General features: G+C 32.4%; 24 protein-coding genes, 4 long non-coding RNA genes and 5 other non-coding genes across 57 annotated transcripts; 18 read left to right on the top strand and 15 right to left on the bottom strand.

Moving 5' to 3' along the window:
- Window positions 1-13,531: 13,531 nt before the first annotated feature.
- Window positions 13,532-19,029, top strand: LOC18096941 (protein NRT1/ PTR FAMILY 7.3). Of its 2 annotated transcripts, none has more exons than XM_024597161.2 (5): window positions 13,532-13,625; window positions 14,003-14,117; window positions 16,543-16,760; window positions 16,931-17,496; window positions 17,715-19,029. In XM_024597161.2, exons 1-5 carry the CDS (start codon window positions 13,611-13,613, stop codon window positions 18,583-18,585), a joined length of 1,785 nt encoding a protein of 594 aa, XP_024452929.2. In that variant the 5' UTR covers window positions 13,532-13,610; the 3' UTR covers window positions 18,586-19,029. The 2 variants fall into 2 exon arrangements, with proteins under 2 accessions (XP_024452929.2, XP_006385620.3); XM_006385558.3 differs by having other exon boundaries at window positions 13,533-13,637; window positions 17,715-19,028.
- A 3,101-nt stretch (window positions 19,030-22,130) lies between these two features.
- LOC18096940 (pyruvate kinase isozyme G, chloroplastic) lies at window positions 22,131-28,807 on the bottom strand. Its single transcript, XM_006385557.3, has 12 exons — window positions 28,421-28,807; window positions 27,603-27,884; window positions 26,988-27,153; window positions 26,148-26,282; window positions 25,912-26,022; window positions 25,696-25,784; window positions 25,419-25,481; window positions 24,684-24,859; window positions 23,679-23,778; window positions 23,289-23,437; window positions 22,568-22,676; window positions 22,131-22,481 (listed from the first exon to the last, which is right to left on the bottom strand). Exons 1-12 carry the CDS (start codon window positions 28,631-28,633, stop codon window positions 22,368-22,370), a joined length of 1,707 nt encoding a protein of 568 aa, XP_006385619.3. The 5' UTR covers window positions 28,634-28,807; the 3' UTR covers window positions 22,131-22,367.
- Window positions 28,808-34,592: 5,785 nt separating this feature from the next.
- Window positions 34,593-37,743, top strand: LOC18096939 (pentatricopeptide repeat-containing protein At1g31430). Of its 2 annotated transcripts, none has more exons than XM_024596991.2 (2): window positions 34,593-36,583; window positions 36,710-37,743. In XM_024596991.2, exons 1-2 carry the CDS (start codon window positions 34,630-34,632, stop codon window positions 36,721-36,723), a joined length of 1,968 nt encoding a protein of 655 aa, XP_024452759.2. In that variant the 5' UTR covers window positions 34,593-34,629; the 3' UTR covers window positions 36,724-37,743. The 2 variants fall into 2 exon arrangements, with proteins under 2 accessions (XP_024452759.2, XP_024452760.1); XM_024596992.2 differs by having other exon boundaries at window positions 34,707-34,897; window positions 35,032-36,800.
- Window positions 37,744-41,604: 3,861 nt separating this feature from the next.
- On the top strand, window positions 41,605-42,789 carry LOC18096938 (uncharacterized). Its single transcript, XM_052451664.1, has one exon. The coding sequence runs from the start codon at window positions 41,605-41,607 to the stop codon at window positions 42,787-42,789; it is 1,185 nt and encodes a 394-aa protein (XP_052307624.1).
- A 5,369-nt stretch (window positions 42,790-48,158) lies between these two features.
- LOC18096937 (ribose-phosphate pyrophosphokinase 1) lies at window positions 48,159-52,485 on the top strand. 3 transcript variants are annotated; one of them, XM_024596388.2, is made up of 8 exons: window positions 48,159-48,502; window positions 49,115-49,288; window positions 49,694-49,942; window positions 50,363-50,506; window positions 50,591-50,758; window positions 51,029-51,098; window positions 51,252-51,333; window positions 51,958-52,485. In XM_024596388.2, the coding sequence occupies exons 1-8, from the start codon at window positions 48,356-48,358 to the stop codon at window positions 52,136-52,138; spliced, it is 1,215 nt and encodes a 404-aa protein (XP_024452156.2). In that variant the 5' UTR covers window positions 48,159-48,355; the 3' UTR covers window positions 52,139-52,485. The 3 variants fall into 3 exon arrangements, with proteins under 3 accessions (XP_024452156.2, XP_052307690.1, XP_052307691.1); XM_052451730.1 differs by having other exon boundaries at window positions 49,115-49,292; window positions 49,698-49,942; XM_052451731.1 differs by lacking the exon at window positions 48,159-48,502 and having other exon boundaries at window positions 49,142-49,288; window positions 49,698-49,942.
- Window positions 52,486-54,558: 2,073 nt separating this feature from the next.
- Window positions 54,559-57,207, top strand: LOC112327020 (uncharacterized). The gene is made up of 2 exons (XR_002981064.2): window positions 54,559-55,713; window positions 55,795-57,207. It is a non-coding gene; the product is annotated as an uncharacterized LOC112327020 (long non-coding RNA).
- On the top strand, window positions 54,869-54,956 carry LOC112327057 (small nucleolar RNA U61). Its single transcript, XR_002981133.1, has one exon. It is a non-coding gene; the product is annotated as a small nucleolar RNA U61 (small nucleolar RNA).
- LOC112327059 (small nucleolar RNA snoR14) lies at window positions 55,018-55,105 on the top strand. The gene has a single exon (XR_002981135.1). It is a non-coding gene; the product is annotated as a small nucleolar RNA snoR14 (small nucleolar RNA).
- On the top strand, window positions 55,164-55,254 carry LOC112327054 (small nucleolar RNA Z101). The gene has a single exon (XR_002981130.1). It is a non-coding gene; the product is annotated as a small nucleolar RNA Z101 (small nucleolar RNA).
- LOC112327055 (small nucleolar RNA Z101) lies at window positions 55,332-55,420 on the top strand. Its single transcript, XR_002981131.1, has one exon. It is a non-coding gene; the product is annotated as a small nucleolar RNA Z101 (small nucleolar RNA).
- A 7,598-nt stretch (window positions 57,208-64,805) lies between the features above and the next one.
- Window positions 64,806-72,600, bottom strand: LOC7491901 (type I inositol polyphosphate 5-phosphatase 2). 2 transcript variants are annotated; one of them, XM_024598161.2, is made up of 11 exons: window positions 72,201-72,600; window positions 71,984-72,086; window positions 71,809-71,901; window positions 71,344-71,431; window positions 71,152-71,256; window positions 67,922-68,783; window positions 67,255-67,439; window positions 66,452-66,560; window positions 65,822-65,970; window positions 65,382-65,604; window positions 64,806-65,157 (listed from the first exon to the last, which is right to left on the bottom strand). In XM_024598161.2, exons 1-10 carry the CDS (start codon window positions 72,228-72,230, stop codon window positions 65,412-65,414), a joined length of 1,917 nt encoding a protein of 638 aa, XP_024453929.2. In that variant the 5' UTR covers window positions 72,231-72,600; the 3' UTR covers window positions 64,806-65,157; window positions 65,382-65,411. The 2 variants fall into 2 exon arrangements, with proteins under 2 accessions (XP_024453929.2, XP_024453928.2); XM_024598160.2 differs by having other exon boundaries at window positions 64,806-65,154; window positions 72,201-72,593.
- Window positions 72,601-78,846: 6,246 nt separating this feature from the next.
- Window positions 78,847-79,450, top strand: LOC112327001 (uncharacterized). Its single transcript, XM_024598122.1, has 3 exons — window positions 78,847-79,189; window positions 79,253-79,341; window positions 79,436-79,450. Exons 1-3 carry the CDS (start codon window positions 78,847-78,849, stop codon window positions 79,448-79,450), a joined length of 447 nt encoding a protein of 148 aa, XP_024453890.1.
- Window positions 79,451-92,063: 12,613 nt separating this feature from the next.
- LOC18096936 (norbelladine synthase) lies at window positions 92,064-93,007 on the top strand. The gene is made up of 2 exons (XM_006385553.3): window positions 92,064-92,466; window positions 92,608-93,007. The coding sequence occupies exons 1-2, from the start codon at window positions 92,286-92,288 to the stop codon at window positions 92,895-92,897; spliced, it is 471 nt and encodes a 156-aa protein (XP_006385615.1). The 5' UTR covers window positions 92,064-92,285; the 3' UTR covers window positions 92,898-93,007.
- Window positions 93,008-95,306: 2,299 nt separating this feature from the next.
- LOC18096935 (uncharacterized) lies at window positions 95,307-96,056 on the bottom strand. Its single transcript, XM_006385552.2, has one exon. It carries the CDS (start codon window positions 96,054-96,056, stop codon window positions 95,307-95,309), a length of 750 nt encoding a protein of 249 aa, XP_006385614.2.
- Window positions 96,057-99,395: 3,339 nt separating this feature from the next.
- On the bottom strand, window positions 99,396-100,866 carry LOC18096934 (aspartic proteinase CDR1). The gene has a single exon (XM_006385551.3). It carries the CDS (start codon window positions 100,852-100,854, stop codon window positions 99,532-99,534), a length of 1,323 nt encoding a protein of 440 aa, XP_006385613.3. The 5' UTR covers window positions 100,855-100,866; the 3' UTR covers window positions 99,396-99,531.
- Window positions 100,867-108,026: 7,160 nt separating this feature from the next.
- LOC18096933 (tobamovirus multiplication protein 2A) lies at window positions 108,027-113,559 on the bottom strand. Its single transcript, XM_006385550.3, has 7 exons — window positions 113,392-113,559; window positions 112,661-112,970; window positions 110,759-110,858; window positions 110,056-110,136; window positions 109,870-109,974; window positions 108,959-109,168; window positions 108,027-108,344 (listed from the first exon to the last, which is right to left on the bottom strand). Exons 2-7 carry the CDS (start codon window positions 112,897-112,899, stop codon window positions 108,237-108,239), a joined length of 843 nt encoding a protein of 280 aa, XP_006385612.1. The 5' UTR covers window positions 112,900-112,970; window positions 113,392-113,559; the 3' UTR covers window positions 108,027-108,236.
- Window positions 113,560-123,539: 9,980 nt separating this feature from the next.
- On the bottom strand, window positions 123,540-130,062 carry LOC18096932 (two-component response regulator-like APRR2). 9 transcript variants are annotated; one of them, XM_024598287.2, is made up of 13 exons: window positions 129,897-130,062; window positions 128,862-129,064; window positions 128,072-128,151; window positions 127,568-127,634; window positions 127,318-127,364; window positions 126,972-127,049; window positions 126,350-126,880; window positions 125,824-125,964; window positions 125,210-125,479; window positions 125,000-125,068; window positions 124,828-124,905; window positions 124,148-124,260; window positions 123,540-124,082 (listed from the first exon to the last, which is right to left on the bottom strand). In XM_024598287.2, exons 2-13 carry the CDS (start codon window positions 128,989-128,991, stop codon window positions 124,073-124,075), a joined length of 1,614 nt encoding a protein of 537 aa, XP_024454055.1. In that variant the 5' UTR covers window positions 128,992-129,064; window positions 129,897-130,062; the 3' UTR covers window positions 123,540-124,072. The 9 variants fall into 9 exon arrangements, with proteins under 9 accessions (XP_024454055.1, XP_024454054.1, XP_024454050.1 ...); XM_024598286.2 differs by having other exon boundaries at window positions 123,540-124,042; XM_024598282.2 differs by having other exon boundaries at window positions 123,540-124,260.
- Window positions 130,063-145,839: 15,777 nt separating this feature from the next.
- Window positions 145,840-152,485, bottom strand: LOC18096931 (probable methyltransferase PMT14). 2 transcript variants are annotated; one of them, XM_006385547.3, is made up of 7 exons: window positions 152,249-152,485; window positions 150,472-151,133; window positions 149,251-149,461; window positions 148,093-148,375; window positions 147,054-147,440; window positions 146,705-146,782; window positions 145,840-146,307 (listed from the first exon to the last, which is right to left on the bottom strand). In XM_006385547.3, exons 2-7 carry the CDS (start codon window positions 151,111-151,113, stop codon window positions 146,070-146,072), a joined length of 1,839 nt encoding a protein of 612 aa, XP_006385609.1. In that variant the 5' UTR covers window positions 151,114-151,133; window positions 152,249-152,485; the 3' UTR covers window positions 145,840-146,069. The 2 variants fall into 2 exon arrangements, with proteins under 2 accessions (XP_006385609.1, XP_052307499.1); XM_052451539.1 differs by lacking the exon at window positions 152,249-152,485 and adding an exon at window positions 151,527-151,561.
- An 8,988-nt stretch (window positions 152,486-161,473) lies between these two features.
- Window positions 161,474-162,133, top strand: LOC127905107 (uncharacterized). The gene is made up of 2 exons (XR_008058806.1): window positions 161,474-161,675; window positions 161,854-162,133. It is a non-coding gene; the product is annotated as an uncharacterized LOC127905107 (long non-coding RNA).
- A 918-nt stretch (window positions 162,134-163,051) lies between these two features.
- Window positions 163,052-164,542, bottom strand: LOC112326884 (uncharacterized). The gene is made up of 2 exons (XR_002980876.2): window positions 164,352-164,542; window positions 163,052-164,004 (listed from the first exon to the last, which is right to left on the bottom strand). It is a non-coding gene; the product is annotated as an uncharacterized LOC112326884 (long non-coding RNA).
- Window positions 164,543-165,840: 1,298 nt separating this feature from the next.
- On the top strand, window positions 165,841-168,505 carry LOC18096930 (vacuolar protein sorting-associated protein 55 homolog). Of its 2 annotated transcripts, none has more exons than XM_006385546.3 (5): window positions 165,841-166,006; window positions 166,216-166,354; window positions 166,465-166,504; window positions 167,906-167,990; window positions 168,105-168,505. In XM_006385546.3, exons 2-5 carry the CDS (start codon window positions 166,256-166,258, stop codon window positions 168,295-168,297), a joined length of 417 nt encoding a protein of 138 aa, XP_006385608.1. In that variant the 5' UTR covers window positions 165,841-166,006; window positions 166,216-166,255; the 3' UTR covers window positions 168,298-168,505. The 2 variants fall into 2 exon arrangements, with proteins under 2 accessions (XP_006385608.1, XP_024452622.1); XM_024596854.2 differs by having other exon boundaries at window positions 165,847-165,999.
- A 4,684-nt stretch (window positions 168,506-173,189) lies between these two features.
- Window positions 173,190-176,313, bottom strand: LOC18096929 (uncharacterized). Its single transcript, XM_024597871.2, has one exon. The coding sequence runs from the start codon at window positions 176,193-176,195 to the stop codon at window positions 173,409-173,411; it is 2,787 nt and encodes a 928-aa protein (XP_024453639.2). The 5' UTR covers window positions 176,196-176,313; the 3' UTR covers window positions 173,190-173,408.
- A 4,960-nt stretch (window positions 176,314-181,273) lies between these two features.
- Window positions 181,274-183,791, bottom strand: LOC112326877 (uncharacterized). 3 transcript variants are annotated; one of them, XR_002980869.2, is made up of 5 exons: window positions 183,460-183,791; window positions 183,231-183,360; window positions 182,757-182,872; window positions 182,587-182,669; window positions 181,274-181,637 (listed from the first exon to the last, which is right to left on the bottom strand). It is a non-coding gene; the product is annotated as an uncharacterized LOC112326877 (long non-coding RNA). The 3 variants fall into 3 exon arrangements; XR_002980871.2 differs by having other exon boundaries at window positions 182,757-182,867; XR_002980870.2 differs by lacking the exon at window positions 182,757-182,872 and having other exon boundaries at window positions 183,460-183,788.
- A 2,048-nt stretch (window positions 183,792-185,839) lies between these two features.
- On the bottom strand, window positions 185,840-185,991 carry LOC112327060 (small nucleolar RNA snoR135). The gene has a single exon (XR_002981136.1). It is a non-coding gene; the product is annotated as a small nucleolar RNA snoR135 (small nucleolar RNA).
- A 3,630-nt stretch (window positions 185,992-189,621) lies between these two features.
- On the top strand, window positions 189,622-192,448 carry LOC18096928 (pentatricopeptide repeat-containing protein At1g32415, mitochondrial). Its single transcript, XM_006385544.3, has one exon. It carries the CDS (start codon window positions 189,703-189,705, stop codon window positions 191,935-191,937), a length of 2,235 nt encoding a protein of 744 aa, XP_006385606.1. The 5' UTR covers window positions 189,622-189,702; the 3' UTR covers window positions 191,938-192,448.
- Window positions 192,449-194,410: 1,962 nt separating this feature from the next.
- On the top strand, window positions 194,411-202,849 carry LOC18096927 (uncharacterized). Of its 6 annotated transcripts, none has more exons than XR_008058805.1 (11): window positions 194,411-194,616; window positions 195,857-196,076; window positions 196,167-197,058; window positions 198,275-198,342; window positions 198,925-198,986; window positions 199,755-199,858; window positions 200,729-200,801; window positions 200,942-201,122; window positions 201,609-201,722; window positions 202,319-202,389; window positions 202,568-202,849. XR_008058805.1 is itself a non-coding variant. In XM_024597703.2 (10 exons), the coding sequence occupies exons 2-9, from the start codon at window positions 195,878-195,880 to the stop codon at window positions 201,692-201,694; spliced, it is 1,665 nt and encodes a 554-aa protein (XP_024453471.1). In that variant the 5' UTR covers window positions 194,411-194,616; window positions 195,857-195,877; the 3' UTR covers window positions 201,695-201,722; window positions 202,377-202,849. The 6 variants fall into 6 exon arrangements, 3 of the variants coding, with proteins under 3 accessions (XP_024453471.1, XP_024453472.1, XP_024453470.1); XR_008058804.1 differs by having other exon boundaries at window positions 202,519-202,849; XR_008058803.1 differs by having other exon boundaries at window positions 202,511-202,849.
- A 3,508-nt stretch (window positions 202,850-206,357) lies between these two features.
- Window positions 206,358-209,080, top strand: LOC18096926 (putative pentatricopeptide repeat-containing protein At5g37570). The gene has a single exon (XM_006385542.3). It carries the CDS (start codon window positions 206,728-206,730, stop codon window positions 208,579-208,581), a length of 1,854 nt encoding a protein of 617 aa, XP_006385604.1. The 5' UTR covers window positions 206,358-206,727; the 3' UTR covers window positions 208,582-209,080.
- Window positions 209,081-210,787: 1,707 nt separating this feature from the next.
- LOC18096925 (expansin-like B1) lies at window positions 210,788-212,633 on the bottom strand. The gene is made up of 5 exons (XM_006385541.3): window positions 212,424-212,633; window positions 212,209-212,315; window positions 211,865-212,046; window positions 211,406-211,538; window positions 210,788-211,164 (listed from the first exon to the last, which is right to left on the bottom strand). Exons 1-5 carry the CDS (start codon window positions 212,566-212,568, stop codon window positions 210,961-210,963), a joined length of 771 nt encoding a protein of 256 aa, XP_006385603.1. The 5' UTR covers window positions 212,569-212,633; the 3' UTR covers window positions 210,788-210,960.
- A 2,586-nt stretch (window positions 212,634-215,219) lies between these two features.
- LOC18096924 (haloacid dehalogenase-like hydrolase domain-containing protein Sgpp) lies at window positions 215,220-217,929 on the top strand. Its single transcript, XM_006385540.3, has 5 exons — window positions 215,220-215,377; window positions 216,552-216,666; window positions 216,903-217,054; window positions 217,133-217,394; window positions 217,483-217,929. Exons 1-5 carry the CDS (start codon window positions 215,361-215,363, stop codon window positions 217,672-217,674), a joined length of 738 nt encoding a protein of 245 aa, XP_006385602.3. The 5' UTR covers window positions 215,220-215,360; the 3' UTR covers window positions 217,675-217,929.
- Window positions 217,930-220,963: 3,034 nt separating this feature from the next.
- Window positions 220,964-225,609, bottom strand: LOC112326780 (nuclear intron maturase 2, mitochondrial-like). 3 transcript variants are annotated; one of them, XR_002980671.2, is made up of 3 exons: window positions 222,972-225,609; window positions 221,542-222,050; window positions 220,964-221,193 (listed from the first exon to the last, which is right to left on the bottom strand). XR_002980671.2 is itself a non-coding variant. In XM_024596376.2 (3 exons), the coding sequence occupies exon 2, from the start codon at window positions 224,974-224,976 to the stop codon at window positions 222,973-222,975; it is 2,004 nt and encodes a 667-aa protein (XP_024452144.1). In that variant the 5' UTR covers window positions 224,977-225,010; window positions 225,354-225,604; the 3' UTR covers window positions 221,200-222,050; window position 222,972. The 3 variants fall into 3 exon arrangements, 2 of the variants coding, with proteins under 2 accessions (XP_024452144.1, XP_024452143.1); XM_024596376.2 differs by lacking the exon at window positions 220,964-221,193 and having other exon boundaries at window positions 221,200-222,050; window positions 222,972-225,010; window positions 225,354-225,604; XM_024596375.2 differs by lacking the exon at window positions 220,964-221,193 and having other exon boundaries at window positions 221,200-222,050.
- Window positions 225,610-227,487: 1,878 nt separating this feature from the next.
- Window positions 227,488-231,399, top strand: LOC18096922 (ras-related protein RABH1b). Its single transcript, XM_006385538.3, has 6 exons — window positions 227,488-227,849; window positions 228,303-228,373; window positions 229,077-229,165; window positions 229,435-229,546; window positions 229,846-229,936; window positions 230,911-231,399. Exons 1-6 carry the CDS (start codon window positions 227,733-227,735, stop codon window positions 231,055-231,057), a joined length of 627 nt encoding a protein of 208 aa, XP_006385600.2. The 5' UTR covers window positions 227,488-227,732; the 3' UTR covers window positions 231,058-231,399.
- A 1,858-nt stretch (window positions 231,400-233,257) lies between these two features.
- Window positions 233,258-233,848, bottom strand: LOC18096921 (putative invertase inhibitor). The gene has a single exon (XM_006385537.3). It carries the CDS (start codon window positions 233,846-233,848, stop codon window positions 233,258-233,260), a length of 591 nt encoding a protein of 196 aa, XP_006385599.1.
- Window positions 233,849-238,967: 5,119 nt separating this feature from the next.
- On the bottom strand, window positions 238,968-239,897 carry LOC18096920 (putative invertase inhibitor). Its single transcript, XM_024597309.2, has one exon. It carries the CDS (start codon window positions 239,888-239,890, stop codon window positions 239,225-239,227), a length of 666 nt encoding a protein of 221 aa, XP_024453077.2. The 5' UTR covers window positions 239,891-239,897; the 3' UTR covers window positions 238,968-239,224.
- Between the last annotated feature and the right edge of the window lie 526 nt (window positions 239,898-240,423).

Genomic DNA, 240,423 nt, shown 5'->3' with positions numbered 1-240,423 from the left:
GGTATCCATAGCTTTGCGAACGTGGTATAATATCAGTTAAAAAATCATCGAAAATAAAATTGAGATGATGATCAAATTCTACAAATGTTATATTTTCCTGCAACTTCCTTCCTATGTAATTAAATATTGTAGTTGATGTCACTACAATTTGAACTTGTTGTATAAACAAGTGAACATGTTTTGCAAAATTTTCTATTTTTTCTACATTCTAAATGTACATTCTATCACATCGCGATACACAATGAATCAAAACTCGCCACTTAACAAAGAGGGTTTTAAGATTTATTAGGATAACAATTATAACACATGTTAACAACAAACTTAAATTTAAATATTAAAATTCATGTTGAGTTTGTACTATACTAAATATAAAAAGAATAATATTAATACTTTACATTTAAAAAGTGCTTGAATATAAAATAAAAATATATTATTTATGTTTTCTCTTTATTTAGAAAACCGTTAAAAAATTGTATTGAAAAATTATGGAATGTGTTTTCCAAACTCATTATAAAGGTATTTAGATAGAAAAATATTTTATTAAATATAATATTCCAATTTTTCCCTTTTATCCTTTAGTTTTACCAAAAAAAAGAAGAAAAAGAACAGCTCCTAAAAATCCGAAAAAACAAGATGTCAAATGCTTCTATTATATATTGTAGAGTTATTATAGGCAATAAGAAATGAAGAATTTTGCACAAGGCAACAATTAAATCCTAATTTTTTTTTTTTACCGTATGAGAATATCTATCTATGCTCCAGGAGTCCATTGGATCAAAGTTTTTTTTAGAGGTGATCATTTTCGGTTTGGCTCGGTTTTTTTTAAAAAAAATAACTAAACTGATTTTTTTTAAAAACTGAAACCGGTTCAAACCGACCGGTTTCGATTCGGTTCGGTTTTTAGAAAAAAAACTAGTTCAAACTGGTTTGGCTCGGTTTTGGCTCGGTTTTTTCCAGTTTGGTTCTCGGTTTGACTTAGTTTTTTTCCAGTTTGACTTGGTTTTTTTCGGTTCAGGTTCGGTTCGGTTTTTTCGGTTTTAGACTTATAAAACTGAAACCAAACTGAACTGGTCGGTTTTTTTAAAATTTTAATCAGTTTAATCAGTTTTTTTTCACGGTTTGGTTTTTTCAGCTATTTTTTTTTTAATTTTCTTGGTTTAATTGGATTTTCGATTTTTTTACTCGTTCTTAATTTTTTTTATAGAAAGAAAACTGAAAATATCATGAAGCCGTGAAAAAAATTATGGTACTTTTATAGATTAATTAGTAATACTCACAGCAAGAAAAGATAAAAGGGAGAAAATTAATTATTTCGAGTGAATGCAAAACAAATACTTGGAATACTTGTTGATGGCGCGTGTTAAGAAAAAAGTGTTTGGACTTTGGAGTATTACTCAAAAAGAGTGAAATAAAAGCCACTTTGTTTGTTTGGGTCAAAGCCCAAACAAGGTGAAATAAAAGGCCACTCTATTTACACAATGACTTAAACGGGGCAAAATTAAAATAAATGGTGGCTTTGACAGTTGTTTGAAAAGTATATTTTAATCTCTCATCTTTTTTATTTATTAGATGATTGGTTTTAATTTTTATAAATTTAATTTTGATATTAATTTTTTTTTATTTTTCTGTTTTTTTTATGGGAAGAGAAAGAAGAACTCGCTAGAATCCAGTATAAAGAACTTTATATCAAAGGATTCCTTACGCGGAGAATTCAAATCCAGTCTTGACCTGGCTACTTGTTGGTTGTCCAATTTAACGGAACAACTCCCTTATTGTCCGGTTTGACTGGATAATTTCTTGCTAATTGGTTTGATTAGACAGCTTGCTTGTTGTTCGGTTTTTTTCTTTTTTCTTTTAAAAGAAAGCTTCGAGCCTTTTGGCCCATCAACTTGTATATTCAGATGAATCATTATGTTCCTCAAATGAATGTTTAGTAGTAAATAGGTATTCAAATACGGATCGAAAGGAAGGCTAAAAAACTATATCATAAACATTACAATCCCCATCCAAAAATAAAAAAAACAAGAACGAAAAAAAAAATAAAGAAGAAGAAATGTTTGGGCATATATGATGTTTTTTTTATATTATTAACATGATTGTCCGGGTTAACTTGTATATATTTCGATTAATTTTACAGGTCTTGAAATTAATGACTATATAAATATTTAGTGTCCTAAGATTTATGAGATTTGAACAGATAATAATTTTTAAATAATAAATTTAAAATATAATTAGTTGAATTATACCCTCTCAATTTACATGATGTTTTGATAAGACGAACCATGTGTTGCTGAAATAACTATAAGGCACGCAAATTCGGATGGACATTTTGGCCAGAAGTTAATAGTTGATGACAAAATGGGATCATCTATAGTGGCAACGAAGTCATCTGCTTCGTCAACATTTCTAGGGCACTGGCTTGAAACCGTAGTTCTGATTGAAACATGTGTTGTTTGCATGATCAGCCGTAAACATCCAAAATGAAAGTAGAACCATACAAAAAGAGTGGTAGCTGTAAAGGAGACCAGAACAAGACAATGAAAGAAGGGGGGAAAGGCAGGGCTTTCTAGGGATGTGCTAACGAGCTTTTCTTATTGTCCTTTTTATATGCAGATAATGTTTCCATGGGAGATGTCTACGACCTCGAGCCCCTCTTCTTCTTCTTCACAGGTAAGCCCTTTCCCAAAGAAGTGCTAACAAGCCCAGAGAGTTTTAATTGGATCATTTTGATTGCTTGCACAATCTCACTCCCAGAAATATGAATTAATGTTCTTTTGTTTTCTTTATTCGATCCGAAATCTCAAAGCGTTATTTTTTTCTAAGTGAAACCAAGGAAACGAAGAGATAACCGAGCGCATCATCAATTAAAATAAATAAATAAATTATGTGGTCTAGCTAGAACATAAATCATATATTCATGATGGGATCACTCTCCCTTCTTCTCTTTGGCGTCTTCGCTTTTCTTGCGTTGTGTGTTTCATTAAAGAAGGAGAAGGAGGAGGAGGAAAGAAATCCCAATTGTGGATATACACTGACTGGAGAATTTTCTCGAACAATTTACATTATTTATTGAATAAATTAAAACTTATAATAAATTGAACAGCGAAAATTATATAAATGTTATATTTAATTACAATTGCATTGGACAAAGCAACTTCATTTTGGATTACACGATGCAGATAGCCCTTTCCATCCTAGTTGAAATACCTAATCCTAAAGCTTTCCCTCCTCCAGCGTACAGTATTGCTTAATTTCATCTGAAGAGTGATGCTAATTAAGATAAACAGCTCCATGAATCGGTAAAAAAAGAAAGCCGAACTCATCCATTATGTGGGAGTAACTCTCTTACATAACTAAGCTTAATTACTTTTCGGTTTCTTATGCTTTCGATGTCTATGTTCAGCTTGTGAAAAATGAAAACTTATCGTGATGTTACATCAATATTGAGCTCAAAAGAGCTAGCAAAAAACCCATTTCGTTGTTGGATTTGGAATTAAAAGATATATACTCACCGCGTAACCCTAACAATTGAAATTGCTCAAACCAAGGGTCTACAGACCTAGAAATGCAAGCTTCTCCCTAGAGCCATAGCTAGTTTCAGCATTTGAAACTACCAGTAGACTTGTAATAAAATGCCGGTAATAGTAATCTTATAAGCAGAAGTAGACGGTGATATATAGATTATCCACTTGTTAATTTCTTCCACGAATTCGTTGCGAAGAGTGTATTTCATCTGTGATCATTATGGTTGGAAAAATCCTCAAACTTGTAAATACTGAACCCATTCATGGTAGTTTCCTTCTGCGTTTTAGTGTTCACAGTTCATTCCACATGTTTGAGATCAGGCGTGAGACCTTGGTCTCAGAGTTATTAAAATGGATAATCACAAAAAAATCGTTTATTTGTTTTTCTCACTTTATCTCTGTTCATTTGTAAATTACATTATATATTTAGAAAACATTGCATCCTTAATTAAGCTGGTATGCAAAAAAAAAAACAAAAAAACATTTGATGATTTATAGGATTGATATTATATTTTATTTAATGATTAAAAAGTCCTTACAATATTAATATCACAATTTTTTCATTGTACTAAAAAAACCCTAGCTATTCAGACTATCCTGATTAAAAATTTAAGGGATATAATTAATTAGTTATTTATACACAATGACTTTCATGCATGTTAAAAATAATAGCATACAAAAACAAAAAAAAACATGTGATGATTTATAGAATTGCTATTATATTTTATTTAATAATTAAAAAGTCCTTACCATTATATTTTCCGTTCCTTTGGTGATTTGAAAATTAAGATTCAAGTTTTTGAACTTTATAAACCCAATTTTTAAGTCATTTTAACATGAAAACATATCAAAAACACCATAAAAATATTCATAAATCATTTATCAACATCAAAACACCTTAAAATCACTTTAAAAAAAATTGAAAATCAATCAAATAAAAAAAATCTAAATAGAATCCAATTTAATTTGTCAGGCATGTTTACAAGAAAAAATCACAATCATCAAACTTGTAACACCCCACCCCACTAGCAAGATATTGTCCGCTTTGGGCCTCCCAGTCCACCCAAATTCAGGGCTTCCACCCAGGTCTCCCTCACGGGTTTGTTCTTGGCAGCCACGCATGACCCCAAAACGCGTCTTACTAGTCAAGGTGAGTATGCATTTATAAGGCCCTGGCTCTGGACGCTCGCTTCCGATGTGGGATCTTACAATCCCCCCACCTTAAGACGAGCCGTCCTCGGCTCTGATACCAAATGTAACACCCCACCCCACTAGCAAGATATTGTCCGCTTTGGGCCTCCTAGTCCACCCAAATTCAGGGCTTCCACCCAGGTCCCGTTCACGGGTTTGTTCTTGGCAGCCACGCATGGCCCCAAAACACGTCTTACTAGTCAAGGTGAGCATGCACTTATAAGGCCCTGGCTCTGGACGCTTGCTTCCGATGTGGGATCTTACAAAACTCATCTTTTCTCTTCTTAAATTTAGGGACTGAAATGTTAAAAAAATAAATCTTTAAACCAAAAGTAAAATGACAAAAACTAAAATTGACAGTAGAATAATAATAAAAAAAGGTGGACTAAACATAATTTTTATTATGAACTTGAGATTCATCATGAGATTTTTTCTTATTTTATACTTTTATAATCTTTTCTCGATTTTTTTTATTTTCTTTAACAAATTTTAAAAAATTGATCATGGAATGCTATAATTAAAAAATGAAGTGAGGATGAAAATCAGCCCAAGTCATATTAATCAACAATTATAATGGTTTATGAATCAGCCCAAGTCAATGTACAATGATTAACTAATCAACAATTATAATGGTTTGTACAAATAACGAGATATATATTAAAACAAAACAAAGTTCTACTTTTTTTTTTGAATAGGATCACTGACATTTTATATTAAGATAATAGAAATAAAAGAAAAAAAGAAAAAAGAAATAAGTTGATTGTGGGATGACCTAACTGAACAGATAGCTCAGACATATTCTGATGTTTCTATGGCCATCTGAGTGGCCGAGGGAGGTCTTTGTCTTCCATTAGGAGCATTAAAAATAGGCTGAGCTGATGTTTCCTTTTATGGTCATGGCTGTATCCAGATTTGGATTTGCTGATGTCATCCAAAGGCACTCGCAATTTTAGTGGACAGAATCTGCTAATTTTGTAGACATGGAATGACTGCTCGTTTACCCCCCTCTTCTTTCTTTTTTTTTTTTTTTTATTTTTATTTTTTTATTTTACTCTAAAGTAAAACATTGCAAGAAAGCTTGTGATAATTAGAGTTTAAAAATTCAGCTAGCTATTTACTTTCTTAAATTAAAAAAATTAATTGTATAAAAACATTTATATATATATATATATATATATATATATAAATTTAACTGACTTTAATAATATCTTATATATAATAATTAACTAATATATAATTAGTAACTTTGAATATTTTAAAATTAACTAACCTAATTAATTTCCTTTAACTTTATTAGATCACAAAAAGAATTTATTCTTTAAGCAATTCATTTATTTAGTAGTTCTAGCTATATTAGCATGTGGATCTTAATTAAATTATTTAGTAGTTCTATTTACTAAATAAACCATGTAATATTTTGATTTTGATTTATATTCTTATGATATTTATGTGTTTTTTTCTAAAAAGAATTTATTAAAAAACATTAAATTTAAGTTATGTTTTTGATAATAATAATTTTAATTTAGGTAACTTTAGTAACAACATAACAGAATAATTCAACTTGTGGTGCGAAATTAACAAAAACACTACTAGCTAGCCTTCCTTGTATGTGGTTAGGTCTCGGTTTTATTAAGTGGTTCAGTTGTCCTTGATGATCGTGATCGCCTCCTGTTTCATATGACATAAACAATCCATCATTAAATGACAACAATTACCGAATTTCTGATCATGACAACTCCATTCATAATGCAATAATTATTGCTTAATTATGTTGCCTATGTACCATCACCGAATTAAGTGGGAGAAATATTTTTGATAATCTGCTGTGGGTATCTTTTTCCCTTAACTGTGTATTGATTGATGACCCCCGAAAATTGACTGGTTAAAGATTGGACTTGTTCTTGACATGACAGGTGAAATTGCACGTGGAGCAACTTTTCTTCTGATAAGCAGAAGAATTAGGCCTGAGAGGGCTCAGAACAACCCAGACGGGCGACAGAAGATACATCAGAGCCAAGATTTGGCAGAAAAAAACCAAAGATTGCAGTCATTGAGTACAGATAGAGGTTTATGATCTTATCCCCATGTCTTCAGGTTATTATCACACCCAACAAATGAGCTCATCAAGCCATGAACTTAATTTATATCCCAAAGACCTTTAATGATTTCAAAATCCCAGCAAAGTTCCCATGATGATTTCAAAATAACACATGGAGCTCTAAGAAGATTGCTTCTTTAGCTGGGGCACCACAGAGCCCGGGTAAACCATACACCCAATCAAAATCTTGAACTGTGCTTGTAAACATGGATGGTTAAAGTTGGTCGTTGGCCCCCTCATTCGAATTAATGCATGCATCATCAAGCTTGCTTCCACCAGGTGTGTATATTTCGATTAATTTGGTAACGATGTTGATGTTTTTATATATTCAACGAGTGGAATCCGACTTTGTTGATGAGGACTTTTGCATTCAATAATTAAGTTGTGAGAAAAGGTATCCTCGATTGGTGTGGATGCATATTATAAAATGCCTTCTTTATACAAAAAATGGAACAACTTTACAGTATGGAAAATGCAAGAATAGTGTATGCTTGCGTATGAAGATCCCATCGAACCTCATGGTAGATGGGTGATTGCACGAACAGAATGCGAGCAATTGCGTTTCATAATCACAATTAGTATTAATTACTGTAATGAACCATCAATTAGAATGGACTAATTTGACGTGAAGTTCGTGCCTCTTAGCTATCTTTTGTTTTCTATTATGGCACGTCTCGCTGGCTTTCGTATATTTCAATCTACGTTTAAAAATATTATCTTGGTATATAATTAACAACTGGGCACGCCAAGATTTGACCATTTCAATCTAGTAAATTGATAATAATGACATTCCTGGACTTGCTTTTCTATAGAACAAGCTTTTCTATTTGATCTTACCCATCATTTCACCTATATTTTACTTCTTGAATTCAAATTTTAAGGTAAATGGAATAATATATCAAACAACACAAGGACTAGGTTTTCTGGTTCAAAAAACTGGTTAGGTTTTCCGTTGAGCATACAAATTAAACAAGGAAAAAAGAGAGGCACAGTCATGCCTAGATTACGATCGAGCTCTTGTCCTTATTGTTTCTTTATGCAATGCCTCGGTTTCCCACGGATCAAATTCTCTTTTTTGGTTTGGAGGTGTGTTAATCATGCTTAACAGTTGTATTCCTTAATACATACCAAGCCTTTTATCTTTATAAACTTGTGTATAAAAGTAGCTGACTCGGACTTCTTTTGGAGTTCATCAGGATTTTCGGAAAGATAAAGAAAAATGAAGTTAAAAATCATATATTTGCTGAAATGCCTCAACCAATAGATCCATATCCATACAGGATGCTGCTATATATTGCCACTCCTCTTGTTACCGGTGATAATCCTACTAATTTCTTTAATTTGCAAGTTGATAAAGTTTTTTGTTTTCTTCTTCTTTAATTTGAAATGCTAGTATTACCTTTTATAATTGATTTAATATATACCCGATTCTAATTATTGAAGTCATCGAACCCTGAAATCTTAAAAAACAAAAATAACATCAAATACTCCACCGCTAGATTATGAACTATTTATTTAATGTAATATCCAAGGTATTTTTTCCAACAAATTTCTTGGCTTATATTCGGTAAAATATATGTTTTTTCAAAATAAAATGAAATTAATACATAATAAAAAATATTATACATCGAAAAAGTATATTTCAAACAATAATTCCTCTCGAGCATTTACTTCTTCATATTTGAAAAATGGAGCATTGAGAAATAATATAGCAATGCTTTATTTATATACCCCAATCGAAGTGGTAATTAATTTTACTAATAATACAATTTTTTCTTTAATTAATAGTCGAAGATTGTTATTTTAAGATTATTATATCTTGTTGTATATATTTTGTTAAATATATATGAAGCATGTTTTTTATTGCGTAATATTACATGGTATCTCATATAAATAAAGAAAATTGAGCATTAAGTTGAACAAATGTCTTGTAAGCTATGGATATATATTAAATAAATAAATGAGGTATTGATTTCAACAAATAGCTTGTAATAGCGGTGGAGTATTTGATATTACTGTTGTGTTTTGAAGGATAATAGTTGGACTCTCATAATTACTATATGTATTATATATATTATTTATAAAGGATAATAGATGAAAGAAAAATGATAACTTTATCATATATAAAGAAGTTAATGAAGGTGCAATAATTAGCAACCAGAGGAGCACCCCTCCGTCCACGTGTAGCTGTATGCATGGTACACATGGACTTGTTAAGGCCCGACTAGTTCATCTCATGAATTAAAATAGGATTGGGAGTGGTAAGAGAGTTTATTTTTACGCTAAGCACTTCGGATATTGAATTAATTTTGAACCATATATGCACATGGAGGACATATTTTATAAAAGCAACTTTACACCTGAAAAAAATCGACACTTACAATTCGCAAAATTGATGAACTTGGCATTTACGTGCTCTTGTTTTTTGAACAAACATTACAAAGTTTACTAAGTGATGAATTCATGAAAAAGTTTCACAAAAAAATTAGATTTTTTATGGCTGGGTTGATAGATAGTTTGATTAGACTAACCACTGGTTGATAGGCTTGGCTGGTAGCTATATGATTTGCGTTAAAGAAATAAGTCCTCTAAGAAACAGAAGATTCTCTGATATTTAAGACAATAAATGTGTTAAGAGGAAAAAACATAAAGAAAGAGGAAAAAATAAAATGAAAGTTAGGTAATGTGTATCTACATGTGCTGGCCATAAAAATTCAATGATGTAGCTCTAGTTCTTATGGTTATGAATGCCTTGTATGGCTATAATGGTCCAGGGTTGTAGGCTTAGTTATTCTCTTGATTGTTTGGTGACTGGGTGTATTTATACACCAAAACCCTGAAACTTTTTAATAGAGAAGGAAATCAAATCATTGGTATAGAAATATATATTCAACCTTGCTTGTGGAGTTGGTTATCATGGGAAGAAAAATGGTGTTTTATTAGTGCTATCAATGCTTTTTGTATATGAAGAACCATTGGCTAGCCATGGTTGCTTGTTGGTTGATGTGTCATGCTATAATTATTATGTCATGTGCTCTTCTGGCGTAGAAAACGATATCTGCCATGCATATAAAGTAGCGTGATCATAGAAAAAAAATATGTGCATGAAAAGTTTGTGTGTAGCTTTTATGAACTTGAAAAATTCATAAAAAAGAGTGTCATACAAGTTAGACAAATTGGGTCAACACTAGGTTTAGGGTGGAGTTTTGGGATGAAATTCCAACCATTTAGGCTAGCCCAAAGGCTATAAAAATATATATTTTTATTTTTTTCGTGCATAATTGTTTTTCCTCTCATGTCTTTTAAACAAAAGTGTTTGAAAGACTATGACAATAAAAAATAGGGAGAAAAATAGTTAGTGTATAAATATTACCTTTTGTTATCGTGGCTAGGCCTATATATGGCTTTTGTTAATGTTTCCTTTAAAAAAATTTCATGTAAATTTGTGTCAATGTTTTTGCAAAAAAGAAGAGATTTTAATTTTCTTTTTTGTTAAAAAATAATCTTCAAGAAATAAGTATGGAAGTACATATATAATATAGTTTGTATATGTATTTAGGGACACATGAGTAGTCATAGAGACAAGAGAATGATCCAATATTGAAGTTACTTGTTCCATCACCTTTACAATGAAATGATCATTTAAAGAATCATTGTTTCAATGAAGTCAACTTCATGATCATTTTGAATGGATGCACATACTAAATGCTTGATGAAGAAAGTTTAAGGTTAAATGAATAATCTTTAATTTGAGTTATCAGTTTCTAATTAATATATAAGATCAATTAAGAAAAATTTTGGTGGAAAGAGAATAACGAGGCATTTGTCAGGAAAGTGTGGAAAAACCACAGTATAACTAGGTGAGTTTAAATCAATTAATGTTATATTATTGTAAACTTTATTCTTTTATTTCCTTAGCTAATTTCTGTTTAATAAATTCTTATATCAGGTTATGTGTTTTTTGTTATGATGCCCATAAACAAGCAATTAAAAGGCCGAGTTAGATGATATAAAGAAATGAAAAAGCTATAAATCGAGGCATGTCACCAAGCATAATTGGGCTTTGTATCAACAATTTATGGTTTTAGAAAGTTTTACAAAGCGTTCATGATCCGATATACAAAATAAAAGTAAAGAAACATATAGTTCGATGAGCAAGCATATCAGATGAGCAATTTCATTTCTCAATCATGCAAAACACCTAGTAAGAGCTTGTTGTTATATGTTTTATTATTTTTCTTGAAGTTTTAATTACATGTTTATTTGTGAGACTTTTAACAAAATATTTAATTTGCATGAAAAACAGCTTGGGGGAGAATCAATTTCAATTGAGTTATATGATAAAACATACAAAGAATGAGGTGTCAAAGAATCATCTCAACCCAATAGCTTAAGCTATTAGGTGAGGTCCCAGGATATGATCTATATTATTCTCTAACACACCCCCTCAAGTGAAAGCCCTTTGGGCTTGAAACTTGCACAAAACCACATTACCTTATGATTAATTTTTATCAAATAAATGGGGATGGTGAGATTTGAACTCGTGACCACTTGGTCATCAAGACTCTGATACCATGTCAAAGAACCATCTCAACCTAAAAGTTTAAGCTTTTTAGGTAAGGTCCCAATATATGATTTATATTATTTTCTAACATGAGGATATGGGAAATGGAGAAAGAAATTATTGATACAAAAGCAAAAGTGTTCGTTGTAAGTTTTTTTTAATAGTTATCATTGATTTAAGATTGTTTATTTGAATAAAAAATATGAAATATAATTGAATTTAGGAATTTGACCTTTTGTTTTTGTTTTATAAGAGACATATAACCCCAACATGGTTGCAAAATTTGGTAAAGACACTTACACTCATCCTCTTCGTGATCCTTAAGTGTGGTTGGAGAATTTTGCAAGTGACGGACCCGATAGAAATTAAGTTTATGGTTTGCTTATGATATCAACTCGGGAATTGATGGTGAGTCATACTAGTTCACATCCTGACCCAAGCATTACATCACAAGACTTTGATGAGATTGTCCAGAAAAGAATTCATTAACAAATGGTTCTTGAAATGCAAAATATGAGAGCATAAGTCCTACAAAAAAATAAAATGTATTGGGCTCAACTAAGTGCACCTATTAACGTACCTTTTTCTCCTCATCCACCTCCGATTTGATGTATTAGATATATGTACTTCACATTGTTAATTTGATTATATTTTAATTGAATTTTAATGGTTTCAGCTGGAATTTTGATGTATTGTTTATATCTATTTTTGTTTTGAAAATGTTTATTTACAAAATTATATTTATCTTGTTGTGTTATTGTGTTATTTTATTGTTTTTTAAGTGCTATTTATGTATTTCCACCTTCATTCAATAGTAAGTTCAAAATTAAAGATTTACAATTTATGATGTTTCTTTACCTACAAACAATAACAAATAACCCTTACAAGCATGGATTGCAAACTAGTTAATACTAGTTGAGCTACATTTTATTATCAATATACTTTCAATATGTATTCATCTAATTAGGTTGTTATTTTATAATTATATCTTCTTATTTACTACATATTTTCGTGGTTATGTATTTTTTTATCTTTAATTTAAATGCTCTATATATGACACCAAAAAGAAATATAAAAATCACATCTGCCTTCCGTTTTATATAAGGATAAATTTTTTTCCATTATTAAATCTTATTTTCTATTTTAAGAAAGAAAATCATATTTAATCTTGGATTTAATAACTAGTTAATTACTTATAAAAGAATTAATACATATATCAAACACCTAGTCATATAAAAAATAACTTTTTCATCCATCAAATATAAAATTATTTAATTACCATAAAAAAATGAAATTTATTCATATATGAAAATACCTTTTCTTTTTTATTTTAGGTGAATTATGGCAACAGTCATTCAAGCAATTTGTAGTTCATCATACTAAAGGGTACATGCTAGATGATAAAGTAATTTATTTTATGTTATCATTTTCTACTCTTCAACCAAAATTATTTAATCCCTTGTTTTTCAATTCAATTATTTCTCTAAAAAACAAATGCAACCATGTGCAAATTTGAACTTAAAATAGTTTAATTGTGAAAACAAATCAAGAATCAAATTAATTTTTTTTTAAATTATTATTTCAATCAATGGATAGTAATTTGTGAGAGAATAAAAAAAAAAAAGTACTACAATAGTTTCTACGGTTTAGTGTTTTGTATAATTAATATTAATATAAAAAGGTGCTTGTGATTATCCCTAATAAATCTAGATAAGGTACAAGCAATGGATAAAATGGAAAAAAAGAAAGGAGGAAGAGAGATAATATATCATTGGAAAAAGAGAAAAAAACATAAATAATTTGTTCAGTACTGGAGCATTACTTCAGAAAAAAATACAAACAATTTGCTCAATAAATGGAGTATTTTTTAAAAGAAAAAAACATTAAAAAAGAAATTTGTATTTAAATAAAATATTTTTATAAATTGAAAAAAAAACATTCTCTGTGACAAGGCTCGAGGAAAAAGACGGATCATTTTCTGACTTCAAACAAATTGCATATTACATAAAGTTATAAACTATTAATTTCGATGATTTGACCCCTTTGGCTTTGGGTGACTCCTCCTTTTGTCCTCCAAAATCTACACCGTTCGTACTACCCGCTCGCTCTCTATTTATACACCCTTTCCTCTTCTCTCTCAGTCCCAACTTCCCTCTCTTCTTTATAGAAAAACACCTCCTTCTTTTCCCATCAAGCATCATAACAGAAGATCTCTCTCTTTTCAAGATAATTAATGGCTTGTTTGCAGGTGTGTAAGGAGGTTAGTCGAAAGCTTCTAGCTATTTTCTTCTCCTCGTAAATCTTCTTTGATAAGCTCCCCTTGAGAGGTCTTGGCCACACAGAATATTAAAGGATGATCTTAAAATCTTTTCTCTTCTCCTTTTTTACATTTGTTGGCTAGCTTAAAAAATGGGGATCGCCATTTTTATTGTATTTTTTGTAAATGGTCGCTAGCTTATTAGTACGTGGTTTAATTAATCCGATGCATAACATAAAGCATAGACATTACATTAATGTTGAGTGGTTAATTATGATTAAAATTTATTTAATTTACTAGTATTTCTTCTAGTTTGAAGATGAATTCAGTAGCTGTATAACAATGAGGTGAAAAATGTTCATACGCAGGATAAGTTCAAAGAGGGAGAAGGAGAATGCACTTTTGATGGAACAGTTGATTGGCATGGTCGTCCTGCTATCAAAGCCAAATCTGGACAGTGGGCTGCTGGAATCATTATACTCTGTAAGCACAAATTCTAACTAACACCGTCTAGTATAAGATCATTAAATATGACCAAGAATAGTACTATCTCGAGATGAATCTTGCTTTATAGATTACTTTACGAGTTTGTTTATTTTTATGTTTTAAAAATATTTTTTAATTTTTTTTAGTTCAAATTAATTTTTTTTTAATATTTTAAAATTATTTTAATGTATTAGTATCAAAAAAAATTTTTAAAAATATTATTTGATACATTTCTAAACAAACAATACTTTAAAAAATAATTACAAGCACAATATCTAATAATCTGTCATTTCTTGCAAGAAAACAATATGTGCCCAAAATGCAAACTCCTGGTATTATGGGTGAATTTTGGGATGTATATTGTCATAACATCCCTTGTTCTATCCTATATTTATTGCTTACTCGCAACGCACTAGGGAATATGTCCAATGATCCATCCACACAAAACACATATAGCATACGTGTGTGTAAGTATTATGTCCATGTTTATATATTTTCGATGAAATTGTTCTTGCAAAATAAATTTATCACCAAATATTTTGGGAAAAAAGAAGAGAGATGGGTTGTTATGATAAGTAAATGCTCCTCTCTTCTTTCTTCTTTACTAGTAGCAGTATACACTTCCAATCTTGGAATAGATGAGAAAATTAAGGTAGCTAAATTAATGAACGGGGTAAGAATCATGAGAATTGAAAACAAAAACAAGTGTTAAAACTCTCATTAATGCCGGCCGGGCTTCGGCACAGCCAATGAATAAATGGAAGCCACAGAACATATCTTAGAGAAGATAGATCAAACAAGAAGAACCCCCTCGAGTTCTAGACAGGAATAAAGACAGGAAGACATGGAACTGATCTTTTCTTGGTTTTCCACTAAGCCACCAACTTCCATTACTACTGGAGAGAGGGGGAGGAAACCATGCATTAAGATTCATCCGGCACGTAAATATGTGTAGTTCTCTGCATGGTCTGGGTTTCAGCCACGTGCCTAAGAAAATCTAATTGAATACGATAACATTTTTCCTTTAATTTTATTTTGGCAAGATAAGTGCTTTTGTGTCTATATTTCACTGGTGTATATAAAAAAAGAAGAAGATAATTATAGTATTTATTATTATATTAAGAGATAGAGATATATAAAAGAAAAATAGAAATATAAGAGAAGAGTTATTATATTTTTTAGTGGTATTGAAATAACTTTCTATTTTATTTTGTTTATCTCTTTCAATAATTATAAATTGAGAATCATAAAAAAAAAAAATCTTTTACCTTTCACTAGATTAAACGTGTCACATGCATATGCTTGTATTATCATAAACAACAGATCGAGTTCTGTTGTTTATCACACCTGCTTAAGTTATACGGCCATAAATCTCAAAAAACAATATTAGCCGGATCGATCATAGTTTGTTTAGGTCGGCGGCGGAAATCCTTGTCATCATCTTAATCAAAAGGTACTCATTTTTTTCATCTACAGAGATTATATATATATAATTAATATACAGTACTCAACAAGTAAAAAAAAATGATTGAAAGGAAGAGATAAAGCTAGGGGCAAGTTCCTTTTCCTCTGGCCTTTACACCCATAAAAGTTAGAACTCCCACTAGTTGGCCAACCATTGGCATTAAAATTCAGTGGTGGTGGAAGAAGAAAGAAAGAAGCTTTTGAGTAAGGCCAGTTAGATACGAAATTATTGCGTCTCAGCTTTTTTTTTTTTTTTTTTTATAATCATCGAGAGTTGCGTCTCAGCTTATTAATGTGCTTGACATTAATTTGGTGGTGCTCTTGGCCACTCTTTTATATAAAGTAGTATAAAAATATCAAATTCTAACGTACTTGTCATGTTGCTAAATATGAGCTTGATCCCCAGCACATGAACAGTGAAAGAGGTGTGTAAGTATCATGGTTGGCCAGGCCAGGCAATTTGTTCAAACGATTGTTAACGTTAAATTCAGTGGAAAGAAGAGCACATGACAATATACTGTTGATGGGACGTTTTGATCTTCAAAATTGATTATTCTAGGCACGTAATTTGTTTCTAGGTGTACAACCCCTTTCATCACCTTGGTGAGATATAGTTGGGGTCTTTCTTTTACCTTCTGAAGAAATATTGGAAATGATGAAATATAAAAACATGCTATGTGAGCATAAGCTTATTAATTCTTTCGTAACATAATCAAAGAACTTCAGTTCATCCTAACCCTCTGGGGAATTCGGACAGTAGTAAATGTCAACAATCCATCTAGCCACTTTACAAATGTATGCCTGGTGATGTTACTGATGATTAATCAATTAAAATTGCCATTAATTGTAGCAAACGCTTGAAAAAATCTTGTACTGAGTTATCTGCAAGTTTAGAATTCCCTACAAATAAAGCCTCTAAACGTGAACTGTGTGTTTTGTTCTGTTCAATAAATTCCAGTGAACCAGGGCCTGGCAACACTTGCATTCTTTGGTGTTGGTGTGAACTTAGTTCTGTTCCTGACAAGGGTTTTGCAACAAAGCAACGCCGATGCTGCTAATAACGTTAGCAAATGGACCGGAACGGTCTACATCTTCTCTCTTGTCGGTGCTTTCCTTAGTGATTCCTACTGGGGAAGATACAAGACTTGTGCAGTTTTTCAGGTCATCTTTGTCATAGTAAGTTACTTTGACCCTGAACCTTTTCTATACATTTTGCATTAAAAGTGTAACTTTCATATTTCACCTCAAAAAATACAGGAAGATTTCGTTCAGCAAGCAGATCCAGGTGCTGCAATTTAATTGCATGCATTTATGCTAAATATTGCTGCTTCTGTTTTGTATGGCAGGGTCTGGTAATCCTATCACTCGCATCCCACCTATTTTTAATCAGACCAAAAGGATGTGGAGATGAGCTGACTCCATGTGGATCCCATTCAAGCATGGAAGTTTCATTGTTTTACCTCTCCATTTACCTCATTGCTCTAGGAAATGGAGGGTATCAACCTAACATTGCTACATTTGGGGCCGATCAGTTTGATGAAGACGACCCTAGGGAAGGATATTCAAAGGTTGCATTTTTCAGCTATTTCTACCTCGCCCTGAACCTTGGTTCCCTCTTTTCCAACACCATATTGGGGTATTTTGAGGATGAAGGGATGTGGGCACTAGGATTCTGGATGTCTGCAGGTTCTGCCTTTGCAGCACTGGTATTGTTTCTAGGAGGAACAGCTAGATACCGGCACTTTAAACCAAGTGGTAACCCTCTCTCCAGGTTCGGCCAAGTTATCATAGCCGCGATGAAGAAATGTAGGGTCGAGATGCCACCAGATGGAGAGGAGGAGCTGTACGATGTGGATAGAAAAGATTGCTCCATGAATGGCAACAGAAAGATTCTCCACACTGACGGATTCAAGTAAGTAATGAGAGAACGGTCACAGACTCATAAAACTTGATTTATCCGAAGTACACAGAATTGATAATCCTTGACTAAATTCAGCATCCGTTATGTCTAGGAAGCCATATTATCCAGTTCATCATTCGAAAAAACTGGGTTTCGTAGATTCCATGAATCAAGCATTGCAAGTTCCTTTTGATCTATAACAATGCTAACTGTTCATCTATGTATTTTAGGTTCTTAGATAGAGCAGCTTTCATCTCTTCAAGAGATATTGATGATCAAAAGCGGGGCTGTCGCAACCCATGGCGTCTCTGCCCAATTACACAAGTAGAAGAAGTTAAATGCATACTGAGACTACTCCCAATTTGGCTCTGCACCATAATCTATTCAGTGGTTTTCACACAGATGGCCTCTCTGTTTGTGGAACAAGGTGCTGCAATGAAAACAACCATTTCAAACTTCAAAATCCCTCCTGCCAGCATGTCTACCTTCGATATTCTCAGTGTTGCATTTTTTATTTTCCTATATCGGCGAGTTCTTGATCCACTTGTGAGCAGTTTTAAACAGACAAGCTCAAAAGGACTAACTGAACTTCAAAGAATGGGTGTTGGCCTTGTGATCGCGATAATGGCAATGGTTTCGGCTGGGCTTGTGGAGTGTTATAGACTCAAGTATGCAAGAAAAGATTGCAAACATTGTGAAGGCTCAAGCTCCTTGAGCATCTTCTGGCAAGCTCCTCAGTATGCACTCATTGGAGCTTCTGAAGTTTTCATGTATGTTGGTCAACTGGAGTTCTTTAATGCACAAACACCCGATGGATTAAAGAGCTTTGGGAGTGCACTTTGCATGACTTCTATCTCGCTAGGGAATTATGTGAGTAGCTTGCTTGTGACTATGGTTGTGAAGATCTCAACTGAGGATCATATGCCCGGATGGATCCCAGGAAATCTGAACACAGGTCACCTTGACAGGTTTTACTTCCTCTTAGCAGGCTTGACGACTATAGACTTAGTTGTGTATATGGCATGTGCTAGGTGGTACAAGAGTATCAAGCTGGAAAAGAAATGCGAGGAGAATGATCATGAAGAGAACTTCAGAGTCTGATGTACACGATGAGATTTCCACCAGAAAAATGTTAATGATTATGGTACCAGCATATATAAATAAGAGGGAGAGATTGGGGGTGATGGATAACAATTTGCAGAAACTTTCGGATAAACAAAAAGCCGTGCTGTGGGAGAGTACATATAACCTATTCGCTGAACTCCCATAACACCTATTTCTCTCGGTTACTGCAACACCTTAACTCCCCCGTTCACTCTGTTTCTGAAGTTAGGTTAAGTAGAAATTAAGGAGTTCAATGAGGCTGGGCAGCTTTTGGTTCAATTTGCCTCATTATCATTTGTTGATCCTGTTGCTAACCATGGAATTACCTTCTAGAATGAATTCCTACAATCTATGAAGCTGCCATGTTTGACAATAATACAAGTGTATCTTCCCTCCAAGTTTTCACTTCATGATCTCTGGACTACAATGCTAAACTTCCAGGGGGCTGGGGCTGACAAGACAATGGAAGTCCTAGTTCCCCAATATACCTAAAGCAATTTTCTCATGATCATGCAAGCATTAATTCTATAATTATAAAAAACAATAGACTTAGACTTCAGTATAGGATCATTGTGAAGCTAACCAAGACAAACACATTAGAAACAGCTCAATAAAACTAAAGTTGTAAAAGTTGCAGGTGAGATGTTATAAAATCTTATCTTGATGGCAATATAAACAAGCACTCATATTATTAAGAATAATAATTCTTTGTTAGGCAGTCCACCCTATAAATCTAATCCTTCCAACCTTTATAAAGAAGACCAGGGCAAATGAGTCGATAATAAAATGTTTAGGATAAGTTTCAGAAAACTCTCTGGTTGAGTTACCTAAAAAGATAAGTATAATGTTAAAAGAGTTTTGTGTAATAAGTTTTTCTAAACTACCTGATTTGTTACTTCTCATATTTGATATTTAATACTTCATAGGTTTTGAGCATCATGTTGAACTTCTTGATCCCTTGCCTTTTATACCCTTATATATGATAAGGAAGATGAAGATAATTCTAAATTTTTAGGTTGTGTCCAATCCATATCTACTCAAGTTTCGAATAGTATTTTTTACACTCATCACCCTTAGTCATTTAGTGTTCAAGTTTTCAAACCTAAGAAGCCTATAGGCTTTTTTTCCTATGTCTTCTCATGTTAGGTTGTTTGAGTTATCTGAAGCTTTTTCATGTAGAGTTCATAGCTTGTATGTTAAAATTATAAAACAAATTCAAGCAAATAATAAACAATATAAATTTCAAGCTGATTTATATAAGTATCATAATGCATTTAATATTGAGGATTATTTTATGATACAGATTATACCTAAAGAGTATTCTTTAAAAATCACTAAAAGATTTTAAACAAGTAGTTAGGTCATTAAACTACCACCAGACTCTGATATTAGATCTATTTTTAACATGAAGGACCTAGTTATGTATAAAAGACAACAACATATTCTTGATAATTCTTTTGAAACCCCTTTCTTATTATCCTTATCATTGGCACAAAATAAACATATTAATACTACTTTAAATACACAAGTTATTTTTACTAGTGATGGTAAAGTTCAACGAATCCTAATTCATGAGCTAGCTAACCAGATTTAAACTCCACTTGAATTATAAAAGAGACATTATAGTGGCTTGATTTTGATCTTTAGGAGTCTTATCATAGCCGTTTGGAGCTATAATCAACAGAGTTAAGTTTTTCCAACTCTGAGAGAGTTAATAGGGACACTAGACCCAAGTCACAGTTCACGCATGCTTATAATCTTCAGTGATGGAGGGTAGCCCAATCAATGTTTATTGATTAGGATATTGAGCTTTAGTTTATGCTATCATGTTTAATTTATTTAAAATTTTATTTAAGTTTTATTAGTAGGTTTGATGTTATTCTATTTTGGATTTCAATATATTTTTAGTATATCTTGGGCCTAAAGGCTACTTGTTCTAGGGTTTTATTATTTAAACATAGTTTTTTGACATTATGATTAAATTATGATGAATTGTTACAAGCTTTTGGTTTTTCAACCCTCATTTTTCCTCTTTTTTTCAACTCTATTCTTTCTCTTCTTCAATTAATTTCTTCTAAATTCTAAGTTTTTCTTCTTCTTTTATTTTACTTCTCTTAAATCTTTATTTGTCCCCCGCCATATTCTCTCTTATCTTAGAGTTTCATCAACTATGGAAGGAACTTTTAGTAAGGAGTAAAAATAAATAAACTAGCTTTTATTTATATTCTCACAAATATTGCTAAAGATTAAGTCATGAAAAAACTCATACAGATTGGGCTTTCCACAACTATAATCTTGGGCTGGAGAAGAAACTAGATCATTGGTAATTAGTTTTTCTACAAAACAAGTCTCATATCAGGATAAGAGACCCTCTTATGCTTAAGGTATAAAATATATAATGAGTTGAATATGTGTGAAGAGAGAGTGTATGGAGCTGAGAGAGTGGTGTATGGTGTAGCTTGAGTGAGTCTGTCTTAGCCTCCCTTCTTACTTGGTAACCTATGGTACTTATAGATATCAGAGGTCATGTAAGTTTAATTGGTGGGAAGAAAAAAATGATAGGAAATATTTTTTTTTTTAGAAAACTAAGTCATTGCTATGTTTTTCATTGGTAGATAAGTTGATGCTTGGAAATAAGTCATTGATGGTAAAAGTGGCAAGCAAGAAAAGTTAGTACAGAGTCTGGTAAAACCATACTTAGAAATAACAACCGGTGGAAAGATTGGCCAGAGAAACTTTGAAAGAGGTTTATTGGCGAGAAAGGATGAGAAAGGATGGCATAGGTGCCGAGTTTAATTGGGCCAATGTTGAAAAGAGTTCAATTAGGTTTAGAGAGGAGAGGGTTTGGTTGGGAGATGAGAGAATTAGGTTAGGCCAAAAGAAGAGGGTTTGATTGGACTTGGCTTAGCCTAGAGAGGGTTCGGCTAGTTCCTTGGAGGGTTCGACTACTTTCTTAAAGGGTTTGGCCAAAAGGAAGGAGAGATTCGGTTGGATTGTTGACTAGATGTTGGGTTGGATAACTCAGTATTGATTTAGATAGGTTCAATTAATGACCGGATATTGGGCTGGTTCGACCGCATGCTGGGCTGATAAGACTGAAAGTGAGGTTGAATATTTCCATTTTTCTTTTAGATTAAACAAACACCTTGGGATAAAGCTCTACATGCCCTACGTTACCACGCACACCGGCTAGTGGGTGTCTCCTTGGAGACACTCTTAACTATCCACTGACATGAACACGTTGATGCCCCCAAAGAATGGCACCATTGAAATCCAATGGTCACAGAGACCGAAGCTGAGATTGCCGCGTCCTAATCGTGGAAGGTCAAGACAACAGTGCAGAATGATCATGAATTTCCACTCCGGGATCAGACTATAATTTATTCTTCCAGTATGATGGTCTCAAGTCCCAACCACCACCACAATATTTCCCCTGCTTTCAACTATGAGCCAAGAACAACTCAGAACAAAAACAACGTATCTGTACCGGATTTATCAACCATGTGTTGGGCAGCCAAAAAAGCGCTAAGAACATTTCAACATACCCGAAGAAATCATTGCAAGATTTTATCGGATGCCGTCATAATCAGTAAATAATTTTCTTTCTACATGAACATATTTGCAACAAAATTAGCCTTTGTGGTATTCAAACTCATTAGGATTTTTTTGAGTTCATACTTGGAACAGCAAATTACTATTACTAGTAATTAGACAAAAATAAAAACAAATTTCAAGATAAATATGAGCTGCTCAAACAAAAACCCTTTACTGGTACGAAGTTAGGCCTGGACCTTGCGAACTTGAATATGATGAGTAGATTCTCGACGCCATATAGGTTGCGCTCCACTCTGGACAAGGGTAACATTCTGTCCTTCCATCAACAGACCCTTACTCTAAAGCATGGAAAATACTTAAAAATATTAGTTTCAGGAGATGCTCATCCAAGTGTAGAAACTAGATAGATGGAGGAATCACCAACCAATAATAGCTTGAGTGCTCGGGCAAAGGTCTCCTCTGCGTCGTCTGAAAACTGCATGTATATTGGCATGGCACCCTGATAAAGTGCCAGCCTCTGCTTTATCCTTTCTCTGCCAAGCATAGAGAATGTTGTGAATATTAAGAAATGAAGACTTTATCCTAATTTACACTACACCATCAAGACAGTAACTAAAAGAATTCAACACACAGATAATATAAAAGTATGCACGAAAGCTAAAAGTTAGCACAGAGCATGAAATAGTGGTGAATAACGATATTCTAATCATAAGTGCATATCATCAACAAGGCCATTTAACATCTTTAGCATGATGGCAGAAAGACAGGAAATGTATTGGCATCAAAGAAATGTTCTCTTCCACGAGAAAGATAACTAGTATAAACAAATTGAAGAATGTACAGTGGTTATTGAAAACCAAATAAACAAATTATTGAAAGCTATTATACCAAACAGAAGGATGCACAGTATCACACCACTATAAACAAGTTACCAATTTTAGTGTGACTAATCTTCTATCTAATACTTTCACCATAAAGCATTCATTGTTAAAATATTTGGAAACATGCACGTGTAGCATTTCAAGCTTTCTAACTCGGTTAAAGCTTTGAACAACATTGTATTTGAAAGGACCTTTATTCAATTTACAGTCTCAAGTAATTTAAAAAGCAAAAACTACTGAATTTGTAGAGCTTTTGGAACTCACTCATTTGTGAAGGCAAATATTGTTGAGGCAGGCCGATAATGGCTTAAAAGTATAGCCATGGACCCTGTTCTTGTGAAGACAATGATAGGTGTATTGAGAGTGTTAGCCATAATTGTGGCATGGAAAGCAAACATTTCACCCATATGGCTCTGCCAAAAAAAAAGTGTATCCATAAGGTATTCAGGCAATGAAAGCATGAAGAGAGTTGGAAACTAGAACCGGTCACTTGGACAGTAGCAGCAGTGGCCAAGTTTGACATCACTCGTCACAACTCTGATGTACAATTGACATAAAATCTGATTCTATTTGTCCAAACAACTTGTATGTGTAATAAGAAAAGAACAAGAATTAGAAGCCACCCCCCCCCCCCCCCCCCCCCTCAATGCATACCTTATATACATTGTGGGTTGGAGCTGTTGTGTTAAATGGCAGACTTGATTCTGTTCTCAATGCCACTGTGTGCATGACTTTGACAGCTTTAAGTGGATACCTAAATTCATTGTTAAATAACAAATAAATCAATTGCAAAAGAAAAGTAAAATTAAGTTGTCTGCATGAAAGATTGAAAAAACAAAATCATAACTGGGACGAGGAAACTAAGTAAAACATGATTGCAAAACATGCCATTAAACCTGTTAGGATCAAAATTCTTAGTAATAATACAAGTTTACCCAGAAAAACAATTATGAGTTAGTTATCATAAGGATGCACCATACTGAAACTTAACCACCACTATCATTGATGATATCTTCATACTCCTTTCATCAGAGGAGCATGAGCTATGACTTGACAGAGAGAGAGCGTGAAAGTCAAACTTATATTGTGTTACTGGCGCTTGTAGGTTTTAAAAAAGGGAACTTCTCTAGTTTTATATAACTCAATAAGCTCATAAAATGTGCTCGCTGAAAAATATTTTTGATGGAAAACATGTTTTAAAATGATTTTGTAATTTTCTGATCCATCTTAAGAAAAAATCATATGTTATCATTATTTTAGATGGAATTTAGGTGGTGGCTGGTGGTTGTTTCCAGCAATGGTAGACAACTGACATTGAGTCAAGTGACAAAAGTGATTGTGGTGACCATAGCAGCAATTGCCATTAGTTGGTGAAGGATGGCACTCAGTAATGCACAATGGTAGGCCAATGGGAAATGCCTACAGTAAAGCTGAAAGCCAAATCAACTGAGTGGTAAGACTATATATCCTATAATAGTTGAAGGCTTGCAACACAAAGCAGTCTAGAAATTTGAGCCAGCTCTCCACTAGCCAGAAAAACATTGTGTTGCCAGTTTCTGTTCTGTCATCAAACACAGAGAGGGAAGAAAAGGACAAAAGAAAAGAAAAATATTCTGTTGCTGTTTTCTGAATCACTTGATTTGGACCAATTTCACTTACTTTCCATGGGCAGTTTCTCCTGAAAGCATGACTGCATCAGCACCTTCACGTACTGCAATTGCTATGTCAGAAACCTCAGCCCTTGTTGGTGTAGGATGATCAATCATGCTTTCCAGCATGTTTGTTGCTACAATAACAGGCTTCTGCATGTTGTGACACCTTCTAATGATGTCTTCCTGTTTGCATGATCATAAATCACTTGACTAAACAAAGAATTCAAGTGAAGTGATTAAACTCTAAACAAGACAAGTATTAAAAAGGTAAGTGCCGTTAGTAGTTATTAAGGCTACATTCGGGTAAGGATAGCAGTTTCACCTACTATGATTTTACCACGTAGGATCAACCATGCATGGTAAGCAGGTTATGCTAAGAAATAAAGTGAATTTAGATGACCACCAACAAAAGCAACCAAGCCTCAATCCCAAACTAGTTGGGATTGGTTTTATGGATCCTTTTGCACCCTTCCTCACAACATGTACTAAATCGGCAAATAAAATGTATATAGACAAAATGCAAAATTGATCCATATGTAGAATCTCAAGAATTCATTTCAAGCTATTACTACTATAATATTTTTTCTTAGATTCAGAAATAACTCCATATATCCAAGAAAGAGGTGAGTCCCAACCTCAAGCTTTTCCATCTTAATCAAGTCCCAGATCCAAATTTGACATGCATGTATTATGTGCACTATGGAAGTTGGTATCGGACATGCCACATTCTCTGTTCAATTACCTGCAATAAAGGGACATCCTCTATTGGAAGTTCAGCACCGAGGTCTCCACGAGCAACCATTGCCTATCAAAGCCAATGAAAAACAGTTAAAAGGGAACTGAACATTATTATACCAAGCAATAGATAAAACACATGAACACATGTACAAGGTATGTGCACACAACACATCTTCACATAAAGAAGAGAAATTTGTAGTCTCCCATTAAGAACTCTAAAACACATGTAAATAGATAGATAGATAGATCTACAGTAATCCATTAAGAATATCAAAACTGACCCCGTCTGATGCAGAAATTATTGACTGGAGATTTGGTATTGAGTCAGCACTTTCAATTTTTACAATCACATGGATGTCAGCATTGCAGCCTGCATGATGTTCGCAACAGTTCAAATAGACAAACTGAAGAGACATGAACTCTCAAATACAGCTGTAACTTGAAGACCTGTTTATATTGTAACTTGAAGACCTGTTTATATGAAGAAAAAACTTTACTTGTGAGATAATCTTTCAACTCGTGAACCACTTTTGCATCCTTTACAAAGGACACGGCATAAAAATCAACTTGGTTATCCACCCCAAATTTGATATCTTCCCAGTCTTTGTCTGTAGATAATGACAATGTAGCACACAAAAACAGAGCATAGTGTTCAGAAGATAACAGAGGATAAATGAATAATTAAATCTTCACATCATACTGTTACAATAAGAAATTGAAACAGATAAGAAACCTGTAATTGAAGGCAAAGTTGCACTTTTTCCCCGCACATTTAAATGGCGCCTTGATTTTAGTTCTCCACCATCAACTACCACACATTTAACTGCATCCTTTGTCTTTGACTTCACAGATAATGACATCATTCCACCTATAAAATTCACAGAAAATAGCTCTTCATGTCTTGTGACCAGCAGAGGAACTCTAGACTTCGGTGAATACTTTGTAGAGCATCCCCTTTGTGAATAGATGGGAACAGGAAAGAAATAGAAGCTGATTCATGATTCTTGAGAATCCACAGATAGAATAGAATCCAAACATCAGGAAATAAAGTGTATTATGCTACCATAAAGTACTAGCAACTAACATATATACTGTAAGAAAAGCCATCTACCAATCCATTAAATAACAATTTGCAAATCCCAAAAGCAAATCCAAAAGAGAAATAACAAAATGAGTTGGTTAACTTTTTCCATCTATGATGAATTATCCATATTAAGAAAAAACTACACAGGTGTCCTGATAATTTGGGAGTTGCGAAGCCTCCAAGCCAGTTAAACTATAATAAAAGTCCAGTTCCTCATATGGCCATCATATATAAATATTGGCCATCGTAAAAAGAAGTTCTCAGAAAGTAAAAGAAAACACATATACCACATCAACTCAATTATTCAAATTAGAGATTTAAAGATGTGTTTCTGGTTTTTATTATCATATACATCTTTCTATTATACAACTCATCTATTTCTAACTAAAGATTCCAATTACACCATACCTATCAGATGGTACAGAAGTACGGAGATAACATAACTGACCTACAATCAATGAAAAGCCAGTGTAGAAGATGTTCACTTACCATCCACCAGTAGCATGTCCCCAGCCTCCACGTCATTTATAAAGTCATCATAGTTCACACTAACAGTGTCTTCAGTGCTGACTCCTCTTTTGATGGTGAAATTAAACTCTTGTCCCTCCTTGAGAATAATTGGTTGAGGCACATCTCCACTTCTAACCTCAGGACCCTGCATTACATTAAAAAACACATAGGACTTTGACATTTTCACAGTAGGTCTAAACATGCAGCACATCAGGCAAGAACAAAGAGCATGATGTTGGATGAGTGCATTTGAACCAATGGCAATAATTGATGTGCAAGTTTCTTGGCATGCAATCACTAAACCTCTTCGAACAGATTCCCCCAAAACATATTCCGAAGAAAACTTGGGGCATCCGAACTCAGATGTCGCTTGGTGAATATAAATAATAGAAATGAAAGGAGAAAACCACAAGCTTTCCCCAACTACATATTTGGTTAAAAATTAACAAATTGGTTATGTAGTAACAAATGATCATAAATCGGTTTCACCACAGAAACAAGGATAAAATGATCAAATTTGAATTTATTAAATATCTGTTGATCAGAAACCGAAAAGGAGAAAAAATGAATCAAGATTTTCAGAAATCAGTATACCTTAGTGTCTAGCATTATGGCAATAACATTGTCGTCAGATTGTGCATTATACTCTTTGACCAGATCGATAGTTTTCTTGTGGGAAGAATGGTCTCCGTGCGACATATTCAACCGGGCCACGTTCATTCCAGTTTCTGCCAGTTTCCATATCATTTCACGCGAGCTTGTGGAAGGACCAATTGTACAAACTATTTTTGTTTTCCTTCGAGCAATTGGATTTATATTTTCCTTTCCCAGAGTTTGATTGTTGGTCAGAAGCTCAAAAGGAGAGCTCACCTTTTCCTAAAACAATAGAATCTCAAGTTACAAACTTGCAAAGAAAACAAACACAATGTTAACACTCGAAAGGGAAAAGGTAGAAGCAGGATAGTTTAATAAAACAGCACTACAAAACAGAGCATTTGACGTGTGGTTTTTGCAAGTCTAGGATTAAAGAGTTCTTCCATCTTCCCCAATTAACAAGTACAAGTCATAATCACTGAAGATGAATGCTTAATTAAGATAACGCCATTAACAAGATATTTCCCTGGGAAGTTGATGTCCCTATGATAACTATTCAACTTCCACGCTATAATTGATTGATGTGCAGCCTTTTCAGTTATTAGTTTTCTGTACTACATCAAATTGATTATTAATGATAAACAAAACACGGTCCTACAAACTAAAGCAAGCCAAATTTTCAAGTTTTAGCTCTGTTGGGGAAAAAAATCTCCAAATTCAAAATAAAATATTTTCATCTCTCTCCGAATAGCATCTCAGAATCCAAACAGGGTATATAGTCCATAAAAGAAAAATAAAAGACCTTAAAAAGAACTCACAGAAGCCGTTAAGGGCCCGTTAGAAGACGCAAGCTTTCTCGTCTGGTTCTGCTCATTGGCTTTCATAGATCTAACAGTAAATTTGGAATTTTGGAAGAAACATCTCTTTCTAAACCTTGATTCCAACACAAACACATCACTCAAGTTACCCGACGACGACAAAATCCGATGATCCCTACACATTCTCGTCGACATATTGTTGATCGTTGCCATTTCTTCTCAGGTTTTGGCGTTTCCTGCTCCGTGATATAAATGTAGAGATAGAAGGAGAGGAGAGGGACAACGAAGACTGCTAAGCTCCTGAGAGAAACAGAGAAAGTGTTTATAGAGAGGGAAGCGTTTATGTCATGTGGCTCTGCTACTTGAAAAAAAAAAAAACAACGAGAAAAAACTAATAGAGAGTTCTTTTCTTGTTAGGACAGTTGGCTTCCTTGTGGCCTGTGGGAGTTTTTCAAACGGAGAAAACTACTATCTTACTCGCAGGGTTGCGAGTGTGTGACACCGTTTACTTTGTGCGTTATTTACATTATTATGTTTTGTGTAATTTACTTTCTTAATAAATTTATTTTTTCTCCATAGAACCTACTATCGAAATTCGAAAGGTAATGGATATCCGCGAGGCAAAAAATTTAATATTTATATTTTATTTATTATCTATTTAATAAAAATTTAGATATAAATAAATTATTTATCAAGTTTGGAGTATCTAATGAGTATTTATTATTATTTATTAATTAATAAAAAATAAAAAAGTTAGTATGTATATTTAAAGTATGTATATGTATATTAAATGATAAATATTATTAATATATTTTATGTTAGATTCGAGCAAGTTTCTAGTTGAGTTTAACAATATTTATATTCTACTCATTATTTAATGGGTCCAGAAAATACTCATTCATTCAAGTCAGATCGAGTCAATATCTATTATAATCATATTAAATTTACATCCCTAAATCCTACCCTTATTTATCTTATAATAAATTGCCCATTATTTTTTTTATTTTATTTTTTTTAAAAAAAAATAATAAATAAATTGCCCATTATTAATTACATGGGAACTAGTAAATGGTTTATTGACAACATGTTAATTTAACCTTTAACTTCTCTAGTTTTAGCATGATAGATTTGTATTATATTCATTAAACCTCTTGATTTCAATATAACTTCGTACTAGAGCATATAATATTTATTTCTAAATTGGAGTGACACTTAAAAGTTGCTAACCGGACATAATTTTTTTAAGATTTTTAATGAAAGTCTTGTAATACATGATTTATATAGAGTTCATAACCAATTATATAATAAATATTATTATTTCATTCCTGATAAACAATGCTTGTTTAGGTATTATAATAATTGCTAATATATAGAAATAACATAAGAAAGATAATAAACATACAAAACACGGAATCTTATTGAATTAATCACCATACGAACTTTAATTTAAAATTTTATTATTAAATATATCATATTCAATTAATCTGTTAAAATACAAGCTAAATAATATTATTTATACTAGTTCTACGTCTATTTTGATGTGGAGGAGAAAAATCATAATAAATAATAATAGAGTTATTATAAGGATTTCTAAACTAAATAAAATAAAATAAAATAATATTTGATTTTCTAAATTAAATCAAATAGTAAATACATCATTGTTTTTTTTCGTACAAATAATCAAGTCAAAGCATTGATTTTGATATACCAAATTTTGAAACAATAATAAGAAAATATCTTTTAGTTCATATAATTTTGAAAAATTAAGTGATTATAAGATGATTTTGATGTTAACATTAAAAAAAGAGGGCAAAATAACTCTTTTGATGTAAAATTAATTCTTTAAAAAATCCAATTAATTAATTTTAAGATATACTGCATATGGCATAATAGTAACTTAGTAAGTGTCTAGTTGGAAGTATGATAGATATTGTATTTTAAAATGTTTTTTTGCTAAGAAATATATTAAAATAATATTTTTTTAATTTTTTAAAATTTATTTTTATATCAATTTTAATTTTAAATAAAAAAATATTAAAATTTTAAGCTCTAACACAAATGGCTGTGTGTAACGAGCGGCAAGAGGCAAGTGGGTTTAATTTTTTCAATCATCAGGGCATCACCAAAACAAGAAAGCTTGTCTTAGGCTCCCCCCGATCATTGGAAATATCGTCTTTGGCGACCATCTCATATAAACACCACGGATCTCCGCCACGTATATCAACCATCATCCAACGGCGAAGATAGCAAAGGCTAACAAACTCCTCAACTCCTATAGATATTTATAATTCAAAACAAACTCGAACACGTGTCGATTTTGTCATCAGACGGCGCCATTTTCTTGCCACTGCCAGCGAGTAAATCAAATTTGTACGCGCAAATATTTATAATTGAGGCTTGGTATATTCTGTTCATCCGTCGAGAATATCGAAGGAAGCCAAGCACGTGCTGCGCTTCATGCAAATATTTTCCCGTAGGGAGTGGAGACAACGACATGAAGATCTCAGCTCAGGAGAATTATAGTCCATATGTTCCTGGGAAAAAAAAGGATAAGGTTGTAATTATGTTTCACTCGTGAATTTTTATTTATTTATTTTATGGGCTAGCAAGAACTAAGAAGAAGACAGGTTTTAGCCACTGACTTTGGAGAAGAAAGACGAAAGCCATGAATACTGACATTCTCACATCCGTCTACGTGCATTGAGAAGTAACATATTGAATTATTAATTTACCTCATTGAGTTATTATTTTATTCATGCATGTGAAAATAATAGAAGAAAAACAACATAAAATTTTGTTGTTATTAAATATTTCACCATACAAATATTCTAATCAAATTCTCTATTATAATTATTTTAGGCTGGTTATATACTTGGAAAAAATTATAAACAAAGCTTGAAAAAAAATCTAGTTCAAATAGAAAAAATAATATTAAATCAAGTAGGAAAATATAATAAATTTTAAAGAGTAAGTCATGAACCTTATTTTAACTCTAAAAAAACTGGACCTTTTAAGTCTTCTAGCAAAATTTCAGTTTGATCTAACGGTTACATAACAATTTATACTTGTTATCATAAAACTGCGTATTTGAAAAACAATATATCCTACATTAGTCTTCTAGAATTAGAAAGAACTCGTTTTCGAGTTCTATTCATCCATCCACATATAATGATGTTGTCTTCAATCATTAAAAAAGATTTTAGAATTCTCATGTTGACATCTGATGTGCTAACACTATATAATTAGCTGACTCAGATAAAATAGGCAAAGAATTAATTTTTAAAACAATTTAATCTTTACAAGACTATTACTAGTTATCAGTTGCTTGTTCCACATCATATTCTTTCTCACACCTTCTCTTCAATCTCCTTCTCTTTTTTCTTCATAAACTAGGATAAAAATAACATATTTATACCCTTGCTCTCAACAATTGTCTCCTCTTTTGGACACCAATATTATATGCTTTCTTTTTATATTGAGAATATACATATTATGTGGTCTGTCATGCACGTCATTCCTGTTATATTGTCATGGTCTACCTAATAGTAGATGACATGCATCCATAGATACCATATCACACCAAACATTATCAAAACATCTCTTACATGTAGAAAATAAAACAAGACAATGTTGTCCACGATTCCCATGCTATCTTGATTCAACCACTTTAATTTGTAGGGCCTGAAATGTTTTTTTTCTTGAGCTGCTTCTCTATTGCCTCAACCAACATCATGTTTTCATAAATATCATTATTAATAATTAAATTATATACCTTGTCCTTAATAGTACAAGTTGAATGGAAGAGACTAGTGTGTAGCTAATATTCGTTTGAATTACTTTTAGAAGCAAATATGTTTTTTGAATGATTAAGTTAGCATTATCATAACCTTACAAAACCTTCTTACTATCATCTGAATCATCATAAATAAGATCACATTTCTTTTTATTAAATTCTTTTACAAACAGATTTTTACTCGAATGACTCTTTACCTTATGACACTCAGCAATTTGATGCCCCAACTCACCATATCTAAAACACCAAGATTTAAAATCAAAACATTGACGTGTGGTTTGTTTAGATGCTGATTCTGGTTGAATGGAAGATTTTTGTTCATTAGTGTGCACCTCTCTATTATTTTGATGAAACCCAAAGCCACCTTTATTAGTTACCTTGATAACTTATTGTTTCTCCACAATCAAACCTCTAATAGGCTTCTAAAACTGTGTAAAAAAAATTACAAACACATCATGTCTTGAATGGACTATCACAATCCACTTAAGTACATGGCAACCAACTGCTTTTCTATTTTTGATGAATCATTCATTGTCACTAACTGGAAGAACTCATCAGTATACTCATTCATTGACTTACCCCTTATCTTAGTGTGTGGAACCTTTGGTGTAGGGTTTACGTATACCCAAAAGGGAGGAAGTTCTCCTTCATCTTCTCCTTTATCTTATATTGGTCATTAATCTTCAATTTCTCTTGTCTCTCCTTAGTCTTTTTCAACTGCTCCTACCAGGCAGAAGCCTGATTTTTCAATCTAATCGTGACCAATTTTACTCTTTCCTATTCGGACCTCCTTGTACTAAAAAACTCATTCCACCTAATTTAACCAATACATGTACTCATTTGCTTGTTAAGTTTCCATGAATTTAGGGATTTTAATCCAAAATCTCCAATTCTATTTTCTTCTTAATCAAAAGACTGCCTCCTCTGCTATATCCCTTGGAAAATGTTTATGATATTGCCTATAAACTCATTGTCACTCTTCTTTTGACCTTGTTCTTATAGATCTCTTTGGTCCAACAAACGAGTCAACTTTGTGATATACCTCTACATGTCATTTATCACGAGCTCTTGGACATTTTTCTCTCTCAAGAGAATCTCTTCATCCTCTTTTTAACCACACTCTACTCTGTAACCTTTTATTACCATAGTTATTAGCAGCACACAACAAGCAAACAAATAGCCACGAAGTTGCAGCACATAGCAAGCAATAACCTAAGATTATTGGGTTTTAATACCAACTAACACAAATAAAAACAACAAAAGAAAAATAATAAGAACATCAAACAAAAAATTATGTTGAATAAGGTCACATCACAAACCTTAATTCAAAATTTTATTATTGAATAATTTACCATATAAATATTTTAATCAAAACTCTCCATCACAACTTTTTTAGGATGTTTATATACTAGTAAAGCCGTACATTGGTTTATCGAAATTTCTGGAGTGTTTCATAGATGTTTTCATGTGAAAAATTAGTTGAAAATAATTTTTTTTTGTTTAAAAGTTGAAAACCTGAGTTTGCAATAGGTTTTCACCGCTAGTGCCCAAATATTGGATAGTAAGTGATGCGTTGCTTACTTTATTTTTTTAAAAGTAAAAAAAGACAAATGACATTTTGTAATTGTAGACAAATAATATAAATCGAGATGCTTGGGGGTTTCCAAGCCCAATCAAGCTTGAGCTAGAATAGTTGGCTAGGAGTACATACTTGATCCGTTTTTTATATATATATATTTTTAATTAATATTCTCCCTCTCTTAGTTTTTAGTTTAAATTAATTTTTATATCAATTTGAATTAATTCAATATTTCTATCATTTTTTTAATATAGTAGTTATTTTTAAATTTATTTTTAATTTTTATAATATTTTAAAGAGACTATAGTAATTTATATTTTTTTATATCTAATATAAATAAATTGTATTTGCATGAGGTAATTTTTTAAAATAGTTTATTCTTAATAAAAAAAATAATATTTAAGATAAAAAATAAAAAATAAAAAATTCATGAATTCAAAAGAAAAGTAAATGTTAAATATTTACATATTCATCTGTTTTGTTTTAGAAAAAACATTGGCTTAATAATTTAGTATTTAATTAGCATTATTTTTTCACATTTATCTATTTTAAAATTTATTTTATTAAACATAAATAAGATTTTTGTATTTTTTAATTAAAAAATAGGAAACAATAAAATGTATTTATAATATTAATATATTATTTTATTATATTAAAAATTAATCTAAAATCTTATTCTAGATTTAGCGCGGGTTTTAAAGCTACTGTAATCTAAACTGTTGAGGGTCACATCATATTTTTGGACACTATAAAAGGTTGCGACGGACACGTAGCTACAAATATTTGCCATTCAACAGGATGTCAACATGCCTTCCTGAAGGCAACGCCCTTCTCTTAATGCGGTTACTTTCCCGCCAGTGCTTCTCAAGACCCAAACAAATTTCTACTCTTGCAAAATCCACAAAACTCAACCAACAATGCTGCATTTCTCTTCTTCGACACTGCAAAACAATGAACCAACTTAAACAAATCCAGGCCCAGATTTTCCGGGGCGGCCTCCATCAAAGCACAGACACTCTGAAGAAGCTCATGGTCTTTTGTGCAGACCCATCTAATGGAAACTTGGTTCATGCTGAAAGAATCTTCAATTATATTCAAAACCCAGGTTTATTTGTTTATAATATTATGATTAAAGCCTTTGCAAAGAAGGGTATCTTTAGAAAATGTTTAATGTTGTTCAATAAATTGAGGGAGGATGGTCTGTGGCCTGATAATTTTACTTACCCTTTTGTTTTGAAGGCGATTGGGTGCTTAGGAGAGGTTTTAGAAGCTGAAAAACTTCATGGATTTGTGATGAAAACCGGGCTTGAATCTGATACTTATGTGTGTAACCCACTCATTGATATGTATGCTAAATTGGGTCAAGTGGATGTTATGAGGAAGTTGTTTGATGAAATGCCTGAGAGAGATGTGGTTTCTTGGAATGTGTTGATTTCCGGGTATGTCAAGCGTAGAAGATTTGAGGATGCTATTGATGTTTTTTGTTGTATGAGAGAAGAGAGTTATTTGAGGCCTAATGAGCCTACGGTGGTGAGCACTCTTTCAGCTTGTGCGGCATTGAAGTGCTTGGAACTCGGCAAGGAAATTCATTGTTATGTAAGGGATAGACTTGAACTCACTTCTATTATTGGCAGTGCATTATTGGACATGTACTGTAAGTGTGGTTGTTTGAGTGTAGCCCGAAAAATATTTGACGAGATGCCTCATAAAAATGTTATTTGTTGGACTAGTATGGTGTCAGGTTATGTAAACTATGGTGAGCTGGATAAGGCTAGAGAGTTGTTTGAGAGGAGTCCAGTTAAGGACGTTGTTCTTTGGACGGCGATGATTAATGGGTATGTGCAGTTTAATCATTTTGACGAGGCAGTGGCCCTGTTTCAAGAAATGCAAATCCAAAGGGTTAAGCCAGATAAGTTCGTACTGGTTGCTCTTCTCACAGGTTGTGCTCAAATGGGAGCTCTTGAGCAGGGGACTTGGATTCATGGATACATAGACGAGAAAGGAATTCCAGTTGATGCAGTTGTTGGAACTTCTCTTATAGAAATGTATTCCAAATGTGGGTGCATTGAAAAAGCTTTGAGGATTTTCTGTGGGCTGAGAGAAAAAGATACAGCTACATGGACTTCAATTATATGTGGGCTTGCTATGAATGGGAAAACAAGCAAGGCACTTGAATTGTTCTCAAAAATGAAACAAGTCGAGGCCATACCTGATGAAGTTACCTTCATTGGTGTTTTAAGTGCATGCAGCCATGGAGGACTGGTCGAAGAAGGCCGTGAGTTCTTTAATTCCATGACAAGTATTTATAATATTGAGCCTAAGTTAGAGCACTATGGGTGTCTGATTGACTTACTTGGTCGAGCTGGACAATTGGATGAAGCAGAAGAGTTGATAAAAAAAATAGTGAACGCAAATAATGAGATCATAGTTCCGCTTTATGGTTCTTTGCTCAGTGCTTGCAGAATCTATAAAAATGTTCAAATGGGTGAGCGGGTGGCTGAACAGCTCGTGAAAATTGAGTCAAGGGACTCTAGTGTTCACACGCTTCTCGCAAATATCTATGCCTCTGCTGGTAGATGGGTGGATGTAAACAGGGTGAGACGGGAAATGAAAGATCTTGGAGTAAAAAAGGTACCTGGTTGTAGCTCAATTGAGGTTGATGGCATAGTCCATGAGTTTCTTGTTGGGAATCCATCTTGTTCAGAGATGAGAGAAATATACTCCATGTTGGATAGGATGGTGAAGCCATTATTCAATTCAGAAGAGAATGAAATGGAAAGAGAAGAAACAGGTGCAATGAACAGTTGCTGAATTAAGTTTTGAACGAAATAGTTAAACCATTTCTGATTTTTTCTTTTTCTTTTTAATTTATTTCGTTATCTTTTTTACTTTTTTTTATTGTTTTTTGAATCATTAGTGCTTGAGGAATAAGGACTGAAGCATGGAAGGCAAACCATTATGAACTGGCTATTTGAAGATGAATATCCTTTTAAAGTTGTTTCTACAAATCTTGCTCAAGATTATTGGAGAAAATGAGGTTGTTTATAGCTCTTGGTACATTCTATATCCGTCTTGTGAAGTGTGGAATATGTGGTTTATGAATCAATATATTATGGCCTGCAACTCTCATGGGATTCTTCTTGGACCTTGCTCGGCTACTCTGATTCTGATTGGGCTGGCTATCTCGACACTCGACAGTTGTTGAACTGGATTTGTTGTTTATCTTGGCTGTAATTTGATTTCATGGTGCTCTCAAATGCAAACTACTGTTGCCCATTCTAGTGCTGAGGCCAAGTACCATGCTCTTGCCTATGTTGTTGCGGAACTCTTTTGGATACTTAAACTTTTCAGACAACTCCAAATCAGTCTTTCTTCTCCTCCCAGACTTTTATGCGACAAAAACAATGCTATTTTCATTGCTTCCAACTCGATGACCAAATCTCGCTCCAAAAATATTGATATTGACTATCATTTCATTCGGGAACTTGTTGCTCAAAAGGTTATTGGTCTCAGCTTTGTCACCTCACACCTCCAGCTGGTTAATGTTTATACAAAAGGGGTGGCCAGATTACAGTTTTTATTGGATCGTGGCAAGTTGTGCCTTTTTCCACCACGCCAACTTTGAGGGGGATATTAGAGGAAAATCAGATTCTTCTGATAATAACCAAGATATCAGTGATTCTCCATGATTGTAGCTATTTTGTTTATCTCTGTATTTTCTGTCTATAAATGAATATTTCCTCGCACCGCATATTTCCTTTACACAGAACCTAGGGAGTTCCTTTTCCATTCTGCTCTTGTAAATACAAGCTTTGCGAGATTTTCCTGGGCGTTGACATTATACCATCCTTTCTTACAGCCTTTTGGAGTACCAAACATTGTAATCAATGATACACTTGATATTTGTGGTAAATATAAACAATTGATAGGTATGCTTTCCTGTTGAAGGAATTATGACTACTAGTATTTACCTTGGTTTGTGCATTAATAAGTAATCTACTTAGTACAAGCAGCATGTGTTCTCTTCTTCTCCAGGATGTGTGTTTCAACTAGTTTGAGCTTTTATGTTCTTTGATATATGGAAGGTTCATGATTGCTAAGCAAATATGCACCCCACAATCCTGAATCTCTATCACTGAAGTATATCCTTTTCTTTTTCAATGTGTGTTATGATAATCTGTAAACTATCTGCATAATCCTTACTTTCTTCTACAGTTGGCAGCTGCATTCTTCTTCCGTTGTCAAGCATGTGCTGAGGGAGGATTGTCTTGGCCAGAATTATTTCATCTCCACGGTTTCTTCGTTTTTATTCATGCCCAGTTATTTGTTCTTGTGGGTAGCTTGTCTAGTCTTGTCATTGAGGAAAAGCTTTTGATTGCAGCGGTTGGATTTTGCTTTGCAAAGCTGCATAAACGATACTTGAAAAGAAGGCGATTCATTTGCTTATTTCCGGTTGGATTAGGATATTCTCTTTATTCATTTATCTGCTTCTCTTCTAGCTAATTTATTTGTTTCTTTTAATAAATCATTTTATGGGAAGCAGTGAAGCACGCAACTGATGAGGAGTGGATCCCAACTCCAAAAATAAACTGACTGTATGGAGAATTAAAAAGTTAACTCCCAACATGTTTTTATGTTTTTAAAAAAATTATTTTGTTTTATTTTAAATCATTTTTTATTATTATTTTCATATAGTTTTTATATACTAATATTAAAAATAATTTTTTTTAAAAAAATATTTTAATATATAACCATAATTACATTACTAAATGAGCTCTTAAAGCATGCATAATAAATTATTATCTCATCCATATTTATTTATTTTTGCAAATAAATGATTAGTCTTTGTGCTTTGGAAAGCTAAATATAATCCTTATATTTTTATTTCCCTTTGTAATTGAGTCCATGCATTAAGTATCCCTTAATAAAGACATTGAAAATGTCATCAATTGAGTTGTTTTTCTTTTTAAAATTTACTTTTTATTGTATATTGATTGAAATAAACTCAAAGATAGTTTAGTTATTTTCTAAAAAAATCTAACAAAACTTTTAAAGAATGGTGGTCTAAGTAACTAAGTTAATTTGTTTGGTAATATGGTTGATTAAATATATTTTTTAAAATAATTTTTGTCTAAAAAAAATATCAAATGGATTTTTTTTTTATGGTTTTGACATTCTTATATTAAAATCATAAAAAATCTAAAAAAAAATATCAATTTAATTTTTTTAGGTAAATTATTTTAAAGAGAATTTTAAAGAGCACTCAAACTACAATGTCAAGCAATTAGATATTGCATTGCTAAAAAAATATAATACTTAAGCATCAATCAATCAATATAAAATAGTAATACAAATGATAAATAGACTATTGACATGCCATTTACTAGATTACATCATGATAAATTATATCAATATGTGACAAGTAATTCCATATAGATTTTTGAATTAATTGATTTCTTAATGATGGTATAATTATAAAATGTCTATATGTATAGGAAATATTGTGCTTATTTTATTATTTCAATTTGAAAGTGAATGAATAATAACTTTTATGATCATTTGGTTTAGTAAAAAAATACTTGAAGTTCAAAACTACGTAGATTAGTTATAGTTTGATGTTCAAAACTATATATTTTTTTATTTAACTTTAAACTAAAAAAAATATAATTTTACTATTTGTTATCAATAATCTACTTTTGCTAGCTTAGTCTCAAGCATTTATTATGTTTTTTTTTCTAAAAAAACATTCCATACAAAAAAAATTATCATGTACTTTATTGTTGTATAATTAAATAAAAAAATGATCTCTGGGATAAAAATCTTATTGAATCTAATGACGTGCATGACTTGTATCGCGAGTTTGGTTGATTGATTCGAGTTCACTTGTGTTTTTTTAGTAGTTTTTTTTTATCAATTTTGTCCTTCAACGTTAAGTTAATTAGAGATTGAGCTTTACAATTTGTTTTTTTTTTTTTGCAAGATTATCCTTATAGGTTTTGTTGTTCAACTTGATTTGACCTAAATAAACCCACTATGTTTTCATTTCAATATTAGATAAAAATAGCATTCAATATGGAATTGATTTTGAATTCATGGTTAAAATATATTTATTTTTTAGGAATTTTTATACTGCTCTAACCTATGATGTAATGCAAGCCAATTCTATTATTATTTGATTAATAAAGAATTTATTATAGGAAAAAAATTATTAGACATAGTTGGGTACATAACTTGTTTTGCGAGATCAAATATCTTGATCTACATTTATTTCTCTATTTTTCAAGTTTAGTCTATAGCTATTGTTGACAACTTCTTTTACATTTTATTGGCACATATAATTGTTTGATTAAATAAAAAAAAATTATTCTAAGAAACAAAATGATTAAACACAACTGGGTACATGACCCGTGTTGTGAGATCAAATATCTTGATACATTTATCTCTTAATTTTTCCAGTTTAGTTTTTACTTATCATTAGTGACTTCCTCATCAAATCATTCAGAAATTATTATAATTCATGAAGCAAGTTGATAAAGTATATAGTTAAAGTCAATTATTCAGCACGTAAAAGAAAAATATGAATTGTTAACCATTAAAGACGGTCTCACAATATTATTTGAAGATAATGTTGCCCGCATCACTCGTCTTAGAGTAGGCTACACTAAAAGAGACAAAACAAAAAATATCTTACTAAAGTTCTTTTATACTCACGAGCTTCAATAAAAAAAAAATTGATATCAAAGAAATCAGGTCAAATGATAATTTAACAAATTTATTTATAAAATCTATCCGCTTTGATTTTCAAGAAACTTGTCTATAATATTGGAATGCATCATCTTAAAGATTTATCATACGATATATACTTTTGAGCTGAAATCAATTCAAATTATACTTCTTTTCCTTCGCTTATGTTTTTTCCTATTGAATTTTACTTTGCAAGATTTTAATAAGACAATTTGATTTTTTTTTAATTTTGAAATATTTATATAAAATCCTCTATTGAATTCTAAAGTATTCAAAAATCATATAAGAATGTTTTTTTTTCTTCTATTAGGTTTTTTTTTTCTCATCATGTTTTTCTTTACAAGGTTTTAATGACATATATTATATTTTAGTACATGATCATTTAGAAAGAAATGTTATAAAATCTATAATTATATATATATATATATATATATTAAATGTGTCATTAGAGTCTTTCGGACGTTAATGGCTCTTGGATTTAGTCTCTTAAATTTTTTATGAGTTATGAGTTTTTTACTGTTCTTTACTATATATATATATATATATATATATATATATATAAATAATTTATTTGTCTTGTATTTGATGATTGAAAAAAAAATTAATAAAAAAATATGAAATTCTCTTTTAAAATTTATTATGAATATCTATGTTATTATTTGTTATTTATTCAAAGAGTATGAGTGTGATGGTAGTTTTAAAATGCTAGTTAAAATAGTTTTTTTTTTTAACTAAATTTTAGCTAGAAAATAAAACACATGAAAGCGAATGTTCTTATCCCGAAACTATCAGTTTTGCGAGTCAAAGGCGCGAGCTATCTCGTTGGAGACTGGCTTTCGGAACTTTGTGTAAAAAGTATCTTTCGACGTTTCTAGCCACTTAAAACATGGGAGACCACTGCTCTCTTTAACTCTCTCCCCCTCTCCCAATCCCAAACCAAATCACAGCCTCTGTCCGGTTCCAGTTTCCGTTGTTGATAAAGATTAAAATCCGCCCATCAAAGTTTTTTCACTTTCCTTTCTGTTCTTCTTTAACCCATCAAGAAGCCAAACGTACTAAAAAAAGAAAATGAAGCTCTCCCTCAATCTTCAAGATGACCACCAAATCCAAAACCCTCTCTTGAAGGCCAAACTACCCATTTCAATACTCAATCAACCTTTCACTTCTATCCTCACTACCACCACAACAAACTCCATTTCTGACCTCACTCTTGCTCTATCTACGAACTTCCCTACAGGCCCTTCTCTCAAGCTTACCTACACTCCATCCACAACAACAACCATTTCTCCTTTCTCTCTCTCTCTTAAATCAGGCTTGGGCCTTTTTGGTTCTCCACACGATTCCCCTCTTGTTTTCTCTGCTCAGTTTTCTCTCCCCAATTCAAGCTCCAACTTGATTTTACCTTCTTTCTCTCTCCAATTCAAGCCACAATTTGGCCATTTCTCACTCCACAAAAGAACCACCACTCCATCTTCAAACCCTAACTATGATCTCAATTGTGGGTCCCAAACCACAAATAGGCCCCATTTGGAATCTGGGTCACCTTCAAAATCTGAACCTGGAAATGGGTTTGCCTCAGATGGGTCATCAGGTTGGCAAGAATTGAAATTAGAGCCATGTAATGGTAAAGAGAAAGAGGGGTTTGTGAATCATAATTACATTGATGATGCTTATGGAATTGGGTTTTCTCCGGAGAGGCAATTAATGTGGAAATATGGAAAGAAGAGAGGGTTTTTTAGTGGAGTTGGTGTAAAGGCAAAAACAGCGTTGCCACTGACTAAAAGGGTATTGATGAATTTGAGGTGGGCTGTGAATTTTCCTGGTGAGTTGGGAATAAAAATGCCCTACTTGATAGTGAATAAGATTGGGATTGAGAGGGTTGAGGAGTTAAAGGAAGTAAAGAAGGAAAAAAGCAATGAGAGTAATTTGGGAGATTTAGAGTTGTTGAAAGGAATGTGCTTTTGGATGACAAGGGATTTGGAGGTGTTAGAGGCTGAGAATAGGGAGATGAAGCACTATTTAGAGAATATGAGACTGGGAATTTTGGCGAGGAATTCGCGCAAAGAGATCAATGGTTTTGTTAAGAGAGTGGTGCCAGCTTCAAGTGGTAATCTTGGTGGGTTTGAGCAGTGGAGGAGCAACAAAAATAATGGAGAAGGAAATGGGCAAAGAGAAGAATTGAAGAAGCCTGCAAAGAAGGTGACTGACTTGGAAAGTGAGTTGCAAAAAGCTATTAAAGCTGCTTCCTCTTAACCAGGTTTGAAATGCCTACAATGTATGACCTCTAGTTTGTACTTGAATGTATATATTAATTGAGCTTTCAGTTTTATGTAAACTATGCCACGACCAGCTTGCGGCAAGGATTTAAAATGGGTGGTATAGCGGGCTTTATTATAGTAGTTTAGGGTTTTGGTTTGAAATCATTGCCAACCCATTATGTTAAAAGTAGGGATTGATGATAAATATTTGTATTTCTTCGAACACAAAAAGGTTCAAATGATCAAGAAATTCAAAGAAACTTCTGCATTTATGATTGCTTTATTTTGGTAGCCCTTTGAGCTATTTTCGTCCTTTCAAGTGCTAAATTTTTAGATCTGCGTTTGGTACTTCCAATAGAGTTAACATATTTTTAACTGGTTTTTGATGAAATTTTCATTTTGTTTTTCAGTATATAGAATAACCCATTATATGACACCTAAAATGGCCAGATGTTTATTTATCTGCTGAAGTGCAGGCTAAAAAACTTCATTTCAAGGAAAGAAAAGGTAGCAGTGTGTGCGAACAATTTATTCCAATCTGTGTGTAGCTGTATGTTAGTTACATGTGAATAATGGAGCTTATTGACTGATATTTGTCAATCAAATTATGAAATATCTGATTAAGTTCTCACCACTTTAGCAATGCTTACAGGTTTTGCTGGAAAGTGGATGATGTATTAGAAATTTATACTTTCTTCAGAAGTTATCAGGGATGTCTTGTATGTGTTAGCTCCTCGTTTCCTTGTTTTTGCTTTTCTTTTTCTCCGATGGTTTATATCAGTAGATGGTTTGCTATTATTTGAATGATATCAGGTTTGTGTCTAGTAAGGTAGGAGTATGTGCAAAAAACTGATTAGCTATTAACCTAGAGGATGTAAAAGTGTCTTGATCATCACTTAACAATAACTCCTAAATATCATGTGATTTTGAGATTATTTGCTCGAAATTTATTTGTTGATAAGTAAAGTAACAAGTGTTTACATCTGGGAAGAAAACGTTATTGCTATAGCTATCTCTCTTTTCATGGTCTGTCATGGTGAAGATAACTGATTTTGAATCCTTGCTTGATCTCTGAGCACAAGTGGTCTAAAGAGCCTGTTAATGGACTTTCCTACCTTCCATTAAAACCAGATGTTTTTTACAAGCTGAGATGTTAATATTTCAAATTCATTTGCCACAAAATCAATCCCAAGCTCTGTTTCTTACGTTGTGTTGGTCAGAAGAGGTTTCATGTTCTTGGTTGTTAAGAGAATTTGCATGAGATCACCATAGAATGTGTGGATCCAGTTGCTCCAGTGTACTTAGATTGGCAGGTTCTTTCAGTGTGCACGGTATTATTGCTCTTCCAAAATCAGCATGTATTCATTTTGACTGAGCTTTACCAAGTAAAATGGTGAGACTTATTTGGATTATGTGCACTCATGCGTTGTATGATTCCCCTTGCATATTGGAAGTCATTCAGCTAAATATTGATCTTCAAGGTTCCCTGGTTTTCTTTTCGAAGCTCTTATGCCCTGGTGAAAATGAATTGCTGGCTTGGGCGTTGATATAAGGTGCTGGACTAGCTCTTGTGAAAGCACAGTTACCCATAACAACTGGATTTGGAGGGAATAGGATAACAATACCGGGCACGACTTTCACCTAATCGGTCAATTGGCAGCATGAAGGTGTCCTACAAAACGTCTTTCTGTGTCTACAGGGATTTGTGAATACCATTAATAAGCCACTCACTCCACAGGAGATGCCCTGACGTTGAATGACCAAGCCAATCAGTTGGCGGAGAGCAATATAAATCCACTGCATCTGCTGTATAGTTCTTGAACTATAGCAAGACGTGTGTGCTGATTTTGTAGGGAGAAGATGATTTTGGACTTGGAAGGCCTTTTCTACCGTAAAAGCTTTGGTAGATTTTAATAGCTTCAAAATGAAGATATGCATAGCTATGTTGCATGTGATGTTTTCATTAGCAGAAGGCATTTCTAATGAACGAATTATTCAACCTCGGTGGCCTTCAACTAACAGGAATCAAATGATGGAACTTGAACCACCGTTTTAACTCCTCCGTAGGGAGTCATGCGTTACCTATAAAAGGTTTTGCGCTTCGTTTGGGGTGCCTGGAACGGGGTTGAGGTGCGTAATATATGGCCAGTGTAGAACAATGGCATCGATGTCTGATATTTCTAGCCAATCCAACCTTTTTGTTCATCAGCCCATCATGAAAAGGCCAATCCTCATTGAGTTTTTCGGCAGCTCAATCAATATCCATATTCCATGCTATATTGCTTGAACATTGACAGTTCGATTAAGATTATAGTGCTCAACACTCGTTAGAGACTTGTTGTAAGTTACTGCTGTCTAGATCATAATTTTATTGCAAGCCAATCCACTTGGTTGTGAAAATTAAACAATCTAGAAACCCAAAACCTCTAGGCCATCCACTTGCATTTTGTTTTGGAATATGTTATCATTTCATAAATGAATGGAAATATTAGAGAATATTAGAATTGTAATATAAGGTTGCTGCTACAGTGGTGCATGAATCATGACATTTCTGCTCTTATCCTAGACCTGGTCTTGTCTGGTCTGGTCCACAATGCTGGGGATTCGAGAGCTTACCTTACCTAGGAAGGAGACTGCAGGTAAGCAGAGGATGGTTTAGTAAAAAGCCCAAAACTTTGTACTATATATATAAAAAAGAAGACAATAAATCAAGAAATAAAGAATGAATGCTATGTCTTTTGGCATTGGTTGATGATCAGTGATCAGAGACATCTCATGTGATGTCTGTTCCTGGAGTACAAGCAAAGCAAATGGAGAGAGCAATGGCAAGATCAACATCATCAGCTGGAAGTGCAAGTGCAAGAGAAGGCACAGCAAAATCAATAGTGGCTGATCAAATTTCTCAAGCTGTACAATCCACCTCCAATCTCCTTCACCTCATTCAACAACCCTTCCTTCCCATGTACCTCCCTTCCTACATGCTCATTAAGATTCTTCATGCTTATTGTATTTTTTTTAATTATCTTCTTCTTGCATCTTTTGCACTCTTCATCTTCTCCGTGTTAGTGTGTTAGAAGTCACGGGGTTTGATTTTGAGACAGGATGTGGAAATAAAATGATGTTGATGAACGTTGGCCAAGTGGGTTTGTTCAGTTTTGTATTAAACAGTCAGTTTTTGGTTATGTTCATATAGGACTATTTAGTAAAAAACTGATAGTATAGTGAATTTGTATTAAGCTATGTGATTATGAAGAAGAAGATGTAATGGGATTTTAATCTCTGATCATTAGTGTGTTTTTGGTAGGAATTATATCTGAGCATTGGTGGAACAAGCTTTTCTAGACAAGCCAAATACTCATCTTTAGGCTCTCTGCGCTGAAAGGAAATGGGTGCAAAGGAAAAACGTATAGGATTGCTTGTGTGCACAAGCACTCGAAAAATGTTGAGGGGATGAGAAGGGTCCTTGGCACTTGACTCTGCTTAGCATTTTCAGAATTCTGCTTCATGGAAACAGAGAAAAGGTTTAGGATGAACTTTAAGAGACTGTAACTCAATCTGTATTTTGCTGCTGACGTTCGAATTTTAGGACATTTTTATAAATCGTTTTTGGTGGTCTTGTATGGGAAAGAGTGGAAACACTGAAGCAGACTTGAGCTAAAGATATAAATACCTGTAACATAATTTGCAAAAAGAAAGATTAACCATTGACATATGCATGCAACCCTCTTTCTCTAATTTAGTACATGATAGCTGTAGTTGCAAATCGCGTATATAAATTTGTGAGTCAGCAAGATAATCTCACGTTATTTAATTGTTGATGTTTGTTGTCTGGGTTTATGCACAAGCTTACATCTCTTTTGTCATTTGCCCGCAAGCTGACAAAGCTCCCAGGAACCTTCTGGCAAAAGCCTCTACGATCAATAACAATGACCAAATTTTACAGTACTGATCAGCTGAATAGGCCATTTACTGCTATGCTTAACCGATGACCGCTCTGAATGTATACAACCGGTAGCATCATCTCTCTCTCCCAGGAATCTCTAGGAATCTGAGTCATCAAGTCAACCCCAAGCACATGAAGCACGCTTTTGACTCAAAAAATATCCTATAGCCTGCATGATTTTTCCTTGAAAGTTCTAGCAGGACGTCTATTTTGTCGCGGTTGATTTTGCTCTCCCTTCCAAGCAGAGGAGTGCAGACTGCTAGTAGCATGGCACCTGAAGCAATCCTTCTGTCTTCATGCTTCCTTGTTTGTAATGCGACAATACAGGCCAAAATCCATATATGCATCCCAGGATATCATCAGAAGGAGCCATGCGGCTGGAAAAACATGCGCCGCGCGTGTGTTTTTTTTTAATATAATTTTTAAAGATTTAATCTTATTAAAATACAATTTTTTTATATTTAAATATCGTGGGATTGAATTGCGTATGGAGCATGCAAGGGCATCCAATTATTGAACCCACGATGGAAGAATTTGCGAATATTTTCCACAAGTCAAAGAAATTGAAAAGAATCCCAAAAGTGCTCGCTGCCTCGTATTCCAACCGACCAAAGCAAGCGCTCACACACGTTAGTAGAGTAGAGTAGAGAATCCCTAGAGCTGCCACTTGGATTTGGTCCCCACACACGTGGCGGCAGTATAACACTAGAAGTAGCATCAATCAGCCCTTTTTTCCATTCTTTCTGACTCTAACAAGCCCAAATCACTCGAACGAATCCTAATCACTTAATTTTAATCACTTCTTTCTACTAATAACAGATTAAGGACTAATTAATTATAAAACCATCTGGTTCAACTGGTTTGATGATTATTTTTTTAAAATAAGATTTTGAGTTTTGTAAATAGATTATATTATTGTTGAGAAAATTTTATCTTTTAGTAAATTTACCCGGTTTTATCAAAGTCCAGTAAATTTCTAAATACTAGAATTTAAATTAAAAAATATTAATTACGAGAATGACATACTAATTAAGTGAGTTGTGAATTTGTGATCTTTGGCTGCTATTATTTACTTGACAATAATTTATTATTATTTTTGCCTGTTTTATACTGATTATATTATTTTTTAAAATATTTTTTATTTGATAATAATATTTTTTATTTTTAATATTAAGATATTAAAATTATTAATTTTTTTTTCATGTTGAATGTTTTTTAAAGGGTCTATTTGGCATTAGAGTTGTGTTTTTTTTTTCAAAAGTTAATATTTTTAAATTATACTAATATAAAAAATATATATTTTTTAAATAAAATTATTTTAAAATCTTCTATATAAAAAATATTTTTAAAACACAACAATAACTCCAATTCTCCTCAAAGTAGTACTTAGCAGTAGGTCTACTATAAAAACAAAGCAAATACTAAAGGAGGTAAAGAAAACACAGGAGGGTGAAGGGTGAGAAAGAAACACCTCCACCGTCTCCTCCTCTTTAGATTTCTTTCGTCTTTCTCTCACCCTCATCGTGTGTTTGGCATTAGTCTTGTCTACTCAAATTATTTAGTAATAAACAAAAGTTAAGCCAATCCTCAACCCTAAATTTTGAGAAAGGAAAAAAAAATGGCTTCTTCATTGGGCATGCAATCGTCTCCTTCACGAACGGCGTCGTTTTTGAAGCCCTCTTCGTCGTTGTCTCGTTGCTGTTCTAGACAGACAAGTTTGAGTTTCAATGGCGCTAGCACCCGAATTTCCTCTACAAACACCATTGTAAGCTAGAATAGAATCAAGTAATAATAATAACAATAATAAAAATCTTTCTTTTGTTTTCCTGTTTTAAGCCTTTTTTTATTCGTAGGCTCAAAGCTTGTTGCGTGCTTGGTAAAACTAATGAGACAGAGACACGCACACAAAGTTAGAGACATTCTATTGAAATTGATAATGATATGTTGTTTTTAATACTATTTTATTTGTGTTTCCACGTTTTTTAATTTTTTCACCTGTTTCTTTTTCCTTATTTAATAATTGAATTTGGGTTCTTAATAGAACAAACCTGATTTCTTCGAAGCATTTGAGGATGGTTTTGATGAATATGTTTGATTATGGTTGTATTCGTGAATTTTACTTTATTTTGTTTTGGTGTCGAAAGTTATAAAAATCGGTTGCGCATATATATATATATATGGATAAAGGATAAATTTTTAGCTACATAAAACTCAATTTCATTTCTTTTTGCTTTTTTTCTTACTGCAAACGGAGCGCCAGGGGATGGGAAGTAAATTCTGTGTTATGGTGGTAGCTGTGCATGTATAGTGTCTTTGTGGAAGAAGAAAACGGAGTTGTGTTTGTTGCTTACTGATTCCAAGTTATTTATTGTGCCAGAAATGCGATATTTCTGAACCATTGAATTTTGGAAACGGGAAGCCTACTATTCCTGTCCTTAACAACCAGACCTTGCCCAAGTTTTTGGAATCTGCCCGAGTGGATAAAACTGTTAACAGAAATGATACCAGGCTGAAATTGTTTTCTGGCACAGCAAATCCTGCTCTATCTCAGGTAAGTATTTAGTTCTTGATAGTTGTATACAAACGAGTTATGTTTATATTGCTCTATCATCTTGATTTTGCTCCTCGTGTGATAAATTCAACTGCTGGAATATTAAGACTTAGCTTGTACAAAAATCTCATCATGTTATAAACTCAAATGGACGTTGCTCTTCATGCTGAAATCTTGTAAGATGTTCATTTGATTTAGTTCCTCATGTGTGAAGCTGTCATTTTCCTCGTTGCCTTTGATGAAAAGCTTATTCTCCAGCATCAAATTGGGATTGTTTTTGGTGGTATTTCATGCACCGTTCTAGTTAAATACTCTGACAAACTCATAAACTATATTTCTGAACTAACGTGGTTTTCTATATGATTGGAATTTTGCTATCTGTTAACGCTCCTCTTTCATCTCTAGGAAGTTGCTCGGTATATGGGCCTAGAACTGGGAAAGATCAACATAAAGCGATTTGCTGATGGTGAAATATACGTTCAGTTGCAAGAGAGTGTTAGAGGATGCGATGTTTTTCTACTGCAGCCCACCTGTCCTCAGGCAAATGAGAATCTCATGGAACTTCTGATCATGATAGATGCTTGTCGGAGAGCATCAGCCAAGAACATCACTGCTGTGATCCCATACTTTGGATATGCCAGAGCTGATCGAAAGGCAAGTTTTATGGCTGGGTTTACCTAAAGAGTAATATTTACAACTATTACTGGGGAATTCCTGCAAAAGCTTGGTCATGGAAATTAAATATTTGCTGGGCGTCTATTTAAGTGTTTGCACCAGTCATGCATCAACCAAATTAGATGAACAAGTATTTCAATATCCTTTTCTTCCAGAAGAAAAGATTGATGCTAGATAAGTTGTCTGGCATATAGAATGGAAAATCATTATGTCAAGGATCAGTCTAGCTTTTAACATCTGTTTCATGTTTGTGCTCTATTTCAATACAGTTTGATTTGGTTGTAGGCAGCTTTTGGTATGATTGGCGCCTTTAATAGTTTTATCATGACTGTTTAAGATATTAAACTATGATCTTCTCCTGTTGTGTATATTTACTGTTTTCTTTCTTTTTATTTGCAGACTCAGGGTCGTGAATCCATTGCAGCCAAACTTGTCGCAAACCTTATCACAGAAGCAGGTGCAACCCGCATTCTTGCCTGTGATCTTCATTCTGGGCAGTCTATGGGTTACTTTGATATTCCCGTGGACCATGTGTATGGCCAGGTAATTACTCTGCAGGTTTTAGTTGTTGATCATTACTCATCCAGATTTTTACTGATTTCTTTTATGTTGCTTTTGTGATTCTAGCCTGTGATTCTTGATTATCTTGCAAGCAAGACAATTTGTTTTAGTGATTTGGTAGTGGTTTCACCTGATGTTGGTGGTGTTGCAAGAGCACGGGCTTTTGCCAAAAAACTGTCAGATGCTCCTTTAGCTATAGTGGATAAAAGGCGTCATGGACACAATGTTGCTGAGGTAATCTCCTAACCACATCACTGCTGAGCTGACAGTATTTTCTTTATTTATAACTTGATTACTGCACTACGCTATCAGGTAAGCTGTTTGTTTTTTTACACATCCAAATGATATTTTTAACTTTGTTATCTCACTTGAAAGATTATGTATGAATTCTGTTACTTTGCTTTTTCATATAAGCAGATATTCAGTTTGCTGTATTGTAGATGTTTTTTGTTGGTTTATTATCTACTTCAGAATCTCAAGACTATGCCTAATCTGATACTGCAGGTTATGAATCTTATTGGTGATGTAAAAGGAAAGGTTGCAGTTATGGTGGATGACATGATTGACACTGCTGGTGAGTAATCTTGATTTCAAATTCTAATCCAAGACAAGGGAAAATTGAAATTTTACTTGGCATATGATTTGTTGACTTTTCAAAAAGAGTTTTTGTTAGATGATTATATCCAATTCCTTTAATAATGACCAAAAAATTGGTTGTGCACTGTAGGTACAATTGCAAAAGGAGCAGCTCTTTTACATGAAGAGGGGGCCAGGGAAGTTTATGCATGCTGTACTCATGCTGTTTTTAGGTACTCAGTTCATTTACAATATCTGATTAACTTTTTTGATGTGTGTATAAATAATTTCTACTTTTCTCATGTATAATTGAATTGATTTCTTGGATTAGCTGGAGATTCTTGTACGTATCATCAACATAAATTTTAATTATTTATCAAGTACAAACATGTTTTCAAGATCCACTAGATAGGAGGTACTGGTAGTTCAATGTCCGAAGTGAAATGTTAAAGACAGCAGTGGTTTTGTCCTTCTTCCTTTTCTGTGTTCCTAATAGCATTTTTTTTTCAAGCTGTCAACCTGCAATATAACTTTTTGATTTTTCAGTTCAAAGTTCTGAATTTTTATGGACTTAGCATCCTGTATTTAAAAAAAAAATCACAGAGATTTTACAACGTGGTTTCCTGTATGGATCATAGTTGCGGTTCTCTTGTATGATTTTGTTAGAGTGTTGGATATCCACTGAATAAGTATTTTCTGCCTAAGCATAAAAAATTATGATAATATAGAAGCGAGATAAGTAATTGTTAGTACAAGAGCTTTAGATTTCCTCTTGGAAACTTGTAACTTCAACTCTCAATCTACATTAACCATTTTATTCTTGTCATTGTTTACATTTTTACCCTTTTTCTGGGAAGCCCTCCTGCAATTGAGAGGTTGTCCAGTGGCCTATTTCAAGAGGTTATCATTACAAACACAATTCCTGTGGCGGAGAAGAACTACTTTCCTCAGTTGACTGTGCTTTCTGTCGCAAATCTGCTGGGCGAGACAATTTGGCGTGTTCATGATGACTGTTCCGTGAGTAGCATTTTTCAATAACGTAGGAATATCCAATGGCGGTAGATCCTTTTAGTTCACACATGGATTCCCTAGCCAGATGGCGAAGGCAGAGATTGTAGGTTTAGATATCTCTAAGTAGAAGAAAATCAATACCTGGGGGCTTCTTCATCTTCTCCCCCACCCAGTAACATGTTTCTTTTGTTCGATTCCTAGTAGGCTGGATCCGTTGAATATTGCTATCTGCTATTGTCTGCTTCTATATTCTACGCCAGGGACTTGTCCTCGACTTGGCTTCGAGTATTTATAATATTTGCAGGCAAAATTTCAATTGTCTTACAAATGAACCTCTGCAGCAGTCTCATTAATAATACAAAGATTTTACCCAATTCCTGTCTTTAGCCTTCTATCATTGATTTGGATATTACTTGTACTCTTTGTATGAAATATGAATGTGTGAAAGTAGAAATTGTTGGCTTGCATCTGGTCTTTAAGAGCCTTGTTCATGTCAGCTGTGATTTTATAGAAAGAATGGATAATTCCCGGGGCTTCTACAAAGAAGTTTTTAGATAAGCAACCAAGCCTGTTCTTTGCTTCTAGCTTCATGGATGTTCTTTACATGCAAAATTGAGGGCCTGGAACAAAATGATGAACACTGTTCATGGATGTTCTTTGTATGCAGCATTTAATATATTTTAATCCTTATTATATGATAGGTTATACATATCTAATTGAGTTTTTATTATTTGATGAACACTGTTCATTGTATATTTTGAATCGTTTTGATGTGTTGATCTTAAAAATAATTTTTAAAAAATAAAAAAAATCATTTTGATGTATTTTGGCATAAAAAGCACTTTGAAAAACAACCGCACTCCCAACCACGCCCTCACAAAGTCTAGCATGTATTTGAAAGTATGATTGTGGTTGTTTTTTAAAGTGTTTTTCAGTCGAAAATGTATTAAAATAATGTTATTTTTTATTTTTTAAAAATTATTTTTGACATTAGTGCATCAAAATAATCTAAAAACATCAAAAAATATTAATTTAAAACAAAAAAAAAAAATTCATATTTTTTCAAAAGAGTTTTTAGAAAGTAAAAATAATTAGGATACTGCTTATAGATTCAAACAGAAATAAATCTTTCAAAACTCACCTCCCTAGTTATTGTGAAGTACCAAAAGCATGCAAGTCTCAAATTTATTGAGTAAAGAAACAAACCAAATATATATTTAAAGAAATAATCAACAAAAATAACGAAAAGTACTCGTATTTATTCATTCAGTGAACAAGTCAATGATTAACCTTAAATATTATTAAAAACCAAGTATAAAAAAGCCAAACTAACATGCTTTGATGAACATAAACGAGATTGATGAACCTAAAGAGATTGATTGGAGTTGCTTAATGAAAAGGTTGTATAATTAAAAGAATAATTAGTTTACAATGAAACTAAAAGAGTTTTATTAAAGAAAATCTAACTAATGACCAATTCATCGATGCTAGACTTTAGAAATAGTACTTATGATATATATAGAACCCTAAAGGATTAAAGGCAAAGTATACTTAATTACTAGAGCTGTATAAACCATCTTTAACTACGTTGGACAAGAGAATGATGTTGAAAACTCGATATATGATAACAAAAATAAATATGAAATTAAAAAGAAAACATTATTATTTAAAATAAATTATTATACAGAAAACATTGATTTTTTTATATATATTAAGAATATTTAGTAAAATAAAAGATATTTTTTGAGAATGTTAAGATATATGAATTGAAGTACAACCAAGGTGTAAAATATTAAGTTTTTTTACCATCACCTACTTTAAATTATTTGAAGGCATTACAGGGTTCCATGTAAGTGAGTTCAACATTGTCTTGGGCTGCTATTAATTCATCAATGCATACTTCCCATAATATAGGTAAATTTAATTTTTTTTTAGATTAATATGGGTATTCAGACCAGTCTGCGTGTACCTCGACTAATCTCATGGACCCTGAAGTTAACAATTATATAAGTCTATGGTAGTTTCAGAAAAATTAAACTCGTAATCATTAAAAAAAAACAAATTTAAAAACAGATAAGTTAAATTATCATTTGTAAATTCAAAATTAACTCTACAAGGAACTGCTATAGTTAAATAAGGCTTGGACAAAGAGACATGATTCAGGTTGTTGGTGATGGAGCAAAGGCTGACTAAATAAAGTCTCTAATACCATAAAAGAGAAAAATTATAATTTTCATGTTTTTTTTTTCATTTGAAAACAATGAAAAATTTATACTAAAAACTATTAAAAAAAAACCATTAAAATGTGTTTTAAAAGTAATTTTTTAGTTTTGTAAATATAAAATATAAAGAAATTACAAATTTCGTTTTTCCATTTCCATTTTTTATAAAAAATTCTCTGTTTGATCATCCTGTTCTATCATCGATATAAACAAATAGATTTTTCTTTTTCTTTTTTCTTGCTTTTTACCGGTTTTATTAGGTGAGTGTACATACAATTTAGTCACGTGTTTTCACGTGACGTGATAAATTAGGGTTTAGCCTTGTTTTCTTTTCTGCTTCTTCCGCCGTTTGGTGTATCTATAAATATCCTCACTATCCCACCTCCAAATCCCACTGCCCCCCGTCGCCTATTTCTCTCTGTACTAACGCTCTCCTTAACTCACGTCAATTAGATTTCTTAGTTTCTTTGCAGATTTTTTTCCCGAAAGATCTTCGTTTCTCTACTCTTTACGTTATGTTTTAATTTTAAAACTTATGCTGTGATGAAATTCTGTGTTCCAGAGACGGTCTCAGATGAGGTCGTCTTTGACGGTTACACAACCCTCTAAGAAGTTCTGAGCTTACCCTTTTGTGTGTGTATATATGTGTGTGTGTGTGGGTGTTTGGTTTCTTGATGATAGAAAGCGAGGTGACGATAGAAGTTCATGTCTGTCAATCCACTGACTAAGTAACTGTGTGATGTTACCGTGAATCCCGACAGGTTCTGATCGCTTTCTATCTTGGAAGTCTTGTTTAGTCTTTGTTTGCTTGTATAGAAGGGTTTTATGTCTTGGGGCGTATGATGAATCTCATGTTTTAATGGGTAATTTGCGTCTGAATTTTTGTTGATGCTCTATCACCTTGGAGACCTGATGCCCTTTTCTTAACTTTCGTTTAATTTTTTTTCTTGATCTCTTTGAACGCTATCAATCTCTTAATTTTTACGATGCTCTGTTGAATCGGGCAGATGATGAATCTTGTGTTTTAATGGGTAATTTGCATCTGAATTTCGTTGATGCTTCAACACCTTGAACACTGATGCCCTTCTTTACCACCTTGTTTGGGTATGTTTCTAGTATGATTTTATATGTTTGTTTTAATCAATCTCTTGCCCTTTCTTTTCTTCCTTCTTCTTCTCTGTCTCTTCCTTGTTTCAAACAAAAGATAGGTGTTTTTAATCAATTCACAAAAATCACATACAAATTCCTTAACAAAAATACAATTATAGCTTGTTCTTCTTCCTTGTTGGAAACTAAAACCCTAAATCAAACTAATTTGTTTGCTTTTGCACTTGAGAAAATTAGCCATCATCCTCAACCTTTTCTACTTCTTGGAATTTGGTAAACTAAACTCAACAAATCTCCTTTATTGAAGCACCAATTAACCTGCCACTCAAACCTAACAAATCTCTTTCATTGCAGGACTTGCGGAGACATAAAAATCCTAGATTTAGATGCAAAATCCATAACAAAGATGAAGTAATGGGCTTTACAATAAAAGTCAGAGTCGGTTCAAAGCAACAGACTTGCCGTGTTAATCTCATGGCCTTCATAGTGTTCAAAGCAATAAACTTGCTACAGCAATCTCATGGCCTTCATAGTGCTGGGAAGATGGATGTTTCAAATTTGGGTACAACATAAAAAAACAAAAAAAAAAGGCACTCTGGCTGTGACATGATGTTCATGACAGCATCTGGTAGTGCATTAAAAAAAATAAAAATTACCTAGCCGTTTGGGCTCGGAAGTCTTGGACATTTGAGCCAGACCCCAAACAGCCAATCACTCCAGCATGATATCCGACTCGACCCGCCTTAGTTTATCTTATACCGTGGACCTCTCCACCGAGCACCACAAATCGATCACAAACGTTTTTTTTTGCTTACCAAGTAAAACTGTGAAGGGAAGCAAGTTTAAATCATTCAAGAGCTTTATGCAAAACATGTAACCACCTAAAAATTTCTATCAAAATTAAAATACTTGAAACAAACGTGTTCATGTACTTCAACTGTAATATATGTTTAAAATGGAGTTTTTTTTTTTTTTTTTTATTTAAAACGACCTCACCATTATTCAATCTCTCAAAACATAATTACACCTTATTACATAATAAATAACAAAATTACAACATTTCTTTGAACATACAAAATCATTCTCAATGTAATGAAAATCATTCTTCTTTACAATACTAATACAAGACATTGATTTGTTCCACAAAATTCTCTCTGGAGCAGGGTAAAGAATTAAAATGAAGGTTATGGATATACTGGTAATTAACACTAAAAACATCGAGAGATAGGGTAAGTATACCCGCATTTGTTCTACTAATATGACCTCCTCTCTATGTTCTTCCCAAGAATTAGATCATTCCAATCAAGTGTTATTTTCTAGGAAGTGGTAAGATTCTTTCTGCAACTGGACCAATTCTTCCATTAGAGTTATGATTCCTCATTTCTTCTTTCTCAGCTAATTCTTGATTAGTAACTATGGTTTGCAGTGCAGTCATTATTGACTCCAACTGTGTTTTGAATTATCCATTTCTTCTTTCATGAATTCTTGGCACTCGTTCTTCCAATATCTTTCCATGTTCTTCCAATGCCCTGACTTTGTTATTCTCTACCATTGTTGACAGAGAATGCTGTGAATTAAGTTGCTGGTGGATCTTTAGAGACTCTGATACCAACTTGTTAAGACCACAACCTTAAGTACTTGGAAATGCAGAAGAGAGATTGAAGAGAAGGAAGAAGAAAAATAAGAAGAGAAGAAGATTATTTATAGAAACGGTTTGATTGATTAATTACTTGACTTCCAAGCTATGAACTTCAGCAACTTTATACATGAGATTTTCCCTCCAACTAATTACTAACTACCACTCACTAAATGCTAACTAACTCTCTAATACAATCCTGGAATCTCAATTAACCACGTGCTTGATCTTCTTGTCTGTTCTTCTGCTGGAGTTGCTGGCTGCTGAATGCTTGTTGAAACTGGAGCTATAACAAAGTACTTATTGTCAAATCTAGCTGGGGTTTTACAATCCAGCGGAGCCAATTGATTGTCTTTTCTAGGTTTTGGACATATGGACCGTAGGATTCTTCGAAAGGGAGTTATATCTCTTGTATTTATCACAATGTTCTTCAGCGTTCTCATCGTGTATTTGTTGCCTAAAGCTTAAGCATCTTGCCTTCCCCATTGTATGGCTACCTCATGCACAAGCACAATATATTCGAGAATTCATTTTTAGTATAATTTATTGAGATTTGTTTTTTGGTACTAAATTATTTCTTGAAAGTTACAGCACCATTTTGAGGTAGCTAGGGAGCAGCATAAGTTGCCTAATAATCTCTCCGTAGGTATATATGTATATTGGGGGTTGATTAATATTGTTAAGCTATGTATATCTTTAAAAATTATTTTTATTAAGTTATTTTACATGTTTAAATATATGTGTGCCTGAATTTTGAATTTAATATGAATTAATGTAGTAATTAGAAAGCTAGGTAAATACAATTCTTGGAGATTAGCTTACAAAGTGATAAGCGCAATTTTTTATGATAAACGTAAACTTTTTCAAAGAAATTTTTTTAATAGAAAAAGTGAATAATATTTAATTAAATGATAAATATCAATTTAAATTTAAACGGAATGAATAGCTATTTCTTTTTTAATATAAATATCTATTCTAAAGCCCTATATAATATTAATCTATTACATGTACACAATTTGTTTTTATTTTCAATTTAAGTTATTTTATATATAATTTATAATAAGATAGAGAGACATTGCATGCTTTAATGAATTTTTTTTTTAGTTTAACGTGGATGTCCGGGCCAGCTTGCGCGCACCTCGACTGATCTCACAGGCCCTGAAGTTAACGACCATATAAGCCTCCAGTGGCCATCATATAAGCAACCACATGGCTCGAACCTGAGACCACAGAAGGAACAAACCTTTAATGAATTTTTAAAATTATGGCGCATGGTAGTGGTTTGTTCGCAGGAAGTTAAGACTATCATTTTCTTAATCTTTGTACATTTTTCTTATTATGTTATCATTTGTTTTACATAATAATAAATAAAAAGAAATAACAGGAAAATAAAAACAAACCCCAAAACACAGTATTTTGCATAATTTAAAGTAAAAAAAAAAATTAAATAAAAAAACAAAAAAACCCTAAAAGACAAAATATATATTAAAAGGATATACACTTTAACTAACAAATACTCGGAAGTCGGAACCCCACGACTTGTTAAATAATGGGATATCAAGCAATTGTCACCATCGTATGTTTTTACTGGTATTTATATAGTTTTAGGAAAAAAAATATTTACTCTTGGAAATCATACAAAAATTATAAAGGGCTTGATTGAATTCTAGTGGTATATATTAGCCTTGTGCATTTTGTTCGTTTTTCTTTTCTTCTTCTTTTCCTGGTCAGCCTCTGTCCTTTGCTAGGAATATGGTCTGGACTTACATGCTCCTGGATCCAATGTATTTTTTTTTTCCTGTTTGGTCTTAGTTGGCTGGGTTTATGTAGTTCAACACTTAATCTTGAAGTGGTCGGTAACTGATTGAGCTTAGCCCGTGTTTTAACCTAATCCAGTGACCGTATTGTTAAAAAAAATACTATAAAACCCAGACATGGTCACGCAACCCACACACAAAGACACCAATTCCCGGAAAGCCAAGTAAATCAGGTTTGATAGGAGTGTGACATAAAGATAACTTGTACCTAGACACCAGCACTATTGGAAACGGAAACCCCCACCCAACGAATATTGATTCGCGAACGAGAAGTATAAGGATGACGCCACGAAGACAGTTGTTCTTCGATAAGTCGTTTTTCAGTTCATTAGAGAACCATTGAAGGAAGATTATCTCACCAACACACACACACAAAATGTGGCAAACAAGAAGTTTTATTAATCTGAATTGTCTAACTTACATGTCTGGTTATGCCTTTATTTATACTAACTCTAGACTTAAATAAACCATAATGGACCCCCCTTAGGTGGACTTATATTAAACCCACTTACAATTGACCCAAATAAGTAATAATAACCCAAAGACTAAGAAGAAAATAATAAAAATAATAAAAATCCGAAAATTGCCATCCTAAATATGCTAAAATTAGATTTGTCACCATTAAGAAGTCCCCAAATAGACTAGGAAATCTGATCTGAAGGTAGAATTTATTCTGAAGTCTTCTTTTCTTTTTGTAACTAGGATGAATAAGAAATCCTTGTAAGAAAATGATTCTAAAACATTTATGAATCCTTGCCACACTTGGAAACTATGTTGCAGCCCATTAAAGATCTTTGTAGAATTAGGAGATTTTCAAAATAAGCTGCCACATCCTTTTAGGAAAAGAATACTAGCTAAATAGAAAGTCCACAAGTCAAAAAGAAGTAAATAACAAAATTCGTACAGCCTCTGTTGACCCATGTTTCGATGCCTTTTCGAACTCCGATTGACCTGAAATTTTAACCCAAGGTAGGACACCATGTCAGGAGACTCCACGTAAAATTTCAGCCCGATCCAATGATCGGATTGAAAATTATGACTGTTGCCATAAAACTGAATAGATACACTTCTTACATCAAAATCTGAATTTGACATTTCCTGAATTCCTGAATGGTAATACTTAATCTTGAAGTGGTCGGTAACTGATTGAGCTTAGCCCGTGTTTTAACCTAATCCAGTGACCGTATTGTTTTAAAAAAAATACTATAAAAATAATTCTTTAAAGGGTTATCAGAATTCTACCTGATAAAGCAACCAAGTCTCCTATGTCAAGACCCTGTTGCTTAAAATTGGCAATTAGAGTCTCCAAAGAGGAATTTGGTGCAGGGATAAACTGATCAGCGCGGTCAGAACTTGACTTCAGGGAGTCCTTTCTGCCTCGATGAACTTCCCGACTTGGGCCACCTCTCTACCAAGCTGAAAGACATGAGCAATTATCAATTGTATTAAGAAATTAGTTTATCTCAACAAATTAATGTCATCGAGGAATTAGTTGTGACATATGAATGACCATCTTTCTCACCATTTATGATATTGAAGGCATATATGGAGTTTATAAAAAGACAGTAAGATGAAAGAAAGAGATAGAGGTATACTAATTGCATATGTATCGCTGCAACAGCATCACAAGCAGCAATAGCTAAAATATCAGCACATGATACTGTTAGAGCAGGTTTAAGCTTAGGTCATTTGGACAATGGTCCAAGGCTTCTATTTAACAAAAAGCTACAAAAAAAAAGTCAGGTATAAGATTTTCTTTACTTAACAAAAGATCCCAAGTATGGAATGAAAATTGCGCAAAGTCCTCTACTTGCCAGACATACATAAAAAATAAAAAAATATTTCTTAAATATTTTAAAAGGTTCATTTATAGTTCTGTCTAAAGCTTAATTCAGATCTGCACACTGTGAGGGGGCATACTTCTTCTAATAGAACTTAATCCTATCAATGACTTCAAATCTACGCCATGAGTTTACGATAGGTTCTGCTTGCTTTTCACTGAACATGCCATCATAACTATCCAGAAGAACTGATGCATCACACCCCTCATTAATACAATAACCATACCAGAATTGGTGAATATTATTAATGATTACTGGATTATCATCTTCCAATGCTCTGCAGAAACCTTGCAGCAGCATACTAGTATATATGACTAGTTAATTAATCCTTTTTTATTCAAGACTTGAATTGTTGTGGAAAAAAGACGAGGCTACAAAATCAACACATAAATCGAGATAAGAGACTTACAACAAATAGAATATCTGGTTGCAATAAGATACATGAAGCGACCAATTAAACTTTTAAAATGTCCTTCATCAACTTTATCAGTACCATTTTTCTTGCTCAACCTCTCTTTTTAATTCATTGGTGTGTTTGTTGCTTTGCATTCTTCCATCTGGAATTTCTTCAATATTTCCTTTGCATACTTCTTCTGACAAATGAATACTTTATTCTGACTTTGCCTGACCTCCATTCCAAGAAAATAAGTCATAAGACCAAGATTTGTCATATAAAAAACATGCATCATTTCTTGTTTGAAATCTTCAATCATTCATGCATTACATCCTGTTATTAAAAGATCATCAACATAAAAAGACACTATAAGAACATCATTGTTCTTCTTCTTAACATAAAAGGAGGCCTCAAATAAGCTATTTTTCAAAACCTAAGCTTAACAAATGATCATCTATCCTATTATACTAGGCTTTAGGTGCTTGCTTTAGCCCATAAAAAAGCCTTTTTTTTAACAAGTAGACTTTATCTTTTTTCACCTTGAATCACAAATCCATCTGACTTCTTCATATATATTTCTTCCTGTAGAACACCATTTAAGAATGCTGATTTAACATCTAACTCGAACATATTCCATCTCTTCTGCATTGTTGTAGCTAGCAATAATATGATTGTTTTCAATTTAGCAACAAGAAGAAAGGTGTCAGAGTAATCAACACCAAAAATCTTAGCATAACCCTTAACTACAAGCATTGATAGAGCTATCTGCATTCATCTTTTTTCTTTACACTCACTTCACTCCAATGACCTTTTTGCCTTCAAGTCTATAAGCTAATTCCCAGATTTTATTCTTTTTAATCATTGACATCTCCTCCTCCATTGCTTTCTTCCATTTGAGGTATTTGAGAGGTTTTTTTATGTCTAGCAGGCTTCTATATTGCCACTTTACATCTTTGATAGATGTTTGAAAGTGACTTTGTACCTTTGATTAGATGATCATCTTCTAGTTCATTCTGCCACTAAGGTGTTTTTTTCTTCAGAAAGGTTGTTCTTTTGAAAATCTTGCCATTCATAATATTGCTCATCTTCATTAAAGTATACGTCTTTTATGATAATCATCTTTCTTGTTTATGGATGATACACTTTGTAGGCTTTGAAACTGAACTATACCCACAAAGATGCCTGAAATTGCTTTCTTGTCAAGTTTATCACGTTTAACCTATGAAATATGAGCAAAACACACACTTCCAAACACTTTAAGAAAGCTCAGTGAAGGTTTGTATCCATAACAAGCTTCAAATGATGTTTTATCTTCTAAAAACTTGGTTGGAAGTCACTTTTGAAGAAAGACTATTGTATTAGTTGCTTCTGCCCAAAACTCTTTAGGTAACTCCTTCTCATGCAACATACATCTAGCCATCTGCATTATATATTTCTTTCTCTTTTCACTAACTCTATTTTGTTCTAGAGTATAAGGAGTAGTGTCAGCTTCTTTATAAAACATATAAAATTCTGCTAAAGTGTACTCATTTCCATCACTTGACCTTACAACTTGAATTTTACAGCCAAATCAACCATTTTCTTGAACTTTTAAAAAACTCTAGCCACTCCTAACTTGAATCTCAAGAAAAAAAAATCCAGCACAATCTTGTAAAATTATCAATGAAAACAATATAATAGAGGCCACCTTTTACTAATGGTGTTCTTCGAGGTCATGCCATATTAGTATGAATTAGATGCAATTTTTGTGAGGCCTTCCAAGTTAATTTAGAAATTGACATCATGTTTTGTTTACCAAATTAACATGTATGACAATTTGGTATTTGATCAACAAGAAATGGTAGGCCTCTTATTGCATCATTCTTTTTCATTTTCAACATTAATTGAAGATGTCAATGTCCAAGCCTCTTGTGCTAGATTTCAGTGATGCTGATGTTAGTGGAATATGTTGTGTGCTCCTTATCAGCAGGAAAAATAAGAAGTTTTTACCTTTCATTTTAACTTGTAAAATTTTCTTTCTAGTAGCATAGTAGATGTGGTAGCATTGATCTTCAAATGTCACTTTGAATCATTTTTCTATTAGCTGACCCATACTTAACAAATTTTGATTAATATTAGGTACATAAAAAAACATCTGAAATTGTTTTTGTACCCGAGTTTGTTGTAATTGCAATATTTCCTTTTCTCTTTGCTGGAATATAACCATCATTCCCTATTTAAACCTTTATAATTCCAATAAGTTGTAAGTCCTTGAAAGAGTTTTGTCATAAGTCATATGGTTTGTACAACCATTACCAATCAACAACATTATGAGGAGCTCGTGGTTGAAAAACAGGTTGCTATAAACCTCTGATCTTCTTCATCTTGATCAATAACTTGAGCATCTGCTTCTTGTTTTTGAAATTTGCTTTTACAAATAACAACTTCATGTCCAAACTGATTGCACTTGCTACATTTTGAATTTGATCTTTTCCAGCATTTGAATGGCAGATTACCTGTTCTGCCACAATATTGACATGATAACTTCTTTTTGAATTTTTACCCATGCTTTGGATTTGGTTATTTGCAATGATTTCACTGCTTGAAGCTTGATATTTCTTGAAATATCTTTTCTTGTCCTTCCAGAATCTTAATGCTTGACTAGTAAGGCTCCTTCAACAAAATGATCTTGCCTCATAAGCCACAATTACTCTTGAGCTTGCAAGGCATTTAAAACTTATGTCAGGGTGGTCTTGGACATATCCTTCATGTTCTCCAAGGTGATTATAGATGCTTCATATCTTGTAGGCATCATTTCAAGAATTTTTTCTACAATTCTGGAATTAGTAAATTTGGTGCCATGTAACCTTACCTTGTTAACTATGCTAAGTAATCTGTTTGAGTATTCTTTGATTGTCTTAAACTCTATCTTTTGTAACTCAAATTCCCTTATTAAATTCAACACCTACATGCCTCATATTTTTTTTTTTATCTCACACATATTCTTCCTTCAAATAATCTCAAACTTCTTTTATTGTTCTGAGAGATATGATTCTTGTTAAAATAGTTGTTGAAATAGTAGCAAAAAGACATGCTTTTGCTTTTGACTTTCTAATTTTTCTTTCCTTATGACTTTTGATCTGAGCCATGGTTGGACTATTTGGCAGCATAAGAACTTCATAATTCTCTTCCACAACTTTCATAGATCAAATGCCTCCAAGTATGTTTCTATTTTCATTACCCAAAGCTAATAATTTTCTCCATGAAAAATAGAAGGAGCAATTTGAGAAAAACTCGCTTCAGTTTTCATCATAGATCTATTAAAAAGATTGCTCTGATACCGATTGATAATTTTCAAGTAAAAAAAGAGACAAAAGAAATGAAAAAAACTACAAAGAGAAGAATACTAAAATGCATCTGACAAGGGATAATTGATTGCATTATTTGATTAACATCTTTACAATTAAATAGTAGAAAAAGAACTGAAATGCTAACTAAAAATCACAAATCATGCTATGATCTACTAACAACTCCTAAAGAATATGCCAACTTTATTTGCTAGAAACATAAAATCTAAAGCGAATAAAAAAAATGTCACGTGGACTTGTAGCAATCATGAAGCAATCTTCAACATGCCATCAAAATAAAATAGAAAGGAAGAGAGAAACATATGAAGAAAAAAATAAAAAATAAAAAAATTGCGATAACAACTTTTGTCATGTATTAATCACAGAAATTTTAGTTGTCCACAGACCGTGACTCCAAAAATTTCTATATGCAGAGAACGCCTGGTTATTAAAGTTAATATACAATACCAATGAACCATACAAAGAACATATATTTTGAAGGTTTAATTCCAAAGAAGCGAGAGACACACTGCTACGTCTGTTACAACTAAAATTCATAACAAATGACTCCCTATTCCTGCCTTCATCTCCAAAAAATTCAGAAAAAAGCTTGTGTTTCTTGCATATATAAAATAGGCCTATGTCCAAGGAAATGGAAGAGTATTTCTATCTTCAGCTTGTTAGAGTGATCAGCGATTCCCTGCTTCAAAGAATATGACAACAAAATCAGCATACCCTCCAGGGAAAACAAAAAACCAGCAAGATCCATGGTTAGGCCTGCATTTAGTACCAATTGTGACCCCAAATTCATATTTTGTGTATAAGGTAGCTAACTTTATTTGAGCCTAGATTGTTGCATTCATCACCTGGTCGTTAATAAGTCTTCATGTAGTCCAATCTAACCTACAAATCAGTCTAGATTTTTACCTTTTATCTGCTAAAGTTCTAATTCCCACATCAGTCGAGGAAAATCTCAGGATGCACTGCCGCACTATTGACATTGAGAGCTTTCTTCAGCTTCCGATGATCCAAGACTTCAACTTCAACTAAGAACATTGAACTGACTGGTCGATGATCTGAGAGCCTTAATTCTGACCGCTTGTAAGAAAGTTGTTTTATACCTTTTCCTAACCAAAGTATTCGATCACACCTGCATATGACGCCAAGTACATAATTAGGTGACCACGACCATTCAAATGTTCGATTCTATGATTTACTTCTCTAACATCCAAACTACGAGAACAAGAGCTGACTTTTACCAGAAATCTTGGCCTACCAATCTCTTTTTCCTAACTGTGGTTAAAGAAAAGAAAAGAAAAGAAAAAGCAAAAGAGGCAAACCGTTATTTCCATATAACCTGTACTTACCATGCCGGAGATCTCTTCTTCTCCCCTTCTTTGGGGTTCTCCCCAACATATGTATCAGAGTTTATTTCATATTTGTAAGTTGGCGGAAAGTTTATCGCTCCCTCTTTCCATCCTTCAAATACACGCCCACCGCAGAGTTCTTTGCTTAGCTGCCACACAAGATGAATCTGTTAACAGCTCCTCCAGAAAACAAGCAAGACGATGCTTAGAAGAAAATGGAGAGCATTATTTGCAGAAAGGGCAAGTCATTACACTACTCACGTATGAGAAAGCTATTACTTCTGAGTTCTGAAGGGCAAATCAATGTGTGAAGAAGTTATTTCTAACATGATTGATCACAGTTGGTAAAAATCTATCCAGAATACTTAATTACCAACTAAAATACTACACAGGTCTCCTTCAAAGATAAGCCCTTTTATTGTACTTCTATTAGAACATTCATGGTTAAAGATCCAGGAGTTCCTGAAGCAATAGTTTCCTCCTATGATTTGGTGATTTTTTTCGTTGTTATAGCAAGGATGAAAGCTATATGTTCTGTGTGATCTACGTTATATCTAGATAATCTGTCCTGGGCTCCTATCTAGTACAACGTGCTTATCAGGAGAAAATTTGATCGTTTATGAGTCTCACCTGATCACTATTGATAAGTTCATCCCATTGCTTCATAGCAACAAGTTTCCTTACTTCTGTGTCCAACATATTGAGACGATAATTCAAATCTCCAAACCAGAATATCTGACTGTGTGCAGAAGCATCCGTTTGTAAATTTCAATGACAATCACATGAGGAAAAGGAATATTTAAAGTTACTAATAACACATCCAGCCATGATGATAAATCAAAACATCTTTGTCATCACATCATGATTTTTGGAAAGTTTACGCTGAAACAACCAATGTGCATTTTTATTCTGGCAAGTAAATGTCGTTGTACATACAAAAGGATAGGAAAAAGAGCAAGAATAGCACGTTGCTTATACCTGTATTAGATGAGAAATGTGCAAGAAACAGCATTCTTGTTTAGTTCAGTTATTAATCTCCTGGAACTAGGTTTTCTCAATGACATCGCTCTTAATTTGAAAAAAAAAAAAAACATACACATTGATTTCCTAGGTTACTCCAACCACTTTAATTCCCTAGACAAATCATGAAAAAATATTAAGCAGGAGGATGGAGCTGAAGACTCAAGTCATCATATTTTAATAAGCTAGGAAAGATAATCCCTGAGAAGATAAGACGCCGCCTGCTGTGAATATGCACACACAGCATTCAAACATGCATTACACAAATTCATTCATGGGATGAATAAGCAAACAGATGCTTGGTGCTGTAGCAATTCAGTATTCTATGCTGCAGTATCATTTGGAAATACTATAAAGAAGCAAAGTCATGAAACATAGTGAATATTGAAGTTCAATTTCAGAAGGTTTCTTACTCATGGGATGGAATTGTCTGTGCTTGATTGGTGTCCAAGATAGATGAGAAACGGGTGCGTCGAATAATTTCACAGACATCAGCATTACGCCTTTGTTCAGCCCCATCTTTCTGACCTGAGGTCAGATGGGAACAAACAAAGCAAAGCCTTGACTGGAAAACAGACATGCTAACAGAAACAGATCCCTGCATCAGCAGTAGCCTCTAATAAGATGCTGGTAAAGCAAAGGCAAGCATGTTCAACCATGATCAACGCACATGTTATCTTCTCTACGTTCTATGCAATATTCTTCAGCATGAAGCCATCACACCGGCATTATATCACAACATGGAGGACCTAATCTCATCCCATTTAAAATACAAAATGTAACAATGTATAAAACATTTATTCAATATTTTAGCAAAATTAAGACAGCAGCCTCCATAGCATGACAGGATGAGAGATGTCTTTCACTGCCACAACTATTGCATTTACAACTATCTGGTTATAAAAATTACAACACTGCTTTATTATTTCTCTTTCCATTTTGTGGTCCATGTGTATATCTGCTTAAGTTTCACAAAAATATCTGCACCAAAAAGTCTAAATACTTTATATAATGCATGTAGAAATGCAATTTCTTTGTCAACTATCATGCTGAACAAAAAAATGGAAGAGCAGGAAGTACCTTGTTTCCCATATAGCCCATAAGACCTACCCCAACAGGAGAGACCTCCAAGTTGTTTATATGCCTCCTCAATCTCTTACGCACCCAAATTGATACATATATTCCTACCATTTGCTTGCTAACAATTCGCACATACTTTGGGCGTGGATCATCATTATCTTTGATGATTTCACTGTAATATTGTTCGCTTGGTACTTCTAAGAAAGTGTCATCCTCTGCTTCAGATAACCAATCAGAGACCTCGGAGAATGAATCAATAACCTCAGGAACTTCTGGGACTTCAGGAACCTCACGCCTCTGCTCCCGCTCCAACCACATTGAGCCTAAATTTCCAGAACTCTGGTGAGATCTTTTTAGTCCACTCCTGTTCAATGCAATATGCTGAGGACTAAATAATGAGGGATTCTCTGACCAATTGAAACCTATTCTTGCAGAACTGCTAGACACTCTCCGTAGCTTGGAATTGGAAGAGATAACTTGTGGGGTCGCAGCCAATGAATGTTCAGGCCAGTCTAACTTACTATCACAATCAATGCCATATACTCTCTTCAAGTGTAAATTCTTTCCAATACCAATAGCTTTGCCAAATTCAAGTATGTCAGATTCACAACCATCAGCAGCTTCAATATATTCCTCATTCATCACCTCTAATGGTAGAGAATCAACCTCGTCGGCAAGTTCATCGGCAACTGAAGAAGTTCTTAATACTGGTGAGGGTGGGGCACTAAAACATTTGTGTTTGCTTTCAGCTTGGTGAGATTTGTTCAGAGTCCTTCTAATGATTGCCTCCCATTTTGGAATTGGTCTGCTACTCTCTGCTCCCAGTACATTCCCAGCATTCAAAGGGACCACCTCTTGGAAACTGTTCGAGGAAAAAATAAACAGAATGCTAAAATCTCTACCTGTTGTATAAAGAATCAAAGCACACAGGCGCATCCAAGAGTTTCGTTCAAGTGATAAAATGACTCTCAGACTATAGGTGTGCTAACAATGGATTCTCTTAACGCAGCAATTTAAACCGTTGAAAACTTAAAGAAAGATTATTAGCAGCAGTCTTCTAGCATTTGACGGTACATGAGTAGACATAAGCAAGGACATAGAATTTTGAGAAGAATGGCAGCAGTCATCTAGTATTTGATGGTAAGTCGGGAGATACAAGCAAGCACAAAGAGTTTGAATCGAGTATCTGCTTCTTTAAAGGTGACGAAACATTCCAATTCAGAATGAAATTCTGGTTTTTGTTATTGACACATTTGATCTTCCAAGATATGTTAGGAGTGGATGACTGCTTTAAGGGAGTTGTTTCTAAAACTGGACTTTCTGGACTCAAGCAGCCAGGAAATGGTAATTACTAGTACGACATTTTTGGATAATTTTGATCGAGGACCAGGTGTGGGCTGAGAGGTGCAAACCGGCCCTCTGATATCATCCACTTGCTGAGTGTTAAAGAACGATCTCTTAGGAGAAATCTGAAAAATAATTTTATATTATTTTTTAACATTAAAAAATAACAAATTAAAAAAAAACATTGTGGGTTTTGTTTTTGTGATTTTTTTCATGCATATGCTCTAGAAACAAATGACAACAGAAATGCTGCTCGGATGGCAGAGGATCCACTTAAAACCTTAGATTCCCGATCAGCTTTTAGTCTAGGGTGCATACTTGACAAATTAATGTCAAATTCTGGGAGGACTGGACCATAATAACATAACAGCTTCAATAGTTTCACTTCAAATCTAAATCTCTACGAGGGGAAATCCTCAGGCATTTAAGATCCCAAAATCTTATACACAATGAATCAAACAGATCAGAAAATATAGAAGCGATGGCATACACAAACAAGCTGGGTATGGGTATATGATGTAAGAGTTTTTTTTTTTTAATGTACAACTTTATATTATTGGTTATAATTTTTTATTTGACAATTATTGAAATTTTACTAAGAGATTCTAGATATCTTGTTTCCAATAAAATATATTTTCACAACAATTAAAGATCGTAAAGCCCTTTTGATAATGCTTAAAAGTTATTATTCAAGATTTGTTATATTTTTCTACTTAGCTTGGGATTCTTTTTTCTAATTGGTTTAGATTTTTTTTTTCCAGCTTTGTTTACGATTTTTCCCTAGTTTATTTATGACTTTATTACTCTTTTTTATTTTTGGGTTTCCTTGTTGGTTTTAGTCAAGTTTTAGGTTTATTTAAAGAGTTGTAAACTTCTTATAGAAATAGATTACTTGAAAATAAAAATATTCAGTAATAAAATTTTAAATTAGGTTTCTTTTTAAAGTGCTTCTTACTCAAAAATGCATTAAAATAATTTTTTTTAAAATAATTTTTTTGACATCATTGCATCAAAATAATCTGAAAACAAAAAAATATATATTAATTTGAACCAAATAAACAAATTAAAAATTTTCAATGTTTTTCAAAAACGTTTTTGAAACGCAAAAATAAACAGAGTTACAATGTGCTTTGAGAGGTGATTTTTGATGAAGCGCATTGTAAAAAAGGATGTGCCTGACATGTGTTTAGGAGAATTTTAAAATTGATAGGGTCAAAATTAATATTCTTAAACTTTAAATAAAAGTTATAAAGCAAGTGTTGATATTCTTAAACTTTAGATAAATGTTGTAAAGCAAGAGTCCAGCTCTCAATGAAGAAACCATCACACATCTTGTTGATGATGATATAAAAAATAAAGGGGTGTTTGGTCTTTATAGTGAGAAGACTAGTGTAGGAGATTTTTTTTTAACCCGGAAAAACTGATGCAAGATATTTTTTTTTCTAATTTACAACTTTATAAAAAACTGTTGGATCATGATGAAAGTTGTCTAAAAAGCTCTAGAGATCTTGTTTTTTATATGGTTAAAATTTCGTAACAATCAAAGATTAGAAAGACTTTTCAATATTGCCTAGAAGTTACTGTTCAAGATTTGTTATATTTTACTAGTTGATTTAAGATTTTTTTTTGTTTAGAATTTTTTTGTTATTATTTTCTATTTTGTTTTAGAATTTTTTTTGCCTTTTCTTTATTTTTAGATTTACTTTGTTGTTTAGATAAGTTTTAGATTTATTTAAGAAGTTGTAAACTTCTTAAATACAGATGACCTAAAATAAAATTTTAAATTAAAATTTATGTATACACTAATGTTGTGATATACCGTACATTGAAATTCTTATAATATGTCCGGTCATCAAAATAAGAAAACAAAGTAACGAAATACTTACCCGATGATGTAAATATCTGCTGGTTCTTCTGGACAAAGCCAACAATCAATATCAAGATCCTCGTTCGGAAGCCTTCCAGCGACATTCCAAGTACCTATTGTCACCCTGCAACAACCAAATGTTCAAGCTGTCTTCTTAAGAATCAAAAACTTTCAGTCTAATATTCGAAGAACAAGCACATAAAATCCAAACCTCACATCCTTTGTATTTATGTATTGAGCACGCAGAGTTTCAGATTTCCCTCTCCTATGTCCTGATGAATAGCCCTTAGAAGGTGCATCTGTATAAATTAAAAACTATCTTTCCATAATCATCAAGGCCACAAGGAAGCATAAGATACACAACTATATTAATATGTAAAGCAGCATCACGGAAAAGAGAGTTGCATAATTGCTAGAGGCTTCGAATTACAAGCCGGCAGAGCTCAAATTTCTGACGCCCTTTACAAACACCTCGAGAAGCTTAGTCTTTTGTAAGTAAACCTCAAAAGCTTACTCCTGTGGAGCTCAAGTCTCTGAAACAATCTTGATGAAGAGGGGGATTGGTGACAGACAAAAGGATTAAGCGATACATACAGCAGACTCAAATGCTTTCGAGCTTTGAATGCATTGAACATGCAAAAACAGGTTTAATAACAGATACAAAACAGATTATTGCCTGAAATTTGACTCCGAAACACAGATTGGTTCCCCTGAATCCTATGTGCTCGATCCTCATCCACATTAACTCTGTCATCTTTAACAGAGGGAGCTGTATGAAAATTGACAGAACATGATCAAGCACCGAAAATAATTAAGAAAGACCATCACAAGTAAACACTTTAAAACCATACCATCATCTTCACTCTCAGTTTCTGTGTATTCATCTTCACTAAAATCATTAACCTTGTGCTTTATGTTCAACCATTTCTTCACCACAAGTGAAGGCCAGAAAGCCTGCAATCAAATGCAGCTCTCCAAAATAAACAACATGCAGACCATCTAAAGAAAGAAAGAAGAAGAAGAAGAAGAATTACAAGCAGTACCAAGTCAAGGAGCAATTAAGCATACCTCAGCACGCTTTCCTCTCCTGGTCCTCATCCTGAATCAAGAACAAGTATTTTCAGTTGAGGCTCTATAAACAATTTATATAGCAGACTTTGAAATCAGAGCAAGCCCTTCAGAAAGGAAGCAGGACCGAACGTGGGCTTGTCAGCATCCTACGAGATAAAGTGTTCGAATAAGAGACTATAGAGGCCATTACAGAACTACAAGACCTAAGGGTATGCTTTTTGTGATGCCAAACTCAAAGAAAGATTCATACTGGGAGCAAACAGAAAGGACAGAAAAGGTATGGACATATTTAATAGCCATCCACAACCTCAACTTGCAAAAAGAGAATAATTCACTGGTCCAGCAAGACGTCGTAAAATCTTCTGATACGAAAGCATCCCAGCATGATATTATAGAAATTTCAACATGTCTTAAATCAAGTTCTATGAAAATCAAAATGTCACTTTCTCCTTAACAACCCTACACTCCTAAAAAAATTCTTAAAATCAATGGACGGTACAGCCATTACAATTAGAAACGTACAGGCAAGTAGGCCGCGAAGTTGACAGTTAAGCACAGCAGTAAACTAAAAAATAATAAGAACATGAACAACAATGAATTCCAAAGTTGGAAATATATATATAAATTGCCTAAAACGTTAAATTAACCCCCCCAACCTAATCAAACCTGGAGGATATTCAACCTAAATGTTAAGTTACCATCATGCAAATTACTAATTCTTAAATCATATCGAAAAATCCAAATCAAGGTGAACCGACTGCAGTAAGCCCTGGCCCACATCAATCTAATACATCCATAAACCAGACATTTACTCAGCTAATTTAGACCAGTGACAATGATTTTACGTTCAGAAGACAAATTAGTTTTATGTAAGCAGAAACATATATAAACAAAACTGAGCATACCATCGCATCCTAGATTTGAAACGCACCAGTAAAAAACAGCTTCATACATGCAAATATTTAAATAACCAAAAGTGGGATATCTTGACACTACAATTAATATAGGGTTTGAATCAACAGATTATCACCGAGAAAGTTATTTAAAAAAAAAAAAAACAGATTACATTCAAAGGACAGCTGTGATTCATTGGTAGGACGGTGGTATGTATATATATATAATATGTGCATGCGTTGTGTGTAAGAAAAATGATCCTTGAACTGATGCAAAACGGACAACAAAAGATGGGGTAAGCGCACTATATGTGAAGGGGAAGCCCTCTCCCATGTTTTCCAACTATTAAATTTAAGAGTCCATCTGTTTTCTGCTATTCCTATTTGTTTATTTATTTATTTTTAAGGCCGTGCATATAATTAGGGAGTCTATCAGTATTTGTGTTGAAGTTGACAGACTTCGCATCACTGATAAGGGAAAAATCCAGATTTTATATCAAGTCAAAACGTAGTGTTTGATCAAAGTTCCCTAATACATACGTAATGGTAATAGGTAGATTACATAAGGCGAAGAAATACATAGGAAGTTGATGATCAAAGTTATCATGACAGCCTTTTGCTTGTTTAGAACTTAGAATTTGGAAGATAGCCAGCCATGTATGAATTAATACGAGCAAAATGAGAAGGGGGATGGGAGGCAAAAAATTTTCTTTTTTGAGAAAATCATTATTATTTGATCCTTGCTTTTTTCGCTGCTGAACTTGGCCATGTGGACGTGTGTACAGTGGCCTGTACCGTTGTTGACAGGTGCCATTTTAGGATCTAGAGTTGTTGGACACAGCAAGAACATTAGGTAGACTACCATGGATATCCACAAAATGGAGTTTGTCGGCTGACTGACATGGATTGGACATTCTGGTAACAAGGTCATTCCTCCGTAGGAGTTTTTTTTTTTTTTTAATTTAGCATAATAAGTTTTTAAAAAAATTACATAGTCTGAAAAGTATTTAGAAAAAATACATAATTTGACGAGTCGCATGTCATATATGCAAGTAGCGAGTTGAATACGAATCCAAAATGAACTAAAACTCCAGCCCCCATTTCTCTTCTCCTCCTCCCTGCATACATCTTGACCATATATTATTCACTTTGGTTTTTATGAGAACATTAAGTTTCATTGAATACATCTTGACCATAGATTTTGAGATACTTGAATAAAAAAAACAAATTTAATTTATATATAAAAAATAATTTATTCTTTCTATTACTTTCTTATACTATTTTGTTTTGGAAAAAGAATAATATTTTCTTTTTAATTTAAAGTAAAAGATTTGATGCTGTAGCTTGTTTTTAGAAAAAAAATAGATAATTTTCTATTTTTTATTATGATGTTTTTCTAGGATTTCTTTTTCTATTTGAAGGGAATATCTTTCATGGTTTATTTTTTCTTATTCAAATTATTAGGGCTTTCTAATATTTTTTTCAATATAAATTAATAATTGTAATAGACTTTGGGCAAGTGGAGATATAAATAAATAAAAATTGAATATTTTAATTATCTTCTCATAAATCATATTTATGGTGTTTTTTTTTTATCTTTAAAGATTTTAACTTGTAACAAACCTTTTATCCTTCAATTTTTATATTAACATGTTTGGTTATGTTATGGAAAATAAGCTGGAAAATAACTTATTAATATTTTATTTTTCTCAAGTTTATTAAAATAATGAGGAATAAATCTTACAAATTAAAAAGTTGAATGAAAATAAAATTGAAAAAAAATATATAATTTCATAAATTATCTCAAATAAAATAAATAATAATCAAAATAATAAAGATCAAATCTAAAAAAAAAGATAAAAGATGAAGAAATTAAAATAATAATAATTAAAATCTCATAAATTATTTCAAATAAAATAAGTAACAATTAAAAGAATGAGGATCAAATTTGATAGATAAAAAATTTTAATAAAAAAATGATAAGGAAAAAGCAAATAACAATTATAAAAATAAGGACCAAAGTTAATATAAAAATTAAATTTTAAGAGATGAAATTGAAAAATAAATATTCAAAACAAAATATATATAACAATCAAAAGTTTGAGGATCAAATTTGATATAATCAGCAAATAATATGATATTTTTAAATTTTTCACAACTCCCGGAAAGTATTTTCCGCCCAAATGTTCCAGGAAAATACTTTCCTGGAAACTAAGTTAAATTTTTCTTTGACTGTCCGTTGATCAACTTTTCTAATGACAAATAAACACAAAAAAATTTAAAAATTAATTTTTAAAAAATTACTTTTCAAAAAATAAGCATAGCCTAAGCCTAATAGATTGTGGTTCGTCAAGAACTTGAATTAAGTTGGAGCCATGCTAAAATCAATGATCACCTTAGCATGACCACATCAAATTAAGCTCACCTTAGCTCGCTCCCTTTCAATCCTAGTCAAGAGCGCAGGTATATATTTCTTAATTATATTTAAGAAAATAGTTTTTTCTAGATGTCAATTTTCAAATTCACAATCATGAAGTTAAGGGATCTAATTAAGATTTAAAAGTGCATGTCATCCTTAAAACTTTTAAAAAGTTAACATTAATTTGGTCCAAAAAGTGGAAACATTAATTTTTTTATTGTATTATTCAGATCATCATGGATTGTTTATACATATTTTGCAAACCAAAAATAATATATTATATATATGTTCGTTTATTATTTTATTTTAAATTCGTTCTAATTTTGTATGTCTGCACCCCCCAACCCCTAGAATTCTAGCTTTTATGTAACAAAACAAATTAACTTTTTTAATCATTAGACCTACTATTTGAAATTCCGCGTAACAAAATATATATTATGAAAAGATTCATATAAAAGAGTTCATTTTATAAAATATTGTTGTTTTAATAACGAAGGTCCAGCTCACACTAGCTTCACTGTATGTAGATTTTTTTTTATTTAAAGAAATAAGATAAAAATAACAATGATAATATAAAAAAATAAAATAAATTGAATTTTATTTTATTTAAACATGTGTATTTAATTTATTTATCAAATAAATTCAAATCAAATACTATAATTAAATTTTTTTATTATAGTAGAGAATTGATTTCAAACAATATAGCAGTCAGTAAAATCATGTAAAGTTGTTCCAACAAATCTAAAATAAAAATCTAATTAAATTTTATGAAGAAAAAAAATATCATTTCATAAACAAATATGGAATCAATGTAATGAATCAGGAAATATATATTCTTGGAGGCCACCTACCAGTCTTTTTGTTCATGACAGCCACACAGAGAGTATGAAAAAACCATCCAAAAGTTGCCCCAGCTCATGAAAGAACAGAGGATAAGCATGAGGAATTGGGCAGCATCTGTCACTGGTCAGAAACTCAAAACCACCAGCAGCCGGCAAAGTTCTTATCTTGGATATGCATATAACTTTACAGCACGTACTGCTAGGCCAGAATAAATCTTTACTTTTCGATCTTTACACTGATAATTCGTGGACTGAATCACCACTCACCACTCATCAATTTATGTTTGTTTTTTCTTCTTCTTATTTTGAGGAACCGCCTTTATGTTGGAGATTCCTAATCTGTGTCAAAATTTATACTGTATTTTGACCTGAAAAAAAAAAATCTTCACATCAAAGCCCATGCAACATGTTCTATTCCATTTATTTATGTTAATTACAGTGTAAATCCATGGACGACATGGAAAATTAGTGATAATATATTAGTTATTTTTTAGTTTATTTAAAAAAAACACAAAAAAAAACAGAAAAAATAAAACTCATAACCAACCAACGTGATAAAAATATCTTTATCTAAGATTTCACTCTTTTAATTATAATTATTTTTTTAAATAAATCCAGAAAATAACTAAAATGAAGGCGGAATATGCCAATGGTGATTCTAGGGGAGAACCTTTGCCGGACAAACCACCAGACGGTGGAGGAGGACTGTGGAATAAAGACGGAGCAGATGAAATGTAGCAGGGGAAAGTATCCTTTAGGGATAAAGTGCTTGGAATTAAAAGCCTGTTGTGCCCTAGAGGAAAGGTGGATATGATAGAGAAACAGTTGGTGAGGATAGAACAAGAAAATAGGAATAGGTTGCTGCCAAAGATATTTCTAAATGACGAAACGTTAATGAGCTGTTCTATCCATGGGGGATTCGTTAATTGTTAAATTTTTGGGTAAGAACAGTGGTTATATTAAAAAGAATTCTCGTTTGAAGCTTATATGAAGACTAAATGGTGGTTTTGAACTCATGGACGTGGGGCACCGATATTTTATGGTGAGATTTGATCAGGAGAACGATAGGATGAAGGTGATGAACGGGGTTCCTTGGATATTTTTTACCATTACTTGACAGTGAGGACATGGTCTCCTAGCTTTGTGTCATCCATTGGGCCTAGAATTGATCGCACCTTAGAGTGGGTGCGTATCCCAGACCTCAATGTGGCGTATTATGATGAAAGTTTCTTGCTGGCTTTAGCCACAACGTTGGGAGCTCCAGTTAGGGTTGCTATGAATATGGTGAACATCGAACAAGGGAAATTTGCGAGGATATGCATTGAAATTGATTTAAACTAGCCTGTGGTGGGGAAAGTGTGGGTCACTGGTATAAAGTAGAGTATGAAGGTTTGCCTATCATTTGTGGCAAGCGTGGTTGCTATGACTATGTGGGGAGGAATTGCACACTATATATTGAGATGATTGGAAAAAAAAGGCTCATCGGACAATAGCCCTGCCAGTGAACGAGAATTTGGTTCATACATCTTATCATTGCAATTATTTTCTTTATTCATATCGTCTTAATCCTTCATAAATAAAATTTTAATGAGACAATTAGAAAAAACATGACCAGAATCTTGTTATTTAAAACACTGAATCTTTGAAGTCATCTTAAATTCTTCAAGGACAATACTCTTACCCCTATCTTCTTTATATTTAGATATCTAGAAAATAGTAGAATTGGATTTGCGGGGTGGAACACCTAATACAAAGTTGTTATTACTAGGTTGGGACCTAGAAAAGATATTACGAGTGTCCTAACGTCTCGTCTACTAGCTTTTGTGACCACTTTGTATTTTTGTACTAGGATGTAAACTTCATCAAGAGTTGACACATCTCTATGCACAACCTCTCATCTAAGATCTCGTTTAAGTCTTTTTAAAATCTACCTAAGATCATTGTCTCATCTTTTCTAATTGCACATCTTATCATATACTCATTAAAGTATACCACATATTCATTGAAAATCTTATCTTATTATCTCAAGTTATTTCATTGGTTTAAGAAATTTTTCTCTTAAGAATGACAACGAGATAGATATTTTTCTTGTAACTTGGTTTTCATCTCAACTCAATCAATAATAGGAGGTAGGAGGCTGACCTCTCCTAACTAAAGTTTCTTTTACACTTTTCTAATAAAATAAAATAATTGAGTGTTGTCACTAAATTTTATCTTTACAAACCTTACCTTTCTATTCTCAGACAGAACATACCATGTAATCACGGATCAACCATCAACATTCCAGAGCCGTGAATTATGAAATTAAGTGGAGTTGGCTAATTAAATTAAAGGGGCAGGAGAAAGTGAAGTTTTTCACTTGACTAGCCTTCCGTAATAAATTGCCATCTAAGCTTCTTCTTTATAATCGTGGGCTAGTAAGGAGTCCCGTCTGCAGTAGGTGTAACCAACGTGACAGAGAAGGCTTTCATTGTTTAAAAAAATGCATGATGTCGAGGAAAACATGGAGTGATGTTGGCTTGGATAATACGGTCCAGATTGACTGTGATTCTCTGGCAGGTTGGATTATACAGCTAGGAGGAAATGAGGAAGGTTTGCTTTTCATGTCCACGATATGGTGGATTTGGCGCCAACGCAATATCCTAGCATTTGGTGAGACTTATAAAGGGGACCAGTGGTTGCTTTCCAATATCTATCGTATGGTGGAAGACATGAGACAGGCATGGCATGGGGCTGATGTTTCGTATATTACTTCCAGGATGGTTTCTTGGAGCAGGCTGGAGGAGGATACTGATAAACTTGATGTTCATGCTACTTCTCTGGGTAATCCAGGTAGAGTGGGGATATCGGGGGCCTAATCAGGTCTTCAGACAGTTTTTATTACTGGTTTCACAGGGTTTGCTGGCTTCGAAGCTAATTTAATGCCTGAATTGTTGGCTTTGAAGAATGGACTTTGTCTTGCTGGGGACATGGGTTTCAGAAAGGTGCTACGCAATTCTGATTCCACGGAAACTATCAGATTGGTTTGGAAGCCTTTGTCGATTTTTGTAAATATAAAGCTATTATTTTGGATATCAGGCATCTCTTGGATAGTAATTGGGAAGTTACCTTACAGCGTTAACTTAGAGAGGCTAATGCATATGTAGATTATATGAGTCACCTTGCAGCTAATGGTACAATTGATCTGATGATTTGGGAGACTCTTCCTCGAGGAATGGGCATCTCTTTTTACACAGGTTAGAAAATAATATAAAATATATTTTTAAATTTAATAATTTAAATTATTAAATTAAAATAATTTTTTTATATAATATTATAATCTTAATAATTAAGAAGTTACGAGTCTAAATAATATCAACTTATACAAGTTTCAAACTCAGGATGATAATAATCCCTCCACTAACTCTTCATATTATCTAACGGATCCTAAAGCAATATAATAAGAATTGTTCCATATTTTATTAAAGTAACGGATTTATTATTATCGGTTTTGTTGACAAAAAATTAAAACCCTTCAGATTGGGATTAAAAAGAAGACAATAAATGTCAAGAGTGAGTGAGTATTAAAGGATGGACGATTGAGGGTATAAATAGTATTTGAGGGATAACATACTATGAAAATATTGGTGTAATTTTTTTTATCTCACCTTTATTATTATTTTTATCAAAATTTTTCTTTATTTTTCTCATTATTTTTTTTTCATTTGGTAAAATTTTTTTGCATTTTTTTTACACTCAATTTTATCATTCAACATTGAGATAATTTAAATTTAAGCTTCTTGGTTAATTATATTTTGAAATTTCATGGATTCTAATTTAAAATATTAATCTAGTTTAAACATATTTGTTAGGAGTTGCTTTTTATTTTTATCATTCTTATAAGCTAATTTTTTTAAAACAAAAAACAAATATCCTCTAATTGAACTAGAAATCAAACATAAAAAGTTTGTCATCTAGAGCTGTAAGCAGAAGTGTTGCCACTAATCTTAAAAGAAAGGATAAGGAGACATAAGCCCCGTTTATTTGCTAGAAAATAGTTTTTTTTTGGAAAGTGAATTATTTTCCGATATTTGATAGTGTAATGGAAAATAAGTTGGAAAATATTTTCCAGTATTTGGTTATGTCATGGAAAATGAGCTGGGAAATAACTTATTAATGTTTTATTTTCTCAAGTTTATTAAAATAATAAGAAACAAATCTTACAAATTAAAAAGTTGAATGAGAATGAAATTGAAAAAAATAATAATCAAAATAATAGAAATCAAATCTAAAAAAATAAAAAAATGAAAGATGAAGAAATTAAAATAATAATAATTAACATTTCATAAATTATTTCAAATAAAATAAGTACTAATCAAAAGAATGAGGACCAAATTTGATAGATAAAAACTTTCAATAAAAAAATGATAAGGGAAAATCAAATAACAATTATAAAAATTAGGACTAAAGTTAATATAAAAATTAAATTTTAAGAGATGAAATTGAAAAATAAATATATATATATAGCAATCAAAATTTTGAGGATCAAATTTGATATAATCAGCAAATAATATGATATTTCTAAATTTTTCACAACTTCCGGAAAGTGCTTTCCGCCCAAATTTTCCAAGAAAACACTTTCCTGAAAACCAAGCCAAATTTTTTTTTGACTGGAAAGTGTTTTCCGTTGACCAAATTTCCTAATGGCAAACAAACACAGGAAAGTTTGGAAAGTAATTTCCCGTAAACCACTTTCCAAGAAACAAAAAAAAATTATAAAAATAAGAATTAAAGTTAATATAAAAATTAAATTTTAAGAGATGAAATTGAAAAATAAATATTCAAAACAAAATATATATAGCAATAAAAATTTTGAGGATCAAATTTGATATAATCAGCAAATAATATGATATTTCTAATTTTTTCACAACTTCCGGAAAATGTTTTCTGTCCAAATTTTTCAAGAAAACACTTTTATGAAAACCAAGCTAAATTTTTCTTTAACTAGAAAGTATTTTTTGTTGACTAACATTTTTAATGATAAACAAATATAAAATAATTTTAAAAATATTATTTTATAAATTACTTTTCAAGAAAGAAACAGAGGAAAAATAATTAACGTGCCACCGGTAATACAGCTTTTTGGCACTAAAATACTGTAGTCTAGTACACAGCAATGGTCAACAGCTCGAGGTCTCAAAGGCCGGCACAGCCCTTGAACAGTCAGCATCAAACCATAAAAAAGAAAAAGAAGCTAGAGATGGAGTGCCCCCCAGCCAACTTGACCACCACCTTTCTGGCTATGTCCTTTGCGCACTAAATATGACAACTGACAAGAATTGCAAATGAGAGTAGAAGAAGATGCAAGCTAAGCAAACCCTAAATGTTTCAACGGTTTCATTTTCTTGACTTTCTGTCCCTCCCCATGTCAAGTTACCGTAATTTGACTCGTCTTCCAATTTCGTATCGCCAACGCCCCTTTTGCTACGTTGCATTTTTCTCTCCAACCGACGATGAACAAATATTCTACAATGATAGCGATAAATTTGTCACGTATTTGTTTTGTCAACTAGCACATACGAGTTACTGATCATGGCGGTGTGTGGCATAACAATCACAAGAGAAAACAAGTTGCATTACCAACGCCATCACCAACCATCGTAGGGCATCAAGAACAATCATATCCTGCATTAAAACCCGAACGATTTGTCCTTCTCAAGTACAGAGAAAAAGAAGAAGACAGATCCCAGTTTGCGATCACTTGCTGTCACGTGTTTCGACCACAAAGATAGGGTGGTGCATGCTGGATAGAATAGCTAGATCGGGAGGGTGATGGAAGAACCATAAGCGACACTGAAAATGACATCCACCATGGATCACACACACGCCTATCGGCAATGAATGTAGATGTGTCTTTACTAACGTTTGACATTAATGAGTTGAGAAAATTTTAATCATCATAAAAGGAAATAATTATTTTTACTCGATCAATCAAATTGCGTGGGTCCATATGGACCATGTCCATGATATAAGCTTTCCATCTGTCTTTTGATGTTGAGAATCCATGTCCGTATGCAAGGAGTTCATGTCAAAACAACTAAAATTCTTTAACAGAACTTTCTTTTTGCCCTTTTTTTTTTAAATTCTTTGATTCTGAAATTATATAATGATTCGATTTGATCAGCGTGTGGGCAGGAAGAAGACCCATGCTGGATCAGGCCTTAGTTCCATTTCAGATACTTAGCCCAAGGGCTTTCTTGTTTAGAATTCAAAGTAGTACGTAGTTCTTTGATTCCATTAAGACCTGCTTGCTTTTGTATATGCTAATAATGACCATGCATGAACCTGTTATCTCAAACTCCTTGCTCTTTCATAAAGACACCACATTTTCAACCTCTCAAACCTATCAGCTACTTGTGGATTTTCGTTGATGGAAAAGTGGGGAGGGTTAAGATCCTATTTACAATGGTATTTGCTTAATTTTAACCGCGTTATACTAAGTTGGTATATCTTCATACTAGCGGCATACTACTAATGCTCTCTGTATTTTTTGGCATTCAGGGGTACACATTTGAATCACCTATTAATTTTTTGTTTTGACTGCCTCCTCTTTATGCCGGCTTTTTGGTTGTAACATTTGAAATCTTTTCTTTAATATATTATTTTACTCTTGATTGATAAAAAAAAAAAAAAAAAACACGACAAGAATGCTAAATGATAAAGCCGTGAAAAAACTTCACATAAAAATTGAGTTTTTTCGGGCTGTAATCCTAGGCCAAGATATGCGGGCTTGAATATGGATTAATTCCTAGAAAAAAAAAACTCCTTGTAGAGACTCTCTAATACTTAAATCAATAGATGTATAAGTGAATTAAAAAAAAGTGTAAGCAAGAAATTATTGAAGAGTGAAATTGTTAAGTATAACAACTTGTAACCTCTTGTGTTTATCTAGTTATCTAATATATTTATAAACTTTAATAATATCAGCTTATATTGAGACATGGAGAGTTGCACGAATTAGTAGAAATGTTTTTGATGAACTATTCTTTCTTTACCTTATTTTCTTGTCACATTTCTCTCTTCTCTTACCTCTTCTCGTGATATAGCAGCCTTATGTGTGCATGCTTGTGTGCAAAATATAAGAAGGAAGAATAGGGCGATAATATAGGAAGAAATACCAATATCTAACTGTAGGATTATTTGGCCCTTGTTTCCTACCATTGGATCTTTATGATTTAACAAATGTTTAGTTGTAATTCATTTGGAAAAAACTTGTATGTTCCATATATGGGACATACACGAACAACAAGTTCCTAGCCATTAATTGCTAGGAAGGTTAGATATATTTAGCCATTTGGTCCAAGGCCCAAATGAAGAGGATGTTATTGTTTTCTTGAATGCAAAATTATACATTATTATTTGCCTCTCCAGGTCTTTTAAATATATATATTTGAAAAAATCAACTAGCAAAAAAAAAAGAAGAAACTACTTACTTATTTTGTATAGATTATGTTACCTTTTTTCTCATGAATTCATTAGAAACTCCTCATAATATTTATCAATGTTTAAAAATATATGGAAGAGTTTTGTAAGAAGTCATAGAGACTGGAAAAGGATTCCAAATCCTTTTGAAGATAAATGGTTATAGAAACTTGAAGAAAAATTCTTGATTCTTTTGGAGACTTTGGAGACATATTTAATAGAGATTCCAAGATCTTGTCATGAAGATTTTTGTATGGAGACACACTTAAAGATATGAAGATTTTAATGGAGATTTTTGTTAGTGATATTGGAGAAATGAAGAAAAACTACTGTTTTTTAATTAAAAAATTCAAAAATAAAGATACAATTCTTTGAAATAATGATGAGATTTAGGATACGATAATCTTATGATTATCAATAAAAACATACAAAATTTTATGTGCACGACGTCATGTTTAGACTCCTGAGGGATTGAAAAAACATATTTAGGTGCGTGCCTGTGGTGAGAACGAGAGAAAAAGAATGTGTGAGAGAAAAAGTGCGGGAAAGTGTGTGTGAGAGAGAGAGAGAGAGAGATGTGAGAGAGACGAGGAGAGAAAGAGAACAGATAGAGAAACTTATCATAACAGTGATATAACAGTGAAGATAGTTTTAAAACCTGGTTCGGTGTAGTGGATCAATTTAGAATTTGACTGATTTGAAGTTAGAATCAGATCGGGTTGAATAAAAAACAAGAAAGGAAAAATTCGGTGTGATCTGGCGGGCTGACCCGACAAAACCCGGTCAAAAACGTTGTTACAACTTATTGATTTTTGTTTTGTTTTTTACTAAAATAATATTATTTTAATTTAAAAGGTAAAAATTTGATCTGGATGACCGATGAACTGCTAACCGAACTGGATATTAGAACTATGATAGTTATGATTCTGACGTAAATCAAGAGTGGCAAATTCTGCATTACAAGGGCCCCAAGAAATATGAACAAATGGAGACGACGCCTTCTGCTTTCGCTTTTTCCAAAGCTGTTTCCTTTTTACATGGTTACCATAACGTCAATATTGAAGCCAAATTCGTTACAGAGAAATCCAACATCTTCGAGTTGTCAAAGCTGAAAAACACAATTTTTTGTTCCGATATTTCCACCTTATAAAATTCGTACTCAATCCACCTCTCCATGGTTAAACTAAGCAGTTTCAGTCCCGATATTCTCAAAATCTCTATTCCTTGAAAATAACAGGCCTTCATCCATAAATCATCCGGATTGAAACAATTTGCTAAAAGGTCAAAGCATTCAATGATAAATATGTACAGTGATGAGTGGTGGGAAACCAAAAGATTGAATTGGAAAAAGAAAATTTCCATCTGCAGTATTAATTGAAAATCGAGTGCGAAGGAGAGAAGAAAAATGAAGAAAATATCGAGATCACAAGATCAACAACAACTAATACATCTTGTTCATCGTTTAGTCATTATTTACTACAGTTCATGAAACAAACTATTCAAGCATAGTACTTGTTGTAACCCATTTTTGGGTTCCCCCCTATAAAAAATATATATATAGCCGGAAGAAATTAGAAAAATAATAAGAGGTGGGAGCGCTCAGAAAAGAATCAGAAAAATTGATTAAGGAGGTTTGAAAAGACAAGGAGTGAAATTTTTTTTACAGTATATACTTGAATGAGGAGAGCCCTGTTGGAAGAGAAAATTAATTTTGAAGAGAAAAGGCCAAAATTGGATGTTTATGGACTCAATTGGATTTTATTGAAGGTTTAATTGAATTTATAGAGGATTTGATTGCAAGAAAAATTGATTTTTAAGTCAATTTAGGCTTTAATTGGAAGAAATTAAAGTTCTGGGGTCGAATTATAATTTTTGAGAGTTGATTTGGTTAAATCAGGGGCTAAATTGAAGAAATTGAAAGTTTGTTGATCAATTGAGAGTCAAATTGCATAAATCAGAGACCAAGGACCGAAGTGAAACACACGGCCAACTATGGGGGGCGGAGACCGAAATACTGTTCCTCTTTCTTCTTCCCCCGAACATGCAGCGGGGAAGAAGGAAAATGGAGCTTTTGTTTAAATTTTGTCGGGGCCTCTCTCGCCTGGAGCCCACCGACCAACCCGAGGCCCCATGCCGTTGGAGCCGAACCTCGACAGTAGCACCCAATGGCCGACCAGCCGCCGCGAGACCCGCTCCCATGCGCAACAGTAAAAGCCACACCCACTTCCTCTATAAATAGCACCCAACACAGCAGAGAGCAGGCAGAAGAGAGGAGAGGGGGGAAAACTTTTTGAAACGGAAAGAGGAAGAAGTTTAAAATGAGGAGAGTTTTGTTGAACGGGGGAGGGCTGGAAAACTAAAAGGGGAGGAGTGTTTTTGGAACGAGAAAGAGAGAGAGCACCCAAAAACAGTCCCCCTTCTGGCCATTCCCCTCTCTCGGCCATTTCTTCCCTGCACCCGAAACAGCCTTCTCTGTCAACGGAGCCCCAGACCGACCTCATTTTCTCCTCCATCCCAGCAGCGGCAGCAACACCAGGAGCCGCACCAACGCTGCCAACGCCCTCATCATCTCCTCCAGCCCAGCAGCAGCAACAGCAACACCAGGAGGAGGAGCAGCCACCGTCCAAGCCACTCCCCAGGCCGCCGCCGCCAGCACCTCCACGAAGCTGCTGCAGAGAGGGAAGAACATTGTTGACAGAGGGAACAAAAGAAACAAAGAGAAGAAGCAACGCATAACAGAGGGAAAGAGAAGAACAGTAACCTCTCTCTCAGGTCTCTTTCTCTCCACCGTTTGAAACAGCACCATTGCTGCCACAACACTGTCACCATCAACGCCACCGTCAGGTAATCCTTTCTCTCCTCTGTCCATTTTTTGTTCGTCTTCATTTGCATGCAGAACGTGAGCAATTCACGTTCTGCAGCAAATGAAATATAATTAGGTGGTTACTGTGTGGAGCACAGTAACCACCTAATTATAATTCACTGGTTACTATGCGGAAATAATTATAATTCATTTGTTATGCACTGTTCATGTACAGTAACCCGGTTTATTTTGGGCTGATTTCGGCCCAGTCTCCTTTCGGGCCGGGTCTGGCCCGTTCGAACAAAAAAATTCTTCAAAAATTATTTCAGAAAAAAATGTGATTTTCTCTAAATTTATTACTGTATTTTGATCAATATCGGTTTTTATTTTTATACTGTAAAGATACAAATCCGGTATTAAAATACTCGGTTTTTGTCAAGTCTTCAAAAAAATGTTTTGTTTTCATGCATACGGCCTAGTCTCTCCAATATATATATATATATATATATTATAACATTATATTTTCACACAACAAAGGAAATTTTAAAAACAATATATGTATTAGCATGCATTTTGGCTTTAATAACCAGTTTATTCAAGCCATGAGAACTAGGCCAATATTTCAAAAATTCTAAAAAAATCTTTTGGTCTTCTTTTAGTATTTGGGATTACGAATTTATACGTAGAACGTATTCCTGATATTAAAAATATGTTTTTTACATAGATGTTAGAACGGTTAGGTTTTACCCGATAAGATAAGGACCTCCTTATTGAGGAGGACTTTTCTTGAACCATCAACGGACCAACAACTAGAAATACAATAACACCTTAGCTTTTTATCAGACAATCAAACAATGCAGCTTACCTTAGGTAGGGCGTATTTGGGGTGCTAATACCTTCCCTTTACGCAACCAGTCCCCGTGCCCGATCTCTGAGACCAGTTAGGGTTCCTAGTGACCAAAATACTAGGTGGCGACTCCCACACCATTTTTCATTGATAGAGACAAAGAATTCCTTGTCTCCCCATATTTACCAGATATATATATTCCCCCATTACATTCCCCATATTTACCAGATATATATCCATACCCATTGAGGGTGGACGATCGCCGCGACGTCGCTCACGTGCGACAGTACTAATCCACTTGGCGACATGCTTGGTCGACCACCTCCCGTGACTAGCTTATCCACAAACCTTCAGAGATTTAATGCAAGTGAGAAATCAGATCATGGATTTGCTGAAAGGTCAAAGCATTCAATGTAAATATTTGATTCTCTTTACGTGTCGTCGCGTAGATAAAGTATATTACAAAATTCTTGAATCAAATTAAATATCAATTTCATAAACATCCTTTTTTCATGCAAAAAACTTCATTTTGGTCCCTAAAATTTACTTTTACACATTATTTGGTCCTTTTTTAGGATTTTATGTTTCGATGCATAACTTTATTTTTATATATATCGGTTCTTGAAGTTAAAAGAGAAAAGAGAAAGTCATAGAAGATAAAAAAAAAAAAAAAGCTATCGAGTGGGAAGGTGGTTTCTATCTTCATTGATCCTGAAAAAAAGGATTGGAGATTGCAAAAGAAAATTTATTTAATTTTATTTTGAGTTCTTAAATTTAATATTTACTCATGAATATTCAATGTAAATAAAATATCTATTTTTCTATTTTCTTATTGTAAACTTTTTATATACTTTTTATTAAATTTATTTTTTATAGTTTTTAATATATTCACATCAAAACTATCATGATTTTTTATCATTAAAACTTTGTTTTTAAGATTATGACAAGTTTTCTATAAAGAAATAATACACAACTAGAAAATCGATAAATACAAACGGAAATACCGAGGAAATATTTTCGTTGGTAAATTGCCGACGGATTTTACCGATGGAAATATTCCCTTGGTATTTACCGAGGGAATTACAGTGGGAAAAAAATAATTAAAACAAAGCAAAAAAAACGATGACGTGCCATTTTTACCAACGGAATAAATTTTGTCGGTAAAATCGTTGGTAAGCTGTGAACACTGTTCATCATGTCAATTACAAAGGGAATCACCAACGAAAAATTACATCGGTATTTTTCAGAGAGCTTTGGAACTATTCACTTCCCAATTGCACTGTTAATTACTGTTTTTTACAGACAAAGTCACTGAAGGATTGAAAAGTCGTCGATGATATTTGGTGGTTTTTGAAAAAAATTTATTAATTTTAAATTTTAAATTAAATATTACAGACGGAATCACCGACGGAATGATTAAAAATATTAATATTTAATTATCCATCAGTAAAACGCCCAATAAAAAACCTAGAATTCTTAATTTCACAACAGACGGGGCTCCTTTCTTCTTCTTCAATATCCATTTTTTTCTCTTCTCTTCTCTCCTCAACTCCTTCTCTTCTCCTCCTTCCCCCCATATGTAAAAAACATCAATATCCATTTTTTTCTCTTCTCTTCTCTCCTCAACTCCTTCTCTTCTCCTCCATGCTCAGGTATGTATTCTTCTCCTTTCTTCTTTTTTCTTCTCAGTGTTTTTTAATTAATATAATTTATGAATTTTTATTTTTTTTCTCTTCTTAGCTTCACTTGCAACCACATTAAGGTAATATTTTTATTTTTTCTTCTTTTTTCGTGTTTTTTTCACTATATTTTTTTTTATTTTTAATTGTTTTTGTTCTTAATAATTGTATGAATATTGTTGTAGGATTTGTTTTTCATATGATTTTTCTTCTTCTTTTTCCCAAGTGTTTTGAGTATTATAGAGTGTTGATTTATATTAATTTAATTATTTTATAGTTTTGTAAAATGGATTTTTTTAAAAAAAAATATTTTTAAATAATTACCGACTGAATTACATACGGTATTTTCTGAGGGAAATACCAACAAAATGAAGCGGATAATTATTTTTTTTGCGTGTCTTTTCCGTCAGTAAATTCATTGTAATAATATTTTTTATTACCAATGGACGTACCGACGGACAAACAATCACCGATGAAAGATTCACCGATTGAGCATTTCTGTTGGTGATTTTGTTGGTAAATTAATTACCAACGGGATGATAGTACAAATACCGACGGAAAATTTTATCGATAAATCTAAAGATTGTGGTAGTGATACTTCTAATAAAAAAGAGATGTTTTTGTCGAGAAAATAAACATATGAATAAGGGAAAGAGGTTTTGAGTGTGTGTGTGTGTGTATTTTTTTCTCTTAAATCATTAAATTTTTTTCAAGTATTTATTTTAATTTCTTTTAGTTTTAATGCAACAAACAACATAGCTAAAAAATATATTTTTTTAAAAAAAAATGTGTTAATAGAAAAGGAGAATTTAGAGTAAATAATTATATTTTATGAAGAGTTTAAATCATTACTTCTCTTGTAAAAATTTATTTGTACAGTCACATTCTAAAAGATAAAGGAACCAAAAAAAAAAAATATTGAAACGTTGCGCAAATAAAAAAAATTATGTTGATTTAAAATATAAAAATTATTTAAAAAAAAAATATAATAAGTAAATAAAAAATAATCTGATGTTAAATATGAAAATTTGTATAAAAGTATAAGAGTATAAGAATGAATTGTTAACTTATAAAATGAAAATTAAATAAAAAGAAATTGTTTAAAATGTTTGGTCACTCTCATATTTTTGAATTATTTTTATATGTTAATATCAAAAAATATTATTTTAAATAAAAAAAACTTTAAAAAATAACCATATCACTCTCTAAAAAACATCTATAGATAGAAAAAGTTGATTTCCGGTTCATAAAACTGTTTCCCTCAACCAGCGCAGGTTCACTAAGAAATTTGCATTTCTCTCGTCAAATTTTACGTGGCCTAATTTCCATAGTAACAGATATTTCTCCAAATGACTTGACAGCTTTTGTTGCCTAAATGGCGCACTAAACAAATAACCTTTTTTTTCCAAATTCGCACATGCTATTTATGAGCAGTTTAGAATATATATTTATGACTATTTCAGAGGTATAATTATTGTTTAGTCCTAACATATTATTTCTAGTTAATTTTGTCCTTCGCCGTTAGATGCATCGTTCAATTTTAGTCATGTTCTTGTTTAATCCTTCATTGGTGGTCGGTGGGTTCCTATCTGTTTTTCTATTTCTTTTCCCATTAAAAGCAAACATACCAAAATAATTTTTGAAACCTAATTCCTAATTGACTCAAGTTAACTCATCAAACTCACGATTCGAGTTATGAACGTCACTGGATTTAATAAATTTTTTTTAAAACTATTTTTTATTTAATTATATGATAATAAAAATAGATGCTTGTAAAATTGAGTATCATCCAAATACTTGGGTATTTTCTTAAGACCACGATAATCTCATGGAAAGCAAACTGAAAAACATCTTGAAGATCAATTCAAAAGCAATTATGAAGAATGAAATTAAAGAATGAAAAAACCAACAATAAACTAATGTTGAAGGATAAAATTAAAAAATAAATGAATAAATTCCAGAGCATGTAGGCTTGGGTGGCTCAGTGCGCATGCTTAAGCCTTTAAGACAAACCCCAGGTTTGTAGGCCTGCCAACCAAGCCCGTATGCCTTGGTCCCTGTTATTTTCTTTTATTTGCTCTTTTAAAAAAATAATAAGAAGAAGAAGCAGCATAAATTGTGTCATTTGATGCGGCAGATGACTTGCTTTCTGCCTATTCAAAATCTAGCCACCATAGTGATGGCTAAAAAATCAAGGGAGGGAGCTTTTCTTATATATTTAAAATCTATTTTTAACACATTTTCATCTAAAAACACCTTATAAATACCTTTAGAATATTCAAAAAATAATTTATCAATTAAAAAAACCTAATAATACAAAATTAAATCGGGATTTTTTGCTCTCGAGCCAGATCTACTTTTTAGGAAAGATAATTAAAAACACATCAATGAGACCACCTCATCAAATGGAACTTATAAACAAGAATATAAGTCTTTTTTTGTTGGTGTAATGTGGTCAAACCGATAAATTTCTCTCTCTTTTATAGTGTTCAAGAAATGTTTTCTCTTCTCTTTCAATTTCAGGGATTAAAATGTTTGGAAAATGAACTTTAGGGTTAAAATAAAAATTATAAAAACTATAAAAACTGCAGAGAAAAAAAAGAAAAGTAGATGGACTAAACATAACTTTTCTAACAAATTTAAGATTGACCATGAGTTTTCTCTTTATTTTTCTTAATAAATATTAAGAAATTGATGAAATTGATTGTTAATTTAGACTGAAAACTGCAATTAAAAATAATTTGAGGATGAAATTTAAAAAAATAATTATGATAGTGTTGTAATTGTAATTGTAATGTAATGTAATGTAACGGTGACGGTAATGGTCAAGCCTTAATGGCATTTATTGCTATCTTGCAGCCGGCAGCATAGAGAATCGAGCAAAAGTATAGCTACTAAAAATTGGAAAAATCCTGTATTGGTGATGTCAAGTTGTCAACTGCTGGATTGTTGTGAACAAAGCACCAGAAAGAATCTTTAGTCGTTGTCGTTTAGTATTAGCGATAAGGAAAAATCATTGGCACGTAGAAACTAGCTACCACCATAAATTGGACTGCGTTTAGTCCCGTTCTTGAGAGAACCGCTTGTGATCTCAGAGAGAATAAGCAAGGAAAGTTTGAAGAAAACGGCTGTAGCAAAATGAAAGATGAATTATCAGAGGAAACTTTGGTGCAGGCACCTGCAAGTGCAGTATGGAGTGCATACCGCGGGCTTGAGCTTGGAAGGCTGACGGATAAATTACTAGGCCATGTTGTAGGCAAGGTAGAGGTAATAGAAGGAGATGGAGGTGTTGGTACCATTGTTAAACTCACTTTTCCAGGTATCTCGATTACAGATTTGATTTAAGTTGCTAATATGGAAATGGATTTTTTTTCCTTAAATTTCTTCTTCTTTTGTCAATTCGTTTACGAAACTAGAACACCGAGATTCTGAATATTGACAGTATCGATGATCATGCCAGGAACTTCTGGTGGCTACATGAAGGAAATATTCAGGATTATGGACGATGAAAAGCGAGTGAAAGAAACGGAAATGATAGAGGGAGGATACATAGATCTTGGCTTTGATGTTTATCGCATTCGCTTGGAGATCATTGAGAAAGATGCCGAATCAACCGTTATCAGATCCACCGTGAAGTACGAGTTCGATGACACAAAAACTGAGCTTGCTTCTCTTGTCACCGTCAAGCCACTGCAAACCATGGCTGAAGAAATTGGGAAGTATGTCAGTGAGAAGAAATATGATGCGTAGAATCTCTGATTTATTTCAAAACATGTTTACTTTGTTTCTTGTACTAATAAATTAGACATGTAATTGTGCACACCAATGAACATGTCAAAGGATGTTGCTTTGTTTTCACAGTTTCACTGTCAGTCCAAAAACAGCCAAAGAACTGGAAAACCTATGTTTGTAAATTTCAATGCCCATCGCAATAGAAACAACCGCAAAGCCTCCGCATCTCCTGCACAAGAAATAGAACGAACTACATATGCCTGCGCGGATCGGATTAATTTTTTTAATATAAAAGAAATATTCAAATGTTATTACAAAAAAATTAATTATAAGCTTAAAATATAATATATATTGAATGGTATATTTTTTAAATATTGATACAAAGATGTATTTGATGATTTTTTTTTTTTCAAATATTAAGATTGTAACATATTGAATCAACTTAGATTAACCTATTAAATCTATAAATAATTCGAGTAATAAGATTGTGATAACTTTATAGAAAGTAAATTAAAGTAAATCATGAAGATCAATTCTTAACCAACCAAAATTTGAAAGAAGAAATTAAAAAGAGGACAACAAAACTATCAAAGTCAGCCCAGGGTTAATCTGTCAAACCCATAATCCATGTCACGAGATTGTGATAACTTCACAGCAAAAAAAATATAAAATTCAATTTATGACCAACCTAATGTTAAAAGATGGAATCGAGAAAAAAAATCAATCAAAAAATAACAAAAGAAAACAACCTAATCAATTTGGGTTAACATGTTAATCCCGCAACCTAGATCATGAGACCATGATAACTTCATAGAACATAAATAAAAAAAATTAAGAAGCTTCACTTCCAATAAATCTAATGTTGAAAGTTGAAATCGAGAAAAAAAAATCTATGAAATCGGGATAACTCTATAGAAAGTAAATTGAAAACAATTACGAAGCTCAATTCTCAAATAATCTAATATTATAAGATAAAATTGATAGATAAAAAAGAAGATTGAGTTGTTGGAGGTGAAATTAAAAAAGTAATTCAATTAAAAAAAAACAAAAAATAAACCTAGTCATCTCAGGTCAGCCTACCATTAACAGTATGATGTAAATATGAGCCAAATTGAGGAAAATACCACAACCTCTTTCTTCATATTATAATTCATGAGGCAACATGCTTCCTCAATTAGCCTAGTTTTTTTTTTCCACATGTCCACAGATTTCATGCAATTAAAAAGACATATATATTTTGCTCCCTCTGTGGTTTCAGGTTCGAGCTTTGTGGTTGCTCATATGATGACCACTGGAGGCTTACATGGTCGTTAACTTCAGAGCCCATAGGATTAGTCGAGGTGCGCGCAAGCTGGCCCGGACACCCACGTTAAACTAAAAAAAAAAAAAAACATATATATATGACATTATGATTTGAGTGCCAACTACAAAGCCATTACTTTACGATGCCAAAATGTCGATGCCCATCCACACCATTGAATTAGAATCTTTTAATCCCATCCATTCGATAAAATAAACAAGAAAACCAGTTAACCTATGCACCTGGTTTTTTTTTCATTCTCCAGGTTTTCTTTCTTTCCTTTTTTAACCACCGATTCTTTTATCTTACACATGCCGTAGATTATCATATTCGATCAAAATTAATTGAAAGACAAAACATGGACAAATTAATAGGCTTATTTCAAATATATATATATATATATATATATATATATATATATATAACAGCTAAATTAAAAAAAAAAAACATGAATTGGATTGGTTTCTTTTTTTTTTTGTTAAAAATTGGAAATGAGAGGATGAAGATTCACAAGGAGACAAAAAATTAAGGTTTTCCTTCTTTTTTTTTTTGTAGTGTTTAACTTTTTTTAAATCCTTATTTTTTTTGGTCTTGTTATCAATTTTTTAAAACTACTAAAAAAGCATGGAAAACATCATCCGGAAAAAAACGAAACTAACTCTTTTGAATTTTTTTAAGGACAAGTAATAGATACAGGGGGAAAACCGACAAGAAATTAATTTAGAATAAAAAGAATGGTATTATTTGACATCTTTTTATTATATATTTTACATTTAACTCATGTATAGTATATATAGCTATATAAGAAGCTACATAAGACAATATAATAAAAGAAATTATAAAAAATACTTTATGGTCTTTTTTTTAATAGATGACTGAAATAATTTTTTAATTGTTTTGGTTGTTCAATTCATTGATAATTTTTTATTGATGAAGAAATAATCAAGAATATTAACCTTAATAATTTTCTTATGCAGATTCGAGAATCATGAATAATTTTTTTATTGGTTTGCACCGCATTCCAAACGTATTCAAGTCATCAGTACTGTTGCAGTCTCCAAAACTGGCAGCGTTTCCATTACTTGTATTACCGATGAAAAGAACCTCGATTGCGTAGCACTTGAGCCTCAAAGTTGTATGCTTTGTGTATTTTCTTTTCCCTTAGATAAACCATCAAACGTAGTCCAAATCTCCAATTTGAATATAACAGTCAACGTGTCGTTGCTCCTTTCATAAGCTAATACATTTAAAACCTCTCTGCTTTGTGCCTTGGCCAATTCTTCCTTTCTCGATTTGCTCAAAAATCTAATGCCCATAGTTAATTCTGAATCATAGCCAACGGATTCGGTCCCTACCCTGGCTATATCCTTATCATTGGTTGATAACTTAGCATGAATCACATTACTTGAGTTTGGCTCCATGGAAAAAGGCTGGGAAAAACCTGAAGCAAGCGTGCTAAATGGGTCGTAGTAATCAACATTAGCGTACTTCTGCACAAAGGCATGTATTTGATGGAAGTGTATTTTCAATTTCTCCTCAGAGTTTCGAACTGTTATATTAGCTTCCCAGTTAGCCGAGAAGCCAGGATAGGATGGATTAAAGTCTGGGATAGAAAAGCTGTCAATGTGAAAATCAGGATATATAGCCCTCAACTCGTGTTTCTTGATGAAGTTCGTCCACAACGTAGTTACAAATAGGAGAGATGAAATGAGGAGGAGGAGGCACGACATATATATCCTATCCGTTGCTGCAGATTCTTTTTCTTTCAATGCACGGTAAGCTGATTGTTCTACAGGATATCCCATCGCAGGTGGATAACCCACGGCTTGTGTTGGAGGAGAGCCCCAATCTTGAACACCTTGGGATTGGGAGGACATGGTTGTCGGAAGATGTTGAACACCTTCTGGTCGAGGAGAGTCCCGAAATTGAACAGTGCGTTGGGAAGCTATGGTTGCCTGAAATGGCTTTATGGTGGAGGAAAATGTCGATCTTGAACACGTTGGGAATCCATGGTTTATGAGAGGATCGGAGGAGGAGGAAATTGTAAAGGCTGCACATTCTTGGTTGTCGGGGGTAACCAACAAACAAGAGGTCTTTGCGTTGGTTAAGATCTGACAACTCAAAGTAAAATTCAAGCAGTAAAATGGGATTTGGCTCCCTACCTCAAATTAGCTAATCAGTTAATGTGAACAGGGTATAATTGAACTGTCACTTCTGTCTCTGTGCTTTCTTTGTTCTTTTAAACAGGCAAAGTCTGTCACTTCTCTGTCTCTCTATTTAAAAAAAAAAAAAAAAGAGGCAAAGTTTATAATATGTTTTTTCGTAGCATATAGCAGAACATTGCTTTGACTCAATTCCTTTATTCAAATATAATTGAAAAGGCAAAAGCAAGAAATGGTGAAGAGGACAAATAAATTGCTGTCAGGATGTCATGCCTTAAAATTAGATAGCAATGGTGAAGAATTCTCTTATTCCACCCCGTCTTGCTTAATTGGGATGGCACGTAACAGCTTTCACACGATGCACAGAGGGGCTAAGATCGACCACGAATGCAGCAGGTTTTTTTTATAAAAAAAAATAGATGTTTATAGTTAGTTTTATGTTTTTACTTTTTAATCTTTACGTTACATTATTATAATTTTTGTAGGTTTTTTTTAATAGTTATCCTAGTTTATTCTATTTATTCAATATTACTAGTTTTTTTTTATATATAAAATATTGTAATGTTCTTTTGAAAAGTGAGATATGAACAATTAAAATTAAATATTTTATAAAAATAATTTATAGTTATTTTATTCTTAGCCTTCAACAGTTTTGACTTGTAACAAATCTCGTTATCATTTGCTTCCGTCAAGATTAGTTGGTATCGGAGTCCAATAATTCTTAATGATTTTGATTGGAAATCTAATGTGATATTAGCTTTAATACCAAGAGATCCATTAGAGGTTTTATTAGGTTAAGTCACGAGATTTGAAGGGAAGAAATTCAATGATACAATTAATAGATTTTTTTAAATTACATGGGCAAAAGGTTCAATATATACGGTTCAAACATATTGTTTCTTTCTCCCTTTCTTCTCATGTACTAAAGAAATTACTTTTGTAAGGTAATCAGAAATTATCCCAATGCTCCTTGTTTGGTTTTTCAAAGTCTTCTCTCAAGGCACCCTTTTTGCTCTTTCAACACTATTTTAAGTTTTGTTCAAAATTACCCATGCGCCTCTTTTGAAGTTTTTGCTGAAGTTGTCATTGTAAGTGTTTCTAGATTCTCTTGTAACTTTTGCATTGCTCAGGGATACCACTTTTCTTGTTGATTCTAGTTCAATATTGAATTTCTACCAAATCCCATATATAGTTCTTGGGATTTCAAAAGTCACCACGAATCATAATTTTGTTTTGTGAGGCAAGGAATTTGTGAATCGGAGTTCTATTGTAGTTGGAAATCATTGTTACACTCAATATCAAATTATTGAAAATAAATACAAGTAAAAAACAATGAGCCTCACTCAGTCATTCTCACACGCAAAAGGTAAAAGAGACTTCGAATTAGGTTTACTTTCGTTATTGACCTCATATATTTCAATGACAGTAATCCACACGCTTTTATATAGATTTCTTATGAGACTTATGGTAGCTAGTATCTCTTTACTAATCTTAATAAAAACTTAAATGCTACGCTTGACTGAATTATATATTATGGTTCAGTTTCCATAAACACTAATTATGCCTTTCTTTCTTCCTCTTTCTCTCATTTAAGTTTTCCAAATCATGATTTATAAAAGCATCTTAATTTCCAATTTCCTTAACTAATTATTATGGATTTTTTTTTACTTGAAAGGATATTGAGTTTTGGAAGAACTCAAATAGGGCCGTTTGGCTTTTGTTTGCAGCTACAAGTATATCTAGCAAGAATAAAAAGTTATATACGAATTCTCGTTTAATTTTTTAGTGTAGTACTTTAATTTAATGCGATTTCATTTTTCTTTTCACCCAAAAAGAGGCTTTGTTTAGCTTAAACTAATAGCAAATATGTTTATCAATTGAAAAAAAATTATTTTTTATATATGTTTTCTATTAGTACAATTTCAAGAAAATTTGAAACATAAAAAAATTATTTTAGATCCTTAATTTCTTTTTCTATTATTATGAAAAATCGGTATTCAATAATAATGTTTTCGTAAATGAAGAAATGTATTTAGAATAACCAAGTGACTATCATCAAATAGCATAATTCCTAAATGATATAGGATGCATATTGATAAGTTGAAGCTAAAGAAAAAACCTATATGAGTCAAACTATATTTTTTTTATAAAAAAACTAGGATAAATTTTTATTTGATTTTTAAATTAGACTAAAGTTTTACCAGCATATTTTATTAATGTGGAACATATTATAAATATATTTATTGATTACATAAACAAGATTAACTATGAAAAGAAGTCCACCAAGAAATTTAGACACAACATATATGAAGCTTGACAAAAACAATAATATTATAAGATATAACTGTTGAATTAGATTCAAATTTGTTTAAAAGAATATATAGGTGAGTTTTTATGTGCACCCACTCCATAAGTTATTATTTTTTATATTTTAATTAATTTTCTTATTAATTTTAGAATTTTTTTCTACTTAGCTATAATATTTTTTGGTTTTTCATTTCTCTACTGTTTTTTTTTTTAAATTTCCGAAGACAGGTTTATTAGAATTAACCTCATTTATTATGCATTTATTTTTAAGAGTTAAATTACACCTATGACCTATGGTTCTTGAAGCTTTAAATTTTGGTCATTGTAACCCTTATGTCCCTCAAACTTTCTGTATTCGTAAAATATGATTCCTTCATCCACTTTAATGCATAAACGTCGCAGCTTGTGGTATCCTAATGAACACGAGTTGTACCCTTATGTCCCTCATGCATATGTAACTCAAATTGAAAGCGTTAGGTTTTATGCTGTCCATAATTAATTAAAGTCTAAAACACTAGGACCATATAATGTAATTAACCTTAATCATAGATTAAAACCAGCAAATGGGACACGTTTTGGATCATTAATTGTATTGGATTGACATAATTATATGGGGTAGGATGCATGTACCACATTCATAAAATAAAAATGCTAAAATCAATAAAATATGACAAGAACAAAACTTTCAGTATTGTGGGATTACAAGTAGCTAGATCTCACTTTAAGATTCTGATTCAACAAGCCATATGTATTCTTGGAATTTTTTCTCATCACTCCTCCTAAAAAGGTCTTTTTCTTTATGATCTGTCCCAGAATAGACATCGGACAGCAATGAAAATGTAAATGCCTGATGTATGTAGCACGCTGTAGGGCATAAAACCAGTTACAATTGGGTGCAATCAGTCGGCTTAAAAGACACAGACTTTCCTTGAATGTCATAGCCTATCAAGAAGTTCATTTGTGCAACGTTTCCAAAGATTGCACCAGATTGAGTTGAGTTGAAAGCTAAGCACAAGACATCATCTGAAATTAATATAAAGGTATTTAAAGTCTGGAGCACCACATCTGCACCATTGAAATGTGCAGTGATTACAGGAACCTTTAGATCAGGAGTAGGGCGATAACAATGACTCAGTAATCCACTTGCGTCTTGGGTGCGTTCTCCATTAATAACTGCATTTTCAACCGCTGTAGCAAATTCCGTGAAGAAATTTACTGGAAATAATGTCAAGGAAGTACCTGAATCAATGATGATGTTGCCCTCACTGCCTCCGAAGGAAGAACCTCCGAATTCTATTTTCTTGTCTCCAACACTCATGGCTTCTAGTGTTAAATAGTAAAAGGTATCTGGATTTTTTGAGATTAATGGGGTTGATTGGACTCCAGAACCGGAAACCACAGCATTTCTTCCAAAATGTAATTTGCTCGAGTTTCCTGCAGATTCGGAGGAAAATGGCACCAGACAGTACGAGAATTTGCCACCAACAGAGGAGCCCATTTGAGATATAAGGGACATTGGACCACCTCCAAGGCCAATAATACCTGAATCTTTCTTATCAAAGGTTCCATTATTTCGACGCCCACAGCCAATGACAGTTTTAGGGAAATACACTGGACCGCCATTTGTGGAAGGCAAAGTGACTGTATCAACGGCAAGATTTCCATTGGTAAAGGATCGATCACCATAATAATACGAGTATTGGCAAAGCTGTTCGGAGGAGCAGGAACTACTCTCGCCTAGGTTTTGGCATTGCCTTGTGTCACAAGAGAGGTCTCTATATGTCTTAGAGGATTTTGGGTCAAAAAGAGGAGCAATTTGCTTGTAACACTTGTCGCATGGCGTGCACTGTGTCCATATAAGATCACTGCCCGTATCTGCTATAGCCAGGATCTCAAAAGGCGGTGTCCCGAGGGATAAACTCATGAGATATTCACCTCCATTAGCTATAATCTCAGATTCAACTTCTTTTGGAGAGACTGTAGCAGCAGTTCTCTGAAAATGGTGGACTCGACTAACGGATCGGCGCATAGCTTTGTTCCAACGTTGGAGGTGAGTTTGTTGAGAGTTGTAAAGGGGGGACTTTGGTGAATCACGGTGGACTAGTTCCGTAGTAAATCCAGCATTGTGGGCATATATGCAGCCAAAACTAGCAACACAGAGTGCAATTGCTGAAGCAAAAGAGAGAACAGATTGAAAAGTTGCCATGGCTATTAGACTAGAGAGATGGAGATGATTAAATGGTTCAAGGGTTGGGTTGTATATATACAAAGTTGGAATTCATGATTGCAAAGATCACAAATAAACTGAGAATCAATATTGATAGTTATTAATTGTACGATGATCCATAAAAAATTAATTTGCCTTCCATTTTAATCCGGATCATGCGTATAATTAAAGGATTATTTTCTTTTTCCTCTTGAATCATTTGATGCGTGTACGTGTAACCTTTGATGCGTGGATTCTCATTAATACTTCGGAGATGCATGGATTATCTCTTTAGTTTCTTACGACTGTTCAGTAACATTTATTGATTTGGGTTTTATGTTATCTATCTATTTTATATTATAAAACGATAGTATGTTCTTGTACATTTATTGTTTTTTATTTTTTTTTCAATCAAGTAATTGTACATAATAAAAATTGTTCTCTTCATGTTAATAAATGAAAAGGTGATAGCAGAGAGAAATTAAAGATTATTTACAAAAAACTTTGAATACAAAAAATAATATGTTATGTTTATCTTGATCAAATGAAAGGTCATATTATAATCTTTCTTTTAAGATTTATATGTATTCCACATATTTTTGTAGAATATAATCTCTTAAATTGTTTAAAAACTTTTTTAAATAAAAAAAAAAGTTTAATTGTATTCATGTTACATTTGTCGCGGGAAACATCTCGACAAACTAAAGAGTTAAAATAAAAGTAGAAGTCCCTATCTAATTTATGATAACTAAGAAATCTAAAATGTCTTTGGAGATTCTAAATAAGAAATTGGTTATGTTAAAAGAAAAATTAAAATCAATCTAAAATATCATACCTGAAGTAAGTTACTTCATGTTTGTTTTTATGATAATATATATATATATATATATATATATATATATATATATATGGTGCATATATGTTAATTGTTCGCTTAAAATGGTGTATGTTCTATTGTTTGTGGTAAAAACTACGAAGTCTTAATGATAATGATTTGGGATATAAGTCTAGGAACAATGCTCAATCCTCACTTTCAAAACATAGGCATTGAACCCGAAAAATAGTGAATAATAAATTAGGCTATGAGCCAATTTCTTGGAATATGTTCAAAATAGGCTTAAAGGCCTCTACTCACACTCAATAGATCTTAAGGGATTGTGTTGATCTACCACAAGTTCACTTTACATATCAAAAGGGTTATATATTATATTCACACACACACACATATAATAGAATGAAAAAATAGAGTCACACACACACACACACACACATATATATAGGATTCACAATTATTGTGCCAATTCTAAGTTACAAGAAAGATACAAATCAATGAAAAAAAATAAGGATACAAAAATTCCTGATGAAAGGGTTTTGCATTTTCTGATGGTAGGGCTTGGAATTCCTTATTGCAAGGATGAAACTGTATGATAACAAAGTTTGAACTTCTCGATTGCAAGATTTAGACTTCTTTGATGACAGGGCTTAGACTTTTTAATGATAGAGCTTAAAATTTCTTGATGGCAAGGCTGAAACTTATATAGTAGCAACTTATTTTAACTTTATTTGTACGTACCTCTTGAAATCAAAGAGAAACACAATCTTCCCTCGCATTTTCTAAGATCTTTAGCTTTAGAAATATCAAGAACTAGGCACTGGTTTTCTTGAATTATAAGTAACCCTAATAGTCATCTCATATTCTTTACTTTAATCATTGATTGAGTATTGTTCATCTATTATTTTAGTTTAGACCACATTAATTATACTTGTCATTGTCTCCAAGCATAGTTGGAGGATTTGTTTTGTTCATTATTGCTCATTTTTCATCATCACTTTGAATAATTTTTCATCTTAGTTTGTGATAGAGTTCATCAAATAATCATTTGGCTATTGTGATCGTAATTGGTCTCTTTAAAATAAATTAGCCCTAGTTGATCTAATTGTGTTCATCTCTCTCAATGACCATTATAAGGTGCATATGCATCATCATCATTTTCTTTTCAAAAGATTCAATCGATGAGAAAAAAATATTGTAAAACATTTTCTTTTTGAAATCACCTTTCTTGTTTTAGAACCAAGTTGTAAATTTTAATAATTGTGTTCATGTAGGTCCAATTATTGAAATAAAATCATTGAAATATAAATATGAAAGTATTTTCATCTAATAGACATTTAGATTTCCTTGGTTAAAAGTTCAGAATATATCATTCAAGTGGCATGACATAATTTTAGAAATTTATGTTAGTATATGAGAAAATGGGTTTGTGAAGAAAAGGTTATCCCTCATTTTTGGCTTTTTTTGATAAATGACTTGAGTTGATTTTGTAAATGAAAAACTATTTTGTAAAGAAAACATTGGATTTCAAAAGGAGAGTTTTGTTGTGTTGATTTTTTTATCATGAAAAATGATATGTAGAACACAAATGAGTCATGAATTTACTTGAAAAACATCTCTCATCCCTTTTTTAAAGACTAAAACTTATTAATATAAACAAATTTTTTTATTAGAAAAGGGCTTATAAAGTCAAGCAATATGGGTTAATGTCATGTCTATGAAAAAATAAGATATACATGAGTCTTGAATAGAATCCAAGGTTGAAAAGTAAACAAACTATTTTTTGTTAATCATAAAAGGCTTAGAAAAGCATGTAATGTGGGTTAAGGTCATGTTTATGAAAGAATGAGTTATACATGAGTCTTAAATGGTGTTCAAAGGTGAAAAGGTTAACAAACTATTTTTTTTAATAGAAAAGGCTTATTCATGTTGTGATGTCTTCAAGGCTTAGAAAAGCTCATGATGAGCTCGAAAGTCGGTTAAAATAATCGGAACAGCAGTTCATCTAGTTTTGAATCATATGATGTGCTTAATTGTAGTTGGTTCATCTGTTAACACATATGAGAAACTTCTTTAGTATACTCTTTTGGATTGCCGTCACACTGAGTCGACTAGATTAATTAAGGGTTGGATTTTTTTTACACGAGTCAACTGAGTTTTGAGTAGATTCGTTGGTCCTCAATAATCTTGCTAGTAATTGCTGACTAAAAAGTTGTGGTACAATTATTTAATTATAATTTTAATTCTATGAACTTTCACCAAAACAAAAGCCTCTAAATCTTTTATCAATGGTCAAATCTGACTATAATTGTTCTAGTTGATAATTGCCATCTATCATCATCACAAGGATTATACGGTTGATATTGCACACATACGCATCCCACACATTATGAATTAACACTAATTAAATAAAAACTCAAGTAGTGCATGATTAAATTTCTAGTTTTGTTCAGGATTTTCTTGAGAAAATGGTTGAATTTTATCGGTCAATATCAAGCATTTTTAGTTCTAAATTGAAATATAATGGTATTCTTGTAAATATTTTAAACTATTTTATTGATTTGTTTTTCATTTGTGCCAATAAGAATATAAAATGTTATACAATTTATAAACCGTGGAATGTAAATTGTAATTTTCAAAAACATGGATGCAAATTGAAAAAACAACTAAACTATAAAAGAATAGGGTAGTTTTCACTTATAAAAAACCTAATTAAGCTCAAGCAAACATTGAACAACCAGAGACAAAACATTGTGGATTGGAATAATGTTTTTCTTTCTTTCTTTTTTGTTCTTTAAACATTTTCTATTCTAGTCACATAAATGTTTTTTCATAAATGTCCTACATTGGATCAATTGAGACTTGAGCATGATAATTTGTTTTAACTAGCTCACTATAGGGTTCACATGGTGTCAGAAAAAGCCTCGACACTAAGTTGTTATGTAATTTAGACAAACAAGATTTGATTTTGTTACTAAAAAATTAAAAAAATAAGGACCAAATTTGAAACTAAAGTGAGAAGGAACCTTTTTTTTCTTTTTTTATTGTTCATTAGACATTTTTTTAGAAATTTTCTCCCTTAAGTTTTTTATTTTTCACTTTTTATTCTTGTTTATTGAGGATTTGGCGTTTCAGTCCAATACATCATTTGTTTTGTGCCTTAGTCCTTGGATTTTTTTAGGAGTGAGTCACCGAAAAATAGTGAAGGAAAGAGAAAGTGATTGGTTGGTCAAATCCTAGAGAAAAGAAAAAAAAAAACAAATTTGGTGTCAAAGTGTTCCTATTGATGAGAGGAGTGCTATTAAAGATTAAAGTGTTTTTGAGCTTCCATATCACTAGAAAAAGTAGACTGAGGTTAAGAAAGATCTTTTTTCTATTTAGTTTTGTATTTGTTTTATTAATTTAGGGGTTTTGAGGTGAGAAATTGGTTTGCTAAGGTCTAAGGGTGCTCATTGGGTATTTTTAGGTGAAAAAATGTTGAAAATTGATTTTTTGATCCAAAAACATGAGACCTAGCTTTCCGATCACTTCTTTAGTGTCTGAAATATGGACCTAGCTTCATTTTTATTTGCTTTATTTTTTGAAAAAAATTAGGTGGATGATGTGTTTAACAAGAAAAAAAAGAGAGGGTTAGGCACACTAACTTGGCCTTGCAAACCCACGCATGCCTAGCCTTCTCTATTTTGGGTCAATAGCTGGCCCACTTAGGCCTAGACCAATCAGCGAGCATCACCAAATGATCCATTAGAGGTACCAATTAGGCCTATTGTAATGTCTATAACTAAGAGGATACAAGAGAAATTGATTGACTGATTCTGGATATTTGGGTTAACAAGTTGCAAATCTACCAAACTAAACCTTTGTGTATTATTTGAGTCATATCCGAAGCTATAGAAGGGATTTCGATGTGATTCTAGTTGGAATGGAAACTAGACATCTTAATATTTTTGTCCATATATGGTAGACTCTTTAATGCATCCATATGAGAGAGAGTGATGTGTTTGAAATAAGGCCAGAAGTTGTTGTACGGTTTTTTCTATTTGTTTTCTTATGATTTTTAGACTTCTTATTTAGAAAAGATTTCTTTTACAAGAAAAGCATAGGTGACAATAACTGGGATTATTTTAGCAATGGTTTTCATGTCAGCAACTTATGTTTTTTCTCTCTCTTTTTTTTAATTTTCTCATTGGCAAGGTTTCCTTATCATTCAAGGACATTAGAGACGGTTTTTGGGTTTATTGTGTCTAATGTACAGTTTTATTCTAACAAGCATAGTTTCTAATTCCAATATTGGATCTAACTGAGAGTTTACTAAAAGTCTTCATAGGTCGTTTTTTATATTGGGTAAAAATTTTGAGTCAGTCGAACATCAAAAAAGACTTGTTATAAGATCTAAAAGTTACTATGATGGAACTGCATTAGTTTTCTGATTTATCATATATTTTTTTATTTAGAACTCTTTTTTTATTTTTTTTTTCATTATTTTTTAGGATGTTTTACCTAGTATACATAGAGTTATTTAGCTTGTAGGTTTTTAAAAAAAAAAATAAGAGATGGATTGATTTATTCATAAATAAAACTTGTGTGAGAGAGAGAGATTGTTCTTACCCTTAGTTCCTCGTGTAACTACTCTGACTTATCAAATAAATAACCAGGCTTTGCGACATCTTCCTTATACTTCTCGTATGCGTCTCTTCATAGACGTTGGGGGGTGGTTCTTATAATCTTGGTGTCTCGGTGCAGGTTATCGTTATGTCAAGCTCAATTCCAAATCTAATCTTAACTTTCTTGAAAATGGTTAATTTGACTATGAATTTTTGAATCTTTATATTCATGGGATTTGCATCAGTAGGCTCACCCAAGCCCGGGTGCTTGGGCTTTTTTATGAGAGTTTTTTTTTTTTTCTTATATTTCAATTAAAATGCATTAAAATAAAGTAACTAAAATTACATTTAGAATATTATTTCATTAAATACTATTCAACTTTGAATTTGTTTTCAAATAACATTCTAACATATTTTTTTAAAATATTAGCAACAACTCTAATACAACCCTTCATGATTGTTTCCTTTTATTTTAAAAAAATTATAAATTAATAAATAAAATTATATTTAAGATATTATGTTATTATATATCATTCAACTTGATAGTTATTTCTAAATAAAATTCTAGCTTTTTATAATATTAAGAGTCATTTCATTAATTATTATTTTTGAACTTACTATGCAATTTTATTTTATTTTAATGTTTGTGGTCATGAATATTCTATGGAAGTGAAGTTCAAGTCATTACAGTTATTGGCAATTTGTTTTTAAAACTATGCTTCTTATTAAAAAAAAATAAAAAATTACACGAATTGTAAAAGAAGGTTTTGACAAAAAAAAAAAAAAAACATTTTTTCCTATGAATGTCTTGACAAAAAAATAGATTTAGAAAAGTTTTTGTGACAATGTGTGAGTGTTATATTATTCTTTTCTTTTCCAATACATTCACATAAAAATTATCAAAATATAATTTTTTTTCTAATACATTTGTATAAGCTGTTATTTAAAAAAAAAACAATTATTCTAGTAAAAATATATCAAAAAAAAGAGAGCGCATTAATAATAAGATGACAAGGTTTAAATTAAAGAAACAATTTTTTATCAAATTAATCGCTCAACTTTTTTTTTTTTTGTAATACTTTCATTTTTTTATTGAATAAACAACATAGCTTGAAAATCTATGTTTTTTTGTTAAAAAATGTATTAATAAAAAAATAAGAAATTATATGAGAAAATTATTTTATTTCAATAGAATTAAGATTACTACTCTTCTTAAAAAGAAATTATTTTCATACAAATAAATAAATAATCTAAAAAGCTTTTCATAACATAAAATCAAATATTTTAATCTATATTTATCTTTCAACTCCTTAACTTAATTTTTAACTAATATTAACAACTCTTTTTATCTTTATTAACAAATATTTCTAAATTTATTTTATTAAACACACATCAAATTTTTATTTCACAATTATAGCTTTTCTTAATAAAAACACATTGTCAACACAAGCATATTTTTTTTCTTTTTTTCTTTTTTTTTTTTTTCTCTGTTAAAAGAATAAAAACTTTTGATCCGACCTCTACAACAAAACGCTGGTGCTGAGAAAACAATGTTGACCTAGTGGTTTGAGCCCAATGAAACTGCTCAGTTTGCGCAAACGCTTTATTGTTCTCAAATAGCACCCGAACATGCTTGGGATAATGGAGCATAAGCTTGGCATTCTAGAACTAAGAGGTTCATTGGAAGAATCTCTTATGAGGGGATCAAATCAATTACCAGAAACTAATCACAGAAATAAAAGCAAGAACAAGAGCTGCTTCTGGATATTTAAAAATCATAACGCATACACAGAAAAGGCGTTGATCTTTAGAAGGTACCAGTAAGCGGAAAGGCTGTGATATATAAACCCTGAAGGATGTTTATTGTACACAAACTCAATCAAAACTCACACCCTTGTCCAGGAAAATGGCATGCAGAAACCCACTTGACAAGATCCATTAAGTCATCACATGATGGTGCAACGACTCCTTTCCTCGGTAGGTTGTGCAGACACTGGCTGGAACCTGTGCGGCTCAGATGGGTTGTACGTGAACTCGGATGTATCAAGCCCATACTGGTTTCCATGCAGCAAAGAACAGACACAAGTACAGCAGTAGAATCAGAACCAGAAACTAGCAAATTTTGATAGAGAGATTACATAGCATATATGTATAACAAGCAATGGAACAAGATATCAAGCCAACCAAGTACTTGATGCAGAACCAATTATAGGATAATTTCTAATACAATAGCAATGCCTAATGGAACTACTAACAATCATCCAAGTGTGTTCTAAACGTTAAGCCACAAACATTCTCATTCAAACATTCAAGAAGAAGGCTGATTACTAAACAGCAAGATTTAATAGTGCTTGTTTACATCCTTCATGCCTTGTGTGAACACAATAACTAAAGCAATGAAACACAGGATCAAGCTACAACTGATGTTTACCATCCTATATGGTCCTGTGGTGGGACAATTATTGTAGTTTTACACAAATGTCAAAAACCTGAATTTTCATAAGCTTAATGAAAATCCATTTATTATGAACAACTTTGTGAATGAATACCACATCAAATGGATTCCCAGGACAGTGTGACTCAGATGGCTACAGGGTCACAGAAACATGCAAAATTGTCAGATGGTGCGTCAAACTTTCACTGCATTGAAATTCAGAAATAATCAAACCTTTTCCCTCATTCGTGTACTCCAGGCATCATTTCTGCTTGGACGCTGATCAAGGGTTCCAGCAACAGGCACACCTGTTGCAGGAGCTGGTGGCCTGTTAAGCAAAGGCTGTCGGTTCTGTTGCCTAGGGGCAATGAGCTCATCATCACTATCATACTCTACTGGCCTGTTTGCTGCCCTAACCAGAAGGGCTAACAAGAAAATCAAAGCCTGCAACAACACAATAATTCATTGTAAACAAGCTACTAAGAAGCTCCTTGATATCACACACACACACACACAAACAGAGAGAGAGAATGAGAGAGAGTTCAAAATAAGATCTATGAAACCCCATCTCCCAATTCAGTCTTGACAAATTGGTCCCAGTCATGGCCATAGATAATCATAAGTGGTGGAACTTGTACAAGAGAAGCACAGTTTCACAAAGAACTCAAATGTGTCCATAAAAATCATAAAACCTCCTAGAAACTTCTAACATAAACTCCCATCATATTAGATTCTCTTGAAATATTTTCCTGATTCAGTATTTCTTAATTATGATCATATACCCTTTGAGCGTGCTTAAAGAAAAAAGACTGCAAAAGAAAAGTTCATTGCCTTAGTAAACATGATTGCTTTGCCATGAATTCTTCACATTCCTAAAATAAATTAAGCCATGCTCTCTCTAAAATAAATTGATCCCATTGAGTCATAAATACAGAGGAGAAAATATGCTTTTGGACATGCTCAATGAGTGAACATAAGAGGGAAGTAACAGTATCGTACATCTTTAACTGTATCTTAACCCAAACCTGTTTTATAAATTAATAGACAGATGTTACCATCAATCAGATCTCTGCCCAGTCTCTGAATCTGTCTCTCTAGAAAATATCTAACCCTCACAAAAGCAAGAAGCATCATTTCATGCTTACCTCCAAAATAACTATTCCAAGAGCAACCCATTTGACAATGTTCCATTTTTCTTTGAGGAAATCATATAGCATGTCAAAATCTCCAGTTTTGTCTGTTGGAATTTCCTGACAGGGAAAAAATATAACAAAAGTTTAGATGACTATAGCACATTAAACCTCTAGAAATTGGTTAAATGGAAAACTCACTTCTTTCCAGCTTTTATCAAAGAATATGAAAGCTGCACATCCCAACTCTACCAATATCAACAAGACGATCAATACTGAATACTATGTTGGCTTAAGGAAACAAATCATCATAAACCACAAAGCCAAGGAACATATGAACTATTCCTCTGTCCCATAAAAAATGTCCAGCTTAATCTTCAAGGATTTAATTCACTGATGACAAGTAATTCTACTCTAGACATACAAATGATGCAAACTGAAAACTAAAGTAGTAGTCAAGGGAAACTAGAAAATGACTTCCTTTTTTCCAGAACGAGGGAAGAGAATAGATGAAAAGAAGAGAGAGAGAGAGATCCAGTATCAAAACAAGCCAAAAGAAACAAAACAGAACTAAAGCAACAATGCTTCCCAATCCTTTTGCATATCCGTGAAGAAACAGCATCCTGATGCTTTTGCTGCTGAATAATGGACATACTCTTTCAGGCATAACAAAAGGAGAATAAGAAGACACTCTTTGCAAGCATGTGAGATTATTGAATTGACTAGGTCACTTCTTATGCTGTCTTACTTGCCAAGAACAAAAACCCAAAAAAAAAAAAAGAACAAAACAAAGATGCATCTTATGCAGCAGAATGGCAGGTAATCATTGTTGCATCATGTGGTGCGGGCACAACTAATTATAATAGTAGTACTGATGAGGTAAAACAAATGTGAAATAGGATACACAAGTCAAGCAGCAGCCATTTCGTGTTGCAGCTCCAATACAACCAAAACAAGAGATGATGAAGAGAATTACTCCTACAGCAACAAATAAGTATATGAACCTGCAAATGAAACGGATGCAAAATGATAATTTGGCAATTTAAGGATAAACTTGAAAATAATAAGGACAAATGTGAATATATAATTTGCAGTCAGTATAGTTTTTCAATAACCATGCAAGCCCAACAGAACCAGCAGTTAGTTAGAAATAACTTTTCACATTCTAGTTCTCTTCTTCATTGCCAGCAAATCACCAGCTCTAAGTGAAGGAGAAATACAGCTTGACTAAACTTGCGCCGTGTGAATCTTAATATATATAATAAAAAGATCACTACAAATGCTATTGCATAATGGTGCAACAAAGTTATTGAAAATAGTCTGATTGTCAGCCTTTTTTGCATGAAGTGATCAATCTAAAGACTCACGCCAGTAACCTTGTTGTTTACAACTTCAAAATTTTCATATCAAAGTATTAATCTAGACAATAAATTCTTAACTCCCAAACATCTGTCATTCATTTTATCAAATCAGAGTATTTTACGACTTAAAAGAGAGAGAGAGAGAGAGAGAGAGAGAGAGAGAGAGAGCCGAACCACCCATAAATGAGTACAGCTAAAATCTGATAGCAATACTTGTAGCAAGAAACTCAATGTTTAGCAATACCCTGACACCTTACCTCGAGAAGGAAAAAACAGTGTCTTTTTATAGGTACCATATTCTGAGAGATCATAAAATTGTAAAGGGCACATCTTATGGCTAAAATGCTACTTTCTAGCTATCATAGTATGAACTATGTTACTCTCTACAGGTCCTATTCTCGGTCAAATTAAAATTACTAAGAAACAAATGCAGGATGCAGATGACTGAGAACAGAAATGGAAACCAAGAGTGTGGATGGAACACCGCTAGATTTTTATTATCAAAGGAAGCAACTGGCATATAAGTCAGGGGATGGGTATGAGATATTATTGTCTTCCACTATTACAATCATCACTACTCCTATCCCACCATGCTTTTCCAGTTTCCACCGACATCTCCACAAACACTACAACACAATCATCATCACTATTGTGAGCACCACTACTAGCATTAGCACACCAACATCATACTCCCATGATCACCATCAAAACAATTTACTCTTCAATCTTCCTTGATTATCATCTATGCTATACACAGTTGTTGCCAATTTAGGGTTTATATCAATTATTTGTGATGTGCCAGAGTCCGAGATATTTAGTGCAGTGTAATAAAATGAGTTGGCATTGATGCAACTTGCAGATTATGTTAACTGTAAATTTCAAACTCATAAACACGTTTTACACTTAAGCTAAACAATGACAGCCAACTGAATTTCCAAGTAACTTTTCTTCACTCTGATTGTTGTGACCAAAACCAGGATCCATCCACCCACCCACCCAGCGTTCACCAAATCAACCAAGGCCCGGTAAAAAAAAAGCCACAGAACCAATTATAACAATAATTAGAAAGAGAATGGTGGAAAACGAGCCATAAAAGAAATGCAGTTCGTAATGTTTCACATCAATAAAATCACTTAACGAAAATAGAATTAGCTCTACTTCAATCTACGCGAGAATGAGGGAAGAGGCAGGTAGAAGTTTATAGAAATGGGTTAGCTTCTTGGAGAATTTCAGCTATTGGGCTTCATTTTCCCCATTATTTTCAAGTGCCATATGGAGCTTACACTAGGATCAAACCCATCAAAAATTCAATTACCATCTCCTATCAACTTGCTTTTACAATTAAAATCAAATAACAGGTTTCTCAACCACAAATTCAAGCACAATTGAGCTAAAACAAAAACCTTTAAGCACAAATCAAAATCACTAAAAAAAAAGCCACATACCAAGCTTTTGGCAGCTTATCAAGGATATTGTCCGAAAGAGACATAGTCATAAGCATAGGGCGACCAAGCTGCGTCAGACCCTGACCATCACTCAGCGTCGACACTAGTGCTACGTTGTCATCAGCTCTTGTATACTCAACAAACAAGTAAATCCCAAAACCAACCATAGCCAGACCCACAAGAGTGAGCAAGAAGTTAAGGAGCTTCAGTAGGCACTCCAAGCATCCTTTACACGCCATGTTCCCCTATAAAATCCCTGCAATTTCCACTCACTGTCTTCTTCTATCTCATCAGCTCACTCGCCTTATACCTTCAATATCAAACGCACATTAGCACCGCAATTTCAGTTACTTAGAAGCCTAAAAAACCATATTTACTCCAGTAAATAAAGAAAAAAAAACTAAATACCTTCAATAATTCACAGATTTTGGAAATAATTCTGTTAAAAAAAATTATAAGGCAGACCCAATACTTGAAATTAGGATTCACAAACCAGTTTGCTTAGTCAAAAACAAAAGTTCAAAATTGAAAAAGAAAAGATTTCTCTTTTTTTCCTGACTTTTCTCACCAACCAAACAGAAACGTCAATTAAAAAAATGACCGTCACAATGATTGAACAAAAAACCACCATGCCAGTTAATTGATTGGATAGGAAGTATCTAAAGGTAAAAACAAGGTGGATCATGTTACAGTTATAAGGAGATTAGGATTAAAAAAATTGAGTGACTTACAGATTAATCGGTGGATTATTTTGGGGGAGCTTTAATTTTGGTTATTCGGAGAAGAAAGACAGAGAATCCAGAAATTAGAAAGTGGACGAGAGAGATGAGGACCCCTCTGCTTATTTTGCCCCTCTTCTGTGAGCTGGCATATTTCTCATTGTTTACTTTATTTAATGATTGTGGAATGCCATTTATGCCCTCCCGCCCATGATTATGCGCTAGTGATTTGATTTTAGGGAATGTGAATGAAGTTGTTGTTCTGGTCGAGCTTAGTTACTTCGATTGTTATCCGGTGCTTAGCAGTAGGGATGATTAAATTTTTTTTATTATAAGAAATAAATATTCAAGTTGTGGTAATATTTTTTTTTTAGTAAAAAAATATTAAAATATATGAATATTAATTTGAAGTGACTTGATATTACGAAGATAATTCAGATAACTGATAAAAATATAATTTGATTTAGAAAAATTTAAGACAATATCTTTTTAAAAAAATTATTAAAATGACGAGATATTAAATCGACTAAGGTTAACCTATTAAATTCACGACTTGGATCATAAGACCATGGTAATCTTATATAAAGAAAATCAAAATAAATTATGAAACTTAATTCTCAATTAACACATTGTTGAATAATGAAATTGAAAAAAAAAATTAATTAGAAAACAAAACAAAAAAAAAACGGATTGAGATAACCTACCAAACTCATGACCTAGGTAATGAGACCAAGATAACCTCATATAAAGTAAACAAAAAAATAACCTGAGTCAATCCAGGTTAACCTATTAAATCCATAATCAAAGTCATGAGACTGTAATAACTCTATAAAAAGTAAATAAAAAAATTATAAAGTTTAATTTTTAAAAAACTCATTGTTGAATGATGAAATTGGAAAAAAAAAATTAGAAACGTGACATAATAAAATAAACTAAGTCTATCCAAGTTAACCTGAAAAACATGTGACCCGAGTCATAAAACCAGGATAACCTTATATAAAGCAAACCAAGAAAAATGATGGAGCTTAATTCCTAATCAATCAAATATTGAATGATGAAATTGAAAAAAATATCAATTAAAAAAGACAAAAAAAATCGAGTCAATTGGATTTTCATCTATTTTTTTTTACAAATCTTTTGTAGATTACTTTTGTTTTCAATTTCATCTCTATCATTTGATTTCATTGAGTTTTTATTTTAAATTTGGTCTTTATTATTTTGATTTTTATCTATTTTTTTTTTATCTTTTGTAGGTTAGTTTTTTTTTTCAATCTCATCCCTTACTTTTAATTTCATTTAGTTTTTATTTTAAATTTGATCTTCATTCTTTTAATTGCTATTTATTTTATTTTTAGAATTTTTCTAATTCAATTTTGTTTTTAATTTCATCCTTCAACATTAAAAATTACAATTTAATCCGAACTCAATAGATCTCACCTCAACACAACCTGATCCACCTCGAACAGATTGGTGTTTTTCAAATGATTACCTTTCCTAATAAATAATGAACAAGATATGAATATTATTAAAACATAAAACTCACTTGAACCTAACCCAAAATGTATATTTATATTATAAAAATATATTTGTAGATTATTTAGATTTTTTTAATATATCATGATATATAAATATCTTAATATTGATTAAAATACATGGACACATGTATGCGTGTGCGTGTGTGTGTAAATATACAAGTGTACAAGGATTGTGCATGGATCTTTGTTGAAATGAAAAGAGAAATAAAAAAAAAAAAGGAGCAGAAGAGGATAAACCAATTAGTGGTTACAACGAGATTGGTCGGCAATTAAAGAATTGTGGTCGGTGAGAAAAAAAGTGACTCTCTATGCAAAAAAAAATTTATAAATAACTTTGATCACATTTATCAAACGAAAGTTAATAAATTTCTATCCATTGAAAATAAATATTAAAAATATGCATGTCAGATAGCAACGGTTGGAACTCACCAGAAAAACAAATAAAATAGTATTTGATATTATAATAATATTTATTTTAAAAAATTGTTTAAAAATATATTTTTATTTTTAATATTAATATATCTAAACAATTAAAAAAAAATTTCAAACCAAACCGCTCAAACAACACGGCCATTCTTTGCTGACCTGGCATAATTCTACTAACCTATTAGAAAAAGATGAATGTCAGCGTGTATGGAAGTATGGTTGCAGTTGTTTTTAAAGTGTTTTTCATGTTGAAATATATTAAAATGATATTATTTTTATTTTTAAAAAATTAATTTTAAAATCAGTGCATTAAAACAATTCAAAATATATAAAATATAATTTTTAATAAAAAATTGATATTTTTAAACATACGGGCACCTACATTTCCAAAGGTGCTCTCTGTAATGGAATAAAAGGTGTTTTGGAATGATTATTTTTGGATAATTTAATATGTTATATCAAAATTAAAATTTAAAAAATAAAAAATATATTATTTTAATATTAAAAAATACTTTTAAATACAATCATTACAATAATTTCAAAAACTACACTCTAATTAATGATTAACGTTATCAGGTAAAACGACCAAAACAGTGGACTAGAGTGTTGACGATCACCACCTACCTGAACCATAGCCAGTTAGTTTAGTCAGAAGTGGGTCCCGCATCAAGAATTGGCGGGAGAATTTGTCGGGTGGTGACTTCAAGCTGTGCTGTCTTTGAGTTTGAGGAGGGACTCTTTAACTGCCGTTCAAGGCAAAAACTACCGGTCAAGAAGGTACGGGCCAAGAGCAAGATTGATTGACAAATCCCATCCCACTGGGACCTCTCGGGTGCTCCCAACTAAACAAAAACGTAACAACCATTTTAGGTATGTAGTATTAGGCGCTGAAGAAGTGATTTTTTTTTTAATATTTTTTTTTGTATTAAAATAATATTTTTTATTATTTTTAAAATTTATTTTTCACATAGCACATCAAAACAATTCATAAATATAATAAAAATTAATTTTAAATAAAAAAAATATTTTTTTAGAAACACGTGGCCACCTACAACAACAAACACAATATTAAATCCAGTTTGTTTTAGCAGTTGGAAATCACTTTTGCAAAATTTTATTTTTTTTTTCTTCAAATTAATGTTTTTGAGTTTTTAGATCATATTGATGTGTTGATGTCAAAAATAATTTTTTTAAAATGAAAAAAATATTATTTTAACATTTTTTCAAGCAAAAAACACTTTGAAAAGCAACCACTACCATAATACCAAACGGATTATTACATTACTTGTCTCCAATAGCACATGTCATCCATAATTTTTTATTCTTTCATATCATATCTCTTATTAATTTTCAAACAAATTTAAAAAGTTTTGATAAATTAACTTGTTTTCCTCCCATCTCATAGCATAGTAGTCATTGGTATCTTTTAATTTGTTTTTTTTTTATATATCTAAATTTTTTAAAAAAAAATACCTCAAATCATTCTGGTCATTTCTAAAATTAGTTAATTGACTTTAAAAATTCAGCCATTTAAAGTGATTAATGAACTTGGGCTTCGTAAGTACTTGCAAAAAAAGTTTATATTTAAATTGGCACTGATATAGGTGGTGGAAAACTTGTGAGGTTATGCATGTGTTTGTAAATAATATACAAGAGATAATAAGAATTTAAAAGAGAGAGTGTGGGAACCATTTTTCTCTATGTGTGTGTTTGTGAGCGAGTTGGTGAACTTAGAGTCTTTTCTTACCCAACAACTCATAAGTATTTATATACTATGAATCTACCTATGACATAATCATGCATAATTATTACCCTCGTTGCGAGTTACTAAACTATTATTATAGATATCCAGTGGCCACACTATCATTGTGGGTGGTCGCACCGTCATAAAAAATAAGATGTTTAGGTGAACAACTAAACTATCATTGTAGACATTATATTCAAACGAGTTATACTTTATTAGAATTCATTAATCTACCTTTACATTAAATAATGTTCTTTGTGACCTTAACATGAAAAAAATATTAATTTCTTAATTTTACACCTAAAAATTGTTTTAATAGAATTATTATCATATGTTTTTCTTGTGAAGAAACTTTACACGAGAGAAACAATATTAAGGGGACAAACTAAATATGAAGTTTATGATTAACATGTATCTTTATAATTGCTTACTTTTCTGGTATACATATTTTATCATTTGAGTGACATCATGGATTAGGATATCGAGGAGTTCCAATTATAAAACATTTTTTTTCCTGCAATCAACTAGGTTTTTCTTTTTCTTTATCTTTTAAGTTTTTATATAATGCCCGTCTTTTCAATAAAATTCATAAATTATCCTTTCCATTTCAACATTTGTCTTCTCTCAACCACTTTAAATAATATTCTTAGATGTATAAGCTTCACTAATAATTTAATGTATTGGTATTAAGTATCATGTCATTTTCATTTATGAAATATATTTGATTTTATCCTTTCAAATAAAAGTCTTAAGTTAAAGATATTTTGATTAGATTAAAAGCTATAATTGAGAGAAAACAATGATAAAAACATCAAGACTCTCTAGTCTAATAATTATATTGAATATATATCTCTTGATGATTTTCTTACCACCAATGGTGTATCTCATTTCATTACTCCACCCCGTATACATGAAAATAATATAATTTCTAAATGATGTTATCTTCACATTTTCAAAAGAGGTCTAATATTACTTTCTCATGCTTCTCTTCCACTAATCTGCTAATCTCATATATTTGTCTCTATAGTTTACCTAATCAATCGCATGCCATCTATCACACTCAATCTCTTCTCTTTTTATGAAAACATCTTTAATATTACTCTGAATTACTCTAAACTATGAGTCTTTGGTTGTTTATGTTGCTATTGTTTTAAGACTTTATGCCTCCTATAAACTTGACTCATGTTCTAAATCTTTTATCTTTGATGACTATTTTTTAACTCAAAATGCTATTATTATCTTGATCTTTTGAATTTAAAAATTTATGTATAAAGACATACAAAGTTTATCGAGTCTCTATTTCCCCTCACCTTTATTTCTCTCTAATAAGTCTCATCATTTATAACTCATCATTATTACCACTTGGATTCCACCACCACTTAAAGTTACATCAAACTTTTGGGTATCATTACTCATTTTACTATCTAAAGTGTAAGTTCCTTAACAATCCTAATGTGAAGCTCCATCACATTAAACCTTAATTAAGCTCTTATTTATTATATTTTCACATGAGCCTCAATATTACTTAAATTCTAAGCAAACATCACTCAATCCTAGCCCAACTTTGACTTAATCACCCCCTACTCACACTAAGACCACTTAAGCTAAGAATAAAATTCACAGACCTCTTAAAAAATTGAATCTCTATTCCTAACTTCAAAGCTTGTTTGGTTGCAAATGGCTTTCATCAATGTCTAAAAGTTAATTACGTTGACCCTTTCAGTCTTGTTATCAAACCAACCACTATTTATATTGTTTTCAAACTAACTTTAAGTCATGGTTGATCTTTGAGATAACTTGATGTAAACAATATATTTATGTTAAGAAACCTCTTAGAGAACGCTCACATAACTCTACCACTAATATTTATTTATTAGGATAATTCATATTTTATACACGAACTTAGAAAATAAATTTATAGCCTTAAAAAAGCTCTTTAAGCCTGGTATCATGAATTTTCACATGTTGATACATTTCTATTTGTACTCATTATTGAAGGACATTAGATATCTCATAGTTTAGGTTGATGGATAGATTATCACCAGTGATAATGCTAAGATTATCAATAGTTTTATGGAAATTCTTGCTCATCAATTTTCTATTAAGGATCTTAGATTGTTATCCTATTTTCTAGGAGTAATTGTTTTTCCAAACAAAGATGACATGTTACTTTCCTAAAGGTGTTATATTATAAACAATCTATCTTGCACCCATATGACAAATGTTAAACCAATTCTCATTTGTATACCACCAAGTTTTTCTCTCATGTTAAACCATGACTCTTTTATATCCTATCATATTGAGTATAAAGTTATGGTTGATAGTCTTTAGTGCCTCTTTATCACAAGGATTGATATTATATTTACCGTCAACAAGCTCTCTCACTTTATGTATCATCTAACAATTGAGCATTGAGCCATTGTTAAATGTCTCTTATATTATCTATGTGCTGTAATTAATGATGGCTTGAAGAATTACCATGATTTCTCTTTTAAGTTTGCATGCCTTTTCTGATGTTAATTAGACATGTGATAAAGATAACTTTTTTTCTACAAGACCTTATGTGTTATATCTTGGTCAAAATCTTATGTCTTAGATTTTTAAAAAACAAAGAACTATAGTTTGCTCATCTAGTTAAGTTGAGTATCGTTCAATTGCTAACATTGTTGCTAAACTAAATTAGGTCTTTTATCTCTTAATTAATCTTCATGTTAATCTTTCATGATGTTCAATGATATATTATGATAATGTTAGGATCAATCAACTTAGTTCTAATCTTGTATTTCATTCACGAATGAAGCATGTTGCCATTGATTTTCAATTGATCAAAGATTAAGTACAACATGGTCTTTTCATATTACTCTTTTCTAATTATAAACTTACAAATGCTCTTACAAAACCTTATCCTTGCACTTGTTTTTTTTAAATCTCGGGATCAAGATTGAACTTCTCTCAAGCTTTATCTTGAGGGGCATAATATAGGATAACTTTTCTTAGTTTTTGGTTGTTTTTTTTTTTCAAAAATCCTCCTATCTTATTTTCATTCAAATTCTTGTGTTTTATTTTAATTGAAATAAAAACAAGTTTTGTTTGTTTTCGAATTCAAATCAAACACAATGCTACAAATACACACCAATAAAGAAATACAACTATAGTGGTCAATTCTCACCATTTTTATTGTAAAATTTATGGTTACTACTAATTATTTGTATCAAAATGGTTGAGTTAAAGTAAATTCTGATGCAGTTTTTTTAGAGAACACTTATGAATATGGAGTGATTATTCGAGACCATGCATATTCAATCATTCTTAGCGCCCATAAACAAATTTCAACCCAACAATTCATTCTCTTATGAGAATTACAGGCAACTAGTTATGTAGCTTAACTAGCAAACGATGTTGGACTCACGAATGTCAACATTGAGACTGATTAGATGATTCAACATATGTTGGAGTTGCATTCCCTAGATGATAATTATTCTGCACAGATATCTTTGATGTAACTTGTTCTCATAGCCTTCAAAATATGTTTACTAAAAGAAATAATAATAAGGTTGCCTATAGTTTAGCCAATATTGCTAATTTATTAGTTCATAAATACCCAAATTTAACCCAACAATTGAAAGTTGAATTTAAACTAATATAGAATAATTTCCTTTATATATATATAAATAATAATTTTTGTTGGAGTGCTGAAAACAAAATAAAGATGCGCCACCAAAGTTTATAGAGTTCTCGAAAATGTGTCAAAACTTGTTAGTTTAGACTTGAATATGCTGTTTTTTTTTAATTGCATAACATTATCATCATTGTTAGTGAATATGTTATGTAGTCAATCAGTTGGTTACATGTAAAACTAATTTTATTTATATAAAACATATTTATTATTAATAAATGTTTCTTTATCTTTAATATTCAATTATATTTGATTAATGAATCTAATGTTTGATTAATAATTCTAGAATGAAGATAAAGTCTATGGAACAAAAATGTTTTGCATAGAAAATTATAAAATTGTTATAATTATGAGATTTCTATTAAATCAAAGCATTGTTTAAATGTTCTTGGTCAATATTCTATTAAGATTGGACATTAATCAGAGCTGCTGAAACTGATGAATATTATGTTTCTTCCTTTATGAAAGGAAGCAACTGCTCTCATTAATTAATGTATAAGGGATACCTAAAACTAATATGCAAGTACTTGTTAAATGACATATACAATGAATTAACTCGTAAGAGAAATCCATATGGAGAGATCACTTATGTCTATAAAAAGGCTCATATAATTGTTGTGTAAGTGATTCTTAGACTTAAAATCACTAAGTTATCTTATATAGAAAGTGTTATGCTTTGACCCTGATTACACGTTGTCCTAATCAAAAGAAACAAAAGGGCATATATTAGTTATAGCGTAAACTATATGAAGGTACCTAAGTAATTAAGAGAGGATTCATCACTCTAGGTGAATTAGGAAAAATATTTCATCTGTTCTTAAATAATATTGATAGTGAAATCCTTGATGAAGGTGGAATGAGATTTGAAAAGAGTCTCAAATCGTATTCAAATAATTAACGACTATAGTGTTGAGATCTAAAATAATTTAACAAAACAGACATGCTTCATGTTGTAATGTCTATATCAGAATATTTTTTTATAAAGGGATAGTAATTACACTAAGAAACTAGTCACTAAAAGGTTAAGTCTAACCACTTATGACTTTCTTAATATTTGAGAGATCATGACAGATAATTACACAATGTCCTTGATCTTCAAATATAAGCCAAATAATTATTTAATTATATATAAATTAAATTTTTTAATTTATTTAATCCTACTTTATTTAGAGTTTTGATTTATATTTGGGTCAACTTATTAGGGAATCTAATGAGCCACACACATAAGAACCATTAGTTAGAAATTAAAATGGGATGATTAATCGAGTGTAACTTAATTGTAAATAAGTTTTAGAAATTGAAGACTAGAATGTAATTAATATAAAAGATTATAGTTCTAGATCTAGAAACAATCAAGCAAGGACTTGATTGAATAAGTTTATAAAATTAACCTAAAATAAATATGTGATATTATCTAATGAGTAAATTGATATTTTACCATTTATATGGCTTTTGAAGCTTATATATATATATATATATATATATATATATATATATATATATATATATATATATATATATATATAAGCCTCTTATTTTTTGGACATTAGATGATAATACAATAGCATAATATAGAAACATCTAAAACACAAAAGAAAAGAACTAGCACTCAAAGGTATAACAATTCATCTCTTTTAAAAGGGTTTAGAAGATTTCTCACTGGTGGTTCGTGTGGATTACTGTAGAGGCCAGACATTGAAACGACTTGTGGTTTGCGACAACCTAGTCTTGAAGCAATTATTCAAACCAAAAAGAACATCTGATCTTTAAATAATATTTGTAAAAACCTTAAACAACTTTACATTTATCTAACGAGATTCTTGAAACTCCAAAAAAAAAATTAAATTTATTATTTCCGTTGCATATATATGTTTTGGAAACCCAACAAGCACTCTATTCAAAATTAAAAAGTCAAGGTTTATAAAACCACAAGTCTTTTTTGCTTTTATGAGTTATCCAAAAATCAAATATGCTTTACAACGTAGTCTAGCTTAGGTAAACCCATTAAAATTGATCTATAGAAGGATGTATAAGAGTAAGAAAATATTTGTTTTAATGGTTAGACCTGTTTTTCAAATTGTTTTTAACATGAAAAGCATAAATCATTAAATTGATGCTAATCACCATGAATAAAACCAAATGGAATGTTGATGTGAAGCTTTTGTACTATGAAATTTGTTTTTGGGCAATTCTTGGTAGGATCATACCTTGATCCCCTCCTACCCAAATGTTGGTCAACCATTGACATATATAATAAAGAGGTTTTTTTCTTCTTTTTTTTCCTTTTCTTTTCTCATAGGTTAGGTAGGCAATTCCATAGTTTACTTGGTTGGAGCTGCATGATTCGTTGATTTGGTCCCTTTGACCATTGGGTAAAAGCACAATTCACCCTACTTTCTCACAACGACGAGAAGTGAAGGTTAAAAGCCTAAAAAATCCCCCATCCATCCAACTACTAACTTTGTCAACTCAGAATACCACCCTGAGGTAAAGGCAATTCAAATCTATGGCCGACGTGGAAAACCAGCCCTATTAATATATCCATCTTGGACGCTTGTGATTCCATCATTCACTCTGATTCAACCACTTTGCCAATACAATCCAGCATTTTCAAACAGTACTCAAATCCAACGTAAATGCTTGGACCCTAGGAAAACAACTTTTACTGGAAAAAAACCCAATCAACAAAAAGCCAGGCAATTTCTCAAAAAATTACACCTCATTTCAGGACTCCATCGAGACTGTTTGAGATAGAAAACTAGTCAGCATGCATCAAAGATTCCATGTCAAGTCGTCAACTTTATTCACAAAATCCATGCAGTACAGAACATTATCTCGATCTCCCCCATTGCCCATTATTACACATTGATAAGGCCCCACTGAACAAGACCACAAAATGACCCCATCAGCAATGTCTCAAACAAAGCTCTCACGCTTTTTATCTACGAGAAAACAGAACACCCAGTAGGCCAACATGCCCTTTGTTAGGATCTGTTCACAACCACAACTTTGACATGAGATGCATAACGTGTCTACATGGCTTTCATAGATGTTTATGTTGCCTCTTCGGAGTGACTGTTTACTGTGGCGATGGACAGGATCAGCGAGACCTTTTTGGCTGTCCTTACGTGGCTTGATGTCATCTCTAGCACATGCGCTTCAAAGACACGTGAGCTATAAGATAGATGGTCTCGAGCCAATTTAGAATTTGCTACGGACGTATCAAATCATGTTGGTCGAAAACTTTTTTATGATTGGTTGAGTCTAATCTTTTGATGACGACTGATGAAGGACCAGCTGAACTAGAGTTAGCTACCATAATCTGATTAAATGGCACCACATTAGAAGGAATTAGAGCAAAGGGGAGGAATTGATGAGATGCCTTGCCTGGAGAGCTCCGCTAGGACGCTATCTGTAGAAGGGGGCTTGAGGCCTATGGGCAACGGTAGCCAAGGTTTGTTGATTACCTCTTTCACTACCTTGTTGATCACCTCCTCGGCCTGAATGAAAGATAAAAAACGATGACTATTGCATGAGCACATTTGAACTTTGGATTAAATGTTAGGAAATTGCACATGAAAAATATATGGCAACCCTTGTCGGTGGACTGGAGAACATCTGTAACCAATAACGTAGTTGTTTTGCTGACATTGTAGACCATGGGGGTAAGTACTCGTGCTCATTAACCAAAATCTCCCTTCATCTACTGCGTTTTGCACAGCATTGGGAAGCATTAATTATTCAGAGTTTTAACATCTTGCATCAAGACGAAACCTACTATAATGTCCTGCAGCTTATTGCTAAGGGGATGTGATGCTGCTAGTTTAAAATCCCTTCTTTATGGAATATGTTTCCACAGTTTAACTCACTGAAAACATGATAAAGAGTCCAAAAACTTCTAGGAATTGTGACAGTTCACCCAAGTCAAGCTGTCATACTCTTGCTACACAAACTAGAACACATTTAATGACCAAGATCTAAAATATATGATCTTGAATGCGATCAATGAATATAAATAGAATTCTCAGAAAAACTGAATAAAAAGGAAGAGTAAGATGTTACTATACCGGTTGTAGGTCAAAAGGTTTTTGTGGCATGCCACAGCTGTTATCGACCATGCTGGCACTTTGAAACCCAGATGCATTCTGCATTTTCCAAAGAAAAGAATTTATGAGAACCTTAATAAGAGACATGAACACAAACACAAATAGATTATGACCTGTACATAGGTATGCTTACTTGAGGAAAAGAAGAAAAAGGACTATGCAATGGTGGCATCACAGGGCAACCCCATGCATCCGCATGCATCTGAAATATGACAATGAGCACAAATCAAGCAGCTGCATTCAAAGTTCTCCAGAAAATGCTTATACCATCAGTTTTAAAGCATGCTAGACAGGGAGAAAAAAATGTAATCTCTATTATGGTGTTTAATTTAACAAGAGTTACCCCTAGATAAGGCTTCCTGTGCCAAATTTCTGTTGGGGGCCATGGGAGATAGCTGGGTGTGCCCCACGTATGCATGCTAGCTGTGTGACTACCTGTTGCTCCCCACATAGGATAGACCGGGTTGGTTGGAAGATCATGGTTAGAATGATATGGAGGGTATGCCATGATAGGTTTATATGGATAATAGCTCCTTTGTACTTGCTCTCTATGGTGTGGCCATCGCCGGTCATCTTCCTTGGGCAAAATAGGCCTCCTGCGCATTCGATATTTCTGCCAGGAAACATGCAGTGGTATTTAATTAGCTAGAGTATGAATTTTTGTGAAGTGGATAAAAAGCAGTCTGAACTAGTTCCAAACTGTCTAGATAATTACAAATAACATTTAAAAGATTATGAAACTAATTTTAAGTGCAAACAATCAATGACAATGGGAAAAGTGTCTCCAACCTCTGTTCAGACCAATGGAAATTACTTCAATTAGACAAAAAAATGATCAGACCACGAAATGACAGACAGGGAAAGCAAATGCTACAAGAGCTTATAACAAATAAAAATATAATGATTCCTATTGGAACAGAAGCTAACAAATTTGGTAAAGGTAAGTCTACTACGAACCTGCAGATGACTTGCTACATTATGCCTAGTCAAGCTTTCCACTTTCATTAGCTCTAATACTCGTGAAGGAATTGCTTGATCTACACCTAGTTTTTCCACCACTTGCACAAATTTTTTGTGAAGCTCTGGTGTCCAGTCTACCTAAAACTCAAAATAAAAAACAAACAACAATCACCCAAGAGCAATCACACGTTGATGAAATTAGGAAAAGCATACGCCTTTTCTAAATAAACAAATCCAAATATAGTAGATGCTAATGCTTGTGACATTACTTCCGATTCAAATCAAGAATAAACAAATGAAGATCATGAGGTCTTGAAAATAGTGTTTACTTGAGGAAAATATGAGAAGGAAAAAAACAAAAAGAAAGAAACTAAACTTTAGAGCATTTTGAGGTAGCATATTAGTGGAAAAGGCATTTCATAAATGTAGGACAATTTGAAGGGGGAAAGGGGTGATGTGATTATGCCTTGGGACAGGATCAGGAACTTCAAAAGTATTTGATATTCAGAATAATCAGAGTCACCTTCATCTTCTTTCGATTAGCTCTAGTCCCATTGGAAGTATGAAGATCAGAAGCAACATCATTAGAATGGTTGAGACTGTCTTTATTTTGTGGATTGGGATGTATGTTATTCTCACTCTTGGCACCATCAGTTAAGTCACCTGTCTCTTTGATCACAGTCTCTATAAAGCATGGAGGATGCCCTGCTTTTAGAGTTTCTTGAGACATGGCACAAGTTGTTTCGACAGATTTAGATTCCCCCTCTTGCTCCCCACTATCCTTTTCTACTGAGCAGTTAATATGGTCTTGGCAATCTCCATCATCCAGCAGCCGCCCTACTTGTTTAAATTGCCAAGTTGAAGGAGCTGGATGCTTATCACTAGCTGGTGACTGCTGCTCATTGCTTTCCTGAGCCAAAGACGCATTTTCTGTTTTCTCCATGTTCTCATCCTCGTTTTCTTCAAGTTCCACTTTGAGCTCAAGCATAGAAACTATAGAATCTTTGACAGGCTTTAGTGATTCGGATTGAACACTCCCACCTGCATTAAATGCCTGCTCAGAATCAATGAAGTCAGAAATTCTCTTCATGGCATTGAGATCATAAAGTAAGTTCCTATAAATAGTAAACAGAATTTTAGCAAACCTTATGAACCACATGCTGCCATATATTCCTTAGTTTATCTTCAGAGAGTGGTTTCCGAAGGAACTCAACTGCACCAAGCTGAAAATAAATAGCCACAGAAATAAATTACATGATCATGAGGCATGGTGACTGTCTCCAGGTTCTCCTTTAATGCATGGAGCATTAACTCAAGAGTCAAAATTCAATGAAAGTTCTAACAGTTGAATGGGATTTGCTTCAATCACTAACTAAACAGAACTAGAACCATCAGAGAGAATTAAAACTTGAAAAAATTATGTGGCATCAAGCATTTAAGTATGTGCAACTTAGTATACAATTACATAACACTGGCGAGTACAGTTCTTACCGCTATGCACTTCATCATGGTGTTCAGGCAATGAATGTTTGAAGTCACTGAAAAAGAACATAATTTCGCACTGTATTAGGAGCTGTAAATTATATTGATGAAAATCTATCCAAGCTGACAAAGTAGATTTTTCCTGAAGGAAATGACAGAACACATAAGAAAGCAACCAAAACATGAGGAGCTAAAAGATGTGAATTTTTAAAGCATTACTCTCATGCATAGAAAATATTAACATCATATATGAACTTACTAATGGTAGGCAAGTCCTTTGCAGTTTCTAGAAACTTGAAACTCCCATTGCTATTGCTCGTACTCACCTGTGACCATAGGTTCTATTAGATTGCCATTCAAGTTCAGCCAATCCAACCAGATTTAGGCCCAATTAAACAATATTATATCTAATTAATGCACTTATATGAAGTGATTATGATGAAAATGGTAATAAGTATTATTTGGCTAACAAATGACATGAGATGGGAAAAGCAACAGCAGCCAGTCATTTCAAGGATTATTTGGAAATTACTAATACCTCTAGGGCGGCTAGTATCTACTATTAATATACATTATGTAACCCTAATTTAACATATAGTGAAATAAAGCTCTTCGTTCCTATTAATGTAAGCATATTGTCGAACCACGTTAAATTTGTGTGTTTTTCTTGTTTACTCTCTTGTACAATATTCATCATTGTTGCTGCAGGTTTCACAACATTCACCAGGTATTGGAAAGTTGGGTTTGAACTAAAGGAAATTACCTCCACTATAGCAACATGGAAGCTTCCAGGTTCATTTGAAATTGCTAAGAGCGCTTCATTCTCATTGCAGAATGTATAAACTGAAAATGGGCATGGTGAGGTTAAGCAGAGGCTCAAACAGGAGAGAATGCATCACTATTACATTACAGGATATAAAAGTGATAAATATTAAAGAAGACCAAGAAACGAGCAAGTTTATCAATATCTCAAAGAAAGCAACTATATATTTTGTTTGGGATCTAAAAGATGTAGCTTTAATATCATATAATGTGGTTTGAACAGTATCCTAGGGTTCTGATTGGAATTAAGAGATGATAAAAGAGCCAAATTAAATCTCTGGTAGAATGATGTTGAAATGGCAAACACAAACTAACCAAATTTTGAAAAAAAACAAAAAACTACAAAATATTGAAAAATAATAGACATTCTTGTATTTCCACTGCTCGAACATACAGAGTTCTGAAACACCGATAATAACACTGACCAAAAACAACTAAATTTTACAACTTTTGTTTACGATCTGGAAACTCCCTTCATGTAGTAAAGATGACTTGTTGCTTTAGTAAAAAAAAATCCTTTTGTCAGTACTACGTTTGAGCATTGCAAGAAATTGTTTTCCATTTATAGATCTCAGTCACAACCACTTTCAAGTTTTATAACTAATTAGCTTCTGTTTTAGTTAAAATAGGTTGAAATAAATTAAACAACGCAAACAAAATTTCTACTTGAGAAAGATAATTAGTAGGCAAATGGTTGAGAAAGAAAGGTGGGGAATCACAAAATCTCTAACCGATATAGTCCAGTGCTTCCAGTTTCGATTTTATCTCAGCAGCAGAACTGTTGTCCTCATCAAGGAGAAGGACACTGAGGCCCTTTGGAAAATCCTTCCATGCTGATAAATCATTAGTGGTACAAACCATAGCTTGCTTGGCATCGTTTCTCAAGCCGCAGACAAGTTTCCGGTATCACTTCTTATCAGCATCAAAATCAAACCTGCATGACCCACATGAACATGAATTTCACATCAAATCATCACTACTTGATCTGATGTTCTATACTGTTATGCCAACCATAGAACTTAGTAATTAATGAAAGAGAAAAAAGAACAAAGAAAACCCAATAATTGAAAAAATTATTGTTGCTTAAACAACAAAATTCAGTTTCAAGAAAAAAAAATCAAGAAATTCATGGCTAAAACATCATATAACAAGTCTCCACTGAAAACAGAACTTTGTTCAGACTCTAATGCATGCGTTTTCTCTTTCATGAAATGAAGAAAGATTCTTGAACAGTCACTCTGCCAGGGCTGGATCATTTATTTAACACCAACATAAAAAATCATGAAAAAAGACCCAGATAAAAAACTGATAAAATACAGCACAGTGTATTATTATCACCTGTAAGAAGAGAAAGATCTTGCTCAAAGTTCAAGATCTTTATTTGCTTGTGCCAGTTTTATAAGACAACACAAAAACTAAAAGACCTATGTAAGATCTCTGCAATATACACCGAAAAAGACAAGAAAATCCAAAGCATAGACAGGAAAAAAAAGAAGAGGAAAAAGAACAAACTTTCAAACCAAAATTGGGAATTCTTTAAATGGAAACAGGAAAGTGAAACAACATACTAAACCCCCACTTCATGCATGCACATATTAGCAACAAAATCATCACAGAACGCAAGTAAATCACATGAAAGAAACATCAGAGTAATGCAACACACTCAGCTATTCTAGGAGAAGAAAAGAGCAGCAGCAATGGAATGAACATTATATATTGATCTCTACGTATGTACTTTTGTTTTTTGCATGCGCAGTACTACTTACAGCATATAATCTTCTTGACTGAAAAGTCTTTCTTTCTCTCATAGCTTCTGCTCTGGCTGTATATAGACGACCAACAACTCTTCAAGGGTAGACAGAGAGAGAGAGAGAGAGGGGTTTGAGTGCGCTTTCTGTGACAGGGTGATGTTGTTAGGACGTGACAAAGGGTGATTTTGAGCACGAGAGTTTATTACGACTAGATAAGAATTTGAAGATTATATGAATGGTACAGTAAATATATTTAGGAACAAATAAAATAAGTTTAGATTAAAAAGGAGATTTGATGATGTAAAATTACAATAATAATTAAAAAGATTATAACTTTTATTTGGATTATATTTAAATTTAGAAGTTTCTAAAAACCATTGGATCTTTAGATTTTTAAAATTTCATTTTAGAGTTTTAGTTTTAATTGTTTTTATATTTTTTATATTTTCAAATTTTATTTCTTTTCTTTATAATTCCAGATTTTTATTTTATTTTCTAATTGAAATAGAGTTTTGAACTTATTTAAGATTTTATAAATCTCTCGAAAAATTATTATTATTAGAGAAAGAACAAAATTTACGGACTTGGAGTTTATATTTACAATCTCTTTTGCTCATTAAAATTTTTGTATTTTTATTTATTTATTTGGCTTTAGTGATTTCTATAGTATAAAGTTTTGATTTATTATTATTATTATTATTATTGCTTTTTGTAGTTTGTGTTTTTCGACAAGATTTTTGTAGTATAAAGTTTTGATTTATTTTTTTGCTTTTTTTAGTGTTTTTTTTTTTTTTTTTTGGGCTACACTTCTGTTTCGTAGACTGTAAAGTTGCTATCGGTTGTCCACAGACCACAGAATATGCAATAAAGCCTTCCGAAAGGTCAAAACCCTCTTTTTACTACCTTTTTAAGTGAATATTCCCTCAAATTTTAACCAAATTTAAATTTTCTATCTTTTATTTTTAGTGCTTTTATAAATTTAGACAATTAGTGGAAAACGAACTGCTTTGTTTACAGAATTGCGTTACAAGGAAGGAATTGTTATTGAGGGATATATTTGTCTATTCAAAATAAGAATTAAGTCCGATTAAGAAACCTGTAAAATGAAAATTAGATTCTTGAGCTTTTATAAAATTCTAAATACTAAATTTGAAAAAAATGACTAAAGCACTCTTCCTGTTTAAGGAAATACTTTAAATGTCTCTCTCTTTATGCTCAAAATTCGCTTTACTATAGGAGAGATAAATTTAAAAACCATTAAAGATTTTGGATATAAATTAACTAAAACTTTACTTATATATATATATATATATATATATAAAGGGAGATTTTGTTAATTTTCAAAACATTTTATTAAAGTTTATAACTTCAACATGACTTATAAAATATATAGGACATCATAATTTACCAATAAAAATAAAAGTACCATCAAATTTAACTTAGATGTGTGATAAATTAATCGTTGTACGTATCCGACTACATCTATGGGTTTTTTTTTTCTATTAAAAATTATATTTAGATAGCTCAAAGCATTTTAAAAAAGAAAAAAAAAATGTAACTTCAATCATAGACTGAACTTGATCAAATAAGTTGATTTTATTTTAATCAGATAATAAAAAAAATAATGACAAAAAATAGACCAATTAAAAAACAGTGATAACAATAACTGGAAAAAAAAATGTAAAAGAAGACAAATAATATAACTTAATTCTCAGCTCATTAAATACAGAATGATGGAATGATAGAAAAATGACAAAAAAAATAGCACGAATCAATCCAAATTAACATGACTAACTTATAACCAGAGAAATAAGAGGTGAGTCAACTTGGGTTAATCTACAAAACTCATGGTTCAAGTCATGAGATTAAGATAACTCTATAGAAAATAAAACGTAAGAAATCACAAAACTGAAAAGAAAATAAAAAAAATAAGGAAAAAACACAAAAATAAGGAAAAAACACAATGTTAACATGCATTAATTTTTCAAATATGTGACTTGGGCAAATAGAGTAGAACACCCTAATGCTAAACAAATTAAATTTTGAGGGATTAACTTGGAAAAAAAATATCAATTACACAAAAGGATCCAAAACAAAAAATGACAATTAAAAAAATAGGGATCAAAATTAAAATACAAAATAAATTTTATTTTTGTTTGAAAAGTGAAATTGAAAAGAAAAATTAATTGAACAAAAAAAAACACAGTTAAAAAAAATGATGATCAAAATTGAAATAAAAAATAAAAATAAATTTTTGATTGAAGGGTAAAATTGAATAAAAATACCAATTCAACAAAAGGCCCAAAACAAATAATCAAAAGAACAAGGATCAAATTCAAAAAATAATATATAGCAAATTGGGATGAAATGATGAAATTGAAAACAAATAAAACTCCTTCAAAAAGATCAAGAACAAAAATTAGAAAAATAAAAAATTAGGACTGTAGTTGAAATAGCAACAATAAAGAGGGTCAAGGACTATCACTGCGGACATGCACCGCTCCACCAGAAAGAGAACATGGCGGTACTTCCAACGACACTGGGAGGCATTAGAGTCTCTCACTCATCGAAGAGTGCGCCACAAAAACTCCACCTTTCTTTTTATTTTTCATATTTGATCAAATATCAAATTATCCCTAAGCTGACATGATAATAATAAAAAATTATTGTGAAAAGATAAAAAAGCTCAGTGACACCAGTTTTAAAATCTTTCCTTTTAAGAGCGTTTTGGTTGTTTCAGTATGCTTTTTAATTTTTATTATTTTTTATATTTCTTCATATACCAAATTGCCCCTTAAATGATATTATAATGATGAAAAAACAATTATGCAAATACAGAAGCACCTCTTGACATCAATTTTAAATCTTTTGCTTCCAAAAGTATTTTGCTTGTTTCACTATGCAATTGAAATAAAAAAAAAAGATTTATTTCTTCCCTATGAATTTGGTAATGACTATTGGGCCATATGAAAAGACTTCAATATCCTTGAAAACTAGTATTAATTTTTTTGGATAGAGAGGCAAAATCGTCATTACACTATTCTAGTGACAATGCAAATAAATATGGGTGAATAGTGTTTGTCAAAAAAGGTTTAGCTTTTGTTAATGGTGGTTAGGATTGAATTTCTCCGTTCCAAACAAATAATAAAAGAAAATTTATACATTTGATTTTGAACCAATCAAAAAACCAGTTTCATCAATGAGTGAACCTTTTTTAATAATCAATAACCTAACCAAATATCTCGATTATCTTTTACAGACTACACCCAAATCCTAGATATCAAAATGCATGATCTTTCATACTTTATATACTAATATATCTTGAATTTTATAGTTTTCATATTAGATAATAGAAAAATGGTTAACCATCTCATTGCTATGGATTTCAAATGGCAATTTAAATTTAAATCATGCTCCACATGTTAAATAATATAAAGATGTTTGTTATATTAAGAATAAATAAATCATAACTTTATAATATAAGTAATTTCATATATTGCACCATTTCAATTAATAATTTAGATTGATAAAAATACATCTTCCTTCTATCTTGATCTCCTTCTCTACACCTTTGAACTTTTCAAGATCAAGTTTAATCTATTGGAACGCTTCAAATTCTTATAAAGGCTTTTTTTGTTAAGGTGAACTTGTCTCAGCCAGATTCATTAGTTCATTTATGCAAAGTCACAAATTCAAGACCAAGTATCCTAAAATAATAAGTATTTGTTCATTCTAATATGGAAAATTGAAACCCTTTAACTTTAAAATATTTGACAAGTGGCTTAAAAAGGAAGATAGAGTAATTGTTGGTAGAAAAAAAATATTAAAATGCATTAGTAAAACCCTAATTTGACATTTAAATATATTTTTATAAAGCAATATATTACATCACCATATCCATACTTTGGTTGATTGATTATGACCAATCAATCATAATGGTTGATTATGACCAATTCAACTATAAGAAAATCATAATTGTTGATGATGGTATACATAAATAATATACACAATATTAGTATTCAAAAAATAACCTTCATCTTCACTATATGATATCGCATGTTAGATAATATAAGGATCTTTGTTATTTTATAAACACATAAATCAAAACTTTGTTTATGCATGTAATTTCCATACCTTTCTCCATTTCAACCAGTAATGAAGATGTTTGACATAATTGCCTTTTTTTTTTTCCTATCTTCATCTCCTTCTTTACACATTTAAACTTTTTAAGATCAAATTTCAATTATGCAAAAACAACTTGATATTATCTTCCTTTACTTATTCTAGTATTTGATATGGTTGATGAAATTGCTATAAAAAATACTTGATTAAAGAGAAAGACTAAGAGCCCTTTAATAGAAGTACTTTTATTTGATGAGAGATTTGTTGAATATTTGGAAGAGTTGGAGTGCCTACGATGGGGAGATTGGTTACCTTCTCATGTCCTAGTATTTCTAAATCATCAATCATGGATTGAACATTTTGGTAAGATGTAAAATGAGAATAAACTAGCTTTCATTAAATTCTCTATAAATGACTCTACTGATAAAGTCATAAAAACCTTTTTCAGTTCTCCATAAATGATGTCATTGATAAAGTCATAAAAACCTTAATTTAGATTTTGGTTCTCCATAATTGCTTCTAGGCTAAGGAGTTTGGGTTCGACTATTCTACGTTTTCTTGTAAAAATAAGTTCTTTATTAGGATATAAGTCTTTTCGATGTTTAATTTAGTAAATTATAGGACATAAATAATGTGTGTAAAAATAAAGAGAAAGAATAATGTATGAGGGTGTATAATGTGTTGGTCATGTGTTATGTGACCTATTTTATGGTCTTGTATGGTCTTATATGTTTTTACCTGGTGACTTGAGATATTTATATATCTTGATCACATGAAATTACCAAGTGAAACATGGAGTTGTAGATATATCTTATGAGTATAATTATGAAGAAGTAACTTATAAAACAAGTTATCAATTGTAGATGTCATAATAGACATGGTAAGCGTTATACTTGCCATTGGTGGTAGCTATCGACAATGTATGTAGGCATAAGATATCCATTGACAAAAAAGCTAGGTGTTGTCCTAACATCTAAGAGCTCATAACATTGTATTATGGTGTGTCAACGTTGATCTCCTTAGAAATCTATGCAAGATTAGAATTTGATCCACGGTGCATTATTAGGTTAAGGCCTATGACTTAATGGAAAGGGCTATCCATTCTTTTTGGCCAATCAACCAACTTTTCTATAATTTTATTTCGAAGATCTTATTTTATTTTTTTCATATTAACTAGTATAACTTTTATGCCACTAGGTTTTTTAACCAAACAACAATTATAACCATAAAAGCTACAACCATAGTTATAACGATAACCCTAATCGGAGTCTAACTTCTAATCAAAAGACCTCGTAAATTAAATGTACACTTCATCAAATCTTTGATCTAACTCCTATAAATAATTGTTTAGGATACCAGTCTTTTTTTTTTTTCAATTAAGTTGTCTTTTATGATTTTTCTTTAATGATGATAGTTTCATGGCCCACGATTGAATAATGATGCACGGAATGCTTGGATGATAAGTGCACAACTTTGTGAGAAAAAAAAAAGAATACATCAATGATTTCATGTTTTATGATTATTATTTTAATTCAAGGTTGTGGAATTCATTAGTACTGGTTATTATTGGTTTGTAGAGATCATTTATAATTATAGCATATTATCCTTAAGCAAGAAACAATTAGGATAGATGAGTAGAATATGATGAAGTTGTAAGAACTTTATATTGAATTTGGGCTTTCTATGACTATGTCTTATGCTAAAGTGTTTGGGATTGGTTGTTCTATATTCTCTTACAAAAACAAGTCCTCTATCAAAATAAAAGATCTTCTAATACTTAAGTCAATAAATTATAAGAGATAATGAAAGTATAACAACAAAAATGAGAAAATAGGAGAATGCATTTATAATGATCGTGTGTTATTGTATGGAGTTGTGTTAGTGGTTTTTATCTTATGTATTTTCTTGATGACTTGAGGTATTGAACCTCAATATATAAGCTTACCTCGGAGAGAGTAGGGTTGCGAACAACAAAAAAAGCAATGATGGAAAACAATTATGTAAGCACCGTATTGGAGGGAGGGTTAAGCATTGTAGCCACTGGTAGGAAGTTGGGCGCCCACAAGTGATTGATAAAAAAAGGTCGATGCCTATTGGAAAAATAAATTAGTGAAAGATAGTCATTAGCGAGAAAGGTTGGCATTGTAATGTTAAGTCATGTGTCGTAATTCTCATTGCTAATAGTTATTAAAGAAAAAATAGGTGTTGCGTTGATCTCCAAGTCTTAATAGTGCATTGTGGTGTATAACAACACTAAACTCCCTATGAATTTGAATGAGATTGGGATTTGATCCATGATTTATTGTTAAAGTGAAGGCCTATAACTTAGTGTATAGGGTAGCCCGTTAGGGCAAAGGCTTGTTAGGGAACAGAGATTGTCAAAACAAATAAGGACTATCCAAAATGAACAACCAAGTTGTTTACTTAGGCCAAGTCCAAGTGGACAGGGATTGTCTTTAATGAACAGACCTATTTATTCTACTATATGTATTTTTTTTAGTGTATCCTGTTAGAAAATAAGGGTTTTTTTTTTCAATTTATTTTCTTAAGATAAAAAAATAATTTTGTACCGGATATTTTTTCTCTATTCATTTTTAACTTTCAATTCCTTAGTCTTACTTAGAATGTGTCTTAATGAAAATGCAATAAATCATTGTATCTTATGCTTTTTCTTTATTTAATAATCAAATAGAGAACAATTTATGTAATGAAAGGGAATTTTAAAATATGTTCTTAGAATTTGCCTTATGTATAATTTACATTTAGAATTTTCTAGAATATGCCATTAAATGTATTAAAAATGAGATGATTATTATAAGAAAAATACTAAAACGAGTGGTGTTTTCATTATAGCAATCCACACTGCCTAGTTTTTAGTTTTAAACTTTTTTTTGTTTTGTTTTTTTCAATTGCAATAATTTATGTTTAAAGGCATGACCAATTTATCTAAAATTATCAAGGAAGGACAAAATTGAAACAAAGAAGACCAAAGTGTAAAATAAAGAGAAAACTAATGGCCAATCTAAGATCCAAGAGAAATTTTCTTTTTAGTCCTTATACTTGCCATTTTCTTCTTTCATAGCACCTATAGTTTCTAAACATTTTCATTTTGGTTCAAAAGTTTATTTTCTTAACATTTCACTTTTTAAGTTAGTGTGAAGAGAGAGAAAGCGATTAGTTTTATTATTTTTTGATGACAAAACTCTTTGTTTTTTGTATCCATGAGTTTGATTCAACTAAGAGAGTATGATAGTGGTTGTTTGGAACCTTAATCTCACATAGAAAAACATATCAGTTGAAAGAAAGAAATTTCCCTACTTTGATTGTATGTTTTTGAAACTTTTTTTTGTGTTTTTTGGATTGTTAAATTGGTTTTTGGTGGTTTAATAGGTGACTATTAGATGTTTTCAGATGAAAATAGAATAACAAATAGATTTAATTTTTTCTTATTTTAAGAAAAAAATTTCAACATTTTTTTATATCAAGAGGTGTTCTTTCTGTATAGCTTTTTTTAATTATTTTATTTTATTTTATTCAATTATTTTCCTATGCATGTCTCTTTTTTTATTGTTTTATTTAGTAAAACAATAATTCCAAGAAATAAATTTATTAAATATAATTGAGTCTATGATCCGTGTTTCAAGATAGATTTTATATTTTTATGTATCTCTCAACTTTCTAATTTACTCTTTGATTAAATATAATTTCATTTTTACTTGGTTTTCACACTAAATGATAACAAGTTTTCCTAATATATACAACATTGCATAGTATTTTGTTTTTTCTTTGATTTTATCTAATCACTTTCACGTGTTTTTGTTTCTATTATATTTTGGTTAAGTAAAAAATTAATTATAATAAATAAATTTATTAAAAACAATCGAGTATATGCACCGTATTATATATGCACCGTATTATGAAATCAAATATCTTGATTTATATTTATCTCTTGATTTTTTTCACTTTAATCTTTAGTTATTGTTAACAAATTTTTTTTATATATTTATTGACATAAATGATTCTCTATTTATTTAATGAAACATTTACATTGGCTTTTCAATTTATAATTATGATTTTTTTATGTAAAAAAAACACTTGTATATTTATTTTTTTATTTTAAAAAAATTATCCAACCTATGTTTTCACGGGAGTCAAATAGCATTCAATAAATAATTCTTAAAATATAACTTTATAGCATATATGGAAATACATGTGTTTTATTTCGACTTGTTAATGAATTTAACCGGTCATATATTTTTTTTAGTTGAATCAATAAAATATAATTATGAGTATGTTTATTCTTGGAAAAACAATATCTTTTCTTTTGGTTAAAATGAAGGCAAGATTAATGCTCAAAGAACAAAAGAAACTACATTACAAGTTATTGTTTATTTATTTATTTTGTTAAAGACATGATATTTATTTTTTATTTCTTTAATTTTTTATTACATGTTGTTCATATAAACTAAAGAGAAGTAGAAAAAATCGAAACTATAACATGGTCGGATAAATTTCCTTTGCAATCCTATGTACATGTGACATCATTATACATATATATGGTAATAAAACATCAAGATTTTAAATATATAACAAAACAAGAGCCATCTAAAATTCTAAATTATTCTAAGTTAATGGTAGTTATTATCTGCATTTGAATTCATAGTAAAGCAACTAAGTTAACCAATGAGAATCTATCACGAAAGAAGTTCATGCCTATAAGATAGTTCTTAATGTAGTTTAAAAGAGTTTATATTATCCAAGAAAATTCCAAAATTAGACAGCGTACGGAATGATACGTCTTGTCAAGGTTTGGTTAGGGTTAAAAAGCAAGCGTCGATAGTCACGTGCCCTCCGTGGCTTCCTCCTTCTCAGCCACGGGAACCAACTTATACAATAATAACAAGTATATCATATTTATTGTTCTATATTTTATTCAATTTAGCTCATTCAATTGACTTGATGTCATGTTTTTCATAAATACATTAATTTAGAAATTAAGTAAATTCATACACGGGATCGAGTAATGATTTATTATTTTGAATTTGAAAAATTTATTCATTCTTTCATACTCTCTTGTTTCACAATTACACTGGAGAGTTAATTTTTAATATTCTAATAATGATGGTGTGATAAAGGTTATCTTGTATCTGGATGAATTAAAAAAACTTTCCAAGCTAAAATTAGAGTTTTAATTTAATTAATTTAAACCCTAAAAGTTAATCAGTTCTAACTCTAGATTCAATTCTAGATTTACTCATAGAATTTTAAATTTATATTACTAAGTTACATAAGTATTAATATAATTAAATCTATTTCACATAAATAGTAGTTTAACCGAAGGAATAATCAAATAATTAAAACAACTTGAAAGTAAAGTAGACTCAACAACTTAGAAAATAAATACTTACATTCATGGAACTTTGATTACAGTCATGAATTGAAACTCTTGTATAATGAAACATAGTTTTGGTATTTTTAGTTTATGAAATTGAAATTACAAATCTACTAATTACAAAAAAAATTGCAAACCTACTTGACCATCACCTACAAAGTTATAACTAAAGGAGATCAGGCGTTTACTATGAATTGCACTATACAATTCATAGTAAAAGCTTGATCAGTTTTAGTTATAATTAATAAATATACGTATATTATTTTAAAAAAATCTCTTAAGAACATTATTAACCCCTCAAATCTGTACCTGCATCAGAACACACATAATTAGTAAGATCTAGAGATGTTTGACATGTATAATTTTAGATGTATTGTTAAAATGTGATTACTAAAAATATGATACTTGTGTTTCACTGGAAATGAAAATTTTAGTTATGGGTATTTATTATGTTTGGTTCATCATTTGAAAACCCATGAGGAACTTGGGCAAGTTAAATATCTTACCCTTAAATATTAAAGTACTTAATTTGAAAGCAAGATATTTAATTTTTAAAAATATTAATACATGTATTATCTATGTTTAAAACTAAATTATTGAAATGAGTACAATAATAATAATTTATTTTTATAAAATTATAACTTCCAAGTAAAATAATATATTTACTAACAAATTATATAGCATACATATTATATTAATCATTTTTATATGATATTTTAGTCATCAAAATATATAATAAGTGTCAAAGGTCATTTCCTAGTCAACTATGAGTATTTAAGTAAAAAACATATCAAATGCCTCTGCATCTCAAAATTCTTCTTGTTTTAAAAATAAAATCATATTTCCAGCATCATGAGCAGTCTAACTTCCTTATGATATTTGAGATTACATTCTTAAAATTAAATTAGGAATAAGAACATTTAACCATTCATCATATGATTGCAATATAATAATACTAATAATAATAATAATAATAATAAATCTGTATTTTTATGTATATAAAATAAGCAATAAATTATTTTGAATTGATTTAAGAGTCTTATAATTTACATTTGTTGAATATACACCACATAAAAAATATATCTTTGCAATTGTACACTAGAACAGAATTTTCACATATTTTTCATGAATAGAGTACTCTACATAAATTAATTGTGTCCATAAGTCAACACCTTTCACATTTTCTCATGTCCTTTTACTAACAATCATATATATTATATAAACAAAAGTAATTATCTTTTCATGCAATAATATAAATAAAAATATAAACAAAAGTAATTATTTTATTGAAAAAAAAACCATTTTGTGCGTTTATAAAATTCTAATCATGCTAAAAATCTTATCCATATCGAATAAAACATGTACAAACCATTTCACAAAATATATGTGAAAATTGCAACCTATCGACCTTGAATTTCATAATAGCATTTACAACGCATTTTCGATTCTATTCACGAGCAAGGGAGAATCTCATTTATTTTACAGTAGAGATAAACAGCTAAGAAAAATTTTTTCCCTTTTTTTTTCTACTTCTTATTTTTAAATGCTAAAAAATGTTTATGATTATATAAGTAGAGAGTAGATAAAAGATTAAATAATGAATTATGATTAAATTTTATAATAAACTCATAACAGCTAGTAAGTGTTATATAATGGCTACTAACTGTTATAAATATAATAATTAACAATTAATCAAAAAAATTATAATTAAGTCAAAATAAATTAAATATTAATTAAACATTGTTATATCTATGTTGTATTGAAGTTTATGATATTTTGTTAGTGAGGTTCACTAAGTATAAAAATATTATTTTTAAAAAAGTTAATGACGGGATTTAGAGATTGTTTATTATTGTAGGAGCTTTTGTTATTTGCCCAACCATAAAAAAAAAATGTTTACTTGGTCGAATAACTTTTTTTTTTGTATTGAATCTTACATATAATTGTGTTTCAAACTTTGATTTTGTAGAAGGTAAAATAACTTGTTTTTCTTGTTAGTGGATATGTTATGTAGTCAATCGGTTGGTTATATGTAATACTGATTTTATTCATGTAAAACATATTTATTATTAATAAAAGCTTTTTTTATCTTTAATATTCATTTATATTTTATTAATAAATCTAATGTTTAATTAATGAATTTAGAGTAAAGATAAAGTCAATAAGATAAAAAATATTTTTGCAAAGAAAATTATAAAGTTGTTATAATTATGAGATTTTTATTGCATCAAAACATTGTTTTTAAATGTTCATGGTTAATGTTCTATTAAGATTAGATATTAATTAGAGTTGTTGAGACCAATTCATATTATGTTCCTTTTTTATGAAAATAAGTAGTTTCTCTCATAAACTGAGGTATAAAGAATATCGATACTAATATGTATGTATTTTTTAGATGACATGTACACTGAACTAACCTGTAAGAGAATTCCATACATAGAGATCACTTATGTCTATGGAAAGACTCTTGTGAATTGTGATATTGTGCAAGTTATCCTTAGACTTGAGATCACTAAGTTATCTTATATAAGGAGTGTTATGCTTTGATCATACCACATATTGTTCTAATCAAAGGTGACAAACAGACAGATATTAGGTATAATATAAACTATATGAAGGTATTAGAGTAATCAAGAGATGATTCATTATCTTAGGTAAATTAAAGAAAATGTTTCATATGTTCTCAAATAGTATTGATTATGAAATCATTGGTCAAGATGGAATGAGTTTTAAAAAGAGTTTCAAAATCTTATTTAAAGAATCAATAACTATAATGTTAAGACCTAACATGATTTGACAAAATGGATATACTTCATACTATAATATCTAAATCTAATTATTCTTGATGAATGTATAATAATTACATTAAGAAACTTGTCACTGAAAGGTTAAGTCAGACCACTTATAACTTTTTCAGTGGTGGTTCGTGTGGATTACTATTAAAGGCCAAACACTTGGACGACTAGTGATTTGCGACAACCCAGTTTTGAAACGAATATTCAAAGCAAAAAAAATAATCTTCAAGTAATCTTCATGTAAACCTAAACAACTCTAAGTTTATCTAACGAAATCCTTTCAATTTTTTTTTAAATTTATTGTTTTTGTTACTTGTAAGTATTTTGAAAAGCCCAATATTTCATTCATAAAAACATGTTTTTTATTTATTTTATATGTAAAATCAATCTCATAATAATTTTATCTGAACTTATATTTTTTTAAAATTTATTTTTTGAAGACCTTTATTAAAATCAGTTTTTTTAAACCCTCAATCGCAAAAACTACTGAAATGTCAATCATGCACTTAAATCTAAAAATTTTGGCTGGATGGGTTTTTTAACTTATTATATAATGGAACCCTTTAAGAACGAAAGTTCGGTTTTTAAATCATCATCTATTAAATTACCAATCTTAGTTGCCAAAATTGGTACAAGACATGAGATAGTCAAGACCCCTAGTCATTGTCTGAACATCTAGATTAGTAGTTGAGTTAGATATTCAGACAATAATATTAAAGAATAATTAAATTAAATTAAATTAAATTTCAAAATATCAAGTATTTTTGTTTATCCCTTTTAACCCGGTCAGATTTTAACTATATGAATCGGATTGTGAGTGCACAGCCAAGGCAGCTTGGGTCCACCGACCCTTTGGTTGCGTCATCTAACTTTTCCCAACACTGACAAAGTTGTTTATAACCTGTCTGTTTTTATGTTTTAGAAGTTTTTTTAAAAAATTAAATATTTTTATTTTTATTTTAAATTAATATTTTATTTATTATTTTATATTATTTTAATATACTAATATCAAAAATAATTTTTAAAAAATAAAAAAAATATTTTAATTTATTTTTAAATAAAAATACTTTAAAAAAATCGATATCATACTCTCATGTACCCACGTATTTAAAATTAAAAGTTTAACCATCAAAATGGTAGATAGAATTATTTTATTTTGGATAAAATCTCACATCTTTCTAGTTTAGGATACAATTCAATTGATATTTTAAAAAAGATTTTATTTAAAAAATTAAAATTGATATTTTTTATAGTTTTTTTATATATACTTACAATGTTCCAATGCAAAAAATACCCTTATAAATACACTGTACCGTATTATCAAACACGCATTTAATTTTGAAAAAGTAATACTACATCTAAAGATAATAACAAGAAGTTGTCTTTTATCTCTTATAATTTTGAATCTCCGTACTTAAAAACCATGGAAGTTCTTCGAGGTCGCAGGATTTTGAAACCAAAGTAAATTAAAAATCTTGTTAGCTTTACCTGTCCGAACATGTACATATATGCAAATTGTCCGGCAGCAAGAAGGGAAGCAAGCTAGTTTTATAACACTGCCTTTATGCAGGTTTCCCTGTCCCACTACACCACTACCCAACAACATCACCATTAATTCTAGCAATAGGCATGATAGCCGATTGACAATAATAGAGAAGCTTTGCCACTTTCCCTCTCAGTGGACACCTCCACGATCCCTTGTAGGATATTTGAGCTCGTTGATTTTTAAATTATTTTTAAAATAATATATTTAAATATTATTAAAAAAATATTTTTTTTATAGTAATTCATCAAAACAATTTAAAAATATTAAAAAAATTAATGAGCTGTTTGTCTCCTTCCTCGATCCCTTCTCATTGCTATTGAAAACTTCAAAGGGCTTAATCGATTTCGAATTTGACAGGGTAATTGTCAAAACCCAATTATATATACCTTCAAAAACATCACCTCAAATATCCGAAAATCTGTCTTCTTGTCTGGATGAATAGTGTAGTAATTCAAGAGACGGACGCTCTAGAAATCAAGTTCCTGCTTTACTTGAGAACCACAAGTTCTTACTTCAGGCATTATCACCACTTGTTGTGTTTGCGTTTTCGTTTTGCTCTTGTCAGAATTGCACTATACGATTAATTAACCTGCTAAATGTTATTAGAGTATTTTGCTTTATTCTTGAACACGCATGCAGAACTATTTGGATGATGTCGCTAACTCTATATATCTTACCCTCATCTATACACGTAAAAAATCTAAAAAAATCCTGAAGAATATGGTTCAACTAATCAGATCTTGGATTTGCTTCATAAAAACTACCAATTCGAGTCCCACAAACTTCAAGGTCAGTGAAGGCTTACATAGTCGTTAACTTCAGAGTCCGTAGGAGTAGTCGAAGTGCCCGCAACTGACCCCAACACTCACGCTAATAATAATAAAAAAAGTCTAAAAGGACTCGTTAATATTAAAGCCAAGCAAATTTAGATTTTCCATGTCAAATAGAGAAAGAGATTTTTAAATTTAAACAATTGCTTTGCTTTGCATGCATCAAACGATCCAAGATTGAGTAAATCGATATATTAAAGATGTTTAATTGGATGAAAAAGATCATGTAATGTAATTGTTTAGTATATTCTTATGTTTGATCGTGGGATTCTAAAGATTATAATATAATGATAATTACATTTGCAATTATTATAAAAAAATCCATAAAAAGTGATACAATCAACCATTATATGATTGAATGTGATCTTATAGGGATGTGATTGTAAAATTGTTCTTGATCACAAGGACATCTGTATTTTTTAAGGAAAAAAAATATAAGACCCATTTGAACCCATCAAAATATCTCTAAATGGTGAAATGTTTTATCAAGTCATCACTTGATCAAATACCAAGAACCAATTGATAGTTTTCAAGATGTTCAGAAAAAAAAAAACTGATTATGAAAATATTTATAGAAGAATGAAGTTCTTCTCTGATATGGAATGGAAGGTGACGATATTTACCTCAGGACAATAGCTGTTCATGCTGTCACTAGCTTCGAACGAATGAACATTTACTTCAAAAACAGTAAGAATTTTCATTCAAGAAAACTGACCCTTCCGAGCGTGAGACTAGTGGCTAGCCAAGGGGGCATCTTCGGATTTTTTTCTGAATCATCCATTATTGGTGGATGTTCCATCTGTCCTTTACCTCAATCAACGAGGGGCCAGCCAGTCTGAACTTGGGCAGGCAAAGAAAAGTCATACAATTTCGATGATGGTTTCAACACCAATAATGGTAAAACTTCGTTCGTTCAGTTCAGGCACATGGTTTACAAGCCCTCAGAATTCTTGGTTTGAGTCTCATCGTCAAGCCGACAGATGAAGTGTTATATCATTTGGTTAGAAGAAAGCTGGCTGCTCCCAACGACGATGCGTGTGAAGATTTTCATGCACGGGGCATTATTTGACATTGATGATCACTCGCAGAACTGGTTAGTTTTGGTATCACATGATTTATAATATTACTTTTTAGGGTAAAATGGATCCATGGTCCTTCAAGTTCCAGAAATTAGTGGTATTTGACATTGATGATCCTCGGACAACAACGGACCCAGAGATTCTTTGACTTTTAAAGTCTTGGCAAAATGGAATAAATTGAATATTGGCTGTGGTTAACTAAGAAATATAATCTTTGATTGTGAAGGACGTTCTTCTTGTCATCAGTATTGCATTCGTGAAGCTTGATAATTTAACTGATCAAGCCACTGAGTTGTGCATATGCTCCACATCAACAATAACAGATTAATAACTTAAATCAGAATTCTTCAGTTCAGCAATTTAATCACTTGCTTGGCATTGTAATTGCTGGCATAATTTTGCCCTGAAAACAATGACTACCGGATTATTGATCACTTGATGTGCTGTTTCCTGTGCCACCAACCCAGTACTGTTTAACCACCACCAGTATCTTCTCAGGTACAAGGGGACCATCCTCATGATCCATCATTTTTGTATCCCATCTCATTCCTCCAGCAATTTTCTTAACCTTGTTCAGAACATCAACCTCATCTCGGAAGATTACGGTCCCTTCAGGACGCAAAATGCGGTCCATTTCCAGAAGGATGTCTTCCAGGTTACACCTGTTTCAGTTTCCAAGTATATTTGATTACAACTCAGTGATGGTCAAAGTTAGATAATAGACCAGCACATGAGGTCCTCAAATCAATATTTTGCATTTTAGAACTGGAGCTGTCTATCAGATTTTATGTAAGAAAGGTTAAAAAAAAAAAGGATTTTCATGACACTATTTAATTTAAAAGCACAACTTGCTCTCTGAAAATATGTTGAGCAAAAGGAGAACACATTACCACGAACATAAAATGCATCATATGACTTGTTTATAAGATTAAAAAAAAAATCCTCATTGACAAATTAATAAAATTGTGTAATGCTTGTATGAACAATCATTAGATAGCACTGAAATTTGACCCAACTTATGGTCTGCTGGAAGAAGAAGAAGATGAGGAGGAGACTTACTTGTTCTGGTACAAACTAAATACACCATTGGCATGGATAAAATCATACGTCCTTGGGTATGTTGAGAACCCTTCACACCTGAAAGAAGACAACCAATCAAAATGTCATGAACATTTGAAAGCAATGACCTTTTTAGGTATCAATAGTGAAATTCTCAAGTTCATCTCTCAATTTATTTCAATTACGAGATGGAATTCGAATGGGTAAGAAATGGTTCGTGATTCTCAATTTATTTGCAACGTCACAAGCATTTTGCTTGAGAAGACTCATAAGGGGCCAACAACAGGAAGAAAAAAAAAATCAGACCACAATTAGCATGGAATAACTAGAGAAGATTCGAGGGCCATACCAGTCATGATAAATACCAACTAAACCTCTCTCGTAGATAACGCCTAAAGTATTCTTAGCAATGGTTGGAACTACATTCATCACCCATGATTTTGGGGATTCAAGTGCTGCTGCAAATCCTCCAAGCCCTGCATTCATATCCATGATGTTCCTGTATCTTGTAGTGCCAATCAACTTATTGTTCCTTTTATAAGCATTTATATGCTTTTTCCAAAGTTTATTGTCCTCCTGGAAGGATTCAGCTGTGACACCCTTGACAAGTCCCTTGGCTACTCGAGGAGGAATTGCAAAAAGCCTCTCTGGAAACTTCTTTAACTCCCCTCCTGCTACTTCATTTGCACTGTTTACTTCAGGGAGAGGGGTTTTGCATGCTTCCATTTCCTTGTACCTAAAATAAACCGCAGGGAAAGAATTACAGGGGGTAAACATTGCTACTTCTAGATATTAAAGGGCAATTATAGCAAGTTCTATATCCAATCATTTTATTTTACTTTTATTTCATATTTGTCCCTCCATCAATTACCTAGTCAATTCATGGTTATCTTAGTTAACAGCATGCATGTCATGAGCTATATATTGTTAGTCCAACGATTTAATAAGACATTTTCTAGTTTAGATGTTTGGTATGAATTCAAAGTTGAACGAAACTAAGCAATGGCATTGCATGAAATTTCACCCAAAACCATAAATGAAACAAGAGTGAACCTAGCACTATTATGTCTAGCAATCATAAACATTTTAAAGAGATGTTTTAACCTTAAAATGGGCTATCCTCCCCTTTAAAAAATTCTTCTCTTTCTCACCCTTCAAATTTCAACCAAATAGAACATGAGGAAGCAAACTCCTCTTAAGCTTTCTTCTTTTCCTTGTAAACAGCCTCTCAATTCCATCTTTCTAAAATTAAATGCAGTGAATTTGGCAATTGTCCGCACATTCCAATGCAACATCGTACTAGATGAGCACAACATCTTCTAAGAGGCTGTTCAGACCTCTAACAGGTGTAATAAAAATTAAGCAAATCAAGGTGCATGCAAACTCACCAGACATCATCAGCATCTTTTGATTCACAAATATTAGCAGACTTCCTGCGGCAGTTTTTGTTATTTGCTTTTTTCCTAAAGATAGCAATATCTCCCTTCTCATACTTCTTCTCCCAGCAAAGACTTTCAGCCAGCTCTTCAATCCTTCTTTGCTCAGCTTGGAGATCAGCCTTAGACCGTTTCCATGTTTGGTAGTAGGTCTTCCAATTGATTGGCGGGCCAGAAAGGATCCAGTATCCACCAGGTCTGAGGACGCGGTCAACTTCCATCAAGTACATTCCATCTGAATACAGGAATCCACATGTTAAAAAAATTGCAAGCTTCCACCAGATAAAAGAGATCTAGTTAATACAATCAGTTTAGGTATTGAAACCTCAAATTTAATAAGATATTTTCGCATGGAAGATAATAAGATAAGTAAAAAGTTTAACTGAAATGAGAATATAGTTTTTGTGGAGCACAATCTTAAAAGCTCAGCTGGTGTTTAACTGCAATAACAAAACAAACCATCTATCAAACTAGAAAGTTTTCCTGATTATCATATGGCAACAGGGAAAAAATAGTGTAAAATCCATCTGAGGGCCAAGGCACTGATACTTTTAGCTTAAGAACATAGTTTCCAATAACCTCAAGTATCAATCTCCAGCTTATGTTCTGATTTTATTTGCGAGCCTGCCCTTTTGAGTTCATTATTTTTACTAGAAATGGTTTGTTCATGCTTATGTGACGTGAGATGCATCTTATCTTAGGAGTGATGCCTAAGAATTCCTAGGTGTGATTTCTAGGAGCTGTAGTGTGATGCTAGGTTTGTTTTCTTTTTCTTAAATCTACTTGATCCTTAGTTCCTTCTTGGTACTTCGCTAAAACACAGCCTATCACCTACTTTCCATTTTTCCAACCTATCAAATCTGTCACAACTTGTAAGTCATTGTACTAGGGTGCTGTGATTGAAGATCTTGCATCAAACATTCAATTATCAATCATCTCTTACAAACTTATAATTTTCATGAAGAGGGTCTTTATTGTTACAATAGCATATCTAGACTAAGTTTCACACATACAGATATCTATAATTCCATCCATCTGTTGAAATACTGAAGCGTACTTTTAAGAAAAATAAACAAAATCATCACTGATGTTAATAGTAGTAGCACTAACCATTTGCGGCCCATGGAATTAGACATCGAGAGCACTGGGCCATATCAAAGGCTCTCGATGGGTATGGAAGATGTATTGAACCTAGAACCCCAATAACAGCAGGTACTCCCCGCTCCAATGCAAATTGTACCTGCGCTTCATGATTGTCTCGTGGTGCAAATGACATAGCCAACACATTTCTTTTCATCAGGTATGCTCCCCAGCTGGCTACCTATATGATAATTGCATTCATTAGCTCAGCCGCATAAAACAATAAGAAGCCATCAATTAAAATGAGCAGCTTTCATGCCACTGCATGCAAGATGGAGGGGAAGGGGAGGAAAGTATGTTGGGACCACTAGTGCAACATATGATGCATTTTTTTCTACATTGTGTCCTGTGATTAACACATGTAGAAAAAAATCTCATGATTTGTCAGTCAAACAACCATCTCAACGTAAAAATTAAGCCATTACATGAGGCCCCGGGAATGGTTTTATATTACTTTCTAAGATACCCTCTCAAGTGAAAGTTCTTTGAGCTTGAAACTTGCAATGGGTCACACTACCTTGTGCTATTAATTAAATATAATTTGAAGATAGAATAAGAATAGTGAGATTCGAACCCCTAACCATTTGATTATTAAAGCTTTGATACTTTGTTAAAGAATCATATCAATCCAAAAGCTTACGCTATTGAGTGAGCTTCAAGAATGGTTTTATATTGTACTTATATCACTCGAAACTTATAGGTCCTATTACAATGGGCGAGCCAGATAGTAAAAAGGTTTTTGTACTTTAAAGAATAATCCACCTCCAAAAGCACAAAAACAAGGGATGTAGTATTAAACATTAGCGACTCCAGAATGAAGTCACATAAAGGTATCAGATCCTTTGAAGATGTGTGGTCAGCCCTTATTTAGCCATCACATCCAAATAAAGACAATACAAAGTCCTGATTATACATAAGACGAGTTTACTTTAGCTCTTAAACTATAGAGGAGTATACAACCCAGTCAAACATTCTAGGACTATCAAGCAGCATTTAGGGTGGCTCCATACCCATGATAAATATCTCAAGATGAAAGACAACAGCAAAACAGTTACCAAAACGTTCTGACTTACCACTGAGAGGAACTGAATTCTAAGCTATTAGGCAGCTGAACATTTATATACACATCACATACTCATAGGCTGACAACAATTTGATTGAAAATATTGATAATAAGAGCAATCAACATACCCCACAACCAGTATCTAGTGCGGTTCTGACAGAGCCATCTGCTATAGGGATCACCGATGCAAGTTCATCAATGTATGCATCTGCACCTTGAGGGAACATGGTCCCTCCTCCAGGAAATTTGAATACATCACCCTGAAATTGAACCCAGTTCTGAACAGCCTTCTCCACAGTCAGGCTTTTATGCGGAACATTAGCATAATGGACATAATCACGGCCTTTTGGCCAAGGAAATGGAGTCGTGTACCCTTTGGGTGCTGGAATAAGACAATGCAGTTTTTCTTCTTCACGAGGACAATGCCTTTCCCGGTATATCATATTCTCCCGTGGAAATGTCATGGCTCGATCTTGTTCTTGGCAAGGAGTATAATCAGTATACTTGACATCACATGGTTTAAACACTTTGGCTTTTGGCTTAGAAGGCTCAATAATCTCAACATCATTATGATGGGTTTCAAAGTTCAGATCAGGGAAGATTTGACAATCCGTCTGCTTCGACATCTGTACAGCTATGCCATCTCCTTTTCCAAAACCACTCTTCTGCCATGCACCCAGGATGTAAAAGAAACAGCACAAACAGATAACAATGAATATAGACAATGGACTTCGTGTTTTGAACCCTGCAGAGTTGTGCTTGTTACCCATGATGTGTTTGGGCGAATCCCCTGAAGCACACAACAAGATGCAATATAGTTAGAAGATTTAACTTGCTGTGGAACATTTGGCAGAAAAGCTAAAGCTAAGAGGAAAGAACTTTTTGAAAAAAACTTGAAAAAATCATCTATCACGAGATAAAGAGCAGATATGCTTAAGTTATAAGTGGGTTAAGATGCCTACTGGCATCAAAAAGGCAAATGCAGGACTATTAATATACTCAAATAAAATACAAATATGATTAACAAAATGTCTTCTGACCTCAACAGATATGACAAATAGATTGATTTTCACATGAAATCATTGCTAACTTCAGATTTACTTCAATTAATAAATAATCTGCCGTCTCACTTAACGTTTTTAAGCTGGTCTTTTTTTTTTATCAAGATGATCAGCCGACTTACTAATAAAAACAAGATGTATCACAAGAATCTCTGGCCTGCGTCTTTAGAATTTTAACATCAGCAACTCCAATAAAATTCTGGAAGTAACTCAACTATTGGGAAAAACAGTAAACAAATCTACTGCCATGGAAGGATAACTCTCAAATTATCCACCACTAATTGACACGTAATTTAAGAACAAACTTAAAGAAACAGCACCAATAGTTGATATAACAGCTGAACACTTGTCTGAATTTGAGATCTAGATTTAGAAACGAAGTCATCAACTATCATGAATCGTTACAAAAGCAGCTAAAAGAAACTTAGATTCATTTCCTGGGCCTAAAAAGTCTTAACTTGTTTTTAAGCTGTAATAGCTAAAAAAGGAAAAAGGAAAAAAAATACTCCACAGCTATTGCTGCAATTCATAGGCCAAATATTTGTTAGTCCTAAAGTTTGGTTATACTAAAGACAGGCGTGAGTCTTAAAACGGTTGTGGACTTGTGGTCGGCTACAAAGTTAACATTTTTAACCCAACAAGATCATAAACCAGCAAACCAAAAACTGAAAGAAAGTAACACCTTTTGATTGCATTTCAAAAACCCAGAAAGGAAAGGGAGTAAAACAAGTAAAAAGACTGAGACTTTTGAGATCGTTTGATATCATTTCCCAAATCCATTAAGCAAAAAGATTTGAACTTTTGAAGAAAAGAAGAGTAAAAGAAGTAGAGAAATGGATCAAACCTGAAAGATGAATCTAGCTAGCTCTTCAATGAGAGCTTACTTAAACACACACACACACACACACACTCTAGATCTCCACAGTGCTTGAACTCGGTTTCAGTGTCCCAGTGTGACCGTGGGGGTAAAGAAGCAGAGCTGGGAGGGAGGGAGAGTATTAGCTATTAATAAAAGACGGATTTTTAGGAGTTTGTACATTAGTTGAACCAATATTCACACTAGGACTCCGGTAGTTACATAAGATAAAACTTCAAGTTGTCTACAATTTACCATTTATCTGCTGTTAAGACTGGAGATTGAAGAGCGGTGGCAGGGAGGAGGATCTAGTGTAGTCAGCTGTATTGTACAAGATCAAACTCCACATTGAGTTGATTGATTTTAGTTAAGGTTAATGGTGCATTTGGTCCCTCTATTCTTAAATTTGTCTCATTTAGTCCAACATACTATTTCATATGGTAATATCATCCATCCATAATTCTATACCACTGCTATCTTTCCGTCCACATACTATTTCAAATGGTAATATCTTTTGTGTAACATTATTTTAAGAATTATATTACAAAAGTCCTAATTATTTTTTTGTAATTGTAATGTAATTCTTCAAATATTGTTGTTGTTTACAGTACACACAAACGAGCAATAGTAGCACATAATAGAAAATTATAGAGCAAATTACTACATCATCTGACATCTTTACTGTTTACTGAGACAGTTTTTTGTATTTTTCTTTGGTCCTTGAAGGGTTTTTTTTCAATTCAGTCACCAAGTTTTTTTTTTCATTTTCATCTGTGCACAATATGTTATTTTAAATTTGGCCCTAAAAATTTATTTTTATTAGTTTTTCATGAGATTCTCAATGTGTCAAAAAACATCCTACCTTTATGATGTTTGATTTTGTAAAAACATATTTGTTTATATTGATTTGAAAGAAATTGAAAATCAAGGGACCTGATTTGATATTATAGCTAAAACAAAGAATATTTTTACTGTCAAAAAATATGCCTTTCCAAAAATTATTTTGCCCTTCAAATTATGTTAAATTTCTTTTTGATCTTTTTAGTTTGAAAATTATATGTTTTAATTCAAAATTTTATTTTATTCGCATATCAATTCTTGAGTTTAAGAGAGGAGAGAGAATCATTGTAAAATAATAAAAGAGAAAAAAGACTTTTATTGGGGAGATTTTGTTAACAAAAAAAAATTAATTTTAGCGTCAAAAGTGTTCCTCTTCATTTTATTTTAATTTTAGTCTTTTATGTTGAAGAAAATGTAGATTGAGGTTGAAGAGGATTTTATTTTTCTATTCAATTTTGTGTTTTTTAGTTGATTTGGAGTTTTTTTTAGTTAATGAATTAGTTTATTTGGTTATAAGGTAGTGTTTGGTTCCTATTTCAAGACAAAAAACATAGACAATGAGAATAAAAAGTACATGTCTCTTTGTATTTTTTATTTTAAAAGTGTAAATATTCACTTCAAAACTATTATAGAGACAATTTTTTATGTCTTTATTTCTATCCATTCAAAACTATTCTAGATACATTTTTGTATCCACTATCTCTGTTTTTTATGTTTCAGAATAATAACCAGACTCTACCTAAGAGTGTTTTAGATAAATATAAGTTAAAATTTAATTTTTTAGGTCTAAAACATCCTGGCATAATTTTCTGACCACCTCTTAGGTGACCGTAAACTTAGCAAATGATACATTATCTGCTTTTTTTGTAAAAAAAATAAAATTATTGGCCAGACTATAATTTTGAAAAAATAAAGGGCCCAAGTATGCTTACCTGACTTGGCAAGCCCATATGCCTGAGCTTATTCTTTATAGGACAAACTTGATGGGTCACCCAAGCATGCGTATCTGGGATTTTTTTGCTTTTTTTTGCTTTAGTTAAATTTAAGTTTCTTTAAAATTAATTAATCTAAAATATATTAGATATATTATTTTATTAAATATCATTCAGTTTTTACTTTGTTATCAAATAAAATTAGAATAGTCTTTTTATAATAATAGTAAGCGTTCTTTTTATATAGCCCATCATTATCTTTTTTTTATTGCTTTCATGTCAATGTCTATTTTTATTATCATGTAATTAAAAGAATAATATTTTCAAAAGGCAAAGTTCTTAAACTCATTTGGATCCATGACCTAGATCACAAGTTTAACAACCTTGATTAGTCCATTTAGATCCAAGTGTTGTTGTTTTGATATTCAAAAAAATTATGTCGTCATTAACCTTTTTTAAGTCATACAGTGTTTTTAACAATTGTTCAAGTTGCTTTTGGTCCTGCTTGGTCGACCAAGTCATATTAGGTTATCTCTTACATAATTTAATTTAATACTTAAGTTAGATAAAATGTCAGGTTGAAAGGTTTCAATGGTGATTTGCTAGGACAGATTTAATGACACTACCAAAGAGCTCCCTACAGTAATGCATGAATGTTGTGTTGTTGTTGTTATGTTTTTTAATTACCATAATGTTATTTATATATATATAATTTAAACTTGCTTTTGAAATAATGATAGAATGTTATCTAAAAAATAAATGTTTTTATAAAATAATTCCAAAATAAAATAGCATGTTAGTGAGACAAAGAAGTTTTAGTTAGAGAGATACATGTTTTATCCTTATTTTAAATCTTTTTTTTATTTTGAATGTTTTTTTATTTTTAATAAATAAAAGACATCGAACACAAAGTTAGAATTCTTTTGTTGAAATTAAATATGTTAATAAGAAAAGGAAGACTTATACTAGTAAATTAGTTTGTTTCAATGAGAGTTTAATTATTACACTTCTTAAAAAATTCAGTACCATATAATTAAGTAAAAAAAATATAAAGTCTCCCCATAGCACAAAATTGAATATCTTAATCTATATATGTTTTTTCAACTTGATGACTTAATTTTTAGTTAGCGTTAAAATTTATTTTTAATATTTATTAATGTATATAATTCTCAATATATTTTATTAAATGTATGCATCAAAATTTGAGTTCATAATAATAAAAATTCTTACAATTAGAACATTTTTTTATGTTAATTCTTTTTTACCGAACTCGTAGCAAAAACAGACCAATTATCTAGCAAGGCACTAAATAATTATAGATCTTAGAAATAGTAGGGCCATGTAAATAAGATCATCATCATTATTAAACATGATAAAAATTGAGCAATCATATATGCATGATATGTTCCTACTTATATTTCTAATATCAAGTTTGAATTCCATAATTTTTTAATTATAAGATCATGAAACTTAGGAATTTCTACATAAAATATTGAGAAACTTGATTGTTTCATGAAACAATACAAAGAAAGCTATATATAACTAATCATTGGATACTGCAAATACAAGAGGATTTAGATTGGAGTGGAGGAAAAAACCAAATTGATAATGAAATTGAACTTTTATTTTTTAGAAAACAGAAGCAAACGAAGTTGCATTGGGAAGCTTAGCTCAAAATATGTGTTTAAATCTCTCAAAATCCAATTAAATTCCAATAATTATTAAAAATGGAAGGTTAACAACACATTACTACAAGAGGCATGCAAGTGGTTAAAATGGTGAAACTTAAATTTAGTTATTGATGTTTTGTCGTATTATTATTTATGTTTCAAACCTTTTCATTTTATAAATCTTATCTCGAAAATAATAAACTTAAATAATATCATTCTTTCAATCCATCCATTATTAGTGTCAAATTAACAATTTAAAAGATTCATTGATTCTATAAACGATTTATGCTTGCTCATTAAATATCTTAATCTAAAAGGTCTAAACAAACCCTAATCCACCCTAATGGAATCTTTAACACTAAATTTTACTAATGAAGTGGTGAAATATTTAGTATAATTTGGCATTAAAACTATGCTTTAAGATAGGTTTGAGAGTATTTTGGTGCTAACAAACATCATGTTCAAGTCAAATACAAATTAGAATCTATGAGCAGCAATAACAATGCATAGGTGAAAAGACACTATTGTCATTAGTCAATTAGGTTCAAGGCAAAGTTGATGAGACCAAAAGGAATGACATTTTGGAAACTAAATTGAGATTTCTTTATGTTTTTTCCTCATTGTATGGAAGTACTCATTTATAAAAAAAATCACAAAGAAAAGCGATCAATTCATGGATAGACAGGGAAAGTTTGTTTGAATTCCATATCACTTATTATGCCTTTTGTTAACTAGTTGAAAATTAGGCATGTTCCTTAATGTAGTCTAGTTCAGTGTTCAATATGGCTTGCTTGGCTAGAATAACTGCCAAAAAAAGTAATTAGAGAAAAGAGCAATGAATGATTCAAACCATTGATTACTGCTTTTCTAAATGTAAAATATTATCGATTTAGTGTTTGAACTAGTCTCGATGTTCGTGCTCTGCCGCGAAGCTGAACTATTTTTTTCTCTCGAAAAATAATGTTCAGCTACCACAAACATGTTTTAAAAAGAAAAAAAAATATGTGACTCGAGTGAGTGGGTTAAATAAGCTTGTTTTATTTTAATTAGAAGAAAAAAAAAAAGAAAACAATAGTAGATGGATCAAATTTTAAAAGAAAAGTATTTAGGATAACTTGGGGAAATTTTTTTTTTAAAACGAACAAATAGTGCATCTCAATTCACAGACCATTAAACACGAAAGAACGAAATGGGATAAGAAAAACATAAAAAATTGGTCTTGATCAACCTAGGTAAGCATGACAAACTTGTAACCCCCGATAATCAAGGCTGAGCCAACCTAAAATATCCCGCCAAATACATGGCCCAGATCATAAGATTGGAATAACCTGATAAAAAAAATACTTTTGATTACTTTTCAAACCCATGACCTGGGTCATTCAACCTAAAACACTTAATCTATAAAAATCATGAAGTTCAATTTTCAATTAATCAAATATTAAAAAATCAAAATCAAAAAAGAATTTCAAGTATCAAAAGGATTTAAAAAAATATCATTTAAAATAATAAGGATCAAAATTGAAAAACAAAATGAATTTTATATTTGGTTGAAAGGTGCAATTAAAAAGAAAAATTAATTTAGCAAAATGACCAAAAGAAATCAAAAGAATAAGGATCAAAATTGATATAAAAAACTAAAAATAATGTTTTGATTAAAGGGAAAAATTGAAAAGAATAATAACTTTTACAAAGGATCAAGAAAAAAAATAGAAATCAAAACAACAAGGACCAAATTGAAAAACATAATACCATCAATTTAAATTGAATGATGAAATTAAAAACCAATAAAACTTTTACAAAAGTGCCAAGGAAAAGAATTAGAAACCAAAAGAATGAGAACCAAATTAGATAATATAATATTTGGTAAATTGAGATTAAAGAATAAATTGAAAACAAATAAAACTTTTACAGAAGAGCCAACATAAAAAAATAGAAATTAGAAGAATAAGGATTGAAGTTGAAATATCAATAACCAAGAGGACAAAGTTATAATTTTCGGGGGAGGAAAAAAAAAGGTTCATCGGCGACAAACTGGACCACCACCGGAGATATGCGCCGCACCAGCAGGTAAAGGACACCGAGATGCTTCAATGACAAGGTGGAAGGGCACTTTTGGATGCCAAGAGGTGTCCTACGCATTGCTTGAATGGTGTGGGCGTCTCCCACACGCTGATGCGTGCTATGCAAGCACTAATAGTTTTTTTGTTTTTTTCATTTGTTTAAAGACTTAATTGTCCCTCATTTTACCACATAATAACATAAAAAAATATTGACGGAAAGATGAAAAAGCTTCTTGAGGTCAGTTTAAATTTTTTGGCTTTCAAGGGTATTTTTATCATTTCACTGTGTTTTTTTTTTCTAGGCCTAGTGAAATAACAAAATGTCTCTCATTGGACATGATAATTATGTAAAAACTATTATGAAAAAAAGAAGTTCCCTTGACTCTAGTTTTAATGCAAGTAAAATAGAAAAATATTTGTTAGCCCCAATCAATATGATAGTGACTAATGGGTCTTATAGAAGGACTAAAATACCTCCAATTGTCAAAATGAAGCCTTTTTAGTGGAGGGACAAAATAATAAAATCAGTATTCCAATGAATAATGATTTCACACGTGCTAGAATAAAAGTACCTTCAAAATTATCTTTTATTAATATCATATCAGCCTTTTTTTTATTGGATTTTAAAAAGATATTTGTAATTTCAAAAAAGTTCATTTTACATCTTTTTTTTTTTTAAGAATTGAATTCTAAATAATATTATATAAATAAATATACTTACCACTGGAATCAAGTATTTAAGGATTTACCTATAAACTATGGTGGCATAGCAAGCCTCCTACGGCCTGCAAATCACTATATCGTATAAATATAGTTTTCTCAAAACGAAACTTTTTTTTTTTTTTTAGATTTTATTTTGTACCCCTGCAGTGACTAGGAAATAAGGAACAGGATAACCTATGGTGCTCCTGCAAGCAGAATAATATTCCTTGTTGAAGTAAAAAAAAGAAAGGTATGAAATCAAGCATTAATCTGGCATTATTCGTTGAATAAAGTCCGATCTTGTAGCCTCCGAGAGAGATCTCAGGATTGCCTACCGACAGAATACATTGTCAAGGATCTAAGGCAGTGTTTGGATGGCATACATTAATTAATAATGCAGCACAATATTTCATAGACGCCTCCCTTCTTTCTTTCTTTTTCTTTTTTTCAAAAGAAAAAAAAAACATAATGGGCGACCACGATAGCACCGCCCCACTCTCATCTCACGTGCTCCCTCGCTACTAATTTGTAGCCAGGCTTTTGTTTTTTTGTAGAATTATAGAACAAGTTCATTTGTACAGAGATGGAAAGGGGAAACGAGAAGGAGAAAGGCATGTAGAGAGAAAAGTACATTTTATTTGTAGTTAAACAACTAGCCGAGTAATCGCGTGCTTTGTTGTAAGTTAGATAATTTTTTATTATAAAAAAATAATGTTGAATAAAAAATCTAATGTTGAAAGATTAAAAAAAAGCCTAAAAATATAATGTCAATCCATGTTAAATTATTAAACATATGACCTGAGTTATTTGTCCAAAACTCAAGCCTGTCTGGATCAATCTGTCAAATTCACGAGTCTATTATGAGATCAAGATAACTCAATAGCAAGTAAAACAAAGAAAATAAAAAAATCCAATTTCTTAAAAAAAATATCGTTAGCTTATAAAACCCGTGACTCAAGTCATTTGACTAGAAACATCAAATATGAAAAAACCACGAAGCTCAATTTTTAACAAATCAAATATTGAAGGTTGATATTAAAAAAATCCAACCATACAAAAGGATCCAAAAGAAGAAAGAGTGATAAAAAGCCAAGAAAAATGGCACGAGCCCACTTGAGTTAATCCCTCAAATCCCGTGGGCTAGGTTATGTGATTGAGATAACTTGATAGAAAAAAAAAACATGTAACCTATTTGGTAAAAAAATCAATGTTGAGTAATGAGATCATAAAAGAAAATAAGTAAAAAAAAACAACAACATCAACTCGTGTTAGCTCATAAAACCCATGACCCAATCTATTTTATCAGAAGCATCAAATCTAGAAAAATCATGAAGCCTAATTTTTAATAAATCAAATGTCAAAAGATGAAATTGAAAAAAAATCAATTATACAAAATAATTCAAAAGAAAAAATAGAAATTAAAAAAATAAGGATCAAATTTGAAAAAAAAAAGAGGATGAATAATTTTGTATTGAATGGTTAAATTGAAAAATAAATCAATTCCACAAAAGAATTAAAAGAAGAAACCACCAAAAAAATAAGGATTAAATAAAAAAATAACAAATGATTTTTTTTTCAAAGAATAAAATTAAAAACAATTGAAAGAGGCAAGAAAGAAAAACGAAATAAAAAGAATCATGACCAAAATTAAAAAAAACAAAAAATGATAAGTTTAGATTGAAGTATGTAATTGAAAAACAAAAATCTTACCACAGGACCAAGGATAAAAATTACAAATCAGAAAAATGAGGACTGATACTCAAATACTAGCAACTAAGAGGACTTCTCTGGAATTTTAAATGGCCAGCATGAATTTAAAAAAAAAAAAGAGAAAAGGGAATCGAAAGAAAACGTTATGAGCGACAATTCATCAATAACCAACTTACATGCTCTAACTCTAGAGGAATAAAGCCACATAGAATCTAATAACATGGTAGAATAAAGTTTCTCACCACCGAAATGAGCAATACATGCTGCCTGAAAGCAGCGAAGCAACTAATACGTGCATGAGTTAACAAATGTTTCTTTTTTAATTTTATTTATCAAATTATCACATTGCCTCTAGAATCAAGTAATTACTATGAATTTTTTTTTTATAAAATTATACAAATACCTAAAAGTTATGCTTTAAAAATTTTGATTTTAAGAGCAATTAGATCATTTTACTGCGCTTGCAAAAGTAAAAAACCAAAAATGACTATAGATCATAGTTAAGTGTTTTTATTTTTAAGGGCATTCAAATAATTTCGTGCAAAAAATCAGAAAAAAATTAAGTTACCCCTTAACAAATATAAAATGACAAATATACCCTGTAAAAATACTATTTCACCTCTCAAAACTACTTCCTCCGATTTTTTTTTTGTCAAATGCAAAGGTGTAAATTCAGTGTTCTAGTCGACGGTGAATCACATTACAGTACTTTTGCCACACCGCAAAGTTTTTTTTTGTTTTTCAATCAATGGTAATTAAATTGTCAGGTTTGAATGCATTAATTGTCAAAATCAGGAAGAAAAAAAAGAGGCAATTATGTTGGCCTTGGAGTGTGTTCGGCAGTGTGGTTGCTTTTTAAATAGCTTTTCGTGCCAAAATGCATGTCAATGATATTTTTTTATTTTTTAAAAATTATTTTTGACATCAGCACATCAAAATGATTTGAAAACACTAAAAACATATTAATTTGAAGTTAATAAAAAAATAAAAAAAATTTAAATTTTATTAAAAACGCTTTTAAAACGCAGAAACAAACAGGTCTTTAGTGCCCGTTTGCCATCAATTGAAAATAGAACCACACTGGTTCTACTAGGAGCATCCGATTTTTGGAACTTCCGTTACCAAACAATTTCAGACCACAGTATTGTTCCAATCGTTAGAAACCAAAAGTTTTTTTTTTTTTTTAATCTAAAAATAATCAACAGTTCAATTTCCTTGGCCTTAAGACATTTAGCCCCCCCTATATCGTTATTGTTATTATTATTTTCATATGGCATATTTATGGATGATAAGGATTGCCATATATTTCTGCTCTTATTTTCTATAATTCCTGTCGTGGTCCCACTGGTTTGGACGGTTGTCTTGGTTTCTTGGATCTGTTCCATCAATTTCCAAGTCATATCCATACATTTAAAGCTTTAGACTCTCACGGCTATCCACGATGTAAAGAGCAACTTGATTTATTTCTATGGAGCAGATATCTCCACTTTGCATTTGGTTGGTAAGCAATCTAGTCTTGGGTCATCTTCCCAGTCTTTCTTGAGAGATGCAGTTGCCTGCTCCATCTACAGTAACTTGCATCCAAACAGGAGCCCAACTCGCTGCCCAGCATCCTTGTAAAAAATCACATGTTGAATTGAATTGCTGCCATTAATGTTCCATTTTTTTCTTGCTTTCAGGGATGGTGCCATGATGTCTTTAAAACAAGAATAGGAGTGGGGAAATTGATGCAGTCGGCCTAAGATAATAGGTGATTTTGAGCCATTAGATGTGAGTTTGCTATAATTATACAAAGATCTGTCTCAAACAGATTACGCGGATGCCCTAACAAATATATTTATAGACTAGTGAGATAGATTAAGGCCTAGAAAGATCTAGTCATGCTAGATCAAAATAACAGTTCAAATAGGTCATGACTTTTAATTTGATTGTTGAATCGCATTCAAATATTTACAGGAATTTCTGGAGGCTGTTTTCTTTATAGTAATCACTACGTTGCGACGTAAATCATTGAATCTTTAGATTTCAAAAATTTTTGGGAGACCCTTTATTTTGGTTGTTTTTGTTTTTGTTTTACTTTTTATTTTTTGATTTCCTGCTTATCTTGGATTTTATGCTTCTTCCCTTTATAATTTTGAATTTTTGTTTTTATTTCTTAGTTGAGGCAAACTTTGTAATTTCTGGGCTATTTAAACCTCCTAGTAAAACAAACTTCATTATTATTATTATTTTTAAAAAGAATAAATTTATGAATTTAAAGCTCACACCTCAACTCCTTTTATCCATTTAAAATATTTTGTGTTCTTTTACTTTTACTATCTTTAGCTTCCGTATACATAGAAATGCAGTCCGATTATTAGAACTTAACAAAGTCAATATCCAACTCTAATTGGAAGCCGTAACTTGCAGTGCCACTTCTCTCATGAGAAAGAGCAAAACATGAAATCTCTTGCTAGTGGATCAATTGCAAAAGCTCTGGAAATGTAGTTACACTTCTGAAGGCAAAAACGCCAACAGCACTAGCTACATTTCAGATTATAAACGAAAATTCCTATGCCAATACAGAAGTTTTAAGTTTCCGACAATTGGCAACAATCAAGAGACAGAAGAAATTGTATAGCTAGGTCACCCCCCAATCTCTAAAGCCTGACTCATCCATGGAACTCAAAGAGGTTCTCCAGAACTCACAAAAGCTTTACCTTCTTCTATCATGTTTTCTTTCATCAAAAAACGCCATCCCCTACACTAACTTTCACTCACTACCAGAAAGAGTGTTATTTGCAACGAACTTACCAACATAAAATTTGGTTACTAGCCTATTATGAACTGAAAATTTCAAGGGCAGTCAGTAGTGGGCACGCCCTGAAAATTCTCATCTGAAAAAGTCCGGAATCAAACTAAAATTGAAAAAAAATAAAAATTACCGAACAATAATCAAAGGAAAACATTGCAGCTAGTTTGCTGTTGGTAATGACAATATTCTTATAGTGTTTCCATCCATCAAACATCTTATACAAGTTTGATTCAACGCACGAGCTAGGAGAACTTCCCAGATGTTAGCCAGGATTTGACCGTTTTGGCTCATAAGTGAGGACATGGCAGCCCAGCTCATAAGTGTTTTGAAATGAAATCCCAGAAAGTTGCAACTTGAGAAAGGGAACAGGCCAAGTTCAATAAGTCACTGGATGAAGTGCAATTGTGAAACAAAGATCATCAAATTACGAGCTCACCAGGCTTCAACTCATGGCGTTCTTTATAAAATTTTCTCTTATGCCATCATTGGACTTTAATCTGCTCGACTCTGCCTTTTTTTCTCGTTCTCCCTTAGCTCAACGAACAGTCAACCACGGAACAAAGAGAAAACACATGGCATGCTGGTGCAGAAAGCAAGATACACTGCAAACTACACAGCTACAAGCTCTGGTAAGGTGCCACTTCAGAAAGAATTTAAAGATCCCTTCATTAATTTCGTAACCCATGTTTTTTTGGCCACTGCTATGTAAACATAACAAGGCCAACTGGATTGATTTTAAGTTCCACAATGCAGAGTTTTGGTAACTTGAGTTTGCTCACATCAGGGAATCCTCTTATAATTTATCTGTCCCATTTTACATTCACAGGGTCTTTTGTTACCCAAAAGCCCGTTTTCTCAAAAGATATTTTGTTCGGAATTGTACTCTGCATACCCCATTGTTGGTAGCAATGAAAAGAGGGCAATTAGGACGCAGTTTGCATGAGAAAGGAAATAACACAGCTTTTGTACCTTGCCCATTCCCACAGCACTTTTGATTCATCCTTTACTAGCTTGGGATGCCGATCTACTCCTCAACCTATATGATTTGAATTAATCATCACTATAAAATTAAGATCATTAAATGCTTGCATTTTTATCAGGTATAGAAACCACTGAATAGGAGAGCTCCAATACAAATGAAAAATGCTATGAAATTCAATAGAAGGGATTGGTCTCAAAATGTTCGAGTGCAGGACAGAAATTGGTGAATTTACGAAACAAATACTTTCAAATGCTCTCATTAAGACGAGGATAGAGGAAACCAATCACCAGACCAACCAACTAAAGGAGGTCAACTCATGATCGAATACTGTTTTGCTTGCAATATCAATCCATAGGGAAAGATCCACAATCATAGACATGATCAGATTCAGAGATTAATACCTTTTTCCATAAAACAGGGTCGTTCTGGACGAGAGCAGATGATCTCGTAATCGAGAGGCCACCACCAAAGGTTCACAATTTGCATTTCCTCTCTTTGACATCAAGGCACTTTCCTCGAATAAGTAATTCCGGGTTAGGCTGTTGAACTCGAATCATAAAATAATTCTTATTTCATCTGTTGTTGGAAAAGTATCAAAATATAAAAAAATATTAAATAAATTTATGATTTGAAATTTATTATATGTTAACTCGAGTTGATTCAAATATTTTTTTTATTTTTTAAATTAATTTTTTTAACTTTATTCTTTAACATTTAATTAATTGAAAATTTAACTTTATATTTTTTTATTTACTTTATATAAAGTTATCACGGTCTCATAATTTAGATCACAAGTTTTTCGGATTAATCAGGTTGGCCTGATTTTTTTATTTGATTTTTAAAAAAAATTTCATAATTTAATATTGGGTTGATTAAGAAATTTGACTTTATAATTTTTTTTATTTTCTTTCTATATAGTTATCCCGGTCTCATGATCCGGGTTTGCCAAGTTAACCTAAGTTGACTCGAGGTATTTTTTTAATTTATTTTTTTTCAATTTAATATTTAAATATTGGGTTAATTAAGAATTGTGCTTCATGTTTTTTCTTATTTGATCTTTATGAGGTTATTACGGTTTCATGATCCAAGTCGCAGGTTAACCTGATTGCTCAAGTTTTTTTTGTCCTTGTTTATTTTTTAATTTTATTTATCAATATTGAGTTGATTAAAATTAGGTATCATAATTTATTTCGGTTTGTTTTTTTATGAGGTTATTCTAATCTTATGACTCGGGTTACGAGTTTGGTTGGTTAACTTAGAAGGTTTTTTGTATTCTTTTTTTAATTGATTTTTTTTTCTAATTTCAACTTTCAATACTGAGTTGATTGAGAATTAAGCTTCATAATTTGTTTTAATTTTTTATATATATAATTATCTTAGTCTCATAATTAAGGTTTAGCAAGTTAACTTTGGTTGACTAAACTTATTTTTCCAATTGATTTTTTTAATTTTTTTTTTTTAATATTGGGTTGATTGAAAAGTGAGTTTAATGAATTTTTTTATTTGCTTTTTACAGAGTTATTATGGTCTCATGGCTTAGGTTGAAGATTTGACAGGTTAATAGGAATTGATCCGAGTAAATCTAGGTAGATTCAATATGTTGCCGTTTTTATATTTTTAAAAAGATATTGTATTGATTTTTTTTAGTCAAATTATATTTTTATCTGTTATTTAGATTGTTTTTTGGACTTGTAAAATTAACTATATCATATTATATTAATTTTTATATAATTTTTATTTTTTAGAAAATATAGTAACCTGAATATTTGTTTAATATTAAATAAAAATTTGATGAGACCCGTAGGTAACGCGACTATCATGCAGTAAACTACCACACCAACAACAAACATACGAGTACCCTAATTAGTTTTTAATTAACATTCTCAATAATATTTATAATAATAACAATAACAACAACAATAATAATAAATTCAATAACTGCAAGGCTGAAACCCATACACACCCAAAAAGGGGAGGCCATAGGGTGTCGTTTAGATTCCTTGTAAGCTCTTACTGCTTCGTCTGTCGGAGAATAATTTTAGAACCCCGGTAAACAGTACGTAAATCTCTCTTCTTAATTTTAGTTTTAGTTTAAATCTAGTTTCTCTCCCTGATCCCTCTCTAATTTTAAACTACCCTCTCTTTCTCTCCTTTCCTCTCTTTGTTTGTGATAGATTGTAATTTAAATCGGTTAAATAACAAGTTTTTGTACTGTTTTAAGCTTGAATTATTGATGGGTTTTTTCCTATTTCTGCACGAATGAAGTTTCAACAGGATTTGTTTCCACGGATGATTAGGTGAGGCCATGGCGGACTTACCGGGCTATATGCGTGCCTGTTTGCATACTGGCAAGCTTGCTTTCCTGGCCATTTTGGTTTCTGGAGGAATTGTGTTGCAAATTTTGGTTTGTGCTCTTTTCTTTTATAATCTCCTTTAAATTTTGTTATTGTTTAATGAGTATTTTTGTGGCCAAGTCAATCGTAATTTTCTTGCTTGTCATGTTTGGTGTTGCAGGCATGTGCCTTGTACAATAATTGGTGGCCGATGCTAACCGGTAAGACTAAGTGACTGCGAGTTTCTGTCTAAGATGATTGTATTTTGTTATTTTTGTTGATGATTATGATTGTCTTCGCATTTTGTAACTTTGGATTTTGATTTCTTACCCAACTTTTTTTTTTGGTGTCATGGGCTCATGTCTGCATAATCTAGTTGTTGAAAGTTAGAAATATACCATGTTCCTGAAAATGCAAGGTTCATATTTACAGGAATCCCTTAATTTCCACGCACACTATCATTTTCATATTGTACTCATGCGCGGAATCCTAAAAGATAGTCTAAAGCTTCTTTCTTTGGTTCTAAAGTATTCTACTCACGTGTAAGGAGATAAATTGTGATTGAAAACATGGCCTCTGATCAATTGCATGCCCTCTATCATGCATGTTGTGCAAGAATTTGTATCAGCTGAAGTTATGATTCTGGATGGACTAGTTATCTAAATCTGAATTTGCTTAAGCATCCACTCTATTATCATGAGGTTTTTCCTTACAATTTCTAGTTGTGTCGACCAGCTAACTGAACCTATCCCTATTGTGCCATGCCTTTGTTACAAAACCCTAGCTCGTCAAAACCCTTTCCAAATACTCACAACTCTTCACAATTGGCAAATTGGCGTGCTGACACTTTAGCAATTCTGACCATTATCATCTACTACATTCCTGGAGACGTAACCCTGCCTGATACTATTAGCACAAGTTCATTTTGTTCCAAGTGACCTGTAATACTGGATACCTTTTTCTGCGCTCTTATATTAGTTCTAAACTTCTATTCCAGAACTAAAGTTGATATTTATGCATGTTAGAGGTTCTGGTGATTCTATCTGCTTGTCATTGTTGCTTTCCTTGTAAATGAAAGCAAAGTATGCTATTTTCTTGTACCTTGCTTAACATTACTTTCTTGCTCAAGAACGAATATCATCAACCTGTTATATGACCTCATTTAACCTCCCTAAATTATATGCACATGGAACTGACAAGAGCATGCACACACTTTAATGCTTGCTTGCATGATTTTTATTTAGTTTTAAATTTTGCTTGTGTAGGTTCATACACTAGTCTCGGGAAAGTTATACTTCATATTACTATCTAGGAATAAGATTTGGCATACTTCTTTATTGCTGGATTATGGTGTGTGGTGTCGATTGGTTTGAATTTGTACATATAATTATCATGTGATTTTGACTACTGAACATGCCAGAGTCTTTTGGTTCTGCCTCTTTAATTGAATTTGTTGTTAGGTTTTTTTCCATTTCTAATAGATGGTGCTTTGTATTCCTCCTGAATAATTTTGCATGCAGATAAATTTGATGCTTGAGGAAATGAGAGTGGCCTTTATTTGTTATTAATAGTATCTAAAATTGAAATTAGCCATGATGATGACAACTCATTTTCTCTTACAGTAATAATGTATGTGCCTCTTCCAATGCCCTTGCTGTTCTTTGTGGGCTCCGATAGCTCCACGCTTCTTACAGAATCTGATAGTGGGTAAGACTCTTTAACATTTAAATGATTCCAGGTCAGGATTTGAATTTTTGTCAGCTTAAAAATGAGTGCTAAAGCAGTTATTAATGCCATGCATCATGGTTACTGATGAAACAGTTGGGTCAACGCAACGAAGTTCCTGACTGGAGCTTCAGTAATTGGAAGCATTGCAATACCAGTTATCTTAAAGCATGCTGGTGTTATTGGCTGGGGAGCTCTAGCAATGGAGCTTTCATCATTCTTTGTTTTTGTGATTGCCATAATGTGTTACATAGGCACGAGTGATGAAGCTGATTACAGCATGCTCTAAGATACGGCCATTTGATTCATGTGTAAAAGTGTTGATTCTAGTGCTTTCCAGGACTTTTCTTTCTTGTCACAGCGAGACTCACCTTGTTATACGTTACTGTTTAGCAAACACGGTGTTCTAATTGAATGATATTTTCTGTACATGATGAGTGTCTTTACTGTGTAAGCACAATATTTAAATTTTTTCATGAGAAGCCAGTTTTTTTTTACCCTTTTATGAAATCATTCTGCTTGTGAGAGAGGGAATTGATTGTGCTGTTTCCTTTGGTTGAATTCTCATGTATTTGCATATTTCAAAGCGGAATGTCATCTAATTGAAACTGGCAATATTCGTGCTCCGTGCAAAGAAATGCTGTGAATGTGCGTTTTGGAATGGTCAGGATTCAGGGATGGACGGACGTGTTTGCTGCTGTCATCAAGCACCGCACCCCGACCCGCAAATCTCTTACCCCGTAGGCTCCCAAGCAAAATCCATGATTTTATCATTGCTGCTCTCAAACTCCAAAGATTAAATCGAAATGTCTCGCTCTTTGACATAGAAAAACTCAAACCAATAGCAAGTGTTTTTCTTTGTTACTATTTTCAACTTCAATGGCAAGATATTAACACTCGAGAGATTCCTGTCTCTTAACTCTTGCGTGCTAGGAATCTGAACGACTGACACCTATAAATTGCTGATATAAGCATTGATCATGTCAACAAGTAATTTTTTTTAAAAAAAAACGCTAAAAGACATTATGAAATAACTTAATTATTCTTAAAAACAAAGAAAAATGTTAGACTTTCTTAAAAGATTTTTTCATCCTTTCAATTTTTAAGCTCAATTAATGGCTTAATTACTCTTAAAATATAAAGATAAATCTTAAATTTACATTCAAAGGTTTTTTGTCTTTTCATTATGTTTTTTTTTTATTATAATCTTGTTCATTAGGGGTTATTTTGTAATTTTAAAAAATACAAATATTATTAAAAAAAATGCATATCATCACATGGGTGACCCCTGCATCCTTGAGCGGTAAGTGCAAAGTCATCCGGTAACCAAACTCCGCCTTACACGATGTCGTTTGAATCATCTAAGCGGCCTCTCCATGATGTGGTGGCGCGTGTGGCCAATAGACCTCTGGTTTTGCGTATATCAAGTCTTACAAAGAAAGTTTGTGTATATCAAGTTTTATTTTCTTATAATAAAGAATCTTGTTTAAATAAAAATAACCTTCCAACTCTGAAAACTATCCAATAAAATCTTTCTTCAAAGAGTCCTCATCAAAGAAAGAATCTTATTATAATAAGGAATGTGTCTGCGAATAGAATGATTATGAGTTCTCATCTTTCGTAAACACTGTTGTTCATATAAATATGATGTCTATATGGGTTTCTATGAATACAACTAGGGATTGCTTCGCTCATATGGTTCAAGTTTTTGTATTTTATGCTAATGAACATTTCGCTTGACTTGTATCCATGATTGAGTTCTTTATCCTAAATTAAATGGCCCCCAATCCTATGTCGTGGAATGAAAAGTTGTTACCCATACCTCCAGCCATCAAACAGACTAATCTACTTTGATACAAATTGAAACAATGTATACTAAACTGTAGAGAAAAAAACTAAGTTTCTCAAGCATAAGATTATTGCCTTTAAACATAGAAAAAACTTTGATAGTTTAATAAAAAAAAATTCATAAATTCTCTTCTTAAAATAGCCTAAAAGGATGTTTAGATACAAGAAAAATACCCTAAATAGTGAAATCCTTATTAAATTAAAAGTTTTATTTTAAATAACAATAAGAATAAAAAAACAACTAGAGAAATAGAGAAAATTCTGAAATTTCTAATTTTAACTTGAAAATGAAAACAACTAGCAAGCTAGCTACTCCTGTTTATATAGAAATTTAGAACGGGATCTAGAAATATTTAAATCTGATTCAATAATATAATAAAAAACTATGCTTGTTTTTAATAATTAAGAAAGATAATTATATAATCATCTAGGTGGTGGCCAGGTAAGAGTTTGGGACTAAGAGGTTTGGTCCTTTTGTGGTCTCAGGTTCGATCCCTGTAGTTGCTCATATGATGATCACTGGAGGCTTACATGGTTGTTAACTTCAGGGCCCGTGGGATTAGTCGAGATACACGCAAGCTGGCCCGGATACCGACGTTAAACTAAAAAATAATAATTATATAAGATAGTGAAAATAGTGCCGCCGATGTCAGTAGTCACTGAATCTTTGCACATGGAGAGGTGTACCATATATTAATTAGTTATAAATCCAATTGACATAAATTAATTAATCTAAATGAATTTCTACACTGTTTATCAAAAAAACAAAAAAAATTAAGAAAAATAAAATGTCAGAGATTCCATTTTCAGCAGAAGAGCAAAGACTTGGAACTTTCCAAGCAAATCCAAGTCTACTCTACGCGAGTGATATGTCGTTGAGGTTTGTTATAACAAGACAAATGGAGTTGACCATGGAGGTCTTGCGACCCGCTGCAAAGTGCACGAATAACGTGTTGTCTAGAACAGACAATCACTTTATTAAGAGCCTGATTTTTACGCTAGGTCCTTTTTATAAAAAAAAATATATATTTTACTGAAAAATATTCTCTAAAATTTTCATATATGTTTTTAAAAAATATTTTTTATATATTTATTGCTATAAAATATTATATATTAATAAAAAAAAATTATAATTAATCTTCAAACTTAATTTACTTACTAAAAAACATTTTCAACTTATAAAATTTTATAAAATAATTTACAGAAAATAATTATTTTACAGTATAATTTAACAATTTCAACTATAATTTTTATTTCTTTATCACCTTACGACCATCTTTTTTATCATTATCATCATTTTAATACCACTTTATTTATTTATTTATTTATTTTTATCATTTCCACTACTATATTTATCTCATTTCATTATTATTATTATTATCATCTCAAACCCTTCACCTTTTTATTATTATTATTATTATTTTTTTAGTTTAACATGGGTGTCTGGGCCAGCTTGCGCACACCTCGACTAATCCCACGGGCCCTAAAGTTAACGACCATGTAAGCCTCCAGTAGTTATCATATGAGCAACCACATGGCTCGAACTTAAGACCACAGAGGGAGCAAACATCTTTGTCCCAAGCTCTTACTACTGGACCACCACCTAGATTATTATTTTTTATTATTATTATTATTATCGTCTGGTGTGGAATTTGGTGATGAATGCAGAAATCGACGTATTGGCTCAGAGTAATACGTGGTCTTTGGTTTATTTTGATCAGTCAATGAATATTGTTTGCTGCAAGTGGTTGTTCAAATATCAAACAGAAAGCTAATGATTCTATTTAGCATTTTAAGGCTTTGTTTGGTAGCCAAAAGGTATAATCACAAAAAAAAAAAAAAAAAAACATTTTGACTTTGATGAGACTTTCAGTGATCTGGCAACCACTGCTTGAATGGTACCTATTGAAATTTCCTAGGCTGAATGTTTATAAGGTGTTGCTTAATGGTTTTCTTCATATTGATGTTTCCATGGCGCAACCCATAATTTTTTTTTATCCTTAATTTCCTTTTCATGTGTGCAAGATAGACAAATGAAATATTAAAATGGTAAATGGTGTAACTCAATTAATTAAGTTCTAAATTTATTTTTAAAAATTACCAATTCGAGTCTTATAAATCTCAGATGTACTAAAGATTTATATAGTCGTTAACTTTAGAACCTATGAGTTAGTCGAAATACACGCAAGCTGACTCGAATATTTATATTAATAATAATAAAAAAAAGATACACACATACATGAGAAGGAAATTAAGTTTCTTGGATTTATAAAAAAAATTTGCCGGACTTAACTGAACTAAGCCAAATTGATTTGGTTTGAATTAAATTTTAGTTTAGTCTGGTTTATATTTTTCAAAATTAGTGTAACCCCGTTCGGTTGTTTTTCAGAGGCGAAACCGAATCAAACTACGATCTTTTATTTGTTGGACTATGAAAGCCTGAATTTGTACGGATTAACGAGGGCACAGATACATAAGAGGCCAGTTGTATCTGTCATCCAAATAAGATCTCCCTGCTTTGAAGAACCAATGAGTAACTGAAGCTCATGAAGAGCTATGCTTCAAAAATCAATCGATCCTGATGAAGATAAATCAGAGCTGAGTCCTTGCAGGTCTTGGATATTTCCAACACGGTCTTGTCACATAAATGTCTCTCTGTCTCGTGAGTACAGAAAGAAGAGCAGGAAATGTCGATGCAAACCCAAGTATACGGCAAGAATAGAGAGTGTGAGCGAGAGCGAAAACAAACTAGTCTCTCCGCATGTACAACCCATTATTCCTAGTGCAAGCTTGAAATTGCACGCTGTTGTTTAGCCTTGCAATGTTTGTATCTATGCCTGTTTTAAAATTTGCTGATATCCAGGTTAAAAACCTTAAAATCTACACACGCGCGCGCGCATATAATGGCTACATGATTTATCCACAATGAACAGCGTTTTCAATCAAATAATCAACTTGCTAAGACGTTTTCCAATTTCGTAATAGAGCAAAGTCTTTCTACCAACGGAGTAAACACTTGACATCTATCTTTTAAGTGCAAGAACAATGATGAAAATGGCCGAAATCGTATGATGCTTCTCGGTATTTCATCACAAATCTGAACAAAGACTCATGTTTAATGGAGTTGAAGCTGTTAAAACGTACCTTCATTTACTAGAAACAGGGAGCTACAAGGCTTCAACTTTCTAGAGTAAATAAAAAGCCGGTGCATCTTGAATTGCTGGAGCATATAAATTGTCTTCCTATCTACTTGTAATTGCGAATGAAGATATGATCATGCAGGGTAGTCTTTGCAAGCAAGAGATATAAAGTCAGGATTTGGAATCGGCAGCATTCACAACAGAAACTTTTTCGCTTTCACAGATGTATATATAAAAGGTAGAAAGACTTTTTTGCGCACAGCACCGAAATTACATGTAAAATCACACATGAAGATTTATTAGTCATTTTATAATAGCAGGGGTCCTAATATTTTAGCCCAATCACAAACGGCGAGGAGAGGGGAGAGTGTGGTGATAAAAATCACATGCAGGCAAAAGTTTGAACCACAAATTATGCATCACTAGCCACTGGTACTTTCTCATATCCTTCTAGCTCCTTGAATCTTTTTGGCATGAAACAACGACCACCGAAGCGCTGCTGCAGGTAGATGATAGCAGCAAAAAGAAGGCCCACTAGAGGAATAATGACATCCCAGGCAGTGGAATAATAATCTCCACCTGGGTCGGCATACATGTATGATCCATCAAAATCTTCAACATAGTAGTTAGCCCTGTATAGATCGTATGCATGTGGGAGCAAGCGCACAAATGTGGTTCCTATGTAGAAGAAACGAGAGAGGGCATTTTCTGTGGAGTTATGGAAAATGTTGAGGAGGATTTGAGGGAAGAGAAAACCATCGAGTACCAAACCACCATAAGATCTTAAATCCACCCAAAGGGAACTCTGATAAGTGCTGCTGTAAGCGTACTCCATGCCCTCACCAACCTTGTTGTTCCTCCAATTCACATACAAAGCAATTAAACCTCCAGATATATATAGTGGCAAAGACAAATAGAGTGTCTTCTTCTCAGCAGCCAAGAACGCCTTTCGCTTCCCATCAGCGAATCGTGCAGACCATACAAGCTGCAGAAGTCGGAATTGCAGCAGAAAAGATACCATCGTGATTACCCTTACAATTACCTCATTCGCTTCCACCCATCCACCACTCCTTCGAAGGAATGTTGTGCGACTTTCCTTTGGCACAAACAAAGCTTCAAAATTCAGCATTAGAGGGATCATGTGCCCGAGAGTAAGGACTAGAAGCATGAGGAGTGAGATGAAAGGGAAAACAGCGGGATGCTTTTTCACATACGAGATCTGGTATCCCACAAAGACACAAACGAGAGTATTAGAGATCAAAGACATGATGATCTCCAGATCCATCCTCCATATTGACTCCCTCGAATGCTGACTGTAAAATGAAGCTGCGGAAAAAGAAAGAGGCTCGAAGTACAGAGGATCGGATTTTTTCCGAGTGTTTTCAATGGTTCCCTGGATATAATCATTTGAATCTACTGGAGGGAACTGGACATTTATAAGAATCTTACAGTCCATTGAATCATTGTCTGATGTCCGATTGTTTGAGTCAAGATATCTGCAGCCCACCATACAAAGTTTTCCTGTTTCAGCATCATAAATTCCTTCAGAAAAGACTTGAACATAAGTAGACTCATTCAGCTGGAAGCTCATGCCGTAGCTGATGTTCAGTGGGATGCTGTGGTTGGTTTTTCCTTTAACCGGAGAGTAAGCAGCCCTCAAGCTTGATGAAATCACAAAGTCGTTACGTCGAGAAATTTGATCACCCACAGCGATGGGCTGAGAGTAGCCCCATCCTATTCTTCTTCTCTTGGAGTCCCTGACCACCATATTGAACTTCATGTCATTCGAATTTGCATCTGGATGCCGCTTTCCTTTGTTCTTTCTAGGCTGCTTCTCTGAGCATGACTTTCTTGCTTTATCAACAACAGTGTACTGGTACTTCGACCCGGGGATCCCAGCTACAAAATTTTCATGACTTCGAAACATGATCGTATTGAAGTAACCCGGATCATTCTCACGTTTGTTACTCCAAATATGCCCCATCATACCACTAGTATTTCTGATTGACCAAACGGCAGGGAATCTGAAACTCAACCTCACTGAACAATCCTCAATATGAGATTTATTGAACGAGTTGGCTGAATTCAAGATTCGACAGCCAACAACACATAGCTGATTCTTATTCACATCCCATGATCCTTCCGCTACCAATGTTGTGTTTGGAGTGAAGGGGTGGTAATAATCACCATAGCGACTGTTGTGGAATTCTATCAGGAATCTCAATCTTCGTTTATCTTCTAAACATTGAATTAATTTCAAGGACATGATTTGGGGTAAATGTCCAACACCCTCACCAAAAGGATTGCAACTACTTGTGGACTTGCAACCACTTGAATACTCCAGTTTAAAAAAAGTATGCCAACGAGAGAATGCATTGCAAATACGTGTACTCAGCTTTAAGCTTAGTGACAAATTCTTTGGAACAACAATCCCCCCAGTACAGACATGATCGAGTGCTTTTCCAACCTCAGTGAACTCGTAATTATTTTGAGGGATCATCAACAAGGAGATTGGATTAAAATATCCTGAATCACCAGCAGTGCTCGAGCTTTCCAATATTCCCCTCACCAAACTACTGATGGTGCTTGATTTTCTAACTTCATCAAGCTTGAGTAGAGCGGCAAGAACAACATGTTTACCCTCCTCTGAGTAAGTAGAACCAGAGCCCACCATGCAAAGCTTGCCGGTAGATATTGACCAGAACCCTTTTACTTCAAAACTCAAAGCACCCCTCGGAGATCTGTCGTCGGACACGTAAAACTCCATATCCGAGGTTCTCAGGATCAAACTCGCCTCAACCTTAAAGACATCATCAACATCAGTACTATAGACACTGTGGGTATGAATGAATAGCTCTCTCCTGTTACTCGTTGGATAATGGTAACGAGATGAGTTTGGATGATTCAATATGTCTTCCCCACCAAGAAAGTACCCACCTTGCTCTGCAGCAAAAGGGATGGTGGTGATTTCGGGAACATCATTGGGAGTTGATTCAGGGACAATAGAGGCACAGTGTTTGTTGTAATTAGGGATGTCAATTTTGGAGCAAGAGACCATGGGGGTGTAGAAGGTGGTCGAAAGGACCAAGAACATTGCAACGTGAAGCCATGATAGATAACACCATGTGCTTGGAGAGGAATTAGAGGTCATCATCTGATATTTCTTGGATAATGAGGATGGTAAGGCTGGTTTGAACATCTGGTGGAATGAAGCAGCGGATATATACTAGACTAGAGGTAGAAGTCATCCGGCAAAGTTTTCTTGCTTTCAACAGCCACTCAGGACTGGAAACCTCATCTTGACTTGCAATAGTCTGAGTCCACGCCAATGGAGAACATTACATCACATGTCATTTACTACTGGGACCTGATTAAGACAAGTGCGAGCTCAGAGTGTCTTTTGGGATGAAAGACTTGTGCACAAGACTTGGAAATTTCCCACCAGCCACCCTATGTCATAAAAGTCTATTTTTGCACAGGAACAGAAGACTTTGAATTTTCAGCAGCGAAGACTAAAAAACTGAACACGCAGTAAAAGAGAAGAAGACAGAGAACCAACCGAAGCAGCTGCTCTGTGCATTCATCATTAATTCTATCTCTCCACAAATTTCAAGCCCGAAATGCAAGGTTAGGAGAAAAGTTAGTCTGGATCACTTTCGACATTGATTATACTGTATTTTCCAGGTGCAGATCAATAGCCAATATCGATGCTCAATGAAACTAGAGAGAAGGGTCATTGCGAAAGGGAGCTCATAATCTCTAGTGCGAGCTTGAATTGACACTCTGTTTACATTAGTTTTGTTTTTTTTTTTTTATTTTTATCTAAACAAGCTCTTAAAAAACGTTTAATTCCATGTTAAAACTATAGTTTCCTAATCACTAATGGATTACATAATTTATCATCTCTCAAGTCTGAGCAACAATTTCAATCAAGTAATCAACTTGCTAAAAACCCTTTCAATTTTCTTTTTTCTTTTTTTTACTTTTTTTGTCTACAACATATCTTTCAATCTCAAAAAAAAAAAAAATTAAGTCGTAATTCAAAAATCATTTGTCATAAAAACTTGCGACAAAAAAAAAAGTGAAGTTAAAAACATGTTTAACAAAGAATGACTTCAAATCATTTATTAAGTATAAATTAGAATAAATAAGTTGAAGATTAAACTTTATGACTAAGTTTTATAACAAACTTTCGCTTTAAATCACAAACTATTTCTATCGAAACATATTTATGACAATTCTTTCAAAAGTTGAAAAACAGCTTGAATATATTTTCAAAAGTCATATCAAATGAAGTTTTAGTCACCCTAAACTACCTTTACTTTATAATTTCGTTCATTCATTGATTACACAATCCATGCAATGTGAAGAACAATTTCAACAAAACAATCAACTTGCTAACACATGTTTCAATTTTTTATTTTTTTACAGCTTCAAATTAAGCAAAAGGTATTATTAGAATCGGATATATAGCTAGAAGGCTTCAACTTTCAAGAGTAAAAGGCTTGTGCAATTTGAATAGCAAGAACATGTATACTAAAGAAATATTTTTGACATTAATATATCAAAATAATCTCAAAACACCCAAAAAATATTAATTTAAAATAAAAAAAAATTAAATATTTTTAAAAACATTTTTAAAATACAAAAACAAAATATTCCTCATCTCCATAATTTATGCTAAGCTCTAGCTCTACAAACGACCGCAAACCAACAGCAAAATGATAGTGGCCACATCACATGCTTCATGAGAAAAAAGATTTATGTTGTATACTTGTCAGCAGATGCGAACGACAGCCTGAACATTAGAAGATTTATCCACACTGCTACCATTCCAACTCCAGTGGCAAATGAGTAAAAAAACTATACTAAACCACCAAAATAACAAAACTTAAAAAACACAATAATGTATAACAAAAATTCAAGGGGCATTTAAAAAATTAAAAAACATATATTTTTGGGCCAAAACTAAAATTAAAAAAACCATAGAAAATGAAAAAGGAAAGTAGAAAAACTAAAAAATATTATAATTTCTCGTGAATTTAAAATTGACTATGGGATTTTTTCTTGTTTTACACTTTAATTATTTTCTATTGAGTTTTTTTTTCTTTTCTTAACAAGTTCTTAGAAATTGTTGATATTTAATTTGGGCATAAAAAGTTATAATTGAAAAAAAAAACATTTAAAGATAAAATAAAATAAAAATTTTGTAGTGCTATGGATTGCCACGATTATTTATCATATTTTGTAATAGACATGTGATACAATATTGAGAGTTGGGATTTCTTGCGTTTGCTCATGAGTCATTTCATAAGCCATGACTTCAATTATGTCGCAACTAAAACTAAAATTAACTTAGGCATGGTTCAGTCGGCGTTCTTGAAAAATTTAAATTTTTTTTTTATTAAAATTTAATATGATTTGTACGTTTTAGATCGTTTTGATGTGCTGATGTCAAAAATAATTTTTAAAAAATTAAAAAATATCATTTGCATGCATTTTGGCACGAAAAGTTATTTGAAAAGCACCCGCAACCACACTGTCAAACACGCTCTAAGTCGTTAATGTGGTTAGTGTGGTTGTACTTGATTTTTAAAGTATTTTTTATTTAAAAATATATTAAAATAATATTTTTTTATTTTTTAAAAATAATTCTTTTGATACCAGTGCATTAAAAAAATATTAATTTAAAATAAAATATTAAAAATATTAAATTTTTAAAAAAATATTTTTAAAATACAAAAACAAATTTTCATGTATCAAATACTCATTTATAATACACAGTCGAGATGATTATGCTATAAAACCTGCACAACAGAATTATGACTCTACTTTTTGATCTTTAAGGTTTGACTATTAAGATCATTACCTAAAATATTAGAACGCATATATAAAAATGAAAAAGAAAATTAAATTAAGAAATAAAAAATCTAATAATTTAGTTACAAATATTTTCCCCTAACAAATATTTAATATTAGTTTAGAAAATACCACTATAAAAAATCAGCATCTAATGAACATCTTTTCGTCAATAATAATTGAGAATTATTTTTCTTCTTATGATTAATTGCGTGTGAGAAAATGTGGCTTTAGACAAGTCTTTTTAAATAAATGTGGGTTTGTTAACGTCACTATTTTTTCTTCATTTCTTATTACATTCGAACCTTTTAATTTCCTTTTTTACTATATTTTTCACGAGTAGTATTTTTAAATATTAGTAAATAAATTATTTCTTTTTTTAATTTTATGATAAATTTCAATTGGTTTTTAATTCAGATTTCATATTTTATATATGTGTTTTTTTCAGATAATAATTTTATTGGTCAATGAACAAATTTTTTATTCGTGTCTCGTGATATAAAAGAGTTGGATGGAAGGGTAAAAACATTAACAGAATATATTATAGAGGGGTAAACTTCATAAAAAAAACTTGCACAATGAAAAAATCAATGAAAAATAAGAATACAAATGGCCTCTGGCCTAGTTTTTAGAAAAGAAGAGCATAAACCTAAGTAATAATAAAATAAAAAATTATTTAGTCTTAAGAGTTGTTCATACTTTACTAACATTTTCCCTTTCTTTTACCACTTGATAATTCATTAAAATGAAATGAAGAAAGATATATATTTATAAAATGATAAAAATATACTTGGTTGCAGAGGCACAGTAAAGAGAAAATAAATATATTTATAGGTTTAAAATGATTTTTCAAAATATAAAAAATAATTTTGGACCAACAATCTATTCTTTTTAATGATGACAAATCTTAATATTTTCACTAAGTATATATTAATCAATTACGCCAAGCCATTAACCAAACCATAGTAATTAAACTCGGACTGACCCGGCAGATCGACTCGGGACTCGGTCGATCTAGTGGCTGAACCGGTCTAGATAATGCAAAAGACTGGGGTAAGCAAAAACCCGACAAACTCAATGGACCCATCAGGTTGACCCGTGACCCAAGTGACTCGGCAAAACCCAGTTAAGACCCAAGTTTTTTTTTTGTGCAAGTATGTTTTTTCTCCTAGCTAGAGACTCTTTATATATATATATATATGTTGGTTATTAACTCTTTTTAAAGTTTATTATATAAATACTAGAAGAATGTTTTATTTTTTAAATGTGAGATTTAAAGCCTTTTAGTATATATACTCTATGTTCACAAAAAAAAAATTATTTTTTCAATGGGGGATTTGAAGCCCTTTAGCATATATATTTTATCTTCACAAGAAAAAAATTATGTTTTTTCAATGTGAAATAAAAAAAAATTTAGTTTAAATACTTTAACTTAAAAGAATAACATACTAACATAGTATTTTTTTTAATGCGGGATACAAAATCTTTTGAAATAATTTTTTAAACTTCATTATTTATAACATGTACAGTCTATATTCACATGTATTGTTTCTTAATTTTTTTATATGAAATATTAAAATTTAATTTTTTTTTAATTTTTCCGGGTTGATTCGAGATAATCCGGATTAACTCGGATCAACCTGTATAACTCAAGACCCGGCTTCTTCTTGGCCAATCAATCCTAACTATGATGCAAACAATGGACGTCCAACCCTAGCAAGTTAAAAATTAACTATATATATATATAAACCCAACTTCCTCCTTGGCTCTTTCCCTGCTCATGTATGTGCTCTTAAGGCACCCTCTACTTACAACATCTCCCACCCTTTACCTTACAAATTCCACACCCCAGCACTTAATTTATCATTCAAAGAATATGATAGGGATAGATCAAGATTACAGTGAGTGATCAATGGTCACACTACTGTTCAAAAATAAGAACAAAAACCCTGGCGGCACTGGTTATTCATACACAAAATATTGGACATATATAGTTATTTTGCGAGCTGAGGACAATATGATTTCCCAGAACGCTCATTGCACAAGGCATGAGCTAATATATCAAATTAAATCCATGAACATAAATTTCTCAAAAGCAAGCAGGCTATAAGTTAGATAACCATGTGCTTTTCAATCTTTCAAAACCCAACTGTATGTTATATAGAAATGCATCAAAATAATATTTTTTATTTTATAAAAATTATTTTTGACATCAGCACATTAAAATAATCTGAAAACATTAAAAAAAAAAAATTTAGCAAGAAAAAAAATAAAATTTAAGAGAATGCAGTTTCAATCGCGTTCCCAAACAGACTCTCAGCTCCCTACCTAGCAAAAACACAATTTATAAAAACAAAAACAATAGTTGAAGCTAATATTTCATATAATCACATAAAAAAAAGCAAACAGCACCCAATAGAATCACCTAATTTTTATAGTGGATAAATTTATAATTAAAAAAATTAATCTCAACATCAAAATAATCTGTTACAATAAAGAATATCAAGTCATTTTCAAATTAATTAAATTACATAGTTAAACATCTAACAAATTAACTCGTTGATGGGCCTTCATCATCAGAACCACGAGTATATTGTCATAGTGCATGATAAACACGGTCATCCTCTTTTACTGCATTGTCCAAACGTTGAGCCTCCTCAACCTCGTCAAGTGAAGAACGGTACAATGAGAACCAAGTATTGAAAACACCATGCACAGCATCGTCGGTAGCATCATGAATTGCGGTCGCAGCTCTTCGACCCTCATGTATTAAAAAATTCACCTAATATATTAGAAAAGATTATATTATCGTTTTTAAGATATAAATAAGAATTTTATTACATGCTAAAAAACAATTATCCATATATATCAATCTATTATATCTTGGTGCACGAGACTCATAATTATTCGGATTACGTGCGGCTAACACGAAGTGTCATATGAACGTCTCGTAACATGCTCCTATGTTGGTGTTATGAATTGTCATGTTATGTTCATGTATCAAGGCATAGAAAGATTTAACTCCTTAAACGGATACAGCTCTGTAAATATGTGATCTCTTTTCGCATACCACAAATAACATATTGTGTATAAATCACCAACGAATCATCTTTCTCTTTACCTCGATGATTAGTAGTATGCAAGATATCAAGTGTGTCAACATCATCATGTATGTGTCAACATCATCAGAAAAGAAAATGAAATTATCTTGATTTTAATTGATCTGGTCGCACATATATTACATTCATGATCTATAAGTTGAGCATCTACTGCAAGGTTGTCAAAAACGCATTTTTGACACGACACGGAAAGTATAGTATAAACTCGGATCGTAAAAACAGATCGTAAAATTATAAAATCACAAGAAAAGTTTTTTACATTGAAATAATAAAGAGTGGAATTATAAAACATGGTTCAGCACTTGACAGTATATAATAAAGTGAAGCAATTAAATATGCAAAATATGCAATCCATCATGAGAGGAGCATGCGTCCAAGTTCTTTTTATTGTCAAATCTTAAAACTGAAATTCTCAAACAAAGTGGAAGATTAAGGACAATATCTCAGACAATATTTAAGCTTAAAAACTAAATTTTAATCACAGCTAAACCCGACTTCATCACTTATCTAGGTTCAATTATACTGGTCACTGCCAATTATATAAGTAAAGATTTGTTATTTGCTAACAAAATCTCCCAATAGTTTTAAATTCCAGGATCAAGTTTCTCTTACTGAGCTTTCAAGTGAGCTTCCCTCTCTTCCAAATATGCAAGTTATAATCAAAGTAATTCTAACTCAATGATGGATAACTCAACCTGCAAATAAAAATACAATGTGGTGATTAGGACCATATAAACCTCAAAATAATTGATAAGCATGCTAGAAAAGGTTGTTCCATAAACCTTTTCCTGACCAATGGCGCTAGAACCCATGACAGCCTCTATAGGTTAAACAAATTCAGCATGAATGCAGCACTTCTTAGTTTTCTTCCAGATCAAAAACGACCATTTAAGCTATTCTAAATCAGAAAAAGAAAAAAAAATCAATACAAATTTCACCAGTCATTCTCAACAAAGGATCAAACTCAAGCAATTAAAAGTAATTATCTAATTTGTGGAAATTTTTCCTTTGATTTGCGAAATACGAACCCCTGTTCATCATTCCCAATTCAAGAATCGACAGCAATATTCTAATCAACAAAGGATCAAACTCAAGCAATTAAAAGTAATTATCTATGATTGATTGAACGAACTCAGCATTTCTTCAGTTGTGGTTTGGATTGATTCAGATGCACAGAACATGTGAAGAATAGGAGACATGATCTAACAACAAAAATAAAGCGGGATTGAAAACCAAAATTGAAGAAAAAAACATACTTTGGACTGAAAATCAAACCAAATGCAGTGTGTGGACTGTGGACCATGATCATGAGGTTTACTGGAGGAAGAGGGCAGCAGATTTGGCATGATTTAATTTGCAAACCCAAAAACCCTTCCTTTCTTTCACCTGCAACCAAATTAAACCAAACCAAAAAGAATTGAAATCGAACCAGAATATCAAGGACAGCAACAGCAACAAAAAATCACAAATTAAAACAACACTTACTCTTTCCAGTAGCCGAGCACAGATTTCTGTACTGGGATTCCTATGAGCTAAGATGGTAGAGAGAAGGGCAAGATGTTGGGTCATGCTCTTGCTGTAAGTAACCATTGCTAAGGGGATGATTTTTTGAGAGAAAGAAAGAGAGTGGAGACGTTGCTGGTGTTAGCCTGCTTCTGCTATGGTTGAGTCGAGATTTGAGAATCAGAGAATGTGAGATTTGGGGAGAGGGGAATTTTTGTAAGACGGGATGAAGAGGAGAGGACTGAGAAGAGTCAGTCAATGGGTTTTGTTAATTTTGTCAAACTCGAGTTTATTGAGTTCATCGATTTTAACTGAGTTTGTTAGTTTTGAAGTTTTTTACCCGATTTTATATGGTATATCTATATTAACTCATAAAACCATATAATTTTACGAATCAATTTACAAGTTTGACAACCATAACCTATTATACGTGCAACCATTATTTGTGCGTCAGAGTGGGAATTATTGATCCAGCTATGCTAGTTTAGGAAATAAATTTTCCCACCGTGGGAAAATACTCTATATATTGGACATTGTCTTGTTATGTTATTGGTGTGAATGAATGAATTAATAAGGTCATGTAGCAATTAAACTGTATGTGACTAATAAGGCTTCTTTTTGTTTATACATCACCATTACTCCGTCCATTGCTTGCATGAATATGATTTTATTGAATAAACTAACTATTTTGTTTTAATTATTAAAATTTATGTTCAGACCAGCTTGTGCATATCTCGACTAATGTTACGGTCCTGAAGTTAACAACAATGCAAGTCTCCAGTGACCTTGAAATTTATAAGACTCGAACTGGTGATCTCTAAAGAGTAAATCTAGAGTCTGAACAGTTAAGGTATACCTCTCACGGTTAAGGTATACCTCTCAGGAACCAACCATTCTTAATTGCGTGGCAGGGCATCCTCCTACAGCTAATCAGACAAAAACAGTAAAAATAGCAGATCAAAAACTGATCAAGTGCAGTGTTAGCACAAGATTTGATTATTTGTAAGGAGGGAGGCATTCCAGTCATGTACTCGTGATGAAGTCCAGTGAAGTAGCTTAAAAAAAAAAACCAAGTAACTAGCCCATGGGCGTCAAAAAGTAGCTTCGGTTCCTTTTGTCCACTCTTGTGCGCTGTTTGAATTTCTTGTGGCGGTATTATCATTTATTTTTACATTTTAAAAGTATTTTTAAAATAAAACCATCCTGTTTAATATTAAAATATTTCTTTTAAAAAAACTGTCTTACTTTTAATTTGGCAAACTGATCCAGATGCCTTAATTTTATTTATTTTATTTTTTTTTATTTACGTGGGGTGTCCGGGCCAGCTTACGCGCACCACGACTATTCCCCACGGCCTACTGGACATCCTGCAAGCCCAGGAGCATGTAAGGCACCGCGGGGGTGACAGGCATGCACATAGAGGGTCGAACCCGGGACAGGAGCAGAACAAGTCACACGATTGACCACAGCAGCTAGACCCTCAAGTGCCTTAATTTTAAGTACACAACAAGGAGTTCAGGGACATGTTTTGAATTAGACGTGGACATGGATGAGATGCTTGGATGGTATCAAATATCAGGTCTTGCAATATAACATGGTAAAAGATGGCCTGCAATGTTTTCCTTTCTTTTTCAACACTTGATTTCTTGTTTATTCCATTCCTTTCAGTTTGGCGTAGCAATATGTTTTTATGTGGAAATTGGCAGATGACTCGGTGCTTGCACACCGACTCAGATAGAAACCTGGTGCCACCCTAAAAAGCTCGATTCCAGACATGATGCATTTCCCTCCTCCATCATTCTAGATAAGTTTCCTTGTAGACAATATATTTCTTATGTTGTTTATATCACATGACCATGAAGATGACTTTTTTTCTTCTTTTTTCCCAGGTTCATAGGCAATAAACAAGGCTTCCACAAAGGGCTGTCTATAGCTTTGAGAGCAATGGCCAAGAACAATTGAAGAAGAAACAGTTGGTCATGGGGATTGTCCAAATTAGGCCCACCAAAATAGATAATTTTCATGTGTTCTCATTTTTATCCTCCACTAGCAAGACCTTGCATATGAAATTTAAGTGAACTCCATACTGATGCAGCAAAAAAACAAAATCGACAAATCCCAGCTAAATTCATCACCAAAAAATCTATACTTACAAATTTTCTTGAACTTGCCCAATTTAATCAAGGAAAACTAGTAGCAATAAGCAATTTTCATAAAGCTAAGAAAACTGGGTTCGTGGTTTAAAGAAGCAACACCCGTTTTTCTGAAAAACAATTTTACACCCAGGAAGAGAAAACAAACAAATCAGATGAACGCAAAATACCCATGATATTTTGATAAAAAAAGAAAAAGATAATAAAGGTGATGTAGGGAAGATGATTGTTGAAAAGTTTCAACAAAAGAGAATGAAACACAACTGCCCATCTTCCCAAAGAAATCAATATAGCAGGGAACTCTTTCGGATTCAGAGTGCATTTATTATAGCACAGCGCCGATACACACAATCCCTGCTTACTGCCATGACTCTTTCATTACAGAGAATACTACTACTAATTGATTAGCCCCACAACGTTAACTATTAACCAAAATCAATGAACAAGTTATCAAACTAAGCAAAAACCACAACACAAATCAAACAGAAAGAGTTAAACGAAGGAAGGAGATGTTAAACGGCTTCATACTTTCAGTTCCTTTGGAATTCATCCAAGTGATGGGATATATAAAGGTAGAAGTAGGGTTTCAATGGCCTCCGCGTAATGACTAAGTTGCCCTGGACATTACTAAAGTGTAATAATCTTGGGCCTGGTTGAATTAAACAAAAAATTAGTATAAGGGCCCAATTAAAAACTCTTTTGTTTAGTTTATTAACTAGATTGCTGGCTCCCAGCAAGCCAGCCGATTTAACAAAAAAAAACTATAAAAGACTAAAAAGCAATCACCACACGCTATTAGCGTGTTAAAAAAAAATCACCGCTCGGTAATAGATTCTTCCAATAAGATAGTTTTATTTAATTATGTATTAAAAAAACAATGAAGATAAATATGTTAAATCTTAAAGAAAAAGGGATAACAATGAGGTGCAAAAAAATAATATTTGTCAAAATATAAAAAAATTACAAATTTAAATTCTAAGATAACCAAATATTAAAAAGATAAAAATTGAAAAAACAAATGATAAAATAGAACGCCTCGAGTCAATCTGAAGTAGCATGACAAACTGTTAAACTAGGTTGTGCAACTTGACCAATTTCATGGAAAACAAATTGAAAAAAATAGCAATGATCAATCCCCAACAATACAAATGTAGGAGGATGGAATCGAAAAAAAAACAGTTAATAAAAAGAACCCAAAAAAATAAAATGCGTGCAACTAAAGGCAAGGCTGCAAATCTCACGAGCTGGATCATGTATCGAGATAAACTAATAAAAGGCAAAACAAGAAATGATGAAGTTTGGTTAAAAAAATCAATTTTGAAAGATGAAATTAAAAAAAGATACAAAAAACCCCTAAAAATATCCAAGTAACCGCCCAAACATGTTATCCAAGTTATGAGATCATGATAACCTGATTGAAAAAAAACCAAAGAAAGTCACGAAACTCATTTTTTTTAAAAAAAATAACATTGAATGATGAAATAAAAAAAATAAGTACAAAAAAATATGTCAACTCATGTTAACTTTTTAAAACCTATAACCCGAGTTATTAGACCAAAAACCCCACATTTGAAAAAATCACAAAGCTCAATTCTCAACCAATCAAATGTTGAATGACAAAATTAAAAAAAAAATCAATTATACGAAAGGATCCAAACACACAAAAAAAATAAAGAAATGAGGACCAAATTTAAAATAAATAATAAATGAGAGAAGAACTTACAATTTTGAATTGAAGGTGGAAATTCAAATGAAAAATCAAATTCACAAAGGATAAAAAAACAAAAAATAGCATTTAAAATAATGAGAATCAAAGTTGAAATATCAGTAAATTAGAGGACAGCTCTAAAATTTTAAATGATCAACGTGAATTTTGAGGGGAAGAGAGAGAAAAGAGAAAAGAAAATAAAAAAAAGGTCGGTGCCAACACACCATCACATAATTGACGACACAAGTACTCTATACGGAAAGAGACACCTCGAATCTTCCAATGCTGCTATGAAAATCATTGTTTGGATGTGATGAGATGCCTTTAAAAGATCATAGGCTCCTCCCACTCTCTAAAGTGTGTTGCACGTACCAGCCAACTTTCCCCGTCTATTTATAGCAGTATCATACTTGCCAAACTTTTAATTTTATCATGTTAATACTTAATTGTTTTAAATTATCTGAATTTTATTTTACAAAATCAAACATTAACTAAGCAGAAAAAATTTACATTGATATTTCAAGATATTCTATTAAATTAACAAAAATAAACTACAAAGTTAAATTATAAATAAAATCAATTTAAAATGATCAAATTAAAAAGAAAAAAATTGATGGAGCGGGAAAAAAAACTTACCTTGATCTTGATAGTGGGAAACAACATAAATAAAACTTCATTCTAAAGGCCTTTTTCATCTTTGTTTTTCCTTTTTTTGTTTATAGTCAAATTGAATTAGGGGCAATATGGTCTTTGACAAATGTAAAATATTCTTTAAAAGAAAAAGTGATTGGAAAAAGTATGGAAGTGTCCTCCATTTATATTTCATATCCAAATTGGTTATTATCCTTTTAATTGCTATTTATTTTTTTAGTTGATTTTTTTCTTCAATTCCATCTCTAATCATTGGGTTGCATTTGATTTTTATATCAGATTTGATCCTTATTCTTTTAGTATCTTTAAATCCTTCCTCTAATGGAATTTTATTTCAGTTCCATCCTTCATCATTTGATTTCAAGTTTTTTCATGTCGAATTTGGCCCTTGCTCTTTTTATTGTTGTTTATTTTATTTTGAATCTTTTTTTATGTATTTTATTTTTTATTTCATACCTCGATATTTTTTTTATCAAGTCACGAGTTTCGAAGGTTAATACATGTTAATTTTGGGTTTTTTAGGTCATTTCATAAAATTGACTTTTTTTCATTTTTATCATTTAATAATTGATTTTTGTGGAAATGATATTCGTGCTTTCTTTTTCACTTCACTTTCCTTTCTATAGGATTATCCAAATCCTATGCTCATGTTCATAGTATTGGTAGGTTAACCCTGATTGATTAAAACAAAAATTTATGTTTTAATTATTTTTAGTTTCATGCCTCAACAATTTTTTGTTAGGAATTTTACTTCATTATTTTTTGGGTTTGCTTTTTATGTGATCAATCCACCCTTATGACCACAATCAAGAGTTTTGAAGGTTAACACATATTGATTTTTGTTTTTTTATGTCTTTTTTTAAATTAATATTATTTTCTATTTCATTCTTCAACATTTATTTTTTTAAAATTGGTTTATGAAGTTATCTCAATTATGTGTCAATAGTTATAGAGTTAACAAGTTAATGTAGGCCCCCCCCTCCAAACACACACACACATATATATTTCAGTTTTATCACTCAACATTATGTTGTTTTATAGTTGAGCTTCATAGTTTGATTCATTTCGCTTTTCGTTTATGACTTCTTTTACTTTTTATTGACACAAATCATCATTTTATTAAATTATATATATATATATATATATATATATATTAATTTCTTCATTCAATATTTAATTTTTTTAGAATTGGTCTTCGTGCTTTTTATTTCACTTTTCTTTCTACGAGGTTATCCTAATCATGTGCTTATGGTCGCAGGGTTTGCGCGTGTACATGGGTTGACCCAAATCTTTTTATTTTATTTTAATTATTTAACATTGAATTATTTTAAAGTTGAGTTTTATAATTTGATTTAACTTGTTTTTATTTACAATTTTTTAAACTTTTTATCAATACAAATAGTCATTTCATTGAGTAAAAAATATATTATAAAAATATCTTAATCTTTGTTATATATTGATCGATTTAATTAATTAATTTTATTTATATATATATATATATATACACAGTTGAAAAATCTGTATATTTATTTTTATTTTTTTAAAAAATAACGTACTCACAGCGAGACTCGGGTACAAATCTAGTAGATGTTAAAACGAACTCTACCCAGTCTGACTTGGATCAATAATTGCACACGACACCGTTTTCTGCACTGCCCCAGCAATACGAGTTCAAAAGGAGCTGTCTGAACCGTTTCTTTGTAAAAACAGGTGATGCCCGCCTTTTGTTTCAAAACCCTGAAGATCTCTCTTTCAAAAATTTCACTCAAACTTCGATTTTTTTCACCCCATGTTCGGTTCCTTAAGTCCCAATCAGAAGTTTCCAAAACCCATTACTCTAAACTCACATTAGATGACTCTCAACTTCTCTGCATGCTCTCTCAACAAAAACTCCAACAAGCACGCAACCTACTTGACAAGTTTCCCGAGAGAAGCCGCCATAGCCGAATTGCTCACTGGACTTCTTTGCTTACAAAATACTCAAGAATTGGCTTCATTGACGAATCCAGAGTTCTTTTTGATATCATGCCTGAGAGAAATATTGTTAGTTACAACGTGATGCTGTCAGGGTATTTGCAGTGTGGGAGGCTGAGTGAGGCAAGGGGGTTGTTTGAAGAGATGCCAGAGAGGAATGTTGTTTCATGGACTTCGATGCTTTGTGGGTTAGCTGATGCAGGAAGGATTTGTGAGGCAAGGGAATTGTTTAAGGAGATGCCAGAGAGGAATGTTGTTTCGTGGAATGCAATGGTTGCTGGGTTGATTAAGAATGAGGATTTGGAGGAAGCAAGGCGGGTTTTTGATGAGATTCCAGAGAAGAATGTGGTTTCTTGGAATGCTATGATTAAGGGGTTTGCAGAGAATGGTAAAATGGAGGAAGCCAGGGTTTTGTTTGAGGAGATGGAGGATAGGAATGTGATAACCTGGACTACTATGATAGCAGGTTATTGCAGGATAGGTGATGTTCGGGAGGCTTATTGTTTTTTTTGTAGAATTCCTGAGAGAAATGTTGTATCTTGGACAGCCATGATTAGTGGGTTCACTTGGAATGGTTACTATGGAGAAGCATTATTGCTTTTTCTTGAGATGAAGAGGAGGTCCAATATAGCACCAAATGGAGAGACCTTCATTTCACTTGCTTATGCTTGTGCTGGTATGAGGTTTCATCATCTTGGCAAGCAGTTACATGCTCAACTGATAATTAATGGGTTGGAATATGAGGATTATGATGGCAGGATAGCCAAGAGCCTTATTCACATGTACTCTTTATTTGGTGCCATGGATTATGCACACTATGTCTTTAACAAGAACTTAAATAGTCATGCTGTTCAGTCTTGTAATCATATGATTAATGGTTATACTCGGATTGGACAAGTGGAAAAGGCTCGAGAATTGTTTGATACTATACCTGCTCGGGACAACATCACATGGACTTCAATGATTGTTGGGTATTTTGATATTGGAAATGTTTCTGAGGCTTGCTATCTATTCGAAAACATGCCTGATAAGGATTCGGTTGCATGGACATCAATGATTTCAGGGCTTGTCCAAAATGAGCTTTTCCTTAAGGCAACCTCTTTCCTCTTGCGAATGCTGGCTCATGGTGCTCCACCATTAAGTTCTACTTATGCTATTCTTTTTGGAGCAGCAGGTGCAATTGCTCATCTTGATTTTGGGAGGCAGTTGCATAACATGCTGATGAAAACACTATCAGACTGTGACTTGATTCTTAGTAATTCTCTGATCTCAATGTATGCGAAATGTGGGGAGATACATGATGCATATAGCATATTCACAAACATGATTTATCGAGACTTAATTTCTTGGAATACCATGATTATGGGATTAGCACATCATGCTCTGGCAAATGAAACACTGAAAGTTTTTGAAACCATGCTCCAATCCGGGACTCGCCCAAATTCAGTTACATTTTTGGGAATCCTGTCAGCATGTAGCCATGCTGGGTTAGTTAGTCAAGGATGTAAATTATTTAAAGCAATGAGAGACGTTTATGCAATTCAACCAGGTTTGGAGCATTACATTTCTATGATCAATCTCTTGGGAAGAGCAGGGAAAGTAAGAGAAGCAGAAGAGCTCATATTGGGACTGCCTTTCGAAACAAATCATGCTATCTGGGGGGCATTGCTTGGTGTATGTGGGGTTGCTGAGAAAAACGCTGACATTGCTCAACATGCTGCCAGGCGACTCCTTGAGTTGGATCCTTTGAATGCACCAGCTCATGTTGCACTCTGCAACATATATGCAGCCTGTGGCAAGCATATTGAGGAGCAAAAATTAAGGAAGGAGATGGGTTTGAAGGGTGTGAGGAAGGTCCCTGGATGCAGTTGGATAGTGCTAAATGGAAATGTTTGTGTCTTTCTATCAGGAGATAAGCTAGATCCTGAAGCAGATGAAATGCTATTATTCTTATTTGAGTCTGGTGATGGATGATAGTAGAAGTTATGGGATTTTCAGAGTTCTGATTGCATGGACACTGCAATTTTGCTAACTGTTCAGATTTGATATGTGGCACCACCTTGATGATATCTATGAGGTCTGATTCAGATAATCCTTTGGTTGGGAATTATTGGATGCAATCTGGAGTGGCTAAACTTTTTTCTCCAACAAACTTACTTTTTCCTTCAATGCTCCGCCATTGTTTCCTATATATATTGAAAACTTTGATCACTGAAGGAAACCACCTTCGTTTCCTCTACATAGTTTTTATATGTATATTCAGGGGGCAATATCCATTTGTTCATTGTATCATCGTACAAATTCTTGTAATAGCACAACACTGCTTACAACCTGAATGTTACTTGTCGTTCCATGTAAATAAGCCCAGCTTGGATCTCAAACTAGTTGGACCATCCAAGTGTATCCTCTTCCTATGTTAAATTTGTTTCGGGTCAAAAATTTCTATACAACAGCTGAGGGATAAAGTTTGCTCGGCCCTTTTATACTGACCTTGTTGATATGGTCGGTCTCCCCTATTATCCTTTTTTTTTGCAAGGTTCTTTCTCACTTTAATTTACTATTATGAGCTTCAATGTTCAAAATTGCTTTTTGAGATGGCACGTGTTGGTTTTGATGGGTGACTTACAAAATCTTCAACGTTCAAAACTATTGTCAGTGGAGGAGCATCAACCGTGACAACACTACCGGAGCTTTCATTTCCGTTGAAATCCACAATCCATATTCACTATGTTCAGCGGAATATTCAAGCGGGTATGGATATTTGACCTTGAGTGGGAAAATTATACCTTCATTGTTAAAAGTATATTTGAAAGCGTTATAACAATTATTTTTTAAAATATTTTTTTATTTAAAAATATATTTAATTTTTTTTTTTAAAAAAATTATTTTAGATATTAACACATTAAAATGATTTGAAAATATAAAAAAATATTAATTTAAAATAAAAAATAAATAAAATAAAATTAAAATTTTACAAAACATTTTTGAAATACAAAAACAAATGAGATTACAAGTCCTCCAATTTAGTCTCAACCCATTTAATAATATCTCAAATTCCTACATTCTTAGGATCCGAAAGCTTCGACATTTCCATCAGGAATAGAAGCGTTGGCAGATTTTGTGCATGGAAAAGGGTCTCCGATGCTGGGTATGATCTAATTATACGTGAAAAATTAATATTTCATGTTTTACAAGTGCATGGAATTGATATGAATATGTTTATTAATTAGATATCAAGTATGATCAGTTACCCTTCAATCATAAAGATGCTATAAAATTAATCTTCAAACTTTTTATTTTATTTTACTGAATTTGGCTTGTGAATTTCGTAGTTGGCTTGCTAGATTTTTTGTTGTTGAATTGTTGATATTCTTCCTGAATTCAAATTAAACTTAATGAATTATTTTTTGTCTGAATTTGTTCATTAGTTTATAACCTACAGTGGACAACTGTTTAGTGTTTTTTGCTTAGGTTTGAATAAGAAGACTTGGTGGGTTGCAAAGGGAATTTTAAAATATAATTCAATTTGGTTTGGTATTGGATATTTGTTACAAAAGCCTAAGCCTAATAAAAAATTGTTTAAGCCCACTTTAAAATAGACTTTTTAAAAACCCAATACACAAGCCCATTTAAATAACATTTTCAAAGAAAAAACGACGCGGGCTGGACCGAACTGGTTTTTAATTCAATCTGAGTTAAATTTTGAAGAAATAATTTTTTTTGTTTTGTTACATTTTTTTATCTAAACCAAATCAAAATTGACGGTGACTCGTAAAATCGTATGATTTTACGAGTTAATATATATCTAAACGTGTAAAATTAAACTAAAAACTTGAAAATCAATAAAATCGATCAAACTCGGTAAATTCCCATTGATTTTATGAGTTTAAAAAAAATATAAAATTGTGAAATCTAATAATCTATATCTTAGCATTTTCATTGTTTTAAATTCATATCTTGCAAAACTTGTGCAATCTTATAATGGTTTGATTTTGACTATAATTATTATAATTTTTTAAATGATATAAATTATTTGTGGATTTCATTTCCGTAAAATGAAAATATGTATTCATTCTTAACAGTTTCTTATGTAAACTATTAACATATCAATTGACAATTTTCTCTATTTTAGTTGATAAATATATAGAATAAAAGTTGTAAATTGACATATTTGACTCTTAAAGTAATTAATATTAAATAACCTATCAAAATTTAAAGGGATTCATTTCTTATAAATAACATAATAAATGAGTCGATTTGTTTAAAAAGTAGAGAAATTAATATAAAAAAATAAAAATATTTGATTTTTTTTAATTTTTAATTTTTGATTTAACTGTATTATATTATTAGTTATTACTTTATTAGAATTGTTAATATAAAATTAGTTAAAATATTTAATTTATAATTTTATGATTTAAGTTTATGATCTGAGTTTATATTATACATTCTGTGTCGTGTAAAAAAACCTTCTTTGACAACTTACCACATACCTAGCCTCTCTTTCTCTCGGTCTGAAACACAAAACAACCCCAAATCAAACGCAACTGAAGTTCTGCCGAGACCCACAAGCTGCCACCTCCTCCACGGGATCAATAGCCACCACCAGCAACATTTATTCTTAAAGGAAGGGACGAAAGCTAGTATACTAATAAGGTTTCAGTCTTTTTCAATACCCTCTAGATTGAAAATCTTACTTTTTTTTGCTTGTTTTGTTGAGATTCAATGCGGGCTTCTCTTAATTAAGTCTAATATACATGATTTTGTGTGTGTATATAATGGGTATTTCATTTTGCCCTCGTTTGCTAGGATTTTGACTAGGGTATCTCTTTGTTTTTTCTGAATTTGGGAGCGTTTTGTGTATACTGGTTTGTTGCTGTACGTAGGGTTAATAGGTTTTTTAATTCTCTAATGGGATAGTTGCATTCTGATAAAAAATCAATCTGGGTGTTTTAGTTTCGACCTTGTTTTGTCAAATTCTCCCCCTTGTACATGGAGAGGGAATGGCAGTTCATGCCGTTACAAAGATCAGAGGGGCTAAAGAAGCAATGGTAGTTCTTGACATTAAGTTGCATGTCCTCTGATTCCTCTTGTAACTTGCCAAAAAGAATCTGGTCCCTTGCTTCAATATGCAGTCTCTACGAGGCATTAGCATTAGCTTCATTAGGATTTGGAGGCACACGCTTCATAATTCAACCTATGGAAGGAAGATCAGTTGGATAAGCCAAAAGGGCAAGGAACTTTCTTTAGTTGGTGTTTCTTCATTCTGTACCTTGCCGGTGCCATAATCTTCATGGCTATAATCTACATCCATCACAATCCAAAAATCTGTAGGCTCTAAAACAACCAGTTAGAATCAAAACCATCCCCTTCCCAAATTAAAATTCAAAATCCTTGCTGGTGTTTGGCTCCTACGAAACTTGGTCAGAGAAATTCTTTCAACTCTCCTCACAATTCATCAAACTCTGAATTTTCCATTGCCTTTTATTTTCTATCCCCCCCTCCCCTCTCTCCATCTCTTGGTTTCTCATTTATTGTTCTTCGAAGCTTCTCTTCCTCTTTAATCTCCTTGCTAAAATAAAAACTATCGATTTTCAATTTCAACCACAACACTCTCCCAACCTGTTTAATTTATTCTACTTGCCATTGGTGACTGATTGATGCCTCCACCAGACTTCTCCTCTGGCTGCTGGAAATACTCCTTCACTGGTCCAATTTTACTCTCTATCTTTGATTCTATTAATTATTGAAGTTTGAATTGCTTATCTCTAAGTTTATGATTATCTATTTTAAAAATAAAAATTACTTGTTTTTTTTTTGTATTAATTGTTTTCTCTGGTCGATTATTGTTTACTTATTTGTGGTATGTAGTAAGATGTTTTAAATGTCATACCAGGAAAGATAATTATATTAAATTATGGCGTCTTCGACTATGGGATCCAAGTCATTGAAAGAATATTTGAAAAAATATGGAAGTGACAATCAAGAAGAAGAGAAGAAAGTGAAAAAGAAGAAGAAGAAAGTTAAACCGAATGCCTCTGGTGTTTTAGTTGTGGATGAAGACCCTGTTTGGCAAAAGCCAGTGAAGCTTGAAGAGGAGGAAAATGATTCAGCTGGTAAAAAAAGAATCATATATTACTAAACATTATTTTATTTGAGAGTTTGAAGTTTGCTTTGATAATGTTTTGTGTGTTATGATTGTGTAGATGACGAGAATCCTCAAGTTGATGAAGACATAGAAGTTAAACGAATGAAGAGGCTGGAGCTAATTAGAGCTCGACGTGCTTACAATGCAATTGCTGAGGATGGAAGTGGTTGGGTTATATTACCTCCTAACCATGCCAATTCTGCTGATCCTTACCCTGATATGTCCCCTCTTCATAAAAGGAAGGTTCGGAATGACACACCCTCACCTGAGCATGAAGGGAAGCCTTTGCATAATGGTGGAGATGATGCAGATTTGTCTCCTCCACGGCAACAACAGAGACAGCACCATAGTCCATCACCTGCTCCTGATACAAATTTGAATTCAGATCTGTCGCCACCCCGTAATAGAAGGTATCGAAATGATACACCATCTCCTGAGCCGCGGTTGAAGCCTTCAAGAGAAGCTAGTGATTTGTCACCACCACGAAGGCAGCAAAAACACCATCATTCTCCATCACCCAAGCCCTATACAAAGTCTAAACACACCAGTGTTCTGAATTCTGATTTGTCACCACCACGAAGACGGAGGACTGATACTGAATCACCTAAATTGAAGCCTTTGAAAGAAGATACTGATTTGTCTCCTCCAAGACAACAGCGGCGACGACACTATACTCCATCACCAAAACCCGAGCCAGATCTTTCACCCCCAAGGAAAAGAAAGAAGGATGTTGGGAGATCAGGATTGCCTGATAATTCTCATTTATCACTACAGCTTTCAACTCAGAGTGGTAATTCACGTGCATCCATGGCTCAAGACATTTCTCCACCAAGGAAAAACAGGAAAGAATCATCTGATCCAGTTTCTTCAAAGGAACCGCCAAAAACTGGTCTGATCACTGGTCGTGATATGCGGGAAGAAATTAAAACTAAGAAGGAAGCGTCATTGTTGTAAGTTCTAATGATTATTTAAAGTGCTCTGACCTCTTTGCTCATTTCATGCGCTGACTTTGTCTATTTTCTGGTTAATTAAGTAGTTTTTTGCTTTCTGTCTGTACAATGTATGTTCACATATTCGTTTCAACTGTGAGTTATTTTAAATGCAAACCTCCATTGATTAGTGTTAGCTCTCTGGCTCACACTAACCACATGGATTTTTTTCACATGATTGTGGCAGCTACTGTTTGTTACATCATAGAATGAACTATGGGGTAAAGATGTTCTAAAATGGGAAAGATTGTACTTGTTAAGAAACATTTTCTTTGTGGTTTTCTAGTATGTGGGATTAGTGTAGTAGAAATTTCATATATCATGTTAGAGGTGGTTGGTTGTGGTAGTGAGTTTTTTGCACTCCAAATGTGTAAAAAAAAAAAAAATACTCCATCAGTTTCAATTGTTTGGTGTAAAACCAATCAAGTCTTGCAATATTTGACACTCTATCCAAACACAAGTCAAAACACATTTGAAGTTCAAGTTTTGTGAACCTCATTTTATGGTGAAGTAATCGCCCCATTATTTTTGTGCTTGCAACTTCGAAAATGTTAGGAAGGGACTTGTGGTGTAAGTTGCTACAGGGGACTGCTAATGCTCATGGTCAGATAATTAAACACCAGTTATAGACTTCTCTGTATCATTTGCTGAGAGTTCAATATGTCTGTGTACTGGTGTTTCATGAAGTCTCTGAGTTTTTGTGATAGGGTCATATAGTTATTTAACTAACTTTGAGATATGAGTGATATTTCCAGCATTCAGCTCACAAATACATTGAAGCAGCAAGAAAAAAAATCAACAGTAATGGCTGGAACACTCGAATGCTCCTTTGTCTTGGAAAAGGAATAGTGCTCCTTTCCTTCTATAATTCTCCCTTATTTCACCATTAAATTGTACCCATGAATTTCTTATTACATTTTTTGTCTTCTATTTATTGATTTTAATTTAAACTAGGACATTTTGGTGGTCCTTGATGAATATCATGGTGTAGGGAAGCTTCATTCTATGCTCTGATTTCATTTAGCCAATGCCCAATCCTTTCAGATTGAATTACTTCTATAATTTGACATTTTTACTTACAATAACATGGAGAAGTGAAGGAACTGGTGTTATGCTATGGTTTGGTGGTTTAATGAATCCAACTTTCTTGATGCAATTTATTCATTCCCTTTTGCAGGTTTGACAAGATGGATCCTTCTATAAGTGGACGGGGTGTTGAACCTGTATACCGTGATAAGAAAACAGGCTAGTGAACCCTACGAGATGTTGATGCCATATATGTTTCATGTTTGACAACTAATCTTTTAATTGTAAACCTAAGATTAAAGTTTATGATCATATGCTAACAAAGATGACATTGTAGTCTAAGGAAAAGTGTCCTAAGTCCTTAGTGCTTGTATTAGTCCTTAATCTGTTGCTGATCTAGTTTATTTACGTTTTCCTGCTTTATTAAGTTGATATTATTTATTTTGGGTGGGTTTTTTTTTTTTTTTTTTTTTTTTTTGGGGGGGGGGGGGCTTGTTGAACAAGCTAAACTAAATTGCGGCATTTTTTTATGTTTTTTCTTTGTGATACATATTCTTCTAGCCTTTCCCAGCCAATCAATTCATGAAAATCTGCCTTGGAACTTTAGCAACTGTAGTTTCTAACTTATAACAAATAATAATCGTACTATTATATACGAACCCCAATCCCTGTCCTCAAAATTGTAAATTTAACTCTGATTAAACTTTATTCCAACAAAAAGCTCATGAAGGCAGAGCCATCTGCCAAAACCAGTCCTACTTGAACATGCTTTTAACCATGCTTTACTAATTAATACTGCAGGAGAGCGCATATCAAAGGATGATTACTTGAAATCAAAACAAAAAGTAGAGGAAAAACCCAAGGTACTATTTTAACTTGTATTTATGAACGTTCATTTTTGAATGGTCTTATATGTCATAATTTGATGAAATTGTTACTATAGTTGTTTCCATGGTTGTGGATTCACTATGACTTGAATCTGATTGGTATTATCTTGGAAGCTATATGATGTTTTGGGTTAAAAGAGCGCACCCTGTTGACATTAGTTAAAGTTGTTTTCAAAGTTCTTTATACACATGGAAGGATTTTTATTTTGCAAGGATTGAGGTTTCACGGTTTGACAGTTCTTTAATGGCTCTTTATCTCTCCTCGTGTGTGGGTTTGCATGCACATAATTACCAGAAACATCAAACATTTGGTTTGTGGATTGCATAGATGGCAGGCTTAGTTGGTAAGTTAATTTGAAACCTACTTTGGTTTGGACACATATTTGGTTGTTTAGAGCAATAATATTATGATGCCATAAACAAACCTAATATTTGTCCTCGAGGCAGTCATATCATGAAGCCTCCAATAGATTTGCTTCACTTTGACATCATAATATTCTTGCCGAACACAAACCAAATAGGTGTTATAAGCACACAACAATCCAAACTAATTTACCAACCCAAAGTACAGAGAGATTCCACAGATTCGTCCAAGTGTGTGCCCCTACACCGCAATGTGAATGTTCCTTGGAACTATTTTTGGACCATTCTGTATCAATTTCGTTCTTTTTGTGTGTTGTTTTATTTTATCCTTTGTCATGCACGGAGCATGAGTTTTACTTCTTTGCTGCATTATTTAATCAGGAAAAGAAGTTAGAGTGGGGAAAGGGCTTGGCTCAAAAGCGGGAAGTTGAAACTAGGCTGGAGGAGTTAGAGCTTGAGAAGGACAAGCCATTTGCACGGACTAGGTAAGACTAAACATACCAAACAATGCCTTAGTGCTAGTCTTTGCATTGAAAGTGTCATAATTGCATGTTTCTGTCAGACCAGTGGAATATCTCCTTCTCTCTTTTTTTATTTTTCAGTTCTTTTTTGGACTCTGCAAGTCAAATTTTTCACCATGTCATACTATTCCTTTGCTAAAGTCCAGATGATAATTTTGCTTGTTGCAAACTAAAGTAGTCATAGATTAACTATTGGACACTTTTGCTATTGTCATCATTGTTGGTGGCGTGTATTGAATTTCAGCTTCCTGTAAAAAATAACAAAAAAAAAACCTTCTACTGGATTTGCTAAACCCATCATCCTGCACAACAAAGATTGATAGTTTGGTATGACAATAGAAACTGGATGCGAATAGGAAGCTGGAGACGCTACCCATTTTCAATATCCATTTTTTCTAATTTTCATCCAAGGCTACCTGGTTAATATGCCAGTTTAGTGATGACAATGTTTGTATGAAAAAATAAGCAATGTAATTGTTCTGAAACTGAAATTTTGGATTTAATGTTTCTTAAAACTATATTAGCGTATTGATGAATAAGATGCTTGATGAATGCTTCCTATTTATAACTTTTATTTAACAGCATTGTGGACTATTTTACCCTTCTTCCGCTTGTTGAAGGATTACATAATTTTTTAGGCTCTTTTTTAACTTTATAATATTGTTGTTTTTTTATGAGAAAAGATTTTGGGTTATTTGTCAAATCTTCTTTTAGATCCACAGAAAGATGGGAAAATAAATGAAATCCCATGATCAATAAATTCCTGAAAATATATTTGTTTTTCACCCACCTTGTATTATAGAAATTTGTTGATGCATGTTGTTATGTTCACAGGGATGATCCGGAACTTGACAAAATGCTGATGGAAAGAGTAAGATGGGGCGATCCTATGGCACATTTGGTCAAGGTGATTAGTTGACTGATTAAGTTGGCTTAGATTTTACATAGTTTGATGCTTAGTTTTTTATGCATCTGAAAATACAAATGATATGCTGTTTGACGTTGATACTTAAATACTGAGTTGGACATTATTTTGACATGTTACAGAAAAAGCATTCTGAACTGGATCTTGCAGACCTAGGGGATAGCGAGAAGATGAAGGAATCAGGATTTATAATTCCCCAGGACATACCTAGTCACAGCTGGATAAAACGAGGATTAGATGCTGCTCCAAATCGATATGGTATAAGACCAGGAAGACATTGGGATGGGGTGGATCGAAGTAATGGTAAGTTATATTTGAACTGATTGCTTTCTCTTTCTGCTAACCAGAAAGAAAAATCTTTTACGAGCCAGTCCTCCTTCTCTGCTTCTTTCAATTGTTTTTAGATCCATCATCCATGCTAAACTATGGTAAGTTACCAGTGTGGGGAGTAATTAGGTGGTAACATGTTCCATAACATGTGTTTGCTAGAGTTTCATATCCAACACTCAATGGGACTGAGAGCCCATCTTTTCAATCACTTCCAGTTTTTATTTATCTGTTTTTCCTTTTGTGTACATTCCGTCTAAGTCCTATGTGGAGGATTTATTCTTCCTGTCACGAAGCTGGCTTTCTACGTGCTTAAGATAATACAATTTTCTTGCGCCAAAAAAATGTGAGGCTCCTGGCCCACCTAGCAGTAGGTATCATTTTGGGTTATAATGTGTTTAGCTAGTCCTGGAGAGAATTCAGTGTGTGTAGAAACTGATAATTTTGATGTCTGTGTTGTAGGATATGAGAAACAACTTGTCAAACGGGTGAATGAGAAACAAGCTACAGAGAGGGAAGCCTATCTTTGGTCTGTGTCTGATATGTAACTGCAAGTGTGTGAACTGGAGTGAGATGGTAATTTATTCCTTTAGACCTTGGCGGCCACTGTCACAAATTAAGCATGAATTTTACAAATTAACTTCTGTTTCTTCTCTCCAATCCCACTATTAGCCTGTTTTTTCTTTTTTGTGTGAGCATATGGTGCTCTCTTGGAGTACATTTGTAGCTCCGATTGATTAGATTTGTCAAAACAAAGAATCTTTCAAAAATCAAAACCTGTTCCGGATTTAATCGCCCATCCAGTGTAAACTGATGAAATTCCTTGTATATTTTTTTAATAATCTCTAATTATTGTTTGAAGTTCGACAATAATACAAGAGTAAAATAGATTTTCTTATAATTTATCGTCTTGTTTATCAAACATCATATAAAGAGTTATTGTATCTTATACATCATTTCTAAATACAATTTTGTTTCTCTTGTTCTTCTGCATGGTCTTTTTTTTTTTTCATGACACTAATTAAACACTACCTTACAAATGGAAACCAACTATATGTTACGAGTTTAACTATTATGTTGCCTGTGCCTTTCTCTAATATCTTCTCCGAGTTCAAAATGTAATGGATCTTTCTGGTTAAATCCTGCGGAGAAATTATGTCTGATATTTGCAGTGTATTCGATTTTCAACAAATGATGCAAGGAGATCAACCAACCACCATCTTTTTGCAGTATCTATGTGAAGGTTCGTGTTCTCTAATCTCAAGAGTTTGAAAAGCGCGAGGGTGCTTTCCATCTCTGTCCACACTCGGAAAGATAAAGCATGTTGTGTTTGGTGGTCATGAACTGAGTTGTAGTTGAATTAGGTCCTCAGACCTTCAGCAGTGCTCAGCGTTCAGTGATCAATTGTGGCTTTGACGCAGGGGCGCTGCATAAGGGCGGGAGGAGCCCACGACCCGTCCTCCCGAAGTTTATTCTGATCCCCATAATTATGTAAATTATTCAATTATATCCCATAAATTTTTAAAATAGCCCCTTAAATTTTTATATAATGAGACTAGTTTACTAGCCGCTCTACAATGCGGGGTTGAACTAAAAAAAAATATGTAAAAAACATCTAGGCTTCCAAGAACTCTTTTGTATTGTTATTTAATCTGCTTTAACAAGTTAATATTGAAACCTTCCAAGACATGAATTTTTGTTTAGTTTGAGTTTTAATTTAAACTATGAGAGTTAAGGCATGATTATTTGTTTAGTTTAAGTTGTAATTTAAACTATATGGGAGTTGTCCAGAAATGATTTTGGCCAGAGATTAATGTTTTTTTTTTAAAAAAATTATTTTTTACTGAATTATATAATAAAAAAATAGATGCTTGCAAAATCAAGTATAAAAAAAATGACAAGATTGAAAAAAAAAAAAAAGACTATAAGATGTTGATATAAGACATGAAAAAAATATTTTTAAAGTAAAACTCCTATTTTCGTATTAATTTATCTTTTTATACTAAAACATATCTTTTAATAGCATATTTTATAAAACAAAAATTTATTATCTTAATAACTCTATTGAAAATAAATAAATAAATAATATTAAACTCAATTCTTAATTAATTTAATACCCAGGTAAACCTATCAAACCTTAGTCATGAGACCAGGATAACTTCATAAAAAACAAATCAAAACAAATTATAAAGCTCAATTCTTAATCAATCCAATGTTACATGATAAAATTTTTTAAAAAATCAATAAAAAAAAAACATAAAAAACCACTCAAATCAACCGATCAAACCTTTAACTCAGGTTATGAGAGCAGGATAACTTTAAAAAATAAATAAAATAAATTATGAAACTAAGTTTTCAATTAACCCAATATTAAAGGATGCAATTGAAAAAAAAATCAATAAATAAAAGGAAAAAAATTAAGTCAACCAGCCTGACCTACGACATGGGTCATAAAACTATGATAACCATATAGAAAGAAAATAATAAAAAATATGAAGCTCAATTCCCGGTCAACCTAATATTGAAGGATTAAATTTTAAAAAAAATAACTTGAGTCAACTTGGGTTAACCTGCCAAACTTTGGTAAGGAGAATAAGATAATTTCATATAAAATAAATAAACAAAACTTATAAAATTCAATAACCAACAAACCCAATGTTGGGTGGTGAAATTGAAAAAAAAAAACTAAGCTTGAAAAAAAAAAGATCCTAAAAAATTTTAAGGGCCAAAGTGAAAAATACCTTGCTCTTTTACTATTCATTACTACAAGAAAATGCCAAGACCTTGTAGTATATAACAACAACAACTATGATATTGAAAAATAAAATAACAAAAAAACTAAATCAGAAAGCAAAAACATTTTAGCTCTCTCATATTTTTCTATTAACCACTATAGTGTAATGACTTTTTTTGTCCCTCACAAGAAAAATTGATTGCCTTTAAACCAGGGGTATTTTTATTTTTTTGTATGGTTCCTTAGTCATTATGAATTTATTTGGGGTGTTTTTGTTTATTCAATATATTTATGAATAGTAAAAGAACTAAAATACCATTGGAATAATAATAATAAAAAACTAACACTGTAAGGCAGAGGTGTTGCTATCTTTTTTTAGAATATAGACTACGTATATGACCTTAGGGACAAAAAAAATAAGCCATTGAAATAGGGTATTGATGTCATTTTATCTTGGTTTTTTTTTTGTTTTTGTAATTATTGGTTTTGTTGAGGTAGTAACGTAATTTACCATTTAATTTATAATTTTTAAATGATAAAAGTTGCTAGAGCGTGCTAGCTCGTGGGAGATGCCACGCACTTTGGGTGACGTGTGCGGCATCTCCCGGTGGTGGAACGTCTCTTCTGATTCTTCTTCATATTCTCTTTTTTTATTGGTGGAACATGGCATCTAAAGATAGTCGGTTTGTTGTCAGCGACCTTTTCTTTTTTTACTCTTAATTTCTCTTTTCTACCCTAGAAAATCAACTCCGATCCTTATTATTGTTGGTGTTTCGGATTTAGTCTTTTTAGTTTTGATTTTTTATCTGTCTTTTTTTTTGTTTTCAATTTAATTATTCAATTCTAATTTGTATATGTAATGTTTTTCAATTTGATCTTTCTACTTTTGATTCTTTTTTTTTTCTTTACTCTTTTTGTCAAAGTTTTTATGGTTTTCAATTTTATCCCTCATATCAGGTTTTTTATTTTTTTTTCAATAAGAATAATACTAATTTCAATTTGGTCCCTTTTCTTATGATTTCGTATTTTTTTTCCTTTGTTCTTTTTTCAAAGTTTTTATGGTCTTTAATTTTATCTTTCAAATCAATTTTTTTTTATCTCAACAACAACAACAACAACAAATCATTCTAAATTATAATTTAGAATAATAAATTCTAAGAAATTCTAAAATATATTTTTAATAAATTCTAAATGAATATAAATTTAGATTTTGTTCAAATAAAATAAAATAAAATAAATCAAACATATAAAAATATTATATAAATTATATGTATTAGATGTAGTCTATTAATCGAATACAATAGGAATATATAAGATAGGTAATATGAATATAATAGGAATGGTCCTCAAAAGAATATATGGTGACCAGCGTAGCTATTTATGAATAGGATCCAGATAGTGTGTGTCAATACCAAGACAAAAAAATATGCATATAGTCGAATAATAAATTTTTTTTTATCAAGGAGAAGACACAATAATAGTAGTAGTGGTGGTGTTGATTATAATAACAATGATGGTGGTGATAATGCTAATAATAATGGTAATGATAACAATAATAATGGCAATACTAATAATAATATGAGCAATAGTAGTATTGATGATACAAATACTAGTAATAATAATGATAATAATAATGAAACTGATAAAAAAAAATTTAAAAAGGAATGGTTTTTTCTTGTAGCTATAAAGACAATCCTCTATTCACTACAATAATCAAGTGACGTCTATGATCTTTCAAAAAAAAAAAGACTTGCCTTGGAGTTAAGGATGTTTTTGTATTTTCACACAACTTATTAGTTATTATAGATTTGATTGAGGATATTTTCATCTATTTAATATTTTTAATTATAATAAAATAACAAAAATACTCCCGAAGATAAAAGAATCAACACAACACAATAGGGTAGGTGTATTTCAATATTTTTCATATTTTTTAATAAACAATCAAATTACACATGCGTCTTTGAATACAAGAAACATAAGTAATTGGGGTAAGGGGTATTAGAATCTTTTAGCCTCGATTTTTTGTTTTGTTAATTATAGGTTTGATCGATGATGATAATGTAATTTACCATTTAAATAATATTCTTAAATCTGAAAAAACTTTTGGCATGTTGGGGTTGCCATGCACTTTGAAGTTTGAACGACGTATGTTGCGGCTCTCGGTAGTTAAAAATAGGTTTTTATCGTATAATTTTATTTTATTTTATCTTCTTTTTCCATCACGGATGACTGTATTATTAAAAAATAAAGAATGTTGTCTTAACTGTAATATATTTTGTCATCATTTTTTGTTTATTTTTTAAACCCCATTTCAATACTTAAATATTTTTTTATATAAAAATATAATCCAGCCACAAGATAAAACATGAGCACCAAGTCTAATTTATTATAAAAGCGAAGTTAGATCATACCTCTCTCTTGAAATAAGAGAATAGTAATGCTAATAAAGTAAAAGTTCATTGAAAAAAAGTGTAGTCTTAATAACGGCTAAGAGGAGTTTTCACTCCTTGACCATTGATTCATCATGATTTTTCATCTCAAACCAAATTGTAAAAACTTAAATTTCTCATGATTTTCTTTACTACCACACAAACAAATAGACTGTCTTGCATCGAATCGGTGAAGGAAACCATAAGGAAAAAAAAATGAAAATGAAAACACAAAACCAAAACACCAAAAACTCTCATGAAAAAGAAGAAGAAAAGAATCTCTTTATTGCTACTGCACATCTAGACCTACATGGCCACACCCCAAGCATAGACGCTAATATGCAGTCGAGACTTGGGACTCCCCACCCGACCCATACCTCAGAGCCCTTTCCCTTCCCGCCATAATACAAAGAAAATGACTATAAACCACAAATACTACAAACACTCCCTTTCTTTGAACAAATTCCTCAAATCCAAGAAAAACCTCTCTAAAACCCCTCCAAAACTCTTTCCTAATGACCCAACGCCCCAACAAATCACACAAACGATTAGCAACAGCTCAAATGCACCCACATTAGATCTTAATCACCCCATCTTGCAAAAACTGGAACAATCATGTACTAACATCAAACAATTCAATCAAATCCACACCCAACTTACAGTCTTGGGCCTTTTCCAACACCCTTTCGCCGCGAGTCGTTACATCAAGAAGCTCTGTGCTTGTTTAAATTCAGTTTCTCATTGCGTTTCTCTGTATAATCACATTGAAGAACCTGATGCTTTTATGTGTAATACTATAATGAGAAGTTTTGTGAATGTGAATGATCCTTTTGGTGCTTTGAGATTTTATTATGAAAAAATGATTGCTAAGTGGGTTTTGCCTAATCATTACACATTTCCTCTTGTTGCTAAGGTTTGTGCTGATATTGGGTCTTTGAGAGAAGGTCAAAAGGTTCATGCTTTAGTAGTGAAATTTGGGTTTGAGTTGGATTTGTTTGTGAGGAATTCTTTTATACGTTTTTACTCTGTTTGTGGGAGGACTTCGGATGCGAGGATGGTGTTTGATAATGGGTTTGTGTTGGATTTGGTGAGTTGGAATTCGATGATTGATGGTTATGTGAAGAATGGAGAGTTGGGTCTTGCACGTGAGATCTTTGATGAAATGTATGAGAGAGATATTTTCACTTGGAATTCAATGATTTCTGGGTATGTGGGAGTCGGAGACATGGAGGCGGCTAGAGGATTGTTTGACAAAATGCCATCCAGAGATGTTGTGTCTTGGAATTGCATGATTGATGGGTTTGCAAGGATAAAAGATGTTTCAATGGCAGCTAAGTTTTTTGATGAGATGCCTTTGAGGAATGTGGTTTCTTGGAATGTTATGTTGGCTCTTTATCTAAGGTGCAAGAAGTATAGTGATTGCTTGAGATTTTTTGACATGATGGTTGGAGGGGACTTTGTGCCTGATGAAGCATCTCTTGTAAGTGTCTTGACTGCATGTGCGGAACTGAAAATGCTTGATCAAGGAAAATGGGTTCATTCTTATATGAAGGATAATGGGATTAAGCCTGATATGCTACTCTCAACTGCTCTATTAACCATGTATGCAAAATGCGGGGCAATGGATTTGGCTAGAGAAGTGTTTGATAAGATGCCTGAAAAAAGTGTGGTGTCATGGAATTCTATGATCATTGGATACGGTATACATGGACATGGAGACAAAGCGCTAGAAATGTTCAGGGAGATGGAGAAGGGAGGTCCTATGCCAAATGATGCTACTTTTATGAGTGTTTTGTCTGCATGCTCACATTCAGGGATGGTTTGGAATGGTTGGTGGTACTTTGATCTAATGCATAGAAAATATAGGATTCAACCAAAGCCTGAGCACTATGGTTGTCTGGTTGATCTCCTTGGCCAGGCAGGTTTGAAAGAACCATCAGAAGATCTCACAAGGAAGACGCATACAGAGGTAGAGCCAACTTTATGGGGAGATCTTCTTTCAGCTTGTAGGGCCCACTGTATTTCAGAACCTGGAGAGATCCTGGCCAAGCAACTGATTAAGTTATTTCCAAATCATGTTGTTCCATATTTGTTATTATCAAACACATATGTCGCTGAAGGGAGGTGGGATGATGTAGAAAATTTGAGAATGACTCTGAAGAATAAGACTCTTAATTCAAAAATGGTTTTCACTTCAAGGAGGCACTCAATGTTGAGTGAGGCGGCTGCTCAGATCAAATTGTCTAATATAGATTCTATTAGGACCTGAAACTCAGCCATGCTGTTTAGCAAGTTTTAAAAATACACCTTTTCAATTGGAGATGGCCAAAATGACAATTGTTGCAATGGGAAATAAGGAAGTCTTTGGATGTCAAGTGTGAATCCCAGGAAGCACGTGGACTCCAGGCGATGGGCTAACTCGTTCAAACAACTGATTTTCCCTGAGAAAGAACCTTGTAACTGTTTAAGGATACCATATCCAGCTACAACTTGTAAAGATAAGGTCACACTGATTAGTAGCTGAAGAGGTGTGTTAAAACTGATTTCTTTTGTTTTCCAGCCTGAACTCTAAATCCATGATAAGCTGATAGCACATTTGTTTTGCATGAAATGTATTATGCCATTGGCCTTTATCTATGGTTTTGGTTACAAACTCAGCATTGAATATACTTTGTTGTTTCATTATCTTATAGTCCTGCTATTCTACTCCATTCATGTCAATGTGTACTTTTGTAGTTGACCTATACATCGTGGGAGCATTATAAGGGTGTTTTATGTTTTTTATATTTTCCCCTTATCAGAATACGTATTTAACTTCTGCATAGCAACTTTGTGAGAGTAAGATAAAATTTTGCTAAAGGTAAAATTTTGTTCTTGTGAATAGTAGTCTTTTGTAATGTGAAACATTTGTACAATGTTTGGTGATTGGTGCCCTTAAACCGAATTGGTATCAATTCTTGTGTCTAGTTCAATATGAGGTGTTAGACATTTGAGTTTGATCCAGAACTGCTTAGATCTAACTTGGTTTAGATTACTTGAATTAGAAAGGATAGTATCAACAATATCATAAAGTGGGGCAATAGTATCTGTCAACTGAAGTTTCAAATTAACAGATAAGTGGAGTCTTGATCTCCCATGCAACTCATTATCTATATCTGTCATGGGAAGTGGTTAATTCAGCTTTAAAGTTGTATCCTCATTTGATTCTGAATGCAACTTCCACTCGAGGAGTTATATGAGTGAGAAAACTATCCTATACTTAAAGGCCTTTGTTGCTGTTGTTATTATTAAGTGACTGAAGCACAGTTGAAGTTAGATTTGGTTCAAGTTGTCCACCCCTTCAAGTTATGCATGAACATTTGGGTGGCACGTAAAACAATCATGAGATTGTCTTGGAATCCCCCCCCCCCCCCCCCCCCCCCCCCCAAGTTTTAGAAAGTGGGCATGAATTTTATTACATGCTTCTTTCAGTTCATATGTAAACTAAAGGAAGCTGTGGAAAATTTTTATTTGTACCTTTCCAAACTTGAAGCAGAAATATTCAGGATTATGACAAGGTTGTTTTACATGTTAATGGAACACAAAAGTTCCTGCAAACCAGTAATATATTGAGTTACTCTAGCCAAATCTGACTTCCTTTCTGCAAGAACACATAATATTAACCTTAGCAATGGAGGCTGTAAGCTAGTTCTCTCACTGACAGAATCTCTAGTTTGAAATTTTGTTTGTTTTGAGCTCAAATGAACACACATTTGGTTTTAGATAACCTGAACTTAATTGCTTTTGCTAACAGTTAGAGATGGATTGCATGAGAGTAAACTCTCCACTTAAAAGGTTATCCCTCCTGCAAATTTCTAGGATACATATGGGAGCATTCTGAAGGTGGCATAGAGATTTACAGATTTTAAGTGCATGCTACAAAACTTTGAAATTATTAGGTAAAGAGATATCATGAAAGGAGAACCATAATTCTTGTCATATTTATCTACAACTTTGTTTTTATCCTATAACCAAAATGAAGTCTCCGATACTAACATGACACCATGTCATTGTTGCAAGCATTCCAGTGTGATTGCATTATCTGTGGAATTTTATACAAAGATGCTGCTTGATGCTGTTTTTCTCTGATTATGAAAGAATGACAAGCTATTTAGTACAATCAGGTAAGGATGCTGACATCAGCTGATTTTCTCTTTATATATGTACAGCTATGTAGTAATTGTTAGATGGAATAAGCGTTAACCGTCAGATGTTGAACTTCACTTTTGTATGAATTTTTGCCCATTCTCCCCTTCAAGTGCCAACAGTGATCAATTTATAGAAGTTGGAAACTTTATTCGTTAGTAACTCTGCTATGCACCAAAGTATATTAATTTATAAGAATATCTAAAGGGACAGGTGCAGTCTTTTCCATTACTGGGATTAGTGATGTTGACTAGTAGCAGACATTCTGGCTAAAGTTGAGGAAAGTAAAGTTATAAGAAATCAAATTTTATTAGTATACCAGGAATTTTTATAGTCAACATTAAAATGATTACTTTCGTGAGTTTCTTAGACCCTATACCCGTGTACAAAAATAAAGGATAAAATAATAAATAAACGAAGTGCAACGGGCTTATTTGGATAGATTTATCTGCTTCCCAGGACTTTATAAGTTTACTTGTACTCCTGTATCATATGTTTCTCCAGCTTTCCAGTCATTAGGTATGTTGTTGACTGGAACTACCCATGTCTCATCTCCATTTTCATCACTGAATAACATTCTTAGTGACAAGGGTCCACTGGGGGGAGAGGTAGTTGTCCATACAGATCCGTAGCTTCTGTCCAAGAGCTTGCATACAAAATTTTGCGTCTGCACATAATAGAACTTTTGTTAGTAACAGTTTCGGTGACTCAAAGAACATGTAAAATTTGGATGATTTAAATTTGGTTGTTTTCATTCAATGAGCTAGAGACTAGTTGCTGATTTTACTTTCTTTATATCCAGTTTCTTTTCCTGTGTTATATCAGCTAATATTCCCTTTTCCGTCATCTTTGACTAGGCATATTTAATAAAAGGTGCATTTGATATTATTACAAGATGTGCATATTACCTCGCATAGCTGAACAGCAGTAATATCGCTTCTTCCTTGTTGATACCAAATGACAAAACCCAGATAATAAGGATAGTTGCTGTTCTCGTCGATTTTGATGGTTATATTTTTGTATGGATAGCTGCATGAAACACTGCATGGAGAAAGAGTTCAATAGTCCACTGTACATGACAAACCTTCATGAAATAAAGAGCAGGGGAAGTTTTCATCATGAAAACGATGGAATAAGGATGCTTGATAACCCTTCTATGCTCAAGTTGCTATTTCTAAGAGTTCATCTTTGGGGAGATTATTTCAAATGCTTGCCCTGCTGATGATTAAAACCAAGAATATACTTCTTTTTGCTCACCCTATTACAAGTAGTCTTTTTTTTAGTCATTCTTAAACTTGCTTTCACCTGTCTCTTGTAAATGAAAAAATAAGAGGTTCTTGCCTCAAGTCTTATTATGTATAACTTACCGTCTATATTCAATATCAACTACTCCGAGGGCTAATAAAGATGCAGCTGCATCTGTGGTTTGAGCCATCCGACCGAAGGCTCGTCTGCTGAGAATAAAGTCGGTATTATCACTTGATCCTTGGTCAGTTATAACAATGGTCACTCCGTTGTCAGTGCAATAGTAACTGTTGGTGCACTTTACCTGGTTCAGTAAACCATTATGGTGAGTATTTCGACGCTTAAAGAAAACCAATAACAGAATCATGCCATGTAATGCTATAGCAGGAAAAAAAAATGTATGTTTGCAATTCTTCTTTTTTTGGGTTACAAGCTGGTTTGCAATCATGATGCTTTTAATTGGTACCTGATAGCAAGCACCACAACCGACACCATCACGGTAGAGGTCAGATGCGGCTGCTACATCCCCACCATTCAGTGTTGCTCCAAATGAACCATATCCACATCTGCCAGCTGCAATTCATGAAAAGAGACTCATAAGAATGCATGCTCAATTGGTAATAAGTGCACAGTTAATTTAATTGTTTTTATTCTTCTAATATTTTAGTAGAGGTCTCTTACTATCTGTTCCATTTTCATCAGAATTTGGATAGTAAGCTGCCCGAGAATGAATGAAACAGTCGCTACATGTTGCAGCCTCTGTCAGAGTCTGCATAAAGAACAAGGTTGCTGAAAGAAACAAAAGGAACCGCAGAGAAGGAGCCATTATTGGATACAAAGAGAAAAGACAATAAAAGCAAAGAAGATAAGGTGGTAATGCATGCAATGAACAAGGCTTGTAGTATTTATAGCAAAAACAGCCTCCCATATTCTTTAGTTTGGTAAACTTTGCCAAGTTTGACATTCAGATAAACAATATTTTCAACGCGTGGAAATCTGTTACAGGTGTTTCCTAGGTACCTTCTTAGACTTGGAATTACTTGTTTTGGTAAAATATAGAGAACTGCAATCTCTCATATGAAAATTCGACTTGATGAAGTCTTCGGAATTAGCAAAAGTATCCGGATTATAATTAATTCTCTAGCAAGAATTTCTAATCGCGATTTATTCTGCTTTCACCATAGAAAATCTAGCAGCTTTTTACCGTTGTCCTGTCAAAATCATGTTAGAGATAATGCATTATTGGAAATATACGTTAGCTGATTCACACATACAGGCTGCTCGGCCATGATGACCTCTCTCTCTCGGAGGGTTGGTTGTAATTGGGCTGAATATTGAATTCAAATATTGGATACTTCAAAACAATTTGGCGTGAGAGATTGGAAAAATGAAGGGGACAGTTTGGTGGATTTCCACCAAAGAGCCCTTGGGTTAGGCATCTATTGGTGTTCTCACCGGTCACCGTCTTTGATTTCTCTGGGTTGGAATGTGCATAGGAAATATCAGAAAATGTTTGTTTTTGTGTTATAACTTGTTTTATAAAGTATTATTTATTTGAGAAAACATTAAATTTTGATATTATGATATTTTAAAAAAAAAAATTTAAAAATATAATTTTAATACTTTTTTTAATTAAAAAATATTTCAAAAAACATCGTGCAAAACAATTGTGTTGCTAAACTGAAAAGGGTGACATGGATTGAAGCTAGTTTGAGCAATAACAAAGCCTCCCGAAACATCGAATTTGTACCACAAAACGTGAGATGAAGACCGCTGAAATGACCGGCATACTCTGTCATTTCTATTTCTTAATGCGTTCCAAAGAATTCAACAACGTTATCTCTTGGAAAGAATTCAAAACCTGAGTTCAGTGCACCCTCAGTTTTCCTGATCAATGGTACTTGATTTTACCAAGCTCTGATGTTCGACTCGTGTTTCTTGTGCTCAGGAATTTAGCCAAGCTGACTGCACATTTCTTGTCGACAGGCCGAGAAGATGCGTAAGCAGCACACCAACGCAGACTGGCAGGAAGGGAGTCCATACTCCATGGAACTACATCAGCCATGACATGGAAAGCACTAGTTTCAGCAAGCCGGCGTAAAATTGACTCAAGGTTTTAAAACAATTTGTGCAGTGCCTTTCAGGGGCATGATGCGCGCTAGTGTTTGATGGACCCCTGATATCATGCATGAGAAATACAAGTCTGATGAGAAGTTGCATAGGTTAGATGTAATCATGAAATCATGTTGGAGCTCTGAAGTTTTTTTTTATGTTACTGTCCTTGGAACCCTAAACTTGTTTGTTTAAACCCTAATGATCGCCCCCACCATCCTCCAGGAGACGTAATTTTAACTCTTAAGCAATGCATAAACAGTATATATGTTCCATCGTTAAGAATCTGGACATATTTGCTATGGCCTACTTCACCTAGGCCCAGAAGGGTGCTCTTAATGTGATAATCGGCTCATTGAATGCGGGTGATTTGGGCTGTTCCCTGGCTCATTGTTAGGGCCATGTGCGGGCCTGCCTCGGCAAACCAGCCTGATTAAGCCCTTATTATTTTTTTGTTATATTATATTATGTGCTCCAATTGAAAAAAAAAAATTAGATGGCGTTAGATATTTTTTTATATAAAAAATTTATATATGAAAGTTTTTTTTATATATTTTTTGTATATAAAAAAATTCAAAATATAAATTCAAAATTTTATATTATGCATACATGTAATTAAATAAATTAAAAATTATTTATGATAATAAATATGAAAAAAATATTTGTATTAGTATTTGCAACACTTGTAAAACCTCTTAGTATGATTCATTGATTAAAAGAAAAAAAGAAAGACAATGATTTTATTTTGATATTTTAAGTTTTAATTAAAGTAATTTAATTTTATTATCCTCTTAGGTTTCTTACACGCCTTTGAAATTTAATTACCACGTGGAAATAAAATATTTTTAATTTTTTTTAAATGTCAAGTAATTTTCATAAAAATACATTTTATCGAGTAGTTTTCACACATAGAAAAAATTTAGTATTTTCAACTATATAATAATTACATAAATATCTTTCTCAAAGATTGAATTGTTTAAACAACGCTAATTTTATTGAAAAAAAATTACTTCTCCTGATATTTTTCACTAATAATTACTATATTTTAATTATTTCAAAAGAACAATCAAGTTCACACCAAAGTTGGGTGTGAGTAAGTTTAATAAATTTATTTTTTCAAATATTTATATATCCAAGAATTTCAACAATAATCTATGAGATTTTTCAACTAATTAATAACAACTTACTTGAAGAAGATTATTCGGTAAAAAAATAAATTATAATTGCCTATAATCCAAAGAAATTAGGAAAAGGAGAGATCAATCAACATTCGTAGAAAACTTGGGGGCTATAATAATAATAATAATAATAGAGATAAGGGTCACGTGGGCAAATAACAGAAGAACAAATGCAAATGACAGGCAAGTAGCCAGCTGGTCTGGAATCTCCTCATTGGTTCTCTATTTAGATTAACGACCTTTGCCAAAGGCATTTGTTGTTTTTCAAGAGCAAAGAGAGAGAGAGAGAGAGAGAGAGAGGCTTCTGTATTTCCAAGGGCATCAAATCATGACTGTTTCTGATACGTCAGTTTTTCTCATCTCTCTTTCTTCCTATTTGTATTTTATTGGCTTCTTTTAAATGCTTGGTTGGATCACCATCATCGTGTTCTTCTCTTTTATTTTTCTTGGAGTTATGATCTCTCTAGCTTATGGCTATCTTCCTGGTTTGTTGGACTTGATTTTCATAATTTCTTTTTTAAGAACCATAATACATGTATTGGTTTTTTCTGCGATCGGTTTGCTATTACCGCATGCATTGCTCTGAATATACCGAGTTTGACAAGGCAATGTTTTTTTTTCCTCTTTGCCTCATTTTTCTTGTGACAATGATGTCGGTATAATTCATCAAAAAAGAGAGCGGAATTATGGCTGTGGAATTATCATGATCAAAGGTCATGGCTGCTCCCTGCATTGATGTTTAAGAAGAAATATTAAAGGGTTATGGCTGAATGTCAAAAAAGGGCAACATTAGTCTGGCAGCCTGGTTTCTGTTGATATAATAATATTCACTATTTGATCCAAACTTATTGAAGGAGTATTTAGGGCACAACTTATTAAATTGTATCCACCTCCCCTGATTTTTAATTATCGAAATAGTATTTTCGGCCTGAGGTCTTAACAGTTAGGCTCATCTGAAGATGTGAGCTTGTGCTAGGGTGCTGGTTTTATAAGTTTCCCCTGACAGCCAGCCCCAAATATGTATGTATCAACTCTTTGGTTCTTCTCACTATAACTTATCAGGAACTATGACTATTGATGCTTTTAGCGAGACGTTTTCAATTTTAGGCTGGAAATGGATTGCTGCAAGCAACTTTCCTGTTATTACTTGAAAGCTAACACCAAACCTGGGTGCAATAGTTAGGAGTCAACATCATCCAGTTCCATGGTTGATTATGCTTTTATGCTATTATCACAGAGTTGGACCTGACAAAAACAAACTGAAATGGACAAGTTTATTCTTTTTTTCCCCTTTGTCAAATACTGTAATATTGGAAGAAAGTGAATAAACTTGAATGACGAAAAGTGACTCAAATCTAGTGACAGAGTGGTTTTAACACTGGTTCTTGATGCTATTTCGATGCCTAAGTAGCTGGCAGATAAGCTGGTGCCAGACCTGTCAAGATAAAAGCTGTGTGTTTTTTGTGGTCCGGGATTCTTTATTGTTAGCTCATAATCTCATGCTGTTGTCTTTAAGCAGTAAAATTTCTCTCTCCAAGCTTGCTCCATTGGAAGCTGTACTATTTGATGTTGATGGGACTCTATGCGATTCAGATCCCCTCCACTACTATGCCTTCCGAGAAATGCTTCAAGAGGTAATGCTTCTATGCGGAAAACTCAGGTCTTGATTGTGTTGTGATCTTAATGTTTCTTTTACACACTTGTGCATCACACCATGGAAAAGTGTAAGAGGACATGTTCTTTCCTTAAGGTGGTGAGAATATCTCAAATCATGCTGTCTAATTGATAGAGACATATGACCTTTCACTTGAGCTATACTTTTGAAAATTAATCCAGATTAGAGACTTAATCACTTTGCATTGTCTACCAGATAAATTTCAATGATGGGGTCCCAATTACGGAGGAATTCTTTGTTAAGAATATTGCCGGGAAGCATAATGAGGATATTGCTTTGCTCCTCTTTCCCGATGATCTCCAACGAGGCTTAAAATTCATGGACGATAAGGAAACGATGTTTCGAAGGTAGATCACCTGCTAGTTCAGTTCATGTGTTGAGATTTTCTCTTGGTTAAACCGTATAACTTATTCTATGCAAAACAGATTGGCATCTGAGCAACTGAAGCCTGTAAATGGAATATATAAATTGAAGAAATGGGTTGAAGATCATGGGCTGAAACGGGCTGCAGTTACCAATGCTCCAAGAGCAAATGCTGAACTTATGATCTCACTTCTGGGCCTCTCTGATTTTTTTGATGCTGTTATCCTTGGGGATGATTGTGAGCACGCCAAACCACACCCAGAACCCTACTTGAAGGCTCTTGAAGTGCTCAATGTGTCAAAGGACCATACCTTTGTGTGCGAGGTCAGCCTTCTTCCTGGCAGCGTTATTTTCTAAGCTTCTGCAGCTTGCGAGATTTTCCTAAATTTGTGTTCTGTTTTTCCTTGGTTAGGATTCTGTTTCAGGCATAAAAGCTGGAGTGGCAGCCGGGATGCCTGTCGTTGGTTTAACTACCAGAAATCCAGAGCATCTATTGATGGAGGCAAAGCCTACACTTATTATAAAGGATTATGAAGATCCAAATTTGTGGACAGCTCTGGAAGAACTTGATAAGCAGGAAGCTGCTGTGAAACCTGCTGCTTGAATAATTTCTTTGGTAACTAGAAGGATTATGATTTACCTGAATAATTCTTTTCCACGTGAACTTATGTATCTTCACCTTGAAGCTGCTTGTGGGTTGATATCAAGCGCGTGGGCTCATAATCGACGATATCAATTTGGTTCTAGGGGCTGTGGCATTACGTTACATTTAACTAAAACATGAGTATGTAATATTATTAAAATATTGGAACAATCACTTAAGAAAAATGCAATCATAATTCATTAGTGTATTCTATGATCGGAACGTGTTGTCTAAAATCGAAGTTATATTTGATGATGATGATGATGATGATGCCTTCTCTGAAAATTGCTATTTGGAACTGTCACTTTCGATTTTTTTGTCTTTCCAGACATATTCGAGTATAATTCAAGCTATTACAGAGTTATAGTCGAAAAGAGAAGGATAAAATTATATGTTAGAATTGAAAGAATGTCAGCTAGGTTTTTTTTTTCTTAAAATAATCCATGCATATTAAAATAAATAAATAAATAAACAGAGGAATCAGGAATTAACCAGGGAAAAAATAATCTTTGTGCAGGCTCCTGTAGTGTAGAGCCCCAGCCGTACTAATAACTTGACATTGAAACACCTCTGTGGATGTCCGTGATTAACATGGTTAGTCATCCCCGTATACTTTGCTCCCCTTCCATAGATTGTCTTTCATATATCTTCAGCGCCTAGACCTCTTGTTCAACACGCACTTGAAGAAGGACAGGATTCTTCATATATCTCAAAGAGAGCAGCCCCTTTTGCTGTCTGAGGCTTCACATCAAGGAATGGCAGTTTCTTCTCGTGAAAACTCAGTTGAGAGGTATTCTTTTAATCTCGTTTGTGCTTCATATTTGTTTCCAAGTTTAAACGTTGATCATGTATATTAATAAATTGTAATAAAATTTTAAATGGATGGTAATTAGGAGGACGGAAATGATGTTCTATCAGTATTGAATTGATCAACGTTGATCAATTTTAACGTTGATCAGTTCTCCTTTGGTTTGTAATAGATAAATCTCAATGGAGGGGTTCCTATTGCCGAGAAGTTCTTTTCAGAGAAACTTTCTGGCAAGAATAATGAAGACATGGCCTTGGTTCTATTCCCCAACGGTATCGAAGGAGGATGGAATTTCTTGTTGATAAAGAAGCCATGTCTCGGAGGTAAAATGTCAACGATCTTATATAATTAAAAGCTTTCTGAAGCCCTTACCATGGAATTTCTCCATCGGAAAAAACAGCTTGGCCCCAGAAAGATTCACGGCCGTAAATGACTTATACAAAATAAGGGAATGGGCTGAAGATCATGGCTTGAAATGGGTTCCAGTTACTGTTCATATTAAACACTCCAAAGAAAAAACTAAACAAAAAGAGAGAGGAGAGAGATGATTGGTTCTTTATCATTCGGCCAACACCAGCAGAAAAACTACAACCAAATGAAACTCTTCATAAATATTGCAATAAGTCCGTATAGTTTCATAAATATTGCAACAGGTCCTTGTCCTTTTCAACACTGTGCATTAACAACTGTTGTGGGCCAATAATTATCCATAATATAGTTTGAATCTCACATATTTTTAAAGCTATTAATATTACCACTGGGCCACCACCTAGATGGTTAATCTCACATATTTTTAAATCTACTAGATATTTATATAATTATTATTAATTTTAAAACTTGTAAAATTAATTGAGATATATACAAGCTAACTCGAATATTCACACTAATAATAAAAAATATATAATTCAACGATTTAGATCACAAGCTGTCTGCACACATGCGCACACACGCAAAGAGAAATAGCTCATGCAAGTTATGCTAGGGTTTTTTTATTATTATTATATTAGCTTGCAATTTTTAGACTAATAACTCGTTGTTGTGCCCCGTTATTTAGAATATTACAAAGATAATATTTGTATACAATTTATAACGATTAATTAATTTTTGCAAAGATTTTTATACACAAACTTAGAGCTTTGCACTATATTCCTTTAATATTAAAATAGTTGTGGAATGAATCATTAATGAAAAACTATATAATTTTCAAAGATCAATGATTTTAAACACGTGGATGTTTTTTTTAAAAAAAAAATTATATAAGCAAACAATATAATCTTCTTAGCTCTTCACAGCTAAGAAGATTATTGTTAAAAAATTATTGTTAGAAATTGTATTAGTGTTGGTCGAGTTGTATGCATTCTGTTATAGGCCTGCAATGACATCCTTAATAGCGCCAGTGAGCAACAACGGCGGCGTTATCTTCATCCTCAAACCCCCATAGCTCGAAATCAGAAACTGTCCAAAGCCAATCAAGTTGAGCAAATGGTCTATCAATTTCAGTCGATAAGATGGAGTTCGGCCGAGTGAACTATCTTTATCGAAGCACGATCCTGAGCAAAATCACTGAAACTCTCATGCTATTTGTAACCACGCCAGGTCGTTCCCCTTCTTTCCTTTGAGGGTCGTGGCGGACCTTCTCTTTGTTTAGAGATGGAGCTCGGCTATCTTTGCTAGAGAACAGGAATTTGATCGTCTTATAATGGAGTGCATGGCGCAGCCAATAAACTGCTTTTCATCTAGCCCAAGCTTTCTATTCCTTTCTAATTGACTGCGTAGAATCAATGGAAGCCCATGGCTAAAATGTTGGATCTCCATGGATCCTTTCTTCCCCCGTCTTTGCCAACAAAATAAGCCCGAGAAGTTGCTCCTGTATATGTTTCATATATATTCAGTCCTGTTACGTTTGCAGATTTGACTGTAAGTTGGGCAACCGTTTATTTGCCATGCGTGTTCCTCTGTTTCTTCTAAATTGCTGATCGCTTGATTTCAGCTGGTATTAATATTTCTAGCCCGCAAATTGGCTGATGAGCATCTTTACTGAATGACCTTGTCTCAAATCTGGACAAAAATTGTCGACCATTTTGGAATGTCCTTGTGGATTGTTTTTGGTATATAGTTTTTCATGGAATGAGAACAGCTGAAATTCACATATAAGGAGCATCAGCTCCGTCTGTGTCTGTGCAAGTCACTGATGGGTGATTTCTTGAAAGTCAGATAGGTAATAATAAACCCTAAACCTTAAATCTTAAAGTCAGTTTATACAACCCACGTTTTAATTTTACCTGCAATAGCTCCTCAAAAAAGAGTAATTTACTAGTTGTATCTTATTTTTAGTGGATTTAATTAGAATCTTGGTGTACGAACAAGCTGGTATTTACAAGGAAGCAGAGAGAAAGGAGAGTAAACAAGGGAAGCAGTCGGTGAAAAACAGAACCATAAAAGTAGGGCAAAAAATGACTGCAAACGAGGTTTGAAGCCACTAGCATAAATAGCCATTTAGAAAAAAAGAATCCTTGGACAGCACTAGTTATAACAACATTTATATGGAGGAGGAGGAGGAGGAGGAGGGAAATGAATGTAACGACTGTGTACATCCATGAACTGCATCGTTATACAAGGACAGACTGAACCACTTCCCACAAAAAGAAGTGCAGAGTAAATTTTCTCGCAACCTGAAATATCAAAATGCAGGATATTTAAAAAGCTCAGAATTAAATCTTGCTTAGAATCATCCAAAGATCTCTCGAACACATCATCAAAATGCAGTCAGAGTAAACAGGTAGGTCCAAGCAAAATGTAAGACCAATTGACACCAAAATTGCAGCTACAGGCTCAATGGACTCTCCTGAACTTTAAAATTGAAAAAAATATATTCATGCAAGAAACTTCATATCCCTTAATCATGAGCTTAATTAGCTTATTTCTTAAAGATAAAACCGTTCTATCTTGCTATCTCTAAACAGTATGAATCCAATTACTGAGAATCTTGCCCGTCAACCACAGAATAATTCAAAAGTTACCTCACATTTCTGCCACGTGACACCCTTCTTTGTGTTCCTCTCTGCTTCTTTGATTTTCTAATCATGATTATCATGACCAGAACCCAGCAGAAACTGTTGCTCTGTTTCTTCGATATTTCCACCACTTAATGAGCAGAAGCTGATCCATCAGAATAGCATTTCGCTTGTAGTTTCAAAACAGCATCAAAATTTAGTATTAATTGAGGAGAGACCAGCCCTTGTTCTCCTAGCAACATCAGCAAAATCTTTGATCCTCCTGAATTTTTGGATCGTCGAGCTCAAATATTCAAGCAAAGCCTTCTCCTGATTAGGTATCCAATTACATGGAAATGACACAATCAGTCTGGCAAGAGACATCCTGGTACACTGAAGCCTGTCAATTGACTCGATGAGGACAATTCTTAGCAAATTGCAGTGCTCAGGTGACGTCTCAACTCAACATCAAAGAACTATCCCAAGTAAATGTGGTCCTATCTCCAGGAAATTTCCAAATGCAACACCAGAGCCCCCTGAGATAAGACAGCATCAAAATCAGAATCATATAACTTGCATTTAATGTCAGAATTTAGAATCCTAATTTCATAAAAAATATATATATTTCACAATCCTCCTTGGAGGCATAGAGCTATTGACCATGGTGTTGTTGGATCTTGAACCCAATAAGGGTTTTTATGAAGTCACCAAATTAAATGTGCCTCAATATTTGCAGAGTAAAAATAAGACAATATATGTGTAATGAACAAAAAGAACAACTGAAATAGTAAAACCCAATACATAATCCAAGATGTTAGAAATTATGGACCTAGGGGGTCAAAATTCAACACACCCCATGAAATTGGTCAACCAGTAATAGGACAAAGTACACAAATCTTAGAGGGGGTGAAGGCTTGGAAACAAAAAGGAGAGTGAATAAGGAAGCGAGTAGTGACAAACAAAAGCATAAAAGTAAGGCAAAGAAAGCAGAGTAGGATTTAAATCAATGGCATACCCTCTACTATTTCAAACAGAATCCATGAATGGCACTCATAACAGAAATTGTACTAAAAATTCCAAAAAGAGAAAAAGATGTTGCTAAGTAATTTTCACAACAACTCTGCTGTAAGAAATACAAGATACATAATAAGTTCAAATTTGGATCCTGTGTAGAGTTATTCAAATATCTCACAACCTCATCATAATGATCCACATCAATTCAAACAAATAGACCCAAAGCAAAATGGAAAACCAAAGTCAATGAAATTGCAGCCAGTGGCAATTAAATGGAGTATTTTGCACTTCAAATTGACTAAATATATTTAAATTTATCCAAGAAGTTCATATTCTCTAATCATAAACAATTTAACTTATTGCGGAAGAAACTGTTCCTCTTAATAAGATCAATCCAACAACAGAAATTTTGCCAGTCAAGCACGGAATGATACAACAATTACCTTAGATTTCTGCCACGTCAAACCCATCTTCATGTTCTTCCTCTTCTTTGCTTTTCTGATCATAAGTATCTTTATCAGAGCCCAAAAGCAACTGTTGTTCTTTTTCTGTGTTATTTCCACCACTTTTTATGAGGGAAAGCTGATCCATCGCAATAGCGTTTCGCTTGTAGTTCCAAACAAGCATTGAAATGTAGTCCTGAGATGAAACCAGACCTTGCTTTCTAATGCTACATCGTTGATCCTCGAGAGTTTTTGGATCATCAAGGCTTATATATTCAAGCAATGCCTTCTCATGATCAGGTATCCAATTACTTGGAAATGGGGTGTAATCAGTCTCAGGTACAAGAGACATCCTGGTGTACTGAAGCCCATCAATTGACTCGGCGAGGCCCATTCGTAGCAAATTGTGGTAGTCAGGTGAAGACCCTTTCTTCTCCTTCAAAGGACGACTCAGATTCCGGGAACCAATCTTATACACCTTTGCACGTGAACGCAGCTTGTATTTTGCAGCATATAGCTTTGCAAGTGAACCCCTTATAATGTATGAACAGAAGTTCACAATTTTCTTCCGATTGTCAGCATATCTAAACCACTCAACCATTGTTGACAAAAATTTGTTCATTTGTGCATTTGTATGAGATTGAGTGGCATGGAACATTCTAAAACAAGGCTGTGGGTCTGGATCCCTGTCCCCCTTCAGAAAGTTCAACTTCCTAAATTGCTTAATGCATTGTTTCAAGCTTGCTGTGACTGACAAAAGGGTGCCCACACCTTTTTCACTAATGATCTTCCCACCAGTGGCAGTGTACCGTAGAGTTGGATACACAACTCTTCGGCACAATACATGATCAAGAAACATTATACCTTTAGTTATGTGCTCAATTGGGAGGCTCTCATTGTCAACCTTGAGCATGTATTTCTGATCAACAAACTCAATCAATTGCTTCCTCAATGTGGCTGCATCTGCTCTCGGTCCTCGCACACCAATCAGGATGTGACCCCCGTATCTTACATAATCCATCTTCCTGGTTTTGTCTGGGCCACTTGTCGGCACAAATTCTGGCCAGGATGTATTCCCCTGTTCTGCTTCCCCTTCTGGACTATTCCATATGACATCACTCTTTGAAGGACGATAAAACTCCTTAAGCTTACCCTCCATCCACTGGTCCAATTCATCTAAGCAGATGTTAGCCAAAAGAGGACTGAGTATCCCACAGTGTCCCCATGAAGGAATCTTCTCTGCCTCCTCTGGTGCAAACCCAAAAAAGGTGTCTAGCCAATATGGATCTGGCTTTGGCTCATCCTCTGCCAAAACCCTCTTCTTTTGATACTTCCTCTTCGTCTTCTTCTTTGGCTCTTCCATGCGACTCGTGATCACAGGGGTAGTCAATGCTGCCTTTATCAAATCAATCACTTTCTTATCCCTCACATCCCTCATTAAAGCACTTATCACTAACCCCACCTTCATTCCATCCAATATTGTGCTGAAATCCCCTTTTATATACCACAGATACCCAGCAAAATTCCTCCTAATCACCCTCAACACCGTATGTGCATTTCTACCAGGTCTAAAAGCAAAAGACTTTTGCGAAAACCGTGCTTCATATATCGGCTCCAAAATCATAAATAACACCTCCTGAACTATCTTATCCTGAAATGCTGCCGGTTGTGTGGTTGTCAAAATTGCCTTAATCTTCCTCTTTGACAAAGATTGATAGTCAGTCTTATCCTTCGGAGACTTTATAAGAAAATCCAACCTAGCACCCCACTTAAACCTATTATCAAGAACTGCATTTCTAAGAGCTAACAAGTCCTCCAATGCAGACCTTTGTATCGCACTACGGGGCATATAGGCTCCCATGTCATCAGCACACACTTTCTGATAAGCCAATACCCACAGTTCAAAACGGCGAAGATAAGTGGTCAAATTGCTCACAATTCTATCTGGTTCTCGAAAATTCTCTATCCACATTTGAGAGCAAACTGAGACACCATCTTCCTTCATCAGGTTGGATGGGTCATCAGGGTCCTGCGCACGCCTGTGCCCCGGAGTGAATGATAGTAAGCGAAAGAAAGCAAACCCATTAGTCCTAGGGTTTAAGGGATTGCATTGAGAGTACAAAAGGGTAGTGCTGGTGGCTGTTGTGATTGGAATAGGGTTAGTGTTAACGAGGACTTTGTAGGTGAATATTGCAAGGCGACGATGCATTTGGTGATGGTGAAATCAAGAACAACCCTCTTTTTAGGTCATTTTTGGGTTTATAATGAACATTAATATTACAAAGGTGAGCATCAAATATGAGATAAAACCCAATTCAAAGATAAACAATGAGAAAGTGGGGGAAAAAAGTGAAAAAGTTGCTTCGAGTTTCGAGTTCTTACAGGAAATTGAAGCAACCCCTCGTGCAGTGTAAAGCTTGGACACGCCTTAAAATGAAGTGATGCCACTCGGTTTGGTTTGAGGAACTGGGCGTTCAATGCAGTGAAGAGAGAATTTGAGAGGTAAAAGTAAAACCAAACCCTGGCTAAAACCCTGAAAACTTCCTTTTCCTTGTAGGTTTGGGGATTCCTCGTTAAGAAAATATATAATTTTTTTAATAATTGCAATTGATATTTTAGAATTAATACAATATATGTCCATAAATTATTGGATTTTCCATAGCTTCCATACATTATTAAATATAGATATAAATATTATTTTAAAAGATCAATGATTCGAGAAATATACACGATGAAATACAATAATAAATAATATATGTGAATATATAATCAGGCTCGGATTTTTCATTAAACTGAAGAAAATGTTCTGTGCTCCCATGAGAGAAAAATGTCTCCTATATCATCCTAATGAGCCGGATTCTTATACCCAGCAGTATGAATAATTTCACCATCCCTTGAAACATGTACATGATGAGTTGAAGTTTTATCACCCATTTATATGAAGTGAAGATCTGAATTTCCATTTTGTCGAGCAAGATTCAATTTCCATTAATTCTCTTTATTTCTCTCAACAAATCATGAATTGATTTGTGTTTTTTATTTTATTTTTTCTATACAATTTTGGCAGTGGTTATAATACCTTGAACGAGAATCAAGATAGAACGGCAAAGTTTTCAACTCTGCGGAAAATTCATGCTTTATTTAGTTTTTTAAAGTATTTTTTATTTTAAAATATATTAAAATAATATTTTTTATTTTAAAAATTTATTTTTAATATTAACACATTAAAATAATCTTAAAATAATTTAAAAATACCAAAACAAAATTAATTTAATGTAAAAAAATATATAAAAAAATTATTTTTAAAATATAAAAACAAACAAAATCTTCATCATATTAATAAGGTAATTGATATTACGATACATAATACTTTTTATAAAATATTTTTTATTTAAAAATATAATAAAATAATTTTTTATAGATATTTTATATTTCATATTAACACGTCAAAATTATCCGAAAATTTAAAAAATTTAATTTAATAATTTTTAAATTCAAACACAATTTTAAAATATACTTAAAAGTAATTCCAAACACAAAAACAAATAATAATTAATATGAAATAAATTTTAATATAGTTGAGCCTATAGTAAATTTACACACTTCATGGAAATTTGTCATTACATGCCAATAAAGGCGCAGAGCCCATAGTAGAGGAGCATAGCAAAGCAAATTTCTTTAGAAAGTTAGAACTGACCGATTATAAAAATTAAAGTAGATTAGATTCTTGAGAAATCATTGGAAACCAAGCCCCTGAAACCCTAAATTTAAACGAACAAATAGAGTTTTTTAGGATTTGAATCTTTGTGAACTGAGATTTCGTATTTGTTTCACAAATAAATATTCTTAAATTGAATTAATATAAAAAAATACACAGCAGTAAATTTTGCTTAAGGAATGAAGGGAAGATGGAGGAAAGAGAGGAAATAAGCATGTTAGTAATAATTTTTTGAAAATATATAATTTTTTGAGAACATAACGATGATTATTTTTTAAAATATATTTTTTTAAAAAAATTATTTTTGATATTAGTATATTAAAATTATCTAAAAACACTAAAAATTTTATTTTGAAATTTTTTTAAAAAAATTTAACAAAAAAGGTTGATTAAATTTTTTTTGTTTAAAATTAATTTTTTTATGTTTTTATATTATTTTGATGTGTTAATATTAAAAATAAATTTTTAAAAATAATAAAATATTATTTTAATATATTTATAAATAAAAAAATATTTTTAAAAATAATCACTACTACAACAAAAAAAAAACATGCTGATATTATTTTTTTTGTTTAAAGTTAATATTTTAAAAAATATTTTTCAATGTCAAATAAACATAAAAAAGAATTTTAAAATTATATATAACAACGCTTTCTGAAAAAATAGTAATATATTCAAAATAATTTTGTCTAAGAAGTATCTCCGAAGTTAAAAAATCGCAAGAAAAATGATAAATCCCTTCCGGTATAAAATGTTCGTGACCGAGACAGTATTTTGCTCTTCTTGTTTTTTTTTTTTTTTTTTTTCATTTTGGTAAAGACCCTCGAGGATCCGAACAGCCAAAACTCTAACCCGACTCGACCTGTTAGCAATAAATCAAATACCAAAATCGGGCTTCTCTTCCTAGGTAACTTCTCCCCTGCTCCATCACCAATCACAGACACAAAATTTTAAAAAGCACATACCCACTCCTATAGATCTCCTCCTCTCTCCGATTTGGCTGATCAACTATTATACAGATCCCTGAAAATATTAAATAAATAATGGCACCAGTTTCAGCTCTTGCAAAGTACAAACTGGTCTTCTTGGGAGACCAATCAGTCGGTAAAACAAGCATCATCACTCGCTTCATGTATGATAAATTCGATAACACCTACCAGGTAAAACCCATATCATTATTCTGTGCCTCGCACTCAGATTTTTTTTTGTTGGCTGATTTGTACTATTGTTTTGATATACCCATTTTTGTGTATTGAAGTTACTTGTTCTTTGAAAGATCCCACTATCTCATAATTAAACTCGATCTTCTTTTTTTTAGACCTTTCTTCTTTCAACAATCAAGGAATCATATTGTTTTCTGGGTTTTTGTTTTTGGTATAAAATGGGGATACTTAGTCGTTAGAAAATCGTAACTATAAGTTAAGAGCTTTGCCCTTGTTGATGTTCAATCTCTGTTATTCCTGCCTCGGTGTTTTCGTTCTTCATTTTTTTGGGAAGTTGGTCAGATGAAGGGGCCTTTTTTGTAGTCACTATGATTTGCTTATTCGTTATTTCGAAAGTAGTTAGTCTGTGCTGTTGATCTAACTTATATGTATCTTGGAACTGATGAACAGGCTACCATTGGCATTGATTTTCTATCAAAGACCATGTACCTCGAAGACAGAACTATTCGTTTGCAGTTGTGGTTAGATCCATCACCTCACGGAACTGATTTTTTGTTTTTGTGTTAGAAATGCAATATGCATATTGCTTTTGTGCGTGAATCCTGCACTGAACTCTTTTCTTGAAAGGGGCTTTATCTATTCAGTTCTCGGTGGACAGGATTAATATTGAATGGCTTGCGTAACTATATCAGTACCATGATTTATTTAGCAATGTGTTATTGCGTTCAGTTGCAAGGGAATTTCTAGTGCTCATTCATGTCCGCACAGACAACAAAATGCTGTAAAACAGAGAAAATAAATAATGTTGTGGGCTTTAAAGGAGTGCTATTTCTCTTCCAAAAAATATGCACAAATTTTATGATTGCAGAAGCTTTGTATTGAGTCAAAATGAATGGCAATCCATTAAGGAAGATAAATCAAGAGTTGACATAGCACTGCCTTGTGAGGGATAGGCATTCTTAAAGAACTAGGAATGGAGATTTGCACATTAGTAGATGTGAGGGACCATATTACTATCACTATCTTCATAAATCTGATTGCAGTATTTTGTATAGGCCAATGTATATGTGTATGCACAGACCTATCTTTTTGTATATATAGTTACACAAATGCACATGCATGTATTATCGATCCTCATTCTTATTGATTTTTGTGTGGCTTACTATTTCTCATGGAAACTCCTCCTTTGTGGATGATCGACCTTTTGCTTCTGTATGCTTGCAGGGATACAGCTGGACAAGAAAGATTCAGAAGCCTCATTCCAAGTTACATTAGAGATTCCTCAGTTGCTGTCATTGTATTTGACGTTGCAAGTATGAAGTTTTTTAAGTGTCATTTATCCATCTTAAATAAATTGGTGCTTCAAGAGATCAAGTCAAGTCACTTATCTTGTTGCTAATTTCCTGATTGGCATGTTGGTTTCGTGAAGTTATAAACTTGTTTGGTTATGTTCTCTTATTGCAATCAAGACTCATTGGTCTTTTTTTCTTTTATACTCATCAAACAAACTTTCAAACTATTTGTTTGGAAAAAGGTATCCATGTCTTGTGGATGTTTCCTAACTTGATAGTTCATGATTCAGGTCGGCAATCCTTTCTGAATACTTCAAAATGGATTGAAGAGGTTCGCACTGAGAGGGGCAGCGACGTCATCATTGTCCTTGTTGGGAACAAAACTGACCTTGTGGAGAAAAGGTGAATGCTTAATGACAAGCATTACCATGGTTATTGTTCGCTGTTTTTGATGCTCTCTGTGTGCTCTGGATCACAGTCTCACACACTCAAGTAGAAACACTGTTTTCTGAAATTATTTCCTACTGGTCCACTTTTGCTTGATCTTAGCCACTCATTTTGGCTTGTAAATTTTTGGTCCTAACAAATACCGAGGGATGTGAATTGTTTGATGTTTTCCTTTGCTGCAGTCTGATCATTTCAGTCTTTCATTTGCATTGCCTCATGTTAATTAACATTTCATTATATGGATGATTTGACAGGCAAGTTTCTATAGAAGAAGGAGAAGCTAAAGCTCGTGAACTTAACGTCATGTTTATTGAAACTAGTGCAAAAGCTGGTTTTAATATCAAGGTATGCTCTCAAGCACATTGTCCTCCTCTATACGGCCTCCTGACAATGTTGAGTTTTTCATGAGCCTAAAATGAACACAATTCTTTGCCCAATATGTTTTTTGAGTTAATGGCCAATGGTCTTTGAGAAGCGAGAAAGGGGAGAAAACAAAGAAAGTCTGAGCTGGATGAAAAATCAGTTGCAGGTCTATCGTATGTCTTTTTCCATTTTCAATCCATGGAGAGTAGATTAGGGGTATGACATTTTTTGCCATTCTCTGTGTGATCAAGACATTTTTTTCCGGAAATGACATGTTTAATTCCTCACAACTTGTCCAAAGGGTTCCATGTCTCTTCTCTGCCTCCCTTTGCCTTAGCGAACCCATTAGGAAAGTAGGCTTGCATATTAAATCTGTTGTTGGCTAATTAATTATTCTCTTTGGGATAAAAGAACTATGCTCCAAACCTGGCTATGGATTTGCTCAAGTTCTTACAAGATCACACTCCTCCCTTCTAATTGCATATTCTATTAACTTTTTCCCTCAGTTACAAAGTATCAACCAGATATAGTCCAGATGTCTACCTTGTCTAATGGTAGGGATCTTTACATGTCTGGGATATCAAAGAGAAGGAAGGAAATCTGATGGATGGGCTTCCCATCTTTCATTTATCCATCTCTTGAAGGTGTCCGTCGTTGCCCAATAACATGCATTTAATGATTATTTGAGCTACATCTGGACTCAACATATTTTTATCTCTATATGTAGGGGGGTAAATGTTTGGAAGAAAGCTACAGTTAAGCAATTTTGCCTTAGGAGTTGAAAGAGATCAATGCTATTTTTTATCCTGACAACTTTCTTGGAATTTGAATTTGTTATTTTGGATTCAATGCCTTAGTGTCCCTGATGTGACTGCAGTTTTCTTATTCAGCACTTACCAGTTTAAATATTTATTATTGCTGGTATTTTATCTCTTTGTTGATGAAATTTGGTGCAGCCTTTGTTCCGAAAAATTGCTGCAGCGTTGCCAGGAATGGAGGCACTTTCTTCAACAAAGCAAGAGGACATGGTTGATGTGAACCTAAAGTCTACTGGTGGATCTGCCTCCCAGAATCAGGCGCAGTCAGGTGGATGTGCTTGTTGATGCCCTGAAACTTTGCACCGTTGCTATGACACCGTCCCTGCCGGAATTGTCTACAATATTTCACTAATATGTAAATGACTGACTTATTTCTTCATCCTTTTTGTCCCATTCTATTTGGGTAGCGTTTCCATTGTGTTTGAGGAACTCTCTGGTAACACTTGATTAGTTGAAAACTAGGAATAGAAAGACTTGTGATTGGGGTTTTCTTGTGTTTCTTAGGTTGGTTATAGAGTCATGTTGTGGAATACGCAGTGGAATTACAGGCTTCAATAGGCTTTTCTTTCTTTGTTATTTAAAACGATCTGGTAATATTATCCGTACATCACATGCATATTGGAGTTATGATTTCCTCTCTGAGTTCAACAACTTGATGGCCCGATGGGTCTGTGGTGGATAGCAATGCCACCTCACTCTCCCAAAAGGCTAATGGCAGCTTCGTCTTTCTTGTAAACAAGTTGGCGTTTTAGATCATTGAACCATGTTTTGCAGATAGCTCAAATTTGCTTCTTGATCAACTGTGATTCCAGTCCTGTATAACTTCGTCCTGATAAAAATTATGATCGTCGTTGAAGTTGTCGAGAACAAACCTGCACCTTGTACTGTAGGGACCGTTCTAATATTTAATAAGAGGGCACGGACTGCTTACAGTAAGCTTGTGTTCGCTTCTGTATTTTGTTTAATCACGGAGGAAAAAACTGTTTGTTTAGCCGAATAATTTTTGTTTTTTGCATTGACTTTATAAGTAATTGTGTTTTCAATTTTAGTTTTATAAAAGATAAAATAACATGTTTTTTTCTTTATACAGATTTTATTTATTTATTTTACATGTAAAAATTTATTTTGAAACAGTTTTAATTAAATATATTTTTAAAATTTATTTTATTAAAATCACAACTAAAAGGTTTTTTTTTAAAAAAAAAGATATTTTTAAAAGTTAGAATCGCAAAACCTATTATAATATAGCACACTTTTAAAACCTTTGCATAATGCTTCCAAGTAATATTTGTATTATTAGATTTGATTTTACCTGTTAAAGTTAGTTAATATAAATATTATAGATGATGTTGGATTAATCTGAGTGTGGTTGCGGTTATTTTTTAAAATATTTTTTGTATTGAAATGTATTAAAATGATGTTTTTTTATTTTTAAAAAAATTATTTTTAAAATTAGTGCATTAAAACGATCCAGAATATATAAAACAAATTAATTTTTAATAAAAAAAATTGAATTTTTTAATTACGCAATAGATAATAGGTAAGTATAAGAAACCCCTGTATAAATATTATTTTTCCTACTCTCAGCTGCACAACTGCCTCTCTCTCTTTTTTAATTCTCTTCTTCAAACTTCAGATAGTTGTCAATTTTTTTTCTCTCTATCGCCGATGCTCTTTGCTTTCGTGTGCCACACATTTAGCTTTCGATTGGGTCAGTGTGAAGCTTTGGGTTTCTGCCTTAAGTTCGCATGTGACTGTCGTACTCTCTCCCAAGTTAGTTTTCTGGTCCTTCGCCCTTTCTTGCTTTAAACTGACCCCAGCCAGAACATGAATATTCAGAACATTTTTTAAAAGAAAGAAGTTTGGCAAATCAAGCAGTTGAAATTGAAGATTCTTTCTGAATCATCATCTACCAAGGCCAAATCCCAAACTTTGGCAAGCTTACAGAACTTCTTTCTTTTTAACCATGTCTGCAAAAGTTAACTTAACGTCACTTTTTTATGGTAACTAGCAGAAAGACCCATTTTATGGTTTTGACTTTTAAGGAAGAAACACAAGTCAACTAAGTTTTTAGGTACATGCAACATGAGACTTGCACTGGAGAAAGGATTTGCATGGTAATAATAAGGTAATTTATTCTATATATTACTGAATTTCTTTTCTATTTTCTTGTTGCCTGCTATTCGTAAAACTTAGAAGTTAGAATTTCCCATTCTATCTTCTTATCTTCTTTTTCTTTCCTTCTTTATTTATGGGAGAGCATCTAAAGCTCCTGCGAAGATCCAGTATAGTGGATCCTTATAGAATCACTTAAATGACCATGAATAAGAAGAAAGTGCTAGGTCGCTACAAGCTGGCAAATTTGAGAACAATATATTGCCATCTCCATGGAGCTAACTATAATCAGAGCAAGGACTTATAAGAAGTTTATTTTGATAAACGTTGATGGGTGAGGTATTCGCAGCGCATAAATAGTGCAGCTGAATTATTTACATACAGCTAGACTGAGCATGTGAATGATACACAGTGCTATATCAGATAACTGGAAGAGATTGTAATTCTCTTCTGTCAATGGAGAAACCACTCCTGTCTTATCTGAGAACCCTTCTTCGCAGGTGGTTGATGCTTCCATAACTGCACTCACCTTCACGTTAGCGACACTATAATGTTCTGTCAGAAATGCTGCCACACCATCTACTATTGTCACAAGAGCATCTGCATATAGTTCCAAACAATCCTGTAAGGCAACCAAGGCAAAGCGGTCTAAAGTTCCATAACTCAACAAGTACTTAATGGTTGAAATGGTGTTGGTTGCATTTTCTAGAGCTAGTTCCATGCCAATTATTGCTAGTCCGTGAATATTTGTCACATGGCTGACGGGAATTGCTTGGAGAGAGCTTATACAAAAGTCATAGCTGAAAGTTTTGGAATATTCCTCCGCACATTTTTTGCAGGTTCGGTTTGTTATATCGATGGTCGAAGCATCAAGGGTTGAAATGCTATTGTTAGGAGTAGGAGTTACTAAGAAGAAGAAAAGGAAGCAAAGAGCAATGGAAGAGAAAGAGATGTGCTTCATTTTGATCTCTACTTGACATTTGCCGGTCTATTTTGTTTATATAAGCATATAGTTTTAGACAAGGAGTGGCGTGTGCAAAATGTTTCAGGGGAAGCTTCCGATTCAGTCAGGGTAATCGATTCCTTTCTACTGATGAGAAAACAACATGGCCAATATTTTGAAAACATGAGGAGCTTTTAGCTAAATCTTAAAGGAAAAGATGCCGAATGAGTTCTGAGAATTGTTGGACACAGGATCATGCACAGGTATAAATACGTCTATATATTATGGGAGGGGAGATCTAATAAAGGAAGCTTCCGAGAAGGTCACTAGTGCGAAAGAGTATACGGAAATAACTTGAACTGCAATCAGAAAAATGTAAAAACAAAGTATAAGAGAACCAAAAAAAAGGGGAGGATGGTTTTTTCAAGAGGAATGAAGATGCACTGCTTGAATGCCAACTAGCTACCCTAACAGTAGAATTATTTAGAATTGCCTAGAAATTAAGAGGAGGAAAACATTAATGAAGCATTTGCTTTGTTCTCAGATATCGTAGACTCTAATTTGAAGTAATTTGTACGCAATTATTTATCAAATTTAAAACTGGAAGCTAGTGCTATGCAGCTTCTCAGTTAGGAAAAAACTTGGAACGAAGTCATGAAGTTTCTGTAGGCGAAAAGTGCTGGTTTGGAGCTTCACTAACAATCCAGCAGTCTTATCCTTCTGTATAATTCATTTGAGTGTTTCAAGTAGAAATTTAGGAACGTATTGTTGAATACTTCGATTAATCATACGACCTTGATGGTAACAATCACTGTTACTTTTGTATCTTCTTTCTTTTCGGAGAGGTTTCTTTATAGCATGTAAAGTTTTTCACACTAGGGAAAACACACACGAAAAGACGCAGAAATAAGCTTTCATGTGAAATCATTGCTGTATATATGTGATTCATCATAATGATTGAATGCATATTAAACACAGAATGTTAAACACAAAAGAGGAATTAAAGCAAAAGGAAAGAATAGTGGTGAAGACACTGTAGATACTATTTACATATTCATATGATGAATATGATTATTGATGATAAGGGCGGAGAGTAACTTCAGCTTGTGTTTTAGTTTAATTTATTTGAATTTTTTGTTAAAGTTTATTAATTAAAATTTATTTATTGAATTTTATTTAATTATTATTAAATATTTTATTTAGTGTGCAATAAGTCTAATTATTTGTTCTAACAAAATTTTGGCTTGTAAATTTTTCATCCTAACAAATACCGAGGGATGGTCTCAATAAGATAATCCGCAAAAATTATAAGAAATAAATCTAAAATATGCTAGAAACGTGGTAGACCAACCGATCCAAAAGACAAAATCATTAGAAAAAAAGAGAGAAAAAATAATCAAGTTGACATTATTGAAGAGGCAAACATTCGTAAGTATATTTAGGTATATGAAAACAGTAAAAATAAAAAGATCTTAATAAGTTATGTTTCTATAAGTACCTGAAAACAACTAAAATAAAAAGATAGAACCGAAATAAGATAGTTATTGACAATATTTTTTTTCATATAATATATCGCTTGATATCATTAGTGAAAATAAAGATCTTGAGCTTAAATATATTGAAGAATGTCGATGTAAAAATGATTGGACAAAATAAAAAGAAGCAATCTAGACAGAATTAAATTCACTTGCAAAACGTGAAGTTTTTGAACTTGTAGTCCAAATACCTGAAGGTGTAAGTCAGTTGGATACAAATGGTTATTTATGCAAAATTAAAATGAGAAAATTAAAATTATAAGATATAAGACACGACTAAAGGCACAAGGATTTTCACAAAGACCTGGTATTAATTACAATAAAACATATTCTTCTGTAATAGACGCAATTACATTTCAATATCTTATTAGCTTGGTTACTCATGAAAGACTAGATATGTGTCCGATAGATGTAGTTACAACTTATTTATATAGGTTAATTGGTAATATGTTTATATGAAAATCCATGAAGGATTTAAAATGCCTGAACTATATAATTCAAATTCCCAAAAAAATTTACCCAATCAAGTTGCAACAGTCTTTATGTGGATTAAAACAATCAGGAAGCATGTCGTCTAATCTTTTTAATGAATATTTATTGAAATAAGGGTATAATATTGATTTTATATGCCCATATGTTTTTTATAAAAAAGTTAGAATCTGATTTTGCTATTGTTGTTGTGTATATTGATAATTTAAATATAATTAAAACTCTTGGAGAGATACCAAAAAAGTAATTAATAATTTAAAGAAAGAGTTTAAGATGAAAATTTTGGAAAAAACAATATTTTATCTCAGCCTCTAGATCAAGCATTTAGTATTCTCATTCATAAGTCAACTTACAAATAGAAGGTGCTTAAAAGATTTTATATCAATAAAGCACATCCATTAAGTACCCCTGATGGTTGTTAGATCACTTGATGTGAAAAAAAGATCCTTTTAGATCTCAAAAGGATAACAAAGAATTACTTGGTCTTGAAATACCATAACTCAATACAATTGATGGGCAAATGTATCTTGCTAATAATACACGACTGATATAGCATTCTCTGTGAATTTGCTAGCAAGATATAGTTCTTCTCCTACCCGAAAATATTGGAATGAAGTTAAACATATTTTTCATTACATACAAGGAAATATAAAATATAAGCTTATTTTATTCAAATAATTATAATCATGAATCAGTTGGGTATGCTGATGTAGGATATTTATCTGATTCATATAAAGGTTGATCTCAAATAGGTTATCTCTTTACATGTGGTAATATTGTTATATCATTGAGATCTACAAAGCAAATATTAGTTGTCACTTTATGTAATCATGCTGAAATAAATCATGTTAAAATACTTGCAATCCATAAAACAAGTCGATAATATACGTGACTGAGATCAATGACTCAGTATATTTAAGGAACATGTGGTTTATCCCCTAATAAAGAAACTCCAACCATATTTGATGGAGATAATGTTGCATGTATAGCTTAATTAAAAGAAATGAGATAGAACAAAGCACATCTCATTAAAAATATTTTTCATAAATGATCTTGATAAGTGTGGTGATGTTAATGTTTAACAAATTCACTCGAAAGATAATCTAGCATATTTATTCACTAAAGCATTAGCAACTACAATGTTTAAAATAGTACAACGCAATATTGGAGTGTGGTAGCTTAAAGACTTAAGGTAAGGTTCATTCATAAGCGGGAGTTAATACATACTGTACTCTTTTTTCCTTTACCAAGTTTTTTTTCCCATTGGGTTTTCTCCTGGTAAGGTTTTTAATGAGACAGTTTTCAATGCGTAAGAGTGTAAAAAAAACATCTAAGAGAGAGTGTTATAAAACCACACATTGTATATGGGTGTTTATTTTTTTATTTTTTACCTTTTTATCTTCATGTTCATTCATTATCTCCAAGTTCATTTAAATTCTATATCTTTTATGATATTTAGGCTTACAAGTATTAATGTGCATTAAACTATAAATAGAAGTGTTGTAGATATGATATTGTAGTGCGACTATATTTATAAGATTATATGAAATAAGAAAGTTTTTTTTATGTTCCTCTAATATCTATTTTATTTATTTATTCTATGTACTTGAGTATATTGTCTCTTTTTAAATATATAGTTTTATAATAAATTTCATGTTCATTGAGCATTTACCAAATACTTTAATATATTGTTTGATTATTAGCTAGAAAAACAAGATTTGGAATAAAAAATAAAGGAATTTAAATGAAAAGTAAAAAACCGGAATCACATTTTAATTCTAATTTTATGTTTGGAATAGTAATAAATAATCACAATGAAATTTAATTTTTTTAATATCTTATTATTTTTAAGATGAAAATGAATAATAATTATTAAATGATATCATCAAAGTATATATGAGTTTAAATAGATGATGATAGTAATAATAATTGAATAATTGAAATTATATATTTTAAGAATTAATGCCACCATGAGAGGAAGTGGCGATGAAAGAAAGATGGTGGAATAAAAGTGGTGCGGATGTTGGAAAAGTGGACGTTCAATAATAATAATAATAATATTTAGAAAAAACGTAATCACCACAACCAATAAAAATAAAATTTTTAATAGCAATAATAAAAAAAAATATCATTTTATAATAAAATATCACTTATATTATTTGTTTTCATTCTTACATTCATGTGAGAAAAAAAAATATTTAATTTTTATTTTCATCCTTACTTTCCATTGTTATTTTCCATTTTTATTTTTTTCAATCAAATACCTAAAAAGCGATGATAAAACTTTCATTTTTACCCAAAAACGTCTATTTGTCCTTTTCATATTATTAGTTTTCTTATACACACACATATACATACATACATACATACATACATACATACATACACACACATGCAAGTAGATTTACTCAATTAGACATGAATTGGTCCATGAAATCACATTTATCTTGTCGTTTCATTTGCCTCTCATGCTTAGGGGTAACATGAGGATGCTGTTGAATTAATACGAGAGTATTAATGTTGAATGATCATCATTATAATTTTAATTTAAGAATTATTTGTGAAAAAAGCAAATACTGGGAAAAATTACGTGAGATAAAGATATATAAATCTTCCTATAAATGAATTACTGACAAATATTGATCATTCTTTTAATTTTTTCTGATATAATACTGATATGTATACACACAGTCATTTTATGCCTACCATTTTCAAGGTTCCTTCATTGCTTGCATCATCACCAACCCAAAGACTTTTTTTTTTTTTTTAGATATTTCCTTTCTTGTTTTTTGAGGTGGCATTTTTGAAGGAGAATTATTCATTTCATGACGTAATTAGTACAATATATCGAAAGTTTTTCAAATAGAAAGTTTTATTATATTGAAGGAAAATAAATTAATTAAAATTTTATGATTAATCAAAAGAGTTCAAGGAAGTATATTACCGTTTCAAGGTTATTATAAACTTTAATCGAAGGGCATTTTAACGAAATCGTGTGTTTCAACACATTATAATTAAATTCTTACTATTTTAGGACTATTACAAACTTTATTTGAAAAGTATTTTAATCAAATTGAGGCTAATAATTAACTAATTCAAAAATAATACAAGGAAGTGTATTACCTTTTCAAGTTTATTAAATAATAATATCTCAAGATTATTACAAACTTTCTTAGGGATACGAAAGCATGCCAATCTTGCTATAACATGAGGCTTATAGCTACTTTAAAAAACAGAGACAAATAAATCCACACTAAAACAAGAAGATTATTTAATTAATTCTATAAGAGAAATACGAAAATTATGTAATTAATATGATATCATAAACATATAGAGGTTTACCCGCGAATCCAACATGAATATATGAGAGTTATGATCGACTTAACATGTTGATAAAAGCAAGCATGATTGCGGTCAATTGAAAAAAAGTGTTATTCTCCTTTGTCAAGGGAGAGACCACGCCTTCCCTCTCCTTGAAACCATCCTCGCAGGTGCTTGAAGAATCCATGGCGGCACTGGCATCTATATTAGCTTTGGAATAATCTTTGGACTTCAAATCACACATGGAATCATGCAACGTGGAATTTGCATCCGCGTAAAGCTCTAAGCAATCTTGTAAGGCACTCGTATGGTATTTGTCTAAATTTTGGGCTTTCAAAAGTTGTGAAATGTAGCAGCTAATGTTTGTAGCTTTTGACATGGCTAGCACAGTTGAGATCTCCACTAATTCTTCAAGGCTTGCATTTTTGCTCTTGGAAATGGCTTCAAGGGATGCTATACAAAAGTCACAGCTCAGATTTGGATCGCTCTTTGCAGCTTCGTCGCAATAGTGATGCAAGTTGTTAAAGCTCAATGAACCATGAACAAGTAGGAATACAATAACAAAGTTGAAACTCAACGAAAAAGAGTGCTTCATATTCCTTCGCGTAAGAGTTTGAAGATGGACCCTGTGTAGCAAGCATGAACTGGAAGAATGTAAAGGTTTTCTTTTTTTCTGCCCATATATATATATATATATGGGCAGAAAACCAAACATCCTCTTACGTTCTCATTTGATTTCTGTATGGATTGTTGTTGGCTATACGGCACTGCAAGATTTTGTAACCAAACACCCTCTTTCGTTCTCACTTGATTTCTGTATGGATTGTTGTTGGCTATACGGCACTACAAACTTTTGAAGGCCGTGTCGTCGCACGTGTTACTCGATCGTTGATCAAATATAATACAGACATTGACTTCTTCGTAGAACTATGCAATCTTCCTGACTTGTAACATGGTGAGAGTTGAATTTGCCCTGTGGCTTGTCTTCGTTTACTTTTCTTCTTCTTCTTCCTTTTTGGGTTTCTTTAGGCAATCGTTTCTTCTTCTCAAATAGCTTTATTTTGACCATTTATATTTCATGTATGCATATAAAAATGGGATTAACTGGCTGGGGGAGCTGGCCATGTGGGGTTAACGCTCTGACAGATGACAGAAGCTGGGAGATAGAATAGGCTCTTTATTTGTTTTTCCAAGACTAAATACTTAATTATTAGGTAAAAGATCAGTTTTAAGGAAAGACACAACGTG

The sequence above is a fragment of the Populus trichocarpa genome, chromosome 3 (genome assembly GCF_000002775.5).
Source record: "Populus trichocarpa isolate Nisqually-1 chromosome 3, P.trichocarpa_v4.1, whole genome shotgun sequence".
Taxonomy (NCBI): Eukaryota; Viridiplantae; Streptophyta; class Magnoliopsida; order Malpighiales; family Salicaceae; genus Populus; species Populus trichocarpa.
Note: the sequence above shows the minus strand (reverse complement) of the source record. Positions and strands in the feature narration are given on the sequence as shown.

Coding starts and splice junctions, on each gene's coding strand:
- LOC18096922 (XM_006385538.3), top strand. CDS start 227,733: ATGGCACCAGTTTCAGCTCTTGCAAAGTACAAACTGGTCTTCTTGGGA. Junction 227,850..228,302: donor AATTCGATAACACCTACCAG/GTAAAACCCATA, acceptor ACTGATGAACAG/GCTACCATTGGCATTGATTT. Junction 228,374..229,076: donor ACTATTCGTTTGCAGTTGTG/GTTAGATCCATC, acceptor GTATGCTTGCAG/GGATACAGCTGGACAAGAAA.
- LOC18096941 (XM_006385558.3), top strand. CDS start 13,611: ATGGCTTGTTTGCAGGTGTGTAAGGAG. Junction 13,638..14,002: donor GTTTGCAGGTGTGTAAGGAG/GTTAGTCGAAAG, acceptor GTTCATACGCAG/GATAAGTTCAAAGAGGGAGA. Junction 14,118..16,542: donor TGCTGGAATCATTATACTCT/GTAAGCACAAAT, acceptor AATAAATTCCAG/TGAACCAGGGCCTGGCAACA.
- LOC18096924 (XM_006385540.3), top strand. Junction 216,667..216,902: donor TCCGAGAAATGCTTCAAGAG/GTAATGCTTCTA, acceptor ATTGTCTACCAG/ATAAATTTCAATGATGGGGT. Junction 217,395..217,482: donor ACCATACCTTTGTGTGCGAG/GTCAGCCTTCTT, acceptor TTCCTTGGTTAG/GATTCTGTTTCAGGCATAAA.
- LOC18096936 (XM_006385553.3), top strand. CDS start 92,286: ATGAAAGATGAATTATCAGAGGAAACTTTGGTGCAGGCACCTGCAAGT. Junction 92,467..92,607: donor TGTTAAACTCACTTTTCCAG/GTATCTCGATTA, acceptor TGATCATGCCAG/GAACTTCTGGTGGCTACATG.
- LOC18096939 (XM_024596991.2), top strand. CDS start 34,630: ATGCGGTTACTTTCCCGCCAGTGCTTCTCAAGACCCAAACAAATTTCT.
- LOC18096940 (XM_006385557.3), bottom strand. CDS start 28,633: ATGGCAACGATCAACAATATGTCGACGAGAATGTGTAGGGATCATCGG. Junction 26,023..26,147: donor AACTTTGCCTTCAATTACAG/GTTTCTTATCTG, acceptor CATTATCTACAG/ACAAAGACTGGGAAGATATC. Junction 23,438..23,678: donor CAACCCACAATGTATATAAG/GTATGCATTGAG, acceptor TTTTTTTGGCAG/AGCCATATGGGTGAAATGTT.
- LOC18096920 (XM_024597309.2), bottom strand. CDS start 239,890: ATGTTTGGTTTTCTGCCCATATATATATATATATATGGGCAGAAAAAA.
- LOC18096933 (XM_006385550.3), bottom strand. CDS start 112,899: ATGGCGTGTAAAGGATGCTTGGAGTGCCTACTGAAGCTCCTTAACTTC. Junction 109,975..110,055: donor TTGATAAAAGCTGGAAAGAA/GTGAGTTTTCCA, acceptor TTTCCCTGTCAG/GAAATTCCAACAGACAAAAC. Junction 108,345..108,958: donor GTACACGAATGAGGGAAAAG/GTTTGATTATTT, acceptor CATGGAAACCAG/TATGGGCTTGATACATCCGA.
- LOC18096921 (XM_006385537.3), bottom strand. CDS start 233,848: ATGAAGCACATCTCTTTCTCTTCCATTGCTCTTTGCTTCCTTTTCTTC.
- LOC18096928 (XM_006385544.3), top strand. CDS start 189,703: ATGCCCGCCTTTTGTTTCAAAACCCTGAAGATCTCTCTTTCAAAAATT.
- LOC18096934 (XM_006385551.3), bottom strand. CDS start 100,854: ATGGCAACTTTTCAATCTGTTCTCTCTTTTGCTTCAGCAATTGCACTC.
- LOC112327001 (XM_024598122.1), top strand. CDS start 78,847: ATGTCGAGGAAAACATGGAGTGATGTTGGCTTGGATAATACGGTCCAG. Junction 79,190..79,252: donor TACTTCTCTGGGTAATCCAG/GTAGAGTGGGGA, acceptor CTGGTTTCACAG/GGTTTGCTGGCTTCGAAGCT.
- LOC18096925 (XM_006385541.3), bottom strand. CDS start 212,568: ATGGCTCCTTCTCTGCGGTTCCTTTTGTTTCTTTCAGCAACCTTGTTC. Junction 212,047..212,208: donor GTTGTGGTGCTTGCTATCAG/GTACCAATTAAA, acceptor TTACTGAACCAG/GTAAAGTGCACCAACAGTTA. Junction 211,165..211,405: donor CTGCTGTTCAGCTATGCGAG/GTAATATGCACA, acceptor TATTATGTGCAG/ACGCAAAATTTTGTATGCAA.
- LOC18096927 (XM_024597703.2), top strand. CDS start 195,878: ATGGCGTCTTCGACTATGGGATCCAAGTCATTGAAAGAATATTTGAAA. Junction 197,059..198,274: donor AAGAAGGAAGCGTCATTGTT/GTAAGTTCTAAT, acceptor TCCCTTTTGCAG/GTTTGACAAGATGGATCCTT. Junction 199,859..200,728: donor AAGCCATTTGCACGGACTAG/GTAAGACTAAAC, acceptor TTATGTTCACAG/GGATGATCCGGAACTTGACA.
- LOC18096938 (XM_052451664.1), top strand. CDS start 41,605: ATGAAGCTCTCCCTCAATCTTCAAGATGACCACCAAATCCAAAACCCT.
- LOC18096937 (XM_024596388.2), top strand. CDS start 48,356: ATGGCTTCTTCATTGGGCATGCAATCGTCTCCTTCACGAACGGCGTCG. Junction 50,759..51,028: donor ATGGACACAATGTTGCTGAG/GTAATCTCCTAA, acceptor CTGATACTGCAG/GTTATGAATCTTATTGGTGA. Junction 51,099..51,251: donor TGACATGATTGACACTGCTG/GTGAGTAATCTT, acceptor TGTGCACTGTAG/GTACAATTGCAAAAGGAGCA.
- LOC7491901 (XM_024598161.2), bottom strand. CDS start 72,230: ATGAGGACCAGGAGAGGAAAGCGTGCTGAG. Junction 71,902..71,983: donor AACTGAGAGTGAAGATGATG/GTATGGTTTTAA, acceptor ATTTTCATACAG/CTCCCTCTGTTAAAGATGAC. Junction 65,605..65,821: donor AAGAAGAGATCTCCGGCATG/GTAAGTACAGGT, acceptor CGTCATATGCAG/GTGTGATCGAATACTTTGGT.
- LOC18096931 (XM_006385547.3), bottom strand. CDS start 151,113: ATGGGTAACAAGCACAACTCTGCAGGGTTCAAAACACGAAGTCCATTG. Junction 149,462..150,471: donor CACTAGATACTGGTTGTGGG/GTATGTTGATTG, acceptor ATTATCATATAG/GTAGCCAGCTGGGGAGCATA. Junction 146,783..147,053: donor GTTGGTATTTATCATGACTG/GTATGGCCCTCG, acceptor GTCTTCTTTCAG/GTGTGAAGGGTTCTCAACAT.
- LOC18096929 (XM_024597871.2), bottom strand. CDS start 176,195: ATGTTCAAACCAGCCTTACCATCCTCATTATCCAAGAAATATCAGATG.
- LOC112326780 (XM_024596375.2), bottom strand. CDS start 225,180: ATGCATCGTCGCCTTGCAATATTCACCTACAAAGTCCTCGTTAACACT.
- LOC18096932 (XM_024598282.2), bottom strand. CDS start 128,991: ATGGTTTGTACCACTAATGATTTATCAGCATGGAAGGATTTTCCAAAG. Junction 125,069..125,209: donor ACAGGAAGCCTTATCTAGGG/GTAACTCTTGTT, acceptor GTCATATTTCAG/ATGCATGCGGATGCATGGGG. Junction 124,906..124,999: donor CTTTTTCTTCTTTTCCTCAA/GTAAGCATACCT, acceptor TGGAAAATGCAG/AATGCATCTGGGTTTCAAAG.
- LOC18096930 (XM_006385546.3), top strand. CDS start 166,256: ATGGCGGACTTACCGGGCTATATGCGTGCCTGTTTGCATACTGGCAAG. Junction 166,355..166,464: donor GAATTGTGTTGCAAATTTTG/GTTTGTGCTCTT, acceptor TTGGTGTTGCAG/GCATGTGCCTTGTACAATAA. Junction 166,505..167,905: donor TTGGTGGCCGATGCTAACCG/GTAAGACTAAGT, acceptor TTTCTCTTACAG/TAATAATGTATGTGCCTCTT.
- LOC18096935 (XM_006385552.2), bottom strand. CDS start 96,056: ATGTCCTCCCAATCCCAAGGTGTTCAAGATTGGGGCTCTCCTCCAACA.
- LOC18096926 (XM_006385542.3), top strand. CDS start 206,728: ATGACTATAAACCACAAATACTACAAACACTCCCTTTCTTTGAACAAA.